This window comes from Elephas maximus, chromosome 11, assembly GCF_024166365.1.
Source record: "Elephas maximus indicus isolate mEleMax1 chromosome 11, mEleMax1 primary haplotype, whole genome shotgun sequence".
Classification (NCBI taxonomy): Eukaryota; Metazoa; Chordata; class Mammalia; order Proboscidea; family Elephantidae; genus Elephas; species Elephas maximus.
The window spans coordinates 31274329-31562686 of NC_064829.1; the positions used below are offsets into that span (position 1 = coordinate 31274329).

At 41.3% G+C, this 288358-nt stretch overlaps 1 long non-coding RNA gene across 1 annotated transcript; it reads right to left on the reverse strand.

The window, feature by feature from the left end:
- Positions 1-96704: 96704 nt before the first annotated feature.
- LOC126085420 (uncharacterized) lies at positions 96705-216818 on the reverse strand. The gene is made up of 4 exons (XR_007519272.1): positions 216531-216818; positions 183247-183355; positions 138473-138572; positions 96705-96805 (listed from the first exon to the last, which is right to left on the reverse strand). It is a non-coding gene; the product is annotated as an uncharacterized LOC126085420 (long non-coding RNA).
- Positions 216819-288358: the final 71540 nt, after the last annotated feature.

Below are 288358 nucleotides of genomic sequence, written 5' to 3' on the forward strand. Positions count from 1 at the left end.
GGACTAATGTGTGCCTGACCCAAACCATGATATTTTCAATCACCTCATATGCATATGAAAGCTGGGCAGTGTATAAGGAAGACTGAAAAAGAATTGGTGCCTTTGGTGAAGAATATTGAATATACCATGGATTGCCAGAAGAACGAACAAGTCTGTCTTAGAAGAAATACAGCCAGAATGCTCCTTAGAAGTAAGGATAGTGAGAGTTCGTCTTATGTACCTTGCACATGTTATCGGGAGGGCCAGCACCTGGAGAAAGACATCACGCTTGGTAAGGTAGAGGGTTAGAGGAAAAGAGAAAGACCCTTAGTGAGATGGACAGACACTGTAGCAGCAACAATGGGCTCAAACGTAACAATTGTGAGGATGACACAGGACTGGGCAGTATTTCATTCTGTTGTACATAGGGTTGCTCTGAGTCAGAACCTTCCTGATAGCATCTAACAACAACATTTCTGTCTGTGCCTCTCAGAAACTGGCTTAGCTCTGCAGGCAACTTTGGTGCTCTCTCCCCTCCACCCACTTCCGGGAGTAATCACATAGAGTAGCTTATACCAGATGCCCTTAAGGATTTACTCTATAAAACCAGTTGCCATCAAGTTGATTCTGACTTATGGTGACCCCATGTGTGTCAGAGTAGAAATGTGCTCCATAGGCTTTCCAATAGATGACTTTTCAGAAGCAGATTGCCAAGTCTTTCTTCCAACATCCCTCTGGGTGGACTCGAACTGCCAACCTTTTGGTTAGCAGACAAGCTCGCCAACTGTTTGCAACAGCCAGGGACCCCACCAGGCACAGTAGGTGCTTATAAAATTTTACTGAATGAATGAATGAGTGGTCCAGGTACAACTTATTGCCTAGCGCTAATCATTCTTCATTCCTGACATTGCTCTTTCCCTGCCCTTCCTTGTACTGCAATGGTTTTTAATTTTTAAAGTTTTTTATTGAGATATAATTCACATACCATAAAATATATCCATTCCAGTGTGCAATACAGTGGTTTTTATTATATTCACACAGCTGCACTATCATCACTACCATCTAATTCCAGAACATTTTCATCATTCTAAACAGAACCCCGCACCTATTAGCAGTCACCTCCGTTCCCTACTACCTTCCACCCCTTGACAACCACTCATCTACTTTATGGCTCTATAGATTTTCCTAATTTGGACTTTTTATATAAATGGAATGCACAATATTTGTTCTTTTGTGTCTGGCTTCTTTTTTTTCTTTAGCATAATCTTTTCAAGGCTCATCCATGTTGTAGCATGCATCAGTACTTCAGTCGTTTTTCTAGATGAAGAATATATCATTGCGTGGATATACCACGTCTTGCTTAGTTGTTCATCAGCTGATGGGCATCTGATTTGTTTTTACTTTATGGGGAGCCCTGGTGGTACAGAAGGTTAAGAGCTTTGGCTGCAAAGCTAAAGGATGGCAGTTTGAATCCACCACCCTCTCCTTGAACACCCTATGTGGCAGGTCTCTATGGGTTGGAATCGACTCAATGGCAGCGGGTTTTTTCAGTTACTTTATGGCTATTGTGAACAGTGCTGCTATGAACATTCATGTACAAATTTTTGTGTGCGCATGTGTTTTCAATTCTCTTGGGTGTATGCCTAGGGGCAGAATTGCTGGGTTACTGTTTAATTTCTTTGCCTAGGCATCTTTCTAGTTCTTTGGCTATCTCTTCTTTCGGTTTTAATTTGGTTAGGGCATTTTATTTTCATTTCCTGGTAGAGATAAGAATCTCAGTCATCAGCTGATTGTGCCTGGCTGTGTGAGAGATTAAAAAAAACAATAAACCAAACCCAGTGCTGTCGAGTCGATTCCAACTCATAGTGACCCTATAGGACAGAATAGAACTGCCCCATAGAGTTTCTAAGGAGTGCCTGGCAGATTCAAACTGCCAACCCTTTGGTTAGCAGCCGTAGCATTTAACCACTATGCCACCAGGGTTTCCTGTGAGAGAGGAGCTGACTGCAAATTGGGCAGCAGCATGAACTAACTGAATTATGGGAGTTCCTCTCCACAGGCAGCCATTGTTAGGAACATCATAACCTGTTGCCGTTGAGTGTATTCCGACTCATGGCAACCCTATGTGTTTCAGAGCAGAACTGTGGTCCACAGGGTTTTTAAGGCTGTAAATTCTTGGAAGCAGATTGCCAGGCCTTTCTTCCAAAGCGCCTCAGGGGGGTTGAACTGCCAACCTTTTGGTTAGTAGTCAAGCACTTAACCATTCGCGCCCCTGAGGGACTCCAGAAACAACATAGACTGGGCTAGTCATTTCATTCCCTACCATTTACCTCATTTGTCCCCAGCAAGTCTCCAAAGAACTTTCATAAAGATCCCATTCAGAGCCCCAAAGTCCCTGGGTAGCACATCATAGTAAAAGCCTAAGGATTGGCATGACTTCACAGGATAAGGTTGGGGATGCTGGCTTGCATGTTACAGAGAGATGATCTGGAATCTGAAACTCTTGGCTCATGAGAGCAATAATGGAGGAAACCAGGAGTGGACTTGACTTGGTGTGCTGACCATCAGAACACTTCTTGGCTGTCAGCAAGTCCAAACGTTATGCTGGGGAATGATAATGCCTGCTGCCCAGTTAAAACGTTCCAATCAATGAAAGGAAACTTATCTATGAAATGGAAAACCTTTCACTGTGTCTGACAGAGTCAGCAGTGCAAAGTCATAAAGAAAAGAACAAAAATTAGCTTGCCAATTCCCTGAAAGGTCCCTTTTTAAGCATTGAGATTCCTAGAGCTGGAGGCGGGGAGCTCAGATATCACCAAATAGGTTATTGATGTTTCAAAGATTACAGAATCATAAAAGTTAAACATGAGGAGTAGCTATTGAGTCCCCTAATTCCTCAACTGCCAATACCACCTCTTCCTCCTTCCTCTCCTTGTGTTCAGGTAGGTAGTCAGGGCTGGTTTAAAACAATGCCTGGGGCTGGGCTTCCTCTCTTGCTGCAGGTGTCTCTGGTGAGACTTGACAGGAGGTTGGCCAGAGTGGTTTCCTAAATCAGGGGCACGAGAAGCAGAAGGGAGGAGGTTCTGATGTGAAGGTCAACAGTAAGGCAGTACTTGCTGTGGGGTAGGGCAGCTGGAATTCAGAGCTTCAAAGGCATTGTTAGAGACAGGCAGTGAAGAGGAAGTCTTCAATTTACTGAGAGCTGATTCTGCCCTTAGTCCCCGGGTCACCCAAATGGTGAAGCAAGCACTGGGCTAGTAACCGAAAGGCTGACTATTCACATGCACTTAGAGGCACCTTGGAAGAAAGGCTTGTCAATTCACTTCTGAAATATCAGCCATCGAAAACCCTTTGGAGCACAGTTTTACTCTGACACACATGGGGCCACCATGAGTGGGAGTCAACTCAACAGCAGCTGGTTTGGTTTTGATTTTTGGTCCTACCCTCGGTCCTAGTCAGAGCAGGTAACCTCAGACACGCTATGAGTTGAGATGTGCCTGGAGGCACGTACCCTGTTCCTGACTGCTGGAAGCTGACCATTAGCAAGTATTTCTTTTGCAATTAAGATATGATTCCCTATTAAAATGCAAATACAAAGAATACATTAAACGTGATTATCATTCACCTGGATGTAGATTTAAGCATCAGATTCTTGCTAAATGATAGCCACTGACTACAGGCTTTGAAGAACTGGGGTGGGAGTGAGATGGCAAGGTCTGAGGAAGCACATTCTCTGAGCAGCGGAAGGTACTTGTCGGGAGGAGTAAAAGCTGTAGAGGGACTGTCTCCATTCACCTTTGGCACCATATGAACTCTGGCCAGATCTGTGGTTAGTTCTCAGTCCCCAAACATCACACTCACTGCTGGAAGTGGGCCCAAGATGCACCCGAGGCCAAGGACACCAAGGCTGACCCTCTGTGCCCCATTCTTTCCTGACCCACCTGGCACAGCAGTGCAGGGACATGAAAACAGCTCTGCACCTCATTTCATTTGGAACCCTGAGTGAATTTCCAACTTACTTCACAGCACTGATGACAGAATTGGGAACCTGCAGGTGGAGGGCCAGGATCTTTATCCAAAGAATAAAGCTTGAGACAATTTAGTCCATTATTGTCCCCCATCCATTCTCTGTTACTTCCAAAATAAAAGAGCCATGGTAGCACAGTGGTTAAGAGCTATGGTTGCTTACCAAAAAGTTGGCAGTTTGCATCCACCAGCCACTCCTTAAAAACCTTGTGCGGTAGTTCTACTCTGTCTTACAGGGTCTCTATGTGTTGGGTTTCGCTTGACGGCAGTGGGTTTGTTTTTTCTGGTTTTGGCCATCTCCTGGTCGCTATGAGTCGGAATCGACTCAATGGCACTGGGTTTGGTTTAGTTTGGTTTTTTTCTCCCTCCTCAATACTCTTTCTCATATAGCTATCCACTTCCTCACCCAACTCATCCTCCAAAACTTTTTCCCTTTGCCCTCTGAAACCTCCTTTCAATGAATAATAATAGACAGAGTCGCTATGAGTTGGAGCTGACTTGACCGTGCCTAACAACAACAACATTATATGTTAGGTGGAGTTCTTTGGTGGTGCAAATGGCTAATCACTTGGCTACTAATTGAAAGACTGGAGGTTCAAGAAAGCCCTGGTGATTTATTTCTGAAAGGTCACAGATACTGAAAACCCTATGGAGCACAGTTCTACTGTGATACACATGGGGTCGCCATGAGTCAGAATCGACTCCACAGAAACTGGAAAACTGGAATGTATTGGACACTTAATTTCATATATTCTGAAGTTCTTAGGTTTTGCATGCGTGGTAACTAAGGCTTAGAGAGGTAAAGTAACTTGTCCGAGGCCGTACAGGAGGGAGCGGTGAGATAAGCATCAAATCGGATCCACAGTTCTTGCCCTTAGTCTCTATTCAATGCTTACCAAAGGCCATATTACAGAATAACAGAAGAGGGCATGAATATGTGGTAGGTAAAAACAGCATGCCTTAGCCTGTTGTCCAGTTCTAACTTTCTTTCAACATCCTCACTGCTATCTGCTGAGGTCCAGGCCATTCTTGGGCTCCTAATTCATGACTCCCTCCCAATCTAATACTCACCATCCTCTTGGGCCTTTTATGTCTGAGCAGCAGATCCATCTGGCACTCTTGCTTCATTGTCCCCTTCTCTGGCATATTTGTCCTTCACCCCACATGTCTAACCTACCTGGGGCAGATCCATTTCTGCAAGGACAAACCCCAGTATCCAGGCCTCTGCACAGCCTCCTCTCTCCTCCCTTCTGGCTCTCTCCTTTATCCCTTAATGTCTGCTTTTCTCTAAGGCCTTAATTCCTTGGCCTTCCTTTCTCTGGAGCCCTGATGGCACCACGGTTAAGCACTTCACTGCTAATTGAAAGGTTGGCAGTTTGAACCCATTCAGCAGTGAGAGAAAGACCTGGTGATCTGCTTCTAGCCAAGAAAACCCTATGGGGCACTTCTACTCTGTCATATGGGTTGCTATGAGTTGGAATTGACTCAAAGGCTTTCCATAATATCCCTTCTTTGTATGTCTATTAGCCCCATCCTGCCTTTACTGGATATACATTAGAACCATCTCTTGAACCCCAAACTGCTAAACAAAGAACTTGTGGGGGAGGGCAGGCACTGGTTTGTTAAAATCTCTCCAGATGATTCTGGTGCATAGCCAAGGTTGAGAACCATTGCTCAAAAGAAGCCTGCACTCTTAGGGATTCCCTCAACCTCCCTCACCCCTACCTTTTACCTCTTTGCTCTCTTGTCCTTACACTTCCTTACCTTGCAAGTGCCCCAACTCTGGGTAAATTCAACAGTCTGCCCTTGCCATTGTTTTAGTTAGGAATCTCTGAGTTACAAGTAACAGAAACCTCTTTAGGCAAACCTAAGAAAACTTCAGAAGAAATTCCTTATAAGCATAGAGGCGTACCTTACAAGGCAGGGATGCAGCCAAGGTTCTGGGAGGCCTAGAACCAGGGACAGGAGCACTTTAAAAAGAAGCTTAGGGCATCCTCTTTGTATGCTCATCACCGTTTCTCTTTCTGCTTCTGTTTCAGTCTCCTCTTGTGCTGCAAAAAAAAAAAAAAAGTTTCTGCTTTCCTGCTCTCCTGGTAAGAAATGGCTACCACCAATAACAGCAGTCTAAGATGGGAGGTTTTAAATCCTGGGGTAGTGATTCTACTACCTTTGATTGGATCATATTCTTTCCCTGGGACCAATCAACTGTGTCCTTTAAAGGTGTGACCGTGTGGCGTAAACATGGCTGCTCCCTAAATAACTCGTAAACCTACAGGAATGGAAAGGGGAAGGGAAAGTCGTGGCTCTCAGAAAAGCTAGAGGGTAGGAGAGAGAATTATACACCCAAACAACAGCAAGATTGCTAACAACACCAAGATTGCTAAATACAATTGAGGAAATTTACCCAAATATGAGAAGAGTGCCAGTGTAGTTTTTTTTTTTTACTGAGTTAACTGGGTCATCAATAGAATTTACTACTCCTTTTATTCATTTATGGTCAGTAATTTCTCAGTCACCTTAGCTGACTTCTGAACCTTTCAGAGTCTTTCCATTAGTTTCTATTTTACAGAGAAAATACAAACCAACGGCCATAGTCTTCTTCAGTTCTCACTTTCTTTTAGATGAGAAACCAATCTATGTCAATGCCTTCCTTCTCCAATACTTTCTCCTGCCCCTTCCTGCTCTATCAACCCATCTCAGTGCAGTACATCTTCACCTGCTATTCCTACAGGTTCTTACCCCTCAACCTGGAACCATGTCCATGGCCGAGACTCTCTTCTGCATCTCCCAATGGCCCTAGCTCTCTCCTCACTTCACTGCCAGACTTCTGGCTTCAGATTTTAATTTTCTACTTAATTCTCAATACATTCAATCTGGCTTCTGTCTGCCCCAGCCCTCCCAGCGCCAATTCAGAGCAACCTCTCAGGCTAAGGTCACCAATGACCTCCTAATTGCCAAACCTAATGGGTAATTTCCAGCTTCCATCTTAATGCACCTCTTTGCTGTCTTAGACATGAGCTTCTAAACATGTCTTAAATCATTTCCTTTCTCTCTGTCCCTGGTGCCAAATCTCTCCTGAACTGTTGTCATAGTACCCTTAATACCTTCCCTGCCTTAGTGTTACCCAACTTTCCCTACTGCTGTTAGAGGTATTTTTCTAAAACAAAATCTCACCAAACCACTCTTCTGTTTAGAATCCTTCAGTTGCTCTCCATAACCCATCAAATGGGTTCAAAATTCTTGGTATGGCATACAAAGCCTTTGCACCGTGGATCCCACCTACCATTCCAGCCTCATCTTCTGCCCCTAACCCCTCTGCGTCCTGTGTCCATGCATCGAAGCTGCTTGTAGCTCCCTAAACAAGCCACACTACTGTGCATGCTTTCCACCACTTCGCCATGATACCTTTCTCTGTTTGTACATCTCAGCTCGAAGACACCCTTTTTGATGAAGCCTTCTCTGGCTGCTCCAGGCAGAGCTAATTGTTTTCCTCTTCTTGGCTCCCATACACCTTAAATGTTTCTCAATTGTAGAGCTTCGCATATTGCATATTTATGGTTTCTTTACATGTCAGCTTCTCTCATAAGATCACAGGCTCCTTAAGGGTAAAGAAGGGGGGTAATTCATTCCTAGACAATAAATATGTAATAAGTGAATGAATAAATGGAAAGAGGTGTCCGTGGAGACTGAGTTGGAAAGCCGATAAAGCGAAACAACACTAGTTGACATGGGAGGCTTTGCCACAAAAGGGTGTACACTCTACCTCTGGATTTGTTTGTTTCTGCTGAAATTCCCTGATTCTGATTCAGATGAAAAGTACCTCCTTCATCTTTGTATCTGCTTCCTTTGATAGCTTCTATCAAGGTATTGCTCAGCTTCTTTTAGCTTCTACCTTTGTGTTTTTCCTCTTAAAATCCAATTTTGAAAAGCAAGTTGAGGAATTCAGCCACTGAAAGATGTTCATTGATTCATTTTACCTTCCTTATTTATTAATGGGACCACTTTCTCCTTGATATTCCTTTTTTCTCTCTGATGTATTTGTAATAGCTTTGCTCTTTCCTTTTAACCCCTATGCATTAGATTACCCCAGCCTTTGGATTTTCTCCTCTGTCTTTTCCTTTCCATCCTTTCTGACTCCAGTTGAGATACTTTTATGTCTCCTCTCCTAAGTTCCTGTGTCCAGAAAAAGTTTCAAATGGTCTTAAACCTTCATGTTGTTCCCTGAAGAAGTCCAAGGGCTGACTTCCTAATCCTTGCATCTTGTTTTGTGTGTGTGTGTGTGTGTGTGTGTGTGTGTGTTTAAGGCTTTGGCTCTTGATTAGGGTTAATACACTGATCTTGGAGCCATGCTGCCTAGATTCAAGTCCCAACTCTACCACTTACTGACTGTGTGACCTTGTCCAAATTACTTCACCTCTTCATAACTTTCTCTTCTTTGCTGCAAAAATGGGCTTAATGATCGTGCCTACCTCTTGAAGTTGTTGTGAGGATTAACTTTATTGAAAACTGAAGTAGAAGAGTGCCCAGAACAGATTAGCCCTCCATGGGTGGTAATTCTTTCCATTGTTGCACCTTCACTTTCTATCCCACCCTCTTCTTGCTGGGTACAGTGTGTTCTCTGGTTGGCTAGCGGGAAGCATTCGAGAATCAACTCCTCTAGGCAAAACATTTTTCTAGGGTAGCACAAAGAGTTAAGCATTTAACTACTAGCCAAAAGGTTGGCAGCTCAAACCCACCCAGAGGCTCCTTGGAAGACAGGCCTGGCAATCTGCTTCTGAAAGGGCACAGCCTTGAAAACCCTGTGAAACAGTTCTACTCTGCACACTGAGTAACCATGAGGTGGGATCCACTCCACCGAAACTAACAACAACGATATGTATGATGGCTGGAAGGTGAACAAGAGTTCAAAGAAAGGCCAGGCTGTGTTTATAAACCTCGGCGATCGTAACAAAAGAGGAATAGAACTGAGCCTTTTACCAAGTGTTTACAGGGCTAAGCAGTGTGGTAGGTACTTTCTATATCTTATTATATAGTATTTTTTCCTGTTAGCAATTCTTTAGGTTGAAATCATGATGTCCATGTTTTACAGAGGAAGAAACTGAAATATAGTAAGGTTGAGCTTCTTGTCCAAGAGCACACAGCATTAAGTAGAAGAGCTAGAATTTGAACCCAGATAGTCCAGGCTGTACAGCCCATTTCCTTAACCACATGGCTGTGTTTTGTTCTCGGTTGCTGTTGCGTTGGCTCTGACCATGACAACCCCGCGTATAACAGAATGAAGCATTGCCAGTCTTACGCCATTTTCACAATCGCTAGTATATTTGAATCCATTGTTGTGGCTATCGTGTTAATCCAGCTCATTGAGGGTTTCCCTCATTTCTGCTGTCTATTTTACAAGCTCTTTTTTAGGGATTGGACACATGGTTAAACTGTATCCCAAATAAAAGAGTGTTGCTATTATTCTGTGATTTGATGTAAGATTATTTGTGAGGAAACTAGAGCCAGGTATATCAGTCTTCCAGTGTTCAGTGTATGTGAGGTGAGAGGGCCCAGACAAGTGGGTAGCTGAAACACCGGACATAAAGGAGTGAATATGGGAATGAGTACTGCAGTTCGTTGTTGTATGTTTTGCGGTGGGGCTGTTTGCAACAGAAAACACCCAACACAGGGCCCTGGCATCTTGCAGTTGCTCAGTAAATGTGTGTTGAGTGTGCACACGAATGTATAAAAAGTAATGAGAGGGGGCAGTGGCAGCCCGTGGAACAGAGCTCACCTTGGGGTGAGGGTGTGGGGCAGGAAGCCAGGCAGGAGGTCCCTGAAAGAGTCAACCCTCTGGTTCAGGGCATCTACTGGAGACCACAGCAGTGGGGACATCAGGAGGGGCTAGAGCTGGGTAACAGGAGAGAAGGTCAGGAGGACCTGTGGGAGCTGCCTGCTGTGACCGGTTGCTGGGAAAAGTTTGGTTCATTAGGAGGAGTCTAGTGCGAACACGGGTCCCTGGTGGTACAAATGGTTAAGTGCTCAACTACTAGCTGAAAGATTGGCTGTTTGAACCCCCCTGGCGATGCCTTGGAAGACAGGTCTGTTGATCTGCTTCGGAGAGGTCACAGCCTTGAAAACCCTATGGGACAGTTCCACTCTGCATACATGGGTCGCCATGAGTTGGAATCAGCTGAGTGGAGCTAACAACAACGGTAAGGCTACATCCTCTAATTCCTTCCTCCATGATTGTGGGCCTGGGGTGACCTCCTTGATCTTCATGTTTGTCTCTTCATGTCTAGAGTGAACACTGAGGGGCAGTTAGCTAACCTGGGCCAACTCATACCCAGGACCATGTCTGATTCTGCCCAAGTTTTAGAGGGGCTCGTCTGAGGTGGCCAGATAGCCAGGTAGGGTCCTTGCTGTTAAAACTGAAGGCGACTGTGGGAGCTCCTCCATAATTCAAACTCCTCGCTGTGACCTAAAGGCACTGCCTGACTCTGACTCAAGCACACTGCCCTCTGGCTTGCTCACTGCTCCCCTCCAGATGGGCTTTTTTTCTGTTTTGCCACAAGACTTTGCACTTGCTGTTCTGTCTGACTAAAATTCTTTTTTTTTTTTTAAATGATTTTTATTGTGCTTTAAGTGAAAGTTTACAAAACAACTCACTCTCACATATAAACTTATATACACCTTACTACATACTCCCAATTACTCTCTCCCCAATGAGGCAGCCTGCTCTCTCCTTCCAGTCTTTCTTTTCGTGACGATTTTGCCAGCTTCTACCCCCCTCTACCCTCCCATCTCCCCTCCAGACAGGAGATGCCAACGTAGTCTCAAGTGCTCAACTGATGCAAGTAGCTCACTCCTCATCAGCATCTCTCTCCAACCCATTGTCCAGTTGAATCCACGTCTGATGAGTTAGCTTCAGGAATGGTTCCTGTCCTGGGCCAAGAGAAGGTTTGGGGACCATGACCACAAGGGTCCTCCTAATCTCAGTCAGACCATTAAGTCTGGTCTTTTTATGAGAATTTGGGGTCTGCATCCCACTGCTCTCCTGCTCCCTCAGGGGTTCTTTGTTGTGTTCTCTGTCAGGGCAGCCATCGGTTCTGGCTGGGCACCATCTAGTTCTTCTGGTCTCAGGATGATTCATGTAGCCCTTTCTGTCTCTTGGGCTCGTAATTACCTTGTGTCTTTGGTGTTCTTCATTCTCCTTTGATCCAGGTGGGTTGAGACTCATTGATGCATCTTAGATGGCTGCTTGCTAGCGTTTAAGACCCCAGACTCTACTCTCCAAAGTGGGATGCAGAATGTTTTCTTAATAGGTTTTATTTTGCAAATGGCTTAGATGTCCCCTGAAACCACGGTCTCCAAACCCCTGCCCCTGCTTTGCTGACCTTCAAAGCATTCAGTTTATTCAGGAAATTTCTTTGCTTTTGGTTTAGTCCAGTTGCGCTGACCTCCCCTGTATTGTGTGTTGTCCTTCCCTTCACCTAAAGTTGTTCTTATCTACTATCTAATTAGTAAATACTCCTCTCCCACCCTTCCTCCCTCCACCCTCTCGTAACCACAAAAGAATGTGTTCTTCTCAGTTTAAACTATTTCTGAAGATCTTGTAATAGTGGTCTTATACAATATTTATCCTTTTGCAACTGACTAATTTCACTCAGCATAATGCCTTCCAGGTTCCTCCATGTTATGAAATGTTCTACAGATTCATCACCGTTCTTTATTGATGGGTAGTATTCCATTGTGTAAATATACCATAATTTATTTATCCATTCATCCATTGATGGGCACCTTGGTTGCTTCCATGTTTTTGGTATTGTAAACGGTGCTGCAATAAACATGGGTGTGCATACATCTGTTTGTGTAAAGGCTCTTATTTCTCTAGGATATATTACGAGGAGTGGACTTGCTGGGTCATATGGTAGTTCTATTCCTAGCTTTTTAAGGAAGTGCCAAATCAATTTCCAAAGTGGTTGTACCATTTTACATCCCCACCAGCAGTGTATAAGTGTTCCAATCTCTCTGCAGCCTCTCCAACATTTATTGTTTTGTGTTTTTTGGATTAATGCCAGCCTTGTCGGAGTGAGATGGAACCTCATTGTAATTTTAATTTGCATTTCTGTAATGGCTAATGATCGAGAGCATTTCCTCATGTATCTGTTAGCTACCTGAATGTCTTCTTTAGTGAAGTGTTTGTTCATATCCTTTGCCCATTTTTTAATTGGGTTGTTTGTCTTTTTGTCGTTGAGTTTTAGCAGAATCATGTAGATTTTAGAGATCAGTCGCTGGTTGGAGATGTCGTAGCTGAAAATTTTTTCCCAGCCTGTAGGTGGTCTTTTTACTCTTTTGGTGAAGTCTTTAGATGAGCACAGGTGTTTGATTTTTAGGAGCTCCCAGTTATAGGGTTTCTTTTCAGCATTTTTAGCAATGTTTTGTATTCCCACTAAAATTCTTTTATTCTGGCTTCTAGAGAGGCTGGTCCCTTTGTGTAATTCAAGTCTTGGCTCCACCATCTCTTTCCCAGGAGGGCTGCCCTGACTGCCTCCTCTAATACAATGTCCTGCTCAGTACCATCAGATCACCCTGTGTTATTTTATTTATAGGCTTTTTCTTATTTATTTGTTTACTTGCTTACTCTATCTCCCCCATCAAAGGTTAAGCTCTACAGGAGAAGGGGTCTTGTCTGCTTTGTTCACTGCTACAGGCTCAGTTCTTCCATATGGTAAGTCTTCAATAAATATCTGTCATGGATTGAGTTGTGTCCCCCTCCACCTCGCCAAATATCTGTCAACTTGGCTAGGCCATGATTCCCAGTATTGTATGATTATCTACCATTTTTTCATCTGATGTAATTATCCTGTCTCTATGGTGTTAATGAGGCAGGATTAGAGGCAGTTAGGTTGATGAGGCAAGACACAATCTACAAGATTAGGTTGTATCTTGAGTCAATCTCTTTTGAGATATAAAAAGACAGACGTGGGTAGAGAGACGGGGAACCTCACGCCACCAAGAAAGCAGTACTGGGAGCAGACTGCATCCTTTGGACCCAGGGTTCCTGCTTGGAGAAACTCCTAGAACAGGGAAAGACTGATGACAAGGACCTTCCCCCAGAGCCCACAGAGAGAGAAAGACTTTCCCTGGAGCTGGCACTCTAATTCAGACTTCTAGCCTCTTAGACTGTGAGAGAATAAATTTCTGTTTGTTAAAGCCATTGTTTGTGGTATTTCCGTTACAGCAGCACTAGGTAACTAAGACAATATCTATTGAATAAATAAACAAATCTGAGAATCACTTTTAACGCACTAAACTCAGCTTTACTTGAACACACTCAGTCTCTGTTATTACAAATTTTCCAGGTTTCTGTTTCAAAATACTAGAATGTAGTTTTATAAATATGAAACAATGGAATCTAGTCAAATGTAATGTCAGGAATACAGTTGGATTTTCATATGATCACAGAAAGGAATGTAACCCATGTGATTTTAAAATAATACAATGTTACTTACTGTAAAGTGAAAAAGCAGGTTACCAAGTACAATATTTCTAATTTCTCTATTTAATAATGAGAAAAGTGACTTTGATGCTTGTTTGGGTTTAGCACTTAACATTTTCATGACTCATGGAGCCTATGGTAGCTCAACCACTTTTTATGCCTCTGGAGTTCTTTGGGAAGGAGGTAGCCCAATTTTAACATGTTTAACCTTAAGGTGGGAGTCTTTCAAAATGCATGAAACTCAAGACCCTGAGTTGGAGCCTCATTTTGGTAGCTGATCACTGTCTTAGATGATACCTCCTGGAGGTGAGAATTTTCTAAACTTTTGACAGATTTGCCTTTATTTCTGTGATAAGCCTCCTCACTATATCTCCCAGTTACTATATTCCCATTGGCAATGCACTTATTGCAAGAATAAGCTATTCCCAGCCTTCATTCAGTAATTAAAAAAAAAAAAAAAACGTTGCTGTCAAGTTGATTCTGACTCATTTAGTGACCTTATATGACAGAGTAGAACTGCCCTGTAGGGTTTCCAAGGAGCAGTTGATGGATTCGAACTGCTGGCCTTTTGGTTAGCAGCTGAACTCTTAACTGTTCTGCCTCCAGGGCTCCATTCAGTCATAGTGGCCATTTGCTCCCTGACACCATTCATTGTTTCCAGGTGTGACTGGCTCCCTACTTTTCTAGCTTTTGAACAGTAAATAATGCCTTTGCAATAAGAAATAATGCATTGCAGTGATACTTTTCAAGAGACTTGAACTCCGATAAGTTATTCTTACTCTTCATTCGATCTTAGGACCTAGTCATTGCTTCCATGTGCGTAGCAGGTGCACCGCGGTGAGCAGTTCTGCAGTATTCCAGGGCAGCTGTTTCTGCTTCTTAGCTGTTAGTATTGCTTTTGTTATAATGAAGAATACATAGTAATGGTAATTTTCCTGAGATCCAAATTCCTTTAGTTTTATTTATTTGGCCTGTCAGTACTGCTTTTGCAGTAATAAAGAATGCATTTTGTGGTAATTTTCCTGAGATTAAAAATCCCTCGGCATTTTTTATTTGGGCTGTAAGTACTGCTTTTGTAAGGAGGAATGCATTGTACCATATTTTGAAAAGTTTCATGAAAATAATAAAAAGGATAAGAAGAAGGTGACTAGAATAAAATGTATGTGCAGTTATTGCCAGGTGCCTTTATGTTTTACCTCATGTTTTGCAAATTTTCAAGGAAAAAAAAAAAAGATTTTTTCATTGACTCATATCAGCAGTATTTACAGCTTCCATAGTCTGCTGGGACATATGTGATCCCAGGTAATGAGTATCAAAATCCATAAATCGTAACAAAAATCCTGCATTGGTCCTTTAATCAGCATGGCTTCTATTAGTGAAAACACATGGTATCAACAAAAAATAATTCGAAGAAGAAAATAATTAAATCTTGATTTTTAAAAAGTTGAAAACTGAATGTCAGTGAGGGAAATTAAATCCTGCCTATTCATTTGGAAAGGTTCCAATGGGGAATTTCCTATTCATGCTGTTCATTGGTTAGAACATATTTTGGTTCTGTCCTGAAGCACCTGTACTTTCGTTTTTACTATCTTAAAGAAAACATAATCCACCCAGACGGTGTTTCTCAAATGTTTAATCAAGGAGCTATCATCAAGAAAGTCCATTCATCCTCATGGTTTTAAGCTTCACTTTGCTTCAGAGCAATTCCCTGATTTATCTCTCTTGCTCAAGCTCTTCATCATTTTTCTAGTCCTATGTTTATTCTGACTTCCAGGACATCTTTATTTCAATGTCCTGCCTTCGCTTGAAATTTAACATGTCAAAATAGCCCACTATCTAAAAATCAGAACCAACACTCCTTGTCAAATTCCCTCCAAATGTTTCACTTACATCTCTGTCGTTGTTGTTAGCTGCTGTCCAGTGGGCCCCGTGTCATGATGATCTTATGTATGACAGAATGCAACGTTGCCTGGTCCTGTGCCATAGTGCAGAGTGTCGGTATGTTTGAGTCTATTGTTGTGGCGATTGTGTCAATCCATGTCATTGAGGGTTTCTCTTGTTTTCGCTCACCCTCTGCTTTACCAAACTTGATGTCCTCTTCTAGAGACTGGTCTTTCTTGATGTGTCTAAAGAAATGTGATCTGGGGGTAACTTTTCACTCTCTTTCCTATAATAGCATCTTATGAACTGTGCTAAGGGTCTCCACTATTTCAAGGGACTGGCAGAGCCCGAAGGCTTTCCTTGGGTCTTGGGCAGAGAGAAAGTCTCTCTAGGGGTGTATCAGTGTCCCCACTATCTCTCTAGCTTTCTCTCAGTTCCTCTCAGCATCCACCCCCTTCACCACAGGCCACAGCCTTAGCTGAGAATACTTTCTGGTCCTAAACCATGGTGTCTTCAGAACCACCCGCCTTAGTGAAAGAGTCCTGTGTTTGCTCCCAAAGTAGCAGGCCTGACATTATCTGTGGAGGTATTGACCTAAGATTCTCTGCAGACTCCTTCCTGCCTCAAGGGTGTCTCAGTGATCCCTGGGCCTGTGGCTCCAAACTCACTAAATGAATGATTTCTTTTGTAAAGATCAGCACAAAGCTGGTTCCTAAGAGGTGGAGGTTAAAGATGTCCCAAATATCCAACTTTTCCAAACTGCTGTATCACTCTATCATCTGTAACGTCAACTACTCCCTCTCCCCTCAGTACTCTCCCTCCTGTCTTTCGGTTCAGAATTCACGGCAACATCTCACAAAACTCATCAACCATACTCTCAGTTAAGTGGTTTATTAGGGAAGTAATGGTACATTTCAGGATGAGGATCAGAAACAACTCAGGATACAGTTCTTCAGTCAGGACAGCTTCTTTTCAACCACTGCCACCAGGCTCTGCTAGGGCCTTGCTGCCACTGGGCCCTGCTGCGGGCCTTCCTGAGCAAGTGTTACAACTCTTGCTCTGTGGGGTGGCAAGCCCCACTACAGCCGTCTTGTGCTGGTTTTCTGGCTCCTGCCCTTCCGTGCCACCATCTCTTGCTGTCTTCTGTTACAGCTCCTCTCTCTCTCTCTCCCTCTCCATGTCTCCTTTTAAGCCTAGCGGGTTGGCAAAACTGACCAATCCCCTTATTAGGGATGCATAGACCTTATTTGCATGGTCCCACCCCTACAAGGGTGACATGCACCTTATTTACATTATGAGCAAACTATCCAATCCCCTTGGTAGGCTACAAAAACCTCGTTTGCATAATCCCACCCAGTCATTTGATGGGAGTTACAAAGACTATGGCTAGAAAGGCCCTATGAAGTAATTCACTGCAGTGCGCTCCCCAAGGCCTCGCTTTTCAGGGAACGGCCAAAGCCATATCCACATTTTAAGTTTATAACTTCTGAAATAATTTATTTTTAAAACAACTTCTATAAGTACAACTAGACTTGGAAAAAATACTTAAAAATAAGCCAGTTATTATTAACAATGTCAAGGACAGAGTTAGGTAGCTTCCTTTGTTCAAAATATATGTATTAAAAACTTGGTATGTGTAGATACTGAGCTGAGAGGTCCAAAATGGATGAGGTTCTTATTCTTGTGGATCCCTACAGTTTTGAAGAAGACAAACATTGATAAAATAATCACATAAGGATATGTACTTACAAATTTTGATAAGTGCTATGAAAGGAAAGAACAGGGTGCTATGAGAGAGAATACTCAAGTGAGTTAGTTTAAAATGCAAGGTCAAGAAGTTACTGAGAAAGTGATTTTAAGCTGAAACTTGAAAATAGAATGGGTCTAGAAAAGTAAAAAGTAGGGTTGTGAGGATTATGAACTAGGAGGAGGGAGCTGTGCATGCAAAGGGTTTGAAGAGAAATGACCTTATAGTAATGGCAGAACTTAATGAAGGCCAGGGTAGCTTAAGCAGAATGAATCAGTCAGCGGTACATGTGAGGTGAGGTGGGAGAGATGGTCAAGGCGACTTTGTAGGCCATGCCCAGTAGTTATATCTTATCAGAAGAACAAAAGGAAGCTATTGATGTTTTTTAAATAGGGAGTAACTTGATTACATTTACAATTTGAAAAAGATCTTTCAGGGAAATGAATTAGAAGGATAGAGTGTGGATCAAGGACAGAGCCAGAAGGTTATTGCAGGTGTCTTAGGGGAGAGAGGAGGTGGTAGAGAGAGGGAAAATGGGTTGATTCAAGAGATATTTTGTGATAAGTATGACAGGCTTCAGTGTTAGATTAAATGTATGGAGTGAGGGAGGTGGCGGTATCAGCATGAATCCTGGATTTCTGGCTTAAGATATTGGTTGTATGGCGATGTCCTGTACTGATACTGGTAAGATTTGGGGAGAAACAGATTGAAGGATGGAGATCAAAAGCTGAATTTGATACAGGTTAGCTTTAAGATGTCTTAGACATCTCCAAGGGAAGATGTCATGTTGAAAATTGGTAATATAAGTTTGAGGAGGAGATACAAATTTGAGGACAGTGGCTTAAAGATGGCACTTAAAGCCATGGGAATGGATAAGATAGCCAAGGAAGAGAGTAGGAAAAAAAAAAAAAAAAGACTTTTTTCTACTTGGAAATTTGGTTTTCCCTTATCTACATGACACTGAATAACTGATCGATTTTGTCAATAAATCAAGTAAATAAACAAATTCTTGTTGGCTTGAGTTGTCTATTTAATTGAATTGTCCATTCATCTGAATACCCTAGGAACTTCTGAAATGAACATGGCTGCATAACTCCTTCCAGGAAATCACCTCCTAAAACAAGACTGAGAAGGAAAATTAATCTACTCACAGCATTTTTTGGTGAAGGGAGGAGACAGTGCAACCTCTCGTTTCCAAAGTATGTGAAAGAGCCATTAGTGGAGCCAAGAGGAGCAGAGCCAGGTTAAAGACATTGCAAAGAAGAAACATGGAGAATGGAGAGAAGGCCCAGTGGTCAGGTCTCAGAAAGTGCAGGAAAAAATTTCTTGATGGCCAGGGAATCCTGCACAGAAACACAAAGCTCTGTTTCTTCCCTCTGGAACTGGATTGGTTCAGAAAAGCGGAGGAGGCAGAGCCACACAAAGAATTACACAGACATTTCATATTGGCAGGAAACCTCCATCTCTCTGGCAGTAGAGAAGAAAAGCCTTTGAGCTATAAAAACCTGTCCAATTGGAAGAATACCCTGACTTTTCTCTCACCTACAGGAAACTCATAAATACAGTTGGTCAAGGGAAATCTAATTCATTTAATAATGGGCAATAAAAATAAATTAGTACAATGTTGATACAGAAATACTGTTAGAAAACAGGAGAAATGAACAGAAAGAAGACCCATCCAAACACTGTTACTATGTTGTTGTTAGGTGCCATTGAGTCAGTTCTGACTCATAGCAACCCCATGCACAACTGTCCATTCCTGTGCCATCTCACAGTCATTGTGTTTAAGCCCATTGTTGCAGCCACTGTGTCAATCCACCTCGTTGAGGGTCTTCCTCTTTTTCATTGACCCTCTCTCTTACCAAGCATGATGTCCTTCTCTAGGGAATGGTCCCTCCTGATAACATGTCCAAAGTAAAGAAGATGAAGTCTCACTATCCTTGCTTCTAAGGAGTATTCTGCCTGTACTTCTTCCAAGACAGATTTGTTTGTTCTTCTGGCAGTCCATGGCATATTTAGTATTCTTTGCCAACGCCATGATTCAAATGCATCAATTCTTCTTTGCTCTTCCTTATTTATTGTCCAGCTTTCACATGCATATGAGGCAATGGAAAACACCATGGCTTGGGTCAGTTGCACCTTAGTCCTCAAGGCGACATCTTTGCTTTTTAATATTTTAAAGAGACCTTTTGCAGCAGATTAACCCAATGCAATGTGTCATTTGACTTCTTGACTCTTGCTCCCGTGGGTGTTGTTTGTGGATCCAAGTTAATTTAAATCCTTGACAACTTCAATCTTTTCCCTATTTATCATAATGTTGCTTATTGGTCCAGCTGTGGGGATTTTTGCTTTCTTTATGTTGAGGTGTAATCCCTACTGAAGGTTGTGGTCTTTGATCTTCATCAGTAAATGTTCCAAATCCTGTTCACTTTCAGCAAGGAAGGTGGTATTATCTGCATATCTCAGGTTGTTAATGAGTTTTCTTCCAATCCTGATGCCACATTCTTCTTCATAGTCCAGCTTTTCAGGTTATTTGCTCAGCATGCAGATTGAATACGTATGGTGAAATTATACAACCCTGATGTATATATTTTCTGATTTTAAACCACACAGTATCCCTGTGTTCTCTTGGAACAACTGTCTCTTTGTCTATTACAGGTTCTGAATGAGCAGAGTTAAGTGTTCTGAAATCCCCATTCTTCACTATATTATCCATATTTTGTTACGATCCACACAGCTGAATGACTTTGCATAGTCAATAAAACACAGGTAAACATCTTTCTGGTATTCTCTGCTTTTAGCCAAGATCCACCTGACATCTGCAATGATATTCCTCATTCCATGCCCTCATCTGAATCCAGCTTGAATTTTTGACAGTTCCCTGTTGATGTACTGCTGCAGCCACTTTTGAATTATCTTCAGCATAATTTTACTTGTATGTGATATTAATGATATTGAGTAGAAAGAGGACCCACCCAAACACTGTGGAGTATATAAAAATTGTGACTATTTTTTTTTGCCATGTATTTTTTTGAAAATAATGTAATTGCGTTCATGTAAACAGACTGCAAAGCAAAAATGTGAGAAATCAGAGAAACTATGGCAACACAACAGGAAGAGATGAAGCACGAGCTGGAAGGAAAAAGTAGAAGAAAAAAATCATCATTGAAATGAAGTCAAAACTGGGAGTAAAATAAAGAATTAATATCACAGAAAACGTAGTAAGAGGCATAGAAGATAGGAGAAGAGAGATCTGAATATATGGAAATAAAATGAGAGCTTAAAAGGATTAAAGAGAAAAAAAGATATACAATACTGGCAAGGGCAATCCAAAATTTATAAAAGTGGAGTTTCCAAAGACAAAAATCAAAACATAAACCTTTGAAAATACTGTAAAAACTGAAAACACAACATAAAATAATACGACAAAAGTGAGACTGTTGTATCACTCAACATAAGTGAGTTTCAAACTCACTTATTTAAAAAAAAGCATTGTCAGTTTAACTCTAAAAAGAAAACCTAACTCTGTACAAGAGACAATCCTAAAACAAAGTGACTCCAAAAGGTTGAAAATAAAGGAATAGGAGAAAGTACACAGGGAAAATGAAAACAGTAAGAAAGCCTGAAGTTAAGATCTTAACATCAGCCAAGATAGAATTCAGACCAAACAAGCATTAATTGAGTCCAAGAAAAGATTTTATAATACTAAAGTATACAATTAATTATGAACATAAAATAGCCATGAGTACAAAAGTTTTAAGTTTGGACGAAGTCCAATTTATTTAATTTTTTGTTGCTCACGCTTTTTGTATCATATCTAAGAACCTATTGTTAAAAACTCGGTCCTGAAGAATTACATCTAAGGTTTCTTCCAAGAGTTTTATGGTATTAGTTCTTACATTAGGTCCTTGATCCATTTTAAATTTGTTTTCATATATGATGTGAGATATGGGTCCAGGTTCCCTCTTTCGCTTGTGGAAATCCTGTTGTCCCAACACCATTTATTAAAGAAACTATTCTTTCCCTATTGAACGGACTTAGTACCCTTGTCAAAAATCAATTTATTTCTAGACTATCAATTCTATTTAATTGGTCTATTTGCCTGTCATTATACCTGTACCAGATACATTTTGACATTTTTGATAGTCTCTCTTTCACTGTTTTTTGGTGACATGAGCCTAGGATTAAAGGAAGAGTTAACTAAACAATTCTCTCTTACTCTCCTCCCCAAATGACTATAACATGGGCAAGTAAAGGGATGGATTGGTCAGGAAACAGATGACACTCTCAAAATGGGACATTCTGAGGAAGGTTTATGTATAAAAAGGCTATTTTCAAAGATGTGGGTCAGGGCAGTGACTTTAGAATCTCCTGGAAAGCTTTTAAATAATATCAATGCCCTGTTCTTTCCTTTCATAGCACTCACAGCAATTTGTGATTGTTCTATTAATGTCTGTCTTCCTCAAGACTGTAAGTTTTGTAAGAATAGGAGCTTTATCCATTTGGACCCCCAGTGTCTAGCTTTGTGCCTGCTCAGTTACCCCAGAAAATTTAATTGGTATGGGGTGGAGCCTCAACATTAGTACTTAAAAAAACTTCCTATGGTTTCGAATGAGCAGCAGGACTGGGGGCCCTGGGTGTGGGGGAGCCTTAAGGAACAGTGCAGTAACCTGGAGCTAATAGCAGCCTGAGTGTTGATAAGCCCCGAGGGGTAAGCAAAGGGAGTTGTAGCTGCAACCTGAAAGGAAAGAATTGTATAGACCAGGCCACCTTGAGAGAGCAGTGACCTGAGGTCAGGGGCAAAACCAATTTTGAGACAACCTTGCCATGAGAAAGCTTCACCTTATCCTCCTCCCTCTTTCAATCTTCAGCTCACCATTTGCTGAAGTCAATCGGAAGCCAGCAGAGATAAAAATATTGATGTAGTCCGCATGGTCAGCCTCCAGGGAGCAGGGTGGAAGAACCTGGAGAGCGGACCTAGAGAGATAAAAGGACAATGTCTGAGCAAAGAAGGAAGGCACTAACAGACATCCTAGTTAGCATATTACAACAGTTTAGGGAGACAGCTGAATGCCAATGAGAAGATAGTGAGTTGCAAGTTTTTGAGCTGATAATTACCCTTATCTGAAGAGCTCCATTAGCCCTATATGTCAATGAACAAAAAATAGGACATGAATAAATGAATGAATGAATGAATGGAGATTCATTCATTAGGTAGTGCCAGAGAAGAAGGGCTAGGCTATGAAAAAAAGGTAAATTGAAAAAGCAAAATGATTGGACACGGCTTTGCGGTGCTGGTGGTTCATTACTTGAGCTTCCTCCTGGAGAAGTTGAAAACCAGGTCTTGGAGTCACCTGCTGCCCCCTCAGGCCTTCGCATTATGCTTCCGACAGCATCTAATTATCCCCAATGGCACACTATGCCCAAATTATAGGGAAAGCTCTTTCTGTCTTATGAATGTTTGTATGCATGAGACACACTCAGGATCAACCCTGTTCTGATAAGATGGTTTATGGAACCTTCCTCTGGGAATCATAATATTGTGATATCGGTTTGAATGCTACCACTTTGCTTAGTTTCTTGGGGCTGGTGAATGATGGGATTCACATTATGGAATGAACTACATTCCATTCTTTCACCCATTGAAGGGCTGTGTAAATGAATGCGTACACACATATGCATTTACGCCCATCACCCATATATGACCTGCAGTTTTAGCTATAGTGCAGGTCCAGTGTTAACTACCACAGTCTCCTTACAAAAGTAGTAAGGAATGGCTAAGGCAGTGGTTCTCGACTTGTAGTGAGTCAGGAGCGCTTGTTAACGCGCAGGTTGCCCAAACCCTCTCCCGGAGGTTCTGATTTAGCAGGCCTGGGATGGGGCCCGAAATTCTACATTTCTAATAAATTCTGATGCATAAGCTGCTGGGCTGAGGACCACACTCTGAGAACCACAGGACTAAAGTATAGAAACATCTCTCTTCTAGTACTGGTTCTTGGTCACTCATTCTTCCTCTCCTGTAAGCTCTGCTAATTTGTACTTCACCGTGGTCCAATTTCTGAGCATCCTCAGTTCCCTTGACTGCAGCAGCTCTGCATCCAGATTTTTTTCAGTAGAATCTTTTTACTTTTACTTTGTCTAGTATTATTCCTATTAGCTACTATACAGTAGTATCCGTTCTTTACCAGAAAGTAAGAAAGTACATCATTTCCACAAACATCACAGAACTTTGCAAATTGCAGGCAATTATCACACAGAGGATTGGATTTTCTCTCTGGTGGCTCAGTGGTTAAGAGCTCGGCTACTAACAGAGAAGGTCGGCTGTTGAAATCCACTGGCTGCTCCTTGGAAACCCTATGGGGAAGTTCTACTCTGTCCTATAGGGTTGCTATGAGTTGGAATCGACTCAAGGGCAACGGGGTTAGTTTGGTTGGGTTTATATAGCACAGCTAGCAACAACAACATAGTAGTTCTTGGGAGCAGTAACTTCAGATAGGCCAAGAAGCAAGTTCTGACTCTAGAGGCTCTTTAATCATCTGCAAAATAGGGATAATAATTCCTTTGTAGGCTCATTTTGAGGCTACAATGAGATAAGGTATCCAAGAGGAAGGAGGCCTGGCTCAATGAATATTAGCTAATAATGGACCACGCTGGGTTTTGTCAAAAAGAGAACAATTTTCGGGGTGAATGTTACCTGAAAAACTTCTCCATTCCCTCTCAGAAATAATTTACTTTTGATCAATGGTTCCCAAACTATGTTTGGAAAGGCAGCATGCTTAGTGATTAAGGGCTCACTGTCTAAGGCTGGCTTTTGCCACTGGACTTTGCTGTTGACTAGCTATACAACTTCACGGGTATAACTTAACCTCTTGCCCAGCATCTGTGAAGTGGGGATGGGAATAGAACCTTCCATACAAAGTTAGATGAGGATTAATTAAGATAATGCACATACAGAGGGTATTTCATCAGCATAGAATAAATTTTAATTATTATTATTAGGTTTTGGACAACAATGGAATCTGATGAACAAGACCTAGATTTTGTTCATCAGGTGAAAAGTTCCTAGCTGAAGTTAGTTGCTCATACAAAAATGTATGCACACATTGTTATGTGACCCTAGTTGCTGTCCTGTAATGTGATAGAATGCTCCCCCTCTCACCCTGAATTTCCTGTATCCATTCAACCAGCTCCTGTCCCTTTCTGCCTTCTCATCTCACGTCCGGACAAGAGCTACCCATTCAGTCTCATGTATCTACTTGAACTAAAAAAGTAAACTCTTCACAATAGACCTAGATTTTGTGCTTCGAAAACAGTTAAGTACAAATCATAAATAACTCATGACAACAATGTTTCAGATTTTGTTTTATCTTTAATCCTTTTTTAAATCTTCAAGATGGCCACAGTTTGTCTTCAGATGGCTTCAGAGAGGATTGTGCTTATTCTAGTTGTTTTTTCCCCTCAAATTCCTGTATTTGAGGAGTGTTTTGGGGGGGAGTTGTGTGGGGAGTTTTAACTTTATCGAGAGAGGAATTATACCAAGTATTTTACAAACACGATCTCATGTATGTCACAAAATTACCCTGTGAGGTTTATATTTCAGGCTGATGTTTAAGGTTTATACCTGTAGATACCCGTTGCTGTCAAGTCAATTCCGACTCATAGCGACCCTGTAGCACAGAGTAGAACTGCCCCATAGGTTTTCCAAGGAGTGGCTGGTGGATTCGAGCCACTGCCTTTTGGTTAGCAGCTGTAGCTCTTTACCACTGCGCCACCAGGGCTCCTTAAGGTCTATAAAGTTGTACATATGTCATCCATCTACTAACGAATCGTTCCAAGCTAATATGACAAATTAAAAGTATGAATATTTCATTGTGTTCTACAATTTGCCCACCTTTCATTTGGCCACTCCATCAACTGAATGAACACATTGAAAATTATTGTTTGATTACTTCTAATGTCGTACTGTTAGATAGCTCATCATAGCAAGAGGGTCTGGAGTTTTGCCGTTTACTTAAGAATGTGTTACATGCACACATACACACACACTACAGACTTATGAACACACAGGGGTATACACATTTCTAACCATATTAATATTAAATGACCAGAAAGAATACATGAATGGGTGCACTGTTTTCCCTACCTGTCGGTCTTGCTTTTAGCACGGTTAAATTGAACCTGCTACCGGCTTAGCGTGATGCTCAACAAATCCTTGTTGAACAAAATGAATTTATATTGAATTCCCCGACATCTGTGCATAATAGCTTAGTAGTTAAACCTACTTAGATTTCTCCTCCTTCTCTAGGGGTCTCCTAACCAAATAGTGTCACCGACCTATGTTTCCATGGTCTGGTCATTTCTTCTTCCAGCTCTTTGGTAAATACTTTCCATACTATTGACCTTCTTGCCAAGGCCTGGTAGGCCCTACCTTATAACTTAGCAAGGGGTTCGGCGTTCTTTGTTTATGAACTGTCTGAGCCTACCTAGAGCTCAGGACTTGAAAAATATTTTTCCCACTTTGAGTGGTAGGTGAAAGCAGCCCAGTTTATGGCAAAGAGGCCTAGAGGAGTCATGTTCACTGCTGTCTGAGCCTTTGAAGCTGAATTTACCCAGCGCAAAGGGGCCGCTGCTGCTTCTGCTTTCCGGGGGCTGGAGAAAGCCGCTGTTGAGCTGGGAGGCAAAGGAGCCTCCCCCCTCCCCGGTGCCAGACGGAACAGGAGTGTTCAAACCACCCTCATGAGGAATACGAATATATTTGCCACCAGTAAGCCATTTGTAATTAACGCGTGCTTTGTGGTTTTAATCTTTTTTTAATCTGTAAAGCCGTAAAAGTTTACAGCACAATTTTAGAATACAGAGAAAAAAGCAAAATTGCATAGTGCAGTTTTTAAAGGTAACCTATTTCACAAGATCAAAACTGTAAGGAAGGAGAGTGTCTTCAGACGCCCCTCCTGCTCTGGCCCCATTATCGTTTTTTCTCAGTGGTCTTGTTTCCTTGCTTACCCAGAAGTCACTGGAAACTGGAGGGCCATCTCTCTCGCCTTCTGTCTGTCACACAGGCACACACAGAGAGCCCAAAAAGAAAATAAACAATATAGTACATGGTATATAAAGCAAAAGGAGGAAAAGAATATCTTAGGCAAACACCAGACTATTTTATGATTTTTTAAATGTCATTTTTGCTCCCATATGGACTTTTTTATGGAGGATAAATTATAGATTCCACAGCACTGGGGAGACCAAGGTTTCCTTTCTTTGACACTGCTGGTGAAGTTAAGGATTGAAGTCATGGTCATTAGTTAGGAGTTTCTTAGCACAGAAGACCAGACTGCTGAGAAAACTCTGTGAGGTGACCCCTCAGGGAAAGACAATACGCTGGGGAAAGAACCAGAATGGGCAAGAAAGAAGCACAAAGCAACATCCCAATCTTGTTGCTACAAACAGATGTTGCCGCGGGCACTTGCTCGCAAGAATGAAATGCGATACAATCCCTCATTTGTCCGACCACGCGTCTCTCTCCAAGAACTGGTTTCGAGGCAAATTATTTCTGGGCTGAACAGACTGGTAAAAGGAATTGAAAGCTATCGTCCTCGGTGACCTAAGATCTCAGAAATGATGGTGTGAGAAGCAAAAGGGGTTGAGCTGAGGTCAGGGGCAGACCTGGAGCAAGAAACCAGGTCACAGGAAGGAGGGGCAGTCAGACCTCTACGAGGAGTTTTTGAGAAGCTAGCTAGAAGGAGGCTGAGGGTATGAGCTGAGATTCCTGGAGGGAGGTCATGGCAGACTACAGGGGAAAGAGAGAAAGCTAAGTTAGTACCACCCCTGCCCTCATCCATGATTTTGTGATTGTTCTCTCAGCATCTACACAGAGAAATGCAGGCATTAAGAAATGTAGATTGAATTAGGCAAATTCAATTTACCTAGACAAAAAAGAACTTCATTCAGGCCAAAGGGTTAGGATCTGGTGGGGGAAACCCTTTGTTTTGTTTGGAAAACTTGGCTTTTGAAATTGCGTTGTGTAAACAACTTGCCTTGTTTTCAACTTGCTTGTTTAGGCAAGTGAGTCTACCGTAGTTCTTTAGTGTGTTTTGCCAAAAACCATGTTTTTTCTATTATAAGTTAAAGGGAAGTAATAGCACAAACCTATAATTACTTAAAATCTTACTTTATTCCTCTGCATCTTCCTTAATCCAATGTTTCTATAAAGATAAGCCATTTTTTGAGGCAAGCCACAGTAATAAGAATAAACCAACCCATTGCCATCAAGTCGATTTTGACTCATAGCAACCCTATATAACTAACATTTATTGAAAACCCAGCACTGCATTTAAATTAATAATACTAGCTGATGGGTATATAGGGGCCCTGGTGGCGCAGTGGTTAAGGGCTTGCCTGCTAACCAAAAGGTCAGCAGCTCAAATCCACCAGCTGCTCCTTAGAAACACTGTGGGGCAGTTCTACTCTGTCCTCTAGGGCCACTATGAGTTGGAATTGACTTGATGGCAATGGGTTTGATTTTTTTGGTGATGGTTATGTAGTGCTTATGAGTGCCAGGCATATTTTAAGAGCTTTACATATATTAAATTATTGGATCCTGTAACAATAATTATTACCCCTGGGATCCCTGGGTGGCGCAAATAGTTAATGAGCTCAGCTGCTAACCAAAAGGTAGGAGGTTTGAGACTATTCAGAGGCACCTGGGAAGAAAGTCCTGGCTATCTACTTCTGAAAAACCAGCCATTTAAAACCCGTATGGAGCACAATTCTACTCTGGTACACATGGGGTCATCATGAGTGAGAACGGACTTGATGGCAACTGTTGGTAGTGGTAGTTTTACAAGTGAAGAAGCCATGGCAAGGAGAAGTTAAATGGCTTGCCCCAAGGTTAGGTAGCTGGAGAGTGGCAGAACGAGTATATGAACCTGACTATATCCTGGTGGCGCAGTGGTTAAGAGCTGCTGCTGCTAACCAAAAGGTCAGCAGTTCGAATTCACCAGGCACTGCTTGGAAACCCTATGGCACTCATAAGTTCTACTCTGTCCTACGGGGCCACTGTGAGTCAGAATCAATTCGATGGCAATGGGTTTGTTTTTGGTATAGGATCACTAAGGAGCCCTGGTAGCACAGTGGTTAAAGCAATCAACTGCTAACCAAAAGGTCAGCAGTTCAAAACTACCAGCGGCTCTGTGGGAGAAAGATGTGGCAGTCTGCTTTTGTGGAGATTTATAGCCTTGGAAACCCTGTGGAGTTGCTATGAGTCAGAATCAACTCCATGGCAATGGCTTTGTTTTTTGGTTTATCTGGTTCCAGAGGCAGCGGTGGTTTCATGGTAGAATTCCCACCTTCCTTTGGGACACCTGGGTCCCAGTCCTGACCAATGCACCTCACGTACAACCAGCCACCACCCCTCTGTCAGTGGATGCTCGTGTGTTGCTATGATGCTGAACAGGTGCTTCCAGGCTAAGACGGACTAGGAAGAGAGGCCTGAAGATCTACTTCTGAAAATCAACCAGTGAAAATCTATGGCTCACAAAGGTCCTATCTGCCACCAATCATGGGAATGGCACAGAAGTGGGCAGCGTTTTATTCCATTGTGCATAGTGTCAGCATGGGTTGCGGCCGACTTGATGACAGCTGACATCACCACCACCTGTTCTCGTAACCATAACGCTAGTTTCATTTCATGCTGATAAAGCGTGTTAAAGTAGGTAGGTACTATTGTCATCATCCCCATTTCACAGATAAAGAGATTGAGATTCCGAGGTTAAACAGTTTAAGTGAGATCACTTAGTAGGTAGGAGAGCGAGGATTCAAATCCAAGCCTATTGAAATCCCACCTTAACTAGAAGGAGAGCTGTAATTGGACTGAGTTAGACCTGTACTTTTCAAACTTTAATCATGCACTTGAATCACCTGGAGAGCTTGTTAAATGCAGGTTCTGATTTCATAGGTGTGAGGTGGGTCTGAGAGCCTGCATTTCCAGCCAATTCCCAGGAGATGCTGACACTGCTGGTACACCGACCACCCTTTGCCCAGGAAGCTCTAAGAGTTGGGAACTATGACATGGAGGATGTTTCATTGTTGCTCCCTAACCCCCACTAGTGTATGTGGGAGAAGTGGCCTGCAGGCGGAAAATTGTAGCTTGGGATTCGACAATTTAAACTCACTTATTTTCTTTCCGGAAGCAACACAGATGCGTTAAGATTCAGGGACTTTCTTTCGCACATGTAACCCATCATATATTTTTTTAATTTATTGAAACCCATGTACTTATCAAATTCATCCTAAATGCCATCACTTTCTCCATCAAATATCTCTTTAAATTTCTTTTACATATGCTCCCTCTTGATTTGCCTTTATGTCATTTTGTTCTGATCTACCTAATAAACTCAAATTGATGGTCAACCAAAAATGTATAAGACTTATCAAGTTTTAATGCTTTATTCATATTGCTTCTTAATCACCTACTTTTAGAACTAAGTATGAAATCCCATTTTGTCCATTTCTGTTCAATCAGAAGACCCTCCGTTTAATTCATTATCTTGAATTTCCTGCAGTATTCTACCCTTGCAACTTTGCTCTGTCTTTCTTTTCTCTTTAAACACTATAACTAGATTCTGAACCTCAAATCTATATGTCAACTGAGGCCTACCCAACCCCCTAGAAGGCAATAGTACGACATCCAGGAATTTATGATTTATGCCAAGACCCCGCGTCAGCCTCACTTCCACTGCCAACTGAGCTCAAAATTGAAATGCTAGCTCTGTCTGTAGAGTCAGACTCTGTTCTTCTGTTCTATTAACTAATTCATTACAAAGCTTAGCTTGAGCGTTTGCTTGCCCAACAGCACCTCATACTGAAGAATTTAAATTTCACATACCATCTCTTTTTTCCTCCCCCTCATTGGTCAAGCTTATCCAGGGCAACACTGATCTCCCTCTGGATACTAATTTTCTCTCCATTTCATGGCAGCCTCAAACAAAACTCGCAGGCACACTGCGATCCATCATTAACTAAAAACATGCAAAGTGTGCAGTCGTTCCAATGGAAAATGCAATGGAAAAGCCAAATGAGGTAAGTTGCATTGCCGGACCCGCCCTGGGACAGTTTAAACAGTGTTACATATGAATGCGTTGCCAGGCCTCAAGATGATGGAAAAGATTTCATCACAGCCCAAAACAGCTATTGAAGGAGGAGACCACCTCTGCCACACACAGATGTAACCCTGCCAACAATTACGGATGGACCGCTAATTAGAAATACTGGAAAACACTGTTCAGTGGGAAGAAAAGATAGAGCAGTTCAACCGTGACTAGGCACCCCCTCAAATTAGTATCTAATTAATACATCCATGGTACTAGTTTGTAGTCACACATTTTATTTTATAATCTTACCTAGTATATGTGCAATTGTTTGTACTTGAAATTACAATGCTTACCGTAGTTGCCACAGTGAAACAGTTGCAGTTTCAGTCAATTCCAACTCGTAGCTACCCTATAGGACAGCGTATAGCTGCCCCATAGGGTTTCCAAGAAGTGGCTGATGGATTTGAATTGCCAACCTTTTGGTTAGCAGCAGAGCTTTTAACCACTGTGCCACCAGAGCTCCTGCCATGGTGTACGACAGACTATATTCAGTCACCTAGAAAGCTAGTCTCACTGCAATTTATTAATATTTCTCCAGCCCTGACATGATTGAGTTATAGTTATTCTAGTGAGTTTCTTGAGGACATTGGTGATTAAGTGGTACAATTCTTACATTCATTGCAAGAGACCCAGGTTCAGTTCCCAGCCAATGTTATTTCATGTGCTACTGCCACCTCTCTGTTGGTGGTAGTTTGTATGTTGCTGTGAAGCTGAACAGGTTTCATCAAAGACAGATTAGGAAAAAAGCCTGGTGATCTACTTCCAAAAATCAGCCAGTGGAAAACCCTGTGGATCACAATATCTGATCCACAACTGATGATGGAGATGGTGCAGGACTGGGCAGTGTTTGTGCATGTTTATGCATGCTGTTGCCATGAGTCAGGGGCCGACTTAATGGCAGCTAACAAAACCATGAGTTTCTTTTGGCTGTGCCTGCAGAGACGGGCCAGCAGTACCTTAAGACGATCTCAGCAAAAGCGATAGGTTTTGAGTCCATCCAAGGTGCTAAGACAGGTGTTCCTGGAAAAATGTGAGTTGCCTTATGTCTGTCCACTGATTCCTGTCTCCTACAGCTGTAATGGTGTCCGTCCCTGACCTGGCTTTTCTGCTGGACTTTGTTTTTTTTTTTTTTCCCAATTTGATTGAAATTTTTTTTTTAACTTTTTTTGAGCTTCAAGTGAACGTTTACAAATCAAGTCAGACTGTCACATATAAGTTTATATACACCTTACTCCACACTCCCACTTGCTCTCCCCCTAATGAGTTAGCCCTTCCAGTCTCTCCTTTTGTGACCATGTTGCCGGCTTCCAACTCTCTCTATCCTCCCATCCCTCCTCCACACAGGAGATGCCACCACAGTCTCAAGTGACCACCTGATATAATTAGCTCACTCTTCATCAGCATCTCTCTCCCCGCCGCTGACCAGTCCCTTTCATGTCTGATGAGTTGTCTTCAGGAATGGTTCCTGTCCTGGGCCAACAGAAGGTTTGGGGACCATGACTGCCGGGATTCCTCTACTCTCAGTCAGACCATTAAGTATGGTCTTTTTATGAGAATTTGGGGTCTGCATCCCACTGATCTCCTGCTCCCTCAGGGGTTCTCTGTTGTGTTCCGTGTCAGGGCAGTCATTGGTTGTGGCCGGGCACCAACTAGTTCTTCTGGTCTCAGGATGATGTAAGTCTCTCGTTCATGTGGCCCTTTCTGTCTCTTGGGCTCTTAGTTATTGTGTGACCTTGGTGTTCTTCATTCCCCTTTGATCCAGGTGGGTTGAGACCAATTGATGCATCTTAGATGGCCGCTTGTTAGCATTTAAGACCCCGGACGCCACATTTCAAAGTGGGATGCGGAATGTTTTCATAATAGAATTATTTTGCCAATTGACTTAGAACGGACTTTGGTTTTTATGCTGCACTTGGAACAGTTCTGCCCTGTATTGGGAACTCCCAAAACTAATTGCTCAGCTAACTGCCCAAGCAGCTGACTTTTCTGACTTGTGTGCTCCTGGACTTTGACTCTGCTCAGGTTCATTGGCTACACTGGATGCAACAGCTGGTTTTAAAACGGAAAGCATCCCCTCCCTCGCAACTTGCTGTAAGCACTTCATCCATAGCAGTTTCCATAGAAAAGCTCACAACTGGATTGACTTCCACAGTATCAGTTCACCTAGCTTGCCAAAAAAAAAAAAAAAAAAACCCAAACCTGTTGCCATCAAGTCAATTACTACTCAAAGCGACCCTATAGGACAGAGTAGAACTGCCCAGTAGGGTTTCCAAGGCTGGAAATCTTTATGGAAGCCGACTGCCACCTATTTCTTCTGCAGCTGGTGGATTCGAATCACTGACCTTTTGGTTAGCAGCCAAGTGCTTTAATCACCGCACCACAGGAAATGTTTAATAAATGGTCTTACCGTTTTACAACCAAGCTTGATTGGGTGCATATTGCCTGCAGGAGTAGCCTGAGTGACCTATAGCCTGGCTTTTTGACCCTCTGAGTGACTGATTCACACCATTGGTGAACACTTGTACATAGCTAGATCTTTAGAGGGATTCCCAATGACAGGACCTATAGACATGTTAAATGCCTTCAGGGGATCAGAGAAAAGTGTCCAAGGCTAATGTGTTCTGGTCCCTGATCTCCTTTCATGTGTCTCTTCTCTATTGTGCTGCAAGCACTGCGTCTACAGGAACTTGTTGTGACCTGCACACATGATATAGATCCCACACCATGTGACTGACAATGCTATTCAGAAAGTGGTCCAAAAGAACTCTAGCCAGGGTCTCTTGAGCTCTGGAAAGTCATGAGGTCCTGGAGGCAATTATCACATTCAGTGTGTTCCTCCCTTCTGTAGATAGCAATACAAATGAAATTTATGAAACATCATGGCTGTTGCTTCTGAATTGAGAAAGCCCCTAAGCAGGAGTCTCAAAGGGATGGTCAGCTCTACCCTGAAGAGCCCTGTGGCCACTATTGCCAGAACCTGTTAAGTTCTTCACACCCCTGAGTTCAGCAATGACAGAGACAGTGCTGTGTCCCTGTCATCACATCTTGACTGATTCTTTTCTCTATACAGGGTCTTCCAGGAGCTGGGGCAGCTTGCTGAAGGACTTTTCTTCACCTGGGTGGTTGGCAATGGCTAAACCCACACATGGGCATCCAGGCGCCATCCCCGCGGGGGAGACATACACGCAAATACGTTAATGTATACATTTAATTGGGTTATAATCTATTGACCATAGATACTAAGGCACTGAGAAAGCAATTAACAAAACAGCTTTGACTAAATATAGTTAGCACTAAATATAGTTGGTTAATTGGTATTTAATATGCTTATTAAATGTCAATTAAGTATCTTTAGCAATGAATTGGTACCTAATTAACTTACTATAGCTATCCTGTTACTTGACATTTGAACAGCTAAATATTCTCTACAAGTTTAATGTTTTAATAAGAAACAAATTCTCCATCTATTGCTCATGAATTTTTCAGTTAGTTTAATGGGATTTAAATGCATCTCCCAACTTGGAGACATGTTTTTCTTCTAATCAACTGGTATTTTACATTTCAGATCTCTTTTAAACTTGGAGAGCCAATTTTACGAGAACAAACAAGTGGTTGAAGTCTGGAATTCTGTGTTCTAATATTGTTTCTACCACTTTTGACCTGTGTTTTCTTTGACAAGTTATTTTACTACTCAGGAGCCTCAGTGTCCTCACCTGCTATATAGTGTTAAGAATCAAAGTTGCAATTGTTGTGAAACTCGAATTATATAAAACATTGGAAAGCATTTAAGCAAGAAACTTCTCAGGAAGGCTTAGTGTGTAATCATTTTATTGACTGAACTTTCATCTTTATGTACAAACCCTTAAGACAATTTATGGATGGAATGGAAATCCAGTGGTATCATTTTCTGAATTGTCCCTAAAGTATAACATAACCTGGTTTCATTAAATCTCTAGTTGGAAGAGGCACCCTAGTTACTGAGATACCTGGGCTGCTCTTTAAAAATACATATGCTTATTTGTACCCACCCAGGATCTCATTTACTTTATTGGTTTGAGCAAGTAGCAGACTGTTGGCCTTTTATCCAGAAATTGTTGGTTTGTGACTGTGGCTCTATCCCAATATATGTTGTGTTTTTAGTTTTTATTTAATTAGTTAGTTTATAGTGTTCATTGTTCTCACCGTTATTCCCTGTATTTACCTTCTCTAGAAGGCTGGTTACTGATTTATAATCTTAGCAGCTTTCTCATGTCTGTTGGAAGCAGGCAGCAATGAAAGCATCGTGTCTCCATTTATGTTCACTTGTTTTACATCTTCAGCACTTCGTAAACAAAGGTTCTGTTATTAAACACTTGCAATCATTTTAGTGCCAATTACCCTACCTTGGTTTGCTACATCAGAGCCTTCACGCTCATCAAACATTTGCTTTACTTCAGCTATAAATATGATAGATGAAGTAGAAAAGAGAGGCTTGGTGTCTACCTCAGAATTTGTTGTTGGGTCTGATATAAATGATTTCATGGCTTGCACTTGCTCCATTTTTCCAAGTTTTTATGGTTTCAAACTATGGCCATTATTACTGACTAATTTATAGAGGCTGCAGTCAGCCTTATCGTAGGCTGCTTAACCCAGTTTTGTATCCAGGGGCAATATACATTGCTGAAGTTAATTGTTCCCTAACCACTTTTTCCATATGGCAGAGTGAGTCTCTCTGTAATAGCTTTGAAATGATTTATCCAACATTTTGTCATTATCCCTTGGATATTGCTTGGGAAATCTCGTGGCTCTTCGTTGGGCCATAGCATACTACCAAATCAGTATGTCGAAACAACTACCACAAGCCTACCAGTTGCTTTAATTTCATTGCCTGCATTGAGATTAGTTTGTAATATTTTCTCCACAAGCGAACTAAATGTTATTATCCTTATTACCATTGTTGGTACTACTGTTATACAGGTGCAAAAATATTCCTGTTCCTGCTATTTCTGAATCTTCCCCTATGGACCTACAATTAGTGATTAGAGCTACATTAGTCATTCATTGACATATATGGAGTTCCCAGTTCACACAGAAAACTATCACAGGCTTTCAGTGAAGTTAGAAGACAGAGGGTTTTTTGCTACCTTAAAAGGCTTAGACAGTGTTATGGGTTGAATTGTGTCCCCCCAAAATATGTGTTGTAAATTCTAATCTCTATGCCTGTGGTTATAATTTGAGAAGAGGCTGTCTTTGTTATGTTAATGAGGCCAGATCAGTGTAGGGTGTATCTTGAGTCAATCTCTTTTGAGATATAAAAGAGATTAAACCAGCAAGCTAAGTAGCAGGGATAGGGAAAGAAGATCACCCAGGAGCAGAAGCTCAGAAGAGAAAGGACATTTCTTCAGAGCCAACAGAGAGAGAAAGGCTTCCCCTAGAGCCACCACTCTCAATTTGGAATTCTAGCCTCCTAAACTGTGAGGACACAAGAAAGATGTTTGGCTGTGTTTTAGTAACTATGCAAAGGCATTTGACTATGTGGATCATAACAAATTGTGGATAACTCTGCAAAGAATGGGAATTGCAGAGCACTAAATTGTGTTTATGTGGAACCTGTACATAGACCAAGAGGCAGTCACCCAAACAGAACAAGATAGTGCATGGTTTAAAATCAGGAAAGCTGTGTGTCAGGGTTGTAACCTTTCACCACACTTATTCCATCTGCATTCTGAGCAAATAATCTGAAAAGATGGACTATATGAAGAAGAACACGGCATCAGGATTGGAAGAAGACTCATTAACAACCTGGGATATGCAGAGGACAAACCTTGCTTGCTTGCAAACAGGACTTGAAGCACTTACTGATGAAGATCAAAGACTACAGCTTTCAGTGGGGATTACACCTCAACATAAAGAAAATAAAAATCCTTGCAACTGGACCAATAAGGAATATCACGATAAACAGAGAAAAGATTGAAGCTCTCAAGAATTTCATTTTACTTGGATCCAAAATCAACACCCACGGAAGCAACAGTCAATAAATCATTTGGCAAATCTGCTGGAAAAGACCTCTACAAAGTGTTCAGAAGCAAAGATTTTACCTTTAGGACTAACATTCGTTTGACCCAAGCCGTGATATTTTCAATCACCTCATATGCATGCAGAAGCTGGTCAATGAATAAAGAAGACAGAAGAATTGATGCCTTCGAATTACGGTGTTGGTGAAGAATACTGAGTATTCCACGTACTGCCAGAAGAATAACCAAGTTTGTCTCGGAAGAAGTACAGCCAGAATGACCCTTAGAAGAAAGGATAGTGAGACTTTGTGTCACATACTTTGGGCATGTCATCGGGGGGACATCATGCTTGGTAAGGTAGAGGGTCAGCGAAAAAGAGGAAGGCTCTCAACGAAATGGCTTGACACAGTGTCTGCAACAGTAGGTTCAAGCATAGCAAATGGTTGTGAGGATGGTGCAGGACCTGGCAGTGTTTTGTTCTGTCGTGCATGGGTTGTGCTATAAGTCAAGCTGACTTGATGGCATCTAACAAAAACAACAACAACAAAACTCTGAGAAAATTAATTTCTGTTTGTTAAAGCACTAGGTGACTGAGACAGACAGTATGATATGGTATCTAAAGCCCAGACTTAGGTCAAAGAGATACAGGCTCTCAACCCCACTCCACTAATGGGGAACCTGAGAAAGTTGTTCTTAGCATCGATTTCTGCATCTGTAAATAGGAGAGAAAAAACGGTAGTCACCATGTAGGGCTGGTGAGGATTATAGAAGATGGCGTGTTTAAAATACCTAATATGGTGCCTTGAAAATAATAAGGTCTCAAACAAAGTCAGCTATTATTGGAATTAGATATTTTTCTAAGACAAGTAGAATAACAAGAAGACACTTTTTAAAGTATCCTATGAAAACCATATGGATCACAATGGTCTGAACTGCAACTAATCATGGGGATGGTGCAGGATTGGGAAATATTTCATTCCCTTGTTACGGGGATGTCATGAGTCGGGGGCAACTTGATGGCACTAACAATAACAGCTATATGGCTTTATGAATGTTCAAGGAAAAAGATGATAAATGGCAGCTAGGCCAAGTGCTGAAACTATGAACACATTGGCCAGCAAGCACCTGGCCGCTTGATAGGTGCTTTCTTAGTCAACTGCAGAAAAGCAAGAAACAAAAGAAAAATAAAACAGGAGCTTATTTCTCTATGCCTGAATAATGAACTGTCTTGGCTGCCTTATTTGAAACAGACTCAAGGAGGTTTAATACCTGTAGAAGACACCATGTTTTGAAAATGTCGATGTATGTATTCTAACTTGAATGTTATCAGGCCACTAGAACAAAAACAAAGACATTCCAATTTCCACATCAAGTTGATAACTGGATTATTTAGGTGTCAAAAGTACCAAATGTGCATTAAACCTCTTTCTGCCTTGGTATAATGAGATCCTGGATGGGAGATATGTACACAATAGCCCTGCACAAGTCAAACAAATAAACATGATCCCCACTAGGGCAACAGAGCAGGACAAGCACTTAGGAGTCAGACACGTGCATTCAAGGAGAGCTGAGCTCACCAAAGCCGACTGCCAAGGCAGAGCCTTTAAAGCACACTTAACTGCCATGTGTCAGTTCATTCACTGGGGTTTTTACATTAAAAAGAGAACTACTGTATGAAATAGACCATCAAGTGAAATTCAAATCACTTCATCACTTTTTACTCCAAGTTTATGGCAGAAAAACACACGCGCGCGTGTGCCTCATCCTGGGAGTAACCTTAAAAGCCATTCAACGACTGAGTACTAAGCATTCACTGTGGCCAGGTAGGCACTATGCTGGGCTCCGGGGAGCCAAAGATGAAGAAGGCAGGGAGCTTGTGATCTGGCAATGGAGACAGAGGCTTGTGTGTACTCCTTCCTGCAGCGTGATTCCTGCTATACCAAACAAAGGGCTCTGGGAGCGCAGAGGCTCTGGGAGCGCAGAGGAAGTGACAGGTAATTCTGCCTGGCAGGTGGCGGGGGGTGCAGGGAAAAAGAGGGGCATGTTGGTGAAGGAAGTATGTAATTCAATTTTTTTTAAAGCCCAATGTTATTTATATTTCATAAACTATAGAATCTCAAAACCTATGCCTGTGAAATTTAAATCCTTGGTTTATTCTGCTAAGTGTGCAAGCTTATTTCTCTTATTACACCAAAGTAGCTGTTGTTGTTAGCCGCCATCGAGTTGGCCCTGACTCGTGGTGACCCTGTGCACATGGGGACAAAATGCTGCCTGGTCCTGTGCTACCCCATGATCGGTTGCTGGTTGGACCATTGTAGCCCATACGTTTTCATTGGCTGGTTTTCAGAAGTAGATTTCCAGGCTTTTCTTCCTTGTGCATCTTAGACTGAAAGCTTTGCTGAGGTGTATTCATAGCAACTCACAAGCCTCCAGTGCCGGATGAGCAGTAGCTATGGGTGAGGCTCGTTGGCCAGGAATTGAGAACGGAGGTGAGAATTCTACCACCTGTAAGTTACAGTAACGACTGAAATAGAATAGAAATGAATTGAAAAGTCATTTCGGTGAAACTCTCTACTTCTCGCTTCAAACTGATCAGTGAAATCAAAGAAAGTGGTTATTTTATTGTTAAGTGAAAGAGATTGACAATTAAGAAAATTACCTGGTCTCACATTTTTGTTATAATATTAACTTATTTCTCACAACTGCCAGAAAAGTTCATTAGTATTGATACATATTGACAAGCTCTGGCCCTAAAACTTCACCCCTCAAAAATAATAACAACTATTGTTATTGTTTAAAGAGTAGATTCACACAGATTATCCAATTCAATCCTCCCAACTCCCTAAGCTTTATCAAGTCCCTGAACTACTGCGATTGCACATGTACTGATGATTTGTCCCAATTGTTTCCTGTCACATCCATCTGCCACGCCACCTTCAAGGTAAGCTTTCCAAAAGATGGATCCATTCATGTCACAAATCATGGTCGATTCCCAACGTCTAACAGAGTAGTCTAGACAGCTTATCCTGACATTCATGACCTTCAGTGGTTTGACACCAACCCAGCTTTCCCGTCTCAAGTTCAACCAGTCTTGTAGAGGCACCTGATCACACCTACTCTTCTCTGAGCCTACCTTGCCCTTCCATGCATCCATACTTTTGGACAAGCCTCTTTACCCTAAAGCCCCCTTCTCCCATTTTCTGCCATGTAAACTTGTACTTTAAGATCCAGCTCAATTGTTATCTTCGTGAAGGAGTTATTCCTGACCCTTAAACCTAAACAAGAATTTGATGCAACAGTAACCTGAGTATATATTGCTATGGAAGCAGGTATCCCATTGTGTTGTAATTATTCATTTATGAGCACCTGTCTCTCTCCTTAATTAGAATCACTATAAGCATCTCAAGAAGAGGTACAATGTCGTTCGCCTTTATATACCCAACACCTATCAGAAGACTTCTTCCATAAATATATATTTGTGGAGCCAACTCTCATTATCCTCAGTTCACAGAGGAGGGATTGGTGCCCAGAGAAATTAGCAGACTTGCTTGAGGTCACAGGAGGCATGAGTCATAGGGCTAACCACAGAACCCTCAGCCACGCTTTACATTGTCAACTGCTCACCAAATGTCAACAGTTTTGGGGCTTTCTGTTGTTGAAGTTGTTAGTTGCTGCTGAGTCAGCTCCAGCTCATGACAACCCCATGTACAACAGAACAAAGCATTGCCTGGTCCTGTGCCACCTTCACCATCATTTGTATGCTCGAGTCCCTTGTCGTGACCACTGTGTACTTTGAGTGCCTTCCAATCTAAGGGGCTTGTCTTCTAGTGCTATAACAGCAAATATTCTGTTGTGCAAGGGTCTGTTGCGATCTACTGGCTGATTTTCAGAAGTCGATCCCCAGGCCTTTCTTCCTAGTCTGTCTTAGTGTGGAAGCTTTGCTGAAATCCTTTCACTGTGGGTGATCCTTCTGGTATTTGAAATATGGGTGGCATAGCTTCCAGTATCATGGCAACATATATGTCACCACAGTGTGACAAACTGACAGACAGGTGGCGGTCAGGTTTTCTAGGCATGCTCATTTGTTGACTGATTCATTTTTTCATTTAGCAAACAATCATGGCACCTGGTATGTGCCAGACACTGTGGTGAGTGCTAAGCTGAGCTACCTTCAAGATTGACCCTGCTGATGTGCAGGAAGTTGGTAGCCTGTTACACACAACCTTTTCAGTGACTCTAGCTTTTGTAGTGGGGGAGAGGAAGGAGAGGGCATAAGAGAAGCTACTGATGCAGTCTCCTTAATTAGCCAGAGCAGATTATTTATTCATCTTGTTTCCCCCCTGGCACTGTCAGCACCTCCAAGCACCTTGGGGTCTTTTTGTTTCAGAGAAGAAAAACTAAATGCCTTGTTCTAAGTGTGAGTGGACCCGCATAATAGAATGCCTTGAACTGGCTGCCTTGCTAGAACAAAGCCACAAATCATGCTTACCGTGTCAGTATTTACAGCTTGCCTCATAATTTGTGCCCTGGCTGCAAATGGTTAATTTTGTAAAATCAGTGATGTTAGGAAAACTGCAAAAATTTACAGAGCAAACTAGGAGTGCAGCTTGAATTAGAAACCCCTTCTTCCGCTTAGTCCTTTCCTTAACACGGTGAATCCTAGGATAAAGGATTTTAGGTAAAAGGCTGGAAAGTTTTCTCTTTACACAGTCAAAAGGGCCAAGATTTCTCATGCTTTTCTGAAGGAAATATGCCCTGTAAATGATGACAATATTGGCCACAGCCTTAACGCCCTCATAAAAGAGAAATTTCGAGACAGGCACCTTCCTCCAGCCATTGCTTCCAGTCCCTGGCGTGTCTCGACCACTTTCAAATCATCATTCTCTTTCTTCTCTACGGCAACAGCGAGCCCAGAAGGACTGAACATCTAAAACATCATCTCCCAGGGGCTGCTTCTAACTCAATGAGAAAGTTTAAAACTCCTGACAAAGTCTCCAGTCTTTTTTTCCCTTCATGTTCCCTTCAGCGTCTTCTCTTTCTATTTCACTCTGTGATGTGAAATCTTACAGACTCACAACTACAATGTTATATGAATACTGGAGGACTCAAAACCAAAGAGGCAATGAGCAAACACATAACAACATGGCTGAAACAATGGAGCACTAGACAGGGTTTGGAGGTGTGACCTCCCACTGTTGGGTGCAGTATGCAAAGATCAGGCCCAAGGAAATTTTACCACGGAGACCCAGGCATAAATAAATAAAACCCGGTATAGCATTCTAGAAATGTCCAGCAAGACTCCCTATATGCTGGCTTGACCCTTTCCTATTTGTTTCCATAGCCTTCTTTTCTTTGGACTTTTTTCATGTGTTCATTGTGTTATGACACTTGTGTCAAAACATTATGTTTCTCAATAAATGTCTCTACTTTATGAAACATTATATTTCTAAGCAGACTTCTCCACCTAGTTGTTTAAATAAGCCCTTAACTACCCTTTCTTTTTATGGACTTCCTGTATTAGTGGGACAGGTTCCTATGTGGTGCAAGTGGTTTGCACTAGACTACTAACCTAAAGAATGACAATCCCAACTCACCAAATGATGCCACAAGCAAAGGCCTGGTGATTTGCTTCTGTAAGATTACAGCCACGAAAATGCTAAGTCGTTGTTGTTAGGTGCCGTTAAGTAGATTTTGACTCATAATGATCCCACGTGACAGAGTAGAACCACTCTATAGAGTTTTCTAGGCTGTAATCTTTATGGGAGCAGATCTCCAGGTCTTTCTCTCACAGAGCAGTTGGGTGAGTTTGATCTGCTAACTTTTTGGTTGGCAGCTGAGCGCTCCACCAAAATCCCTATGGAGTAGTTCTGCTTTATAACACATGGGGTCACCATGAGTGCCAATCAACTCAATGGCAACAGGTGTATTAGTGGGGTTACACTTTCATCATTCTTGGGGAGGAGGTGGTCACCCAAAATTAGGTGATAGTTTATTAGGCCTTCAAGTATCAGGATAAGGAAAGAGGGCTTTAAAACATGAGCCAAGATCGGCAAATAGAAAAATGCTCTTTTAAAAGCATAATAAGGCTACGGGCATTCTAGGGGTATGGGGAAGAGATAAAGATGGAATTTGTAAGCCTGATGAGGGTTATTGGCAAGAAGCTAACCTTCACAGGGTGAGGTGCATGTGTTTACTTATGGATTTTAATATTTTGAAAAGTAATCCCAGACAACTGATAAGAAACAAATATTCTATAAAGCAGACCACAACCCAACACAGAGAATCATTCCAATATCGTTTCTGCCCCTTATATTCCTGGATATGAAGATTTCTGGAAATTGCCACCCATGCCAGAAGCCAAGGGGATTTACAGGCCCAATGAGGAGGCTTTAAGACTTGCCCAATAGGAGGTGGGTCAGAGTCAGGTTGCTTCAGAAGAGGAGGGTGTGCTGAAAGGGCTCAGGGGCTTGGGCATGAGAGAAGAGCCAGCAAGAGGGACAAAGAAGCTAGCTTGGGGGCTCTCTAGTCAGTCCAGAGAATGTCTAAATAGGGAATTCCAGAAAGTTTGGGCTCAGAGCTCCTTTACTGTGCAAGGGGATATGTTGAATAGACCAGAGCCATGCCATCCCCAAATTCTTCCCTTCTGCTTCCCCAGCTGTCTGCCTCATCTCTCTGACGTTTGTGTTGGATCACGGGAAACCTTGAATCATAAGCTTCTTGTGTTTTCTTGAAATTCTAATCCTAGCTTTGCTGCAAACCATATGTTTGATCTTGGACAGGTCATTTTTTACTTCTCGGGGTTCCAGTTTCCTCAGATGTAAAACTGAGATGACAACACCTACTTTGTAGGTTTATGGTGAGAACTAAATAGAATAATGAAAGGAAAGAACCTAACAGCTTTTGTGGTATGTAGTGGGCATTCAATATGTGCTGGTTATTGAGGGCAGTGACAATTTTCTTTCCAATCCTCCATGACATAGCCTGCAGGACAGACCATGGTATGCAGTAGGTGCTCAAAAATGCTGAATAAAGCAGGTCATAAAAAAAAAAAAAATTTTTTTTTTAAAGCTATGCCTCTGAGGAGCCAATGAGCTCCATGTATGGGGGCTTTTGGTTTCTTGACACCAATTACTGCCAGAGTACACCCTCCCTCTGGCCACTGTTTACTTGAACTTGGGTTTCATTCCTCTGGACCATCTTATATGCTGCTTCTTCTGCCTGGAATGTGTTTCCTTTCTTCTCCCAGTGAATTCTACATCCTTTAAAACTCAGCTCGACGTCCCTTCCTCTGGGAAGCTTTTTCTGACTCCTGCAGCCCATTGAAGAAGTGTTCCTTTTCTGTGTTGCCACAGCACAAGTGATGCCCTGCTGTCACAGTCAAGGTAATTGTCTTTCTAGCCCACTAGCCCAGGGACACCCCTTGTGCACTACTGAATTTATATCCCTGGGGCCTGAGCCCATCTAAAGCATCAAGGACACTCAATCAAGGGCTTTTGATGGCCCAGGGAAGGGTTGAATGAATGAGCAAGACAATGAGTTTGCGTCACAATTTGAATCGTGTTTCAGTAGATCAGGCAGTGAACGTGACCCACTGACCCTGGAAGGTCTGATGTCTGCAGCCACAGAAAGGTAGAGAAGGTTCTGGAAAAGCATCCTTCCTCTTCTCACAAACAAGCATCATGCCACAGTTATTTAGAAGAAAAGAAATATTCAATATCTTACAAATAGAAGAAACTACGAGAAACGATGCTCTCGATTCCACCCAATGCTACCTCCCTTGGCATTATTTGTGGGAATAATGGATGTGGCCCTGTCAGAGCCAGATGGATGGGTCTCTAAGGGATGCGCCAGCCTGGCTAGGGGTCTGCAAATCCCTTACTACTGAGAACTACCCAGGGCCCACCTTGCTTTCAGGGATCACTCCAAATAGAATGTGGCAGTTATGATAATCAATTAATAATCAATTAGGTTAGTAATCTTCCCTTGAAGAAAACCTGCTTAAACAATGATGAATCACGGAGACTCACTCAGGGCTGAAAGATGAGAGAGGGGGAAAAAAAGTAGCTTTGCAGTTTGAACACAGAAAAAAAAAAAAAAAAAAAACTTAGAGACCAAATCCCCAAGCTTGGCTGTCTCTGGAAAATGAATTCCACAGGCACTGACTCCAAGATGTTTTATCGAATGTGCTTTGGAGTTGTAGGTGATGCATTGTTCCTCAGAGTCATTAAAAGGAACCCAGATAGCTGTAACGCAGCTCAGCTTCCAAGGAGAGCAGACCGTCCACACTCGTACTTCCACACAATATATGGTTATTGTTAGATGTCCACGTCCACACGCTGTGTGCACGGGGGTCTCTTTGTCCTTTATTCAGATGTGAGGCAAGAATGCTTTCAGCACAGCGAGGTGACAGTCAGGCCGGCCCCCTCAGAGCAACCCCATAGCCCCAGCCTCAGACAGAAAGGACAAGTTCCTTTGTTCGTAAAGCAATGCCCATCTTTTGTCACTCAGGCCCCCAAAGCCGAGGTATATGCAGACCAATTTAAAATAATTTAGGTAATTTCTGAAAGACACAAGCGCTACTAATTTTTTAGTGAGCAGTGGTGTTAGGAGAGCTGGATAATCTATTGTTGTGGACACCATACACTGAAGGCATTTATGACCGTGCTTAGAAAAAAAATTTCCATGTGGGTTTGTTTTTCCATTGAGAACAGGATGGTCATTATCCAGAGTCCAGATGACGGCTCCCTTTGTGACACGGCTTTGGGGGTCCAACAAAAACCCTGCCCTTTCTACAAAAGACACTGGCCGAGTAATGCTCCAGGGAAAGCTGAGCTGAGACTTCTCAGCCTCCAGAGAGGCAGCTTCGGGCATTTTGTGTTTAGGATGCTGAATCTCAGAGCTGGATCTCACTTTGTTTTTTGGCCGAGAGGGCAGCGAATATGGATAATTGAACATCTGCCCGAACAGAAGCCAACAGGGTGGCAAAGTTTATTGATCCCACTGAAGCCCCAACCCCCAGGGAGTGCCTGATTACATCTTAATGTTTTTCTAATGTGCCGCAGCATCGCAGCAGTAGACATTTCTTTACAGAGAAACCGTGCAAGACGCTGTACATCCTGGGCGGGGAGGGCGGTTCATGGCCACCAGGGCCTCGGCTTCTTCTGGAACATCTGAAAAGGAGGTTGATATTTTAAGGCTCAGAGATACTTCTGAGTAGAACCCTTTCACTCTGCACACTTACTGCTTACCCTCTTACCCAGACTAGTGTATCTATCTACTGTGGCCTGTGTGTGTGATTGTGTGTGACAATGATGTGAGTGGTCTTTTCCATTCCTGCAAGGAGCAGTTGCAGAATAGATAATGTCACCTTCTCTTCCAAAGAATTCTGTTTTCTCATTTGTGACATCACCAATTAAAACAGTTGAACTTCATGCATCTTTGCATAAAAGCACGTTTTTAGGAATTATTGGAAGCATGAGGTTATAATTATTAATGTGTTTCCCCCACTCCATTTCTGGTGACACTTAAACCCACAACTCTATGGGAGGGACCAGCAGATGTCACTGTAGTTCTGTTCATTCATCTTTTCTCTTGACTGGATTCTAGGTCTATCCTTTAGGGCTCCGCCGATTACATTTCTTATTTAATCAAAGCATAATGCATCATAACATTTGTAATTCATGTTGTTGTTATTCTTTCATTGTATTCGAAATTGGATACATATCTTTGCAAACAGAGATGCAAGCTAGAAAGTGGCCCGGACACCCCCAGTGAGGTGTGGAAATCAAAGGCCCTGCTGGAGAGGCATGATAAGAGGCAGGGACAAAAGAGCAGTGAAGGACATCTGCCTGATGACTCCACGTCCTGATGGACAACTTCAGGATTAAAGACAGACACGTCCCCTCCATTCTCATGGAAGGCTTCCCAGAAACTTAGGTGGGGGACAGTGCTGGGCGTGAGGGAAGATCCCCTAGTCAGAGGATGGCTGTGGCCAGCTGATTAGAGGCGATGGAGGGCAGGACAAGGGGCAGTGGGGAGCCTTTCAGGATGAAGTCCCTGGGGTCCAGCATCCCTTGCATTAAAAAAATCACTGCCATCTTTGGTGAAAAGGAAGATCCAGGTGTTAACCTCAGGGTCTTGGTTAAGTGCAGAATGGGATATAGTTTCTGGAAGGGTCAGTGTTGGAGGCAGTGAGGCCAGCTGCTAAATGAAGACAGCAGGACTCTCTGCCCGCCTTTGCCCTCCACATGGACAGAAAGAAAGTCAGTGTGGAATGGAAAAACTAAGAAGTTCTTTTTTTATTTTTTTTAAATCACATCTATTTTTTTGGTACTTACGGTACATCAAAGTTTTGGTAGACCAAACTTTGTGGTACTTATTTGTGGTAACTTTGTATGTAACTTAGTGGAGCCCTGGTGGTATAGTGGTTTAGAGTTTGGCTGCTAACCAAAAGGCTGGCAGTTTGAATAGGTCAGCCGCTCCTTGGAAATTCTATGGGGCAATTCTACTTTCTCCTATAGGGTCACTATGAGTCGGAATCAATTCGACCGCATGGGTTTGGTTTGGTTTTTGGTTTTATATGTAACTTAGGCAAAGAACATGGATGAATCATTATATGTTACTCAACCCCAGGCACTGGTCTTACACAAAGATCACCAAGGAAAAAGTAAATGGAATCCGAGAGCATATGAACAGAGCTATGCTAAGGGGATGAAGTGTCTTTAATAGAAGTTATTATGCCGCTTCAAATGCCCGAATCATCCAGCACTCCCCTAGCAAAAAAGGACTTTTACGAACTGATACCATTTCTAGATGGACCTATTTGATGGAAGGCTGTGTCTAGGGTGAAGTCTTTCTGCTTGGACCGCCGACCAGTCGGTGCCTCCCTCCCTACCCCCACAGACACACCTGCTAAGTGAGGAGATGAATTAGCCACTAAAACAGCCTGTACTAGCTCTCCCTATAATTTGCTATTTTGAGTTAAATTTTACCCAAAAATTCAAGCCAAAGGCATCTTTTGAAAATAAGACTCTCAGCTAAGCATTTTTTTTTCTTTTTTTCTCCTTCTCTTTCTTTGTAGTACCCAGCCTTCAAGATGGCCCCAGTGATGCAGTATTCATGCCTTTGTGTAATCATCAGCCACTTTGTATCAGGGTTGGTCTCCACAACCAACAGAATATGGTAGAAATGACTATGCCAGGATAGATCATAACAACATTGTGACTGCTGCCTTCTCTGTTCTTGGCTCACTCACTCTGGGAGAAGCCAGCTGCCACATAAGGAGGACACCCAAGTGGCCTGTGGAGGGTCCACGTGGAGAGGAACTGAGACCTCCCTCCAAGAGCCATCACGAACTGGCTAGCCTTATAAGTGAACCGTCTTGGAAGCAGCTCTCCAGCACTAGTGGAACCTTCAGATAGATGACTTCAGCTCCAGCCAACATCTTGACTGCAACTTCATGAGAGACCCTGAGCAAAAACCATCTAGCTCAGCTACATTCAAGTTCCTGACCCACTGAAATGGGGAGAATGTAAAATAGTTTTTGTTGTTTTAGAGGGCTAGTGTGAGATAAGCAGGTGCCTAGAATACAAAATGTAACAGAGATACTCTAAGGTTCAAGCAAGTTCAAGGTCATTACCTCTCCCTGTTCTTGAGCCTGTCGTTTTAAGCTAAGCCTTAATACATTCTCCTTCTCCTCCACCTTTTCTCTTCCTCTTTCTCCTTCTCCTCCTTCTCCTTTTCTTTTCTTTTTTTTATGTTTTATTTTTCACTCCTTTGCTATATTACATTCAGCTAGGTTGGTTCTGATCTCCTAGAGTTGAGTCAGTTATTTCTCTCAGGCTTCCTGTTACCAGAAGCTATGCTGTAACTAACCTCAGAGATACCTGCATTTGATTTAGAGCCCAATATTGTAGCCTTTTATGCCAGGCAATTAATTTAGAAAACAAGGGAGCCACAATCATCATGCATGTGTTGCTTTTTGTCTATTGATACATGTTAATGGTGTCTTTATCAGGAGCTACTCTATCAAGAAGATATTAAAGCCTCTCTCTTACCACAAGTTGTGATAGTTGAGAACATATTTCATGATGTGAAACAATGGGTTTGTGGTCTAGGACACAGTATAGAGTCATGGGGGGATAGAGTAATAGCTAAAGTTAATATAGGTCAATAGGAGCCAGAGTTTTTCTACAAAGAGAGGTTAGCCAAAGACAAAGGCTTTAGTGAAAGCATCAAGGACAAACATCTAATTCAATACCGTATAGCAGCTAATTTTGAAGTTTTCTCAAACTTCTTTAGTTGAAAAGACATTGATAGATGCTACTGTGAGACTTTCACAATTTCTGATCACCTCCAGAATATGTCAATATACCCAACAACGACAACAGTTACAACATACCTCTTCAACCCAAATTCTTCTGATTCTAAAAGATGCATAAGAATATAGATGTGAATGAAAGAGAGGCCATTTATCTGATGCCTTTGCGTTATGGTGAATTTGAATTTCTCTCTATGCTGTTGTTAAAGACCATACTTACACAAAACCAAACACAGTTCAGGAGTCCTTCTAGATCTACCTACACTACCAAGGTGTTATGACATATAGTCAATAATTAGTACAAACAATACAGAATAGAAAAAATATTTTTCAACTAAGTTCTACTCAGATGTGCTAAAAGTTGAGGAAAATAAATTAAGGTAGCCAACATATTCTTCCTCAACTTGAAAGACTTAGTACCTCCCGTATATCATCAACTCTTACGACAAAGCAAAATCCTAGCAAACACTGAACAGAACCAATCTTCAATTATAATAATAAGTAGTAAGAATAAGGAGGAGGAGGAGGTACAGGAGAAGCAAGAGAAATGGGTGGAGGAAGAGGAGGAGGGGAAGAAGAAGAAGGGGAAAAGAAAACGAAGAAACAACTTCAGCTTACGCCTATTGACAGTCAACCATCTAGGCATTTCTGTAAGTGCTTTACCTGTGCTAACTTATTTAATCCTTACAGCAGCCCTAGAGAGAGATCCTACTGTTATCCACATAATACAAGACAAGTCACTGTGACACACAGAAATTAAGTAACCTGTCGGAGGTCACGTGGTCAGTAAGTAGCAGATTCAAGAAGGGCTGTGATTATTTAGGCTACCAGTGAGACACTCTTAGGCTCCTTAGTTGTTTTGTTATTGTCCCTCAGTACTCTTGTTGAGGTCCTTGAACATGATCATTTCTGGAAGTGATGCCTTTAAAAGTGAACACAACTTAATGGCTCGCAGCAACCGTAACCACAAAGGCCTGAGCGAGAAGAAGGGCCCTCACTCAGGCAGAAGAAACGGAGCCCACCACAAATATACATTGACAATGGCTTCAAGCAACATGGACTGGCTTAGAGAATTTGGTAATTAGCAGCAACAATAGACGGATTTGTCATCAGAGGTACACGTGACTGAGGAAGGCACATAGTCAGTGCTTGTCGTAACATCCACAGCCACAGCTGTGGAGTCTTTGCCTGTGACCCAAGAACATAGGGAAGGAGTAACACTTTTAACCTTTCCATGTGTTTGAATAACAACTTCAGCATTAGCACTTCTGCAACTAGCGTGTAAACGCTTTGAAGAGAGAGGCCATCTAGTCTTAGGCACCAAACACAGTGTCCAGCACCCAATAGCCATCCAAATAGATTGAACTGATATTTGAGTAGAAAGAATTTTTATATACTCACAATTAATGAACCACAAATAATATAAGAAATAATATAGGCCTCTGGCCCCTGGGTTTTGGTGTCAAACAGGCCTGGTTTCAACTCCAAGCTTTGCCACTTCCTGGCTGTGTGAAAGGAGAAATTACTTAACCATAATAATCCTCGTATCCTTACTTATAAAACTAGTTGGCTGTCATGGTGTCCTCATGAGTGTCAGAGTAGAAATGTGTCCCTTAAAGTTTTAAATCACTGATTTTTTGGAAGTAGACCACCAGCGCATTCTTCTGAGGTGCCTCTAGGTGGGCTTGAACTGCCAATATTTCAGTTAGCAGCCAAGCATGTTAACCATTGGCACCACCTGGGGACTCCATCCTTACTTATAAAACAGAGGAATTTATATATAGTACATGTTTCATGGCAAGGTTTTGAAGATAAAGATGTGATTCTATAGTAGCAGTTGAGAGCGTGGACTTTGGAGCAGACTGCAAGAGCTTGAATTCTCTCTCTGCCTCTAAATTAGATATATAACCTTCAGGTAGGTATTTAAACCTTATTGCACCTCAGTTTCTTCGTCTATAAAATAGTGATGATAATACCACCTACATCCTGGGGTTTATGCGATGTTAAGTAGTTAATACATAGAAAATGCTTAGAATAATGTCAGATGTGTAACAAGTCCTATATTTGTGCCCACTTTTATAGTTGAGAGAAATGACTTTAAAGCACATAGCATGCAATAAATGCTCAATAAATGGCTGTTATTCTGTATTTTGTGGCAACAGTCAATATTGGCTAGAAGGAGGAAGACTGATGTGAAATGGGAATGAATTTCACATTTCCACTTTGTTGTAACTTTAATAATGCTATTTCCTAAGTGACCCTGTAAATTAAACTGTCCACACATCAAGTGGCTGCTTCTTGGGATTTCTGAGTTTCTCTTAACAGCCACTAGTGCTTCTACTAATGTCGCATGTTAACTTGTTAGTGGCGATCATCATGGCAGCGTTGAGCCTTAGCCACAGCATCAATATCCCCTCTGTTTTAGGATGTATATATTTATATACTATATAGCTGTTGTTAGTTGCCATCAACAACTAACTTTAGAAACAGTTGGTGGCCTCTTCTTAAAGGCATACATTCTTATTTTATTGTGCCCATTTTTCTTAAATGCAAGTTTTTACTACAGCATCACTGCTTGCAGAGGTATTGCAGAAACAAAATCTTGAGGGACCTTTAGACCCCTACTTCTTTCTTTTATACACAGGAGTAGTTTATCAGGCATCTTCTAGTGTTTGTTCTCAACTGACTAATGGGACCAGTCCTTGTTCCTGTTCTCAAATTCGGACTCTTTCCTCTCAGCTCTCTCTCTCTCTCTCTCTCATCTCTCTAGCTCTCATTGTCACTCTGTCAGAAGGGCTCGCTCCTGGTTGCTTGTCAGGTGCAGGGTTTTGGCAACCCAGAGCCAGGCTCAGTGGAAGCACATGTTTCCAACCATGGCATAGCCATTGACAGGAAAGGCTGGCATGTCTCACTTCTCGGCAGCCAACCAGGTGATTGCTTCCCCAAAGGTGGGAACAGGTGCTTCTCCTTTGTCTCCACTGAGCCTTTTTTTTTTTCCTCCAGTCAGCCTATTTGGTGGGTTGCCCTTTGGTAAAATCCACATAGATGGCACCTGGCATTCATTTTATTTCACTAAGCAACAGCTACTAGAGCTGGTCCTTTGCATAATGGACTAGATGGCCAACCATGCATCTCCAGTGGCCTAAAAAACAAATCTTTTCCTTAAGGTATTGAGTGCTACACACTGCGTTTAATAACCCCATTTATTGAAAATCGATCATTAGAGTTTTTTTTTTTTTTTAAAGAATTCTGCTCTGTTAAAAATGCAATTCCTTTTGAGAGAGGAATATTTTAGAAGTCATTGCCAGTCACAGAAAACTTAATGTGAATTAACTTATCAGGGCTAAGAGTATGGGCTCTGGAGCTGGACTGCCAGGATTTGGCTCTTCCTAACTGCATATCTACGCATGCAGACAGTCTGATAGTAAGGAAGACAGAAGAACTGATGCATTGGAGCTACAGTGGTGATGAAGAATATTGACTGTAACATGGACTGCCAAAAAAACGAACAAATCAGTCTAAGAAGAAATACAATCAGAATGTTCATTAGAAGCAAGGATGGTGAGACTTTGACTTACTTACTTTGGATATGTCATCAGGAAAGACCAAACGCTAGAAAAGGACATCATGTTCAGTAAAGCAGGGGGCCAATGGAAACAAGGGAAAACCCTCAATGAGATGGATTGATACAATAGCCACAGCAATGGACTCAAGCATACCAAGGATCCTGAAGATGGTGCAGGACCAGGCAATGTTTCCTTCTGTTATACCTAAGGTCTTCACATGTCAGAGCCAACTGAACCTCAGCTAACTACACCAACATATGTATCCATCAAGGAAAAGTCTAAGGGACACATGCTTCAAGAAGAGCAATGATCTAGTGTTCAGGTGTCCCATTCTGCAGATATTCAGAATGCAAATTTTCCTCCAAAACCAAAAGGCAGCACTCTTTTTGCCCTGATTCCTGTTTTAGACTGGCTTCTCAGAAGAGGGACCACAGTGGAAGAAGGGTCACACACAGACTTTGCTCAACGTGGGCTTACTTTCCAGGATACAATTACAGGAAGGGGTTAGGATTCATAAAAATAAGAATTCTGTAAATTTCTAAGACTTTTATAATGTTCACATGTGGTAAATATTTTGATGCCCCTGTCTGTTTCCACTGAGTGATTCTCAGATGAGCTTATCAAATGAAAGGGGCCTTGGGATCATTTTCAGGGCTTGCATGGAAGAGGGAGCCTAGGAAGACTGTGTCCCACTTTGCCACAAGGCTTGTGTGATATACTGCCCAAGGGACACAGTGTGCTGGCAGCTGCAGAGCAAAGCAGAAGGCTTGTAGAAAAAGATGGAAAGCTTGAGCTCCAAAGTAAGAAAGGTAAGTGTAAGCCAGGTCCCCAGGGTATCTTGGCACCCCTACTTTCTCTTGCTCTTCCTTTAGCTCCATGTTTGTGCCCACTGTGCCATGAAGACCAAGTATTCTTAGCTGCCTAAGAGACAGACCTTATTCCTGTCCTTGAGGAGATTTACTTGAGGTATATAGCTATAGGCATAGACATAGACATAAACCAAAGCAAACTCATTGCCATCAAGTCGATTCCAACTCCTAGCAGCCCTATAGGGCAGATTTGAACTGCCGCACAGGATTTCCAAGGAGCTGCTGGTGGATTTGAACTGCTGACCTTTTGGTTAGCAGCCTGAGCTCTTAACCATTGTGCCATGACATAGACATAGTCTCCTCAGGCTGCCGTAACAAAATACCACAACTTGGGTGGCTTTAAAGAATAGAAATTTACTGTCTCACAGTTCTGGAGGCTAGAAGTCCAAATCAGGGTGCCAGCCATGTTGATTCCTTCTGAACACTCTAAAAAGAGTAACTGTTCCATGCCTCCTTCTAAGCTTTTGATGGCTCCTGGCAATCCTTGGAGATCATTGGCTTGTAGGTGTATCTTCACGCAGTGTCCTTCTCCTGTGTCTATTCCATGCTTTTACAAGACACCACTCAGAAGGGGTTAGGACCCACCCTACTCCTGTATGCCCTCATGTAAATCTAATTGATAACATCTTCAAAGAAAGACCTCATTTGGAAACACCGGCACATTCAGGGGTTAAAGGGTTAGGACATCAACATATCTTTTTGGAGGACACAATTCAATATATATGTGTATATATGTATATATATATACACACATATTCATATTAATTTTTATATATACTTTTATATATTTGTATTTATTCATTAAAAATACATGTCATTGACAGCAGTCATTTTCTTTCCCCGGATATTGCATTTCTAAAGATTCCTAGGTGATAAGAAGCAATGTTAAACTCATGGAAATAACTGGTTAGAGGCATTTCAGGCATCGGTTAAAGGCCTGTTGAGGAATATTTGATCTGCAGAAGAATTACAAATGAAGAGAGAGACAAATGATTCAGTTTGGATAAATCTATTCTCTAGAAAGACAAAATGCAGGCCGATATAAAACTGTTGTGGTTGAGTTTTTATCCCCATTGCCGATCCCTGCTAGAGTGGCCTTCCCAGGACCCTTCACACAGCACCACAGAGGCCTCTGTCTATGTTATCTGCAAGGCCAGCCTGGTGTGCAGCCGGCTGTCCCTGAAAAGCTAAACATCCTTGTCAGAGAGTAAATTCCATTCAGGCAGAAACTAACCCATCCTTGAGCATAAATTCTGAATGTTTAGTACAGAACTCCGCACCTCATGGTCGCTTAATACAGATTTGTTGACAGACTACTTGGAAAAGTTGTGCCTGTGAAAATAAACATGCAGAGAATTTATCTGTGTGACCTCAGCCAATTCCTTACCCTTTTTGGATTACTCTTTCCTCATCTGTAAAAAGTACAGTGGTTAACATTTATTGAGTGCTAATCCTGTTGATGGCACTGGGTTTAATCCTGTACAATGCAATGGGCTAATCATTTTACAGTCATGACCTCAGTGAATCCTTAAAACATATCTACGGAGTATGATCTATGCTTAGTTTACAGATGAGAAGACTCAGGCATAAAGAAGACTGTGGTCACTGAGTGGTTAAGTGGCAGGGTGAGGACCTAAAGTCAACAGCCAGACTCCAGAGCCCATGGTTCGCCACTTGCTAGAATAAGGATAACAAAGGTGCCTGTAATTAATTTATCTGTGTATGCAATCAACATATCTCTGTTGACTGCTCTTGTTCCAGGTCCCCTAAATTGTGGCAGAAATTTAGGTGGAGAAGGACAGTGAAGGCTCTCGAGTTAGGGATGCTTTCAGCTGCAAGTAACAGATCAACTAAAAGTGCCTGGCAGGGAGTGGACTTTCTGGGAATGGTGGTCCTGCTGCTATGTCTTTGGGCATTAACCAGTCTGAGAGTCTTTGATAGAAAGGGTTGTACTTTCTCAGAGCACAGAGAACAGTAAAAAGCAAGGAGATGTGTGAGGCTCTCAGCCTTAGAACGGGTTCCAATTCCCCACTGCCTCCATGCAGATCATCCAGATGAGGACTTTGCCCACCCCCTGTACGTGGAAAACACAGACATCCATTTGAGTGGTGAAATTGAAATTGAAACTGGTTCTTCCTATAATAACTTTTCATTCTTAGAATGCCTGCAGCCCATTCCTGTGAAACCAGGCCAGGAGTAACTAACTAGAAGAGCAATGACTTAGATTAAAAAAAAAAAAAAAATTACTAGTGGTGGAACCCCTGACAATTCTCTTTGTTATTTAAAGTTAAATTTTTTTTAATCAGGTGAGCACTAGAAATGGAGAGTGTGGTGATTAAATGTTTGCTGGCTCTTATGAGGGTCTACGTTTTTCACTATTGCCTCCCTTATGTTCTGTTAGGAGCTACCCTGAAAGAAGGTTTAAATGTCCCTTCTGTCCACCCTTTCTCCTCCATTTTTATTGTCAGTGATAATTTTCTCCTGGAGGCCCCCGTCAGCTTATGGGCATTACAGTAGTCCCCCAACTTGTCTCTCTGCCTCTGGTCTCTCGCCCTCTAATCTGTTCTGCTCCTTACCACACAATTAATCTCTATGAAACACTGCTTTCATTATGCCATTGCCTTGCTCATAAAACTTTAAGTTGCTCCTTCCTTCCCACTGAATAAACTCCAGATGGCCCAGCACCAGGCATTCTTAGTCTTCCATCCTCAGGCCTCGGTGAGTCGTCCCTCCTTCCCGCTTATTCCCCAGTGAGAACTCCTTCCTCCCCTAAAGTAGTTCCTCTGACCCCAAATATGATGCACAGTTCTACCTCTGCTCCTTTGCTCTTCACTTGGAATTCTCTACCCTCTCTTTAGCTCTCTTTTCAACCTGTTTGAAGGCTTTCTTTAACCATGTTGACTCCTCTGACTAGTCTTGCCTTCCTTAGCCATCTCTCCTCCCTACTACCAGATATTCTATAATGCTTATTGTCCAGAGACATTTTCACTATTAGTGAGGATTGGACAAATGCTGTTGTTGTTGTTGTTAGTTGCCATTGAATAGGCTGCAAGTCATAGTAACCTTACTCATAACAGAATGAAATGTGGCTGGGTCCTGTGCCATCTTCACGATAGTTGCTATGTTTGAGTCCATTGTTTTGACCACTGTGTCAATCCATCTCACTGAAGCCCTCCTTTGCCTTCATCAGCTCTCCACTTTACCAATCATGATGTCCTTTTTTAGCAAATGGCCTTTCGTGGTGACATGTCCAAAGTAAGTGGGCTGAAGTCTCTCCATCCTCGCTTTCAGGGAATGGATGCTGTTATTGTTGTTAGATGCTATCTAGTTGGTTCCAATTCAAAGTGACCCCATGTAAAACAGAACAAAACTTTATCAGGTCCTAAGTCATCCTCACAATCACTGCCATGTGTGAGCCCCTTGTTGCAGCCGCTATGTCAGTCCATCTCATTGAGTGTCTTTCTGTTTTCCACTTACCCTCTGTATTACCAAACATGATGTCGTTCTCCATGGATTGGTCCTTCCTGATAACATGTCCAAAGTAAGTGAGACGAAATATTGCTATCTTCATTTCTGAGGAGCATTCTGGCTATACTCCTTCCAGGATGGATTTGTTCTTTCTTCTAGTAGTCCATGGTGTATTCAATATTCTTCACCAACACCATAATTCAAAGGCATCAATTCTTCAATCTCCCTTATTCATTGTCCAGCTTTGCATGCATATGAGGGCATTGAAAATACCATGGCTTGGGTCAGGTGCAATTTAGTCCTCAGACCGATACCTTTGCTTTTTAAGATTTTAAAGAGGTCTTTTGCAGCAGATTTGCCCAATGCAATATGTTTGATTTCTTGACTGATGCTTCTATGGGCATTGATTGTGGATCCAAGTAAAATGAAATTCTTGACAGCTTCAATATTTTCTCTGTTTATCATGATGTTGCTTGTTGGTTCATTTGTGGGGATTTTGGTTTTCTTTATGTTAATCCATACTGAAGGCTGTAGTCTTTGATCTTCATCAATAAGTGCTTCAAGTCCTCTTCACTTTCAGTAAGCAAGGTTGTGTCATCTGCATACCACAGGTTTTTAATAAGTCTTCCTCCAATCCTGATGCTTCATTGTTGTTCATATAGTCCAGCTTTTCATAGCCAAGAAGCAAATGCCAGATGAGCTTATTATATTGAAACCTATGAGAAACAGAACTTGAAGGGACTGCCTTGTTTTTCCTGGTCTCGCAAGTTTTCCACCTTTGACAGGGTGCGGTCTTACCACTTTCCTATCTCTATTAGTGGAAAATGTCTGAGTTTTCCTTCTCTGACAAGTTTCTGCCTTACACAGATTCCAGCTTTTGCAGTTTTACTGTACTTAAACCTCCTGGGCAAAAATATTTTCCCTGTTTTTTGTCTCCAGCATAATTGATACTGTGTTATGAGCAACTCCAGGGATGGGCTTGAGGCAGAAGAATTATAACGGGCATTGTCAGTTGCCCATCCAATGTCTCCCCTCTTTGTTACCAATGGGGCTCTGATTTTTTTTTGCAGTGAAGCAGTATGCCCAGCCCAGTGATTTAATCTTAAGTCTAAGCTTATCAGTACTAATACTACTGTTTCCCAGCTTTCCTCTAGCCAATAGGGGCCATGAGGCAGTATACTGGTAGGTATGCCAGATGTCTCTGAGAAGGACTTTGTTCCCTGTTTGAGGAGAAAGCTCATTGATGCGGAACCTTTCACTTCTTTTTGCCTCGAATGTGATTATGATGTTTGTGGCCCAGACTGACCATTTTGCAACCATGAGACAACAAGCCTGAGAGTGAAAAGTCAACACATTGAAGAAGGTAAACAGAAGGGTAGGAAGAACCTGGCTGCTTGGCATCTTTGTTGAATTGCTGCATCAACAAGCAACTACTTATCAGCCTCTTGAGGTCTTTATTGAGTGTCTTTAATACTTAAGCCACTGTTAATTGAATATTCTTTTACTTGCATGTGAAAGCATTCCTAACTCATACAGCCATCCTCATACTTCCAGAGCCTTGAACAATCCATGAACATTGTATATCTAAATCAAGTTCTTTGAACCAGTACAGTAGCAGATGCTGTGATACTTCATGTAAAAGAAATCTTCAGGAAAGTAACATTATATGTGTATGCATCCAGGTATACTCTACTGACAAAATAAATACTTACAATGACAAACTTAATAGTGTTAATTTGTAATTATAACAACCAGCTAAATAATAGGATAATTGAGCAAGAACATACATTATCTCCACTAATTGGAGGAAAATGTACATTGACTCATTTCTTTAAACAACCAACATTTTACCTGTAAACAAAGTCCCACCAATATTTACACTTATTATTTGTTAGTGGAAATGTCAATTCCTTTGGCCTAATGTTTTTTTGAAAGGACTTTTGCCAACATAACATTCCTGGCCTTTCTTCCCATGCTTTTCCATGGAAAGAATGAGTTAGGTGATAGGTGCGTGTGGGGGAAGGTATTGGGCATGCTATACCCAGCCCCTTCATGGATTCCCAACATTTTGCATGACCTCTGGATGTAAACATCTACTCTAATCCTTGCAGAAAACTTAACTGATCTGCATTTGCCCCTTCATAGTTGAGGCCAGAAGTTTCAATGGACAAGTTCAAATCCAAGGAGATGTATATTAACAAATGCAATGTAGCCATTAGTCAGTGTGGTTCTCCAATTCAGCCTTATTAGTAATTAAGTTGATGTTTTGATCTCCATCAGTCTACCTCCTTTGTCTACTTTTCAACTGACTCCAAACATACAAAGAAAAAGAAGTTTATTTTTAATCAGTGGCTTCATATGCTGACTAAAAACCACAAGTGTAGAATTCTCCTGGTATGTTTCTTATTTAAGTGTCAGAGGAGCCAATAGTCTCATTTTGGAATAACAGTAATAATATTTTGTCTGATTAGTCATTTATTTATTCATTTATTCAATGAATATTTATTTAGTAGCATTATATATGCTATAATCATATGCTAATATACAGTGGTCAGCAAAAATAGGACTCATAACTCCAAAAAAATAAAGTAAAATTAGACTATTTTGTGTGCCACTAAAGAGAGAGACATAAGGCCATGTTCCATGAAAACAGATAATGAAGGGATTTGATTTAATTAGGGAAATCAGCAAAGGCTTCTCAAGAAAGTAACAATCAAGCTGAGATCTGAAGAATCAATTGCTTTTATCTAGTTGAAGGGGGAGAAAAGGGTGTTCTTGGCATGTGAAAGGTCCTGTGATGGGAGGAAGCATGGCTAATTCAAAGGACTTAAAGGTGCCCAGAGTGGATGGAGGGGAGGAAAAGAAAATGATATTGGTGGAGATGAAGTTGGAGAAGTACTAAAGCCAAAATCAAACCCATTTCTGTTGAGTTGATTCCAACTCATAGTGACCCTATAGGACAGAATAGAACTGCCCAATAGGGTTTCCAAGGAGCGCCTGGTGGATTCAAATTGCCCACCTTTTGGTTAGCAGCCATAGCTCTTAACCAGTGTGCCACCAGGTTTCCTTGGGGAAGTAAGCAGGATCCAAATCATGTAAATATTTGAAGGCCCTTTCAAGGAATTTGGTCTTTATCATAAGAATGATGGGAAAGCAGTCGACTTGGTGAGAGTTCAGACAGATGGTGGTAGCTTAAACTAGGGTATCAGTAATAAAGATAGAGAGAAGGAGACCCATTAGAGAAATTTTTAACAGATACACTTGCCATAATTTAGTCATGAATGAGATGGTAGTGAGGAAGTCAAGGATGAGGTCTAGGGTTCTAACTTATGTAACTAGATGGATGCAGAGCTATTTACTGAGGGGAGAAACCCTTGAGAAGACCATGGAAGATTATGAGTTTGGTTTTTGATCTGTTGAGCCTAAGGTTACATTTTGGACAGAGAAAAGGAGATAAAGAAGGTGGTTGAACCTAGAGGTCTGACAGGTGTAGGAGCAGTCTGGGGTGGAGATAGATAAGTTGTAAGTTATATGTACATGATAACTGATGCTGTAAGCATTGATGAGCTTATCTGGAGAAAAGAGTATAGAAGACAGAGCCTAACACCAAGATATGCAGAAATCTAAAGTTTAATGATCAGATAAAGGGGTATGAGCCTGAAAAAGAGAGCAACAATGAGAAGTTATAGAGATAGGAGAAAACCAGGATATTATCACAGAAATCAGAGAAAGGGCTTAAAAATGGGAAATGTGCTCAACTTTGTGCAACAGTGCCAAGACAGGGAAGAAGGGGGTTGGAAATCATTCATTCATTTAGTCACAGAGACTTTGACATGGGCCCTTTCACTGTAGAGATGGGGCAGAAGCCCAGCTGGAATGAGTTGAGTAATGAGTGAAAGGTCATGAAAAGGAAAAAAGCTTAACAAAGTTTAAGAAACAAGTTTGAGAAAAAAGGAAACAAATTTAAGACAAATTCTTCTAGAGTGTTTCTGTGAAGGGAAGGAAATCAGAGGTAGAGCTGAAGTTGGAAGGTAATATTTAGTATGATTTAAGATGGTTTAAAAATTCACTAAGAATTCGGAGGCGGAGCCAAGATGGCGGACTAGGCAGACGCTACCTCGTATCCCTCTTACAACAAAGACACGGAAAAACAAGTGAATCAATCACATACATGACAATCTACGAACCCTGAACAACAAACACAGATTTAGAGACGGAGAGCGAACTAATATGGGGAAGCAGCAACTGTTTTCAGAGCCTGAAGCCAGCGTACCAGTCAGGTACGGCACGAGCACAGAGAGCTGCTCCACCCCCCTGAACTAACCCGGGAGGGGGACCAGCCGGTTCCGCGGGCGCTGTGGGACGCAGCCGGTAGAAGTCCCCGGGAGGCAGTGACTGGTCTTGGAACGGGGAGAGCAGCGTCCCAGCCGGGGAACAGTCCCACTGGGATTTGGACTGAACGCAGGTATGGCATAAACACGGAGAGCTGCTCCACCCCCCGAACTAACCCCGGGAGGGGGCCCAGCCGGTTCAGGAGGGCGTCGTGGGACGCAGCCGGTAGGAGAAGTCCCTGGGAGGCAGCGACTGGTATTGGAGCGGGGAGAGCAGCGTCCCAGCCGGGACACTCGGTCATGGCACAAGCACGGAGAGCTGCTCCACCCACCTGAACCAACCCCGGGAGGGGACCCAACTGGTTCTCGGGGGCGGCACGGCAACGCGGCTGGAGGGACGAGAAGTCCCCGGGAGGCAGCGACTGATTTTGGAGTCGAGAGTGCACCGTCCCAGCAGGGGAGCCTTGAGGCTGGGCGTGGGGCTGGAAGTGGAGGATCTGACCGTGACTCCAGCGGGCCAGACCCCCCCGGGGGCAATCTCCACACAGCCAGCACACATAGGCGACGCGCCCCGCGGGAATCTCAGATATAATAGTCATTCCAAGCAAGACAAGCCACTCTGGCTATATTCTGAGGTGCTACTCTCTTATCTCTCTGTTCCCTCCCCCACCCTCCCCAGGCGGCTTCATTAACATCCGAATAGGCTGAGCCAGAGGGAGAACTCTGATAGGGATCTGACTGTATTTTCTTTTAGCGGATTTTCTGGAAAAACTAGTTTCCCAGTGATGGCTCGGAGACAACAATCCATATCAAACCACTTAAAGAAGCAGACCATGACAGCTTCTCCAACCCCCCAAACAAAAGAATCAAAATCTTTCTCAAATGAAGATACAATCCTGGAATTATCAGATACAAAATATAAAAAACTAATTTACAGAATGCTTCAAGACATCACAAATGAAATAAGGCAAACTGCAGAAAAAGCCAAGGAACACACTGATAAAACTGTTGAAGAACTCAAAAAGATTATTCAAGAACATAGTGGAAAAATGAATAAGTTGCAAGAATCCATAGAGAGACAGCATGTAGAAACCCAAAAGATTAACAATAAAATTACAGAATTAGACAACGCACTAGGAAGTCAAAGGAGCAGACTCAAGCAATTAGAATGCAGAATGGGACATCTGGAGGACCAGGGAATCAACGCCAACATAGCTGAAAAAAAATCAGATAAAAGAATTTTAAAAAATGAAGAAACCCTAAGAATCATGTGGGACTCTATCAAGAAGGATAACCTGCAGGTGATTGGAGTCCCAGAACAGGGAGGGGGGACAGAAAACACAGAGAAAATAGTTGAAGAACTCCTGACACAAAACTTCCCTGACATCATGAAAGACGAAAGGATATCTATCCAAGATGCTCATCGAACCCCATTTAAGATTGATCCAAAAAGAAAAACACCAAGACGTATTATCATCAAACTCACCAAAACCAAAGATAAACAGAAAATTTTAAAAGCAGCCAGGGAGAAAAGAAAGGTTTACTTCGAGGGAGAATCAATAAGAATAAGTTCAGACTACTCAGCAGAAACCAAGCAGGCAAGAAGGGAATGGGACGACATATACAGAACACTGAAGGAGAAAAACTGCCAGCCAAGGATCATATATCCAGCAAAACTCTCTCTGAAATATGAAGGTGAAATTAAGATATTTTCAGACAAACACAAGTTTAGAGAATTTGCAAAAACCAAACCAAAGCTACAAGAAATACTAAAGGATATTGTTTGGTCAGAAAACCAATAATATCAGATATCAGCACAACACAAGGTCACAAAACAGAACGTCCTGATATCAACTCAAATAGGGAAATCACAAAAACAAAGAAATTAAGATTAATTAAAAAAAAATACACATAACAGGGAATCATGGAAGTCAATAGGTAAAAGATCACAATAATCAAAAAAAAAAAAAAGAGAGGGACTAAATACAGGAGGCATTGAACTGCCATATGGAGAGTGATACAAGGCGATATAGAACAATACAAGTTAGGTTTTTACTTAGAAAAAGAGGGGTAAATAATAAGGTAACCACAAAAAGGTATAACAACTCTATAACTCAAGATAAAAGCCAAGAAAAACGTAACGACTCAACTAACATAAAGTCAAACACTATGAAAATGAGGATCTCAAAATTTACTAAGAAAAACGCCTCAGCACAAAAAAGTATGTGGAAAAATGAAATTGTCAACAACACACATAAAAAGGCATCAAAATGACAGCACTAAAAACTTATTTATCTATAATTACGCTGAATGTAAATGGACTAAATGCACCAATAAAGAGACAGAGAATCTCGGACTGGATAAAGAAACACGATCCGTCTATATGTTGCCTACAAGAGACACACCTTAGACTTAGAGACACAAACAAACTAAAACTCAGAGGATGGAAAAAATATATCAAGCAAACAATAAGCAAAAAAGAAGAGGTGTAGCAATATTAATTTCTGACAAAATAGACTTTAGACTTAAATCCACCACAAAGGATAAAGAAGGACACTATATAATGATAAAAGGGACAATTGATCAGGAAGACATAACCATATTAAATATTTATGCACCCAATGACAGGGCTGCAAGATACATAAATCAAATTTTAACAGAATTGAAAAGTGAGATACATACCTCCACGATTATAGTAGGAGACTTCAACACACCACTTTCGGAGAAGGACAGGACATCCAGTAAGAAGCTCGATAGAGACACGGAAGATCTAATTACAACAATCAACCAACTTGACCTCGTTGACTTATACAGAACTCTCCACCCAACTGCTGCAAAATATACTTTTTTTTCTAGCGCACATGGAACATTCTCTAGAATAGGCCACATATTAGGTCATAAAACAAACCTTTGCAGAGTCCAAAACATCGAAATATTACAAAGCATCTTCTCAGACCACAAGGCAATAAAACTAGAGATCAATAACAGAAAAACTAGGGAAAAGAAATCAAATACTTGGAAAATGAACAATACCCTCCTGAAAAAAGACTGGGTTCTAGAAGACATCAAGGAGGGAATAAGGAAATTCATAGAAAGCAACGAGAATGAAAATACTTCCTATCAAAACCTCTGGGACACAGCAAAAGCCATGCTCAGAGGCCAATTTATATCGATAAATGCACACATACAAAAAGAAGAAAGAGCCAAAATCAGAGAACTGTCCCTACAACTTGAACAAATAGAAACTGAGCAACAAAAGAATCCATCAGGCACCAGAAGAAAACAAATAATAAAAATTAGAGCTGAACTAAATGAATTAGAGAACAGAAAAACAATTGAAAGAATTAACAAAGCCAAAAGCTGGTGCTTTGAAAAAATTAACAAAATTGATAAACCATTGGCTAGACTGACTAGAGAAATACAGGAAAGGAAACAAATAACCCAAATAAGAAACGAGAAGGACCACATCACAACAGAACCAAATGAAATTAAAAGAATCATTTCAGATTATTATGAAAAATTGTACTCTAACAAATTTGCAAACCTAGAAGAAATGGATGAATTCCTGGAAATACACTACCTACCTAAACTAACACATTCAGAAGTAGAACAACTAAATAGACCCATAACAAAAAAAAGAGATTGAAACGGTAATCAAAAAACTCCCAACAAAAAAAAGCCCTGGCCCGGATGGCTTCACTGCAGAGTTCTACCAAACTTTCAGAGAAGAGTTAACACCACTACTACTGAAGGTATTCCAAAGCATAGAAAATGACGGAATACTACCCAACTCATTTTATGAAGCCACCATCTCCCTGATACCAAAACCAGGTAAAGACATTACAAAAAAAGAAAATTATAGACCTATATCCCTCATGAACATTGATGCAAAAATCCTCAACAAAATTCTAGCCAATAGAATCCAACAACACATCAAAAAAATAATTCACCATGATCAAGTGGGATTTATACCAGTTATGCAAGGCTGGTTTAATATCAGAAAAATCATTAATGTAATCCATCACATAAATAAAACAAAAGACAAAAACCACATGATCTTATCAATTGATGCAGAAAAGGCATTTGACAAAGTCCAACACCCATTTATGATAAAAACTCTTACCAAAATAGGAATTGAAGGAAAATCCCTCAACATAATAAAGGGCATCTATGCAAAGCCAACAGCCAATATCACTCTAAATGGAGAGAACCTGAAAGCATTTCCCTTGAGAACGGGAACCAGACAAGGATGCGCTTTATCACCGCTCTTATTCAACATCGTGCTTGAAGTCCTAGCCAGGGCAATTAGGCTAGACAAAGAAATAAAAGGTATCTGGATTGGCAAGGAGGAAGTAAGGTTATCACTATTTGCAGATGACATGATTATATACACAGAAAACCCTAAGGAATCCTCCAGAAAACTACTGAAACTAATAGAAGAGTTTGGCAGAGTCTCGGGTTATAAAATAAACATACAAAAATCACTTGGATTCCTCTACATCAACAAAAAGAACACTGAAGAGGAAATAACCAAATCAATACCATTCACAGTAGCCCCCAAGAAGATAAAATACTTAGGAATAAATCTTACCAAGGATGTAAAAGACCTATACAAAGAAAACTACAAAGCTCTACTACAAGAAATTCAAAAGGACATACTTAAGTGGAAAAACATACCTTGCTCATGGATAGGAAGACTTAACATAGTAAAAATGTCTATTCTACCAAAAGCCATCTATACATATAACGCACTTCCGATCCAAATTCCAATGTCATATTTTAAGGGGATAGAGAAACAAATCACCAACTTCATATGGAAGGGAAAGAAGCCTCGGATAAGCAAAGCATTACTGAAAAAGAAGAAGAAAGTGGGAGGCCTCACTCTACCTGATTTCAGAACCTATTATACAGCCACAGTAGTCAAAACAGCCTGGTACTGGTACAACAACAGGCACGTAGACCAATGGAACAGAATTGAGAACCCAGACATAGATCCATCCACGTATGAGCAGCTGATATTTGACAAAGGACCAGTGTCAATTAATTGGGGAAAAGATAGTCTTTTTAACAAATGGTGCTGGCATAACTGGATATCCATTTGCAAAAAAAATGAAACAGGACCCATACCTCACACCATGCACAAAAACTAACTCCAAGTGGATCAAAGACCTAAACATAAAGACTAAAACGATAAAGATCATGGAAGAAAAAATTGGGACAACCCTAGGAGCCCTAATACAAGGCATAAACAGAATACAAAACATTACCAAAAATGATGAAGAGAAACCCGATAACTGGGAGCTCCTAAAAATCAAACACCTACGCTCATCTAAAGACTTCACCAAAAGAGTAAAAAGACCACCTGCAGACTGGGAAAGAATTTTCAGCTATGACATCTCCGACCAGCGCCTGATCTCTAAAATCTACATGATTCTGTCAAAACTCAACCACAAAAAGACAAACAACCCAATCAAAAAGTGGGCAAAGGATATGAACACACATTTCACTAAAGAAGATATTCAGGCAGCCAACAGATACATGAGAAAATGCTCTCGATCATTAGCCATTAGAGAAATGCAAATTAAGACTACGATGAGATTCCATCTCACACCAGCAAGGCTGGCATTAATCCAAAAAACACAAAATAATAAATGTTGGGGAGGCTGCGGAGAGATTGGAACTCTTATACACTGCTGGTGGGAATGTAAAATGGTACAACCACTTTGGAAATCTATCTGGCGTTATCTTAAACAGTTAGAAACAGAACTACCATACAACCCAGAAATCCCACTCCTGGGAATATACCCTAGAGATACAAGAGCCTTCATACAAACAGATATATGCACACCCATGTTTATTGCAGCTCTGTATACAATAGCAAAAAGTTGGAAGCAACCAAGGTGTCCATCAACGGATGAATGGGTAAATAAATTGTGGTATATTCACACAATGGAATACTACGCATCGATAAAGAACAGTCACGAATCTGTGAAACATTTCATAACATGGAGGAACCTGGAAGGCATTATGCTGAGCAAAATTAGTCAGAGGCAAAAGGACAAATATTGTATAAGACCACTATTATAAGATCTTGAGAAATAGTAAACTTGAGAAGAACACATACTTTTGTGGTTACGAGGGGAGGAGGGAGAGAGGGTGGGAGAGGGTTTTTTATTGATTAATCAGTAGATAAGAACTGCTTTAGGTGAACGGAAAGACAACACTCAATACTTGGAAGGTCAGCTCAATTGGACTGGACCAAAAGCAAAGAAGTTTCCGGGATAAAATGAATGCATCAAAGGTCAGCGGAGCAAGGGCGGGGGTCTGGGGACCATGGTTTGCAGGGACTTCTAAGTCAATTTGCAAAATAATTCTATTATGAAAACATTCTGCATCCCACTTTGAAATGTGGCATCTGGGGTCTTAAATGCTAACAAGCGGCCATCTAAGATGCATCAATTGGTCTCAACCCACCTGGAGCAAAGGAAAATGAAGAACACCAAGGCCACACGACAACTAAGAGCCCAAGAGACAGAAAGGGCCACATGAACCAGAGACCTACATCATCCTGAGACCAGAAGAACTAGTTGGTGCCCGGCCACAATAGATGACTGCCCTGACAGGGAGCACAGCAGAGGACCCCTGAGGGAGCAGGAGATCAGTGGGATACAGACCCCAAATTCTCATAAAAAGACCAAACTTAATGGTCTGACTGCGACTAGAGGAATCCCGGCGGCCATGGTCCCCAAACCTTCTGTTGGCACAGGACAGGAACCATCCCCGAAGAAACTCATCAGACATGAAAGGTACTGGTCAGCGGGTGGGAGAGAGACGCTGATGAAGAGTGAGCTAATTGTATCAGGTGGACACTTGAGATTGTGTTGGCAACTCTTGTCTGGAGGGGGGATGGGAGGATAGAGAGAGAGGGAAGCCGGCAAAATTGTCACAAAAGGAGAGACTGAAAGGGCTGACTCAAGAGGGGGAGAGCAAGTGGGAGTAGGGAGTGAGATGTATGTAAACTTATATGTGACAGACTGATTGGATTTGTAAACGTTCACTTGAAGCTTAATAAAAGTTAATTAAAAAAAAAATTCACTAAGAAGAGTTTGCTTGAGTCTGAGTATATGAAAGAAAATGAATAATTGATAGTATGAGGTTCCTAAAAAGGTGGGAAGGGGTGGGAGGCAAAGTGCAAGCCAAAAATTGGCTTCAGATAAAGGGACGAACATCTCCTCTGTCATGAAATGAGAGACGGAATCAAGGATGGGGGTAGATGTAGATTTGTAGATCAGAAGGCCAAAGTGTTCTTGTTGGAACACTTGATTTTCTCTATGAAGTGGGTGTAGTTCTATGCTGAAATTGAAGGGGGAAGTGGTATGTGGGGGTGATGGAGAGTGGGGAAAATTTGTATAGTCATGGGAAGTAAAAGATTGAGTTGCCCAGAGACACATGTATGGATTGCAGAACAGTGTGGATGGCCTATTTGAGGTGGGTGATAATAATTCCTTAAAAAAATAAACATCCAAACCAAAAACCTAATGCCAGTGAGTCGGTTCTGACTCATAGCAACCCTTAGCACAGAGAAGAACTGCCTCATAGGATTTCCAAGGCTGTAAATTTTTATGGAAGCAGACTGCTACATCTTCTTCCCATGGAGTGGCTGGTAGATTTGAACCACCAACCTTTTGGTTAGCAGCTGAGTGTTTTAAATGCTGTGCTACCAGGACACCTTAAAAATATGCATAAAATCCAACCCAAACCAAACCCACTGCTGTCGAGTTGATTTCCATTCACAGAAACCCTATAGAACAGAGTAGAACTGCCCCATAGAGTTTCCAAAGAGCACCTGGTGGATCTGAACTGCCGACTTTTTGGTTAGCAGCCATAGCTCTTAACCACTATGCCACCAGAGATTCCAGAATAAGCATAGTTATGTTTAAAGCTTACGTCTAAAAACTCTCTTGCCTATTGGTTTGTTTACACTTTTTATCTTGGTTTATGGTCAAGCCTTGTCTCCTTGTATGCCCAGTTATTTTTTATTTAGTGCCAAGTTATTTTTGGTTGAGTGCTTGATAGAGAAAATTTGAGGCATTGAATGTTTTCTTCCTCCAGAGATTTACTGTTGTTGCTGGCAGGCAGGCAAGTAGGGGCACTAGCAATCCCAGGCCTACAGTTCATTCAGGAATTGAGATGATAAGAAACTCCAGTCCCCTGTGAGAGCTCATCTCTTCCTGTTCACTTTGAATTTTAGGGGTTCCAACTAAAATCCTAGGGTTTTTACCAGGGCCACTCCTTCTTAGCAGGTCTCAAACTTTAAATTTTGACTCCCTAGCCACTTGAGTCTATTAAAATCCAGGTGCAGCTTCTTAGGTTCTCAGCTACACTTTCAGAATCACAAGTGCCTGTAGGGTCATGGTTCCCAAACCTTAGGGTGCATCAGAATCACCTATGGGGCTTTTTAAAACACTGATTGCTGGGCCTCACCCCAGAGTTTCTGATTTAGTAGATACGGTATCGGGCCAGAGAATTCATATTTTTAACAAATTTCCAGATGCTGTTGCTCGTTTGGGGATCACACTTGGAGAACCACTGTTCTAGTGGAGAAGCTCCCCTCCTCTCTAGGATCTTGGTACCATGATTTCTCACTGCCCTTGAGTTGGCCTCTGACTCATGGTGACTCCATGTTCAACCGAACCAAGGAAAAGCTGCCTGGTTCTGTACCGCACTCTTGACCGTTGTGATCCATAGGATTTTTAACGGCTGATTTTCAGAAGTAGATCTTCAGGCCTTCCTTCCAAGTCTATCTTAGTCTGGAAGCTCCACTGAAACCTGTTCAGCATCACAGCAACACGTAAGCCTCTGTCGACAGACAGAGGTGCGCTGACTGGCGGCGGAACCTGGGTCTCCCACACAGAAGTAAGAATTTACCGCTGAACCACCACTGTTCTCACATTTGTAACTTTATATTGTCCTCAAAAGTGAATTTTTTTTTTTTTCACGTGTTATCTTGCTCCTCTAGAGCGGTCATGGTGAGTGTTGGTTTGAACCACTTACAGTGGCATTGCCAAGAGAAAAACTTCCAAACTAATGACAGAGAAGATTTACCAAGAAATTACTAGGTGCCAGACCATGGCTGTTGATTTGCACAGCCACAGGGGGTATCATTCACATTGTGTGTTATACGAAAGGTCTCACAATGTGAGTGGTCCGGCCTGGGGTTGTGCAATGCAGCAGCCCTGGGGAACTGTGCACCGGGCAGTGACCATTATATGTATTGCCTCATTTACCCTTACAACACCCCTATCATTATCCTCATTTACAGACGAGGACACTGAAACTTAGAATAAATAACTTTCCTGAGGTCACGGAGTTCGTCAATGACAAAGTTAGAGGTAAACCCAGGATTACTGCTAAGACTGTATTTCTTGATATGCAGAAATCAAGTCTTACCTTCTCTAGCTGTAAAATGGGCACAATCATATTTAGCCTCAACCTCATAGCTGAGTAGATAGAGTGAATTAATGCAGCAGTGGGTTTAAAGTGTTGAAAGTTTTGGGGATAAGAGTATTAACTTTCATTTTCATCATTGCGTTCAGCAAAGTGGTTTTGTTACGAAGGCATAAACACCTCCAGTTGTTAAGCCAGCAAATGAAGACAACCAACGAAGCAGAGATAAAGCCAAAGCAGGTGTTTCAAATAGCGCTGCGGAATAATGGTAAGAGACACCCACCTTTAAAATGGCACCATGCTTTAAGAAGCAACAGATTCATCCACCGAGTCGTGTAAGACTAAGTTCCCCCTCCCCTAGCTTTCCCTTAAAAACATTAAGTGTCTAATTTGTTTCTCCTTTTAGGTTCCTCTTCTCCCTCCACGACTAACTACAAGGTGTTAATTTTAAAAGGAAGCACACTGAGAGCCCCTGGACCCTTCAGGCATAGCATAAAACCCCATACCTAGAGGTCAGAGGTACAAATCCAGGTGGGGTCAGTAGTGACCGAAAGCCCAATGACTGCCCACCTGTTGGCTGTTTCCTGGTCTGTGTGAAGTGAATCAATGGTCTCGGCTGACTCACCAGTCTGCATCCGAACGAGCACTGCCAGATACTGGTTGCCATTCTCAGCACAGAGGCCAAGACCTCAATGACAGCTGTCGCCCCTCCAGGAATGGCTCCCACAGAACACTGGCATGTGGCGGGGTGGGAGGGCAGGAGTGGATTGGGAAAGGAGAGAGCTGTTCTCTTATCCTTCCACCTTCTTGATGAAAGAAAAGATATAGCTTTTGGACCTAGGCAAGGGGGTTGACTTCCTGATTTGTCATTCCCTTTTGGAATTTCATTCAGCAGAGGAGAGGAGCCAATCACCAGTAGTAAGCAATGCTGGTAATATTGTACAGAGAAACTTGCCAAGGCTCTCTGGACTAAGGAGAACCAGACCGGACAACAGGCAGCAGTCTGAGAAGAGTAGGGCTGAACATATACAGATAACTGCATTTCTTCCCTGCAGACATTAAACAATCATGAGAACGTTGAAGGCTCAGAGAAGCAAGCAGTCAGATGTATTGTTTCTCTTTTGTTTGACTCCCTTCCAGCTGCTCTCTGCTCCCTGCAAGAAGGCAGAGGGTCTCTGTCCCATTGCTCTTGCTCTCTCCCACGAGGTCCATGTGACACTGCCTCCCCCTCGCCCACCCCAAAATCCCACCCCTGACTGAGGTTTGCCACTCATTACCATCTCAAGTCTGGGCCTTTCCAGACTAGTTCTGACTCAGGGAACAGAAAAAAGGTTTTTTCTCAGAAGACGGCTGTTGAGTTTTAAGCTCCATTTTTTTGTTTTCAGTTACTACATTGTCGCTGTTATCAAAGCCCTTGCCTTAATCCAAGAGCCTTCCCTGGCTTTTGTCTGAGCGTCTGAATCTTTATTACACTGTCAAGAGAATGGAATACAGTGGGATCCAAATTTCACTCGGTCAAGCTGAGAACATAGTACTGAAGAACATGGACTGTTCTTTCGAGAAATGTGGTAGTGGAAGAGGAAGACCGAGCAAAGGGATGGTGGAGGAAGGTTTGTTAGGATGTGGGAAGAAGTGTGCAGGTATTTTAACTTTGTGAGAAAGGAGATGGTGAAAACAGAGAGAATGAAAATGCACAGGAAATGAGGGGAAATAATGTATAGAGGAAATGCAAGAGAAGGAAAAAAGGAATGGAGTAAACTGTGCCGGCAAAGGAAGTAGCCTGGAAGAAGAAGAGGCCAAGAGGGAAGAAAGGGTACTGTTGTGTATAAATTTAAGACTTAGAGAGCCAAATAGTTGGATTGTTCACCAGTATTGTTGTCATTAGCTGCAGTCAAGTAGACCCTGTCTCAGGGCGACCCCGTGCACAGCAAAACGAAACACTGAGCTATACCTGTCATGGCTTAAGGATTGGACTGTTGTGATCCATAGGGTTTTCACTGATGATCTTTGGAAATAGATCACCAGGCCTTTCTTCCTAGTCTGTCTCAGTCTGGAAGTTCCACTGAAACCTGTTCAGCATCATAGCAACATGCAAGTCTCCACTGACAGATGAGTGGTGGCTGTACATGAGATGCATTGGTGAGGAATCGAACTTGGGTCTCCCACACGGAAGGTGAGAATTTTACCACTGAACCAGCACTCTCCCCCCATTCATCATTCATTATTATAAGGTCGAAGGCAAAGCTCTTCACAGAAAAGTGGCCGGGAGTCTGAGGAATGTGGCAATGATTTATGGGAAAGGGGAAAGGAGGTCCCTGGGGAACAGAAGTAAGGGATGAGGGCACAGATGGCTTCATACGGATTTGCATCCTGCATTTGTATATTAGTATTATCCTTAGAAATCACCCACCATCACTTGGCTTTCAGTCATGCAAAGAGTATCACTGCTTTATATTACATAAAGAGGTTTGACATGAGAATTGAAATGAAAATAGACTCTAGAAAATCCCACCCAATATATACATGGCATGGGAAAAAACAAGTGGGCTGTCAAAAAGTTCTCAAAGAACTTTACAAAAAACTTTCCTCTTCAGTGAGTTGAAACAGCATGAAAAATCATGTTTTGGAGCTCAAGCTCCATGCTCTCTGTTGGGGGTGATGCTTGAAGAAAAGGAGGAGTGTGTTCTGTGGTTAGTCATATTTTAATTGCTCACAATGTGAACCAAAAGTTCAAAACCAAATATTAAAAATATCTCCCCTCTGGTCAGAATTGGCTCTACGGCACTGGGTTTTTTTCGGAGGTGGGGAACATTCAATTAAAATCTATGGGGGGAAAATATTTCAAAATGACAGCCAGAGAGTAACAACAATAAAAATCACTGTAAACCAAGAGCTTACATTGGTGGATCACACTGAAATGAGTCATGGGGCGAGGGGGAGAGTGGTGAGAGTTATCTTGGCCACGCCCAGCTGAGGGTTCTGAACCTTAGGCCATGATTCCCAGTATTGTGTTTTTGTTCACCATTTTGTCACCTGATGTGATTTTCCTGTGTGTTGTAAATCCTACCTCGATGATGTTAATAAGACAGGATCAGAGGCAGTTATGTTAATGAGGCAGTACTCAATCTACAAGATTAGATTTTGTTTTAAGCCAATCTCTTTTGAGATACAGAAGAAAGAAGCAAGCAGAGAGACATGGGAATCTCATACCACCAAGAAAGTAGAGCCAGGCATGCACGTCCTTTGGACCTGGGGTTCCCATGCTGAGAGCCTCCTAAACCAGAGGAAGACTGATGACAAGGACCTTCCCCCAGAGCCAACAGAGAGAGAAAGCCATCCCCTGGAGCTAGCACCCTGAATTCGGACTTCTAGCCTCCTAGACTTTGAGAAAATAAATTCCTGCTTGTTAAAGCCAAGGACTTGTGGTATTTCTGTTATAGCAGCACTAGGTAACTAAGATACTCCACCTTCAAGGACGTGCTGCTGTGACCCAAAGTGAAATGTGAACAAAATTCACCTTAGGCATCAAAAGTCTTGCCTTTCTATGCTGGTTCTTACCTTTTAGGATTCTCTAGGTGGTGCAAATGATTACCATGCTCAGCTGCTAACCATAAAGTTGGAGGTGTGAGTCCACCCAGAAGTACCTTAGAAGAAAGCCCTGGTGTCTTACTTCAGAAAAATCAGCCATTGAAAATTCTATGGAGCACAGTTCTACTCTGACACACATATGGAGGCCATGCGTTGGAATTGACTTCATGGCAACTTTTTTTTTTTCCTTACCCTTTGCAGCTCCTGCTCCAACTCTTATAAATATCCAGTGTCTCCTTCTAGGACAGACTTCACTCACAAAGGGTTTGAAATGCATTCACACCAAGATGAAAATAACTGAGGACAGAAAAGATCAGTTACTTATCTCTGGAATATTAGCATTTTAATAGGGCAGCTCTTAGGTAAAAAGAATGCTATCGGACTTTGAAACAGCATCACAGGGATAAAAGCCATTTTGAGACCATCCCACCCTCCTGCCAGTGAGAGACCTTCCTGGGATAATTCATAGAATTGGAGTGCTGGAAGGGAACTTAGGTTGCTGTGAATCAGAATCAACTCGATGGCAAAAGGTTTTGATTAAGATGGTGTCAACTCACCAAAATAAAAGCTAAGGGTTACCATAGACTAAAGGAACTTGGAACTCTTTAAAGGACATTCAGCATTGTGGTTTGACAGTTTTTGCTTTTTTGGGCTCAGATGAGAAAATCTGCATCTGACACATGGGGTGTGCATGTATGTACAGGTAAGAGCATGTGCACATTTGTACCCTCAGGTTTGGCAAGATCCTTGTACAGCAAACATGACATTTGAAATCACCATTCAGAGCCAATATCTGTCACTTATTAACTTATTCAATTCTCATAACCACCCCAAGAGGTAGGCACTGCTATCGCAATCTTACAGGAAAGGGAGTTGCACGGCATAGACAGCTTAAGTGGCTTGCCCAAGCTTGCACAAGGTATGGCTGGTGGGTGGGATTTGAAACCTTGGGTTCAATATGGATGCAGTGTCTGGACTCCCAGCCACCTGTAAACTGACACTGACAACTTGAGATGGGCTTCACAGAAGCAGCTGTTTTTGAACTAGGTGTTGAAGGATGAGTTTTCCAGGTTGGAATGGAGTGGATGGGCTCTGGTTAGTCTTCTACACACATGAAAAGCATGGTAGATTTAGGGCAATGCAGTGTTTCAGCCCCCCATGTGTCTGTCAGTTTGTCCTACTGTGGGAGCTTGTGTGTTGCTATGATGCTGGAAGCTATGTCACCAGTATTCAGATACCAGCAGGGTCACCCACGGAGGACAGGTTTCAGCTGAGCTTCCGGACTAAGACAGACTAGAAAGAAGGACCTGGCAGTCTACTTCTGAAAAGCATTAGACAGTGAAAACCTTATGAATAGCAGCGGAACATTGTCTGATATAGTGCTGGAAGATGAGCCCCCCAGGTTGGAAGGCACTCAAAAGATGACTAGGGAAGAGCTGCCTCCTCAAAATAGAGTTGACCTTAATGACGTGGATGGAGTAAAGCTTTCGGGACCTTCATTTGCTGATGTGGCATGACACAAAATGAGAAGAAACAGCTGCAAACACCCATTAATAATCAGAACCTGGAATGTATGAAGTATGAATCTAGGAAAATTGGAAATCATCAAAAATGAAATGGAACGCATAAACATCGATATCCTAGGCATTAGTGAGCTGATATGGACTGGCATTGGCCATTTTGAATCAGACTATCATATAATCTACTATACTGGGAATAACAACTTGAAGAGGAATGGTGTTGCACTCATTGTCAAAAAGAACGTTTCAACATCTATCCTGAAGTACAACGCTGTCAGTGATAGGATAATATCCATACGCCTACAAGGAAGACCAGTTAATACGACTGTTATTCAAATTTACGCACCAACCACTAGGGCCAAAGATGAAGAAATAGAAGATTTTTGTCAGCTGCTGCAGTCTGAAATTGATCGAATGGGCATTCAAGATGCATTGATAATTACTGGCGATTGGAATGTGAAAGTTGGAAACAAAGAAGAAGGATCAGTAGTTGGAAAATATGGCCTTGGTGATAGAAACAATGCCAGAGATCGAATGATAGAATTTTGCAAGACCAAAGACTTCTTAATTGCAAATACCTTCTTTCACCAACATAAATGGCAACCATACACAGGGACCTCGCCAGATGGAACACACAGAAATCAAATTGACTACATATGTGGAAAGAGACGATGGAAAAGCTCAATATCATCAGTCAGAACAAGGCCAGGAGCCGACTGTGGAACAGACCATCAATTGCTCCTATGCAAGTTCAAGCTGAAACTGAAGAAAATCAGAGCACGTCCACGAGAGCCAAAATATGACCTTGAGTATATTCCACCTGAATTTAGAGACCATCTCAAGGATAGATTTGACGCATTGAACACTACTGACCGAAGACCAGACGAGTTGTAGAATGACATCAAGGACATCATCCATGAAGAAAGCAAGAGGTCACTGAAAAGACAGGAAAGAAAGAAAAGACCAAGGTGGATGTCAGAGGAGGCTCTGAAACTTGCTCTTGAGCATTGAGCAGCTAAAACAAAAGGAAGAATTCGTGAAGTAAAAGAACTGAACAGAAGATATCAAAGGGCCTCTCGAGAAGACAAAATAAAGTATTATAATGACATGTGCAAAGAGCTGGAGATGGAAAACCAAAAGGGAAGAACATGCTTGGCGTTTCTCAAGCTGAAAGAACTGAAGAAAAAATTCAAGCCTCGAGTTGCAAAGTGAAGGATTCCATGGGGAAAATATTAAATGATGCAGGAAGCATCACATGAAGATGGCAAGAATACACAGAGTCATTATACCAAAAAGAATTAGTCGATACTCAACCATTTCAAGAGGTGGCATATGATCAGGAACCAATGGTACTGAAGGAAGAAGTCCAAGCTGCTCTGAAGGCATTGGGGAAAAACAAGGCTCCAGGAATTGATGGAATATCAATTGAGATGTTTCAACAAACAGATGCAGCACTGGAGGTGCTAACTCGTCTATGCCAAGAAATATGGAGGACAGCTTCCTGGCCAACTGATTGGAAGAGATCCATATTTATGCCTATTCCCAAGAAAGGTGATCCAACTGAATGTGGAAATTATAGAACAATATCATTAATATCACACACAAGCAAAATTCTGCTGAAGATCATTCAAAAATGGCTGCAGCAGTATATCAATAGGGAACTGCCAGAAATTCAGGCCGATTTCAGAAGAGGACGTGGAACCAGGGATATCATTGCTGATGTCAGATGGATCCTGGCTGAAAGCAGAGAATACCAAAAGGATGTTTACCTATGTTTTATTGATTATGCAAAGGCATTTGACTGTGCAGATCATAACAAACTATGGATAACACTGCAAAGAATGGAAATTCCAGAACACTTAATTGTGCTCATGAGGAACCTTTACATAGATCAAGAGGCAGTTGTTCGGACGGAACAAGGGGATACTGATTGGCTTAAAGTCAGGAAAGGTGTGCGTCAGGGTTGTATCCTTTCACCATACCTATTTAACCTGTATGCTGAACAAATAATACGAGAAGCTGAACTATATGAAGAAGAACGGGGCATCAAGATTGGAGGAAGACTCATTAACAACCTGAGTTATGCAGATGACACAACCTTGCTTGCTGAAAGTGAAGAGGACTTGGAGCACTTACTAATGAAGATCAAAGACCACAGCCTTCAGTATGGATTACACTTCAACATAAAGAAAACAAAAACCCTCGAAACGGACCAATGAACAACACCATGATAAACAGAGAAAAGATTGAAGTTGTCAAGGATTTCATTTTACTTGGATCCACAATCAACAGCCATGGAAGCAGCAGTCAAGAAATTAAAAGATGCATTGCATTGGGCAAATCTGCTGCAAAACACCTCTTCAAAGTGTTGAAGAGCAAAGATGTCACCCTGAAGACTAAGGTGTACCTGACCCAAGCCATGGTATTTTCAATCACATCACATGCATGTGAAAGCTGGACAATGAATAAGGAAGACCAAAGAGGAGTTGACACCTTTGAATCGTGGTGTTGGCAAAGAATATTGAATATACTCATGGACTGCCAAAAGAATGAACAAATCTGTCTTGGAAGAAGTACAACCAGAATGCTGCTTAAGAAGCTAGGATGGCGAGACTGCGTCTTACATACTTTGGACATGTTGTCAGGACGGATGAGTCCCTGGAGAAGGACATCATGCTTGGCAGAGTACAGGGTCAGCGGAAAAGAGGAAGACCCTCAATGAGGTGGATTGACACAGTGGCTGCAATAACGAGCTCAAGCGTAACAACGATTGTAAGGATGGCGCAGGACCGGGCAGCGTTTCGTTCTGTTGTGCAGAGGGTCGCTATGAGTTGGAACTGACTCGACAGCACCTAACAACAACAACAACAGTATTTCAGCAAGGTAAGAGGTGTTATGGATTGAATTGTGTCCCCCCAAAATGTGTGTCAACTTGGCTAGGCCATAATTCCCAGTATTGTGTTTTTGTCTACCATTTTGTCATCTGATGTGATTTTTCCTATGTGTTGTAAACCCTACTTCTGTGATGTTAATAAGTCAGGATTAGAGGCAGTTATGTTAATGAGGCAGGACTCAACTTACTAGACTAGGTTATATCTTGAGTCAACCTTTTTTGAGATATAAAAGAGAGATGCGAGCAGAGAGACAGGAGGACCTCATACCACCAAAAAAGAACAAGGAGTGGAGCTTGTCCTTTAGACCAGGTCCCTTCACCGAGAAGCTCCTAGACCAGGAGAAGACTGGTGACAAGAACATTCCCCCAGAACTGACAGAGAGAGAAAGCTTTACCCTGGAGCTGACACCCTGAATTTGGACTTCTAGCTTCCTAAGCTGTGAGAGAATAAACTTCCATCCACTGTGGTATTTCTATTATAGCAGCACTAGATAACTAAAACAGGGGTATAGGATGGACATGCGGAGTGACTGTACAATTCAGTTGGCCCATGATAATCTGAGGTTCCATTCGTTGTCCCAGCATAATTACAAATGGTGCCTCCTTTTACTCTTAAAAGAGTCTGAGTTTGGCTGGTAATTATATGGTCCACTTACCTATGGGGATTGCCTGTTCATGTAGGGCCTTGAATCGCATGATACAGAGTTTGGGTTTCAGTCTGTAGGTAGGAAAACACCTTTGATGACCAGAGTTGCCTGGGTAAAAAGCAAGAGTAGCAGGAAAGAGACCTGTCTTTATGGTGTTAAAGGACTTACTTCATAAGACGGTTGTAAAAAATCAACGAAATGGGCTTAGAACAGTATAACATGTACTAAAATGTTCAGGAAATATTAAGTCCTTTATTCCTTCTTCTTGACGTTATTTTGAGGAATCATAATCCACTCCCTTTTCCTTCATTGTCCCTCCTCCCCATTCTTCTTTCTCCTGTCTAACCTCACTTCCTTCATCACTAAGCAGGGCCCAGCATGCTTGCAGAGAGGCGGGCGCAAGGTAAGGGTGATGAGCCCACCACAGGAAATAGGAACCAAGGAGCACCCAACATAGTCTGGAGGTGGGAGGCAACCTGTGGTGAGAAAAGTTCCCGAGAGCCTGGTTCTTCCTCTAAAAATTCAGCAAGCTCAACTGAAGGCAGTCACGTTGTATGCTGATTCAACCTCAGTACAGCAGTGGTAGGAAAAAAAAAAACAAAACTGAAAACACACTTTAATTCTCACAGCAGGGAATCTGGTCAGGGTCCTGTCACCAATATGAACAGCACAGAGCTCTCAGTCTAATATTAATACCTAATAGACTGAGTGTCACACATCAGCATCACACATCAAACACAGTATGTTTTTGAAGCAGATATCAAATACTGTTTCCATTCTTGATTATGTTCCCTTTGTTCCAGGGCAGTAGAAAATAAATGAGCGAAGCATCCCTGGTCACACTATTTTGGGAGCTGGGGATGGCAGGCCACACAGTGAGGAAGGGAAGGGAGGAGAAATGATCATTTAGCACCATCAATGCATCGGGGACATGGCATGCATTAAGTTAATCTTTCCAACAGCCTTATGAGCAGGGAGTATTATTCCCATTTTACAGATGGGGTAACTGCACCCAGAGATTAAACAGTCCATAGTTATACTGCCAATAAGTGCTGGAGCTGGGAGCCAACGACAAATGTTTCATAAGAACAGCCACATTTCTGCAAGAACGAACACTCAAATGGCCAAAAAAATCCAAAGATAATTTCTTAGCCATGGGTCAGCCTGACACTGGATCTGCTAAGGCTTGTTTTAAGTGAGTAGGAGAGACATAGTCACTGTGAACTAAATATGCTGAGAGAGAAGAAGAGAAGCCAGAGATGAGTGGCTAAGGTTGAAAACCTGGAGAGAGTCAGATAAAAAATAAATAAGCTGGCTGCATAGTACGATGGAGACTGGTAACGGCATGGGAAAAAATAAAACAGAGGAGGGGTGAGGAGTTTGGGGAAAAATTCAATGCATTTGAAATTGATTAATTACACAAATATTCAATACATTTTTCTGCTCTTCTAGACTATAAGCTCCAGGATGGTATAGACTGTGTCCATTCTGTTCACCACTATTTTTTTGGTGGAGCCCTGGTGGCATAATGGTTAAGAGCTTGACTGCTAACCAAAACTCAGCAGTTCAAATCCACCAGCTGCTCCTTACCTATGGGGCAGTTATGCTCTCTCCTATAAGGGTGCTACGAGTGGAAACCAACTCCATGGCACCTAACAACACCAAAACCAACACCACACCACCACCAACAACATTTTCTTGATGGAGTTAATGCCCTCAGCTGCTAACCAAAAGGTTGAAGGTACCCAAAGGTGTCTTGGAAGAAAGTCCTAGCAATCTTCTTCCAAAAAATCAGTATTGAAAACCCTATGGAGCTCAGGTTTACTCTGATGCACATGGGTTGCCTTGAGTTGTAAGTGACTCAATAAAAAAGCAGCTAGTTATTTTCTTAGAGTAGTAGCACTTGGCATGTGGTAGGCTTTCAATTAGTATTTGTTAAATGAACAAATGAATGAATGTGTATGGAAATTAGAGTGTGCATGCAATGGGTAAGGAGCCCTGGTAGTGTAACTGTTAAGCACTCAGCTTCTGACTAAAATGTTGCTGGTCCAAACCCACTAGCTGCTCCGTGGGAGATAAGACTTGGCTATCTGCTCCTGTAAAAATTTCAGCCTAGGAAATCCTATGGGGCAGTTCTATTCTGTCACATGGGGCCACTAAGAATTGGAACGGACTCGATGGTACACAGCAACAACATGTAATGGGTTAGGAAAATTCACATGAAGAATAATTTTTTGGACAATAAGTTCTAAGCCCCAGAATCATGGTGCACTCCTTACAATCTTAGTATGACTTTTTAGTCCTGAATTCTGAAAGATTAATGGAAAAGACTGCTAGGAAACATTGGGTAAAGTTAAAGTGAATGATAGAAGGACGCAGAAAGCAAGAGGCTGAAGGGTCCAGGCTGAGGCTCAGGAGCTGAAAAGTCCTCTCTTGTTTTTGCTGCTGAAGGATTCAGGTGGTACATTGGGGAGCCAGTGGATAGACCCGTGCCACAGCCAGTCCTATCCCTTTGGTCATTTTTATGAAGGTGTTGATGTTACACAGTGGCTCCTTCAATTTACACTACATGAATTGTATCAGTTTGACTGATCACATTACTCAGGTACACTTTATTGCAAATAAGAGATATAACCTTGGTAAGTAAGGAAAGTAATGTGAACTCAGGTCTTTCTGGATGACCGAATTATCCACGGTCAGGGAGCTGTGTCATCAGTCGGCTTCCGTGTTACAAGGTTGACACAATTAAATGGCTGGATTCAGACTATGGCCCAATTGTGTAGCAGTTAGATTGCTCAGGCATCAATTCATTATGTGTTAGTTTTTTTAAAAAATGATTATATTTGGTTAAGTTTGATAGATAAAATATCAATTACCCACTGCCTTCTTTCCTGCCTGCACAATGTGTCAATATTAACGTGTAACAGGACCAAGGATTCGGAGCTTCGACTCCAATGCTTTGTTGGGTTGCAAAGAACAGAGACATAAGCTGGAGATTTCTAGTGATGGAGTTTAGTGCAAGGATTCAGAGGAAAGCAGAGTAAGAGGAATCATCTCAGGAGTCTTCTAGGCCTCTTGGAGGTCTGGAACATCATGGAGGGCACCAGAGTGAAGCGGGTTTGAATTCTGGTTCTTCTACTTGCAGGCTGTGTGACCCTGGGCACGGAAATGGTAATCATCTCTACCCCATGGGATTGTTGTTAGGATGAAATGAAATGATACATGTAAGTACTTCTAGTGCCTGGCATTGTGGTTCATAATCTGGGAGCATGAGTCATCATTACTGCTGGTGTCTTACTCAAAGCATCGAGGATATGGCATTGGCCTAGTGCCCCATCAGCAGCTCTGCTTGTTCTACTGTCGTGCTTGTAGAAGTGAGCCCTGTCATCACTCTGTTATGAACTCAGGTTCTCTCTGAGTTTGGTTAGGAGCCTTCTCTTACCACTTCTTTTGTTCCCTAGTTGGTTCACTCCCCAGCTCTGTGTAATGATGATTTCAAACCTTCTCCTCTAACCATCTTCCTCTCATTCTGCTCTTAGCAAAACAACAAACAAACAAAAACAATCAATGAAACAGAATTACCTCTTCACTTCTCAAGGGAAAGCAGAAGGAATCAGAAAGGAACTCCCTCAACTTTTTTTACCAGCAAATCTACCTTCTCACCTTCTTGCCTGGAGTTTCGTCAAGGGAAGTATCCTTCCTTATCCGTGCTCTCTTACCTCTAAGAAAACTTACACTACCACTTACCCTCCTGTTTCTCCTGTGTTTTCAACCTCTTTTCTTTCCAGGATTATTCCCAGATGCAAGTTCAAATCTCTCCCACCTTTAAAAATTTCTTCGCCTGATCTCTCATTCATCTCTTTCTCCTCCTTTCCCAGAAAACTTCTCAAACACTATTCAGATTGGGTGTCTCCATTCCTTCCCCCACTCCCACCCCAGTCAGTGCTTGACTACTCTAATCTCACCTCCATCTCACCACTCGACCCAGACTGCCCTCATCAAAGTCACCAAGCCAAGCCCAAGCCGATTGCCATCGAGTCAGTTCTGACTCATGTCAATCCTGTGTGTTACACAGTAGAATTGCTCTGTAGAGTTTTCTTGGCATAATCTTTACAGAAGCAGATAGCCAGGCCTGTCTTTTGTGGCACCTCTGGGTGAGTTTGAACTGTCAACCTTTATATAAGTAAGACCAAGAAATCAAACCCATTGCCATCGAGTTGATTCCAACTCATAGTGAACCTATAGGACAGAGTAGAATACCGAAGGCTGTAAATCTTTATGGAAGCAGACTACCACATCTTTCTTCCACAAAGAGGCTGGTGGGTTTTAGCACTTAACCACTGCACCACAAGGACTCCTTTTTACATAAGTAGTTGAATGCAAACTGTTTGCACCACCCGGGGATCTAATATCTTGGTAGCATCTAGCCTATTTGATCACTCCTTCCTTCCAGAAATACATGCATTTCCTGACTCTGATCTCCTGATTTTCCTCCAACTTCTCAGCTACTTCTCAGTCTCCTTTGCCGGTTTATCTTCGTCTATAAGAATTAAAAAATCTCTTTATGGTCCCATCCCATCTGGAGCAAAGAATGATGAAAACCAAAGACACAAGAAAAATATTAGCCCAAAGGACTAAAGGACCACATGAACCAGAGCCTCCACCAACCTGAGCCCAGAAGAACTAGATGGTACCCGGCTATCTCCACTGACTGCTCTGACAGGGATCACAACAGACAGTCCCAGGCAGAGGAAGAGAAAAATGTAGAACAGAACTCAAATTCTTAAAAAAGACCAGACTTAATGGTCTCACAGAGACTGGAGGAGCCTCTGAGGCTATGGCCCCCAGACACTGTGCTAACTCAGAACTGAAACCACTCCTGAAGCCCACTTTCCAGACAAAGATTAGACAGGCGTATAAAAGAAACAATAACACGTGGGAGGAACATTCTTCTTAGTTCAATCAGGTATATAAATGGGCAACTCCTGTCCAAAAGCAAGATGCGAAGGCAGGAAGGGACAGGAACTGTATGAACAGACACAGGAAACCCAGGGTGGGTGCTGTCACATTGTGGGTATTACAACCAATGTCGCAAAACAATACGTGTATAAATTTTTAAGTGAAAAAATTAATTGAGCAGTAAACTGTCACCTAAAGCACAATAAATTTTTTTTTTTTTAATCTCTTTAATCTACTAACTTCTCTGCATCTCCCTGGCACTATCTTAGTTCAAAACCTCGGTTTCTTTCATTTTGACTCCTGCCCCTACCGTTCTTCCAATACATGCTCCTCATGGTAGAGTGATCACCTCTCTACCTAAATTCTTTTAAAGCTCTCCTGGTATGCTCAGAATAAAATAAAATAATAGTAATTATCCTCATCATGGCCTGGAAGGCTCTGTGTGTTCTCCATGGCCTACCCCTCTAGTCTCACCTTTCACCTCTCTCTACCTTACCTTCTGCTCCAGACCCACTGACTTTCTCTTGGGCCCTCAAATGATCACATTTCTCTCAGCATCTAGGTCTCTGGGAAGGTTGATCTCTTGTCTGAGGTTTCTTGCCCCACTCTTTGTCAAAATCCTATTACATCTTCAGGTATGAAACATCCTCAGGAAGTTTCCCAGAACCCCTCAAGGCTAGGTCAAGTCTTTCTGTTACAGGCTTTCATGGACCCTTGTGCTTTCCCTTTATCATAGTCATTGTAATTGATTATTTGTGTGGCTTATGGTTTAATATCTATCTTTGCTGCTAGTTTGTAAGTCAAAAAGGCAGGATGCAAGCCTCTCTATCTCACCACAGTGTTCCCAGCATCTAAAACAATGCTTGGATCACTATATTAGACCTCAAAAAAAAAAAAAGTGCAGAATAAATGAATGAGAGAATAAACTAACTTCAATCTTCAAAACCATTATTCCAAGGTAAATTTACAAGGCTATTGTATATAACATTAATGTACTTCTGAGGTTACAATGAGAGACTGCTGACTTCTCTAACCCCTTTCTCTTATCAGTGCCCCTTTCCAGCTGGATTTGGGACTTCTTTTTCCAGATGTCCACTGTCATCAGAATCTCTATAGTCCTGTTTTCAGTACATTCTCTCCAAAACTCTCTCCAGTTCTCATCTTTCCCATTTCAGTAATTTGTGCCGACATTTCCTTCACCTCTTCAAGGGTAAAAACAATTAGGAGTAGTGTGAGAAACTGACTTGATTTGTAAACTTTCACTTAAGGCACAATAAAAATTATTTAAAAAAAATTTTTTTAAAAAGTGTAAAAAAGAGCATTTAGATGAAACAGGAATGAATGCCAAAATGTTGATAATTATTTATTATATAGTGGAAAAAGTCAAAAATGGTATATGGATAAATAGATGCCATTGAATGGACTTTAACTCAAGGTGACCTTGTGTGCAATAGAACAGAACATTGCCCATCTTAGGATCACCAGCACGTCTGAGTCCATTACTGTGGCTATTTTGCCAGTCCATCTTACCGAGGGTCTCTTTCTCCCTTGCTGGCCCTCTACTTCACCAAACTTGATGTCCTTCTCTAACAATTGATTTCTCCTGATGATATGTCCAAAGGAAGTGAGTCAGAAAATGTTCTGTTGTGGTCCACAAGATTTTCATTAGAAAATTTAGGTTGCCAGGCTTTTCTTCTTAGTCTGTCTTAGTCTGGAAGCCCCACTGAAACCTGTTTACCATGTGCAACCCTGCTGGTATTTGAAATACTGGTGGCATAGCTTCCAGCATCATTACAATATGCAAGCCACCACAGTACAACAAACTGACAGACAGGTGGTAGGAAATTGTACATACTCGTTTCTTATATGTGTCAGTTCCTCTCTGATATCACAATGCTGTGACTCTACTTGAACTTCTCAATAGCTCTTCCCTCTGATTTCTTTTCTCTCTGCCTTTTTCTAGTCCATTGTGAAGGATGCTGCATAATGAATATTTTTATAACCACTTTCATCATATGGCTCCTCCATTCATGACTTGACATTGACTTTTTACAGCATACCAGCTAAAATCTAAACTCCTCATTCCAGAATTTAATGACATCCACACTTTGGCTTAAACTCTTCTTTCTAAACGTATTTCTCATGCTTTTTGTACAGGGACCATCCAGCAGCTGGGACGATTTCCTCACACTCCCCATTAGACAACTCTTCTGATCAAGTTCTTGCTTGTCTTCCTTCTTGAAACGCATCCCAGTCCAAGCCCCTCCATCTTCAAGGCACAGTGTAAGCCCCATCTGCTCTGTGAAGGCTCCTGTTAGTTGTCTCATCCCAGAAAGCTCTTCTCCCATCTTTCCAAAATCTTACTAATACCATATGTCTTTTAGGATTTAATTGTTCAACTATTTAAGTTTGATTTCCTCACTAAAAGCATAAGTCCCTTTCTTGGGGGTGGTCATTGCGTCATCCTTTTTTGATTTTCTGCAGTGCCTGTGCCCATTACAGGTTTGGATCTTTGATGACAAATTCTTAATGTCTTCATTCTCCGTGGAAAGACAGCACAACCCATTTGCCAAGCCAAACAGGTACTTTTGAATTATTTTCTGGTGGTGATGAAAATGTTCATAAAACATCTATAATCTTTAATCCAGTCTTCATTTTGACTCATGCCAGAGAATTAAAATATGAGTGATTCAGATACATTTTCATCCAGAAGATGTAGAATAGAACGTTTATCTGTATACAGAGCTGTCTCACTGAAAGCAATTTAGGGATCTCAGTGGATGGACTTGCTGTATGGAATGGCAGCCAACAGATGGGTAGTGTCCTTATCCTAGCCAGGGGGTAGGGAAAACTTGAGATTCAATCTGTTTCTTTAAAAGCTGAAAGGTAAACTCAGGATGATGTTCATAGAGCCTGTATTTCTATTGTTAGAAAAAAAAAATGTTTAGACGAGCTCAGCCCTCATTTAGTAGAAGTTAAACACACAGGTAAAAGCAGGAATACATTTGTTTATGCTTACAGCAGAGGTGAACACTCAAAGTCAAGGGGGCCTATCCTGTGGTTTTGTAAAGAGGCGCCTCCTGGGGACCATTAACCATCAATGTCGTCCTCAGAAAGTCACTGTCTTTGCTACTGTGAAGGGCAAATCATCTCCCACTTGGTCTGCCTTTCAAGATTCCATGATGGACTCTACTCCTGGAAATGTCTGAATCAAAACAAAATCCTAAGAAGTCTAATTCTAAAAACAAACTGAAAATATGAGGTAATTGCCATGGTTGTACCGCAAGTTTTTAAAGAAATTATTAAAATGACATATTTCATCAGAGTACTGGTTGTTTTGCTCACAGATGTATACTAAGCACCTAGAAAAGTGATTGGCATTGAGTGGCGCTCAACAAATATTTGTCGAATTGAATAGAAATATTTGTAAATTCTTGGTCCTATAGTCTGGCTAAAGGAGCCCGGGTGGCACAATTGTTAAGTACTCAGCTGCTAACTGAAATGATGGCTCCTTGGGAGAAAAACCTGGAGATCTGCTCCTGTAAAGATTTCAACCTAGAAAACCCTATGGGGCAGGCAGTTTTGCTCTGTCACATGGGGTCACTATGAGTCAGAATCGGCTGGACAGCACCTGGCAAAAACAATAGCTGGGTTGTACATGTGGGTGTGTGTACATGTACATCAGAATGGAAAGAAATAGAAAGAACATGTGTAAGCTTGCTCCTTGTGCTACAACACCCCAGGTAATATACCACAATATAATGATAAGAATGATGCTTTCTCACTTACAAAGTTCTTTCACCCTTCATTCACTTGTTCAGTTGATAGCTATGGGTATCTATTATGTCCACTCAAGGTCCCAGGTTTGTGCTTAGCTGCTAACTGAAAGGCTGGTGGTTCAAACCCACCCAGCGGTGCTGCAGAAGGAAAGCCTGACAATTTGCTTCTGAAAAGATTCCAGCCTATGGAGCTCAGTTCTATTCTGTAACACATGTAGTCGCCATGAGGTAGAATCTACTCGATGACAATGGTTTTTTGTTTTAATGCACCAGGCACTGTGGCAGATGCTAGGCATATGGACATGGTGCCTGTCTGTATGTGTTTACAGTCTGGAGGGGGGGATAGGCAAATAAATAGACTGTTAGAACACAGTTTGTTAAATACAGTGGTGATCAAAGAGGGCTTAGGAAAGATAGCTATCCCAGTTGTAGGGGATCAGGGATGGTCTCCCCAAAGAGGTATAAAGGAGTAGAGCCCTCATCCAAGGGTCTGGGCCAGAAGGAAAAGGAAAGAGAGGTATGTCTTCCCTCCCATCCAGAGAAGAGCTCATCTCACCTCTTTCCTCAAGCTTCTGCTGTCTTCCTCCCAGTGGTGATGAGATGGTGCCAGTCTGACATGGTGGAGGCAAGTAAACTCTGCTGATGCCCTTGCTGACTTGGGAGTTCCCAGTCCCAGGCAGGTGAGGCCACTGCTGAGTGTGGACCATCATGTACTTAGTCTTTTCCACCCCTCCAACTGTGGCCTCCCAGTGCCATGGACTGGAGGCCGTGGCCTTCGAGTCTCTGCTACATGCTGATGGGCAGGGCCACTGGGCCTGCCTAAGCCCTGGCCCCAGGCTGTTGGGTTGTCTGGCTCCCCGCAGTCCTTCAAAGGTATTACTTTCTCCCTACCCCAGCCTTCTAAGTTGATGTAAGCAGTGCAGTGTCACCAGGGAGACCCCAATCCTTTGCTCTATTTCTGGAAGAACAAGGAGAATACTGTGATGCGTTAAGCTCATTTCCCTGAACTTGAGGGGCCCAGAGTTCATGCCTGGGCTCCCCCTATCAGGGATCAATTAAGGCTTTCATGTCCCCTCTCCTCTCTGCTTCTGTCTGCAGAACAAACGCCATGAGCACGGTATGCGGTCCCCGATTTACCTTCTGTGGAATCAAGGAAATAATGACAAAGGCTGTTGAAAATTCGTAATGTGTCCATGGTTATACTAATTCTAAACTGTAGATTCAGGATTCAAATTCTGGTGTATCTTACTCGAAGGCTGTGTTCTTTCTAGAATACCATGTAACTACCACCCACCCCCACCACCCACCTGTCAGTTTGTTGTACTGTGGTGGCTTGTATGTTGCTATGATGCTGGAAGCTGTGCCACCGGTATTTTAAGTACCAGCAGGATCACCCATGGTGAATAGGTTTCAGTGTAGCTTCTGGACGAAGACAGCTGAGGAAGAAATCTACTTTTGAAAATCAGCCAGTAAAAACCTTGGATCACAACCAAATATTGTTCCATAAAGTGATGGAAGATAGGCCTCCTAGGTTGCAAGACACTACCATAGCAGCAACAGTGAACTCAAACTTACTGACAGTCATGAGGATGGTGTAGGACCAGGCAACATTTTGTTCTGTTGCACATGGGGTCGCCATGAGTCAGAGCTGACTCAACAGCAGTTAACAACTCACCTGCCCTGATGCCTTATTTCCCAGGCCATTTCCTAATGGGAAACCTCAAGCTTTTATACCACCCCCCTTTTTTTTTTTTTTTTTCTGTTGTGACAGAAAAAGAGTTCCTGTCTGCTTGTCCATCTTACACAGCCCCCTGACCCACTTTCTGAAATCCTGGCACAGTGAGGACAACTGCAGGGCACTGGGGCACACTTGGTCATGGTCAGGAACATGCAGCCTCTTCCCCCACCTCCTAAATCAGCAACAAGAGCAAATTACTCTTTGTAATGCCTCTAAGTCTTTGCGTATATTACTGAATGGCTGTGATGTACCAGCCACTGGGAATACAAAGATAATTAAGAAATAAATCCTGCCCTATAAGGAGCTATAGTCCAGTAAGAGAGCCAGACTAAAGGTCAAATAATTGCCATGCAATATAGAAAATGTGACACTAGGATTATGTGTAAGGGACAGTGACAAGAGAGAGGCAAGACTAGATCTGCCTGGGTAGTCAAGAGACAGAGAATTCGCTAAGGTGATGCTTGGGCCAGGCCATACAGTATGAGTAGGAGTTTGGGGGACAAACAAAGGGATGGACAAGAAATGGGAGGAGGAGGAAGTTGGAGTCTATGCAACGATCCTACCCTAGCTCGACCAATATTACTTGTGTGTTCAAGGGTGAGATATTTGGCCCTTTGGGTCTCAGCCTCCCCATAACACAGAAAATATACAGGAATAGCTATAGGCAGGTCTTCACTATGGTCATTTCTGGCTCTGAACATACGAAGCTACGTCAGAAAACCCTGGACTAGTTTCCTTGTTTCCTCTAATGAGCATGGAGCTCCTCGGCCCTAATGCTCGCTGCTGCGGGAAGGGCATTCACCCTTTCCAGCTTCCAGGAGTCCATTTAGTAAATTAGTGCTGGAGTCAGTGTGTGATTGAATCACAGCTTGCAGTCGTCATCAGCTTAGCACTCCTCCAAGACATGCTCGCACCAAGGCACCCAGCAGCCAGCTTAGGGGACACAGGCTAATTGTCTCCCCATCTCTGCCTCTGATTATAGGGATTCGGTTAATGATGAATGTGGGAAATGCAGCCTTTGAAAAGGAAAGAAATTTTAACATTTTTAAGTAACATTTTTATAGCTAATTGCAAAAGTAATACATATTCATTCATTGTAGAAACTGTTGAAAAGTAGCAGGGAAGAAAATAATCACTTGTCAGTTCTTCACTGAGAGAGAATTATGTCAGTGTTCTGTTCTTCATGCATATATTTTAGAAAAATATATGGAGAATCATACTGCGCTGTGGTTAAGAGCTCAGGTTGCTAACCAAAAGGTTGGCAGTTCAAATCCACCAGCCCCTCCTTGGAAACCCTATAGGGCAGTTCTACTCTGTCCTATAGGGTCACTAGGAGTCAGAATCGACTCCACAGTGATGGGTTTTGTCAAGTAAAAAAGACAGGTTACAAAAGTGTATTATGTTGTTGTATGCCATTGAGTCAATTTCAACTCCTAGTGACCCTGTATGACAGAGTAGAGCTGCCCCATAGGGTTTCCTTGGCTGTAAACTTTACAGGCACAGACTGCCAGGGCTTTCCTGTAGCGAAGTGGCTGGTGGGTTCAAACCATCGATCTTTCAGTTAGCAGCTACGCACTTAATTATTGCGCCACCAGGGCTCCTTAGAGTATGTATAAAAACCAAACCAAACCCATCACCGTCAAGTCAATGCCAACTCATAGGGACCCTACAGGACAGGGTAGAACTGCCCCATAGAGTTTCCAAGAAGTCGCTGGTGGATTTGAACTACTGGCCTCTTTTTTAGTTAGCAGCTGAGCTCTTAACCACTGCGCCACCAGGACGCCTTTCACTGGATAGTATGAAGAGCACATGGTAGCATTAATAGTCTTCCGCTGCATGATTTTGAATGGCTTTATAACATGCTACACATTATATGGCTAATTTATGATTTACTTAACCAGTCTTCTATCACTGGGCTTTGAAATTGTTTTAGAATTCTTTGCAGTCACAAACAACACTGTGACAAACGTCATGGAGCTGTATCTCTATGCACTTAAATGGTTATGCTAAGCCTGGGAAGGGTGTCTAGTAGGCAGACTGGGTTTAGAAATAAGCCTTCTGTGAGACCGCATGAGCAGCAGCTTTGTTTAGAAAGTTGTTTCCCTGGTTGCATGTGCTTAGGATGATTGGCTGACCCGAGACCCAGGGCACGCCCTGCTGAGCTGTGTCAGCCACGCCACCTGGCACCTCTCGTTCAATCTGGAACCCTGCCATGGGGCTGGTGCCTCCCACTTGGGAGGAAAGCCTTGCAGGGTGGGACACACCGTGCGGTGAGGAAGGAGAGGGCCCTCAGCAATTTTTTTATGACACCAGGCTGCTGTTCAGTGCTTTGGATAATTAAAAAAAAGACCCCACCCAGGCCACATCTTTAGTCTGAAGTGTACTGCGTGTGGATTTTGGAATTGGCTCCTGAGGGACAGGGTGGAAGCCCAGTCCTCCGGGAGAGCTAAACTAGGCTGGAGAAAGTGTTCCAAAAGTATTGTGTGGTGATGAATCCTCCACGGGCAGGACTGAGGAGATGACCTCATAGGTCCTTCCCATCTGCATATCCTGTGATGATCAGAACAGATTTTAGAGTGTGTCAAGGCTCAGAGTACAAACATTAAAAAAATAAACTGGCCCCAGTGGAGTCACAGACTAATATTAACTCCCTATATTTTCAACCACCTCTGCTGTATTTTCAACCACCCTGATATTTGGTGAGGGCGGCATCCTTCCCTGGCTTCCCTTGACTGGGGGAAGCTCTCTCTTCCCATGCTGAAGCCAGAGACACATTCTAAAGCCCCTTCCCCAGGCGCTTATAGATAGCTTCCTATGGTAGTCCTGCCAGAACGTGGAAGGAGAGAATGAATCCACACCCCATCATTGCTATCGTATATAAACTGGCCCCTGATATAACTGGGGAGCTGGGGACAGGGCCTCAGGCTTCCTGCTTCTCCTTCTCTGGATATGTGCCTTCAGCATTTTTTTTTTTTTTTTTTAACTTGGAATGAAAAGAATCCCCGAAGCAGGAATACACATGTGGTTGGGAGATGGTGCGACGCTCCCAATAGATCACAATTGGCCTGACCTAGCATTCGTCCAAATCTCATTCAACAAATATGCATCACCAAAATGTGATACATTCATGACACGTATTTTTCACTAAACTCTTTGAAGGCAAGAATTTTTATCTAAGTTGCTTACTGCTATATGCCCAGGCAGGTCCCTGAGTGACGCAAATGGCTTACACTTGACTACTAACCTAACTGTTATGACTTGAAGCCACCCAGAGGCACGTTGAAAGAAAGGGCTAGCTTTCTGCTTCTGTAAAGATTACAGCCAAGAAAACCCTATGGAGCAGTTCTACTCTGTAACGTATGGGGCTGCCAAATCTGTGGTAACAGGCTTGGTTTGGTTTTGGTTCTATCCCCAGGCATGTAATATGCCCTCAATAAATATTTGTTGAATGAATGAATGAAGTACCTACTATGGCATCTGCTAGATGCCAGAAAAGCAACACGGTCTGATGGAACGGGTTCTAGATTTGCCATTGCAAGGACCTGGGTTCCAATGTTCTGAGACTCTGCATCCTCTCCTGAAAAATGGGACCACCAAAGGCCACCTCCTAGGGAGGTTGTGATGATTACATCTGTTGGTAAGACGCCCAGCACAGTTCTGAGGACCTGGCAGGTGTTGAGTGAGTCCTTATCGTCCTTCTCCGTATGCACATTCTGGATGGTGCAACTCCCTGAGAGTTGAGCCAAACTGAGAAGTTGCTGGGGGGGGGGGGGGGCTGGCTATTTGTATGCTCCTCCGTGCCTCCCTTGAACCTGGTGCAGGAGACTGGCTGTGCCTACACTCAGTCATCAATCTCTTTTCAGGCCACACACCTGGAACTGTGAGCTGAGAAGCATCAGCTCCAGCGGCAGCTGGTTCATCTTACAGATACAGACCAGACCATGGAGAATTCAGAAAAGAGAGAGGAAGGAGGTCGTTGTTCCTCCCCACAAAGAGAGACTGAAGCCCTTACTTTTATTATGTACCTTGGCATATTGGCTTGGCAAATGATGTATTCCTTTTACAGCATTGCTGTGCATAAAACTGCGTGATTCCAACTTATGGGACACCAGAGCTCGATTATCTTTAAAAGTCAAACGTGGGTGACGTCCATCGTCTGTGTCAGGGAAAAAGGCAAAGCCATGCCATGCATCACGATGCTTTGTATGCTTATATTCCCCAAACTAATTGCTTATTTGCTTAAATAAAAGGCTCCACATTGAGTACCAGTCGTTAGCAAATGCCAGCTGATTACATTCCATTAGAATGTCAGAACTTCTCAAGCCATATATTTCATACCGGAAACCTAAGCTGAAATATTTTCATGTGGTAACACTTTGGATACAGGCAAAATAATTTAAACAAATAATTAGCCTTGAGAATAAAAGTGTACACAAAAGCACAATTAATGAATTTACTAATTGTTCTTCCCTGCTGTGGACATTGCTCAAAGTTGAATTTTAAGCTATTACATAAATATCAACCACTATACCAAGCCACAGAATAGGGTGACTCACCATTAGTCATTAATGTTGTCTTAAAAACCAACTTGAGCTCTCAGAGAGAAAATGCACCCACCTAGGTGGACATTATTTTGAAAATAAAGCAAGTCTTAGGTGATAAACTGGTCTTTGAGTCTTTGAGAAACACACACGCACACACACACAAGATTTGTGGATTTCAATGCTCTACGTAAGTATCAGACAGACAACATTTACCTTATTGGAAACTCTCCATTAGCTGAACAGGAGTGAATTTGGCCTGTCCTGAGCATGTGGTCAAATGTGTCCCCTCCTCTTTATCCCACCCCTTGCTGAGATGGAATCAAAATGTGAACTGATGATGTGTCTTTTCAATTAGATATTCTCTGGAGGTAGGTTTACTTTAAAGTGCACAGTTCCTCCTCTTTGTCTTCCTCCTTCTCATTTTCTTCTTTGCTCCCCCTTTCATTCCTACAAAAAGAGGACTTAAAATCCAGGGTGTGCTGATTTTCCTTGAAGGCTGAACGCTGTAGACGATAAAACAGAAACTCTTGTCATATTTTCCCAGCTGAAATCAAAAGTGGGAGAAAGCAACAGAACGATATCCAAGGGTTAGACCATTTTTTTAAACTGAACCCCCCAAATATATATATATATATATATATATATATATATATATATATAAATCTCTGTGTCCCTTAAGGTGGTTGTTTTTTAATGTGACTCTAGAAGATTATTATTTTAAAATTTTAATGAAGAAACATGATAGCAATCACTTGAAACAGGACACTTTTAAGTCTGCTCATGTAAAGATCATTTATATCTCTGGCTTTGGCATCTTACAGGTCTGCATATGTGCTGACATCCATTCATCAAATGGAACAAGCAGACACTCACCACACTGTGGGATGTTTCTTCCTCTCGTCCACAGTTTATAATGTAAGTGACTGATAGATCTGTACTGTTATGGTTTGGTCTCGATAGGGAAAATTGCAAAAAAAATGAGGCCCTAGGATTTTAGAAGGAGTCCCTGGGTGGAGCAAATGTTTAACGAGCTCAGCTGCTAACTGAAGTGTTAGAGGTTCAAGTCCACCCAGAGGCACCTCAGAAGAAAGGCCTGGGGATCTGCTTCTGAAAAACCAGCCATAGACAAACTCTGCAGAGCACAGTTCTACTCTGACACACATAAGGTCGTCATGAGTTGGACTCAACCAAGAAGTGTTTAGAGCCTGTCCAGGAAAAAAAAAAAAAAAAAAACCAAACCCAAGCCCATTGCCATGGAGTCGATTCTGACTCAGAGCAACCCTATAGGACATAGTAGAACTGCCCCGCAGGGTTTCCAAGGAGCAGCTGGTGGATTCAAACTGCCAACCTTTTGGTTAGCAGCTGAGCTCTTAATCACTACACCACTAGGGCTCCATCTTACAGCCTGTAGTGATGGGAAATTCTAGGGGGAGAAAAAGGGGATGAATGGTCTAAAAAAGGGGACTCAACTACTAAAAACAATTTGAAAAAGACACCCTTAAGGCATTTCCTTGGGTGTGAGGGGTGGTTCTAGCATGGAGGGGTGGGAGACAGGAAAGGGTGTGGCTGTCAGTGTCTCTTCTCCTTCCAGATGGAGTAAACCCCCACAGCGTGTAAAGCCACTGTCTCCCCAAGGCACGGTAACCTGGCCCCACAATGCAGCTTAGGGCAGGGAAGGGGGCCGGGTAATGCTGTGATTGTACAGCTCCATGAAGGGTCCCCTCTGCCCGCCAACATAAGGTTTATAATATAAAAACCTGTTCACACACTCCCTTAATTGAGACCCCAGGAGGGCAGGAGAGTGGGGGTAAAAGAGTCAAAGAGGGGCTCTCTTGACACTCAGGCCAGCCTTTACTGGTGACAGCATCAGTGGGGTCGCCATCTCTTCAGTTTGCTTGTGCAGAAAATAGATTTCTGATGGTTTTGGTAATTTCAGAAGAACAGAATACAAGTGTTTATTCCTAAGTGTGTGCTGCAGGGGTCAGGGAGTGAAGGGGGCCAGTGAGGGTGGGGGAGGAGTCAGAGGCTGGCGGGGGTAGGGAAGGGATCTGACTTTGAGGGGACAAAGGACACCGAGAGAAGATGGAAGAGCCCAGGAAGCCAAGGTATTTTTCCATCTTTACATTCTGCTTAGGGCCATCCAAGTCCACAAGTGCAAGCCCCAGTTCCCCTGAGATCCACTGGAGAGCAAATTTCTACAGGCAGAAAACCCTAGCAGAGAAGGCTAGTCTCTGCTCACACAGCTGGGAGGGTTCCCACTGCAGAGGTGCCCGGTGGGAGAAAGATGTCCTGGAGGCTCAGACCACAGCCTCAAAGGGGCTGGGTTTGCTGCCATCTGATTGCTCCTTTATACTGTGTTCTGTACTTGACGTGGGATCACAGAGCAATGGCTGGGTGCCAGGCACTGGTGTCTTTTCCTGCATTTGGATCCTGCCTCAGTCATCCGCCACCTGTGTGACCCTGGGCCAGTTATTTGACCTTGTAATATCTCCATTTCCTCCCATGTAGAGATAGTGATAGATAGCGATAAAAAAAAAAAAAAAATAGGGCCTGCTTTATCAAGCTGATATGAAGATGAAATGAGGTAACAAAAGGAAAGCACACAGACCAGAGTCTGGTACGAAGTTGGTGGCATCGATTTAGCTACAACCCCAATCGCTGTTTTCCTCCAGAGAGTTCAAATTTCTCCCCTGTATGCAAGTGACGAATGAGTCTGAACTGCTTTTAATTTTGTGGGTTTTTTTTCTTTGTTTTGTTTTGTTTTTCTCCTGGAATGGTTTCCAGAATTATTTACCTTCTGGAGAGGGAATTAGAAGGCAGCTAAACTTCTCTGGTTCTGTCGCCGACCCATCACCGCGCAGGAGCTACACAGGTTCATCGCATAGCTAATTAAGAGACAACATTAACGGGATCTGAGTTGGTGCCCTGATAGAGTCGAGCCCTGGCAGATAAATGCCGTGGCGGAGCCAGGCCATTTATTTGAGGAGTATCAGGGCTCCTGTCAGGGCACCAACTCCAGTTCCATTAAAGTGACTGATATTACACCCCGATCTAAAACTGTGAGAGAATCCAATGGGTCTTTTTTTTTTCTTTTCTTTCCAGCGTTAGCAGTGCCCTTGAATGAATGCAGCAGTAACTAGGTGATACGAGCCCCTGCAATGAAGCAACACAATTCATAATGAATTAACAAATGAATTAACGAACATTGAAGAAATTCATTCACAGCAAACACTGCTGCAATTAATCTGCTGCCACTGGCAGGCGCTGTTGAGAGGGCACCGAGCACAGCCAATCCCTCCCCGAATCGGTGAGTTCTTTTCAGGGCTTTGCCTCTGAGCAAATCAATGAAGGACCTGAAGTACCGTTTCTATATTTCTCCCTCTCTCCTTCCAGTTAACTTGATGAAAGGGTTTTGGAGATCCCCTCCCCTTCTCGCTTTAATAAATTCTCTCCAGGCTTCTTTAATTGTTGCTTTTTTTTACCTTTCTCGGGAATAATGATCAATCACTGCATTCAGCAAGCTGATGGCTGACAAATTCTGCTTGACATAATGCACCCATGATTTAAAGGAAGAGCCGTGGTGCTGACTACCTGGCTGCTTCAAGAGGAACAAGGGGGAAATACTGTACCCTCCACGAGGGTGAGGGCTTGGGCATTCTTCAAGTAGCCAAGTGTGTTTCACTGAGTGCCACCGACAGCCTGTCAGATATCCTGGCACCGGCCTCAGAACACTGCCACGTCCTGTCATGGATTTTGTGACATCTTCACCAACCACCTAATCACGACGTCCTGCACACAAGCTAGTGCTGCCTCTTGCCTCTGCTCCCTAACTGCCCCATGTGGGCAAAACTCCCTTCAGAGTCAATAAGACTCAACAAAGGCCTTCAAACCTGGGTGAGGGAATCAGCTACACAAGAAATAAACCTTCACCTAGGGTTCTTGTGCTGAGAATGTTAAACAGCAATTCCACAATGAGAAGTAAACATGGTGGCTGGCTGAGAACCACAAACCAGTGAAACACAGACGGCGTTCATGGTCCAGGCATCACTGGGCCTCAGTCAGAACTGTGTTCACATGCCAACTCGGCCACTTTTATAAACCTTAAACTCTCTGACCCTCTGAGATAAGACACGTAAAACCCAGCACCTAGAACATACAAACACTCAACAAAGGGTTATTGTTGTCAGCTGTTGTTGAGCCCATTTAGACTCATGACGACCCCATGTGTGCAGAGTAGAGCTGTGCTACGCAGGGTCTTCAAAGCCTTGACCTATCAGAAGCAGATCTCCAGGACGATCTACCAAAAGCATCTGTGGGTGGTTTTGAAACACCAACCTTTTGGCTAGTAGTCAAGAGCTTAACCATCTGTACCACCCAGGGTCTCCTCAATGAAGGGTAGTTCCTGTTATTATTGTTGTTATTACTGTCATATGGCCATATGTAGTTGTTACATAGTCCAGACCCAACTGAAAGCAAAGCCAAATCCTGCAAGGGTGTCAAGTCAGAGGAGGAAAGGAACTATCCCATCACAATTAATGATACAAAAAGCAGAATTCACTCTAGGCGGCTTGATTTTTGAAATCCTGTATTACAGCTTCAAGTAGCAGTGAATTTAAATTGAAGACCAGTCCTGTCATTTTTTTGGCTATATAAATTAAAAATAAGTTGAAAATTAAAGGTTCACACACTTTTGTACTCTTCAAAATTCCCATTCCTTGAGTCTCAAAAGCAGATATATTCCTTTCAGCAATTTGCCAAATAAATCTGAAAACACCCAAGACACTGAAACTCATGGGAAAAATTCTTTTTTTTCCAGAAATTTTACAATAAGATTAGTTGTCATAATTATGTCATTTTATATGAAGGTCTATCATTAAGCCTTTTATAAACACAGGCTTACTCTATTTATTTTAATTGCCTCATTAAACTAGTAACTCTTAATTATGCAAATATCTGACAACAACAACAGAAGTCCGCGAAGACTACATGCAAAAAGTGCCCACACTAGGAAAAGAAGCACACAAAGAAACTCACAACTAAGAATTAAATCTGTAAAATCTACACGTGAAGCAAACCAGGGTTTTATGGAGATGGTGACCTACTGCGTCTGTGTACTAAAGAGTAAATTCTATTCTGTTCAGTCCTTGATAAATACACACAATTTCCATGTCGAGCTAACTCTAATTACCAGCCATGTCAATATGAGGTACGTGCCCAAGAGTGCAGACGAGCTTGTGGACATGAGCATTTTCTTGATTTTTTTTTTTCTTGACAGGAATTGGGTACCAGGGACAGAACTTGTGTTTTCGAACCCTTCACTTTCCATCTGGAGTAACAGCAAGATGCTTTAAAAAATGGCTATGCAGGCAAACAGAAATATCTGACTTTGTTAGAATGTGCAAGACTTGTCGCCATTTTAGTAAAAGCTTGCCACCTGACCCAGCCCATCTCACTCTTAGGAATCAAGCTTCTATTTCCTGTTGTTCTCAGAAGCCTTCGTTTATACCCACCTCTGCCTTGGTCTCCTGCCTTACTCAGTTTCTGTATTTCACACCTTGGCTTCTACAATATGTTACGAATCATCTGTATCCTTTCACCTAATTCTTTGTGATTACTTTCAACCTGGCTTTTATTTATTTCATGAGGGCAGAAACAGTTTCATTTATTTTTCTCTCTTCCCTGAGCCAGGCTTACAGTCTCCAGCATACAGAAGGTGTTTCTAAAAGTGTTTATTGAATTGAATGATGGAATGTGGTCTTCTGATCATCTCTTCTCACTCCTATAGTATTTGTCTTCCCTGGAACCTGTTCTACAATTGCTCTTTACCCTTTCCTAACTCACTACCCAAAACTCAGTTGCCGTCAAGTTGACTGCGACTCATGGTGACCATATGTGCGTCAGAATAGAATTGCACTTTTTAGGGTTTCCAGTGGCTAATTTTTCAAAAGTAGACACAAGGGCTTTCTTCTGAGGTACCTTTGGGTGAACTCAAACATCCAACCTTTTGGTTAGCACCCGAGAGCACTAACATTTTCCACCACCCAGAGACTCCACTCAGTACACACTGCAATATGGCTGACTTCTTCAGCTCTCCTGAAGCCTCAAAAATGTGGGGTACCTGTTCTTTCCTTTCCCCACATTTTCTCATGAGGAAATTTTCTGTTTCCTTTGCTCAACAAATCACTTGGTGGCCTCTGGGCCAACTTCACTTTCACCTATAAAATGGCAAAATATTAAAACCCCAATCTATTGTAACCATGGTGGATTTTCACAATAATTCGCAGGAGATGCCATGGAGTCTACATTTCAGCTCAGTGATGGATATATTTTGGGCCTCAATCTTTTCTAGACGTTATTCTCCCAAAAGAAGGAACAGGTATCAGGGCCGGATTATACAATAAGCAAGGTAGGCACAGGCCCAATTGTGCCTTCCCACCACTCTGGAGTGCACAATTTCACCTGTCCCCCACCACATCAGAGATGTGGTGAAACCCATGTGAAATTGCTTACCACAGATTAGTAAGTAAATACCATCAAGGCTCTGTAATGCAAACTGGTGCATACCGCACTTGCTGGCTAATCCACACCTGAGAACAGTGTAGGCCCACCTCCAATTTCTTCAGCATAGGCAGATGCCATGGATTGAATTGTGTCTCCCCAAAATATCTGTCAGTTTAGCTGGGCCATGAGTCCTAGTATTGTTGTGAATGTCCTCCATTTTATGTGACTTCCCTATGTGTTGTAAATCCTATCCCTGTGATGAAACTAGATGGATTAGTGGCAGTTATATTGATGAGATATACAAGATTAGCGTCTTAAGCCAATCTCTTTGAGACATAAAAGAAAGAAGCAAGCAGAGAGACGGGGGACCTCGTAATTGCCAAGAAAGCAGCGCCAGGAGCAGAGCGTGTCCTTTGGACCTGAGGCTCCTGCGCTGAGATGCTCCCAGACTAAAGGAAGATTGATGACAAGGATCTTCCTCCAGAGCCGACAGAGAGAGAAAGGCTTCCCCTGGAGCTGATGCCCTGAATTTGGACTTCTAGCCTACTAGACAGTGATAGAGAATAAGTTTCTCTTTGTTAAAGCCATCCACATTTGGTATTTCTGTTATAGCAGCACTAGGTGACTAAAATAGCAGACATACCGGCCATCACAGAGTAGGAGGAAACCATTCTGCAATAATAACTGTCAGCAGGTATTTCGAAGTGGACATTGTAAAAAAGCAAATGCCCTTTAGCAGTAAGTTAGCATAAAAACCAAAACCAAACTCACTGCTGTTGAGTCGATTACTGACTCATAGTGACCCTATAGAACAGAGTAGAACTGCCCTATAGAGTTTCCAAGGAGAACCTGGTGGATTCGAACTGCTGACTTTTTGGTTAGCAGCTGTAGCTCTTAACCTGTACCCCACCAGGGTTTCCTAAGTTAGTATAACTTAGGAAAAAATAAATATTGTAATCACTTCCTGCAAATAGCAATAAGTGCCTATATTACCCAGAGTCCAGTCAGAAAAAGACAGTTTGCCTCAGCTTAATGGAAGGAATTTTATATGGGGCACTGGTCACAAAGATGTTGGAAAAGTTTAAGAAAATAAAAAGCAGTTGGTGGCAAGACAAACCAGAGATTTCTAACAGCAGGAAGTCCCTAGGGCTTGGGGGTCTAAGGGAGGCAGTGGTGTTTCCAGAGCCCAGGAGCTGGGGTTGTCTGATGGCAAACGGAATCACAGAGGAGAGACTGTACAAGGACTTGGGACCACAGAGGATTTAGTAGGGGTGCCACTTGAAGCAGAAAGAGGAGAGAGAATGCCCTGAATTCTCTTTCTGCCACTCTCTAAATTACCTGGCTCAGAACCCAGTAATTGCAATAACTCCAGTACAGACTTCCGTGGGGCTAAAACCTGTATGGCATACATTCTGAAGGCTTAGAAGCATCTCGACAATGCAAGAAGGACATAAATCTGGACCAAATCTCTTAAAATTTTGTGAGCAGCCATCTAAGATATTCCACTGATCCCAACCCATCTGGAGCAAGGGAGAATGAAGAAAACCAGAGACACAAGGGAAGGATTAGTCCAAAGGACTAATGGACCACAACTACCTCCACCAGACTGAGTCCAGCACAACTAGATGGTGCCTGGCTGTCAACATAGATTGTTCTGACAGGGATCACAATAAGGGGCCCAGACAGAGCTGGAGGAAAATGTAGAACAAAATTCTATCTCACAAAAAAAAGACCAGACCTACTGGTCTCACAGAGGCTGGAGAAACTCCGAGAGTATGGCCTCTAGATACATTTTTAACTCAGTATTGAAGTCACTCCTGAGGTTCACCCTTTAGCGAAAGATTAGACAGGCCATTAAAAAAAAGAGAGAGAGACTAAATGAGCACACCAGCTCAGGGGCAGGGACGAGAAGGCAGGAGGGACAGGAAAACTGGTAATGGGGAACCCAAGATGGAGAGGAGTGGAGTGTTGACATGTCATGGGGTTGGCAAACAGTGTTACAAAACAACTTGTGTCTTAATCCTTTAATGAGAAACTAATTTGCTCTGTAAACCTTCATCTAAAGTACAAAATTTTTTTTTAATTTTTTGACCAAATGAGAAAAAAGTTTGTAGTCTTACCCACATCCATCCATAAGAATTTTTTATTTAACCATTTCTTTTATGAGGAATAACTGGAACTTGATAACAGAACAACAGTACAGGTTCATTTATGGTTACTTGTATATAATTACACTTCGTGGTTTACCGCCTATATTTTGTGGCATACCCAGTGCCGTCGGGTCAATAACGTTTTTATTGTCTTTGTAAAGTCTAGCATTGAGGGATTCTTCCAGGTATTGTCACAGATAGATATTTTGGGTAGGATGGTCACTTCTTGACCATTACAGAAATAATATCGGTGCCCAACCCAGGCAAATAGGACGTGGCCTCTGTGACATTTAATTTTGATTTGGAAAAGATACATGTTACACAACCACAGACACATTTCTTAGTTACTCTTCTCTTTTAGCTTAGGTCATTTCTGACATTTCGTTCCATTACACTAGACCAATGGAACACTTATCTTCTCTTAAAAGATCTTACCCAAGCCTCCATCAAAATGTGAGATACTAGAATGTTCTTTTTCTCCCAAAGAGTACCTTAGAGCTTCTTCTAGTTCCCCTCTTTCTTTTTCTCTCTTTCCTCTTCTTCCTTGAACACGTCTCTCTTTGTAACTAAGTCCCTACCCCAAGTTCTAATCATCTTTTATCTAAATTTTTTATTGTTTTTCCTCCAAAAACTTCCTTTTCACTAACCAGTTGGAAGGTAGAACCATCACTTAACCAATTATACCAATCCTCCTGCTCAATTTAGAGTTTCAGTTTGGGCACCTGGCTGTTCCCACTCTTTCTGATGCTCCCTTTCCCCTCTCCACTCCTGTCCCTGGTCTGTTGTATGGCCTCCAAGAAGCATCTCCTGCTACTTGCCCTGCCCCAGTGCCTTCCTCTGACCTATAGCCATTTCCCTTCTCCCATGCTGTAGAGGACTTCCTGTCTTGAATCCAACCTCTACCTTACACAATTCTTGTAACCTATTTTGTTCACAGAGTCTTAAAACTTGTTTTTGCTCTTCTGTCTCTGAAAGAGCATGTCTACCCTTTTCATTACAACCTTGGGAGGGCTGACGGTGCGGATAACCAAGGGCTACCTGGGAACCGAAGCACACCATGAAGGGCTATTTGTATATGTTTAGTCTGTTTTCTAACCTTTTGTTAGAGAAATAGATCCCATTCTCTCGGGCGTCACAGAGGAAAAAGTCCTAAGTTTTTCAGAAATATTGACAAATGAACATGTTCATCATATTCAATATTTGGGGTGTGTAACCTTAATGGATTTGTTTAAATTCATGTTTTGTTTCCCAAACCTGAGCTTGTTCATGGCCTCCCTTTCCTGACCCAAAAGCAGGGACGGATTATCCAATAAACAAAGTACAATCCATAGTGCACAATTTCACATGTCTTTCAGGAAACCTATGTGAAATCGTGCACTACAGATTAGTAAGTAAATACAAGTTAAGCCCATGTGGACCTTGCTTACTGGTTAATCCACCCCTGCCCAAACACAAGCATCTTCCCCCAAGTACAAATCAGAGCAGAAAATCCAGGTTAAACCAAGCTCTCTGGCAACTGGAGCCTTATTCCAGACCCAAACTCCTCCACACCCCAATCCTGGTAGCTGCGGAAGGCAACTGCCTGTGTTTCAAGGACAGAGACCCTCCGTGGAGATGGAGACATCTCAGCCTCCCATCTTAATGAGTTTAACTCCAGAGATGGGCAGCCAGAGCGCGCCCGCTGAGCATAATTACCCTGATGGGGCACCTGGGGAGAGATTGTCACAAAGATAACTGGGTCTTAGGCTATTTAGCACTTTACAGATGAGAGTAAGGTGGTGACTTGGAAAAATGAGGTCTGGTTGAGATAGGAAGATTGCTATGGTTCATTTTCCACCCTCCTGTAGAAAGAAGCATGAACTGTTGTGTTGTTAATTGATGTGCATGGGCTCCAGGCACAAAATGGACTCAGGTGAGAAATCACAGGATCCCAAGGCTGGTCAGGACTGGAGGGGTCATCCTGGCCATGCCAGCCTCCAGGCAGGACTGCTTACACAACATCTCGGAAGGAGCGCCTCTACCCTTTTCATTACAACATAAGGAGGGCTGAATGCACAGATAACCAAGGGCTACCTGGGAATTGAGGTGCGCTACAAAGGGCTACCTGTATGTGTTTATTCTGGTTTTCCTTGCTTAAAAGCCTTACTCGGGGTCAGGTGCAGGTCCCTAACTCAGGCAGCTTAGAGCAGCGCACTGAAATGTCACAAATTCACCTGGCAGCATGAATATACTGACAAACACACAGGAAAATATATTGAATCATCTTGTGCAAATTCTCACCTCACCCAGGAGCTGAATGAGGACAGTGAGCTGCTAACTACTATCAAACCCTTCCTGTGAGCAGGGCTGGGTGGGATGGGGCTTCTGTGTTTCACAAAGCATGGCCCATGGAGAACCTCAGACAGGCAAGGGGGTAGGGTTTGTTCGTACTCTTGAAGCCACTTAGAAGCTGAAAATCAGGCGTCTGCAGAAAACTCTGTGGTAAATGTGTAGGTTGGGAGAAAATAAGGGCTTGGGAACTGCAACCTCCATGCTGGTTTTAATGTCTTCTCCACCCATATTAATGTAGTAACACCGAGAGGTTGTGTTAGGATCTGATGTTAGTAACAGTCCTGGGTGGCACAAATGGTTTGCTCTTGACTAGTAACCTAAAGGTTGGCAGTTCAAACCCATCCAGTGGTATCGCAGAAAAAAGACCTGGCCATCTATTTCCATAAAGACTACAGCCAAGAAAATCCTAAGAAGTAGTTTAACTGTAACACAGGGGGTTGTCATGAGTCAGAATCAACTCAATGGCAACGGGTTTGGTCTGCAGTGAGCCAATGGGTGTGGGTCCCAGGAACTGCCAGAGAGGACCAACCAACTCATGGTGCAGGTGAGACAAGACCATACCTACCAAGAAGCCTGGGCAAGTTCCCATGATACCAGGATACAAGGGACAGCAATAGGGTAAGTAGGCCCTTCTCCCTGAAAACAACCAAGTGTAACTTTCACTCCAGACAGTCCACACAGGGAGCCACTGGTTTTTACTTGTCTCTGAAACCTCTAGGGTAGATTGAGGAATTCATCCTTTTGGCCAGAGCTCGACAACTATAGCCTATGGACCACACCCAGGCTGGGCCTGTTTTTGTATAGCCCACAAACTAAGAGTAGTTTTGACATTTTTAAAGGGTTTAAAAAAACAAAAAAGAATATGCAACAGAGACCATATCTGGCCCGGAAACCTAAATTATTTAATATCTGGCCCCTTACAGAGAAATTTGCTGACCCCTGCTCTAGGTCACTGGTTCTCAAATTTCCATGTTCATAAAAATGGCTTCGTACACTTATTAAAATGCAGACTACCCCTCTCTGACAGCTGACTTAGAAGATTTTGGACCAGGCCCATGTATCTGCGTTCTAACACCCACTGAAGGTGATTCTAAGGCAGGTGAGCATAGGATGGTCTTACAATATTCCCTTCAGTAAACCAATAAGTATATATTTCACAATTTTTGCTGAATGTGGTGAGAGACACAATTTATGAAAGATAACTCACCGACTCCATTAAAGAATTTACAATCTAGTTGGAGAAGGTGAGGAAAATTTCTCAAAGGAAGCTATTAGAGTTAATTCAGGAGTAGGTGGCATGGGTCCAGTTCCATAGGAACCGGGAGTTTGGTTGCAGAGCCACCAGGTATGCTTACGGTGGCCCTGACTGTGGCAGTGTGGAAAGGAGTGTTTGAGGACGAATTGGCTAGGTGTGGGATTTGAGAGGATGTCACAGGCATTTGCAAAAGCACAGAACGAGCTATGAAGGTGGGGCAGAGAGAATGGGCTGAGCACAGAGGACAGTCTTGATATCAGGATCTATGGCCTCCTCTTCACAGCAGGAATTAGTCAGAAGAGGAGCTTGTCCTTGATGCCTTTTCTACTTCAAGCCTCATTAGATCCTAAACCTAAGGCAACCAGGATTCTACACCTTTCTAAAAAACTTTTCAGGTTATATCTTCCTTGTAGTCTCTGCCATTTGACACATAAGCAAAGCCACCCTTGCTTACACAACACTTCCCTTTCTGTGTTCTTTCTCCTCATACCTCTCTGCTTGCTTCTTCTCTGTCCCCCATGGCCCACCTTTTCTGTCCATTTATCACCTACTTGCATCCACACGTATTCTCTAAGCTCCTTCCTCAATGATTTATATTTTTTATTATGTTCTAGTAATTTGTGCCTGTTTCTTTGCAAATTATATTCCTGTAGACTAAATTGTTCTTTCCATATCTCCTTCTTGATTGTAGAGAAAATTCTGACTCTTCCTTCAAGATCCAGCTCAAGCATCCTCTTTTCTGTGAAGCTAAACTTTCTCTAATCCCTTTCCTCCCAAAGAGAGCTAAGCAAGTTTTCATTTTGCCCCATCCTGGTATCCTGAACAAAGCAAAATGACAGGGCTTAGATTGTGTCACAATTATTTGTTTTCATTTCCACCTGTCACTTCTATGAGACTGATGTCATTGAGGTTAAAGACCATGTTTATTCACCTCTATTTCCTTGGGGCCTAGAAGAATATATGGAATAGTGGTTAGTATTTCTTCAGTGAATTATTAAACGATTGATGAGCAGCGCGTTTTCCATTCGTGGAGGCCCCTAGACAACAGATGAGTATGGTCTTGCAAATGCTATCAGTGGGTTTTGTGTAGGTTCATAAATAGGAGGTGACATGATGATTCCATTTTAGGTAACATAAAAAAAGTAGAGGTAAGTAGAGGTCTAATGTCAACCTGTTGAAGAGGTAGGAAGACAGAGATTCTCCCCAGAGGAATACAATGTCCTACTTCTTCTATAATAACCCGTTGCCATCCCAGCATCTTTAAATTCGATAAACTGCCCCATAAGGTTTCCAAGGAGTGGCCAGTGAATTTGAACTGCCAACCTTTTGGTTAGCACCCGAGCTCTTAATCACTGTGCCACCAGGGTTCCTCCTATAGGGACCCCAAAAGATGCAAGATAGTAGTCCAGAGCCCAAAGAACTAATAATCTAGTGAAGTTCACAAACCATTAAAATGTACACCAGAATTATATGAGATATTCAGACAATAGGCCTGGGGGTGAGATATATGAACAAATGCTTAGAGACATGAAAGGAGAGGTGTGTTAGAGAATGCAAGACCTGCACAGTTAAGGTACAGGATCTGGTTAGGAAAGGAGTAGACAAGTATCCCAGAAAGGTGTGTTGGGCTCTGCTGTCCTGGGAGCATAGCCCAGATTCCTAGGGCCCCCTTTCATTCTACAGGTTGCCATTTAGATGGTGTTATGGATTGAATCGTGTCCCCCCAAAGATATATTGAAACTCTAATCCCTGTACCTGTGAACATGACCCTCTTTGGAAATAGGACTTTTCTTGTGTTATGTTAACAAGGTCAATCTGTAATAGGGCGGGACCTAACCCTAATCCTTCCTGAGTAGTGTCTTATAAAACGGGAAAAAAGACACAGAGATAGACACACACAGAGAAAGAAGAGACCACGTGAGGATTCATCTACAATCCAAGGAATGCCCAAGATTGCCCGGGGCTGTGGACAAGGAAGGGCCCTCACCTAGAGCTGATGCCTAGATTTGGATTTCTAGCCTCCAGAACTGTGAGGCAATAAATTCCTGTCCTTCAAAGCCATAGACTTGTGGTATTTTTGTTATGGCAGCATTGGGTAACTAAGACAGACATTGTGGCTTCTCTTATTTGCTAGATCCAGCCAGCTTTCTCTGGGAAGCCCTCCAGTGGCTTCTCAAATTGGTGATGAAAAATTCACACGATGTGTTGACTAAACACCAATCCCCCACCCCCTGCACCCTAATACTTAGCTAGTCATTCCCCTAACCCACTCCATAATCAGTGCCTATGGCACTGGGCTGCCAAGGGAGAGGATCTCCTTGAGGGCAGTGGATTCCATCCTTCTATGCAGGGAGTTAACAATCTGGTATGTCTGTTATTCTAGGGAGGGAGGAAAGGGAGGGCACAAAGTGAATCTCTGACCTTGTCAGACATCCTAACAAGGATGCACCATGGCCTTCTCTTCCCCAGCCTGGTGACAGGGTTTGCAGCTAGCACCAAGGGAAGTCCCATCTCCTGTCTTTCCAAAGGTTTGATCTGCTTTAAGCTCACGGCCTTCCTTAGAGGCGGATGGAGGTGGCACCAGACATTGTCTTCCCCAGCATTACATGCGAGGCAGTGTGTTTCGGGGAAGGGCTGGCCCTCACCATCCCCTTACTCCTTCCTAGTGAGGACAAAAGCAGAAACACAGAGAAGAAGCCCAAGAGCGATTTCCCCTGCACGGAGTGGAGTGTCTCCCTTGCCTCTGCACGCTACTGCCAGCCTGCTCTGAACCGAGTAATTGGCATGTGCAGATTGATCAGCAGCGGTGTGTGGCTTACAGACAGCTGGGCAGACCTGGTGCTTAGGTATTTCCACCGGTGTTCTGAGCTAGCTATCCAGCAGCTGCCATCTCTTTTTGTTTGTTTGTTTAAGTAACCACAGATGTGAAAGACAGAATAAGAAAGAGACAGAGAGAGAACATTTCCCCTTTCTCTCTTACAGTTCTGCCTTGACGTTCAGAATCTTCTTTCCTGCCCACTCTAAGCACTCAGGGCCATATTAGATTCTATTTTTGTACCCATTCTTCAGTGGGGATGAGGTTTGCTTTGGCATCTGAGCTACCACCTGCCGTATGCTCTTTAGTTCCTTTTTGCTGTAAAGCTCGCTTTGGGTCTTGGGTCTCCTCACAGCTCGTTCTGTGGAAGAGAAAGGAGCATTTTGGTCTTAAGGAAACTCCCAGTAGGTCGCCAGCTTCCTCCAGATGGAACTCTGCCCTACTGTAGCCTCTGTGAAGCTCTGCTACTACCTCAGCTTGAGTATTTCTCTCCATCTAACAGGCAACAGCCCTGAGAACAATTGTCTTGGAGGAGGGAGGAAGAGTACGTGCTGAATACAGCCATGCAGGGAAAAGAACCATTTTTAAAGCTCTCCTGAATGTTCGGTTGTGTGAATTCAGGATCTTGAGTGTTGTGGGGCTTCAAGCAGGTGAAAACATGAGATGAAAGGAAATGAAGTGGCTGCTGACAGGCTGGAGAACACGACTTAATCAGCAGCTAAAATCAATGAGTCGAAGGCGGCCTGCCCCTAGCAAAAATCAATCAGGGAAAGGACTGCTGACCTAGATTCCCTCCTATATTTGTAGCTGCCCCCAAGACCACCCAGAACTCTTCCTACCCTACTTGTGCCCTGCCCGAAATGCTAATGTAGGGTGTAACTCAGTTGCTTCCTAAAAATTGCCTGGAAATCTAGCTTCCTACCCTGAATTAATAGACATAGGCCAACCGTTGCAATGAACAACCCCAAATCTCATAGGATCAACACAATAAAAGTTTAGTTTTTCCTCACATAAAGACTATCACGGATGTCCCTTCTCTGGCAGCTTTTCTGGGGTGCTTTTCTCCAAACCATGACACAGGCATCCAGGCTTCTCCCATCTGCAGATGCCCCAAACTCTAACCCAGGGCCTCCCAGGTGACGTGGAAAGAGAAGAGAGCATTGGAAGACATACTGGGGACTAACCACCTTGGCCTGGAAGTGACACTTATGACTTCCATTCACATTCCATTGTCCTGCATTGACCCCTCCTAGCTGTCAGGAGTTGGGAATACAAGCCCTGGCTGGGTACCTTTGGAAGCTAGATACCTGGCTACCAAAATCCTCTACATGCCCTGAAAAACAAACAAATATCACTGGAAATGTTTCTGTATTCCTACCTGTTCTGGATCTCTTCACTATTGCCTCAGAAACCCAACCAACATTCCAATTGCCTTGGTCCAATTTAGCCTATTCCATCATATCATCCCTCTTATTGTCTAATTTTTATTGAACTTCATAGGACCTATTCTCCTTTCTCTTCATACTTTCTGATTGTTCTCTAGAACTTCTCCAGTTTCTCTGCATATATTATCTGTTCTGGTCCCTTAAAGGAAGTCATTTACTGTAGTTGTTATAGAACCATATCCTATTGTGGGCAGATTTAAGTTCTGATTTATCAAGGTTCCTGAGACTAGAGCTGTAGGTGATAGTAAAGTTATTATTTTGCATTTATCATGGTCTTCCACAACTTCTAGGGTACCAGAGAGCTTTTCTGATATTGTGCTATCTGCAACATCAAGCTACCAAATAGCAGGTCCCCCCACCAAGGCACAAAATCTATGACAGTGTTCAACCCTCCTCTCTTCTCATAATCTCCTCTCTGATCACCTCAGCCAGAGGGACCTCCGTCTCTCCTCTATGGAGCCTATTGTCTGAATACCTCATATAATTCTGCTATACATTTTAGTGGTTTGTGAATGCCACTAGATTATTAGTTCAGTGAGTTCTAGAATCCCGTCTTGCATATTTGGGGTCCCGTAGGAGAATCCCTGGTGGTGCAGCGAGCGATTAAGAGCTCAGCTGCTAACCAAAAGTTCAAGTCCACCAGTTGCTCCTTAGAAACCCTATAGAGCAGTTCTATTTTGTCCTATAGGGTCGCTATGAGCCAGAATCAACTCAGCGGCAACAGGTTTGGTTTGGGTTTTGGTATAGGAATCCCTGAGTGGTGTAAATGGTTGACGTGCTTGGCTGTTAACCAAAAGATTGGAGGTTCAAGTCCCAGAAACACCTCAAAAGAAATACCTGACGATCTGCTTCCAAATATATCAGCATTGAAAACTCTGTGGAGCACAGTTCTACTCTGACACACATGGGGTTGCCATGAGTTAGAATTAATGCCACAGCAGCTGGCTTTGTTTTTTGCTTTTTTAGTATATATATGTGTATACATACATACATACATACAGTGCTGATTCAACTATTATGGTTGAAATAAATTTTGGCTAAAATGAATGAGTTCTCAGAAAACGGCAACTTGAAGATTTGCCCCTGTAAACTATACATCTCAGAAAAAAAAGCTATTATCAACAAAGACCTTTACGTATATATACCACCCTCACCCCTTTCAAATTTTTCTCAAGAATTTGGGAGTCGTGTTGACGGATAAATCCCACTGTGCTTAGCTAGCCATTCCCTTGTCCACTCTGAAGTCATCTGGAACTTCCTTCACTTGCTATCATTTGTCCCATCCTCCAAAGTTAGAATCACTCATTGCTAAGTTTTAGTTTTCAGGCTCATGGAGAAGTATTCTCATTTGTGTCCTTTTCCATCTGACTCTTTAAACTAATCCTTCTTGACTTCAGATCTTTGCACAAACCTCCTGTGTCATCACTGGGGAGTTCTGGGCCCAGAGCAAAGGTAGGAGGCAAAAAGCCCCAAATCTGCAAGTTTTATTTCATTGGTACATGTATTTAATCCATCTGCAAACTGCTCATTGGCTAGCATTGCAGGCTTCTCTCTCTGGGAACACTAAGGTATGTGTATTCAACAGTGGAAAATAAACATAAGATTTTATTACAAAGTGCCACTGCCGCTCCTGGCATGAGTAATTTGTGCACCTGCATTTTTAAAATGTTTCAAAGTTTCTCCCCTTGGTGGATTCTGTGGTAGCAGACATTAGCTTCCCGGCTGTCACAGCCTGGTTCTTGTAGGTGCCTGTCACTTCTGCCCATGCTCTCCAGAAGTCATTCTTCCCAGAGCAGATAGCATGCAAACCTGTGGCTGACTGTCCATGCAAACTGAGAGTACAGCTTCCTGGCTTGTTCTACTAAATGCCTTTCTCCCAATAATTCCCAAAATTATGGAGTGTGTTAATTACAAGTGCCAAAGAGTAGGAGAAAGACCATCAAAGGAAGAATAAAGGTTGATATTTGTTCCAAAGACAAGGGAATATTTTTTGGAGACCAACGCAGAGATGACCCCCATCACCACACCCTTAGCCTGCTTTTTTGAAAGCACAGAAGCCAAGTCACTTGCCTCATCATTGAGCATCTTCTGCGAATAAGACAATCCAATGTGTATCAGATGGAAATGAGGCCCTCAGTCAATAAGAGAATCTGGCTCCAGGGAGCATCAGGCTTCAAAAATGGGATAGAGGCATTGGAAGAGGACGGCATTTTTGTTCAGAGCGGGGCACAACATTCTGGCTTTCTTTTATCTTTTCCTTCCCTTTCATTTGCAATTATTCTGATTTTTGCAGGTGTCTAAAGTCAGCTCTGTGTGCACAGTGCTAACTAACAGTTTCCCCTGTGATACCGTAATCTCCTAGAAATGTTCGCCAATTCCTTCCAATGTCCCCCAGAACAACCCAGAAGGCTGGCAATTCCAAGCCATCTTAGGCACGTTAATACTTTCTTAAAGTCATATCACAGCACACTGTGCACTTCTCCCTCGAACAGCAGGTCTCAGAGGAAGATGATTATGATGTGGTTATACACAGAGTTGATCGTTAGAGCCTCTGTCTCTGTAAGCAACATCAGCCAGATAACTTGATCTAAAGAGTATTTATTTATCTGTCCAATACTGCAAGTGGAGACAGAGGAAGAGCCACTGAAGGAATCACTGGGTGTGAAATCTTCATTGTTCAATGTGATCGAGAGCAATAGAATTCTTGTTTCATTTCAATAGTACCGAGTTTCCAAACACTGTGTACCATTTGCCTTGGGAGCTACCTGACCCAGGCACAGAATTTAACTTACATGGCATTTTGAATGATTTAAATGCAAGCTTGATCTGGTTTTGGTCCAAAGGGTTGTAGTGGTAGGGTATTGCTTTCACTGCTGAAGTTCCAGATCCTAATTCTTGTTTTGGATGAAGTTCCTCTTGCCCCATTGTCCATTTCTGAGCTTGACTGTCTATCAAACTAATTTTTATGATTCCTTCCTGGAAGAATAGCAAACACCTCACTTTGATTTCCTCTATAATTTTACACATTGATGCTCATGGTCAAGTCATAAGTTTAAACTCAGGGAAACATTTCTCAAGCAATCCCCTAAAACTTCCTAACTGGGCTCTCTGTTCCTTCCTGCCTTAAAAGAATATATGAACCTTTGCCAAAAAAAGGGAAGACTCTTTGAATTGTAACTAAAACCACATATCCTCACACACACATACATGAGTGTGTGCACAAATAGAGATAGAGAAAGGGAAATTAACTCCCAATATCGGTTTATTTAGAGAGAAATCAAAGGCTTATTTTGACACAGGTGTCTGAATTGTTTCACACTTAGGTTGCTCATGAAATATTATATTATGTTAACAATACTAGAAGCAGACTAGGTAACAGTTGAAGAAATGATCGCCACACTTAGCTGTGTTTTACATTGAGTAAAAACAAAACCAGTTGCCTGCCATCAAGTTGATTCTGACTGATGTTGACCCCATACATGTCTGAGTAGAATTCTGCACCATAGAGTTTCAATGGCTGATTTTTTTGAAGTAGACCTCGAAGTCTTTCTTCCAAAATGCCTCTGGATGGGCTTGAACCTCCAAATTTTCAGTTAGTAGCTAGGAGCATTAACCATTGTATCACCAAGGGGCTTCTTACATTGAGTAGTACTTGATAAATATACCTTTACTTGGATGCAGTGTTGCATAGGTCTGACCTAATTATCTCAATAATTGAGAATGAGGATACTGTGTTAGAATAAGTAACTGTTAAGATGAACAACCTGGGACAGCCCAAGATGGCATCTTAGTCACACACACCACTCAATCCCCCGACAGCGAAGAACTGAAAAACCAAGTGAAACAGATACAGATGAAAATCTGGGAACCCAGAACAGTAAACAAAAGGATGAAGAATTACATTGAACAACAAAAGGAAGGAGAAACTGAATGAAAACAGCTAACGAGGAGACTTATGGACTGTAGGCAATACCAGCCAGCCCAGGTCAGTGTGGCCATCTTGAGACAAACTGACCAGTGTTTCTGGGTGAGGAGCACAGGAAGGCAACTTCACAAAATTCCCAATAGGAGACAGAGATGCTGAGTAGACAAACCTGGAGCAAGCAGGTGAGCAGAACACAAACTGGATTAAGGAGAGAAAGTGCAGGAAAGCAGGTGAGAGGCTTATGGATCCAGGGGACCACACAACAGGGAGGGAGCCAGAAAATAGGGACAGAACTACTCACCAGCAACAGTCTCTGATCATTTGGGTGGGTGGCGCTGGCAGAGTTAAGGATCCTTGTAGTGGTGGCAAGAGATCCACCACCTGAACAGATGCTGGACAGCCCCATCCCCCCCCCACCTCACATTTGGTCATGGCTGGGTCTTGATCCCTGGCTACACTCTGCAGAGAGAGTCCTGGTGCACATGCCAGAGACTGGGGAAACATGCTGTCCCTTCCTCCCCACCCCCACCCTTCTGGTGACCAGTGGTGAGCTTCCTACCTCCAGCCTCTGCCTAGCAATCCAAGGCATGCACTCCTGCACCTTCAGACCCATGGCCAGAGGCTGGTGCTCACCCTGACCATCCCTGCATTGCCCAGCAATCCATGGCTTGCCTGTCTGCCACTCCACCTACACTGCAACTGGCAGTTAAAGTTTCCATGCCTTTCATCCAGTGACTGGTGACCCATGAACCCTTTCCCCAACTACCCAGCAACCTGTGATGCTCACATACAGCACCCAACCCAGAAACCAGCAGAATGCTTCCTGCACACAAGCCCCAGTGACCAGCCAGACAGATGCATCACTTCACCAGCAACATCAGTCACATCCTGGCAGGTACCATCTGTACCTCTGCCAGATGATGAGCAGGAGATCCTAGTGTCCTCATCCAGCATCCGTTTAGCTGCAGTGTCACACATCCGACACCCAAACAGTTCCAGCAGCCCATCTGCACTTGCGCTGAAATCCTTGATACCCCACGACCTGCTGAGATACCAGTTTGTACAGGCACAGTGGGCCTACCCTGTCCATTTGGGTAGGACTCTCTCACAGCAGACACAAAGAACCCCTGCCTTAACCTCCAGGTAATACACTAACTGCAAGCACCAACCCAGAAGGATCCCATGGCCCCACAAGAGCAGTGAAGGGACCCTGACTACCCAACACATGTCACCCAATATCAGGGAAAAACCTACTCTCAGTAAGAGAAAACATACAAGCCTGACCACAGAGGGCTCATGCATGGACCCACCATACCCACTAGTGAGATGAAATCATGTCCAGCCAACAAACACCATCAAAGTCACACACAGACCAGAACCACAAAACAACAACAATTAAAATAATTCAAAGGAAGAAAGCCATTCTAAAAATAAAGAGAAGAAACAAAGCTCCAGATACATAAAGAAAAGCAAAAAAATTAGCACAAAACAAACATACATACAATCAATAAATAAATAAATTAATTAATACCTTAATGCCTTTGAGACATCTGACAATAACAAATCATATGAAAGAACAAGATAAGATGGCTCAAACAAATGAGCAAAATACAGGGGCAGAAAATGTTCCTGAGGAAGAAATGGTAATAGACCTATCTGATAAGGAATTCAAAAGATTTATATACAGTATCATCAAAGAGATCAAGGAGAACACAGACAAAAACCTAGAAGAATTCATGAAAACAATACAAGAACAAAATGACAAAATAAACAGAAAATTAGAAACCATACAAAAACAAGAAGTCCAGAAGGTTAACAATGAAATATCAGATATAAATGAATCAATGGAAGGACATAGAAGTAGAATTGAATCAATAGAAGAAAGAATCAGCAAAACAGTGGACAATTCCCTTGATACAGATTTTTTTTAGGAACAATCTGAAAAAAGAATGGAGAGAAATGACAGTCCAAGAGTTATATGGGACACTATCAAAAGGAATAATTTACACATAATAGGAATTCCAAAAGAGGCAGAGAAAAAAAAAGTACAGAGAGAATTTTCGAAGATACATTGGCAGAAAACTTCCTAAAGATGAAAAGGTTTCCATTCAAGAAGCTCAACGAACCCCATACAGGATAGACTCCAAAATAAAGTCATCCGAGACATATCATAATCAAACTTTCCAAAACCAAAGAAAAAGAAAGAATTCTGAGAACAACTCATGAAAAACGAAATATCACCTAAAAGGAGCACCAAATAAAAACTAAGTGCAGATTTCTCAGCAGAAACCATGCAGTCAAGAAGGCAATGGAATAACATATAAAACTATGAAAGAAAAGAAGTGCTAGCCAAGATTCATATATCCAATAAAATCGTCTTTCAAATACAGTGGTGAAGCTAGGACACTCCCAGATAAACAGAAATTAAGAGAATTTGTAAAAACCAGACCAACCTTACCAGAAATATTAAAGGGAGTCCTTTGGACAGAGAACCAACAACATCAGACAACAACTTAAGATTAAGGCACATGACAGCATCACCCAGATTCAGATTCAGATAAAGAATTCTGAAAAGTAAAATAAAGCTGCAAAATTGAAAAGAGGGAACCAGAGAGGTCAATATGTAAATGATGGTAACTTCAAAACAAAAAAGTGGGAATAAATGGTGTAGTTATAGGACTTCCATATGGAGAAAAAGTCAAGGTGATATCAAGACATAACAGATTGTTTTAAACTTTGGAAGATAAAGGTAAATTTCAAAGTAACCATGAAAATTAATAAATCTACTCACCAAAATAAAGAAGAAAACCAAAAAAATTCAGCAAACACAAAATCAACAGCAATGAAGGAAACAAAAAGAAAATCCATAAATAAAAAGAACTCAGTAGAGAAAATTAAGTGGAATGGAGAAACTGTTAATATCACAAAAAATCATAACAAAATGGCAGCAGTAAATTCATATCTATCAATAATCACACTGAATGTATGTGTGGTTTAAATACACCAGTCAAGAGACAAACAGTGGCAAAATGGATTAAAAAAAAAAAAATGACCCATCAATATGTTGCCTATAAGAGACACACCTTAGACACAAAAACATAAATAAGTTAAAAAATCTAAGGATGGAAAGTATATCAAGCAGACAGTAACCAAAATAGATCAAGAGTGCCAATGATAATCTCTCATAAAATAGACTTTAAATCAAAACCCATGAGACAAGGAAAACCAAAAAAAAAAAAAAAAAAAACGCATTTCCTTTGAGTCTATTTCAACTCATAGCTACCCTACAGGACAGAGTAGAACTACCCCATGCAGTTTCCAAGGAGGCCTGGTGGATTTGAACTGCCAATCTTTTGGTTAGCAGACATAGCTCTTAACCACTATGCCAATAATGATTAAAAGATCAATCCGCCAATAGGACATAACCATAATAAATATTTACTCACCCTATAACAGAACTCCAAAATACAAAAAACAAACTCTAACAGAATTGAAAAGAGAAATACACAGTTCTACGATAATAGTAGGAGAGTTTAATATATCATTTTTGACGATGGACAGAACAACTGGAAAGAAACTCAACAAAGATACATAAGATCTAAATAACACAATAAGCCAACTTGACCTCATAGACGTATAGAGAACACACTACCCAACAGCAGCACAGCACATTCATCTTCAATGCACATGGATCACTCTCCAGAAGAAACCATATGTTAGGCTACAAAGCAAGCCTCAATAAATTAAAACATTGAAATAATACAAAGCAACTTCTCTGATCATAATTCCATAAAACTAGAAATCAATAACAGAAAGAACAAGGAAAAAATTAAATACATGGAAACCAAATAACAACTTACTTAAAAACTACCTGGTTAATAGAAGTAACTAAAAATAAAATTTAAAGATTCATAGAACCGGGAGGCAAGGCCAAGATGGTGGAATAGTCAGACACTTCATGTAGTATGTCTTACAACAAAGACCTGCAAAAACAAGTGAATCACATATGTGTGACAATCTAGGAACCCTAAGCATCAAAGACAAAGCTGAAGAACTGGACTGAGCAACAGGTGGGAGGAGAACAAGTCAAAAGCAGTAGAAACGAGGAATTACGGTCATCAGATCACCAGCATCCTGCTAGCCGAACCTGCAGAGAGCAGACATATGGAGACAAGCAGCAGCACCCCAAGTTGAAACCCACCCCAAACGGAGCAGCTAAGCAGGAGCTACTCTGAATGCACCTCCAGAATCAAACAAGAGTGACACCAGACCTGCAAAAGTTAAGCGCACACACCAAATCCACCACACATACCACAGCCCTCCCACCGTTAGTGCTCCATGGGCCAAGAAACACTTCCTCACCCTCATCCATCCCCCCTACCCTGACACCAGTCAGCCAGCATTCAACACCACCATGCCCCCTAAGCCGGAAACTCATGACCCCCTGTCTGAAGGCACCCACCCCTTTGCCCAACCACTGCCAAAGGGGGTTCACAGGGCTGCAGCAGCCTTCACCTCCTCCAATCACTAAAACCAGTGCTTTACTGGCTGAGTTTGCACAGCACATACACATTGGCATAAAGCAGGCAGAGTTCCCAGCTAAAACCCATTTTCACCAGCAGCAGCCAAGTTGGGCACTGCAGATCTGGAACGTTTGACAGCACTGTACCACCTAAGCCTGAAGCTCTTGACTTGGTCCAAGGCACCTACCCCATACAAGATAGACCCTCCCAAAAAATCACTAAGGCTTATTATAATTAAACTTACCAAAACCAAAGGAAAAAAAAAAGAATCCTGAGAGTGGCTAAGGATAAACGAAAAGTCACCTACAAAGGAGAACCAATAAGACTAAGTTCTGATTACATAGCAGAAACCATGCTGGTAAGAAGTCAATGGGATGACATATATAAAGCCTTGAAGAAAAAATATTGTCAGCCAAGAATTACATACCCAGCAATACAGTCTCCAAAATATGATGATGAAATTAGGTCATTTCCAGATAAACAGAAATCAAAGGACTATGTAAAAACTAGGCCAAAATTACAAGAAATATTAAAGGGAGTCACCCAGTTAGAGAACCAATAACATTAGATAACAATCCAAGATTAGGACACAAGACAGGTCAACCAGATACTAACCCAGATAGGGAATTCCCAAGAATAAAACAAAACTAAAAGAATGAAAATAGGGAACCAGAGACTTCAATATGTAAACAATGACAACGTCAAAACAAAAAAGGGAGAATAAACGGTGTAGTCAGAGAACTTCCATATGGAGAGGAAGTCAAGGCAATATCAAGAAATAAAAGATTAGTTTAAACTTAGAAAAATCAAGGTAACCACGAATGAAGTAGACAAATTTACCCATGGAAATAAAAAAAAAAAGAAAAGCACAAAGACTCAGCAAACACAAAATTGACAAAAATGGAAAAAAAAATAAACAAAAAGAACTCAGCACAGAAAATTAAGCAGAACAACAACAACAAAAAAAGTCAACCACACACACACACACACACACAAATACCACAAAATGACAGCAGTAAACTGAGACCTATCAGTAGTTACACTGAATGCAAATGGCCTAAATGCACCAGCAAAGAGACAGATAGTGGCAGAATGGATTAAAAAAGCATGATCCATCTATATGCTGTCTATGAGAGACACACCTTAGGCACAAAAACATAAACAAACTAAAACTCAAAGGATGGAAAAAAATAATAAATCAAGCAAACAATAACCAAAAAAAAGGCAGGAGTGGCAATATTAATCTCTGATAAAATACACTTTAAAGCAAAATCTACCATAAAGGATAAAGGACACTATATAATGATTAAAGGATCAATGTACCAGGATGACATAACCATGATAAACATACATACACCCAAGGACAGGGCTCCAAAACACATAAAACAAATTCTAACAGCATTGAAAAGAGAGATAGACAGTTCCACAATAATAGTAGGAGGCTTCAATACAGCACTTTTGGTGAAGGACAGAACATCTAGAAAGAAACTCAGTAAAGATACAGAAGACCTAAATGCCACAATCAGTCAACTTGACCTCATAAACATATACAGAACACTCCACCCAACAGAAGCAAAGTATACACTATTTTCCAATGCATATGGAACATTCTCCAGACTACACCACATTTTAGGCCACAAAGCAAGCCTCAGCAAAACCCAAAACATTGAAATAATATGAAGTATTTTCTCTGATCATAGTGCCATAAAATGTAGAAATCAATATCAAAAACTGCAAGAAAAAAAATCAACTACATGGAAACTGAACAACACCTTGGTTAAAAACTATTGGGTAATAGAAGACATCAATGATAGAATTAAAAAACTCATAGAATCAAATGAGAATGAAGACACATTTAATTAAACCTTTGGAACACAGCAAAAGGAATTCTTAGAGGTCAATTTATAGGAATAAACACACACATCAAAAAAGAAGAAAGGGCCAAAATTAAAATATTAACCCTACAACTCAAACAAATAGAAAGAGAGCAGCAAAAGAAGCCCTAAGGCAGCAGAGAAAGAAAATAATAAAGATTAGAGCACAAATAAATGAAATAGAGAATAGAAAAACAATAGAAAGAATCAACAAGGCCAAAAGTTGGTTCTTTGAAAAGATCAACAAAACTAACAAACCATTAGCCAAAGTGACAAAAGAAAAACAGCAGAGGAAGCAGATAACTTGAATAAGAAATGGGACAAGTGATATCATGACAGACCCAGCGGAAATAAAAAGGATCATAGCAAAATACTATGAAAAATTGTACTCCAACAAATTTGAAAACCAAGAGGAAATGGACGTATTTATAGAAACACATTACCTACCTAAACTAACACAAACTGAGGTAGAAAAACTAAACAGACTGATAACAAAAAAAAGAGATTGAAGAAGTAATAAGAAAACTCCCCCTGTACCCACCCCCTCAAAAAAAAGCCCTGGCCTGGGTGGCTTCACTGGAGAATTCTACCAAAATTTCATAAAAGAGCTCACACCAATACTACTCAAACTATTTAAGAGCATATAAAAGGAAGGAACTCTCCCAAATTCATTCTATGAAACCAGCATAACCCTGGTACCAAAGCCAGGCAACGACAACACACACAAAAAGAAAACTACAGACCAATATTCCTCATGAACATAGATGCAAAAATTCTCATCAAAATACTAGCCAATAGAATTCGACAGCATATCAAAAAAAATAATACAACATGACCAAGTGGGATTCATACCAGGAATGCAGGGGTGGTTCATCATTGGAAAAAGCGATCAGCATAATCCATCGCATAAATAAAACAAAAGAAAAGAATCATGTGACCATCTCAATCGACACAGAAAAGATATTTGACAAAGTCCAACACCCATTCCTGATAAAAACTCTCAGAAAAATAGAAATAGAAGGGAAATTCCTCAACATAATAAAAGGCACTTATACAAGACCAACAGCCAACATTATTCTAAATGGAGAGAGGCTGAAAGCATTCCCCTTGAGAATGGGAACCAGACAAGGATGCCCTTTATCACCGCTCTTATTCAACATCATGCTGGAAGTCCTAGCTATACCAATGAGGCAAGAAAAAGAAATAAAGAGCATCCAAATTGGGAAGGAAGAGGTAAAACTATTCCTATTCATAGACGATATGATCCTATACACAGAAAACCACGAAGAATCTACAAGAAAGCTACTGGAACTAATAGAAGATTTCAGCAAAGTAGCAGGATACAGGATTAACATAGAAAAATAAGTTGGACTCCTCTACACCAACAAAAGAAAACTTCGAAAAGGAAATCAGCAAATCAATACCATTTACAATAGCTCCCAATAAGATAAAATCCTTAGGAATAAATCTAACCAGGATAAAAAAAAAGATCCATACAGAGAAAACTACAAAACACTAGTGCAAGAAACAAAGAGACTTACATAAGTGGAAAAACATACCATGCTCATGGATAGGAAGACTCGACATTGTGAAAATGTCAGTACTGCCCAAAGCAATCTACAGATACAATGCAATCCTGATCCAATTCCAACAGTATCTTTCAACGAGATGGAGAAACAAATCACCAACACTATATGGAAAGGGAAGAGGCCCCAGGTAAGTGATGCATTATTGAAGCAGAACAAAATGGAAGGCCTCACACTACTTGATCTTAGACTGTATAATACAGCCACGATAGTCAAAATGGCCTGGTACTGGTACAACAACAGACACATAGACCAATGGAACAGAATTGGGGACCCAGACATAAATCCATCCATGAGCAGCTTATATTTGACAAAGGGTCAAAGTCCATTAAATGGGGGAAAAGACAGTCTTTTTAACAAAAGACGCTGGCATAACTGTATGTCTATCTGTAAAAAAATGAAACAAGATCCATGCTTCACACCATACACAAAAACTAACTCAAAATGGATCAAAGATCTATATAAAACCTAAAACAACAAAGATCATGGAAGAAAAAAATAAGGACAATGATAGAGGCCCTAATACATGGCATAAATAGCATACAAACCATAACTAACTATGCAAAAACACCAGAAGAGAGACTAGATAACAGGGAGCTCCTAAAAATTAAACACCTATGCTCATCAAAAGACTTCATCAAAAGAGTAAAAAGAGAACCTACAGGCTGGGAAAAAAAAAAATTTGGTTACAAAATATTTGACAAGGGTCTAATCTCTAAAATCCACAAAATACTTCAACACCTCAACAACAAAAAGACAATCCAATTTAAAAAATGGGCAAAGGATTTGAACAGACACTTGACCAAAGAAGACATTCAGGCAGCTAACAGATACATGAGGAAATGTTCACAATCATTAGCCATTAGAGAAATGCCAATCAAAACTGCAATGAGATACCATCTCACCCTGACAATACTGGCACTAATCAAAAAAACAGAACATATCAAATGTGGAAGAGGTTGTGAGGAGATTGGAAGATTTATGCACTGCTGGTGGGAATATATAACATTACAACCAGTTTGGAAAATGATATGGTGCTTCCTTAAAAAACTAGAAATAGAAATACCATAGGATCCAGCAATCCCACACCTAGGAATATACCCTAGGCAAATAAGAGCGGTCGCATGAATAGACACATGCACACCCATGTTCATTACAGCACTATTCACAATAGCAAAAAGATGGAAACAACCTAAATGCCCATCAACAGATGAATGGATAACAAATTATGGCATATACACACAATGGAATACCATGCAACAATAAAGAACAATGATGAATCTGGGAAACATCTCACAACATGAATGAATCTGGAGGACGTGAAGCTGGGTGAAATAAGTCATTCACAAAAGGAAAAAAACTGTATGAGCCTGCCATTATAAGAACTCAAGAAAGGGTGTACATACAGAAAAAAAAAAATTTTAATGATTACAAGGGTGGGGAGGGAGGAGGGGAAATCACTAGCTAGGTAGTGGACAAGTGTCAATTTTGGTGAAGGTAAAGACAACCCACAAATAGAGGAAGTCAGCATAACTTAACCAAAGCAAAGCCATAGAAGTTTCCTATACACATCCAAACGCTTTGAGAGACCAGATTGCTTGGGCTGGAGTCTAGGAACCATAGTCTCCAGGAACATCTAGGTCAATTGGCATAACATGATTCATAAAGAAAATGTTCTACATCCTGCTTTGGTGAGTAGCATCTGGGGTCTTAAAAGCTTACGAGCAGCCATCTAAGATACATCTATTGATCTCATCCCATCTGGAGCAAAGGAGATTGAAGAAAACCTAAGACACAAGGAAAATATTAGCCCAAAGGACTAAAGGACGACATGAGCCAGAGCCTTCACCAGCCTGAGCCCAGAACTAGATGGTGCCTGGCTACCACCACTGACCACTGTAACAGAAATCCCAACAGAGAGTCCCAACAGAGTGGGAATAAAGTGTAGAACAAAATTTAAATTCTGGAAAAAAGACAAGACTTACTGGCCTGACAGAGGTTGGAGGAACCCCCGAGACTATGATCCCTGAACATTCTGCTAACTCAGAACTGAAATCACTCCTGAAGCCCACTTTTCAGACAAAGATTAGACAAGCCTATAAAACAAACAATAACACACGTGAGGAATGCGCTTCTTAGTTCAATCAAATATAAGAGACCAAATGAAAAACTCCTGCCAAAAGCAAGACAAGAAGGCAGAAAAGCACAGGAACTGACAAAAGGACACAGGGAACCCAGAGTGGAAAGGGGGAGAGTGCTGTAACACTGTGGAGATTGCAACCAATGTCACAAAACAATATGTGTATAAACTTTTGAATGAAAAACTAACTTAAGCTGTAAACTTTCACCCAAAGAAAAATAAAATTAAAAAAAAATTCTATAATCAAATGAGAATGAAAACACAACATACGAAAAACTTTGGGACAACAAAAAGTGGTGCTCAGAGGATAATTTACAGCAATAAATGCACATGACAAAAAAGAAAAAGCCAAAATCAATAGCTTAACCCTCAACAAACAAAAAGAGCAAAAAAGAAGTCCACAGTCACCAGAAGAAAGGAAATAATAAAGACCAGAGCAGAAATAAATGAAATAGAAAACAGAAAAACAATAGAAAGAATCAAAGAGACCAGAAGTTGGTTCTTTGACAGGATCAATGAAATGGACAAACCACGGACCAAACTGACGAAAGAAAAATAGAGAAGATGCAAATAACCAAAATAAGAAATGAGATGGGTGACATTACAATACAGCCAAGTGAGATTTAAAAAAAAGGATCATAACAGAATATTATGAAAAATTGTACTCCAACAAACATGAAAGCCTAGAAGAAATGGACAGATTTCTAGAAACACACTACCTACCTAAACTAACATAAATAAAACCATACACATTGCTGTTGATTTGATTCGGACTAACAGCGACCCTATAGGAGATATAAAATTTAATCAGACCCACAGCAAAAGAAATAATTGAAGAAGTCATAAAACAAGCTCCCAATAAAAAAGGCCTGGCCCAGATGGCTTCATTGGAAAATTCTACCATACGTTCAGAGAAGTTCTGCTCTAACTTTTACAGAACATTGAAAAGGAAGAAATACTCCCTAATTCACTCTATGAAGCCAGCATAACCCTGATACCAAATTCAGACAAAGACATCAATAAAAAAAGAAAATTACTGACCAATATCCCACATGAATACAGACATAAAAATTCTCAACAAAATTCTAGCCAACAGAATTCAATAGCATATCAAAGAAATAATGCATCATGATTGTCATGGATTGAATTGTATCCCCGCAAAATATCTATCAATATGGCTAGGTCATGATTCCCAGTATTGTATGATTGTCTACCATTTTGTCATCTGATATGATTTCCCTATGTGTGGTAAATCCTATCACCATGATATAATGAGATGGATTAGTGGCAGTTATATTGATGAGATCTATAAGATTAAATAGTGTCTTAAGCCAATCTCTTTTGAGATATAAAAAAGAGAACAAGCAGAGATATGTGGGGACCTCATACCACCAAGAAAGCAGTGTTGAGAGCAAAGTGTATCCTTTGGACCCAGGGTTCCTGTGCAGAGAAGCTCCTAGGCCAGGGGAAGACTGATGACAAGGGACTTTCTCCAGAGCCAACAGAGAAAGCCTTCCCCTGGAGCTGATGCCCTGAATTTGGACTTCTAGCCTTCTAGACTGTGAGAGAATAAATTTCTGTTTGTTGAAGCCATCCACTTGTGGTATTGCTCTTACAGCAGCACTAGATGACTAAGACAATGATCAAGTGGAATTTATACCAGGGATGCAATGATGGTTCAACATTAGAAAATCAATCAACATAATTTACCACATAAATAAAAAAAAGGAAAAGAACCATATGATGATCATCTCAATTGATGCATAAAAGGCATTTGATAAAATCCAACAGCCTTTCCTGATAAAATCTCTCAGCAAAATAGAAATAGAAGGGATATCCTCCAACATAATTAACGGAACATATGCAAAACCAACAGCCAACCTTATTATCAATAGAGAAAGATTGAGAGTATTCCCGTTGGCACCAAGAACAAGATAAGGATGCCTTTTATTACCACTCTTACTCAATATTGTACTGGAAGTCCTAGCTAGAGCAAGAAGTCAAGAAATGGAAATAAGGAAATCCAAACTGGAAAGGAAAAAATAAATCTCTTTATTCACAGATGACATGGTCCTATACATAGAAAATTCCAAAGACTCCACAAGAAAGTTACTAGAATAGAGGGATTCAGCAAAGTGGCAGGGTATGAGATCAACACACAAAAATCATTTGGGCTCCTCTACACTAACAAAGAGGGATCTGAAAAGGAAATCAGTAAAACAATACCATTTACAATAGCCCCCAAAAGGATAAAATACCTAGAAATAAACCTAACCAAGACATAAAAGACTTATACAAGGAAAACTATAAAACACTACTGCAAGAAACTAAATCTACATATACGGAAAAACATTCCATGCTCATGGATTGGAAGACTTAACATCGGGAAAATGTCAATACTACCAAAACAGATCTGTAAATACAGTGCAATCCTGATCTAAGTCCCAACAATATTCTTTAATGAAATGAAAAAAACTAATTTCCAACTTTATATGAATGGAAGGAAGCCCCGAATAGCTAAAGCAATACTGAAGAAGAACAAAATAGGAGGCCTCACATTTCCAAGTCTCAAAACTTATCAGACAGTCACAATAATCAAAACAACCTGGTACTAGTTCAATGACAGACACACACACCAATGGAATAGAATTGAGAACTCAGAGGTAAATCCATTCATCTATGGGCAGCTGATTTTCAACAAATGGTCAAAGTGCATTCAGTGGGGAAGAAACAAACTAACAAATTGTGCTGGCAAAACTGGATATCCATATATAGAAAAATGAATCAGGATCCATACCACACACCATGCACAAAAACCAATCAAAGTGGATCAAAGACCTAACTGTTAAAACTAAAACTATAAAGTTCCTGGAAGATAACATAGGCTCAAAACTAGTGGACCTAATTTTCGGCATAAACAGCCTATCAAACAAAACTAAAAATGCATGAATGACAGAAGATAAATTAGATAACTGGGACTCCTAAAAAGTAAATACTTATGCTCATCAAGTGACTTCACCAGGGGAGTAAAAAGAAAGCCTAGGGACTGGGAAAATCTTTGGCAAAGACATATCTAATAATGGTCTAATCTCTAAAATATATAGACAACTTCAACAACTCGGAAATAAAAAAGACAAACAATCCAGTCAAAAATGGGCAAAGAACATGAACAGACACTTCACCAAAGACGACATTCAGGCAGCTAACAAACACATGAAGAGATGCTCGCAATCACTAACCATTAAAAAAAAAAAAAAAAAACCATTAGGGAGATGCAAATCAAAACTACCAGATACCATCTCGCCCCTGCAAAAATGGCAAAGATCAAAAAAACAGGCAGCAACAAATGCTAGCAAGATTGTGGAGGGATTGCTGCTCTTATACATTGCTGGTATAACCACTATGGAAAACTGTATGGCACTTCCTCAAAAAGCCAGAAATACAAATACCTTGTGATCCAGCAATCCCACTCCTAGGTATATATATCATAGAGAAATAAGAGCAGTGACACACCTATGTTCATTGCAGCATTAGTCACAACAGCAAAAAGATGAAACAACCTAAGTGCCCATCAGTGGATGAATGGATAAACAAATTGTGGTATATACATACAAGGGAATTCTATGCAACTACAAAGAATAATGAGGAGTCCACAAAACATTTTATAACGTGGATGAATCTGGAGGACATTATGCTAAGTGAAATAAGTCAGTCACAAAAAGACAAATACTGTATGGTTCCACTATTGTAAAAAGTCAGGAACAGACATACACAGATAAAGCAAAGTTCTTTGACGGTTATCAGGGTTGGGAAGGAGGAGGGGGAATGACTTTCTAGATAGCAGATACTTGTTACTTTTGGTGATGAGAGATGCAATCTCAAATATGGGTGAAGTCACCAAAACCTGACCCAGGTAAATAACGACACTAAGAAGTATGTGAGAAAAAGGGACAATTTTGGTAAATGCTATAACATATACAATTTTGCCAAAACAGTATAAACAACCAAAAAAATGTATGTGTGGTTATGTAGGTGGTTGCAGCTGCATATATGTGTATAGGAAAGCTTATGGGAATAAATGCATGTGCGTGTATAGGTGTATCTGTAGGCATACGTATATACATGTTGGTGTGTGCTGCCCGTATATTCACATACATAAAAAACCACATGGGTTCACAGTTATGGACCCTTCATAGACATATCCAAACAACCCACAGTGTTGGTTTTCTGGGTTAGAAGCCTTGGGACCATAGTATCAAGGGACAACTTGGTCAATTGGCACAACACAGTTCACAAAGATAATGCTCTACATTCTAATTTGGTAAGTAGCGTCTGGGTCTTAAAAGCTTTCCAGTGGCTGTCTAAGATACAACTATTTGTTCTACTCGTATGGAGTAAAAGAGAATGAAGGAAATCAAAGGCTCAAAGAAGAAAGTTGTCAACGAGACTAGTAGTCCACAGGAACCACAGCCCCTTATCACCTGAGACCAGAAGAATTAGATGGTGCCTGGCTACTACTACTTATCATTCTGACCAGGGAAACAATAGAAGGTCCTGGATAGAACAGGAGAAAAAATGTAAAACAAAACTCAAATTCCTAAAAGAGGCCAGACCTACTGGACTGATAGAGACTAGAGGAATCCCCCTGAGACTATTGCCCTAAGATACCCTTTGAACTTGGAGCTACTTCTGCAGGTCATTGTTCTGCCAAATGATAGATTGGCTTATAAAATAAACAATTTCACCCATGAGTAATATGCTCCCTTAAACTATTAACTATATGAAACCAAAGAGTCAACATTTACCCAAAAGCAAATGTGAGAAGGAGAAAAGGGGAAGGGAAGCTACATCAATGGAAACAGAACAAACAGAAATGGAAATAATGAGAATGCTGACACATTGTAAAAATTGTAACCAACAGCATAGAACAATTTGTATAAAAATTGTTAAAGGGGAACCTAATTTGCTATGTAAACTTTCACCTAAAACATGATAAAATATTATTAAAAAAAATTAAACTGTTAATACAAAAAGAACAACCCTACAATTTCAGGTGCAGTGGTTAAGACTTTGGCTGCTAACCAAAAGGTTAACAGTTTGAGTCCACCAGCCACTTCTTAGAAACCATATGGAGCAGTTCTACTCTGCCCTACAGAGTTGCTCGGAGTCAGAATTTACTCCAACAGCAACGGGTTATTGTTTGTTTGTTTACACAATAAAGGTGTATTGCTTCCTTCCATCACAATGTTAATGATTTCGGGGATAGTGAGAGACTCTGCTCCATGAAGTCATTCAGGGATCCAGGCTTCTTCTGTCTTTTGCCACCACCATCTTCACCGTGTGGTCTCCAAGGTAACCACAGGAAACAGAGAGAAAGGGGGTGTAGAGCATATTAACCAAGTCTCTCTGCCTTGGTCTCAAAGCCCCAGTTTGACACAAGAGGGCCAGGAGATATAATCTCTCTGATGTCCAGAGCAAGGGGCCAGTCTCTGCCATTGATACTGTTGCCTCTATTATCTGAATATTTCATGTAAAAATATTCAAGCCCAACCACAGGTAATCGTTCCAGTTCTCCTTCTCTTCATGTCTTGGTGCTGGTGGACTGAACATTTGGGGAAGACTCACCTTCCTGAAGTTTTTCTTCATGAGTACTACCAATGCCTTACACAGGAGCAATGGGCTCCCATGAGCTGCTATGAACAGAGGTGACCACAATTACATCATGAGCACACATCTGCCTGTTGTATTTTTCAATCAGCTTCAACCACTTTAGTCTAATTTAGTTATTCTTTACATATAGTAGCAAAATTTCTTTTCATTTGCCATCTGAAAAGAGGTAATATCAAACACTAGATTATAAACATTTTATCGTAGTTTTAAGGTGTTATTTTCTGCAGTATTATATTAGCATGCAATACCCAAATCTTTATCACTGCCTATCGTAAAAGTTCTTAAACTTGCTTTTGACATACCTGCTCCTAACTCAAGGCTTCTGACATATTGGGCTGACATTACCAAAAACGTTAACAATACTTTTTCATTCATTCTAAAATATTTCTTATACTTGTGACTTGTCCTATTTTTGGAGCTGTGATTGAAGACAAAAGAACAACAAAATTACCTTAAGAATTCTGTTACATGGGATTTGGACCACTTGGAAGAGAAGCCACACTGCTTACGGCTGCAGGTTCATACGTTTTTATGCATCTGTTCTCTTGGGTCTTAAATAAATTTGTTGCAGTCTTTGTCTCTACTCTATTATAAACACACTGTACAAACAAGGGGCCTCTTTCTCAGGAGAATAACCAAGCCCAGGATGTCATGTTCCATCTTTATGATGAAATGCAGATTTGTCATGAAAAGGCAAACTCTTCGTTTCTAAAAGCTGAATAGAAATGATGCCTTAAAAGATTGTAGTGATGAAATGTAGGCCCTCCTCTCCCCTCCAAAAAAGAAGAATTTAAGAATATGATCTGGACCTTAGCCCAGAGTATTTCATTGGGTTTCAAAATGTGTGCACTTTCTTTTACTTCATGGTCTTGCCTTACACCATTTTGTTGTCTGGAGCCTAGCAAACAAGTGCTGATAGCCTGTTGCACTCAGCGCTGCTGCTGGCTCTATTCACCTGATTTATTCCCGTGCCCAGTGGCTAGTTCTGCATGACCTGTGTGATTTCCAGATGCTCTGATAGAGGAAGAGTGTTCCAGAAATAATGCGTGACTTTACACCCTCAGGTCACTTTAGTCACCAGTCTGGCCAGGATCCCCCTCCACTTTCCAACCCTTTTCTTTATCTTTGAAACACTGTGTGTAAGAAGGGGGGACAGAGGTGCCCTCTTCCTCTTCTGTGTCTCTCTCAGGCTGATTTTCAGTCTCGGCTCTGCTTAGGAGTCTTCTGGGTCTGGAGGGGTTTTCAGGCTCTCGCTACCCCACCAGCTAGTCCTTGTAGACTTCAGTTTCTGGAAGCCTCCTTCATCAGATTAAACAAACCAGTTGCCATTGAGTCAATTCTGACTCCTGGTGGCCCCATGTGTAATTAGAGAAGAACTGTGCTCTGTAGGGTTTTCAAGGCTTTGACCTTTTGGAAGCAGGCTTGCTAGACCTTTCTTTTGAGGCACCTCTGGGTAGTTTTCAACTGTGAAACTTTTGCGTTAGTAGTTGAGCACTTAATTGTTTGTGCCACCCGGAGGGGCTTACATTCAATATAACCCAATGCCATCGAGTCGATTCTGACTCATAGTGACACTATAGGACAGAGCAGAACTGCCCAACATGGCTTCCAAGGCTGTAGTCTTTCCTGAAGCTGACTGCCGCGTCTTTCTCCCTTGGATCGGCTGATGGGTTTAAACTGCCAACCTTTCAGTTAGCAGCCAAGCTCTTAACCATTGTGCCACCAGGGCTCCTTCCATTCAATATAAAAAAATTTGTTACAATTGAGTTGATTCCTTCTCATAGCAACCTTTTAGGACATAGTAGAACTGCCCCCTCAGGTGCCAAAGCTGTAAATCTTTATGGAAGCAGACTGCCTCATTTTTCTCCTGCAAAGTGGCTGGTGGGTTTGAACCACCAACCTTTTGCTACCATCTGAGTGCTTAACCACTGAACCACCAGGGCTCCTTCCAGGGGCATAGTGAGGGTAATGAGCACCCAGGAGCAATCCCTACATTGTGTCCTACCCCCCAATTTCAAGATGAATAGACGTTGATGATGGCATGTCAGCAGAAACACCTTCACCCCTCTTGTCCAAATGCCTCAGTCAAGTGCCTTTCATAATTGTGGCACCCTGGAATGTCATTCTGCACTTTGTCTGTCACCTTCTTGGACATGTGCCTGAGGGCAAATGTCCCTCTATGCCCCCCATGCCCCTGGCTTCTTCCATTCAGTATAAACCAAACCAAACCCATTGCCATTGAGTCTATTCCGACTCAGAGAGGCCTTGTAGGACAGAGAAGAACTGCCCCATAGGTTTCCAAGGAGCAGCTGGTGGATTCAAACTGTCAACCTTTTGGTTAGCAGCTAAGCTCTTAACCACCTCGCCACCAGGGCTCCACATTCATATAAGCCAAAACTTACTGCCGTCGAGTCGATTCTGACTCATAGCAACCCTATTGGACAGGGTAGAACTGCCCCATAGGGTTTCCAAGCAGCAGCTGGTGGATTTGAACTGCTGACCTCTTGGTTAGCAGTCAAGCTCTTAACCACTAGGCCACCAGGGCTCCAAACATTCGATATAACCAAAAAACCAAACCCACTGCCGTCGAGTCGACACTATAGGACAGAGTAAATTTGTCCCATAGAGTTTCCAAGCAGTGCCTGGCAGATTTGAACTGCCGACCTTTTGGTTAGCAGCTGTAGCACTTAACCACTATGCCACCAGGGTTTCCACATTCAATGTAGCTGCCTTCAAGTAACCAAAAGCTCTTACGGGGCGGTAGCCTTGTGGGAAAGGGGGAATCCACAGGGTAAACTGCCAGACCTTCAGGAGAATGCAGTCAAGGCAGTGATCTGGGAGAGGCATCCACTTTCCTTCCTAGGGGTCCTGGGGAGCCAGGCAGCATACCTAACCCATCTGAGTTTCACCTTTTTGTGTTGTTGGGTTTTTGCTTTCGTTTTTCCCCCTTTCTTTTTTCTTTGCTACAAAGCCCAGTGTGACTTTGCAAAACTCCATTTCAAACTGTCCCACACATTCCTCACGCACAAGACTGAGGAGTATGGAAATCAGACCTGTGGTTTCATGCAGATAATGGAATGGGCTAGCAAAAATGGTTTCTACATGTTCACAGATCCTCGAGGCCAAGGAAGAAGAATGCAGACAGCCATCTGTTAGACCAACATGGTGGCCTCCAGGGTGCCCGGTGGTCCATACCAGGGCTCTGACAGAAAGCTCATGGGAGAAGGAGGCAGGGAACTTGCTCTCTGGTGAGCCAGAGCACTCACCCTCACTGTGGACTAGGATAAGGAAGGAACTGAATGACATTCATAACCCGAAGTGATTCCATTTCATCATTTTGTACACTTACATTCACAACGTGCTATAAGTTATATATAATTTACTAAAGCCTGCTTTTAAAAATAGATTTGAGGAGATTGGAGACCCCAGAAGCGTATGTTATTGTACTGGGCTTGAGTTTCTCTTTCCCTCCCACAGGGGACCTCTGAGGGTCTATTTGAGGGCATGAATATGGAAAATCCAGCTCCATCTCCCCCACCCCACTCCCTGAACAGCTCTGCAGTACTGGGCAAAGCTCTTGTGGTTTTGAAAGAACAGATGTAAGAGACAGAATAAGTAGAAAAGGAATTTGGGGAATGGGTCCTAGAATCATCACGTTTCCTATCACTCTCAGAAAAGACATCTCTTTTCCTGGGTACAGTACATCTGTGTGGCTCCAAACCACCAATTATTTTTCTAAGCAACATAATTATAGCCTTCTCCTGAAAAAGCCAAACACTCAAATGAAATACAGCTTCAGAATTTTTCACTTAATTGGTTCCACTGACTCAGACCTGCTTTGGCCCCCCAAAAACACATGAAATCCAAATTATTTTGTCTTATCTTGTTCACTTTTTCCAGAGGAAGAAAAAAAGAAAAGAAGGAAGGGGTCTACACATGAATTCTACATATTTTATTAGAACACGACCTAACCAGGAAAGGACATCTAGTTGAAGGAGGCAAGGAGAATACACTCCCAGCTTACATCTGTACTCTTTTGTCTGTCTGGGAATTGGAAGGCCACACATGTCACCGACTTTCCTCTTGAACCTTTCTGAACTTAATCTGTTAGGTTTGGTGTTGCTGAATGTATATGCATGTCAAAGACTGTGGGCATGGATTATTTACAAGATGTTCACTTCCATTTAGCACTGCTTAAAATGTGAACTTAAGACTTGGTACACACACAGCTGCAGTCTGTTCTGAGAAAGTTGGGAAGGTTTAGGGGAGTAAGCAAGTATCTTGCTGAGCAACAGTGGGTGAAACATTAGCTAAGGTAATGTGTAGAAGCAGTCCTAATTCTAGACAGATTTTTATTCCAGGTAAACAACACTGTCAATGAGATGACATAAGACACAGAAGGGCATGTTTTCCAAGGGCAGCCCTGGAAGCAAAGCAGACAGGCCCACAGATGTGAGGTCATTGCAGCCCACTGCTCCTCAAGTGCCCCCTTGGAAAATAGACCATGTCTCATTAAGACTTGCATCTGCCTCAGTGGAAACCCGTTTGAACTTGATGGAGACTCACAGACATAAGCTTCTCACTCCAAGCTCAGATATGGTAGCAAGAGCTACTGGGAAAATCCATTTAATTAACCCATTTGCTGAGGCTGATGAGGCCTTCCTTAACTTTAGTCAAAAAGATGAAAAGGAGGGACATTTAAACCCAGATTCCTAATCAGCTCCATGCCTCCCGGGAGCTGTGGACCTGGCAAAGAGAGGGCATTAGGCGGATGCTTTGAACCTGCTGACTTTTGCCTATAAGGCATTCCGATCAGATAGACGGGATAGAAACTTTAGCCAATGTTTCTATCTCTCCTAAAGTTATGCAAAGCCCAACTTTGTTGTTTAGTCTAAAAAAAGCAAGTGTCCACAATCATGGGTATCCTCACTGAAACGGCAGCAGGACATGCCAGTGCCAAAGAGAAGTGACTGAGGATGGTCTACACTGCCCATTACATGGCTGGCTGCTGCACGTTATCAGAGGGCCTCCTTTGCAGTCCACAGCATTTGCCAGGCACCTATAAAGACCCAAAGCTATGATTCTCTTGCCCAAAGTTTAGCATCCATGCAATGAACAGACAAGCTCAGTTTGTTTTAGAGTTACCAGGTGTCTCAGTCATAAAACTCCCCTTCATCTGGCATTGGCTGAGAGCCTCATCAGCTGACTCACCCGAGAAGATGAAGATTTGATGCCACAAAGGCCAGTGTCCTCCTCCTTTGCAATGGTGTCGTCTCCTTTGCAGTTCCTTAGCCTGGGTGTTTTCTGACCCTTGAGGGCGGGGGGCAGTTAGCTTCCTAAGCCTATGCTCATCAAGAGGGTGGTTCACTCTTCTCTGAATTACCTCTCAGGAGGTAACGAAGCAGAGAGATCTTTGCAGATATGCAGAAGAAAGACAGAAGAGGAGCAAGAGAAAACTTCCTCACTCAGAGAACAGTCTGCCAGGATAAGGAGGAGCTCCAGAGCTCCAGAGGATGTAATATCAGAAAACTACGGGGTCTCTTCTCCACACAGAAGGTGGTTGATCAACTCAGGACAGGCCTGGCCAAGAGAAGGAATTTGGGGCCATCGCATATCACAGATTACAATAGGCTCAAAGTGTAAGGCTGAGAGAAAAGGGACCCAAAGCAGCAGGAGATACCTTTTTCCCACACTTAGTGCTGTTGTTCCCATACCTACACAAGTTGACACATATTTTGGGGGGACAAAATTCAACTCATGACAGGGAGTGTTTTCCTAAGAAACTAGCCGTTCAGAGAGAAATTACTCTTTTCCTAAAATGTCACAGGTTTTCACCATTTCCTTCACCTTTTATCTAGATAAATGCCTCCAGATAACTTCCAGCATCAGTGACTGTTATGGGCTTAATTGTGTCCCACAACAATATGTATTGAAGTTCTAACCCTTGGACCTGTAAATATGACCCTGTTTGGGAATAGGGAAGATGTTCTTTTGTTATGTTAATATGGCCATACCAGTATAGGTAGATCCTAAACCTAATCACTTCTGAGGTATAAAAAGACCAGAATAGACACAGAGACACATACATGGGGAAGACAGATGCTAAATGCGAGTCATCTACAAGCTAAGGAGCACCCAAGGCTACTGATAAGGAAAGAATTGACGCAGCTGATTTGGACTTCTAGTTTCCAGGACTGTGAGAAAATAAATTTCTGTTCTTTAAATCTACCCACTTGTGGGACTTGTGTCACATCAGCACTGGGTAACTAAGGCAGTGACCTTGAGGTAAAAGAGCAGAAATGCAAAGTGGAGTGGTGCTAGTACTTTAAAGGAATACATTTGGCAAAGACCCCATCTCACCTTCAAGCTTTCGTGAGAAGAATGTGCCAAATACTAAATGAACGATTTTATTCCTGATCCATCAAATAAGGAAGGGAAAATAGCAGTTGAGAGCTGTAGGAAGGATTTCCTTAGGATAGAACAACGTCGGTGGGAAAACATAGCAACAAGACTTGGATCAGATTTACAACAGGAACAAAGCTCTTTCTTTATTGATTATTTTGAGTCTTTTTCAAAACAGTTTTCCTGGGACTTTAGAAAAACTCAATGAAAAGATATTAATTATTCATTTATGGGTGGAGATAGGACTTTCTTTTCTTGTTTAAAAAAATGTATAATCTGGTATATTATTTAGCATGTTTTTGTAAAATGTTTGGGGGGTGTCTTAGTTATCTAGTGCTGCTATAACAGAAATACCACAAGTGGATAGCTTTAACAAAGAAATTTATCCTCTCACAGTCTAGAAGGCTAGAAGTCTAAATTTAGGGTACTAGCTCCAGGGGAAGGCTTTCTCTCTCTGTTGGCTCTAGGGAAATGTCCTTGTCATCAATCTTCCTCAATTGAGGAGCTTCTCAGCACAGGGACCCCAGGTCCAAAGAACGTATTATTCTCTGCCTCTTGTTTCTTGGTGATAGGAGGTCCCCATGTCTCTTTGCTTCCTTCTCTCTTTTATATCTCAAAAGAGATTGGCTTAAGACAAGACCTAATCCTGTAGAATGAGTTCTACCTCATTAACGTAACTGCCTCTAACCCTGCCTCATTAACATCATAGAGATAAGATTTACAACACATAGGAAAGTCATACCAGATGACAAAATGGTGGGCAATCACACAATACTGGGAATCATGGCCTAGCCAAATTGACACGTATTTTGGGGGGACACAATTCAATCCATGACAGGGAGTGTTTTCCGAAAAAATAGCCTTTCAGAGAGAAATTACTCTTTTCCTAAAATGTCACAGGTTTTCACCATTTCCTAAATATTGCAAAATAACTTTCAGCCATCAAAGTGAAGCAAAAGTGGTTAAAGTGCACCAAAATGAAAATCATTCTATGTTCCTGACTGAATGGATAAAGTGGTGCTTGTTGTGGGGTCCCTCCCTCTTTGTACTGTTGCTTGAGGATCAAGAAACCTAAGAAAGTCATTCATGAAACAAGTACTCATTACTACTTTTGGGCATAAAAAGAGTAAAAGCTATGGATCTTGCTCTCAGAAAGTGCTTAGCTCAGTTAATTAAAAAAATCTAACATACACAAAAAGATATTAGAATTTCCCACACTTGGCAATGATAGGCAAGTCAATTAACTACTGAGTTAGTTATTCAAATTAGCACTGACTGACCACTATTGGAAGGCTGATATCATGGTGGGAAATCAAATACAAAAAAGTGCCGGCACCAAAAAGACAATTCTGGAAGAAGCCAGAGAGGTCATTTGCTTCCTTACCTAATGGGGCCAGTCCCAGGACTGAGGCTGGGGAGAATGACTGATTCAATACCTCAGAGCGTCCAGGTAAAAGAGCTGGGCTTAAATGCATACATTTCCTGATTCCAAGTCCAGATTTCTTGTTCAAATTCATAGTTAACAGTATTTTCCCTCTTCTTGGCCCAGCTTTTTCACTAAGTCAAAGGATTTCTCTAGACTTCAGATTCCTCATCTGTAAAATGAGGTAAACTTTGCCAGTATTCTCCACATTTCTCCACTAAAGTACCTCTCAGAGCAGAGTGGAGTGTATGGTTACCTTGGGGTAGGGGTGTGGAGGTGTGGTAAAGGGACCCCCTGCAGGTGAGAAATGCGTTTTAAGTATTTCTTAGTCATGTAGTGCTGGTCCTTACCTAGTAGTGCTGGTCCTTACCTAGTAGTGCTGGTCCCAGAACTGAGGAATTCGTCTCAGTATTGGAATTCATCTTTCTAAATAATTTGTGTGATGTCTGTATTTTACACAATACTGTATCTGTGTTCATTTTAATGTGAAAATAATATTTGAAATGTCTTACCATCAATTAAAGTTGATTTGTCAAGGTGTGTTCATCCTGGGGTACGAGGACTTGATGGTTTTCTGAGGCCACTTCCTCCCCACCGAGCCATGATCTCTGCCTGTGAGGATACAAACAGCTCTCATGATAATGTAAATAGCCCTCAAGAATGTCTAGTTGTTTGAATTTGGAAGGAGGTGATAGAAAGGGTGAGAGAAACCCTAAGGGAAAATTATCACCATAAGCAGAGTCCAGAAAGGACCAGGAGATTTAAAAGATTGAAACAGGAAGGCTGCTCTTCTGCAATAGCTACGAAGAATGTCTTGTCAATCTTACCTCTGTCTGAAGAAGACCTGATCTGTTGTCTAGCCAAATGTTTGATCCTTTGCCTCAAATCTTTTCCAAAAAGAGGTAGACTGTGGTTAAATACCTGGATTTAGGAGCAACTGGTTTAAATGTCTTTGGAACATGCAACATTAACCCTTATTCAGATGCAAATCAGTTGAGTACCTCAGAGTGTTTCTCTTCTCTGTGGGGTCATCACCAAACTGAAGGACCATTTTCTAGCTTTGTTTCACCCTGTCTGGTTTTCTGATTATGTCTCCCATCACCTTCTGGAAATGTGGGGTGACTTGGAGTAGAAAGGATACAGCTGGAGGTGCAAAGGGGGGCATTTCTCACCCAGCCCCTGGGCAGTTATCAGCATGGAGAAGGAGGTCAGCCAAATTCCTCGTCTGCTACAGCAGCAACAGTGTTCTCCCCAGTGGCTTTTCCAGATGGAAAAGCACTCTAAGCTTTGACCATTTCCCAGAGGATGGAGTGAATTTGATGAGGAAGGACTTTTGCTTTTCTAAGCTATTGAGCGACGTGAATCAAGCTGCTGGTGGCATCTACAAGAACCCTGTACAGTAGGTACATGATAACAATTTGTCAGATCCATGAGTCAATACTAAATCTCCACTAAGAAGAGAAGTTGGCAAGTGGCTGATGAAAAATAATACTACATTACAACCCCATACCTTAGCTCAGGTTTAGTTTTCAGTTCCATAGATATTAAGAGAATAACAAATTTAGATAAATCTACATAGCTATGAAATTATAGTCTAACAAATGTTTTCAACTGTGGCTGCATATTAGAATCACCTGGAAATTTTTTTTTAAAAATACCGATGCCTGGGCAACATTCTAGAGTAATTGAATCAGAAACTCTAGTGAAGGGTTCAGGCACTGGGTATTATTTTTAAACTCCCCAGGTGATTCTGATGTGCAATGAGCTTGTGAAAGACTCAGCTAACCAGGTAGGTGATGTCATTTTCCCAGGCTCCCGCCAGGCCTGTGGCAGGCCTGAGATGAGAATCCAGGTCTCCCCCTCAAATCTTGTGCTCTTTCCCACACACTACATCCATTCTCCTTTAGCCCTGTGGCTCGTGGGATAACTTGCACTTTTCCACTGGGAAAAGGGAGCAGAAGTTGACCCACTCACCCGCTGGAAATGAGTGCTCCAGCACCATGGGAATTTTCCTGGTCCTATTTGTGGAAATGGTCCAACCTTGGATGTTTTTCCAGGAAAGTACACTATGAGCAGGGTCCCTTTGGTTACTGCCTATAAGCATTATTTGTGAGGCCTGGGAAGATTCTAGCCCCAAAATATCCCCTCTGCCTTCAGTTGCTTATGCTGAAAGTCATCTCTTAGGAATATTGAGAGGGAGGGGTGTTAAGAGGTATTCTTTATTAGAATACATATGAAGCTGTGAGTGACCTCTCATCTACCTGCTGGTCTAAATGAACATTTGAAGGTTTTAAGTACCTCACAAAGTGCTTAGCCTTAATAGTTTCACAATACTTGTATGGTAACCTTTATTGTTAGCTGTCAACAAGCCAGCCCCAGACTCATGGTAACCCCACGCACAATGGAATCAGACCATTGTGATCTGTAGTGTTTTCACTGACTGATTTTTGAAAGCAGTTCACCAGGTCTTTCTTCCTAGTCTTAGTCTAGAAGCTCTGCTGAAGGCTCTTTAGCATCATCCCAAAAAAACCAAACCCTCTGCCGTCAAGTTGATTCTGACTCATAGCAACCCTATAGGACAGAGTATAACTGCCCCATAGAGTTTCCAAGGCTGTAATTTTTACACAGGTAGACTGCCATATCTTTCTCCTGCAGAGCAGCTGGTGAGTTCAAACCACCGGCCTCTCTGTTAGCAGTGAAGAGCTTTACTACTGTGCCACCAGGGGCCCTCTTTAGCATCACTGCAACATACAAGCCTCACTGACAGATGAATGGTGAGTGTGCTTGAGATACAGTGACTGGGAATCAAACCCAGGCCTCCCGCATGGATTCTACCACTGAGCTCCTACTGGCCTCTCATATGGTAACTAACTCTTATTATATTGTTACTATGTGTGAGAAAACCATAACGGTCCTTAAGTACATTCTGATTTAATTATCATCCCAAGCTTAGGAGGTAGCTATTATTATCCTTGTTTTGAAAATGAAGAAACCGAGGCTTACTTTCTAATTTTGATACCTGGAAGATCTCATGAGCTTAGACTAACCCCTCCATTTTACATATGAGAGAGATGAGCCCTAGAGAAGTGGTATGGCTTTTCCCAGGAAGGTATAGCGTATTCAATTACTTATCAATGATTCATGCCTTATAATAAATTAGTTCATCAGTTTCTTTCAAATTTGGAAAAGGAAAGGCCTTTGAGTCTCTCAGTGTGGTGTTCAAATCTTGGTTTGACTCTTTTCTGGCTGTGGAAAAGTTATTTGACCTGTGAGAGGCCTATTTGCAGAAAGAAAGGGGAAGGAAGAAGGAAAGGAAGGAAGATAGGTAGTGAAAGGGAGAGGAGGGAGGAATGTGGGGAAGAAGGAGAATAACGAACAAGAAAAAAAAAAAAAGGAAGGAATGAGAAACAAAGAAAGAGACATTCACAACACAGTGGAGAGACAGAGGAGATGAGGACAAAACGGCCTCCCTGGACCAAGTTGCTGAAGACTGCGTAGGTCTTCTTGGAGTTGCTTTTGTAAAGGGCGTTTTCTCTAGCCCAAGTTTCCAGCCAGAAGTCAAGGGCCTGCTACAAAAAGAATGAGAAGGCTTGAAATGGAGAAAACAGGAAGGAGGAAGGGAATAAGGGAGCATATCTACAGAAACAGGGCAGAGGACGGGATGAATTTGTTCCAGAGCAATTCAGTGACAAGAAAGAAAAGTGCCATGTTGGGTCAATGAAGATGCCAAAGCGTTTCCCTGTAGGACTGAGTTAAAGCACGCTGTAGGAGTCAAAGAGATGAAACAGAGCATTTTTTCACCAGAAGAATGGGCATCTTTGAAGTTTCCCTCCAAAAAAGATGTGTCATGGACTGTGGCTTTTGAGGAAAGGAGAAAGAAGAAAGCTGGTTGAAGTGAATCAAAGGAAGTGATAAATCTGTCTGTGACCCAATCCTGAAACAAAACACACAGAGATTAATTAATGCATTTAGCTACCTGACCAGAAGATCCTCATAGTCAAGCCCACCTTAGGGGCCCCTCTAACTTCAGGAGTTCTTTGAAGATGAAAAGCACCTTTAAGTGCTATCTCTGAGGATGACCATGAATACCATTAACTCCATGGGGCGTGAAATAAAAACACATACTAAATGTGTGATAATACTTATGAGAACTTCTGTGAAGGCAGTGTCACCTAAACATTTCTGCCCATTGCCATCGAGTTGACTGAGACTCATAGCAACTCGATAGGACAGGGTAGAACTGCCCCCACAGAGTTCCCAGAGCTGTAAATCTTTACAGAAGCAGACTGCCACATCTTTCTCCTTTGGAGCAGCTGGTGGGTTCGAACCACTGACCTTTCGGTTAGTAACCAAGTGCTTTATCCACTGCACTACTAGGGCTCCTAAACATTGACAGAAATAAAGAAAAACAAGAAAAGGATAAACAAAAGATGGAGTCTCTGGCTGGTTCAAATGATTACCATGCTCTGTTGCTGATCAAAAAGTCGGTAGTTGAAGTCCACCCAGAGGCAACTCAGAAGACAGGCCTGGTGTTCTACGTCTGGAAAAATAAGCCACTGAAAACCCCACGGAGTATAGTTCTACTCTGACACGCATGAGTCAGCCCTGCCTTGATGACAACTGTTGTTTTGGTTTTTAAGAAGAGCAGGAAGGGAGGTGGGGAGGCACAGTCAGGGCCAACAGTATTGTTATTTAATGCCAAACTCTGGACGGAGATGGGAACGGAAAGACTTTAGCCAGGAGAAGGTGGGAGAGAGAATGCTTGAGGCATTAGGCTATGAGAGAAGAAAACTAAAACCACTTTGAGGCTGAGGCCACGTGAGTGGGAAGGAATTGACAAGCTGAAGTAGAGTCATTGCCTTCTAAAGAAGGGATACTACGCACTTTTAAAGGCATCCAGTGCCAAGTTTTTACTCCTGGCCTGGGAAAACAATGATGCAAAACCCCAAACCCATTGCCATCAAGTCAATTCTGACTCATAGCGACCCTATAGGACAGAGTAGAACTGCTCCATAGCATTTCCAAGGAGCGCCTTTTGGTTACCAGCCATAGCTCTTAACCACTACGCCACCAGGGTTTCCAGAAAACAATGAAGCAGGATGCAAATGAGCAATTCTGAAAAAGTGGAAGGTTACTCCTGGTTTGGCATTCTCTCTGTGCCTTTCTCTCTTCTATCTCTGTGTTTCTGCTCCTGTCTGGGTTTGTCTCTCTGATTCTTATCAAAGTTAGGTGAAATGGCAATAGGCGGTACTCAAAACCAAAAAGAACAAAAGTAAAAAATAGCCTCACGAAAATGAACAAAGTCGAAATTTGTTCATGTGGAGCCATGCGTATTTTTCCCTTTTTCATTGAGGGTGATTTCTAAGGACTGTTCAAATACTTAGGAAATGATGGCCAAATAGGTGAATAAATGGCAGGAGTAGTGATTCTTGCATTGAAGTGAAATTCTGAATTTTTTTCTTTTCATTATTTGATTTAAGAACATCAGAGCATTCCTGAGGTGTACTCATAAATTTGGGGGAACTTTAAAGCCATCGACTCACCCTGCAGAGGAGGGTAAGAAGAGGGCATGTGGTATGGCTGAAATAACACACAAGTGGGGGTCCAAAGCTCCCACTTTTTCCCTTTGCTCTTTCTAGGATATTCAGCACTGGGCTGCCACCAGACTCTGGCTTTCAATTTCCCCCATTTATGGCAAGACTGCTGTTGTTGTTGTGTCTTTGAGCCCATTCCAAAATAAAATTAGTGACCCTATAAGACCGAGTAGAACTGCTCCATAGGGTTTTCTAGGCTGTAATCTTTTCAGGAGCAGAGCACCTGGTCCTTTCTCCTAGGGAGCTGCTGGTGAGTTAGAACTGCCAACCTTTCAGTTAGCAGTCAAGTACTTAACCATTGTGTCACCAGGGCTCCTTTCAAAGATGTGACTCTAAAAACGTATTTTTCTAAATTATCCCATCATATAGGCCTTGCTAACAAAACGGAGGTCAGGCATTTTAAATGTCACCTGATATCTGTTTCAAAAAATTGCTTTGCATTTCTTGGCTTATGAATCCAGTAGAAACAGAATTGGCTGAATTTAAGCCTTTTTTGTTGTGGTGGTGGCAGTAAAAATATATGTAACAATTTGCCAATTCAACAGTTTTTACATGCACAGTTCAGTGACATTGTTTATTTCATCATGTTGTACAACCATCGCCACTATCCTTTTCGAAATTGTTCCACCACCATTAACAGAAACTCAGTGTCCCCTAAGCAGTGACACCCTCTTTCCCCTCTCTTCTGCTCTTGTAACCACTAATAAGCTTTGGTCTTTATACGCTTGTCCGTTTTAGATATTTCATATAAGTGGGATCATACAATATTTGTCCTTTTGTGACTCACTTATTTTGCTTAGCATAATGTTTTCATTGTTGTAGCATGTATCAGGACTTAATTTCTCTTTACGGCTGTGCAATATTCCATTAGACTTATGTACCACATTTTGTTTATCCATTCATCTATTGATGGACATTTAGATTGTTTTCACCTTTTGACTATTGTGAATAATGCTGCAATTAACATTGGCATACAAGTATCTATCTGAGATCCTGCTTTTAAGTCTTTTGGATATATACCTAGGATTGGAATTGCTGGGTAATATGGTAGTTCTGGAAACCCTGGTGGCTTAGTGGTTAAGTGCTACGGCTGCTAACCAAAGTGTCAACAATTTGAGTCTGCCAGGTGCTCCTTGGAAACTCTATGCGGCAGTTCTACTCTGTCCTATAGGGTCCCTGTGATTTGGAATCGACTCCACGGCACTGGGTGGGCTTATGGTAGTTCTATCTGGGGCCTGGTGGTGCAGTGGTTAAGAGCTCAGCTGCTTACCAAAAGGTTGGCAGTTCAAATCCACCTGCTGCTCCTTGGAAACTCCATAGGGCAGCTCTACTCTGTCCTATAGGGTCATTCTACTGTGTCCTTTGGAGTCACTGTGAATTGGAATCGACTTGACAGCAATGGTTTTTTTTTTTTTTTTAATGATAGTTCTATGTTCAACTTTTTGAGAAACTGCCAAACTGTTTTCCACAGTACCAAGCCTTACTTTTGCTAAGTTCCTGTTCAAGCCATGGCTGAGATTTATTCTTCATTCTAGGAAGCTCTAATACAGCCTTTTTGAAGGGAAGCATGTTTCAATGACCCCTCCCCTTCCTGCCTTAGTGAAGCAAGAGGCCCTACCTCTTCCAGGGAAGGTGGCAGAGCCTGGTGGGGCTGCAACCTGGGTGCCAGTCTGGGCTCTCCTGCTCACCAGCTGTGTGAGTGGGTAAATTACTCCCCCTCTTTGTGCCTGAGTTCCCTCATACATGAAACAAGGACAGCAATTGTGCTTCATAGAGTTGTGAGGATTAAATGAAATAGTACATAAAAAACACTTAGCACTGCATCTGACACAGAGTCACGACAGTACATATAGAACTATTATTTTAACACTATTGTCGTTAATACAATTACCAGGAACTTATTATATAATCAGTAGTATCAAATTAAATTCTTTGCACTGCTCTGGTTGTTTATGACTTGCATGTTTTTTCCTCCCCGTTCTGTTTTTATTGCTGGCTGGTTTACCCATTTAAAATTGAACCAAATATTGTTTAATAATAACAGTTAATGTGGGAGAAGTATTTTTGCTTTATTTTTTAACACTTTAATTCATTCCACCTACTTTTCTGTTGGGGTCTCCAGGGTTAATTAGGAGCAACTTTGTACTTGGGTAGCTGCTTAATCACCAAGTTGAGCATTGGAAGAAAGCTACTCATAGGCTTTTCATCTTGGCATTAGAATTCCCAGGAAACCTGGAAAACAACTATTTTACTGGTCTAAGGCCACCTACAGTATTAGGTAGTTATTAAAGCTGACTGCGTATGAGAGCTTCAATACAGTGCCCTAGAACTCCTCTTCACTCGGGCTCCCCTCACAGCAAATGAACCAGGGACACCGCCATGTATTTTCGAAGAGTAAATCTTTGTGCTAATTAATTATATCAATATCAACATGTTGATATTGATATAATTAGCACGGTGGATGACACTGATATAATTAGTACCAATATTTACTCTTCAAAAATAAGTGGTAGTGCATAAGCATATAATAACCTTAATAATAATACTGAGCCGTTATAGCACCACTTTCTCCGAGGAGCTGATAAAATACATAAATAGCAAGTAACTGAAGCACACACTTCACTGAGAGATTTGATGCCACCATTGAGCAAGACTGAAAGGGTTTATGCAGTCAGAAGAAACCCCATAAAATAACCAATCTGGGGGCATTTTTCCCCAAACAAAAGTGAATCTCCAAGCTGCTACCAATAGGCTGAAATCTAAAAGATAAACCAAATGTAATAGTTGAATTGAAATTGAATAGGGCTCCTTCTCTTTCTTTATTCTGATTAATGTGCAGGTAATCTAAAACCACAACTATTGGGTTTTAAAGCAAAACAGAATTGGGTAAAAATAGGGATGTTGGGGAGTATTATGGGTTGAACTGTATCCCCTAAAAAGATATGTTGAGGTCCTGCCTCCCCCTTGCCCCCACCTCTGAACATGACCTTGTTTGAAAATAGGGTCTTTGAAGATGTCATCAGTTAACAGGCAGTCATGCTGCAGTAGGGTGGGTCATCATCCAATCTGAGTGACGTTCTTATGAAGAGCCACAGAGAGACGGGCAGAGGAAGGATGGCCGCACGCAAATCATCTACAAGCCAAAGAACAGCTGGAGCTACTGGGAGAAGCTGGGAGAGACAGGAAATGCTCTTCCTCTGGGGTCTTCACAGGGAGCAAGGGCCAGGCAACAGGTTGGTTTGGAATCCTGACCTCCAGAACTGTAAGACAATACATTTTTGTTCTTTTAAGCGGCCTACTTTGTGGTATTTTGTTACAGCAGCCCTAGGAAACTACAGCAGGGAGCAAGACAGAAAATACATTCTCGTCTCCCTGTCCCCAGTGTCTTTGAAGGAGAAAGACCCTGGGCTCCCTTGTCAAAGAAATCTGTCCCTGGGTCTTACATTATATGATTTAGATTTCACATCTGTTCACATGATTGGGATGGGAAGAGAGGACCAAAACCAAACCAAACCCAGTGCCGTCGAGTCGATTCCGACTCATAGCGACCCTATATGGGGAAAAAATGTATGTGGTATCATGAAATGAGAAGGTGGCTGTGGTGCCTAATGGTTGCTTTGGCACCGTACTGTCAGGACCCTGTAAGAACTCACTTTAGAGCTGTGTTTGTGATAGGAGATGTTAGTCCCAACCAATTTCTCAATTATTTCTGAACTCAGGCCAGTCTAGTTACACATTTTCTTCCCCTAACAACTATATTTAAAGCCACCACAGTTTGGAAGTTTTGTAGGATACGCACACACAGAAATACACACATACATACATGCACATCCTTGTATACAAATACAAACAACAAAATATAACAATGAGGTCGAATTAACTCGCTGATGAGCATGAAAGATAGGCGCCAAGAGGCTTTTAAATGTGTCACGTTTTACAAAACTCTAACCTACTGGCAAATATCTGAAAAGCAAGCATGATTTTATGGACTGACAGAAAGGAACATTTGTTATTTTAACCCCCTTTTCCTCTGAGCACTAACTCCTGTAATGGAGCCTCCCAGATGTTATGCTTTTTAGTGCCTCTTTGGATGTGAAGATTGCACAGCAGGAGGTAACATCTGGGGGGAAGATGAGGGATGGTGAGAGGGATTTAGAGTGTTGGCATGCGCCTACCTATGACTCTTGGGATATGCTTCAGAGATAAGATGGCCTTCTTTGTAGATTATCATTTATAATTTCTGGGTGCAATAGTAGATTATGTCAATATTTCTCCTTGAGGTTTTAAGTTTTGCATTTTTAATTTTCTAGAGAGAAAAGAGATTTTTTTCCTTCATTTGTTCAGTTTTAGAATTTCAGCCATAAATTATCCTTCCTCTTCATTGTAACCCATATATATATATATTGCCGTTCCATGATACTTAGAATGACACTGGCCCATCAATAAAGGACTTCATCGTTGCCATGATAAGAAGTGGAAAATCTCAGCATCTCGCGAACATCATTGCTCAGACATGATGTTTTGTTCAAGGGGGTTTGAGGTTCAGTCCTAATACTTATGATTTTCTCATTTCATTTTGACATCACAGTTGAGACTAAGCTCCATTGATTTTTCCCCCTACATTCTTGCTTCCCAAGTTTAATCTCCCACTGCAATTTGAACATAACAGCATTGGGGTGAGACGTTTCTCAGAGGCACACACTGGAATCATTTTGCCATTGTAGCCTCGGTTCATGACGTTTTGGCAAGCACGTATCCAAAGGCGCACGCTGAAATCATTTTGCCAGTATAATCTTGCCATTTAATAGTTTCCTAAAAAAAAAAAAAAAAAAATTTTTTTTTTTTTTTTTAACAGGGTATCCGAGAAACACTCTGGAAACATTTTACCCTCCTAATTTCATGTTGTAATGACATCAAAATGTCATAAAGCAATTACCATCCCAAGCACAAAATGATCTTTAGTAGTTACTTTCTCCATAGACTCATTAACTTCTTTCTAGCTTTAATATCTTGATTGTTTAAAAAAAAATTTTTTCAATACTAATTGAGAGACTTCATTTAAAACTGAATACCATTTATTTAGCTCAATCTCTCTCTCTTTCTTTTAACCAAATTGCATTAGGCTGACAGAACCCTAGATTTATAGGTATACATGTACCTTCTGACCTCTTCAGTCAAAATTCTAAGTGAAATTGATCTGGTACAAAGCAAAAATCAGCATAGCACATGGATTGCTTTGGGGACAAAGGGAACATGGATAGTGGCGGTGTCCTTGGCAGCAAGTACATCCCAAAGTATCTGCAGTGTCCTGCTGTGAAATGCTTCAGTGGAGAAGTTTCACATGTCAACACAGCCATCTGACTCCAACTGCCCACATTTCTAAAGACTGCAATCTGCCAGGTGTATTTCTCCAAATGGAAACACTAAATCAAGAGAGTGGACAATGACAAATTGGGTTCAGCTTAATTCTGTGGTCATAAAGATGCAGGCTGTGATTTGCAGCTGTACCCTTCCACAATAGCTAGAGGAACAGTTGCAGCTTATGTTTTTCTGTAGGCCATCTGAAATAAATGAGGGATGGCAACCAACCTCAACCACCTTTTTCTAGCATCAGCATAGGAGCCAATTTTCTTGTCCCACATATGAGTTCAACTAATTTGCACAGAACAATGCTAAAGATGTCTTGGCCTTTCTCCTCAAATCAAGAGATAAGATGACCTCTGGTTTTTCTCTGCCCATGACTAAATAACACAGCTATGTTCTCACCTTTTTTTTTTTTTTTTTTTTCTGTTTTATGCTCCCTCAAAGGTGACCCATGGAGCTACAAGCAACCAATTCTATCATTGCTGGTAGTGAAGAGGCAGGATGATTGGTTTAGATGTAAAAGCTAAAACTGGGAGGAGCTGTTTGTTTAATAATAAATAGCAAGAAAGATATATGAATAAAAATAAGCATCTTAATGATTTACCATTGCTATGAAACCAATAGGCTGGTGATCCCATCCGATATCTGCAAATTTGTATAATCCTCAGGGTAAAACTATTTAATGGGCTGTCTCTTTTATAGTTATAAAAGGCCTTTCATGTGATCAATTATACATAAGAGTACAATAAACGTAACTTTCTTCATACTAATCACATCTAACTTAAATTCTCTTGTTGGTCTTTGGAGTGTTCACGGCATTCCCAATAAAGTTTTCAGTTCCGACTCTTACCAAAAGTTAATCTGCCTAGAACTTCCAAATAAATTGTCAGTACAGGGGCCTTTTTCTTTTTTTCACACTAAATAAAATTGTTCAAACAATACAGTTTGTTAGCAAACTGCCACCTCCTCCTGCTCCGTCCCCTTCCACCACACAACCACCCTGCTGTTCCAGTCAGCCAGTGGGCAGTGGGGGCTGGCTTGATTGATTGTTTTTCTTCTGTTTGGTTTTGTTTGTATTTGGTTGAAAGGCAGCCTAACACTGTGTTAACACTGTCACCTGAGGCTAAAAAAACTTGGGTGAGAGTTGGGGATTTCCAGTCCCTCACTTCGGTGCCGGGTCCCTGGAGGCCCTGGGACCCCCCCGCCCCGATTCCTATAAAGTCAAAATTCCCATCTGTTTTATTATATGATTAGTTGGTTTGCTCCTCTATAGCACAGAAAAGTAAAATGAAACCTCTCATCATATGCCACTGAAGCTAGGCGTAAAGGTCGCGTAAACTCTAAAAGTCAGTGTGAAAAGCAAGACATAGCTAAATTGCCTTTGCCAATCAGCTGATGCCTGACCTTGATTAGTTGGCTTGATAAATATTTTTTAGCCACTATTTTACTAAGTACTAGAACCTATTCTAGATGCTATAGGTACAGTCATGAGTAAGAATTAACTCTGTGTTTGCTCCAAAGAGTAGAATGAACATTCAGGCACCTCCACCATTCCTACACACACTATAAACAATTCACTGCAAGGTGTGGAACATATTAGAACAGAAGGGAAAGGACTGAAAAGAAGAATAGGAAAAGGCATTGTATTTTTCTACAAGCTTCCAATGAAAGTCTTCTGAGAAAGGAGATTTTGCAATGTCTCAGTTGGGGGATTAACTAGTCCTTTAAGGATCACTTTTGGGGCTGCATATCCTGACAAAGTTCCATGTATGTGAAAATTTTGGAAAGTCCAAGCCTTACGACTACAAGAAAAGGTGGGAAAATTTGTGTGTGTGTGTGTGTGTGTGTGTGTGTGGCTTGCCCAAGAGTACCTAAGAAAACATATACCGAAGACACACTTGTTGCCACTGCTCCATGATTTTGGCCTTTCAAGTCTGATTTGGCAAAGAGGTCAGGCTGCCAGCAAAGTACAGCAAATTGGAAAAATGAACAAGAATATCATAATCTGCTTCAGCTAGTGCAAAGAAAAAGACATCTGGTAGACCACTTGGAAGCCAGCCAGTGACGAAAAATGCAGTGAAAATAAAGAACATGTCCTCGGGGGAGCACCTCTGAGCTTAGAAGTTATAAGTCCAGTGTGCTACTTGAAAACCAACTACTAGAGAAAAATCATTTTCAAATAAAGCAAGTCAGAGCGAGCAAGCCTTGAATTCTTCCAAGAAACCTATTCCTGCGTGTACTGTCCTGACTGACGACTTACTAGGAGCTGGAGGTACCACCAACAACGCTGGAAATAGGCTGTCATGCAGGAAGTGAGGCTGTAGCTCTGCTCTGTAAACGTTTCTGGGGAAACTCAAATAACTGCGCCCGAGTATAAAGGGGTGTCATGGTGTAACAGAGTATGCTGGACCAGGAGTCAGCAGACCTGGGTTCCAGGTCCAGTTCTGTCATTTTTCACCTGTGAAACTCAAGCAAAGTTCTTCATGCTTATAAGTTTCCATTTCCTCAGATGAAAAAGTGAGGATACTGAAACCTACTTCATAAAAGTAAGGGGAGGGGTACATGAAATATATTCTGGAAAGGCACTTAACACAGTGTCTGGCATACAGCATGGTTACAACTCATTAGTTAAATAGAATAAAACAGATGGAAGAGAAAAATCACTTTTACTAAGAATCAGATATTAATTTTTATATTAGTGTTGTGGCTGTGGTCAGCTACTGTCAAGTTGGCCCTCCACTCATGGTGACCCCATGTGTTATAGAGTAGAACTGCTCCATGGGGTTTTCTTTTTTTAATTTTTATTGTGCTTTAAGTGAAAGTTTACAAATCAAGTTGGACTCTCATACAAAAATTTATAAACACCTTGCTAAAATAAAATAATTATATTCCTAATTGCTCTCCCCCTAACGAGACAGCACACTCCTTCCCTCCACTCTCTCTTTTCGTGTCCGTTGGGCCAGCTTCTGACCCTGTCTACCCTCTCATCTCCCCTTCAGATGGGAGATGCCAACATAGTCTCATGTGTCTACTTGATCCAAGAAGTTCATTCTTCCCCAGTATCAATTATCTATTGCATAGTCCAGTACAATCCCTGTCTGAAGAGTTGGCTTTGGGAATGGTTCCTATCTTGGGCTAACAGAAGGTCTGGGGAGCATGAACTTGTGGGTCCTTCTAGTCTCAGTCAGACCATTAAGTATGGTCTTTTTATGAGAATTTGAGGTCTGCATCCCACTGCTCTCCTGCTCCCTCAGGGGCTCTCTGATGTATTCCCTGTCAGGGCAGTCCTCAGTTGTAGCCAGGCACCATCTAGTTCTTCTGGTCTCAGGCTGATGTAGTCTCTGCTTTGTGTGGCTCTTTCTGCCTCTTGGGCTCATAATTACCTTGTGTCTTTGTTGTTTTTCATTCTCCTTTGCTCCTGGTGGGTTGACATCCATTGATGAATGGCCACTTACTAACATTTAAGACCCTAGACACCACTCTCCAAAGTGGGATGCAGAATGTTTTCTTAATAGATTTTCTTATGCCAATTGACCTAGATGTACCCCAAAACCATGGTCCCCAAACCCCTGCCCATGCTATGCTGGCCTTCAAAGTGTTCAGTTTATTCAGGAAACTTCTTTGCTTTTGGATTAGTCCAGTTGTGCTGACCTCTCCTGTATTGTGTGTTGTCTTTCCCTTCACCTAAAATAGTTCCTATCTACCATCTAATTAGTGAAAACCCTCTCCCTTGCTCTCTCCCTCCCCCTTCTCTTAACCATCAAAGAATATTCTCTTCTGTTTGAACTATTTCTTCTTGGGGGGTACTGTAAATGGTATTGATTTGGTATTTTCCCCTTTGATGTTCTTTTTGTTGGTGTAGACAAATCCAACTGATTTTTGTATGTTTATCTTGTGTTCTGGTACTCTGCAGAACTATTAGTTTCAGTAGTTTTCTTGAGGATTCTTTAGGGTTTTCTGTGTATAAGACCATGTCATCTGCAAATAGAGATACTTTTACTTCTTCCTTACCAGTCTGGATGCCCTTTCTTTCTTCATCTCGCCTAATTGCTCTGGCTAGGACTTCCAGCACAATGTTGAATAAGAGTGGTGTTAAAGGGCGTCTTTGTCTGGTTCCTGATCTCAAGGGGAATACTTTCAGGCTCAATCCATTTAGAATGATGTTGACTGTTGGCTTTGTATAAATGCCCCCTATTATGTTGAGGAATTTTCCTTCTATTCCTATTTTGCTGAGAGCTTTTATCATGACTGAATGTAGAACTTTGTCAAATGCCTTTTCTGCATCAGTTGATAAACTCATGTACTTGTCTTTTGTTTTATTTATATGATGGATTAGATTAATTGTTTTTCTAATGTTGAGCCATCCCTGCATACCTGGTATGAATCCCACTTGGTCATGGTGAATCATTTTTTTGGATATATTGTTGAATTCTATTGGTTGGAATTTTGTTGAGGATTTTTGCATCTAAGTTCATGAGGGATATAGGCCTGCATTTCCTTTTTTTGTGGAGTCTTTACCTGGTTTTGGTATCAGGGATATGCTAGCTTCATAAAATGAGTTTGGAAATATTCCATGTTTTTCTATGCTCTGAAATATGCTTAGTAATAGTGGCGTTAACTCTTCTCTGAAAGTTCGGTAGAACTCTGCAGTGAAGCCATCCTAGCCAGGGCATTTTTTTTGTTGGGAGTTTTTTGATTACCTTTTCAATCTCTTCTTTTGTTATGGGTCTATTAGTTGTTCTACCTCTGTGTTACTTAAGGTAGGTAGTGTGTTTCTAGGAATTCATCCATTTCTTCTAGGTTTTCAAATTTGTTAGCGTGAAATTTTTCATAGTAATCTGATACGATTCTTTTAATTTCAGTTGGGTCTGTTGTAATATCACCCATCTCATTTCTTATCCACGTTATTGTCTTCCTTTCCTGTTTTTCTTTTGTCAGTTTGGACAATCATTTATTAGTTTTGTTAATTTTTTCAAAGACCCAGCTTTTGGTCTTGTTAACTCTTTCAATTGTTTTTTGTTTTCTATTTCACTTAGTTCAGCTCTAATTTTTATTATTTCCTTTCTTCTAGTGCCTGAAGGTTTCTTTTGTTGCTCTCTATTTGTTCAAGTTGTAGGGATAATTCTTTGATTTTGGCCCTTTCTCCTTTTTATATGTGTGCATTTATTGAAATAAATTGACCTCTGAGCACTGCTTTCGCTGTGTCCCAAAGGTTTTGATAGGAAGTGTTTTCATTCTCATTGGATCCTATGAATTTCTTTACTCCATCCTTAATGTCTTCTACAACCCAGTCTTTTTTGAGCAGGGTATTGTTCAGTTTCCAAGTGTTTGATTTCTTTTCCCTGCTTTTTCTGTTATTGATTTCTACTTTTATGGCCTTACGGTCAGAGGAGATGCTTTGTAATATTTTGATGTTTTCGATTCTGCTAAGGCTTGCTTTGTGACCTAATATGTGGTCTATTCTAGAGAATGTTCCATGTGCATTAGAAAAGAAAGTATACTTAGCTGTTGTTGGGTGAAGTGTTCTGTATATGTCTGTAAGGTCTAGTTGGTTGATTGTGACGTTTAGATCTTCAATGTCTTTATTGAGCTTCTTTCTGGATGTCCTGCCCTTCACCAAAAGTGATGTGTTGAAGTCTCCTATTATAATTGTGAAGCTGTCAATGCTACTTTTCAATGCTGTTACAGTTTTGTGTATCTTGCAGCTCTGTCACTGGGTGCATAAATATTTAATATGGTTATATCCTCCTGGTATATTGTCCCTTTAATCATTACATAGTGTCTTTCCTTATCGTTTGCAGTGGATTTAACTTTAAAATCTATTTAGTCCAAAATTAATATTGCCAGTCCTGCTCTTTTTTGATTGTTGTTTGCTTGATATATTTTTTTTCATCCTTTGAGTTTTAATTTTTTTGTGTCTCTAAGTCCAAGGTGTGTCTCTTGTAGGCAGCATATAGACAGATCGTATTTTTTTTATCCATTCTGCCACTCTCTGTCTCTTTATCAGTATATTTAATCCATTAACATTTGGTGTAATTACGCATAGGTACGAGTTTAATGCTGTCATTTTGATATCTTTTTTTCTGTGTTTTTGATAGTTTCTTTTTCCCACTTATTTTTTTTGTGGTGAGTAGTTTATCTTTTTATATTGTCTTTTCCTCTTAATTGTTGTTGTTGATTTTGTTTCTACTGAGTCTCTATTTTTTTCTCATATTTTATTTTGATGAGTAGGGTAGTCTCCTTTGTGGTTACTTTAATATTTACCCCTATATTTGTAAGTTTAAACCTAGCTTTTATTTCTTTATATCGCCTCATCTTCCTCTCCATGTGGAAGTTCTGTGACTACATTTATTAGTCCCTCTTTATTATTTTAATGTTGTCTTCTTTTACATAATGACATCGCTTTTTCCCTATTTTTAGTGTTTTTTAATCTTGATTTGTTTTTTTTTGATTTCCCTGTCTGGGTTGATATCTGATTGCTCTGTCCAGTGTTCTAGTCTTGGGTTGATACCTGATATTATTGATTTTCTAACCAAAGAGCTTCCTTTAGTATTTCTTGAAGTTTTGGGTTGGTTTTTATGAATTCCCTAAACTTCTGTTTATCTGGAAATGTCCTAATTTCACCTTCATATTTGAGAGAGAGTTTTGCTGGATATATGATTCTTGGCTGGCAATTTTTTTTCCTTCAATGCTTTATGTAAGTCATTCCATTGCCTTCTTGCCTGCATAGTTTCTGCCGAGCAGTCCAAGCATATTCTTATTGACTCTCCTTTGTAGGTGACTTTTCATTTATCCCTGGCTGCTCTTAAAATTCTCTGTTTATCTTTGGTTTTGGCAAGTTTGATTATAATATATCTTGGTGATTTTCTTTTAAAATCTACCTTATGTGGAGTTCGATGAGCATCTTGGATAGATATCTTCTCATCTTTCACAATATCAGGGATGTTTTCTGCCAACAAATCTTCAACAATTCTCTCTGTATTTTCTGTTATCCCTCCCTGCTGTGGTACTCCAGTCACTCGTAGGTTATTTCTTGATAGAATCCCACATGATTCTTAAGGTTTCTTCATTTTTTTTTTAATTCTTTCATCTGATTTTTCTTCAAATATATTGGTGCCAAGTGCTTTATCTTCAGGGTCACTAATTCTGCCTTCCACTTGCTCAATTCTGCTCCTCTGACTTTCACTGAGTTGTCTAATTCTGTAATTTTATTGCTAATCTTTTGAATTTCTGACTGCTGTCTCTCTATGGATTTTGCAGCTTATCAAATTTTTCCTTATGTTCTTGAATAACCTTTTTAATGTCTTCAACTGCTTTCTCTGTGTGTTACTTGACTTGTTCTGCATATTGCCTGATCTCCTTTCTGATGTCTTGAAGAGTTCTGTATATTAATCTTTTGAATTCTGCATCTGGTAATTCCAGGAAGGCACCTTCATCTAGAAGATCCTTTGACACTCTGTGTTGAGAGCTCATTGAAGTGATCATGGTCTGTTTCTTTATGTGGTTTGATATTGATTGTTGTCTCCGAGCCATCTATAAGTTATTATATTAGTTTATTTTATGTTTGCTTACTGTAGCCTAGTTTCTTGCTTTGTTTTGTTTTGATTTGCCCAAATGGGTTGCTTAAATGAGCTAGCTTGATTATTTTTGCCTTTGGAGCTCTGACGTCCTGTCACCAGATGGCTAGAGTTTATGAGTTCATTCACTTTTCTTATGTGGATTCAGCTCAGTTGTCCAGGTAGCTGGTCATCAAGTATGTGATACAGTCTCTGTCCTACAGTCTTAGAGGGACAGGGGTGTTTGGTGTAGGTACTGGTATCTGAGTGCAGCAGGGGTCATGCTCTAAACAAGGCTGGGTCCTGAGAACCATCCCCCAAGTGTCTCTGAGGAAAGTGCATCCTTGTTCCCTAGAGCTTACAGGTGGGTGGTTCTGAAGATGGACCATGGGCTGGTAGGTACCAGTTATCCTTGGACCCCTGTTTCGGGTGGCTGGGTGACCTGAATGGTGCCACAAGTCCTTAGCCCTCTGATGTGGGTAGGTGAGGACCCTGTTTAATAGGCAAAGTGGTGTCAAACATCAAACACCCAACTTTCCACTGCACAGCTTAGACAGTTGCAGTCTGCCAGCAAGGGCCTAGTCTCCTGAAATGTCCAAGCAGGGAGAAAAGGTATTCAAAGTCCACGGACTGTTTATGCCTGGACAGGAGCTGCTTCTGTCCTGAGCTCCCCCACTTAGTGGAGCTGGCAAAATATCTTTTCCCCCGATGTGAATTTATTCCTTCTCCAAGACCAGAAGCATGGCTCAGGGCACTCAAATGGGCCTCTCTTAGGGCCAGGGAAATCAACAGCCATTGAAGCTAGCTTGGGGATGGGGGGGTGGAGTAAAATATATGCAAGTACTTAGCATTTGCCGAGAGCACCACCCTTCTCTGGTTCTGGAGGTGTGAGTAGGCTGTGTAGCTGGTTGCTGCTTCCTGAGGAAACTGCAGCCAAACACTACTACCGGCCCACCACAGCTGCTCCCAGAAATGGTGCCTGAGGTATCCCACTGATCAGGTCCGGCAACTACTCTCTGCTTCTGAACCGCCTCTCTCCCCCTGCTGCTCAGTCTATTTTCTAACTTTGTCTTTGATGTTCAGGGCTCCTAGCTTGTCATCTATATAATCATTTCACTTGATTTTTCAGGCTTTTGTTGTAAGAGGGATCGCCAGAGGCATCTGGCTATTCCACCATCTTGGCCCCGCCTCTCCATGGGGTTTTCTTTGTTGTAGTCTTTATGAAAGCTAATTGCCAGGCCCCTCTTCCATGGACATATTAAGAGAAATGGAATCTGACATAAAGAACATCTTTGAAATAAATACACTGACCCATACAATAATTCTGTATTTTCATGAAAGAAGAATCATGGAATAGATGAAAAACATTTTGTACAGTTCCAAAACAGGCTCAAGGGTTGAACATAGAAACAACTGGCTACCAGGGATCAAATCTCTACTCAGGGAAAGAAGTAAAGGGTGAGTGGTTGCAAGTGAATGAGAGTTCTGTAAACTGAAGTTCCACAGAAATTCTCAATAGACATGCAGTATACTTATTAATCTCTTGGTATATTAATAGTAGAGTGTTTTGTAGATTGATATTCTTGATATCAAATTTCTAACAAGGACATTTCTATAATTATTCACAGAAATGCTGGATAACCATGTGAGACCAAATACCTGGGTGAATTCAAGAGGATTAGCATGGATTATAAGAAATCCTGGTGACGTAGTAGTAAATGCTCCACTGCTAACTGAAAGTTCAGTGGTTTGAACCCACCAGCTACTCTGTGGAAGAAAGATGTGGCAGCCTGCTTCCATAAAGATTTACAGCCTTGGAAACCCTATGGGGTAGTACTACTCTGTCCTACAGGGTCGCTATAAGTTGGAACTGACTCGATGGCAATGTGTTTGAGTTTTTCAGTTAGCATGGATTATGTTCTAAGAAGGGTAATTCTTAAATAACAATTAAGACCAATACCTTTGTGAGAATTGTTTACCAAGCCTTTCTTAATCATTGATACCAGACAAAATCCATCTCTGCTGAGCCTTTTGTATAAATTTACTAAAGCATTTATAATTAATGTGGCATGTGTGTGTAATTAATGTGTGCATGTGTGTGTGAGTGTGTGTGTGTATGTGTTTCTCTTCTGCTAGGCTGGGAGTGTCTCAGCAGTGGTGGTTTTCTCTCATTCGCCTTTAGATCCTCAGCTTCTATCACAGAAACTGGCACATGGTATATGCTAAAAAAAAAAAAATCTGTTCAATGAATGAATGAAAGAATGTGGCTCAAACAATTCACTGGGAGCATTGCCTTGTGAGAGTGGGATATACAAGCAGTGGATACCTATTAGGAAGGGGAAGGTGAGGAGAAAGGATTTAAGAGAAATGAATAGAAATAAGACTAGCCGATACACTCAAGTCTTGTTATTCATGGTAGTTATGTTCTATAAAGTTGTCATGAACACTGAATTAGTGAATACTGAACCATTGCTCTAGGGGAAATATAGGTTTAGGTTTCTGTGAGCCTCTGGTCACAACATTTTCGTCAACTGATCTATATACATCCATGTTTTATGTGCATTTCTGTTTAAAGACACATTATTTAGTAGATATTGTTGATTCATTAACATTAAGCTCACAGCCAACAGCACTATAACTCATGCCTGAATGAAGCTTATCTAGCACAAATATTTTCTCCATAAGGCACATTGCAGCTTTCTAGTGCTTAGGAACACTAGACAGCACTTCAGCAGTACGCTTGGGGGCCATTTTCAACAGTGAAATCACCAAGAAAAAGCATAAAAATGCAAAAACTTGGCACTAACTAGGCTTTGAAAAAGACACTTGTTTACAGTATGAGAGCTGAAACAAGAAAGTACAGTCTCACTTTGTTTAGCCTCAGCTTGAATGCATGCGACTCAGATTTTTCACTGCTCTGCATGTATACATGAATGACTGTAAAAGTGCCATAGGTGTTGATTTGGGGCTTACATATTAATTTTAGTGAGTAGTCAAATTTGCAAATACAGAATCACCAATAATGAGGATCAACTGTACCTCAGAATTCAGTCCAAAAGGGGTCGGCCCTTACTCATCTTCCAAGTAATTGGTTCATTGGGCTGGTAACCCCAAGAAAGCTAAAATTCACCAAGAAACACCATCTCCCTATTTGGAAATTAATGGATGAACTCTGAAATGAAGAAAGGCAAATGATGACCCTCCCCCAAAACTAATGACTGCAGATAACAATTGGAAAATTCGCCCCACTGCTAACAGGGACAGCCCAACCACCTCAAAAAGTGGAGGAAGTCAACGGGGTCTGAAAACATTTTAGGTCTTGAGAAGTGTGAATGAGTTTTCTGAGAAACTAAGGATATGCAGATTCCGAAAGGGGTCAAGTCTATGCTGGAGAACTGAGACCTTACAAAGAAAATACCCTCAAAAATAGTGGGAGAGAAGAAACCAAACCAAAACAAGAATCAAAACCAGGAAAAAAAAAATGGAAGAAGCTAATTTTTGGCTTGCTTTTCTACAGTACTAAACGTATCTGTGGAGAAGAGGAAGGAGAAGGAGGACATTCAGAATCCTTACTTGACAAGGCCTGTATAAACTTTTCTTTTGTTACCTCTCTCCTTTGATATGTAATGGAGAAAAGCACAGATAATAAATGAGTCTGCATCATCAGATAAAGTCTTAGGGTTTTGGCTGATTTCCTACTAAGTCTATGGCATTCATCTTTAATTTAAAATAGCCACATGTGCAGATGTCTTGTCATTCACAAGAAGGGAAATCAAAAGAGGCAATCAAGACGTTGTCCATCCCATGGTCGTGGCCTTTAACAGTAAAGCCTCATAAAAACTCACTCCCATGATGATGATGGTCTCTTATCCTGGGAGCGGGTCAGAGTGTCAGGGGGAAGGAGGGGTGAAGCTTTTATTATACCACTTGGGAGCTTTGCAGTGAAAAAAAACTGACTAGCCCAACAAACAATGAAATCATCTCAAGCGACCATGGGAAATTTTTCATAAATAAATTTTCCTTTTCCATGGACATTGTCTTCATTGCATTTTTGCCTTATGACCACACGTCTGCAGAATGAGGTAACAGAAAGGAGTCACACAATCCTGGGATCTAAGCTTGGCTTTGCCATTCACCCTGGACAAGTTAGTCACCTTCTCCATCTTTTGTAAGAATGGAGATCATGTTGTCTCTCTCAAGGGTCACTGGGAGGATTAAATGAGTGACCCTATGTGAAAAAAGTGCCTGAAATATGGTGAAATGTTCATAATATGAGTTTCCTTGATGTTCTTGCTCCAGAGCAGAACTACTTACCCTGCCAGATCTATTTCTGTATTGGAAGGAGAGGGGCTCTGGGTGCCTAAAGAAAGGAGCGAGAAAAGGATTCTTGTAGAGGAGATGCTCCAAACAAATACACCCCTTATGGTTTTGTCAAGGACAGAGCCTACCATAAACGCAGTTACTTTATAGCCTGTAAACAAATGGCTGGAAACAATTTGGAACCAGGAAGGTAGATGAGTGTGGGAGGTGTGGAAAGAAAACCAATAGGGGGTAACAGTTAGGAACCTGGGCTCTGGAATCAGATGGCGGTTTGGATCCCAGTCCTACTACTTACAAGCTGTGTGTGACTTTTGGCAAGTGTTCTAATGTGACTGGTCCTGTCTCCTCATCCATAAAATGGAGGTAATACTAATACCTATCTCATAGGGTTGTTGTGTGAGATAAATAAAAGAATGTTTATAAATCATTTAGTACAATGGCTAGTCAATATAAATAAAAAAATATTTATATCGAATTTAGTACAATGGCTAGTCAATAGTTGAAGCTTAATAAATGTTATTAATGATTATGCTATTAGTTAATATCATTAACTTTCCTTAACTTCCTAATTTTCCCTAACTCAGGATGATTAGGGTGGGGGGAACCTGATCAATGCTCTATGAACCAAGAGCATGGAAGGACAAGAGACTGGGAGGAGAAGGAAGGTGTGTAGATACCACTAGGCATTGGTCTCTGTTGGCCATTAAGTGTAGAGGGACTTTGAGAGCAGCCAAAACTCCAGATGCTTCATTTCTACAAAGGTTCTGAATGCAGAGTATACGGACTACCATTTCTATTCCCACCTGGTGGGTATTATCATCCCAACTTGGAGAGTGGTGAAAATCAGGCCTGAAAAACCCTTGCCAGGGCCTGGGTGTACATGGCCAGCCCTTACCTGCTTTATCCAGGGACTACCCCAGATCTGTGCAATCAGCCAAGTCAACTGGCTGTCAGGGTAGCTCATTCTTGCTAGAACCCAAGTCCTGAAAAAACCATCAGATGCTTAGAAGGATGAGTTACAACCCAGTGCTTTTTCAGCTTCAAAGGCACTAATTCTGCAAAAGTGGCTTAATCTCAGGATGATCTTTTTACCAAACCTTGATTCTAGCAAGTTGAAGCCTTCCTGCGATGCATCTCAAGCAGGCTGGAAGTCAAGTGGTGTCTCTCTTACAAATTATCCAGAATGCAGAAGATGATGTATCTCTCATCCATGCTCGAGCACATGAGCCCTCTTAGCTGTGGTGATGGAAACCAGGTAACTGTCTGCTTTCAGTCACACATTGCTCTTGTTCAGAGAATGAAGTGCTAGACAGCTGTGAGCTCCCTCTTAAAGGAAGGAAGAAACAGCTTTGAAGGAACAAAGAGTTTGGCGAGGCTGTGGAGTCCTGGAATCACAGGAAGTTTTCTTGTAAAACTAAGAAACACGACAACATCCCTCAGTGAGGGGTCAGTATATGACTTGCTTCACTGCTGTGCTTTTGGGCCCAGTGAGTCACCATTTAACTTCAGCAGTTCTTCCTAGTAGACCTGTTGTGTATGTTGCTCATTTCCAAACAGTTTTTGTCGTTAACACAGGAAGTTCGCGATATTTGATTGAGAAGGGAAGCAATTTATGATGTGAACTGCTAGTTTCTTATTTCCCTCTATCTTTCTTCTTGCTAATGTACTATCTTGCAAATGTCCTATCTATGTACTCTCTTCAATGCTATCTGCTTCTTCAGTCAACGTTGTTGTTGTTGTTGTTGTTAGGTGCCATTGAGTCAATTACAACTGATAGCAGCCCCATGTAACAGAGTAAAACTGCCCTATGGGATTTTCTAGGCTGTAATTTTTATAGAAGCAGATCACTAGGTCTTTCTCCCACAGAGCCACTGGGTAGGTTGGAACTGCCAACTTTTCAGTCAGTAGCCCAGTACTTAACCATTTGGTCACCAGGGTTCCTTTAGTCAACATTAAACCGAAACCAAACCTGTTGCCGTCAAGTCGATTCCAAATAATAGCGACCTTATAGGACAGAGTACAACTGCCCCATAAGGTTTCCCAGGAGTGGCTGGTGGATTTGAAAACCCTTTGCTGACCTTATGGTTAGCAGCTGAACTCTTACAATAGGAAAGAGAACCATTTAAGTTCAATCTAATATTTTATGAAAGCAGGATTTCAGTCTAACTTGTTTACCACTGTGTATTCAGAATAACTGCTAAGTAAACCCTGGTGGCATAGTGGTTAAGAGCTATGGCTGCTAACCAAATGGCTGGCAGTTTGAATCCCCCAAGCACTCCTTGGAAACCCTATGGGGCAGTTCTACTCTGTCCCATAGGGTCACTATGAGCCAGAATCAAATAAACTGCAGTGGGTTTGGTTTTTGGTTTGGAGATTCACTACCTTAATGTATTAGCTATGAAAAGTCACTAGGGCAAAATCCTCTTATTTATAGACCAATGACTTGTCAGATATAGATGACCCTCTGTTAACAGTCAAGCTCTGCATTAGATAACTACTAGGTCAAGAAAGGTACAAGCTCACAAAATAGTAGATACTTACTATTTTACTGCACAAATACCGTGGTGCCTCTCATGTGTTTGTTATCAACACCCCTTACAAACACTCTTGGAAATTAGCTACTTTTTCACTAACAGGGCTCTCCTGCCCTCTGCTGATTATCACAAAATTCCTCCTTCCCTAAGTACCACAAGCCCCTCTTTCTTCACTTATGAATCAAAGAATTCCCCATTCTTGCTGACCAGAAGGCAACACTTTGAAGGAGTGTTGGGTTATACTCATATACGAAAGGAAGTCTGAAATTTGGTGTTAAGGTTATCTCGTGTCTTAGGTTGGATTCCCCAGAAGCAGACCCTGAGATGAAAACTTGCATAAAAGTAATGTGTTAGATAAGTGCTCCCAGAGAAGCTGGTTAGGGTTTGGAGGAAACTAAGCTAGTGTACGCGATCTCAGTCAATGTCCCGCACAAGATGACTTCACCTTGATCCCTTGGTGGAATTCCAGGGTGTAAGCTATGCTTCAGAATTGTCCTAAGGTAAGGCTCAGGGTTTTAGTACATCCATGCCTTTTAGTCATTAGTCATCCTGCCACTGGAAGGATGTCCACCCCAGGCACACAATTCCTTAAGAAGATGGGCAAAGTCAGCTCCAGTAGCCAACAGGTGGTCTGCAGGAGAGGTCCAGGTGTGCTCTTGGAGGTTTGAGCCCTCCGATGGGGGGAGAGGATGCTGCCGTCTTTACGGAAGCAGATCAACACATCTTTCTCCCTCAGAGCAGCTGGTGAGTTCGAACTGCTGACCTTTTGGTTGGCAGCCCACCTCTTAACCACTGCCCCACCAAAGTTCCTCCCATAAAGATTACAGCAAGAAAATTCTATAAAGCAGTTCTACTCTATAACACGTGATGTCGCCATGAGTTGGAATCAACTCATGGCAATGGATTTGTTTTTTGTGTGTTTTCAGGGCATGTGGAAGGGAAAGGATTTGGAGAGAGAGTAAATGAAGCACAAAGTGACAGGGTGCCAGAGATACAGCATTTTTTCCAAATATCTTCAGTCTGTAGGAGGGAAAGTTTCCTCACCTTTCCCTCAATTGGAGGGAACATGTACTCTCCAAAGAGAGTGCAGGTGAAATATCTCTACCCTCTCTCCAGATCTCTCCCAGGCCTGCAGATGCAGTTAGTGGCCTACACATTCTCCACTTTCTCCCCACTAGGAGAACCCGGTTTTGTTCAGTGAGCCAATATGCCCAGTAAAATATTCTCCCTTCCCTAGGCTCCCTTGCAGCCAGGGGTAGGTAACCATTTGATTGGGTTTTGGCCACTGAGTGGTAATCACTTGATAGGGCTTCTGGTAAAGCCAGTCAAAGGGAACAGACTCAACCGACATGTACTTTTTTTGGCTTTGCCTTTTCTACTTCCTCTTTTTATTGCCTGGACCATAGATGTGGTAACTAGGGGTAAAGCAGCCATCCTGTGACAGTGAAGATAAGAACAAACACAAACTAAGGAAGATGGAGCTGGAATGTGAATGGAACCAGGATTCCATACAGTCTCATGAAGCTGCAGCTCTAACCCTGGAGTGTCTACTTCTGGACATTTTCACAAGTGAGAACAATTCTTCTCTATTTGGTTAAACAATTTTTCTCAAGTTCCAGTTACATATGTAATCCTAACTGCCAGAGGCTAAGGATGAGAGAAGGAGCTTGGGTGCATGAGTTCAGTTCAGAGGGGAAAATATTAGGAAGCCTAATTGTGGTCACACATCTAAGCATTCTGTAGTCTCCAGAACAGCATTTTCAGTAACCAAGCTGTTATTTTGTTCTTTGTCTGCCTAACTTACATGATCACCTCTCAATCAGTCCAGAATTCAGAGATTGATGTTTGTTGCCATTGAGTCAGCTCTTTAATGTACAACAAAGGAAATGCTTCCTGGTCCTGTGCCATCTCCACAACCATCACTGGCATGTGAGTCCATTGTTGCTTCTATTGTGTCAGTCCACTGAGGTTTCCATTAAAAGGCACTTTGGGGATGAACCCCCGAAACCATTGCCCTGAGATAATCTTTAAACCTTAAACCAAAAATACCTCCTGAAGTCGTCTTAAAACCAAACAATAATTTAACTTAACTAGTACAAAAGGTCTGCCTTGAGCATTATGCTCTTTTAAGAACTATCTGTATGGGATCAAACTGACAACAGCAACTCAAAAGATTAGATAGGAACCTTAGGGGGCTGTGAGTTTGTGTTAATGGGGGAGGAACAACTCAGAAAAGGCGATGAGAATGGTTGGACAACTTGAATGTAATCGATGTCACTAAATGTTACATGTAAAAACTGTTGGATTGGTATATGTTTTACTGTGTATATTTTGAACAACAACAACAAGTAAATAAAATTTAGGAAAAATAAAAAGGCCCTTTGGCCACCTCGTATTTCAGGACTGTTCTGAGTATAAAAGCTGGCTAAATGGCTTTGGGAACCAGTTTCTCAGTCATCCAGATTCCACCGAAAGAGGAGTTGTTGTTGGGTGCCATCGAGTGGATTCCGGCTCAGAGCAACCTCATGGAACAGAGTAGACTTCCCTATAAGGTTCCCTTGGCTTTAATCTTTACAGAAACAGATCACCAGATCCTTCTCCTGTGGAGCCACTAGGTGGGATTGAACAGTCAACCTTTCGGTAAGCAACCAAGGGCTTAATGGTAGTTGTACCACCAGGACTCCTTGAAAGAGGAGTAGAGAGTGAATATGAAGCTTCTTACTGCTCCCTTCCACACACACACATACACACACACACACTCACAAATACTCAAAGCACATGGAAGGCTCTCACACAAATGTCCTCTCACTCAGTAACTCAAGGGATCTGTCTCCCAGAGAGATGCTTGCTTTATAAGACTGCACATGGAATCCAGCCCATTTACTGATGGGTGTCCTGATGATGCCCAACAAAGCATTTGCTTTTTCAGCTCTGGCCTCTCTACTATATGTAAACCCCACAAGGGCATGCCATGGTCTATCTTGTTCACCCTTGTGTGCCCAAAGCCTAGAATGGAGCCCAGATCAGAGTAAGCGCTCAGTAGATTTTTTTTTTTTATCTTTGTTAAATGAACAAATGAATGAAGTCATCTCAAAGTGAGCTACATTATTTAGCCAGTCTCTGTCTAAGTGGAAACTAATTGGACATGATTTTCTCTTTTTTTTTTAGTCAACTCAGCACTGTTCTTTAATGGTTCAATCTCTTATAAGTACCTTCTAATGGGTTTGGTTATTTTATTCATTCTTTTCTCTCAATCACAGGTAAATTTGCTTTCAATTGAACCTAAACAGTTGGCTAAGACCCATCCTTGGCTAAAATCCATCTAACCATAACAGACAGGTTATATTTGGGCAATTTTCCACAGAAGTAAAAATATTTCCCACACATATTTAATTCTTCATTTATAGATGGACTGTTCTGCTTGAATATTGTCCACCATATTTTTATGCAAATAATGCGTGCCTTCTATGTTTGTTTGCCAACTGTGCCCTCCCCTGTGAGGTATTTTCATAAGTACCGCCATGCCATTTTTTTTTAAATATTGCTGTAAAAAAATTAGATATCCATCCTATCGTGTAATCTATATGTTTTGACTTTCTTCTTTCTCTACCTTTCCAGATTTTGCACCTTCTTCTAATAAAAATGTCCTAAGGATGAAGGAAAGGAGATGCCTCTCAAACGAGTTGACTTTGCTAGGAAGAAGCAGCTCAGTTATCCTCTACTCCCGCCACACTTACCTTTCTCAGCTCTGCTTTCTCTGGCCTCCATGTTTTTGCCCATGCTGCTCTCTCTGATCGAAATGCTGTGCTCCCACTTGTCTATATGTGATAACCCTGTCCTGCATGACCAAGTCCAAGGGCTGTTTTCTTCATAAAAAAGTCTGCAGACCAATCAGGCAATTAAGTGATTAGGTGCCCTCCCATCTCTCTGCTCTGAGGCACCAGGTGTGGATGTCTATTCCCACTCATCACATTTTGATGAACGTTCGCCATGGTGGTTAGGCCCAGAGAGTCTGTCTGGGATGGATTACCCAATAAGCAAGGTATGCAGGGCTCATTTGTGCTTACTTACTAATCTGCAGCATACAATTTCACCTGTTTTTCACATCATGGGGTGAAAAACAGCTGAAATTGTTCACTGTTGCTGTTGTTAGGTGCCATCGAGTTGCATCTGACTCATAGCAACCCTATACGCAATAGAATGAAACACTGCCCAGTCCTGTGCCATCCTCACTATCATTGATATGCTTGAGACCATTGCTGCAGCCACTGTGTCAATCCTTCTCCTTGAGGGTCTTCCTCTTTTTTGCTGACCCTCCACTTTACCAGGCATGATGTCCTTCTCCAGGGACTGATAACATGTCCTAAGTATGTGAGACAAAGTCTCATCTTCCTCACTGTCTAAGGAGCATTCTGGTTGTACTTCTTCCAAAACAGATCTGTTTGTTCTTTTGGCAGTCCATGGTATATTCAATATCCTTCACCAACACCACAACTCAAAGGCATCAATTCTTCTCCAGTCTTCCTTATTCATTGTCGAACTTTCATGTGCCCATGAGGCAATTAAAAATATCATGGCCTGGGTCAGGTGCACCTGAGTCTTCAAGGTGACATTTTTGCTCTTTAACTTTAAAGAGGTCTTTTGCAGCAGATTTGCCCAATGCAATGCCTCATTTGATTTCTTGACTGCCTCTTTCGTGGATCCAAATAAAATGAAATCCTTGACGGCTTCAATCTTTTCTCCATTTATCGTGATGTTGCTTATTGGTCTAGATGTGAGGATTTTTGTTTTCTTTATGCTGAGGTGTAATCCATACTGAAGGCTTTAGTCTTTGATCTTCATCAGTAAGTGCTTCAAGTCATCTTCACTTTCAACAAGCAATGTTATGTCAACTGCGTAATGCAAGTCATTAGTGAGTCTTCCTTCAATGCCCCATTCTTCTTTATATTGTCCAGCTTCTCGAATTATTTGCTCAGCATACAGATTGAATAAATATAGTGAAAGGATATAACCCTGACGCACACCTTTCCTGACTTTAAACTACACAGTATCCCTTTGTTCTGCTCGAACAACTGCCTCTTGGTCTATGTACATGTTCTTCATGAGAACAATTAAGTGTTCAGGAATTCCCATTCTTTGCAATGTTACCCATAATTTGTTATGATCCACACAGTGGAATGCCTTTGCATAGTCAATAAAACTTCACCTGTTTTTCACTTCTTGTGGTGGAAAACAGGTGAAATTGTGCACTACAGATTAGTAAGTAAGCACAAGTAAGCCTGTGAGTACTTTGCTTACTGGTTAATCCACCCCTGACTCTGACCCAGACTTCCTGGATTCAAATTCTAGCTCTATAATTTCTGGTTGTATTATTCTAGCATAAGTTACTTTATTTCTTCTGCTTAAGTTTCACTTGTTAAAAAAAAAAAAAAGGATAGTAATATCTTCATAGCATTTTTTGGAGTCCCTTGGTGGTACAAATAGTTAGAACATTCAGTGGCTAACTGAAAGGCTGGAGATTTCAATCTACCCAGTGGTGCATCAGAAGGAAGGCCTGGTGACTTAATTCCATAAATCAGCAATTGGAAACCCTGTGGAGCACAGTTCTACTCTGACAGACACGGAGTGTCACTAGTTGGAATTGACTCGATGACTACTTGTTCATTAAAGTTGTTCTAATGGTTTAGTTAGTTAATACACAAAACAAAACAAAAACGAAAACCTTGAACGATATCCAGCATGTAACCAGTAATCAATAAATGTTAGCTTTAAAAAAATTATTGCTTGTTTACACGTATGCCTCACCAACTATGTGATGATATCCCACAGAACTTGATCTATGAATCTGACATCTTTTTACTTCCAAGTCCTAGAGCGTATCTAGAACACAGTTGGTATTCTATAAATGCTGTATCAATGAATAAAAGATATCCAGTGAATATGGTGATAAAAGAGAGGTTTGGGCATTGTCGGGGAGTGAGTTGGATATCTTAGACAAACTTGTATAAAGGGCTGTATTCTATGTAAATTCATTGGTGGCCATGAGAAAGGCCCATATTTATGAAGGTGGACCAGATAACAGCAGTTAGACCTGTAACATCCAGGTACTGTGCTTCTGGGCCCAGCCAGACCCACCCGCTCCTCTACAGGTAAGTGCTGAACCCCAAAATCACTCCAGGATAATAAGAAGTATGACTTTGTAATGTGCCCCACTGGAGTTAACATGGGACTCATTGTACCTACCAAGGCATTGATGCGTGTGCATAATTCAGTCTGGTGCTCGGAGGAGTTGGGATGGGGTGCCTGCCTCTAGCTATACTATTGCTGGCCTTACAAGTAAATGGTGGAGTTGATTGCTAGTAAACTATGACTTCATAAGTTATTCCTGTCTTCCCTATGGCAGCCTTCATTCTTCCTTCTTCATCGCCAACAGAACCGAAATTTAGTTTTCAGGTCAGTAAAGTGTTTGACCACAGACACTGGATCATGTTTGGCTTAGGCCAAACAGGGCAATTCCTTTTTCCTTGTCAAATAATCATTTCTTTCAGTTTCCCCTATGACTAGAGATGCTTTTATGATTAGTTCTGTCTAATAGAATATAAGTAATTCTTCTGGGGCGTTTGTAAGAAAGCATTTGCTCTCTTTTTAAAGGGATAGGTGTAAGAGAAGAGCACTTTGGCACTACTACTTCCTCTTTTCTAAATACAAATGTGATATCTGGAGCTATGGCAGCCATTTTGCAACCATGGGGCTATTAACTTGAGGTTGAAAAACCAACATAAAAAGGATGAGAAAATGCAATGATGAAAAGAGCCTGGATCTTTGATGGTGTTGTTGGGTTGCTGAACCAAGAGGTAGATCGAAGGTTGCCTACCTTTAGAATTCTTGTTATAGTTTAAGCCAGGTGTCAGTAAACATTTTCTTAAAAGGCCAGATAGTAAACATTTTAGGCTTTTTTGGTGTACATAATTGCCATTACCACAATTAACTGTAGTGCAAAAGCAGCCATAGATAATACTAAGCAAACGGGCATGGTTAATAAAACTTTATTAACAAAAAAAGTAGCTGCCCCATGAACCTTAGTTTTCTAAAATCTGAACATCTGTTGGAAGAGTATTTTATTATTTGCAGTGAAATGAATTCTGGTTAATATACTGCTTTTCTCTAGAGTCTCCTCATTAGCTTTATCAAAGTTTAAAATTGTACAGTTAGCACTCTATTCTTAGTTTTAATTCAAGTATAAGTTCAATGCCCCTACCCTGTGGCAATATTAATAGTGCTGAAGTCTGCTTCTGTAGATTTACAGCCTTGGAAACCCTATGGGGCGGCTAAGAGTCAGAATCAACTCAACGGCAGAAGGTTTGCTTTTCGGGTTTGTTAAACAAATGATATTGCAGACTAGATCAGTTGTAAGCAAATACTCACTCCCTCTCCCCATCTTCATAGAAGATGACCTTGGCGTTGTGACTTGATTTGGCCAATAGAATGTAGGTGGAAGCAACAATGTGTTTGTTCTTCCCTTAAGAGGCATCACCTTTCTCTTACCTCTCTTATATGTATAGTCCCTCTCCATGAGTAGAAATATGCCACTGGCCCCAGAACAAGGAGAAGCACCCAGAGCAGACCTGAAATCTACCTAAACCAAGTTTAGATTAGCAAAATCCAACCAATCTTCCAATCCTGATGGGGCCCAGAGCTTAGAGATATGCCTTGCCCAGCTGAGTAGTAGACAAAATCTAGCACCATAGTCTGAAGCAGAGCCACCCAAGACTGCAGATATGTAAGCAAGAAATACATGCTTATTTTTGCTAGTTATTTTTTATGTAGCACTGCTGGACTGACTGATACAGGGGTAATTAAAGAAAAGTAAGAAAAGCTGAAAACAGGCTAATTTTACCTTCTTCCCAAGCTGGCCCATAGCTGGAAAAAGGGAGAACCTGCAGCCTGATTGTATTTCCATTTTGTGACACATACGGGACTTACCAGAAACTTGTGGAATTCCTCACGTGTATTTTCCCACAGAGGGAGGGAGAAGAGTTGGGAGAATCCCTTCTCAGTGGTAAGTGACATTTAAGATGTTTCAGCCAAGTACTATCTGTGCAATTTGGAAGTGGCTCTTTTTGGTTGGAATCAGGAAGACGGATCAATTGCTTCCTGTGTTGTGAATGAAACCCTAATTCTTCTCCAGAGGCCACGTGGGGCAGTGAGGGGTATAAATCTGAAGGACTGGAATCAGTGTGATTTGCTTGGAATCCTGCCTCTATCAGGTGTGACTGTGGGCAAGTTATTTAGCTTTATCAACACTCAATTTTCTCATCAGCAAATTCGGAATAGCAATTATGTACTTTGCACATTTTTTTTAAGTTTAATACGTATCTTTTTATTAAAAATTATTGCGGTAAAATATATATAACATAACATTTGCCATTTCAATCCTTTTTACTTGTACGATTCAGTGACATTCATCATGTTGTGCAACCATTAGCACTGCCCATTTCCAATTTTTTAAAATCACCCTTAACAGACACTCAATGCCCCTTAAGCAAGAACACATCTTCCCCCTCCCACCTGTCCCTGGTAACCACTACTGAACTTTGGTGTCTATGCATTTGCCTATTCTAGATATTTCATGTAAGAGGGATCATACAATTTTTGGCCCTTTGTGTCTGACTTATTTCACTCGACATGATGTTTTCATGGTTCATCCATGTCATGGCATGTATCAGAACTTTATTTCTCTTTTTAGCTGAAAAATTTTCCATCATGTATATACAACCTGTAAAAACCAAATCCATTGCTGTTGAGTCAATTCTGACTCATAGCAACCCCATAGGACAGAAGAGAACTGCCCAATAGGGTTTCCAAGGAGCAGCTGGTGGATTCAAACTGACTACTTTTTGGTTAACAGCAGAGCTCTTAATCACTGTGCCTCCAGGGATCCTTGTGTATATATACAACATTTCATTTATCCACTATTTTGAGGAGTCAATGAGACAACACACGCAGATTACTTAGCACATGGCAGATGGTCAACAATAAAAAATAGCAAATGGTATTACTTTTCACCAAATTTCTCATTTTGCCCTTTCTTACATCAGAAGATAGCATACTATATTTTTTATGCAAATAACTCGTGTTTGTTTGCCAACTGCTCCCTCTCTCTTGAGGTATTTTCATAAGTGCACTATGCTAATTCTTTTTTTTACAGCAACATGTGAAAAAAAATTGGCATTGTGATGCTTACAAAAATACCTTGCTGGGGGAGGGAGTGGTTGGCCTACAAATGTAGAAGGCACACGTTATTTTCATAAAAATATGGTAATTGATCTAATGACACAGGAACATACACATGTTATAGTACAATTATTCCTATTTAAAATCTAAAGGCACCTGTGGCAGGAAGCACTCAGTGTTCTTAACAGTGCACTGACAGTGCTCTATTTCAGATAGGTTTTACAGGAAAATGAGGGTGATGTTCCAGTCACACTGAGTAGCATGGAGGGGAGGGAAGGGCCTCGGGTGACTGGTAGTAGAGCACTAAGTGAGAACTAAACTTCACAGGAACCCTAGGGGCTCTGTGGTTAAACACTCAGCTACTAACCAAAAGGTCAGCAGTTTGAACCAACCAGCAGCTCTGCAGGAGAAAAGACCTGGAGATCTGCTCCCATAAAGATTACAGCCAAGAAAACACTACAGAGCAGCTCTACTCTGTTCTATAGGGTCACTACCAGTCAGAATCAAATTAACGGCACACAACAACAGCTACAAGCTTCCCAAGCATACAGAGAATTTGGGCAAGCAAAGCGCAGTATTATTAAGATTAACAGTTTTCAGATGGAGTCAGCCTTTTCCACTAACTCAAGCCCGACTGGTAATGATGTTCATGAGATGCCATTTCCTGCCAAACAGTAAGATGTGGAATTTGTTAAATTAAGCCATGTGATGGGTCTGAAATGTATTAAATTAATCCATAATGAATGTCATTCCATCTCTTTTAACATGCTTCCCCAATTAAGCTATTAGGCCTCAGATATCTAAAGAAATTGAGCTGTCCCACTTGTTGCCAATTGGTTAATTCCTTGATGATGGATAAAAGCTATTAACTGCTTTTGTTTTTAAATCTGTGCTTTCTTGAGTCATAACAATCTTTTAATCAGCTGTTACAAAGAAAATGCTTAATTCCCCATAAGCAAATGCTCAAGACAGTCAGATAATTAGTAGGAGAATGAGAAGAGGCCCTGTTGACCCTGTCCAAGAGCCTCCTTAGGGCCCAGGGTGGCCACCTCTACAGTCAACATGCCACATACAGGACGTGGTGGCCATTTTCATTTTATTGGTTCAGTGTTGGGCACACAGCAGATGTTTGGTATTTATCAGGCTGACATGAAGGGAACTCTTGGAGGACTCTTAAGTTTTCTGAAAAATGTCTCCCTCAAGACAAACATTTCCATATTTCGAGAGACATTTCCCATTCCCAGAGGGACTTCAATGGAAATTTTCAATTAGAGCAATATGCCTCTACTGCATCCACATCTGTGGGGAGTGGGGACCATCCCTGCATTGGGAACCAGTCATCACATGTTTTCAGTGATGAAGCAACCTTAGGCTGCAGCCTTCTGGCCACCAAGGTCGGCATGGTGCACAGCAGACATGAAGAGAATTCCCTGAACAGTGTGATATTGGCCCCAAAATATCATGGTGGAACCTTGTACAGTACAGTCTATCAACAGGTACTCAGAGAAAGTTCTCTGGCTGCAGTCAGTCAGAGAGATGTGGTAGAATAAGAAGACAGATGAGATGCAGCAGAAGGGAAGTCAGAGAGACTGAAAACATGAGGACTCCACATGCCATTGCTGGTTTTAAAGATGGAGTCAGAGAGTATGAGAAGGAACGTGAGCAGCCTCAGAGGACAAAGACCAGCTCCTGGCTGACAGCCAGCCGGGAAACAGGGACCCCATTCTACAACCACAAGGAACTGAGTTCAGGCAACAACCTGAGTTAGGAAGTGTGTTCTTCCCCAGATCTTCCAGTAAAGAACACAACCCTGCCAACATCTTTGTTTTAGCCTGATGAGACCATGTCAGACTTCTGATCTACAAAACTGTGAGATAATAATTGTGTGTTATTTTAAGCCATTAAGTTTGTGGTGATTTGTTATTGCAGCAACAGAAAGCTAACAGAGGGTCTAAAATCTGACTTCCTTTGGCCAAAGGGATTTTAAAAGACATGATTCAAGTAGAGGTTTGATGTGCCTGGGCTTCTTCCATCACCATAAGAAATGTCACTGGGCTTCTCCCATCAGTATAAGAATTACAGGACTTGGCTAGTCTAAAGATCTAAGGAGGATGAGAGACACGTGGCGCTGACCTGGATCCAACCTACAGCTTAGACTCCAGCCAAGCTGAGCCCAGCCTGGGTCAACCAACCCACAGGCAATCCACAAATGCATAAATGTTAACATATGGTTGTTTTTAAAGCCACTGCATTTTGAGATGGCCTGTCATGGAACATTATTGTGGATAAAGGGTGAGTACAGAAATTGGTATTGGAAATGGGTTGCTCCCATAACAAAAACCTCAAATATGTGGCAGTGGTTTGGGAACCAGACAGTGATCGGTGTATAAACTGTTATTGGAGGCTGGAAAAAAATGGTAAAAATGGCTGAAAAGCTGAGAACCTGTGTTACATAGTGGCAAACATTGGTAAATGTTGCCTGCAGTAACTTGGAAAGAAGAATATGTTTCTAATGAATTTTCATACTTGAAGATAGAGATCTAAGGCAAATGTTGAAAGCCTGAAATGTTATTACTAGCTACTTTTGATAAACTACAACAAAGACAAGAGCTCAGAATAGAACTGGCTATTTTGTAAGCAGTATTTTGAAATCCAAAAATCCCAGAGTTGGAAATAAAACTGATCCTTACTAAATCAAATGCCAATATGACAGAGAGCTGGTGGGAAAAAATCCAATCCATGGTGCTGCCAGAAAGATAAGCCCTCAAGATAAAGACCAAATCAAAGATATGGCATTAACATCCTTTGTTTGACCTATGAAAGAAATAGAAATAAAGATAGGGCCTAGAATATTTTTCAAATGAAAAAAAAACTTGTAGAAAGATTAAGGGTATAGTTACACAGAAGTACTCATAACTGAGTCTATTTAGACAGAGACCTGTCTTGGAATAAATGTGAATGTGTTTTTTACACATGGAGTTGACTGGAATGAAATACACAGAAAACCCACACAATTTTTACAGTGTTATATTGGCAAAGGAGCCCTGGTGGTCCAGTGGTTAAGAGCTTGGCTGCAAACCAAAAGGCTGGCTGTTCAAATCTACCTACTGCTCCTTAGAAACCCTATGGAACAGTTGTACTCTGTACTATAGGGTGGCTATGAGTCAGAATCAACTGAACGGCAGTGGGGTTTTATATTGGCAAAAGCACTACTGGGCATATAAAAATATTGAGGCAATTAGAGCTGTAAACAGTCCTTTGGGTCCACAAGTTCTACAGAGAGAAAATAGTCTGTGGAAGCTGTTCAGCATTTTCAAGTGTATATTCTCTATGGTCTTCATCAGAAGTGGCCAAGAGAGGTATTAAAAAAGGAATGAAATTCCAGAGGGTGGAACCAAGAGTGGTGGACAACAATGGATGCAGAATCTACCCATAGGGAGCAGAATTCGGGTCAAATCAAGGAACACTTGTTACCCCCAGAGAAGGCACACTTGACACCATTTGCCCAGTAGAATTTCAGACTTACCACGAATCAGTAGCAGCTATGCACCTCCCATTCTTCCCTTTTCAAAGAGAAGTGGTCCTGTCCCCGTTCCAGCATTGTGTCTTAGAGTCTTAGATGTGGGGGGAGCATACAACTTGTCTTTTTAGTTCTTTGGTCTTTGAATCAAGGGGAGCTAAACCAAGATTTGACATAGATCATGGAATCTTGGGTTTGAGCCTGAAACTATGATTGGATAAGATTTTTGGAATTCTTGGGATGGTGTTCCTCCCACTACTAATAGTACCCTTAACTTTGAGTCTGAACTTGCAACTTATTAGGGTCAATAGAATGTTACCAGAAGTGATACAAACAGAGATGTGAAATGTTCTTGTGTGGTTAGTTTTATTTCCTTGGGCTTTTGCCATTGCCATAATAAGCAAATGACTCAGCTAGCCCAGTGGTCCAAGGAAGATGAGAGACACATAGAGCAGACATGGACCTGTACTGAAGCTTGGAGCTAAGCCCAGCTAAGCTATGCCTAGTTCAGCCAACTTATAGCTGATTCACTGATACCAGGTTGTTGTTTTAACCCACTAGATCTTATGGTAGTTATTACAGCATTACTGTAGCAAGAGCTAGTGGTGTAGGAATTTCTTTTTACCTCTTTGTCCCAAAGATTTCATCATTATGAACACCAGTGGCAAGCCCTGTATTTCCTGGGGTTTCTTGTTTGTTTGTTTTTAAATGTGCTTCCTAATTAGGTTTGAAGCTGACAGACCTCTATTTTTGGAACCAGAAAACCTGGTTTTAAATATCAGCTCTGCCATGTACTGATTATATGTTCTTGAACCCATAAATGAATACTTTTTGGGTCTCAGTTACTTCATCTATAAAATAATGATACTTATCCTTACTCCAGAGGGTCTTTCTAAGGATGAAACAAAATAGAAGATTTGAGAAAAGAAGTGTGCTGCCTGACATAAAGCAGTCGGCCCTAAATAATTGAAACTGGCTACTTTTTTTTTTTTTACTAGATGGTGTCCAAGGTTTTTTCTAGCTCAATAACACCAGGATACTAAGAAATAGTTGATTTCCACTGCAATAGTCCCTGATGCTTGTTTGATGATGAAAAACACTTTTATTTCACTATTTGAGGTAATTCTCACATTTGGAGCATCCCTGGAAGGGTCAACACATTGATTTAAATGTATACTTTGTTGTGCTTGACTAACATCACAGTACATTTTAAGAGAGGTCCATCAGAAAGACACAAAGCGTTTTAGTTTATCAGTGGGTTCCTAGCACATATCAGGCCAGCACGTTGAAATGACAGAGAACATATCCAGTTAGTCCACAAACCAGGCAACATTTATGTAGTGGCTGTAAACCCGTTGCCATCGAGTTGGTTCTGACTCATAGCGATCCTATAGGACAGAGTACAACTGCTCTGTAGGGTTTCCAAGGAAGTGGATTGCCACATCTTTCTCCCACAGAGTGACTGGTGGGTTCAAACTGCTAACCCTTTGGTTAGCCGCCCAGTGCTTAACCACTGCACCCCTAGAGCTCCCATAGTGGCTGGCTGTAGTCCTAGAGAAAGAGACCCAAGAGTAATGTATATTAAAGAAAGGCACCATAACCGCTCTCCAGAAAACGCTACAGTCTAAAGCACCCATCCATATGAACTAATAAAAATTGACTCAACAACTTATTTAAATTTTTTAGAAATGCATTGTAAATTTCTAATACAGTAAAAACCCTTTTCTACCAAAACTAGAGCTTAAGATTTCTAACTTAAAAATTTTTTTCAATCTTTTAATCCAATCTAGTAAAGATTGAAAAACTTGTCTATAATACACAAATCTGCTTTCTTGTTTTAGGAAATAAAAGGTAGTAAGCCTATTCTTAGAACCCTGATGGCACAGTGGTTAAAGTGCTCAGCTGCTAACCAAAAGATCAGAGGTTCAAACCCACCAGCCACTCCACTGGAGAAAAATATGGCAGTCTGTTTCCATAAAGATTTACAGTCTGGGAAAACCTATGGGGCACTTCTACTATGTCCTATAAGGTTGCTATGACTCTGAATCGACTCGACAGCAATGGGTTTGGGTTTTAAGCCTATTACTTACTCTTATTTGAGAATTCCGGGTGCTGCTTGGCCCCAGGATCATCATTATCAGTAGGCGATCTCATAATACAGGACCAAGGGCTTAGAAGTTACCAGACTTGGGAATAAATGTCTCAAAATTATATTAAGTGCTCTGAAAGTTAACTTTTTGAATCAGACCCAGCACCTTATTTTGCTATGTATGACTCTTTTGCTCAGGGCATAATGTAAATAGAAACAACAACAAATAAATAAAAACATAGTTCAGGTTCTCTGAAGATGCAGTTAATTGCAGTTTTGCTGTATTTCTGCACAACGCTATTTTCCTTACCATAACTCTGTCGATTACTAGGAGTGGACTATTTCATGCACAATTTAGTGCAGAGACAGGCGGTATTTATCAGTTCCTTCATGGCAAAGAAGAATCATCTGCTTGAAGGCCATCCCTCATGCTGCTGTCAGCCGCATGGTCACGAGCTGAATAATAAAACAGCCCCCACAAATACTGGATATGTGATAACTTCATTAATTAAAGAATTAGGATTCTTTTACAAATGGGGTGGATACCCAACACTTCAGCAGAACATCCTAGGTAAGATAGAGTCCATGCCTTGGCTCGTCCATCATCGTTTAGAATTAGCTTTCATGCGCTTGACCTTCACCATCACTCTTTTTGTCAAGCTTGGGTGTCAACACAAAAGAAATTGGTTCATGGGTGAAAGTACTGAATGTGCATCTGATCACACTTCTTTCAGGCACTCACCTTCTCACAGTAAGGGATCAATTAAAACCAAATGGAGCAGATTTCTCTGGATATCTAGGTCGGCGATGTGGAATGCTATGGTTTGGGCAAAGAAGCATTTAACTGGAGAAGAGAAGCTCTCCTGGCTCGAGCACAAACAGGCCAGGCATGTATGTCATAAGCTGCGGGATGTAAACACATTCAGCCCTGGACACAAAAGGACAAGGACACAAGAGACCGTCTGTCATGTCATTACCTGAATATCTAGCTGTATTATTTATAACCCAACTTGCAGCAGATGTTGTCTTTTTTAACACAAATTCTCCTTCCAGGGCATTATGCATGAGGCCTAATTGTAAATGCCTATATTGTTTCTTTCCCCTGCTGATTTATTGTTCTATAGACATCTACATGGGAACGTGGTGTGGAACTGCGCTGTTTTCTCTATTAATTATTTTCACTCTTTGATTACTAATTTCAGAAGACAAACTTTTCACTGTTGACCTCCTCGGGAGTGGATTGTTTTACAACGAGACCGTATTAGGGAAATGAGTCCCCAGTGAAAGCAGAAGGGCATGAAAACCTTGTGTCTTATTTACATTATCCCAAACACAAGTTTCCCTGTAATTTTCCCCCTTAGATCTTTAGCTACTCGTGAAAGAAAAGTCATACATCCAGGAACAATGATCCTACTGGAGTTATTTTATAATACTGGAGTTAATGTATGGGAAACATTTGTTTAAAAAAAAAAAAAAAAGTACTATCTGTTAGGAGGTAATAAGGAACTTACACACACCTCTGTACCGGAGCTAAAACCATAGCCCACCATGCGTGGTACACAGTAGGTTCTCAGAAATTATGAACGCCCTTCAAATTTAGAATTTGACATGATTTCCAGAGTAATTTCTCAACATACGATGAGCCAAAATTTGGGAGAAAGGTTGGAATTCTTTTCCAATTTTCAATGCTTTTGTGTGCCAAGATATTTGGTTGGTCCTTTTACCTAAATGCTGATGTGTATGTGGGGAACCCCTGCCTCCTCTTGCCCTCAAGGAGAGAATCACAATCCTGGGCTAGAGCACCCAGGGAGATAGCCCTTTCCTCTCACTACTTCTCACCTCATTGCAAGCCAGGATGGAAATGCAGAAGCTGGTGGCCATTAGGGCCATTATCTTGAACCCTGGCTGGGAGGCAGGGATGGAGATTACAGGGTAAGCATTTGTTGCCTGCTTCATATGCTGCTGGTCTCTGCATGGGTCTTGTACCTTCTTTGGAGTCTTTGCTGACAAAGGTTGTGAACTCAGACTCAGAAAGATCTAGAGAGACCTCCTAACTCAAGTCTTGATCCTGTGCAGCAATCCTTTCTATCCCATCACACTTAAACGACCACCCAGCTTCTGCAGGGACACCCCAGGATGGGAAACATGCTTACTCAAGAAGTAGCAGCTCATCCTATTTTGTGAGATCTCTAATACTTTGGAAGTCTTTCATCGTACCAAGGTTCTGGCTGGGGGTGGGGATTAAGGGATAAGTTATCTAACTTCCTCTCATCTGTTATATCTGCTTTCTTGACCCACACAGAGGGAGCTTAATCAGTCTGCCATATATGACAACAGATATGGACTTATTTGACAAGACTGAGCGGGATTACGGTGCCATATTTCATTCCTGGGCACAGGGAAATAGTCACTTTTGACCCATCTTGCCTTGTCCCGCTCCACTTTGTCAAAGGTGGGCAGACGGTCCTCTCATTCTGGGAAAGATTCAGTAGGTAAGCCTGGTTGGGGAAGGCAGAGGAAGGATGAATGAGGGTGTAGGAAGTATGGAACTCATGTCTGAGAAAAAGCTCAGGTGGATGGATCACCTTGATGCTTGGTTTGGCTCAAACTGATATTCTCTATACCATCCAATACTGGATTGTTCCAACAGCCCTGTGCCTAGGCTGTCCTTTCATATACTAAAGATCTGACTTTGCAGACCTGCTTCATTTCACAGGGGCAGTCACGTGTTCAAAATGGAACAAAAAGACTTTGTGTATAGAAGGCCTGGTGGCATCACTCCCTTCATTGCCTAACTTCTCACTTGCCCTTCAGAATGGGGATATAGAGATGGAAAATACTTATTCTCAGGGCCTTAACACTGTCATTATGATTAGTTGATTGCTCCAAGGCCTGTTGTATGACCAAATGTACCAAACACCATATATATGCATGTTTATATTTGCTTATATATACATATGTTTCACATTCCATCCCAAACGAGCAAACCATTTTCCTGTATGAGGAGACACCTGTGACTCCCCTGCCATCTGGTTGGTGTGAGTGATAGTTCTTCAGTCATTCATACACTCATTCAATCATTCGTCCAACATCTATTCTCTGCTACATATGTGAAAACATGGCTAAAAGTGTATCTTCTGTTCCTGGCACCTAGTAGGCACTCAAAAAAAAAAAAAGTTTACCATGAAAATTTTAGATGGTGCAGTCTTATTGTAGCTAAGGAGTGGATACAGTCCGTAAAGAGCTCCAAAATTTTAAACTACTTGTCTGGGAGTAAAGTGATTGCTTATTCTCACCATACAATTTTTAAACAGTCTTTTTTTGAAATAATTATAGATTCATAGGAATTGCAGTGATAATACAGAAAAGTTCCAGGTACTCTTCACCGAGCTTCTCCCAGTGGTAACACCTTACATAATTATAGTACAATCTCAAAACCAGGACACTGACATTAATACAACCCTGGAAGCTTATTCAAATTTCAGTTGTTTTATATGCACTCATTTGTGTCGCTGGGTGGTGCAAATGGTTGACACACTTGACTGCTAACTGCAAAACTGGTGTTCAAGTCCACCTAGAGACATCTTGGAAGAAAGTTCTAGTGATCTACTTCAAAAAATCAGGTATTGAAGACCCTATGAAGCACAGTTCTACTCTGACACACATGGGGTCTCCATGAGTTGAAATCAGCTCGATGGCAACTGGTAACTAGTAATTTGTGTGACCACATAATTTCTTACTGTCTAGCATTCAGAACATGAAGGGCTTACTTAAATTTTTTAGATGAGTACCTTTCTCCCAAGGGTCCATTCATAGTAGCTTCCTAAATTGGGCTAGGTCTCTCAAGAGCTCAGTCAGCATATTCTCTCTCTCTCTTTTTTTTTCTTTCCTCTCAAGGATACAGGAAAATGGGGCTCTGATATGTGGCAGTGATGATGGAGCTAAGGACGTGGTACTTGTGGCTGTTGATTAGAACCTGCGGTTGGATCCAGTGTAGGGGAGGGTACCTACGAAGCAAACAGGCTCAACCCAGAGTCTGAGAAGCACCTGTAGAAAGGGTAGTACAGCAAGAAGGAGTCATGAGAGAGAGGAGTGAACCTGTGACAGGCTTATGCTTATTATTCCAGCAATACTAGAGGTGCAGGGTCACAGGGCCAGGGAGCAGAACAGAGGCTTAGTCGCCCTCACAGAAAGACAAACCATACCTCACCTTCCCAGCACTTCAGGTTTGAGCTTCCTGCTCACCAGGCTTTGGAAGATGGGGCGATCTCAGGAAGATCTCAGGCACTGGGGGAGACAGGCAGAAGATGTGGGGGTTGGGAGTCTCCCCAGCCAAAACCTACTTCAATTGATCAGCCAGCCTCTCTGAATAGCTGCCTTTGACATCTCCGTGGGTTGTGAAGGAGGTGTGGTCATCACAAATGAAACAGACCACAGGGGGTGGAAGAGACCTCTGCAGGGCCCCTAATCAATTACTAAAAACACAGAGAGGGTCCATGGAAAATGAGTGAAGGAGACAGATGCATGCTGGCACTCAGTGGTACCGCAGGACACCAAAGGAGTAGTTGGGGGATTTTTAACTTCACAGAGGACGGGGTGATTGTTTTCTTTCATCAGTCATTGCCCTTGGAAAACAAAACAGACACCAGAAGTGACGGACTGTCCATAGGAAAAAAAAAAAAATACATACAAAGGCTGAAAAGGATGAAATAAAAAGAATGGAACTCTGCTTTTCTGAAATCATTTAAATAGGCTTGAATGCCCAGAGGGCCTAGGCACTATATGATGTGTTACAGAGAGGTTGGTAGCTCCCAAAGAGGATATGAAATGGGAGACGAATATTATTAATCATCCCTATTTGCTGTAGCTAAGTTAGGAAACCGAGGTAAAGTGGGAATGAGTGATTCTACCCCCAAACTCACATGCCGAGGCAGCCACAGAGCTGGGATTGACAGACAAAAGCTTGGTGCCCCACAAAGCAGAGGAGACATGGAGGGCTGGTGAGTTTCATGCTGCTGAAGGCAACAGTGCCCAGGAACCTAATATGCCACAGGCCAGAGGCTGATGTCTTCTACCTGAAAGACTCTGTGTGTGTGGTCCAGGACTCCAGGCAGTTCACCCGCTTGGTCCAGGCTGGCTCCCCTTCACTTGCGAAGACCCAAAGGAATCGGACTGGTGTTGAAGCTGTGAGGGGCAGAAAGTCCTAGATGGTCAAACTGAGGTTACAAAGAACAGGCTAGAATATCAAATTCACTAAGACAGAAATTTTTGGCTATTTAGTTCACGTCTGTATCTCCAGGACCTGCAGCAAAACTAGGTGCTCGATCTATATTCCTGGAACGACGGAACGGATCGTGTTGATGACTTTCTCAGTGCCAGGCATGGTAACAGGCAACAGGAACGGAAAGAAGAGTAAGTCAGTAGTTCCCAAAGAAGACCTGTGAGAGATTAATAGGTGTTCAAAAGGGGCCCAGGGAATTTGGGCATTTATTTTGCCCAAATAAATGTGGGAAATGCTAAGTTTTGCTTTATTTTGGAAAGATTTAGCCTTTAAGAAGCAAATGCCATTTGTGAAGTTCCAAGAGGCAGATACGTTTGTATTGTTTTCTAAGTGTAACGGACTGTGTGGTAACCCCTTATCCAACACACACCTTTGGAATGTTTATTGGAACTAGTGTTTGTTCCTTGGAAAAAGCGTGATTTCTGCCCTCAAGTAGCTCACAGTCTCTTGGTGGCCACTTCCATTCAATTCTGCCAATCAGTAATTGCTCAATGGTATTGGACATGATTGGGATCACTGTAAATGATGGCTTCCAATAATTTTACCTCAAGGCATTTTACCCACTACGGGTCCTGCATAGTGACTACCTGGTACCTCATCAGCCTGTAGTATGCACTCATTGAATTCCTCCACTGGGCAACCTGGGTCACTTTGGGTAGAAGTCCTAGTCTCCCCAAAGCCAGTCAGTTCTCGATCTAAGCATAAGCTCACGACCTGATACCTATGACCAGGATAGGGTCACACGCCTCAAAGCTATTTGTCTTCTCAAGAATTCTGACCCAGTAACACGAAGTCTAAATTCTGCTACCACCCCCATCGTAGACACAGAGCTGAATAACAAAATGATGCTCTTTCAACATCATGGCCAGAATACGCCTTCACAAATCAGAGCCCAGAATTACCAATGAGGAGCAGTCACAGAGCCCCCCATTTCGGCCACACGTTCTCTCTGGCGGTGGACTCTACCCTTGCTGTAGCCGGAATAAATCACCAGTGCCCTTACTGAAAAGGGAGTTAATTGCATTTGGAAATACTCCAGGCACTGGGGTTTGTTTGGTCAAAGACATGGGCAAGGATAGGGTAACATATGCACCCACTTTCATGATATACATGTTAAGAATAGCGGTGCCTGTGTTACCTAATTTATAATGGATACCACACACACTCCTCCCTGCCTTCCTTTCCCAGCAAAGAATGTGAGAGGAAGCATGGCAGTATTTTTGTTTTAGGTATAACAGTCTGTCAGTATCAAATTCTCTCAGTCAGTGGGGAGCATATAGTGTTGATTTACTGAAAATCTGGGATTATGTCTGCTCTGTGGTGAGTGTAGATTTAAGAGAGGAGAGGTAAGGGGTCTCCAAAAGGTGAAGAAAAACACAAATGAAAGCTAGCAAGGAAAAAATAGCTTGACAGTTAAGATACAGTGCAGCCACCGACAAAATCTTCTGGAAAGAAAGGCCCAGGAATGAACACACACACGTACACACGGGCCTGCGCAGACACATGAAAAAAAAAAAGCAAGTCCTATAAACCACAAGGTCTGCAACCTTTTCAATTAACCCCTTTTTCTTTGAGGCATTGTGATGTGTCAGTGAAGACCCACACAGGCTTAAATACTGTCATGTTTCACGCTGGAGAGAAAACGTGACAACACATACAAAGTTTTGTTTCCGTTTTTAAGAACTGGCTTTAAAAAAAAAAAAGACTTGTGAGGAGTAAAGAGGGAATTCTTCCCTTCAAGAGCCCTTTGACACTTGACTACATTCCTGGTCCTTTTTGTCACCTATATTTCATTACCCTGATCATATCCCTCATCTCTTACTCTTTCTCCCCTTTGCCTCAAAATAACTATCACCCAGTGTTACTTTACCCAGAAATATTCCCTGGAAAGCACTCATAGTTCCTGCTTTTCCCCTTCTTTTTTTTTGTCATTTTTGGAATGGAATACAGTAAATACTACTGAAACGTGAGTTGGGGGAGGGGACCTGTGACAGTACCTAACAGATTTTTTAAAATAATTAATGTTTGTTATTGTTATTGAAAATATACATAGCAGAACATACACCAAGTCAACAATTTCTACATGTACAATTCAGTGACATTGATGATATTCTCCAGGTTGTACAACCATCCTCACCTTTCTTTTCCAAATTGTTCCTTCACATTAACATAAACTCACTGCCCCCTAAACTTCCTATCTAACCTTTCAAGTTGCTGTTGTCAATTTGTTCCTATATAGATAGTTCTTTAAAAGAGCACAATGCTCAAGGCAGACATTCTTTACTAATTAAGCTAAACTGTTGTTTGGTTAAAAGAAGGCTAAGAACATTTGAAAAGGGATTTTGATACCTTTCCCTTTTCTGGGATGGGGCTTTGGGCAAAAGCTGGTAAGACTAGAGTAATGCGGGTGATGGCGACTTACCTGCAAAGGGGAGTCCTGTTGGTGATCTCCACTCCTACCTCTCCCTGACCCCACCATCTCCGAGAGGTACCTTGTAGACTTTAGGACAGTGGGTAGGTGAGCAGGGGCTCTTCCTGGGTCCCAGCAGTGTCCCTGTGGGCCACAACTCTACAAGGATCTGATGAGAAGAGCAAGGGCTGAGCACACCAACAAGTAGGTTGTTGTTAACTGCTGTACAGTTATCTCTGACTCACGGTGACTCCATGTGCAACAGAATGAAATGTTGCCCTGTCTTGTGCCATCTTCACAATCGTTGGTGTGCTCCAGTCCAGTGTTGCGGCCACTGTGTATTTGGGATGCCTCCCAACCGAGGGGATTCATCTTCTTCTACTATACTGGGCAATATTCTGTTGTGATCATTAGGGTTTTCATTGGCTAATTTTCAGAAGTAGATCTTCCAGGCCTTTCTTCCTTGTCTGCCTTAGTCTGGATGCTCTGCTGAAACCTGTCCAACATGAGTGACCCTGCTAGTACTTGAGATACAATGGCATAGCTTCTAGCATCATAGCAACACACAAGCCACCACAGTACAACACACTGACAGACAAGTGGTCGAACAGGCATGTAAAAAAAAAAATTGCTATCAAGTTGATTCTGACTCATAGTGACCCCATGTGTTTCAGAGTAGAGCTGCACTCCATAGATCCCCAGGAAATAGATCGCCAGGCCTTTCTTCATAGGCACGTCTGGGTGGATTCAAACCCCCAGGCTTTCAGTTACTAGCTGAGTGTATTAACTGTTTGTGCCACCCAGGGAATCCTGGAACAGGCAAGTAGAAGGGGTTAAATGTCATATGTGTGAAGGTCCCTGGTAGCTAGAGAGGTGAGGAAGGTCTGGGATGGGCAAGAGGGCATGCTCAGTACCCCAGACTACAGAGGCCACCAACCAAGAGACATAGCACTGCTCAATGTCTCAGAAAAGTGAGATGAGGTAGAAGAAAAAGAGGAGGAAAGAGGGACAAATAACAGCACAGAAGGCTCTACTAACTTCAGTAATCCTGGAGAAGGATACAGAACTATCTAGTTATGAAAGAAATGCCACTTTGCCTTTTTATTTTTTAATCATGAACTGCTAATCTTCATACTTGGGATTCCTAAGCTCTTTTGCTAAAGTGGACTCTTAGTTCGTGATTCTCCAAGGCAGCAGACATGGCTCGGAGGCTTGGATAGGGTTCTGCTCCAAGAAGGAGGCTGGCCCCTGCTTGGAGCGTCCCACGTCCCGGTTTGTCCAGGAGGGATAACCCTGCTTTGTTCCTGTTGTCCCCAAGTGATTGTTGGTAACACCCCCTCTCACTCTTTAAAGCGTCCTGGTTTTGACAATAAATTATATGGTCAGCCAAAGTACAGGCCAATTGGGGGCTTCTTTTAATAGGACTAACAGCTATCCCTTCTGTTGAGAATAAAAACTGCCTGAAAAGAGAGCCAAAAGAAACTCAAGCAAGGCATAAGTCCTTCAAGAGCCCCTTCTCTACCTCGGAGACAAGAGCAGTTGGAGCTGGGAAGAAGCCTGTTTGCACATACTTGGGCCCAATTTTGACAGCACCTCTTTTGGAAGGCCGAGGGTAGGGGGGTGCAAGGATACAGCTATTCAGTGGCACCAGGGCCTGGTTGTGAGCACTGTCGTTCACAAAGCAGTGTGACAACAAGTGTAATAGCGACCCCCCATTAAGGGGACCCCAGCAACAGACCCACTGAGGGAGAGCGTGGGCTCTGGGCTCCAAGGCGCCCTTTAAAAACGTAGCCTTAAGGGTGTCTTTCACTTTTTATTATCACCACGCAGGAAGAATGCTGGAGACTAGAAAGAAAACAACTGCAACTCCTCTCAGATTCTTCCCGAACTGCACATTGCCAAGAAGCCTGCCTTTTTTACATTTCAAAAGAGGCTGCTTTCTCTTTAAAAAGTAAGAGCTACTAGGTCTGATGCCGCTGCCTTTATCAACCATGAAGTTCCCAGCAAGGTGCTGTTAGAGCCTGATTAAACTTCATACCAACCCGTGTCCCCGATGGTAACCCAGAGACGTCCACTGAGATGGGAGCGCCGACTCCGTTTAATTGCCCGGCTCTCTGTGATGGCCAGATTTCTTGTCTCTCAAGGTCTGGGATGGAAACCCATGTGATCAGATGAACTATCCAGGGGGCTTGACAGATCTGAAATGCGAATATGGAAATGGCATTGTGCTCTACTGCGACTTGTGAAACCCCAATGGAACCCTCTCAGAACAGTGTGGGATTCGTAGAAAGCACATTTTCTAATTGAACACTAATTATTATTTAAAAAAAGGAAACAGTTCGTGTGCATATGCATGTATGTATGTGTGTGTGTATATACACATCCAAAGACAAATATAGGACAGCAGTGGGTTTTTTGTTTTTGTTGTTGTTTTGGTACTGTCTTTAGATTCTTGCTATTCTTTGCAGTTATAGGATAATAATAACTTGTATTTACTCAGTGCCATCTCCAAGGAATTCCAACATTGAAAATATCAGGTTTATTCTCTTTCTTCTACAGTGAATGAAGAAATAGATATGTATTTGTTATTATATTCTTTTATTTCCTAGAGAGGGAAAACAAAGCTCTGGCCAAGCCAGTGACAGGCAAGAATTAGAAGCAGCAAGTCCCCTTGAATCTACATCACATTCTGTCTCCAAAGGAAGGAAGAAAATGGACAAGACGCACTAACAAACCCCAGAGTCCCTGGATTCCCCGGAAAACCTCTCTTCCTTCTGGAAAGTCATCAAAAGCAAACATGCTGCCTTAGTGCACAGCAGTGACTGAAATAACGCTATAGAGCAACCATTCTTGACCTTCCAGCCTCCAACTCCTTTTTAGAAATCGCCTCCCCTACCACTCCTTGGACTATTTGCTCCTAAAGATTTTAATCTGCCAAACAAATTTGGTAGCGAGGCTCTGCTAACAGCTTGAGATGCACTAGTCGTACCCCCACCTCCCTGGGATGGCTCTGACCTTTTCCCCATCCATACACATTATCCATTGTTAACACACCGACTTGCTGTCTTTCCAGCCAAATCAAAGAAATTTTCCTGATTCCTTCTGCAGCCTTATTCTGAGTAAATATGTGACTTCCATTAGGCTTTTTGAAATATGTAAAATATATAGACACCCATTACTACCTTCAAGGACCTCTAGCTGTTTGGAGACACCTTCCTGGGAATCACTCCTTCACCCAAAATGAGTTTGAAGATGAAAATTATTGCTAAAGGGAAAGGAACTGTAGGTGTAAGCAGATATTTATAAAAGCAAACGTTTCCCCACCTGGATTGGTCAGGGCCTAGCAACCAAGAAAGGGATGTTTTCCAAACGAGATTAAGTATTACAGCAAAAGGCGTAAAAACCAAGACAGGCGGCAGAAGAGGGAAGTGAGTTAGTTTATACGGGAGTAAGGTTCTATTGTGTTAAGCTGTTCCCCCTGAAATGACATTTCCATTCAGCTAAGCAATTTTCTCACCACCCCCCCCGCCCCCCACTTTATTAGGTTTTTGGCAATTGACCCAAGGAGACCCAAAGAAAGGCAGGTTATAATTATATAATTGACATGCATAGCGTGATGAAAATACAGGAAGCTGCACACAATTTTTCATTAATTAATATATTTTTTCCTCAGTACAATAAGGAAGGAAATTGTAAATTTGTAATCAGGCAGATCTCTAAGTTTTCCAAGAATAATGACTATTCTTTGCCCAACTAGAGTAAAAGGACAATATGTCACACTCTGTGCAAATCTCAACTGGGTTCCTATGTAGCCCAAGTAAGACTTCAGAAATTCTCATAAATCTCTTTTTGATATTTATTATTAATTCATTGGGGGAATGTTTTCTTTATTCTAAAATTTGAGGATCTGTTTGGAAAGTTTCCTGAGTCTAGAGTTTCCTGGAAAAAGGCTGACTGGGAACCAAATTGCTCCAGTGGTTTGGTGGTGTCTGAGCACAGGCCACCAGCCACAAACTTCTACTATGTCTCCAATGGGCATCTCCGCAGAGAAGCACTGGGGACCAGGAGGACACACTTCCCTCCAACACTATTAGGACTGTTGTTAGGTGCTAGCCAGTTGGTTCTGAGTCATAGCGACCCCATGTGACAGAGCAGAAATACCCCATAGAATTTTCTAGGCCTTTTTCCCATGGAACTGCTGAGTGGCTCAAACTGCCAACCCTCCAGTTAGTAGCTGTGCATTCAATCATTGCTCCATCAGGACTCCTTTACTATTAGACTAGTTCCTGGAAAGTGGACAGAAACACCCAAATACCCTTGTGATAAACCCAATCACTTTGTTAATAAACAAAAAGCAGGAACAGCAGTCCTACTTATTTCACACTAATTGATGAGTCCAAATGAGGACAGTTAGTAGGCCAAATTCTGACTTTATTTCATTTATAGAGTTCCCCCACCTCAAATGTAAAAGGCTCCTGAATTGCCTGCCTTATGATTTTGGTCTATTGATTGATTATCTACAACCAGACCCACATTTCCACTGAAGAGTACAAAAAACAGTTGCCAACAAGTTAATTCCAAGTCATGGAAACCCCATATGTGGTGAATAGAAACTGTGCTCCCTATGACTGCCAGGAATGACTTTCTTCTAAGGTACCTCTAGCTGGGTTCGATCCACCAACCTTGCAGTTAGTAGTCACAAGCTTAATTGCACCACCCAGAGATTCCACTTAAAACTAGCCGTTGCTCTACAAGGATATCAGATAAGTGGATCCGGCAGGGGGTGCCAGAGACGTAAGAACCCAAATCCATCTCCAGGAGTAGGATGAAGCTAAGTAAAGGGAATGTGACAGCTAGGTATTCAGGAAATATTCCTTACAGTCAAGCCTATTAGACGTTGGGAGACAGTCTCCCAAGGGAAGTGGTGGAAACCCCATGTTAGAGACGTTTAGAAGGAGGCCTGGCTGTATCGGTGGAAAGTTAACCATACGAAACAATCGTGCCCTGGCAGGGGAGAGAGGAGACAAGTTTAAGAGGTCTTTCCAGCTCTAATTTCTAAGAATCTGATTAGACTAGACAGAAGAAAAAAAAAAGAAAGAAAATTTGAAACACGAAAAAAAGAAACAAAAACCAGAAGAGAGAATATCGTTCAGAAACACAATTAGGAAACACTGGGAAATCCCTAATCAGCATTCGGTCACCAGTCCCATCTGCAGCTGCCACAGAGGGGTGGGTTTCTAATATAACCCAGGGAGGGGAGCCTAAAACCAGGTAGGCAGAGGGGAGGCCCTCTCAACCTGCTTTGAACAACATTGAGGACTGGAGAGCTGTTTGTTGGAACAGAGTGCTGAGAAAAAGGAAGATGGAGACTGGGCAGCCAGGGACGTTTCTTCCCTTGTGCAGTTTTCCTATTCCTTCTTGCTTTTAATCAACACAGTCCTGTCCAAACAGTGGCTTTCCTTGCAGATAAAGCCAGACGTAAGCTCCAAACTCACTTTTTTTTTTTTTTTGCAAAGAGTACCTGAGAGCCCTGGCGGCACCGTGGTTACAAGCTTGATGGATAACCAAAAGGTCAGCAGTTTGAATCCACCAGCTGCTCCCTGGAAACCCTGTGGGGCAGTTCTACTCTGTCCTGTAGGGTCACTCTGAGTTGGAATTGACTCAATGGCAATGGGATTTTTTTTTTTTTTTAGTACTCCAGCAGGATAAACAAGTTTCATGTATTTATAATTGAATGTGTATATGTGTGAGAGAGAGACAGACAGACATAGAGAGACAGAAAGACAGAAAGCAACAGAAGAAATAGAAAAATTGACATGGAGTGAGAAATAGACACAGAGAGAGAAATAGAAAGATAGGCAGACAGAAAGAGAGAAACAGAGAGAGAGATGACAGGAGACATTTCCATACTTTTATGGGTTTATTTTTAAACTGGTTTAAAGAACTGTGACCTGAATTGAGAGTGAACCAGGCTCCAAAAAGGCAGTTTTCCTGAACATGTACAGACAAAGGAAATAGTTTCCTTACCGAAAGAAATCACTTGAAAGCTTTTAGGCCAGACACGGCTCAGGCTCCGATTTCCTTTCTTGGAGCCCTTTGATGAACGACTCATATGGAGAGTCAAGCATCTTGCGCCTGGTTTGAATTTAAGCTGTTGCTGACTTTGGTGGAAAACTTTCATAAACTCAATTCTGGCTTTCTTCCTTTCCCCCACCAAAAAAAATCGAATGTTGACCAACTTTGGATCTGGCCTTGGATATTCATCTTGAATCATTCATTCTCAGTGTGATCATTATTATCAACTGGACAGGAAGCAATTTTTCCCCCAAAGAGACCGAATGCCTTCTGGTCCTCCCCTCTGGGGCTCTTAGCCCTGCCATTCCCCTTCTGGGGTAGGTTGAGGGAGAGGCAGACATGGAGGACAAGGATGCAGGAAGAGAAATGGAACAGGTATGATGGTTTTAGGAAACTGCTGGGGAGCTGATCCCTCTGTGGCAGTGTCCTTGTTATGGCGACAATACCACATGGATCCCATCCAGCACCGAGCAGAGGCCATATTCTCCACGGGCCAAATCCTTTCTTCAGGAATGAGCTGGCCAGGAGCGGAGTTTTAAAGCAAAACCTTTGCCCTCAAAACAAGACTGTTGGTCACTTGAGAATCGCATCCTGGGTGGATTTTCCTTCTCTTTGCCGGACTCTTTGGTGAGAGGTGAGAGTCTGGATCCCCAGAGCATTTTGTTCAGGAACCTACCCTGCTTTCAGGATTGTATAGCGAAAAACAAGAGAAAAAAAAAAAAATTTTTTTTTTTTTAGAACCAATCCAGTCTGCATTCATAGCCCAGCTCTGCCACTAAAGTGGGTAACTTTGAGCAAGTAACTTCCTGATCCTCAGTTTATCTGTACATTTGAGATATTAACCTGAATTTACAGGTATCTGTGAGGACTAAATGAGATTGTGTTTCTAAAATTTCCTACTTTTATTCCATTCTTCCTTGGAGACCCTATGCTCTTGTCTATAAGCCTGCAAATTCCTCTGGTTCTAAGTAACTAAAACAATGGTGTCCATTCCAAGAATGGTGGATCCAAGGATATCCCTGAGGCCTTGGGGCTTGAAGTGAACCACGCTGTGTGTGCCTACCCCCAATGTGTTTACAGAGATACAAGCAGATTTAAATGAATTCCAAAGGCAGTTTTGAGTGGAAGCTTACAAACGGAAAATGTCGAAGGAATGTGTGTGGAAGCAGGAGAAGGGTCCATCCTGTTTGGCCTCATGATGACAGGGTGGGAAGCTGTGACATCACTGTCATGTACCTCGCAGCATCAGCTGCCCACTCCCAGCTACACTGGTCCTAGTGGCTCCCAGAACTACGCTCAGCAAGTGCTGAACTCTAGCAGTATTACAAGGGCCCCTGGGCCAGTGTAAACAACCTGATTGGCCACAGCCTCCAGGGGCGACTGACAGGAACACTTTTCTCTTGCACAAATGAAAGTTCCTGAACTTTAGGCAGCTTATTGCCGTAAACTCCTTTAAAATTTTGGTTATAAACAAGTCAAGCAGATTATATTAGCTTTTATGATGGTATAAATTTGATAGCTACCTACACATCCACTTCAATTAAAAAATACATAATCCATTTAAAAAAAAAAAAAGCAGGGTATAACTGCTTAGCTGAGGCTTCTAGACCATTGGTGTGATATGGTGTGTTAGTTTGCTATGGCTGCTATTACTACAAACTTAGTGGCTTAAAACAACACAATTTTTTTCTCTTACAATTCTGGAGGCCAAAAGTCCAATACAGTTTCACTAGATTAAAGCCAAGATGTTAGCAAGGCTGATTCCTTCCAGAGGCTGCAGGAGAGAATCCATTCCTTGCCTCTTACAGCTTCTGGTGGCTGCCAGCATTCTTTGGTTTGTCATTGCATCACTCCAGTCTCTGCTTCCATGGTCACATTGCCTTCTCTTCTATAATCAGGTCTCCATCTGTCTCTCTTTTGAAAGGATAGTTGTAATGATATTTAGGACTGACCCAGATAATCCAGAATAATCTAACCATCTCAAAATGTTTAACTTAATCATATCTGCAAAGTCTCTTTTGCCACAAGGTAACATTCACAAGTTTCTAGGTACTGGGATGTGGATTCTTTGAGGGCCATTCGGCTTGCTATACATGAAAATCCCCCTTCATTAACAACAGCCAGCAGTTGTCTTGTTTAAAAAAAAAAAAGTGTTCCTGGCTCAACTGAATAGGAAAAACAATTCTTTGGCACCCTGATTTTTTACCCATTTTAATTCTATGATACAGCTGCAAGACCTGTGTATTACAGCAGCATCATTTCTTGAAACTGCCACTGCGTCTGCCATCTCAGAAAAGAAGTGGAGAAGTGGCTTCCAAAGATAATCATTTAAGGCCTTCCTCTCCTTTACGCAGAATTACTGTCTACAATTGTCCTAGTCATTTTCCATCAAATCTAAACCAATGATGTGCTTGAAGTCTGGCAGGAAAGTGTATGCTTTCCAGACACAGAAAAACCTAAATTTGTACCTCCCTTAATAGTGGATAGTGGGTTAAGGGACAGAGTGTGGCATTTAAGCTGGGAATAGTTGCCCAGCTGAAAAACAGGAGGTTGAAAGGGGACAGCCGTTTAAAAGTCACTCTGATATGACCCATTCCCCAAACAATTCATCTCGGGGTCATAGTCATTGTTGCCAGGTGGCATAACATTTATTATTATATTGTCTTGGGCTCCTTGGATTGGTAACAGACACATCTATGCCTCAGAGCATGAGCAGAGTTGATAATGTCCTCTTACCCTAGGCACGTTGAACTTCAACCACCAAGATACCGGTTGACATTAAGACTTTGCAACACCTATCATTGTCTGTCACCTCTGGAGATAAACTCTCTTGTGACAGGTTTCTCTGTCACCAGCCACTGATGCCATTTTTTTCCATTGCTTTCACAGAATAGCTTTGGAGTCCCTGATGCTGCCTGGCTTGCTGAGTTTGATCAGATGCCCAAAGCTGAATTCACAGCCCTTGAAACCTCATGGCATTCTGGGATAGGAAATAATCAGAGGACCTGGACAGAGTAAGACTGTCAGAGAAACTGCAAATCAGCAAAAGAATGAAAGCCCCTTGACCCTGAGCACATCTGCCACGTATTTAATTCCACCTTCTTGCCAAGCCCTGAAAACCCAGGCTGGGGAGACTTGGGAGCAAAGCAGGTTACCAAGTCTAGGAGAGTGCAGAGGTGAAATGCCTGGCCGGTTGCTGACTGGCTTCAGTGAGGTCTGCTCCAGGGGTGGGGCATTGGTGACTGGGAAGGGGCCACCATGAGCCAGGAGGAGTGGTAAGGTGCGGTTGTGTCTGGGTGACCAGCGGTGAGTTGTGCTTTACTGATTTTATGTACTTGTCGCTTTGCCAGGTGGCTGCAGACCAGAGGAAGCAAATGAGGTTTTACCTGTTCTCTGGGGTTCTGATCGCCAAGACTACACTCAGGGGATCCTGACAGGGAGCAAGTCAGTGAGTTCCTGGGTGGATTCTCATGTCCACATTCTAGGGTCAAATTGAAAACAGGCCAGGTACAGGAAGGTTGGGTTCTGGGGAATGCCAGAAGGACCTTCATTCTAGAGCCCTACCCCCTTCTCCCACCTCATTTCCCACTCCTCTCCCATCCTCGAAACCCTGGTGGTATAGTGATTGAGAGCTACAGCTGCTAACCAAAAGGTCGGCAGTTCAAATCCACCAGGCACTCTTTGGAAACTCTATGGAGCAGTTCTACTCTGTCCTACAGAGTCGCTATGAGTCATTACCGGCTCGACGTCAATGGGCTTACTTTTGGCCTCCCACCTCGCTTACACACGTTGAGCGAAGACATGGGATCTACCTTCAGTGTCTTTTCAATGCTCTTTACTTTTCCTATCCTTTTCATCTAGTTTAAATGTCGCTGTCTCTCGGAAGCTTTCCTGGGTTTCCTACTCTGAATTAGTTTACCCCTTCCCAGATCTCCCTTAACTTCCCTCAGATTGTCTATTATGTGAGGTGCTAGGATAATCCATTTTCTAATCTATCATTCCTACCAGACCCAAATGTATCTGAGGGTGGAAATTCTATCATTGTATCCCCAGCCTGGCACATGGTAGTTATTCTACAAATGCTTAGTGAAGAGACAGCATTCTTTTATTAGATGCCTGTTTATGGTATAGACCTGGGCCATGGAAGACCTCTACTGTGTCAGGAGATAATTACATTTATTTAGGAAAGTGCCTTTGAGTATAGCGCTAGTGTGTATGTGTGTGATGGATGCCCTAGAAGGGGAAATCTACGAACGTTCAGGATTTCATACATGAGGTTTTTTTGTTTTGTTTTTAAGAAAAGTGGCCCCAATTAACTTTTTTTATTTTTTTGAAGGTGAAACCAGGGATGCAGGATAAGCAGCAACACAATTGTATATGTACTGTGCACAAGAAAGTTTGGCTTTCTTGGAGATACCAGTAGGAAGTCTGCCTAAAACACGTGCTCCATACTGGATGCATCTACACCAACTCCATCAAATCTCTCCTTGGGAAAAGTAAAGTCAAACAAAGAGCAGGGACAGTAATGTACCTAAATATTCCTACATTTCCTATACCTTCATTGATTAGGCTGAGACATGAGATCTGTTCTGGTCAATGGACTACAATTGAAAGTGACATGTGTTACTTCTGGCCCAAAGCATAGAGAAATAGGCATGAATTCTCCAAGCACCCCCTTCCCTGCTGTGGTGATCACGGAGGACTCATGTTTCGATGGCAGAGCAAGAGGCTCAAAGCAACCTGGATCACTGAGTCCTATGTGGAAGATAGCTGCCTTGAGAGTTGCCCAAACCCAAAGCAGATTGTGCATGAGTGCAAAATGTTTGGTATCATAACCCATTGAGCTATGGGGTGTCAAATAGCCTATCATGACTAGAGCAAGCAAGTCACTCTTAGGCACTTCCTTGTATACTTATGAAGTAGACCATTACTCAGTGTCACAGCACAGAGATGGTTGTGACGCCATCAGCTGATTGGCCCTTCTATTGCACTGCCAGTAATCAGTATGTGTCTTTCTTTGAGGGTCCAAGGAAACTGGCAGGTTGATGGGCTCAGGGTGAAATCAGTGAGCGTGTTGTGGAAAATTCAGAGGAGAAGCACTAACATCTGGGACTTTAAACATCTGTGCACTTTCCCTCAGGGGCAGATTACCTAATAAGCAAGGTAAACATGGGCTTACTTGTGCTTACTTGCTAATCTGTAATGAACAATTTCACATAGGTTTCATCACATCTTTGATATGTATCTGTGATGGTAAAAAATAAAACTGTGACAATGTTCACTACAGGTTAGTAAATAATCCTAAGTAAGCCTGTGCTTACCTTACTTACTGGGTCATCCATCCCTGTCAGGGACTGTAAATTTGAAAAGAGGTTTTGATTCTGATGGGTGGTGTTGTGGGGTTGGGAGACAGGCAGATGGCAGCCACACCTAGAAGCAGAATCTGTGATGTGATGAAAAAATGTGAAATTGTTCACTACAAATGATCTGGTAAGCACTGTGCTTATCTTGCCTAATCTGCCCTGCCTTCCTTACACAACTTCCTGAATTATAGCCTCACAAATCAGTCATCAGTTGATCAAGTCAAAGATGATGGAGGGTAACAGCAGGATCATACATTTAACACTGAGGGATGTCTTGTAACAGGCTTTTAAAGGCCTCTAGTCATCCTTTGACCTCCTACATGTGTTCATTCTTTAATACTTATTAAACACTTAATAATTGAAATATTTATTTGCTGCATGGATGTTTTCTTGGCCAGCCTCCTGAATGCATCCATCCTATATGGACATTGATCAGCAGCCACGGGCCACTATTTCCTGAATCAAGTGACAGGTCTTAAAGCAGAGCAAGTGCTCAATAAGCATTCTTTGAATGAATGAACAAAATCATTGAGCTCCTCCTTTAGGAAATCCACATCCCATCTTGCAAACATGAAATCCACTAACCTGAGCTAAGGATAGGAATTACCATTTAAGTAAACAGCTACCTGGTTGTCAGTATCAGGCTCCCTTAGGAATATTCTGGAATCTCTTTTTCTCAGAAATTAGTAATTATTATATAGACCTAGAAGGGAAAACTAGCTTGATTTGCAAACAATCTGAAAATACACAGTCCTCTCTCTCGTGCTCTCTGCAAGCTCCTGAGGCATTTCCTATTAAAAATCTCAGCCCTGCTTCTTGTCACCTTTGCCCTCTTTGCTGCTCTGACTTTAAATTCAGGAGACAGTTTCCCTGGGGAACACAGATACTAGTGCCATGTGATCTGGCCTAAAGTGTAGTATGACAGAGCAAAACAAAAGGAGATACTAACCTTGCCTCCCTCCCACCCGTGTGCACACCTTCCCTCCCCGCTGGACGCCTGAGCCTTACGGTGAGCAACGCTTGGCAATCTCAGTAAGACCCAAGAGTTTATGTGATCCAATCATTATTGGCAGGACTGATTCTTAACTGAAAAGGGAGCACAGAGGTAGCAAAATCTCTGGAATTTGAAAGGATCTGGTAAAAAAAAAAAAATGCATTTTTAAATAGCTTTTATTGTTTTTATCTCTTCTTCCTACAGAATTAATACTTGTTCACTGTAGAAAATGTCAAAAGAAAGAAAAATCATTATCAATCTCATCAAATGGACACTGTTCTTAATGTTTTGAGACATTATGCAAGTATAGTTATTTATGTATATTTAAATGTATTTAATATTATCTGAACAATGGGAATCAGAATTTCTTTCCTGGAGACAACGGCATTTGTTTAAGAATAAGTCTTGATAGATTGCTCAAAGCTGGATAGCATGACACTGAAATCATGGCTGACAAAGGATGGCTAACCTGCTGATGCCCAGGGTTAGAGCTGGAATTGTGAAAAATGGCAGAAGGACATTTTGAGACATTTTAGGAAAACCTAACATTCAATTCGGATTTTTCTTTTATGTGGACCTGAAATGTCACCCTTCACAGTACTTCCCCAAATCTCCAGTGCCGTCAGTGAGGCTTTCTAGAAGATATCAAGGAAAGGAGTTCTGTCCCACTTACGTGGTGATGCACCGAGATAGCAACCAGGGACGGCACGGGAAGGACAACATTACTGACTCACTGACCTACTTCGGTAACTGCAGGAGCTCAGAGCCAGAATCATCGAAGAAAACAGAAAGCTGCCACCAGCTCCTATTCCCTGAATGCTGAACCTCAGGAAGCCAATCCATGGAGAGAATAGAAAAAAAAGGAAAGAATGTGGGATGGAATTGGAACAAATTTAATTTGAATTTCAGAGTGCCAGGTGTTTTGACCTTCATCAAGGTCATATGCATATAGTTTTATAAAAGTGGTGTCATTCTATTTCTGTTATTTCACACTACGAATTTTCACATAATACATATTTCAAAGCCATTCATGACAATATATGCCCATAAGCATTATTATTTTAGTGGTTGCCATGACACAGATGGGGTAGTTGGTTGTAATAGATGTTACTGTTGTTGTTGTTGTCATCAAGTCGATCTGATTCATGGAGACTCCATGTATGCAGAGTAGAACTGCTCCACAGGGTTTTCAGGGCTGTGACCTTTTGGGAGCAGATCACCAGAACTATCTTCCAAGGCGCCTCTGGGTGGGTTTGAACTGCCACTAGTAGCCGAGAGCTTAACAGTTTGCACCACCCAGGGACTCCATAGATGTCACTAGTATTCATCAATACCTGGTTCTCTCTCCTTCTGAGCATGTGGAAGACTCTGCTTGTCATCCCCTTGCAGTTGGGCAGAGCCATGTGACTAATTCTGAGAATAAGTGACAAGGGCATTTTGACTGAATCACAGAAAAGACCATGGAAGTGGTCTTACGTTGAGATGATCGTGTCAAAAAATGAAAGTGGTTTAGATTGCTAAATCATCACATGGAGGACAGCTGCCCTGCAATGCTATCCAGGCTTTGTGTGAGAAAGAGATACATTGTTGGTAAAACCACTAAAATTTTGGGGATTGTTACTGCAGCATTATTAAACCTACCCTCAGTAATACCTGGTCACTAAATCTATTTCCTCCTTTTCCTGGCTGCTCAGCTACATTACCTTTCCCAGCCTTCCTTGAGTTTTAGCCAACGGATTAGAAGTTATGTGTGTTACTTTGAGATGGATAAGAAGCAGATACCTTCTCTCCCACTTTTTCTCTTTGTGCTGATGGCTTTGAAGCCTAAGAGATGAAGGAACCACACGTTTAAAAGGACTATGGATCCTAGAAAGACTGCTTAGAGGAGTGCTGCCCACCACTCAGGAAGACTTGCTTTGGGCTTTATGTGAGTGAGAATACGATTCCATGTTGGTGAGCCATTACACATTTTTTGGCTTTGTTTCCAACAGCAGCTGGCATTACCTTAAGGTTTAAAGAAATTTGCAATTTGAAGTAGAGGGCTTGCATAACCCAGACCTAAAATAAATGTCATCTAGATTGTTAATGGAATTTCAGGTGGCAAGGAAGCTAGCAGTCTAGAAGGCTGAGTACCCATTACATGCTGGTAAGGCATTTTTTTTAGTAAGTTGTTGCCTGCAATAATTTGTAAGGTTGACCATGTCTGTACCAAGGCTGTTCACTCAGAGAAATTGTTGGAAAGCATCAGTATGAGTGTAATGGCTACTGTTGTCTGATTTTAGCCAGATTTTTTAAGAAAAAGGTACATTAAGGCAGGAATTGGCTAGTTTTCAAAGAGAGATGAAAGAAACTGGAGAGAGTTCAGAAAACAGTCATATGGGATTTAAAGTGAAAGAGAATTAAGCTCTCATGTGGACACTTGTTCCGTTTATTACAACAGCTCTCCTTACTTAATATGGCTGCATAGTATTTCATTGCAGGAATTTAGCACACCTGGTTTAAACAAATTCTTAATGAAAAATTGGGATGTCTCCAACTGTTTTGTCCACTGTTGCTTTAATTTGTTTTCTTTTATGAATTGGTGAGGTTGAACAATTTCATAAGTTCACTGCCATTTGTATTTTGTCATTTGTGAACTGCACTTTTCTGTTGAGATATTTGTCTTACTTATAGGTTGTGTGTTGATAGGGGCTTGATTTATATTAAGGATATATCCAGTTTTCCTGGGACAGTCCCCCTTTATGCCTGTTTTACAGGCTTGAGTATTAAGAGTACCCCTTTCACTCTCAAAAGTGTGTTGGACAATAAACTATATGGTCGTCCTAGGTATGACCCCTCAGTCTGACGTACATGTTGCTATTTTCCCCCAGATTGTCATTTAAGTTTGATTAAATTTTTATGTTGTAAAATTTGTCCCTTTTTTTGTTTAAGATTTCCAGTTTCCGTATGATGTGTTGAAATTTTTTCCCTATTCCAAGATTATGGAAATAACCATCTAAACGTCCTTGTATTAGTTTTGTGATTTCATTATTTGCATGACAGTACAACATTGCTTCCTCACTTCTTCCGGCCTTTACTTGAGCTTCACATTTTCAACTTAAATTACATCCTACCCCACCTGCTGTGGAAACAGTAACCCGATTCTTTATTTTTCTCCATCTAACCACATTAAATATATTAGCTGTAGGTGTTTATAGATGCACTCGATCAGATTGAGGAATTTCCCTCCTATTTCTAATTTGCTTTAATTTTTTTTTTAAGTCATGAATGAGCATTGAATTTATCAGATTTTTTTTCTCATTTATTGAGAAAATTCAATACTTATTCCCTTTTATTAATATGGTGATCAATTTTCAAATACTAAACCACTTTTGCATTCCTGGGGTAAATTCTACTTGTTGATGACTTTTTAATATATTGCTGGATTCAACCTGATAATATTTTGTGCAGGACTTCCATACATATGGTCACGAAAAAAATTTTTTCTTATAATTTTTAAATTTGTGTAATATCTGTGTCTACATTTTAGTATTACAGTAATGCTGGTATCATGAAGTGTGTCAGAAATTGTGTAGAATTGGTAGTATGTATTACCTAAATGTTTGATAGAACTCACCAGTGAGTGAAGCTATCTGAGCTTAGAGTTTTCTTCTGGGGAAGGTTTTTGATATAAGATTCAAATTCTAAGTAAAGGGCTATTCAAGTTTTATATTTCTTCTCATATCATTTTTTGGTGCAATTTCTGTCTTTCAAGAGATGTGTTCAATTCATCTAAATTGTCTAATTTGTTGGCATAAATCTGTTAAAAAAAAAAAAAAAATTGCTTTCGAGTCGTGACTCATACCACCCCTACAGGACAGAGTAGAACTGCACCATAGGGTTTCCAAGGCTGCGATCTTTACGGAAGCAGACTGCCACATCTTTCTCTCTTGGAGCGGCTGACAAGTTCAAACTGCCAACAAAGGTTAGCAGCCAAGAGCTTGACTACTGCGGCACCAGGGCTCCCTAAACTTGTTCATAACATTCCTTTATTATTATTTTAACGTCTGCAGGATGCTTTCCTCATTTCTGATATTGGTAATTTGTGTTTTCTCCTTTTTCTTTTCTTGATCAGTTTAGTGATGTTCATCAACTTTATTAGTATTTCAACAAACTAGCTTCTGGAGTCATGGATGTTTCTTTATTCCTTCTATTTCATTATCTTCTGCTCTTTATTATCTTCTTCCTTACACTCAGAGATTAATTTTTTCTTGTTTTTCTAGATTCTTAAGATGGAATCTTGATCAATGACTTAAAATTTTTCTTCTTTTTCAATATAACAATTTTTAGCTCTAAGTTTTAGACTGTTGTTGTTGTTAAGTGCCATTGAGTCAGTTCTGACTCATAATAACCCCATGTACAACTGAACAAAAGACTGCCCAGTCCTGTGCCATCCTCACAATCTCTGCTGTGTTCGAGCCCATGGTTGCAGCCACTGTGTCAATCTATCTCATTGAGGGTCTTCTTCATTTTTGCTAACCCTCTACCTTACCAAACATAATGTCCTTCTCCAGAGACTGGTCCCTCCTGATAACATGTCCAAAGAATGTGAGATGAAATCTTGCCATCCTAGCTTCCAAGGAGCACTCTGGCTGTACTTCTTCCAAGACAGACTTGTTCGTTCTTCTGGCAGTCCATGATATATTCAATATTCTTCACCAACATCATAATTCGAAGGCATCAATTATTCTTCAGTCTTCCTTATTCATTGTCCAGCTTTCATGTGCATATAAAGTGATTAAAAATATCATGGCTTGAGTCAGACACACCTTAGTCTTTGAAGTGACATCTTTGCTTTTCAACACTTTAAAGAGGTCTTTTGCAGCTGATTTGCCCAATACAATACATCATTTTATTTTTTTGGCTGCAGCTTCCATGGACATTGATTATGGATCCAAATAAAATGAAATCCTTGACAATGTCAACATTTTCTCCACTTATCATGATGTTGCTTATTGGTCCCAGTTGTGAGGATTTTCATTTTCTTTATGTTGAGGTGTAATCTATACTGAAGGCTGTAGTGTTTGATCTTCGTCAGTAAGTGCTTAAGCCCCCCTTGCTTTCAGCAAGCCAGGTTGTGTCACCTGCATGTCACAGGTTGTCAATGAGTCTTCCACTAATCCTGATGCTGCACTCTTCTTCATATAGTTCAGGTTCCCGGATTATTTGCTCAGCATAAGTATGGTGAAAGGATACAACCTTGATGCACACCTTTCCTGGTTTTAAACCCCTTGCTCTGTTCCAACATTAACTAACTATGATGTGTTTCATCACCATTCTATTCAGAATATTTTCCAACATCTCTTTTGATTTCCTCCTTGACTAGGAATTATTTAGAAATGTGTTATTTAATTTCCAAATATTCCGATAATCTCTAAATATCTTTTTGTTATTTATTCTAATTTAATTCCACGCTGCTTTGTGTGATTTAAATCTTTCTCACATTTATTAAAACCTATTTTATGTTCCAGAATATGATCTACCTTAGTGAATGTCCATCTAATTTGGAGGGAATACATATTGTACTGTTGTTGAGTGTTGTTGTTGTTGTTACATGTGGAGTAAATTTCAGTGACCCCACGTGACAGAGTAGAACTGACCCATAGTGTTTTCTAAACTGCAGTCTTCACAGGAGCAGATCACCAAGGCTTTCTCCCACAGAGCCACTGGGTAAGTTCAAACTGCCAACCTTTCAATTAGCAGTGGAGTGTTTAACCATTGTGCCCCCAGGGTTCCTTTTTTGTTCGGTGTAACTCATTGCCATCAAGTTGATTTTGACTCATAGTGACCGCACGTGACAGAGTAGAACTGCCCTCATAGGGTTTCCAAGGCTGTAATCTTTACAGAAGCTGACTGCCACATCCTTCTCCCGTGCTGCAGCTGGGTGAGTTTAAACCACCGACCTTTTGGTTGGTCAAGTTATTTAATAACATCGCTTACGTCTTTTTAAGACTTACTGATTTTCTGTCTATTTCTTCTATCAACAACTGAGTGAAAACACTGAAATCTTCAAATATCTGTAAATTAGTCTATTTCTCCATATTTACATCAGTTTTTGCTTCATGTATTTGGAGGCTATGCTTTAGGTGCATATACATTTAAGATTGTTATGTCTTCTTGATGAGTTGATTCTTTTATTATAATGAAATATCCCTCTTTATCTCTGATGACATTCTTTGTCATGACGTCTACTTTGTCTGACATTAATATAGCCACTCCAGCTTTCTTAGGATTAGTGTTTCATGATGTCATCTTTTATCCCTTTACTTTTATGTTATTCCTGGCTTTATATTTGAAGTTCATTTCTTAGACAGCATGTAGTTGAAATGACAATCATTGCCTTTTTTTGGAGTGTGTATTCCATTTGAATTTATTGTAAATATCAATAAGCTTCCTGTTTTTATTTGGCTAATCTGTTCTTTTTTTTTTTTTTTTTTTACTTACTTACCTTCTTTTGGATCAATTGATTATTTTTAAGATTCATTTTCTCTCCACCATCAACATACTAGCTATATATCTTTTTTTTTTTTTTTTTTTTTAGTGTGTGCTCTAGGCTTTATAACATGCATCTTTAACTTATCATAGTCTACCTTCAAATAATATTATACTTCAGATATATTTCCATTTCCCTCTCCCATTCTTTGTACTATTGTTTTCATATCACTTACCTCTCATCATTCTGTTCAGTATTTTGTTAAGGACTTTTGCACATGTGCTCATGAAAAAGTTTTTCACGTTATAAAAATGTATGCTATAAAACCTGCAATACATTGATGTTATTTTTTATCTACAAAGTCAATTATCTTTTGAAAAAACAAGAAAAATCTATAACAACAAAGAGAACATCGAAGAACAAGTCACCAAATCAGTACCATTTACAATAGCCCCAAGAAGATAAAATAGTTAGGAATAAATCTAACCAGAGACATAAAAGACCTATACAAAGAAAACTATAACACAGTACTGCAAGAAACCAAAAGAGACCTACATAAGTGGAAAAACATACCTTGTTCATGGATGGGAAGACTCAACATTGTAAAAATGTCCATTCTACCCAAAGCTATCTACAGATGCAATGCAATCCCAATCTAAATTTCAATGGCATTTTTTAATGAGATAGAGAAACAAATCACCAACTTCATATGGAAAGGGAAGAGGCCCCAGATAAGTAAAGCATTACTGAAAAAGAAGAACAGAGTGGGAGGCCTCACACTACCTGATTTTAGAACCTATTATACCCCCCACAGTAGTCAAAACAGCCTGGTACTGGTACAACAACAGATATATAGACCAAGGGAACATAATTGAGAACCCAAACATAATTTCACCTACCTATGAGCAGCTGGGAAACCCTGGTGGTATAGTGGTTAAGAGCTATGGCTGCTAACCGAAAGGTCGGCAGTTCAAATCCACCAGGGGCTCCTTGGAAACACTATGGGGCAGTTCTACTCTGTCCTATAGGGTCGCTATGAGTTGGAATTGATTTGACGGCAATGAGTTATGGGTTAATGAGCAGCTGGTATTTAACAAAGGCCCAAAATCCGTAAAATGGGGAAAAGACAGTCTCTTTAACAAATGGTGCTGGCATAACTGGATATCCATCTGCAAAAAAATGAAACAAGGCCCATACCTCACACCACGCACAAAAACTAACTCAAAATGTATCAAAGACCTAAATATATAATCTAAAATGGTGAAGATAGTGGAAGAAAAAATAGGGACATGGCATAAAGAAGTATAAAAAGAAGTATACAAAACATTAATAACAATGCACCAACACGAGAAGAGAAACTAGATAACTCGGAGCTCCTAAATATCAAACATTTATGCTCATCCAAAGACTTCACCAAAAGAGTAAAAAGGTTACCTACAGACTGGGAAAAAAAAATTGGGCTACAACAAATCCAATCAGTGTCTAATCTCTAAAATCTACAAGGTACTGCAAAACATCAACAATCAAAAGACAAATAACGTAATTAAAAAAATGAGCAAAGGATATGAACAGACACTTCACAAACAAGACATTCAGGCGGCTAACCGATACATGAGGAAGTGCTCAGGATCATTAGCCATTACAGAAAGGCAACTCAAAAGTACGATAAGATACCATCTCACCCCGATGAGACTAGCATTAACCCAAAAAACACAAAACAGTAAATGTTGGAGAGGTTGTGGAGAGACTGGAACACTTACACACTGCTGGTGGGAATGTACAAGGGTACAACCACTTTGGAAATTGATTTGGCACTTCCTTAGAAAGCTAGAAATAGAACTACCATATGATCCAGCAATCCCACCCCTTGAAATATATCCTAGAGAAATAAGAGCCTTCACACAAATAGATACATGCACACCCATGTTCATTGCAGCACTGTTTACAATAGTAAAAAGATGGAAACAACCAAGGTGCCCATCAATAGATGAATGGATAAACAAATTATGGTATAGTCACACAATGGAATACTAAGCAATGATGAAGAACAACGATGAACCTGTGAAACATCTCATAACAAGGAGGAATCTGGAAGGCATTATGCTGAGTGAAATTAGTCAGTAGCAAAAGCACAAATATTATATGAGACCACTATTATAAGAACTCAAGAAAGGTTTAAACACTGAAGAAAACATTCTTTGATGGTTACTAGGGTGGGGAGGGAGGGAGCAAGAGGAGTATTCACTAATTAGTAGACAAGAATTATTTTAGGTGAAGGGAAGGACAACATACAATATAGGGGAAATCAGCAGAAATGGACTAATCCAAAAGCCAGGAAGTTTCTTAAACACAACCAAACACTTCAAGGGACAGAGTAGCAGGGATGAGGGTATGGGGATCATGGTTTCAGGGGACATCTAGGTCAACTGGCATAACAGAGTGTATTAAGAAAACGTTCTGTATCCCACTTTGGTGAGTGACATCTGGGGTCTTAAAAGCTAGCAAGCGGCCATCTAAGATGCATCAATTGGTCTCAACCCACCTGGAGCAAAGGAGAATGAACAACACCAAAGACACGAGGAAAATATGATCCCAAGAAAAAGAAACGGCCACATAAACCAGAGACTCCATCAGCCTGAGATAGGAAGAACTAGATGGTGCCCAGCTACCACCAATGACTGCCCCAACAGGGAACACAACAGAGAATCCCTGATGGAGCAGGAAAAAAGTGGGATGCAGACCTCAAATTCTAGTAAAAAGGCCAGACTTAATGCTCTGACTAAGACTGCAGGGACCCCAGAAATCATTGTCCCTGGACTCTCTGTTAACCAAAAACTAAAACCATTCTCAAAGGCAACTCTTCTGACAAAGATAAGACTGGACTATAAGACATAATGCATGTGAAAGCTGGACAAAGAATAAGGAAGACCAAAGGAGAACTGACGCCTTTGAATTGTGGCGTTGGCAAAGAATATTGAATATACCATGGACTGCCAAAAGAACAAACAAATCTGTCTTAGAAGAGGTACAACCAGAATGCTCCTTAGAAGCTAGGATGGCGAGACTGCGTCTTACATGCTTTGGACATGTTGTCAGGAGGGATCAGTCCCTGGAGAAGGACATCATGCTTGTCAAAGTACAGGGTCAGTGGAAAAGAGGAAGACCCTCAACGAGGTGGATTGACACAGTGGCTGCAACAGTGAGCTCAAGCATAACAACGATTGTAAGGATGGCTCACGACTGGGCAGTGTTTCATTCTGTTGTGCATACGGTTGCTATGAGTCGGAATCGACTCAACAGCACCTAACAACAACAACAACAACGAGACAAAAAATGATACTGGTGAGGAGTGTGCTTCTTAGCTCAAGTAGGCACATGAGATTATGTGGGGAGCTCCTGTCTGGAGGTGAGATGAGAAGGCAGAGGGGGACAGGAGCTGGTTGAATGGACATGGGGAATAAAGGATGGAGAGGAGTGTGCTGTCACATTGTAAGAGAGCATCTAGGGCCACATAATAATGTGTGTATAAGTTTTTTTAATGAGAAACTGACTGAATTGTAAACTTTCACTTAAAGCATAATTATATATATATATATATATATATCCCACCTATGTGCATTTTCTTCAGTTCTTTATTCTCTTGTGTAGATGTAATTTTCTATCTGGCATCATTTTCCCTCAGCCTAAAGAACTGCCTTTAACATTTCTTGTAGTACAGATCTCCTATTAATTGTTTGCTCAATTATGTTTATCTGAAAATGCTTTTATTTCACCTTCATTTTCAAAGAACAGTTTTGCTAGATAAAGAATTCTAGGCTGATATATTTTTTCTTCAGCTCTTTAAAGACGTAATTTCACTGTCTTCTGTTTTGCATTGTTTTGACAAAAAATTCTATGGTATTTCTTATGTGTGTTCCTTGCCATGTCATATGTCCTTTTTTCTGGATATTTAATATTTTTTCTCTTTATCTCCGGGTTCTTGAAATTTTGTTTACGATGTCCCTTTATGTGCTTTAAAAAAATATTTATTACACATGGGGTTTCTTGAGTTTCTTGAGTCTTCGGGGATTTATAGTTCTTATTACAATTGGAAAAGTTTTCAGCCACATTTCTTAAAAAAAATGTTTTTTGTCCTTTTCTCTCTCCTCTCCTTCTGGGACTCCAGTTACATGTATGATAGACCACCTGATATTTCCCACAGACCACTTAGGCTTTGTTCAAACTTCTCAGTCTTTTTTCTCTTTGTATTTCACGTGCACAGTTTCTATTGCTATGTTTTTCAGTTCTCTGATCTGTTCTTATACAGTGTCTAATTGGCACAACGGTTAAGAGCTCAGCTCTTAACTAAAATGTAGGCAGTTGGAATCCACCAGCCACTCCTTGGAAACCCTGTGGGGCAGTTTGACTCTGTTCTATAGGTTCCTGTAAGTCGGAATTGACTCAAGGGCAATGGTTTGTTGTTGTTTTGGTTTAATCTACCATAACTTTCATCCACTAAAAATTTTCTTATAGAATTTTTTTAGTGTATCCTGTTTCTTCATTATGCACATATTTTCCTTTCTATCCTTGAACATACTTATAACTTTTCTCTTAAAATCTTTTTCTGATAATTCCATTAGCTCTGTCATTTCTAGGCCTGTTTCTATGATTTCTCTCCTCATTGTGGGTCACAGAAACTGCTTCATTTCATATCTAGTAATTTTTTATTGAATGCCACACATTATGAATACCATGTTGTTGACTATTGGAATTTCTTTGTCTTACTTTTTAGAGTATTTAAATTTGGGTGGGGGGCAGTTAAGTTACTTGACTTAATCCTTTTGAGATTTTTTAAGTTTTATTACTGCAAGGCTATAGTAGCTTTTATGACTTTTTCTCCCTGTGTTCACTATATATGTATATTTTTCTTTTTATTTAAAATTGTATTATGAAAAAATTTTAAGTACATACAAAATGTGAGAGAACAGCACAGTGAACAACTATATGCCCATTACTAGATTTGACAGTTATTAAAATGTTGCCATGCTTAATTAATCTATACATAATGTTCTGTATTTATTTAATTCTCACCATTTATTAGGAATGTGTATTTTTTGTCTTCAGTTTTTCTAATAGTTACTTTATGTCTTTGCTTAAACCTATCGAAAACCCATAGGCAGTTGCCATATCTTTTTATCTCTTCCCTGAAAAAATTGAGAAAATGTATGCATTAACGCACTTATGCATTTTTCTTCCTGCCAGTCACTTTTTTTTAACTTCTTGGGGTTTTACGTGGGGGTGTGGTTTTTTTTTTTTTTTTTTGCTTGCTTGCTGTAAACTTTTTGTCAACATCTATTAAATTCAAATTATTATTTTTATATTGTATTATTATTTTTACAGTATATGTGTAGCATACGATAATAATTACATACACGTAGTCCATCCTGAATTTAACATTTAATTTTTGTTTTGTAATCTCAATGGTCATAGTTATTTAAACTTAGATTCATGTTTAAAACAAGGTCTTACAGGGCCTGTGGGTTCCAAAGGAGGCTGTGGACTGATTTCATAGGTTTCTTCTGAATAACCTAAAATGTCATGTAAATTTTTATGTGTATGTATATAGCATTGCTAAATTTTTTTTAATTTTATTTTATTGAGTTGGAATCTAGTCAACAGCAGTGGTTTTTTTTTTTTTTTTTTTGGTGTGTATACATGCTTTTTTTTTTCTGAGAAGGCCCATGCCTTCCCCCAGAATCTCCTAGAGATTAAGAACAAATGGATTAATTGATTCATTCTCTGTTGTTAGGTGCCCTCAAGTCAGCTCTGACTCAGAGCAACCTTATATATAACACAATGAAATGTTTCCCCATCCTGTGTCATCCTCATAATAGTAGATATATTTGAGGCCATTGTTGCAGCCACTATGTCAATCCATCTCGTTGAAGGTCTTCCTCTTTTTTCACTGACCCTCTACTTTACCAAGCATGATGTCCTTCTCCAGGGCTTGGCTCCTCCTGATAACATTTCCAAAGTAAGCAAGACCAAGCCTCGCCATCCTCGCTTCTAAAGAGCATTCTGGCTGTACGTCCTCTAAGACAGATTTGTTGGTTCTTCTGGTAGTCCATGGTATATTCAATATTTTTAGCTAACACCATAATGCAAATGCATCAATTCTTCTTTTCTCTTCCTTTTTCGTTGTCCAGCTTTTGCATTCCTATGAGGCATTTGAAAAGACCATTTTGGCTCAGGTACACCTTAGTCATCAAAGTGACACTTTTACTTTTTATAATTTTATAGATGTTTTTGCAGCCTTTAAAACTATAAGTTTTCTGTTCTTTCTTTTTGGTTTATCTTTTCTGTTCTGGAATACTTCTGCGAGCAACTTTTTTCATGAACTCGTAATTGGTGATTTAAAAAAAAAAAAACCTTTGCCTTTGAGTCAATTCTGACTCATAGCAACCCTATAGGACGGAGTAGAACTGCCCTATAGAGTTTCCAAGCAGCAGCTGGTGGATTCGAACTGCCAGCCTTTTGGTTAGCAGCTGATCTCTTAACCACTGTACCAACAGGGCTCCTAATTGGTGATAATTGATAGGCTTCCCAAATTCTTACTTTTTTTTTTTTGTAGTGTCTTTTTCTCTTGCCTCTACAAGAATAACAACTTGGCAGTTCACGAAATACTCAACCATAAAATTCCCTAATACTGCTAATGTGGATTCTGGACTAGCTTCATTATTTCTATTGTTGGATACGTATTTCCTCTGGCTAGATGTTTGTAATAATAGATAGCTCTTACCAGGTAGTTCTTATGTGCCAGGCAACAGGCTAAGTACTCTTGCTAGGATTTTCTCATTTCATTCTGATGACAATCTTATAAGGTTGATGCTATCTGCATAAGACTGTAGCAATAAATTTGAACCTATGTAGTCTAACTATGGGTACCTGGATGGTGGAAGCCAAATGGTTTGCACTTGACTACTAATCAAAAGTTGGTGGTTCAAACTCACCCAGAGGCACCTCAGAAGAAAGGCCTGGTGATCTGCTTCTGTAAAAATTACCGCCAAGAAAACCCCATGGATCTCTGTTCTATTCTGTGGCACACGGGGTCGCCATGAGTTGGAATCAGTCGGATGGCACTGGATTTTTTTTTTATTTAGTCTGACTACAGTCTCTAGCAGTGCTCTGCTGACTTAACTATTTCCCGTTTTAGTCTTTAAATTTCTGTATTTTTGCTTGGTGAGACTTCAGGGTTTGACAAATTTTGACTCATTTTGTCTTTTATACTGAGCTTTTACAACCTGTATGTTCCCTTTTTTATGATTTTGTTTATCATTTCTGACCTGTTCAGGTACACAGACTACTTAGATGCTGAATCTTCGTTGCCTAATTTCCATAGCTATCATCTTCTCTCTCATCATTTTATTTCCTTTGTCCTTTTTTCTACATTCTGAGTGATTTTCTCAGGACAGTTTTCTAATGACTCAGTTTTTTTAGTATCATCTGTGCTTTGATTCTTCTACTATACATTGAAGTCCTGTAATAATACTGTTCTTCTCCTTTGTTTTTTTACTTCCCTGTGACATTTGCCTTTTCATTTTGTTATCTTCTTTTGTTTCTTATTTAGCACATTCGTTTATCCTTTCCATTTCTTAGGAGTGGGATGAAGTTCTATAGTTTTCATTATATCTTCTGGTGTAAAATTAACTTCAAATTATGCTTTTTTACCTCTATTATATCTCTCTTGTATGTTAGGTTCATTTCCCCTGTTTTCATTATATAATTTTTCTAGGTCTCAATTTTCTGTTCTTATACTGTATTTTCACCTTTAAATGAAGATACAACCTTTCTGATATGGATTTGTAGTGGTTAAGTGTTACAGCTGCTAACCAAAAGCTCAGCAGTTCAAATCCGCCAGGTGCTTCTTGGAAACTCTATGGGGCAGTTCTATTCTGTTCTATAGGGTCGCTATGAGTCGGGATCGACTCGACGGCAGTGGTTTAGGCTGAGCAGAATCTCCTAAACTCTCATTCCACGGGATTTCAGCTGGGGAGTTGAAGCGTCACTTTAAACATTCAGGTTTTTTTGGAAAAAGTAAAGAAGGAGATAGAAACATGGAACACTCTGTCTCACTGCATTTTGATAGACATACCTAGAAGTGCTTTTCAGGGCGGTCAGCTCTTAGAGAGAAGACTAAGCAAGAAGGACCCAAGGTTTCTCTTTGTTCCCCTTCTACAGTGGTGTAGCCATTTGAGTGGGAACTTCGGCTATTCTAATGACCTTTAGCACATGGGCATTTTGCTTTCACGGTCAGATGTTTGTTGCTGTTGACTAGGGTTGCAATGTTGTTTCCTAAGAGATTGTCTCACATTTTTCAGTTGTATTAACCTTGCCATCACACCATGCTCTCAAACATGAGAAGACAACATGGATTTTGTGAGCCCTGAGGCATTCCACCAGCTTGGTGCCTACCGCTGACCCACAGGTCAGGCATGGGCCCCTGGGGATGTGGCCCCATCCTCTCTGTGGCTCACTCACATCTCCATGCCCAGCCTTTCCAAGTTGGGAAACATTTTCAGGAACCGATAGAATCATCTCTGCTCAATCCTCTTAACTCTCAAAAGTATAGGAATTATACATTGACTTCTGGAATCTTCTTTTAATTTGATCTAAATTGTAGTCTATCTGGCAAGCATCCCTCAAATCTTGGCAAATGCCTACATTTTAGAGGCAAATGAATGTGATTGAGAGAGATTAATCACAAAGTTAAACGACAAAGAGAAGAGTGATATCCTAGAAGACAAGTAAAACAAGTATTTTAAGAGGTAAGTATGGTTATTAATACCAAATGCTGCAGAGACATTATTTAAATAGGGTTTAAACACTAGAGAGACCATTGATGGAAATGAAATGAAGGAGGAGTTTTCAGAGGAATGTCTGGGCAGGGAAGAGACTGCAGGAAGTTACCAAATAAATGAACTATGTGAAAAAATGTGGAAAGCAGTATGTGGCTGGGGAAGTGGTCGGCAATCTCTCTGGGCATCAATCCATTTTCCTATAAAATAAAAAACTGGACTAGATAATCTCCAAAGTGCCTCCTGCTATAAGGGACCACCAACTTAAAGTCTCGGACTCCCTGATCTAAACTGCCTTGGAACTTCCTCATCAAATCTGTAGAAGGACACCACCTTGGATGTGGTCTTGCTCAAACAAATTGAAAGTGACTCTAACCAAGCCTTTACATCTAACATCCGGTATACAGAAAACATGGGGAAAGAGGATCAAGTTAAAGATAGCACAAGGAAACACTAAGTCAATTCCTGAATGTGGGACATTTTACAGGACGAGTCAATGGCATCGAAAGAAGAAAACAAGAAGGGAGAGGTGGCCGACTCTTGCCCACTCCATCCATGCCTGGCCTACCTCTGAGTTCACCTGCAGATAGAGTGGACCATTCCTGTATAGGGCCCACCATAGTCACCTGGGTCTCTCTGCTCCTGTCTCAGGCCATTCTCTGGCACCACAGGAGTTTGCTCAGTCTATATGCAGGTGTGATCGTTAAGATTGTATGTCAACTTGGCTGGGCCACGATTCTCAGTGTTTTGGTAGTTGTATAATGTTGTGTGTGGTCACTTCCTTGTTGAAATTTGATATGTGACCACCCCCCTGATGGAATCTGCTGAGTGGTACTGGTGGGGGTGTGGCCTGTGGCAGCTCACCACCCCTTCAGCTTTCATCTCTCCGCCCCCCGTTGCCTACTTCCTTCCTGCTCGCCTTGCCAAGGCTTTTTGCTAGTTCTGGATCCTGTAGCTGCCTCTTGTTCATCTGGCTTCCCGTTCTTGAGATTTGAGCTAGCAGCTTACCTGTTGATCTTGGGATTCATTGATCCTCACAGCCTGTGAGCAAGAGCCCTACTCTCCAACTTGCCAATCTTGGGTTCAGAATTCACCAGCCCCTGCAGCTACATGACTCAGAAGAAACCTCTATCCTGATCCACGGACTTGGGACATTCCAGACTGTACAATTGCATGAGCTGTTTCCTTGATATAAATCTCTCGCTATATATATATATATATATTACTGGTTTTCTCCATCAGAGAACTCAGCTTAACACAGCAGGGCAGCCCAGAAACGACCAATGACCAGTGGAAGTTAGTGGATAAAGATCCCACTTGCCCAACCTTTGGTGGGAAAATTCTGAGATGTGTGTTACACAGTTCCTCTTAGTATCCCAAGTAGAATTAAACCCTAGTTGGCCAAAGAGATAACCTGCCCATTAACACATCTTTTCTTGGCCTTTCTCCCTTTCCTGTATTACTTTTCCTACTCCCTCGTTTTGCTTCCTAGTACTATCTCCCACATAAAATACCTGCCACCCAAGTCATTATCACAAGGTCTGCTTTTGGGGAAACCCAAGCAAAGAAAAGAGGATTGTTTAAGTTTAAAAGAGATTTAGGAGACAAAACACACAAATGCCTCATGTGGATTATTGATTAGGTCCTGGTTTGAACAAACTGACTGTTAAATGATATATTTGAGATATGTATTTGAATACAGACTTGACATTGGATGTTCTTAAGGAATTATTATTATTATTGTTAGTTGTGATAATAGTATTATAAAAAAATGTTTTTAGTTGGCAATGCATAAGGGTGAAAAGACATGATGTCAGGGGTTTTTTTCTAACTATTTAAAACTAAACAAACAAACAACAAAAAGGAAATGGAGTAAATAAGGCAAGTGTGGCAAAATGTTGGTAATTTCTGAGTCTGGGTGATAGGTACATGAGGGTTCATTATACTATCATACTCTCTATTTTGTGTGTTTTCAAAAATTTTCATACTTAAAGATTAAACATTATTTTAGAAGAAAGAAATTTAAATTCCCAGAAGATACTAATTTTGATAGGAGAAAAAATTCCTCAAGAGCTACTTACAGAAAAGACATTCATACAACTCTTTCACACAGAACGAAAAAACAAACAAAAGATCCTCTCTCTGGGCAAAATGACATCCACTAATTACTCAACTTCTGTATTCCCTGCCTGCAGCCTTGCCAAATGCCACATTTCTCTCTCTAAAGTATCAGAAACCAAACAAACTCTCCTGAAATCAGCATATTCCATTGCAAGAGGCCAGCCACTGAGCAGTCACATGAGCAGGACTGTGAGCACCAGAGCGAGTTTGGAAACATTCTGGCCAAGAATAGTTCCAAGGGCAGAGCTCAGGCACGCCACGCAGCTCATGTAAAGAAAATTCCATACATTTTCCATGGAACGATTCAAGATACTCACAGAAATAGACCAAGGCATTTCTGATTCAATTCTCGAGACAGGGAGGAACCTCCCAAAAAGAAATAGCTCTTGGTCTCCTGCAAGGTAAAATGTGTGCCTCAGATCCACAAATGAAAAAGTATCACAAACATATGGTTAATGACTCATCCCAAATGGAAAAACAGAGATTGTTATATTTTATGGAGATTTTATGTGTTAAAGGTACATCTGTTGCTATTTACGCTGACATGTACGTAGAGATTGGCAGACCAAGCTCTCTGTAGGGATGAGCGAAATCCAAACCAAACCACAGAACTTTCTAACTTTGAGGCTGGCTCCTGGGATGGAAAATGGTTTGCTGGTCCCTTGAAACACTGCCCAGCTGAGGAGGATGATTTTGAGAGGCCCACATCACAGCCTGCACAGTCGGATGAAACAACAAAAAGTCCTGCTTTGCACAGGGCCCCTAGAGAGAACAGAACAAAGACAGGAAGCAAGAGAGGTGTTGGCTACCTTGGGCAACAGTCTTCTGATTACTGGCCTCCTTCCTGGGTGCTGTTCCAGGCTAAATCGACCACGAATGTTCTGAAACAGACATGACACCAGAATCAGACAAAAGCCACTCCCCTTAGTCCTATCAGACCCCTGGTGGCGTAGTGGTTAAGAACTCTGGTGCTAACCAAAAGGCCAGTGGTTCAAATCCACCAGCCGCTCCTTGCAAACTGTATGAGTCAGTTCTACCCTGTCCTATTGGGTCCCTATGAGTCGGGATCAACTCAACAGCAACAGGTTTGGTTTTTAGTCCTGTTAATAACATCCTCTAAGAGAGTGTCTATGTGCTTTGGCTAACTTTTTTTTTCTAGTTGAGTAGCTCTGATGAAGTTTTTCCTGACTTATATACATTTCCAACCTGTAGTCTCCCAATCTCCTATTTCAAGTTAATTGCTCTTTATTTTTGTTCAGTTGCATGATTATTTAACCTGTGAATAGTATGTGTCATGCCTATTTAATCCATCCTGCCCGCCCTCCTCCCTCCCTAACTCCCTCTTCCTTTCTTGGCTTGCAGACTAACAGAGGAGCAACAACACGTAATTAAGCAACTATACTACAAGGCTGAAAGAGAGAAGGGCTGGAGTCAACCAGATAAAGAGCTATGGGATTCCAGAGGCAGATAAGAAGACTTTGGTTTGGTGGGATCAAAAAAGACCTTCTAGAAGAGGTGGTATATGAACTGTGGCTTGAGAGGTGGGTAGAATTTGCTCCAGCTCAAAATGATAAGGCTGAAAAATACCTTTGGATCAGAAGTTCAACTTGCTTACACAGACCTGCCCAAGGCCTCAACCCAGCCTCCTGGGAGTACTCCAATATCATCCCACAGGAGCTAGTTCTCCACACTGGTGGCCAGGGCACCTCCACAGCTGTACACCCTACCCTTGTTTGTCTGATCCTTTTCAACAGTCAACTCCATTTTTAATGCAGATAAACCTACCTTAAAATTAAAGTGCTCCTTAACCCTCCACTCATTCACACATTACTACCATTTAACATGGTCCCTGGGTGGTGCGAATGTAACATGCTTTGTTGCTATCTGAAAGGTTGGAGGTTCAAGTCCATCCAGAAGTGTACTGGAAGAAAGGCCTGGTAATCTACTTCTGAAAAGTCAACCAATGAAAACCCTATGGCACGTAGTCCTACTCTGACACACATGGAGTTACTATGGGTTGGCACGGAATCCATGGTGACTGGTTAACACTGGCTGAGAGCCAACTGTGGGCTGAGCACAAAATCTAATCTGCCCCATTTTAAACATCTCAAAAGAAACAAACTAAACATAAAAACCAGAAACTTCATAGGCTATAATGCACGTATGAGCGAGACCGCTTCATTTAACTCACTATTTGTTTCTAACCATCCTTCGTGCAGTGGACGCTGTTGAGTATTACATTACCTATGTACTAAATTAGACTCATTACTTTCAATATTGTCTAAAGTATTCTCATTTAACTCCACTTCTTCAAGATCTGCAGGATGAAAGTCCAAGAAATGTATTCCTGACAGTCATGGAAAATGTATTTAACATTCTTATAAATACTCTAACTCCCTTTTTGGCAGAGGGCAGAATGCCCCTATGTGTTTATTCAAGTGAGATCTGGCTTCATCTCAGTGAATCTCAGGGACTTAAGGGGGAAAGGCTTGGCAGTGTCAGAGGCGGGTCCTGTGTCCAGCCTCATCTCCTCCAGCCTCTCCTCTTGTTTAAACCCTACTTCAGAAAGAATATCACAGGTGTCATTCAGTCACAGAGTCATAAGAAAAGAAAAAAAACTCACGAGTTGTATATACTGAGAGTCATAAAAAAAGAAAAAAAATACATGAGTTGTAGATACTGGTTCCAACTTTAGGAAGATGCAGCAAGTGTTCCTCTGGGACATTAATGAAAAACTTGGGACCAAGCTGCACCAGATAATATTGGTGGAAATGTACAGGCATTTACTACAATGAAGGCCAAGGGCCCAAGCTGTTGTCTTTGAAGGACCTCAAAACTGCCTTATCTTAGTTGAAAAATTGCATGTGGTAGGTCTAGCTTCTTCGCAAGCACTTTCAGCCATCATAAATTCTATGTGCCCATATTACTGATGAAAAGGGGCATTACAGCAAATATTCCAACAATTTGGGTCCTGAAATTTTTGTCAGAAAGAACCTAACAGTATTGGAATGAGGAAAGAATCCAATTTTGGGAAGCCTAGAGGTTTCATTTCTAGCCCTATATACGTAGGTATGTATGTACATGTGCACATGTATACGTGTACATATAGAGAGAGAGACAAGGGACCCTGGCGGCACCATGGTTAAGAGCTCTGCTGCTAAGTGAAAGGTGGGCAGTTTGAACCTACCAGTTGCTCCATGGGTGAAAACCAAAAAAAAAAAAAAAACAAACAAACCGGCTGCCATCGAGTCAATGCCGACTCATAGCGACCCTATAGGACTGAGTAGAACTGCCCCTCGAAACCTCCAGGCATTCCTTGGAAAACTATGGGCGAAAAGACCTGGCAATTTGCCGCCATAAAGATTTAACCCTATGGGGGAGTTCTACTCTGCAGTATACAGGGTCACTCTGTGTTAGAATATACTTGACAGCACACGAGAACAAGGACATATATATACAGAGAGATAAAAATATATACATATATACAGAACAAGGACATATATATACAGAGAGATAGCATGTTGGAAAGGAGGCAAGGACTATTAACAGGGATTAAAGGTTTTGCAGTGATACCTGAGTTTGGCTTTGTCCCTGTGTAGTAGGGAGAAGAAGGAGCTCTGGTAGTGCAGTAGTTAAACACTCAGCTGCTAACAGAAAGGTCAGAAGTTCAAACCCACCAGCTGCTCTATGGAAGAAAGATGTGGTAGTCTGCTTCTGTAAAACTGAGAGTCTTGAAAACCCTATGGGGTGTTCTACTCTGTCCTACAGGGTCACTATGACTCAGAATCAACTCCACAGCAATGGGCAGTACGGAGCATAGTGCCTCCACACCCACCGATGTCCACATCCTAATCTCCAGAACCTGTGAATATGTTGCCCCACATGGCCAAAGGAACTTTGCAGATGTGATTAAACGATTCTGGATTATCCAGGTGGGCTCTATCTGATCACGAGGGAAAGAGGGAGGCAGAAGAGTCAGTCAGAGAAGAAGCTGGAGATGCTACGCTACTGGCTTTGAAGATGAAGGAAGGAGCCACTGGCAAGAATGTGAGCAGCCTCTGGAAGCTGAAAGGCAAGAACTGGGTCTACTCTAGAGCCTTCAGACTTACGGACTTCTGACCTCTTCCACCGTAAGATAATAAAGTTATGAGTTTTAAGCCACTAGATTCGCGGTAATTTGTTACAGTAGGAATAGAAAATGAAAACACTCTGCTTTAGCACTTCATAAGCAGTAGCTTGCCCTTAGGCAAATAGCTTAATGAATCCGGGTCTCCATTTGTTCGTCTATAAAGGTAGTTACAATAATTCAGACCTGACAGAGGTGCACTCTGAATGAGGCTATGCAACACGAAGCACCCGGCGCAGTGCCTGCTGGGATTATCCACATCTCTGCCTCTCAGGGTATGATGGAGGCACATTCTTAACATCTCTGTCATCCGTTTCCTCATCTGTCCAATGTGACTTTACTTCCCAGGGTGGTTTTGAGAATGTCAACGGCAACCAGGGTAGTGAAGGTGTGATTCTTTGTGCTCTTCCTTGAACAACAACACCCAATGGTGCTTCCCTTCATTATTCCCAAATGGACAAAGTCTTGCAGCCCTTCCTGTGCTCCCACTTGGCCAGCACTTAGCACCCAGCGCTGTAATCTCCTGCTTGTAAGTCTTTCTCCCTTACTAGCCCAGGAGCCCCTGGGGCAGAGGCCTGTCGGATTCAGCTTTGTATCTCTAGGAGCTCACTCGCAGTCGGTGTTTGCTAGAGTTATGGGGGCCACACGGAACTTCCTGTTCTTTGCCACACTCAATCCCAGACCCCTTTTTTTTGCTACTGCTATGTGGCTGAAAACTATTACACCGTAAACCAGTAGTTTTCAACCCTGGTACACATTAAGATCACCTGGGGAGATTTTAAAAAATTACTGGTGCCCAAGCGCCAACCAGGACCAATTAAACAGACTCTTAGAGGTGGGGCCTGGCTATCAGTAAAATTTTTTAAAGCTCCCCAGGCAATTTCAATATACAGGCAAGGTTGAGAAGCAATCTAACATCCAGCCAGCCACATCCGAATCACTAACTCTGAACTCAGTACGGCGTTAGGAGTAAGATGTCATTTATCTGTTCTTCTTACCAAATCTGAAACAGTCCTTGTTCTTCATGACAGATTCCAACTCTCTCTGACGCAAAGGCAAACTTTTAGAAACCATATGAACTGTACAAATGGGTGTTACATAATCAGGTGGAAAGAATCATGGTCTCCATTTCTCCTGCCTGCTTAAAATGGTGGTTAACAACTTAAGAACTGCTTTGCTGAGCAGAGTACTCTAAGCATACATTGGAATAAATTATTCCAGGTAGTGGTCAGAATGCTTTCCTTTCACTTAAGGAAATTTCTGTTTCAGAATATGAAAATGCTTAACCGTGTCTGCCATGAATTATGCTAATAGGAAGTCCTTTGTGATCCTCCTATAATCCCAACACCACTGCAAGTTTTAGGTCTAGATCACAGGGCACTGAAAAATTCTAGAAGCCACAAAAAATTGACACAGGACACGCAGAAGTTGTCCTAGGTCTGGCAAAGAGTTGTCTTTTACCACTCCCGGGCTGAATTGAAACACATCAAACCACACCAAAGCACCTTTTGGCCGTTCTATTAAGTCTGTAATGGTAACTGTGACACACTGACAAGCTAACAGGATGAAAGTTGGTTGACAATATCTGAGCTGAAACTTTTCTATGAGTTCCATGAAATGTGTGGACAACTACAAAGAAAAGTTGTGATGAGGGGGTTCAACAGGCTCATTGTAATTCCCATTTTGACTTCCAGACCTACCGAAATTTGACCAGGGTTCTAGGACAAAGCTCAGAGGCAAACTACAGTCTACAAAATAAACTTCACCATAGACCAACATGCTTAAAGTGGATTTTTTGTAGGTGGCTTTAAAAATCCACTAAAGCAATGTGTTTTGTATGTTACTGTAGGTAACTACAAAAGAAGTTTAAAATAAAACTGCAATGACCTGAAGAAAATGCTCAGCCTTTAATCCCAAGTCATTGAATAATAGCCCCAAGATTGTGAACTGTCTGATATATGGCTCTTTTCTAGCTGGCAGAGGGATATTTAAGATCCCCACTAAATTTATATGAATAAATGATACAAATGGCTTGAATGCCAATTAATACGTGTGAAAAAAACCAGTGCTATATCTTCTTTTCAGAAATGATTATAACTTGATATTCTTGAAATGATTTCATACAGTTCTTCAAATTATGCTAATAACATTTCCCATCCTTGCCTCTCCCTTTACTTATCTGTGTTGTTTGATACACACATACACAAATTCACAACCTCACATACAAGGGCAGTTATGATCACTTAAATTTATGTGTAAAGTCAGCTATAAATGGAGATAGATATAAAAGACTCACGTTCTCTCTAATCATAACAGTTCCTAGGTTTTTGTTTTTTTACCTGTTAAGGTAAATATTTAAGAAGAAACATCATTTTTCTATTTTACTTCTATAACAAAACTTTTTCCCAAAAGGTATACATGTTTGGTAATGAGAAGAAAAACATTTTGTATTTTGAGATTCTAAATCATGGCTTATGCAAATTGTGAAAAATTAGAGCAGTTTAAATGACAGAAAACATTTGAAGTGTTTTTGATAAGTTTTTTTTTTTTTTAACATGCTCGATTGTGCTTTTATTCTCTGATCAGTTGGTACCTTTCGTATCTTTTTTTTTTTTTTTTCATTTTTAAGATTTAGTTTGTATATAATAAAATGCACATGCAGTACATGAGTTTTGATAAAGGTACACAGCTGTGTAACATATACCTAACTAAGATACAGAGCATTTTCTTCACCCCACTAAGTTTCCTCAGGTTGGCGGATAAGAACAGCTTTGCTGATCAATCAGCGCACCCAAAGCACACTGTGAGCAGCACAGATCACCCAACTAGTTCAGAGCATGACTCCAAAATTTGGGTGGGTTCGAAACTACCCAACAGCTTCACAGAAGAAAGGCCTGGCGACCTGTTTCCATAGAGATTACAGCCAAGAAAACCCTATGGAATCGTTCTACTCTGACATATGGGATCTCGATGAGCTGTGGGCCAACTCGACAGCAGCTAACAACAACAATAACTTATTTTAACCCATCCTTTAATTTCACATAGATGCAATCAGATGGCCTGAGCTCTTTGAATCTGGCTTCTTTTGCTCAGCATAATGCTATAATGATTTGAGTGTCACCTGTGTCTGTCGTTTTGTTCCTTTTATATTGCTGAGTGCTATTCCATTCCATTAACCTGTTGATGAACATTTGGGTTATTTTCAGTTTGAGACCATTGTAAATAAGGCTGCTATGAAAATACTTGTACAAATCTCTTTGTGGACCTGTGTAAATATCTAAGGGTTATAATATCTAAAATTACATCCTTTATATGGAGAAATTAATCAACATATTTATGTCTCCTTTCTGCAAACACCAGTACACACCAGGACCAAAAGGAAACAGACAGGTTAGGATGTGGTGGGAGCTGGCAAATATAACATCCTAGCTCTTGCAGGACTCCTTGTACCCCTGCTAAGCACCCTTAGTGTAAAGAGAGTTAGATCTGTTTTCCTGCTGCCTAGTATTGTGCCTGAGATACAGGAAAAACTCGATGAATGCTTATTGAATAAAAGAAACACATGACAATTGACTGAATAAGTGGATAGATAAATGAATGAGGGGATGTCTCTCTTCTGTGTAAGTGAGCACAATTTCAAGGAGATCATTGCAACCTGATAAAATCGCGAATAAAGCTTTTCTTTCTGTCACCCAGGTAAATGTGATCCTACCCTCTAAAATTCAGAAGAGAATGAATAACTTCAAACATAACAAAACAATAAAAGTCCAAGAATAATATTGGGGTGAGTTGGGTGAATACCTTCTCCTGATGCTACTGTGAACCCCAAGGAAGACTAAGATATCTCAGCAAAGCTGACCTAGCAGCATTCCTGGGTGCTAAGTGTCTAACGGTGACAGGTGACTGGGCAACATTACCTCCCCTGGGGCAGTATCAAAAGAAGTGTTCTTGAAAATAGCCTGTTACACTCCAGCACTATCTATGCTAGGAGCAGCTGCTTCCTTCGCATTCTTGAAGTTTCCTTTCATGTAGAGCAAACTCCACTAGCAGAAGGCTCCTGGCCTCTTTCCGCCCTGTCCCTCCTTCTTCCCCTGGAAGGGGCGTAGGGTCAGTTATCTGGGAGTGGTTGGGATGCATCCGAGCGTGTTTGCCTGTGCTTTCCTCTCGTCCTGCTCTGGAGAGAGCTAGCAGGTTATAGCAAGCAGACATTTCCCCTGGTGGCCCAGTGGTTAAGCACTACAGCCGCTAATCAAGAGGTCGGCAGTTTGAATCCACCAGCCACTCGTTGGAAACCGTATGGGGCAGTTCTACTCTGTCCCATAGGTCACTATGAGTTGGAATTGCCACGACAGCAATGGTTTTTGTTTGGTTGGTTGGTTTTCTCTGTACCCTAAGTTTTATAGGGACAGACTCTCACGTTTGGAGGCCAACGGTGATCCAGCCAATGTGATGCGTTAGGTGAGTCTATCTAACTCTGGGACTCGATATTATGAAGTATTCTCACCTGCAGATATAAGCCACATTTTTAATATCAGGATAAAACCAGTCGCCATTAAGTCAATTTTAACTCATGGTGACTCCACGTGTATCAGAATAGAACTGTGCTCCATAGGGTTTTCAATGGTTAACTTTCGGAAATAGATTGCCAAGCCTTTCTTCTACGGCATCTTTGAGTGGACTCAAACCTCCAAACTTTTGGTTAGCAGCTGAGCATGTTAACTCTTTTTACCACCCAGGACTCCCGATATTAAAAAATTCAGGTGATATTTTGGTTTCCTGTCATACTTTTTATCTTATTTATCAAATTGTTTAGCACTCAGGTAAATTGTTTGGAAAACCTGGTGGTGTAGTGGTTAAGTGCTACAGCTGCTAACCAAAGGGTCAGTAGTTCAAATCCACCAGGTGCTCCTTGGAAACTCTATGGGGCAGTTCTACTCTGTCCTGTAGGGTAGCTATGAGTTGGAATCAACTCGATGGCAATGGTTTTTTTTTTTTTTTTTTTAGGTGTATTGTTTAAAACTCAGGTTAATTGTTTTTCTCTTCATATGCCATTTAATCTTGAACGCATTTCTTGCCCCCATCCCTACATGGCCTCAGAAACCTATCTAATAATGTTCTTGTGTGTGTGTTTTGTACAGGTGATTTTATATTTAATTCATAATGCCTTTGATTTACAGTTTATAGGTAGTACTTTATTCCCATTTTTAAAATTTTTATCTGTTTGCTAAAACTAGCTTTCAAATCACTGTTTTAAAAATTGTCATTGATTTTGTTGCTGAGAATATACACAGCAAAACACACACCAATTCAACAGTTTCTACATGTACAATTCAGAGACACTGATTACATTCTTGAGTTGTGCAACCATTCTCACCCTCCTTTTCTGAGTTTTTCCTCCTCCATTAACATAAACTCATTGCCCCCTAATGTTCCTACCTAATCTTTGGAGTTGCTGTTGTCAACCTGATCCCATATAGATAGTTCTTAAAAGAAACAAAAGCAGAATCGTCCCATTCGCCAATGGATTTGAATGAAAGTTTGGTAATAAAATCAGGTATATCTCCAAGAGGAGACATTGGAGAAGAACCAAGCTGGGTCTAAAAGGAGTCACACATGTGATGGCACACAGATTTATGCTCTATCAAGTTTGCTAGTATCTTACCATGTGAAGCTGAATGCCACTATCTGAACAATTAAACACAGTTTACTAGGAAAATTCTGGTTTCTCCCTTTGTTTTTATGCCTCCGCATTGATAGATTAAGTAATAGATATGTGTTTTTTTAAAACAAAAATTTTTGTTTTAAAAAAATCTTTTTTCTTATTTTTGAGTTACTCATTGAATTACTTCGAAGGCATTTGTAGCCTAGATATGTAAAGTAGTGGTTGCATTATATGGTAGAAAAACTGAAAATTAAATAGTTTCAAAGCTTTGATGGCCTGGAATAAATGTTGCCCCATTGTCATCCCACACATAGGACAGAGTGTCTGGACGTAATCTGTTTTATGGATAGACTGTCAGACACAGAGACGGTTGTCCAACGAGCCATTGGCAGAGAGAAGTGGACTATCCTTCAGCTTAGCATCTCATGGTGGGGAATGCGTCTTGCAAACACATTCATACAGGGACTCTTGGGTAGAGAAGCAACTCAAAGGCGAATTCACTCTCTCCCAAATAAAGCCTAAAGTTAGTCTGTCTTCTAGATTTAGAAGGTCAGCTGAGAAATGCCAAGCCCTAAGTTTACAAACCTTTTTTGTACTCATTTACAGAGCAAGACAGTAAAATGACTCATTCATTTAGGGGACCTTGATAGAGATAAGGAGCGCTGGTGGCATAGTGGTTAAGCGACCAACTGCTAACCGAAAGGTTGATGATTTAAACCCACCAGCTGCTCTGCGGGAGAAAGATGTGGCAGTCTGTACCCATAAAGATTACAGCCTTGGAAACCCTGTGGGGCAGTTCTACTCTGTCCTACAGGTTCCATATGAGTTGGAATTAACTCATTTTTTTTGATAGAGCTATTGTCTGGCAATTGTGGTGCTGCTAAGGAATGCTAAGAAAAGGGATGGGGGAAGGACTGTGCCCCTCTTTCCATGGGGGCATTCACACGTAGTAATTTCCATTTTGCCTACCTGTGCCATAGCCACATTTAATAACCTCTTCAGAATGTTCATTCTGGAAAGATGCCATTGTTCCAAGGCCGGGTCTCTGAAGTAGTTAGGGTGAAGGATTGGCTTAGGTCAGCAGTCATGTGCTTGTCACAGTCTTTCACATCCTTAGGCTATGAAGTCTCACTGATGTTGCATGCCCACCGGCTCCCTACTCAGATCCTGAGTAGATGTGTAGACAGACACTGGGAAGCTTTCCCAGACACAAAGAGGGGCATGCAGGTAAACCAAAGTCCCAGACCCTGCCGTGCTGTCAATCTTGGAATCAATCTTTCCACACCAAATTCCACATCCTGCCAAGACAAACACCCTTTTAATTCTCATGACCAGAAGGAGTAAATGTTTTAATTCCTTCTTTTTGAATGAACTTATTGCCAAATTCCCAGCCAAACATTCCCACCCCTTTCTCAAATACTCTAAATAACACAAATTCCAAGCAAAGAGTGGAAAAACAGCCTTGACATTAAACACATGCTAACAACTATTCCTGCTGTTTTTGATCTGGGATTGAAGTGAGGTGAAGGGGTAATGTTTTTTTTACCTCCCTTTTTTTTCTTCACACCCCATCACAAGCGCTACTGACCCAGCTCAGGCAAACATATTTGGTCACCTCTGATCCTTTCTAGTTTCCACCTAACAAGCTCTGCTTTCTGACTGTGATTCTCTACTTGTGCACAAATTTCTTCCTTCAGACTCTTAGAGAGTAGCCCGTGCTTGTTAACAAAACTGCAAAATGGAGCTCATAATGATTTTGCGGCTGCCTTATCCATGCCTCTAGCTGCAGGCAAGGCATTGAAAACCAATGAAATCAGCCAGCTCTCCTCAACTCAGAAATTAAGATGTCGGAATGTGCACAGAGACCTGCAGATGGGAAAACAACAATACGTGTTCTTTGTTGGAAAGAGAACACTGCCTTTATGCTTCTTCAATAAATAAAAGCTGTATGTCTGTCAGGCGGTGATTGCCTAGGATATTTTGAGTGCTCTCTAAATCAATCTACCAGCAAATTCTTTCACACAGAGCATGCAAAGAAATTTCAATGTGCCTCCTTCATTATCCCTGTCCACAGACTCTGTTTTTTTAAATGGTGGTGGTAAATATACATGTAACAAATCGTTTGCCATTTGAACATAATTCACATATGTGATTCAGTGATATTAGTTATATTTACCACGTTGCTCAACCTTTTCCATTATCCACTTCCAAATTTCCCAACACCTTTAACAGGAGCTCAGTATCTCCTAAGCAGGGAGTGCCCCTTTCCTTTCCCTGCTTCTCACCCCTACTAACCACTAATAAACTTTGGTCTCTATCTCTTGCCTATTCTAGATATTTGGAATAACACAATGTTCACAGATTCTTCAGCAATGACCAGGCCTTTCGTCTTCCTGGTGGTGTTTACAAGCTAAAAGCACCTCCACCCGAAAAAACCCCAACTTTCAAGTAAGGTGCAAAATGCCGTTTCTTGCTTGAGGCTCTCTTTCAACTGCCTTTCTCTTGGAGGAATAATAATGCCTCCCTTCAAGAAGGCTCTGGCAGAGAGGGTGATGAAGAGAAGTAAGTCCTTCTCCCTCACAGAGGAAACTGAAATTAGCCTGATTAGATTTTCTGAGCACTTAGATACCACAGTGATAGACGCCATCTAAATACATAGACAGATAGGAGGAAAGCACAGATGTTGTGTGAGACCACTGATTTAGTTCCAAGTCAGTACTCTTAATTAACTGCAAACTGTTTAAATATATAACATTCCCAACATGCAGCCAGTAACACCTATATGAAACTCTTCATGTGAGTACCTCAAAGTACAGTGCAAAATAGCAATCACATCCAAAAGAACAAAGCTGAAATAATTATTACTTATATGTAGTGTAGATACACTGCCTCTAATGCCGTGCCCCCCAATGATATTACTCCTTGGTAGATAACCGTCTCTTGTCCAAAACAGAAATGCAGCCATCAGTGAGGAGAAAAACGGCTGTAATGTAAAAGATACCAACTATGCTGTATAGAGGGGTTGGTTTTGTTTGTTTAATGAGCGCCTGACCTAAAAAAAAAAAAAATGCAGCTAATTCTAAGTAGGTTGGTGCTTGAATGTTGTGATGTTGGCTGTAGGCTGGACTCCTCCAAAGTGCAGGTTGGAGGTGAGGCTCACAGCTCACCTGAGGAAGAGATAATATGTGGAGCCTGAGCATAAAGCAAACCTTAAGAGAGAAGCAGAATGCCTCATCACAGGGACAGATTACTCAGTAAGTACAGGCTTGATGGTGCTTAGCTACTAATCTGTAGTGCACAATTTCACCACATCAGAAAATATCAAGGAGTAAGAACATATACTCCGTTAAAAATAAAAACAAAGAGATTTATTGAAGGTTCAGGACAGTTTAAACCGGGTACACAACTGGTCACACAAAGTGAAACCAAATGTCCCAACAAGGTGGAACATTTTTATGAGGTAAAATACAACATTCTGACTGGAAGTTGCAAGATTAGGTAAGCAGGAGGCGGGGGAGCGGCCTTAGAGTGATTGGTTGGAGACAAGAATGTGGACTATTTGGATTGGTTAGTTTAAATACATGACTCAGGGGGTTTATGTGTTGGTCACAAAGTAATTATCTAAAAACATTTCCTGAGGGCTTCTGAGGGGATTTCTGATATGACATTTGTGTCAAGACCCTCTCTTAGGAAAATCCTTTCCATATTTTTAGTTTATACACAGAGAAAAAAAAACTTCCTTTTGTATGTACTTAAGTCTGGTTAAGGTTTGACAATTGCAAGGGAAATCCTTTGTTATATACAATCATGCATCTCTTAATATCCACAATCTAATCTGTGAATTGGGATGTTAAGCAATTCGAACATTGTGTGAACACCATATTATGTACAGGCAGTCCCTGGATTACACACCCAGCCCTGCCAGCTATTCCACCCACCTGAGGAGCAGAAGCAACCCGGCCAGCAGCCCCAGCCACCACCTGCCCACCAAACAAAGCCTAAGAGCTGTATCCACTGAATACAAGAGGCCAGGCTTGCTAGGTGTGCAGCTCCAAGCGAGGGAGGGTCTGGGCCAGCAGCTGGATTGGGATTTTGCAAACATCCAGGAGCAGGGCAAGGGAAGCACAGCAGATGCAGAGAGGTGGCCATGGGGACCAGGCAGGGAGCACATGTGCGGGTGTTAAGAGGAGGCTGGAGGTGGCAGCCCTGGCTGCCACTGCTCTGTTGGTGCAGCCACTTCCTGAACATGTGCAGCCACTGACATCATCAGGACCCAGGAGTCCAAGAGCTCCGTGGGCCCAGCCAGCACCCATGGCAGGAGCAGAGGAGCTGTAGCAGGCCTTGCCTTGCACCAGAAGTGAACAGAAGCACTGGGGGGAATGGGGATGTGTCCTGGAACCTGCCACTTGTTCACTCTGGGGTTTCAAGGTCTATGAAACTATTAAGGGGAAATAAACAAAAGGACGGCTGTTTTCCTTTCAAAAAAAAAAAAAAACTTCATGGGACTACAGATATACATGCAGTCAGACATTGCTTGAACAGATGTTATGCAGCACATACCTGTACTTAAGTCTGACTAAGGTTTTGAATTTTGTAGGGGAAATAAGCAAAAGCTAAGATGGAGTCAGGGCTCAGACCTGGCCCAAACATTCTGACACAAGTCAGGTGCTTCAATTTTGGAACTCTCACACATTCCCTCCTTTTGATCAAGGATTTTATTAACAACCTTTGATACTATTATATGACTGCTTTCTTCTCAGGGGCTTGTGATAATGGCATGTGATTGCTTAGACAGCTGCTTACTTAGGTAAGCCTTTAAGACTCCTGACACTACTATTTAGTAGTCAGGCACCACCTGATCTCTTTGCCCTGCCATAGCCTAGCATTCAGCTTTTTTAATCTTAGATGGGGAGTCTGTGTGGAGTACAGCCACATTAAAGGTATAGCTTGACTGTCCAAAAGACTGGCTCAAGGTGTGAGCTTCAGTCCATTTGAAAAATGGATCTCATCTATACACATAACTCTGTTCATAGGTGTTAAATTGCTCTTTTGTGTCACAACACTGGTCACACACAAGATTTGATTATTCCAATAATTATTACCTCAACAATTAATATCATTAATCCAGTTAGCAATACAGATCTAATCCAGGATCCAACATATTTAGGTAACCAACTTAAAAAAAAGTCAAACTGAGAGGATTCAACTTCAGAGTCTTCTATATGTAACCAGGTAGCTTTTTGAAGAATTTTCTCAGTATGTTGTTCAATCTTGTGGGTATTGTTAATCTAGGTACAGTAAGAAGTGTTTGCTATAGCGCAAACACCATGTTGGGCTAAAACAAAACCTACAGCTATAATTACTGGCATTAGTTATAAAGATGTGGTGAAACTCATGTGAAATTGTGCACTACAGATTAGTAAGTAAACACAAGTAAGCCTAGGTGTACCTTGCTTACTGGCTAATCCACTCCTGCCTCATTCACTCATATTTGGAAACACTTTGCCTCTGAGAGTCTCCAAGGCCAATGGCATACTCACTGGTGGCATACTTTTTTTTTTTTCTAGAAATCAAACAAAGACTAGTGACTTGCATGTATTCTATTCTCTTATTGTCATCTGAGAGACCTCTATTGACAAACATTATCCCCTCTCTTGCCATTCCAGAAAATGATCACAAAGCCTAAAAAAAGATGAGGACTAGTTTATCAAGGGACAGATACTGAGTTTGGAGTTATGAGAGGTTAAATAAAAGCAGCAAACATTTGTGAATGCACAATTGAGGAACCAATTATATGATTGCAGTAGCAGTCTGAATTTTTATTTAATCATAATAAAACTTTTTAAGCACGTATTTTGTGTTAAATAATGGGTATACAGTAATAAACAAAGCATTTACCTGCCCTCATGGAATTTACAAAACCTTAAAGAATATTAAAAATACAAACGCAAGAATGTCTACTAATGTGGCGGAATGAAGTAATTATATGAACACAGATAGTAATTATAAAATCTGTTATATATATATATATATATATATAACAGATTTTATATATAATATATAAATATATATCTATATATAGACACTTTATAGGAATGGAAAAGCAGACAGAAACCAGAGGAGAATTTACTTCTAAAACCCAGCAACTGAAAGGTATAAGAATTAGGAGTTTGCTGTTATCTTGCCTAAGAGTGTTTCCCAATTCCCCCAGCTAGAGCAAAGGAAAACATCAGTCACCTTACAGGCTAAAGGTGACAGAACAGAGTATAAGGGGAAATCTGTAAGCAAGAGATCAAAGCCCAAAAATCTGAGCATAAATTCTGCCCAAATTACTGACTGACTGCTAAACTGCACATACATAGGAAGAATCTGATTGAGGTATCAAAAAAGCAGATGGAGGCTAGGGAGGGATCTAGCCTTTAAAGATAGAGATGCACCAGGTAAGTTCTTCAAATGTACCAAGGAAGTATCTAAAAACTCAGTAGCTGAAAGTCAAAAGAAATGAGCAGCAATACCAACAACTATTCACCACAGTGAAACAAAGTTTTCAGATTAAGTCCAAGTAAATTAACTGCCTTATAAAACAAAAACAACAAAACACTCCTAAGAATACAACAGAACCTAGAGTCATTAAATTGTATTTTCTACAAAGCTCACTTTTCAAAAAAAAATTACTGGACATAACAAAGGAACAGAAAAGTGTGACCCATATTCATGAAACAAAAGTCAATAGAAACTGATTCTATGTGAGCCCAGATTATAGATTTAGCAGACAAAGACTTCAAACCAGCTATTATAAATATGTTCAAACTATTCAAGGAAGATGGTCTTAATGAACGAGCAGTTAGGGAATCTCAACAGAGTAATGAAAAATATAAAAATAGAAATTCTATAGCTAAACAGCACAATATCTAAAAAAAAAAAAATTGCAATAGCTAAAAAAAAAAATTTGCTAGTAACTGAAATGAAAAATTCATTAGAGGAGTTCAAGAGCAGATTGAGATGTCAAAAACCTGTTGCCGTTGAGTCTATTCTGACTCATAGCAACCCTACAGGGCTGCCCCACAGGATTTCCAAGAAGCGGCTAGTGGATTCTAACTGCTGACCTTTTGGTTAGCAACTGTAGGTATTAACCACTGTGCCACCAGGGTTAAAAAGAGATTAATATAAATTATCCAATCTGAAGAACAAAAAGAGAAAAAAGTATTGGTAAATAATGAGCAGACATCAGAGACCTGTGGGAAGATATTAAGAGATACAAAATATGTGAAATTTGACTGCTAAGAGACTAAGAGAGGGAGCAAAAGTAGCAGAAAGAGTTTTTGAAGAAATAATGACCTAAAGCTTCTCAAATTTTGTGGAAAACATTAATGTACAGATCTTGGAAACTCAGCAAAAACATCATAGTCAAAGTGCTGAAAGCCAAAGGTAAAGAGAAAATCTTTAAAGCAGCCAGAGAAACATGGCATGTTATATATAGAGGAACAATGGTTTGATTAATGGCTGACTTACCATCAAAACAAAGAGAGCCATAAGAAATTAGAATGTCATATTTAAATTGCTGGAGAGGAAAACAAACAAACAAAAAACTGGAAGCCAAGAATTATGTATCCAAAGAATTTATCCTTCAAAAATGGAAGAGAAATTTAGGGCATTACCAGATACACAAAACTAAGATAATTCATTGACAACAGAATTGTGTTATTAGAAATACTAAGGAAAGTTTTTCAGGTTGAAGGAAAATGACACCAGATGGCTACTCAGATTCACAGGAATGATGAGTCCCAGAAACTGTAAATATGTGGATACATTAGAAAGACCAAATATGTACACACAAATACATATACATACTCTTTTTTTGTCTCTTAATTCTTTGAAAGATATATGGCAGCTTAAGCAAATTTATAAAACTGTTCAGTTGATAACATATTGATGTCATATAAATGACAACAATAATACTAAGGATGGAGGGCAGGGAAATGAAAATATACGGTTGTATGGGTTACTATGTTTTACATGAAGTAATTCATTAGGAACTCTAAGTAGATTGGGATAAGTTAAAGATACATGTTTCAACCTCTAGAACAACCAATAAATACAAAAAAGGAATAAACAGATTGAGCTAAAAAGCCAAGAAAGGAATTCAAATGAAATACTAAAAAATATTTGATTAACACACAAAAAAAGTGGGAAAGGAGTAAAGAAGAAGCAAACAGCAACAACAACAAAAGATGAGACAAAGAAAATAATAGCAAAACGGCAAATTTAAAACAACTATTTCAGTAACTGGAACAAGTTTAAAGGGATTAAACATTCTAATCAAATATTGAAATGACTAAATCTGATAAAGTACCCTTACAACTCAATAAAAAGAAGGCAGACAACACAATTAACAGAAGTACAAAAAATCTGAACAATTCACACTCTCTATCGCATAGATAAAAAGATAAATGATATAGTGTCTTAGTCATCTAGTTCTGCTGTAACAGAAATATCACAAGTGGATGGCTTTAACAAACAGAAGTTTATTCTCTCACATCCTAGTAGGCTAGAAGTCCAAATTCAGAGCATCAGCTCCAGGTGAAGACTTTCTCTCTCTGTTGGCTCTGGAGGAAGGTCCTTGTCATCAATCTACCCCTGGTCAAGGAACTTCTCAGGCACAGGGACCCCAGGTCCAAAGGACATGCACTGCTCCTGGTGCTGCTTTCTTGGTGGTATGAGGTCCCCCACTCTCTGCTCGCTTCCCTTTCCTTTTATCTCTTGTAAGATAAAAGGTGGTGCAGGCCACACCCCAGGAAAACTCCCTTTACATTGGATCAGGGATGTGACCTGAGCAAGGGTGTTACTTCCCACCCTAATCCTCTTTAACATAATCTAATCTTGCCTCATTAACCACAGGCAGAGATTAGAATTTATGACACATAGGAAAATTATATCAATCACAAAATGGAAGACAACCACACTATACTGGGAATCATGGCCCAGCCAAATTGATACACATATTTTGGGGGGACACAATTCATCCCATGACAGATAGATAGATGGATGTATGGATGGGTGAGTGGGTGGGTGGGTGGATGGGTGGATGGGTGGGTGGATGGGTGGATGGATGGATGGATGGATGGATGGATGGATGGATGGATGGATGGATGGATGGATGGATGGATGGATGGATGGATGGATGGATGGATGGATGGATGGATGGATGGATGGATGGATGGATGGATGGATGGATGGATGGATGGATGGATGGATGGATGGATGGATGGATGGATGGATGGATGGATGGATGGATGGATGGATGGATGGATGGATGGATGGATGGATGGATGGATGGATGGATGGATGGATGGACTGATAGATTGATTGATTGATATAGGTAGATATATATAGATATATACTAAGTGGCTAATAAGCTCATGGAAAAATGCTCAGAACAGCTCAGAATAACTAGCCATCACAATAAGATACACAATATTTAAAATAGCTAAAAGAAAAAAGACTGACAAAACCAAGTGGCGATGAGGATTTGGAGCAGCTGAAATTCTTATATGATGATGGTGACTATAGAAAATGTTACCATCACGTTGCCAATATGGCCGTTTCTTATAAAGTTAAAGAGGCATCTACCAGAAGACCCAGCAATATCACTTCTAGATATTTACCTAAGAGACCTGAAAACATATATATACACAAATATTCATAGCAGATTTATTTATCTTAGCTTCAGTGTGGATGTACCCTACATGCCTATCAACAGGTGAATGGATAAACAACTTGTACTATATTCATACAATGAATATACTCAGTACTAAAAAGAACAAACTATTAACACATGCAACTATTTGGATGAAATTGAAAAACATTACCTTAGTGAAAGAAGCCATTGTAGCTAATCCATAGTGATAGAAACATGTCATTAGTTACCTGGGGTTGGTAGTGGAGAAGAGATTGATCGCAAAGGGGTGTGAGGGAACTTTCAGGGATGATGTAAATGTTCCGTATCTTGATTGTTATGGTGGTTACATAGGGCTATACATTTGTCAAAACTCATCCAAGTGTATACTTTAAATGGGTGTAATTTCTTTTAAGTCAATTTTGTCTCAGAAAATTTGATGAAAAGAAATAAACACAAAAATAAGCACACATTTGCAAATTATGAAGATCTGAAAGAAGCTGTCCACCAGAAAACCACAGAAAAGTTTCAAAAGAAATTAACATCAAGAAAATTATACAACTAGAGAGCACCAAATCTCATCATTCCATGAATAGCCCACACATGTCAAGTCTCTGTACCTTCCCAGGCTGTATTAGTTGCCCAGGGTCACCATAAGAAAGGACCACAAACTGGGTGACTTAAAACAAGAGAACTGTACTCTTTCACGGTTCTGCAGGCTAGAATTCTGAAATCAAGGGATTGGCAGGGTCATGCTCTCTGTAGGCTCTAGGCGAGGAATCCTTCCTTGCCTCTTCTAGCTTCTGATAGCAGCCCAGCAGTTCCTTGGTTTATAGCAGCACCATGCCAATCTCTGCCTCAGTCTTCAGCTGGTGTCTTCTGCATTTCTGCCTCTTCTCCTCTTATAAGGGCACCAGTCATGTTGGCTGGGGCCCACCCTACTCCAGTATGACCTCACGTTAACATAACTAATTACATCTGCAAAGACACTATTTCCAAACAAGATCACATTCACGGGTACTGAAGGTTAGGACTTCAACATATCTCTTTGGAGGGCACAGTCAACTCTCAACACTGGCTGAATTAATCTCATCCCTGGCACTCCTGTAAGCACTTTTCACACACTAATTATAGCACTTTGTTACAGCAAATTGTTTTATTTGTAATGATTCTGGGGTAAAGACCATGTCATATTCATCATCTTATTACCAGTGCCTAGCACAGAACCCTGCAAAATGAGTTAATAAATACCTAAACTTATATAATTTTTAAAACACAATATATGTATATGAAGAAAGTTTTGGAAACAGAAACATGTAGTTAATAAATGATCCATAATAAATGATCCATAATCCCCTCTGGATCCCTGGCGGTGAAGTGGCTAAGAGTTCGGCTGCTAACAAAAAGCTCAGCAGTTCGAATCCACCAGCAGCTAGCTCCTTGGAAACCCTAGGGGGAAGTTCTGCTCCATCCTACAGGGTCACTATGAGTCCGAACTGACTTGACAGTAACGGGTGTAGTCTCTTCTTTGTCAACACTTCAGACTGTTTCCTTCCAACCTTTTTTTTCTTCTGTATACAGAGTTTTAGACGTTTTTGTAATATACTATTTATACAATAGCATTTGTTGTATAGTAATGGTTATAAAACAAAACAAAACAAAAAACCCATTGCCATCGAGTCCATTCTGACTCATAGTGAACCTATAGGACGGAGTAGAGCTGCCCTACAGGGTTTTCAAAGGAGCAGCTGGTGGTTTCGAATTGCTGACCTTTTGGTTAGGAGCCGAGCTCTTAACCACTGCGACACCAGGGCTCCAGCAACGGTTATAAAACCAGCAAAGGTTATACTTCCACCTTATTCATGCTAGGTCTTCAGCTAGTTACAATCTGTTGTTTTGATTTACTGAAACAAGCAATAAAATGTGGCCAGTTACTAGAAATTTGGGGTAGACTGCCACTGTCATAAAAACAGTGAGTCAGTATTTTAACACTATCATTGGACTGGCTGTCCCAGTCCCGCCTCATCCCTGGTCCACGCATTTACACATCTTATATGAACTATGAGGGGGTTTGTCCCAGTGTTCTTTTGTAAGACTCCAGTATAACTACTTTAGTCTTACTCATACAAAACCAAAACTAAACCTGTTGCTGTTGAGTCCATTTCTACTAATAGCAACCCTATAGGGCAGAGTAGAACTGCTCCATAGGGTTTCCAAGGAGTAGCTGGTAGATTCAAACTGCTGACATTTTGGTTAGCAGCCAAGCTCTTACACTGTGCCACCAGGGCTCTTTACTCACACAAGGGCATATGAAAACCCACACGGCGGGAGATGGAGTGTCTGCCCACTACCGGAGAATCTGGGTTGGGTCTGAGTATCTCCAATATACCTGACTGAAAACAATGCTGTCCCAAAAAATGTACCTAAATGTTAAGTAAGATGAGTTCTTGTCCCAATTCCTTGGTGTTTGAAGAAATAATTTAGGTCACACTAGAAGCATGAGGTTCAAAAACAATAAACTCCATATACTGAGAAAAATAAGATTCAAACAGGAAAGTGCTTTTCCAGATAGACCAATATAAATGTTTGTCAGACACAATAAAAGCTCTCAGTTAACAGTATCAAACATCCAAGACATGTCCAAAAGCAGTAACAACAGAAATAAAACTCTAGTCATGAGACAACACAGACCAGAGGGATCATTGTCTTGGAGCTAAAAACAGAATAAAACCCAGATTGATTGAAATTTCCTATATGAACCCAGAGATACATGGGCTTTCTGAAGTGGTACCACAGACAAATACTCATTAGCCACTGTGCAGGGCAATCCTCCGTAAGTTCTATCCTTGAAAATGAGATATTGTAGCTCCAAACTCTGAGTCTTCACTTCTAACAGACTAGAGATGTACCTGGGGAAAACAAAAGGCAGAAGGGTAGAGATAATCACAAAATTGCCTAACAACGCTTTGTAAAACTCAGTCTTCCAGACACCTGAGAGAGGTGTGCTAGCTGGGCAGAAATAACCACTAAAAAAACGCTTTATATGGCTTTGCTGGATGCAAAGATAAATCAGACAGGGAAGAGAAGACTAATTGGATGAAAAGGATCAGTAGAATGAGAGAGAAATGACTCTTCTGGAAACCAAGGTATCTGCCCAGTCACGCACCAGTGTCCTCTCAATATGGTGACTTAAGGACTAGCATCCTTGAAGATCCCACAAAGCTCACCACCTTACGGCAGCCTCCCCTGGTAGCCTTAGATGCTCTCCTCATGGCACCACACGGTGTTCTAGTTAAAGTTTTTATATTGTGTCTTCCCACCAGGTCAGAACACTTTGTGGCAGTGAATTGTTTGTAAGGATTCTAGAGAAAACACTGTCATATTCATTGCCTGATCACCAGTGCCTTGCACAGAGCCCAGTTAAATAAGTTCACAAATATTAATTTAAAGCACATCACATGAGCATAAAAGAAAATGTTTGAACTCCCTGAGAACTCTGTATTTTATTTCTTATTCTCCAGAGCTTAGTGCTATGCCTGGCACATAGCAAGAACTCCATACCTTCTAAATGAAATCAAACTTTGAATCATGTTAAGGCTCTGACTTTAAACTTAGCAAATTATATCAACTTGATTTAACAAAATGGGCTGTCACTGAAATGAAAAATCATACCACATACTATTTCTTGGGCAAGGTTTTTTGGTCAGGATTTTAGAAAATTAGAATATCTTCTAAGAATGAAGGCAGCTGGATTCAATTGGGGTGGAGTGCTCCCTGACTCAATTTCCACAGCATTCTACAGCAAGCTCAGAAGGGCATGCGTGTGGCCCAAAATTTTCCTGGTTAGAAAAAAATAAAGATGCCTCTTGAGTCACTCTGGAGGCAGCTACCACCAGGAGTTCAAGAGAAAGGGGTTATAACATGTACTACCAACAGAAGCTTTTCTTGCTTTTGATTTCTCCAACCTGCAAAAGGAAAATTAGATTTTTTTTTTTTTACTAGAGCAGACTCCCCCCACATGTCTGTCAGTTTGTCCTACTGTGGGGGCTTGCGTGTTGCTGTGACGCTGGCAGCTATGCCACTTGTATTCAGATACCAGCAGAGTCACCATGGAGGACATGCAAACATCCATTAATAATTCGAACCTGGAATGTATGAAGTATGAATCTAGGAAAACTGGAAATCATCAAAAATGAAATGAAGAAGTGGAGCCAAGATGGCGGAATAGAGAGACGCTTCCATCAAGCCCTCTTTACAACAAAGACCTAAAAAAGCAAGTGAAATGAGTATGTTTGTGACAAGCTGGGAGCCCTGAGCATCAAAGGCAAGCTTAGACAACCAGCTGAGGGGTAGGGGGAGGAAGAGGCTGTTCAGAAGTGGAGAGGAGTTACTGGACCTGAATTGCGGGGAGCATTCAGGCACCATTCCTGGGGTGGTGGCAGCAGCAGCGGCAGCAGCAGGCTGGTACTAGCGTTTGGCCTCAGTTTCCTCAGGGAGAAGCAACCAGCCACGCAGCCCACTCACACCTCTGGAACCTGAGGAGAACAGTGCTCTTGGCAAAAGCTAAGTGCTTGCCTATATTTTACCACACCCCCCACCCCCAAGCCAGTTTCAGTGGCTGAATCCCTGGGCCTGAGATAGACCCTGGTGAGCACCTAGAGCCATCCTCCCAGCCTTGGGGAAGGAAAAAATTTGCAACTGGGGGGAAAAGATAATTTGCTAGCTCCATCAACTGGGGGAACTCAGGACAGAAGCGGCTCCTGTCTAGGCAAAAACCATCCGTGGACCTTGAGCACCTTTCCATTCTGCATGGACACGTGTGGGCCTATTTCCGGAGAATAGGCCCTTGTTGGCAAACTCCAACCATTTCAGCTGTGCAGTGGAGAGATGGGTGTTTGATGTTTGACATTGTTTTGCCTATTAAACAATGTCCTCACCTACCCACAACAGGGACCTAAGGACTGGTAGCTCCACTCAGGTCACCCCACCACCTGCAACAGGGGTCCAAAGATAACTGGTACCTCCCAGTCCTTACAACAAAAACTTTGGGTGCCCAAGGTCCCTCTGCAGAACCCACCCACCAGTACGCTTTAAGGAACAGAGATGCATTTTCCTCAGAGACACTTGGGGGTTGGTTCTCAGCCCCCTGCCTTGTTCAGAGCGTGACCCCCTACTGCAATCAGATACCAGTATATACGCTAATCACCCCTGCCCCTCTAAGGCTGTAGGACAGAGCATGTACCACACACTTGATATTAGCTACCTGGAAACCTGAGCTGAATTCATACAAGAAAACTGAATGGACTCCTAGACTGATATACCTGATAACAGCTCTAGCCAGCTGGGGACAGGACGTCAGAGCTCCAAAGGTGAAAATAATCAAGCTAGCTCACTCAAGCAACCCACAGGGGTATACCAAAACAAAACAAAGCAAGCAACTATGACACAGTAAGCAAGCATAAACGAATACAATAATTTATACATGGCTCAGAGACAACAGTCAATATCAAGTCACATAAAGAAACAGGCCATGATCACCTCAACAGGCTCTCAAAACAAGGGACCCAGGGATCTTTTAGATTAAAGCGCGTTCCTGGAATTACCAGATGCGGAATACAAACATTTAATATATAGAACCCTTCAAGACATCAGGAAGGAAATGAGGCAATACGTAGAACAAGCCAAGGAACACACAGATAAAGCAACTGAAGAAATTAGAAAGATTATTCAGGAACATAATGAAAAGTTTAATAAGCTGGAAAAATCCATAGACAGCAATCAGAAATTCACAAGGTTAACAATAAAATTACAGAATTAGATAACTCAATAGAAAGTCAGAGGAGCAGGACTGAGCAAGTAGAAGCTGGAATTTCTGAACTTGAAGATAAATCACTTGGCACTAATATATTTAAAGAAAAATCAGATAAAAGAATTAAAAAAAAAAAAAGAAAGAAACCTTAAGAATCATGTGGGACTCTATCAAGAGAAATAACCTACAAGATAACCTACAAGTGATTGGAGTGCTAGAACAGGGAGGGATAACAGAAAATACAGAGAAAGTTGTTGAGGATTTCTTGGCAGAAAACTTCCCTGATATTGTGAAAGATGAGAAGATACCTATCCGAGATGCTCATCGAACTCCACATAAAGTAGATCTTAAAAGAAAATCACCAAGACATATTATAATCAAGCTTGCCAAAACCAAAAATACAGAGACAATTATAAGAGCAGTGAGGGATAAAAGAAAAGTCACCTGCAAAGGGGAGCAAATAAGAATAAACTCAGACTACTCGGCAGAAACCATGCAGGCAAGAAGGCAATGGGATGACATATTTAAAAAATTGAAGGAAAAAAATTGCCTGCCAAGAATCATATATCCATCAAAACTGTCTCTTAAATATGAAGGTGAAATTAAGACATTTCCAGATAAACACAAATTGAGGGAATTCATAAAAACCAAACCAAAACTACAAGAAATACTAAAGGGAGTTCTTTGGTTAGAAAATCAATAATATCAGGTATTAACCCAAGGCTAGAACACTGGGCAGAGCAACCAGAAGTCAACCCAGACAGGGAAATAAAAAAAACAAAGCAAGATTAAAAAAAAAAAAAAAAAAAAAAAAACCAACACAGGGTAATGGCGATGTAATTATATAAAAGAAGACAACATTAAAATAATAAAGAGGGACTAAGAAATGTAATCATACACCTTCCATATGGAGAGGAAGATATGGTGATACAAATTTAAGTTTAAATTTAGAAAAATTGGGGTAAATAATAGGGTAACCACAAAGGAGACAAACTATCCAACTCATCAAAATAAAACACGAGGGAAAAATACAGACTGAGCAGAAACAAAATCAACAACAACAAACATGAGGAAACGACAATATAAAAAGAAAATGTACTCAGCACATAAAATCAAGTGGGAAAAAGAAACTGTCAACACACACAAAAAGACATCAAAATGATAGCACTAAATTCATACCTATCCACAATTACCCTGAATGTCAATGGACTAAATGCACGAGTAAAGAGACAGAGAGCGGCAGAATGGATTAAAAAACAGGATCTGTCTATATGCTGCTTACAAGAGACACACCTTAGACTTAGAGACACAAACAAACTAAAACTCAAAGGATGGAAAAAAATGTATCAAGCAAACAACAATCTAAAAAGACCAGGAGTGGCAATATTAATTTCTGACAAAATAGACTTTAAAGTTAAATCCATCAGAAAGGATAAGGAAGGACACTATATAATGATTAAACGGATAATACACCAAGAAGATATAACCATATTAAATACTTATGCATCCAATGAGAGGGCTGCAAGATACATAAAAAAAACTCTATCAGCATTGAAAAGTGAGATAGACGGCTCCACAATAATAGCAGGAGACTTCAACACACCACTTTCAGTGAAGGACAGGACATCCAGAAAGAAGCTCAACAGAGACACAGAAGATCTAAATGCCACAATTAACCAACTTGACCTTGTAGACATATACAGAACACTCCACCCAACAGCTGCCACGTATACTTTCTTTTCTAGTGCACATCGAACATTCTCTAGAATAGACCAAATATTAGGTCATAAAGTGAGCCTTAGAAGAATCCAAAACATTGAAATATTACAAAGCATCTTCTCTGACCATAAGGCCATAAAAGTGGAAATCAATAACAGGAAAAGCAGGAAAAAGAAATCAAACACTTAGAAACTGAACAATAATACCGCTCAAAAAAGACTGGATTATAGAAGACATTAAGGATGGAATAAAGAAATTCATAGAATCCAATGAGAATGAAAACACTTTCTATTAGAACCTTTGGGACACAGCAAAAGTGGTGCTCAGAGGCAAATTTATATTAATAAATGCACACATACAAAAAGAAGAAAGAGCCAAAATCAAAGAATTATCCCTACAACTTGAACAAATAGAAAGAGAGCAACAAAAGAAACCCACAGGCACCAGAACAAAAAAAAAAAATAATAATTAGAGCTGAACTAAATGAAATAGAAAACAGACAAACAACTGAAAGAATTAACAAGACCAAAAGCTGTTTTTTTGAAAAACTCAACAAAATTGATAAACCACTGGCCAAGGTGACAAAAGAAAAACAGGAGAGGAAGCAAATAACCCGAATAAGAAATGAGATGGGTGATATTACAACAGACCCAACTGAAATTAAAAGAATCATATCAGATTACTATGAAAAACTATACTCAAACAAATTTGAAAACCTAGAAGAAATGGATGAATTCCTAGAAACACACTTGCTACCTAAACAAACACAAACAGAGGTAGAACTAAATAGACCCATAACAAAAGAAGAGATTGAAAAGGTAATCCAAAAACTCTCAACAAAAAAAAGCCCTGATCTGGGTGGCTTCACTGCAGAGTTCTACCAAACTTTCAGAGAAGGGTTAACACCACTACTACTAAAGGTATTTCAGAGCATAGAAAAGAACAGAATACTACCTAACTCATTCTATACATCCAGCATATCCCTGATACCAAAATCAGGTAAAGACACCACAAGAAAAGAAAATTATAGGCCTATATCCCTCATGAATGTAGATGTGAAAATCCTCAACAAAATTCCAGCCAATATAATTCAACAACATATCAAAAAAATAATTCACCATGAACAAGTGGGATTCATGCCAGGTATGCAGGGATGGTTCAACATTAGAAAAACAATTAATGTAATCCACCACATACATAAAACAAAAGACAAGACTCACATGATTTTATCAATTGATGCAGAAAAACATTTGACAAAGTTCAACACTCATTCATGATAAAAACTCTCAGCAAAATAGGAATAGAAGGAAAATTCCTCAACATAAAAAAGGGCATTTATACAAAGCCAACAGCCAACATCACCCTAAATGCAGAGAGCCTGAAAACATTTCCCTTGAAATCGGGAACCAGACAAGGATGCCGTTTATCATCACTCTTATTCAACATTGTGCTGGAAGTCCTAGCCAGAGCAGTTAGGCTAGATAAAGAAATAAAGTGCATCCAGATTGGCAAGGAAGAAGTAAAAGTATCTCTGTTTACAGATGACATGATCTTATACACAGAAAACCCTAAGGAATCTTCCAGAAAACTACTGAAACTAATAGAAGAGTTCTGCAGAGTATCGGGATACAAGATAAACATACAAAGAACAGTTGGATTCCTCTACACCAACAAGAAGAACATCGAAGAGGAAATCACCAAATCAACGCCATTTACAGCAGCCCCCAAGAAGATAAAATACTTAGGAATAAATCTTACGAGAGATGTAAAAGACTTATACAAAGAAAACTACAGTACACTTCTGCAAGAAACCAAATAGACTTACATAAGTGGAAGAACATACCTTGCTCGTGGCTAGGAAGACTTAACATTATAAAAATGTCTATTCTACCAAAAGCGATCTATACATTTAATGCAATTCGAATCCAAATCCCAAAGACATTCTTTAATGAGATGGAGAAACAAATCACCAATTTCATATGGAAGGGAAAGAGGCCCTGGATAAATAAGGCATTACTGAAACAGAAGAACAAAGTGGGAGGCCTTACTTTACCTGATTTTAGAACCTATTATACCACCACAGTAGTCAAAACAGCCTGGTACTGGTACAACAACCGATACATGGACCAATGGAACAGAATTGAGAATCCAGACATAAATCCATCTACATATGAGCAGTTGATATTTGACAAAGGCCCCAAAACAGTTAAATGGGGAAAAGACAGTCTTTTTAACAAATGGTGCTGGCGTAACTGGATATCCATTGCAAAAAAATGAAACAAGACCCATACCTCATTCCATGTACAAAAACTAACTCAAAATGGATCAAAGACCTAAATATAAAATCGAAAACGATAAAGATCATGGAAGAAAAAATAGGGACAATGTTAGGAGCCCTAATACACAGCATAAACAGTAAACAAAACATTATAAAGAATGTAGAAGAAAAACTAGATAACTGGGAGCTCCTAAAAATCAAACACCTATGCTCATCCAAAGACTTCACCAAAAGAGTAAAAAGATTACCTACAGACTGGGAAAAAGTTTTTAGCTAGGACATTTCTCATCAGCACCTGATCTCTAAAATCTACATAATACTGCAAAAACTCAAGTGCAAAAAGACAAATAATCAATTAAAAAATGGGCAAAAGATATGAATAAACACTTCACTAAAAAAGACTTTTAGGTAGCTAACAGCTATATGAGGAAATGTTCACGATCATTAGCCATTAGTGAAATGCAGATCAAAACTACAATGAGATTTCATCTCACTTCAACAAGGCTGGCATTAATCCAAAAAACACAAAATAATAAATGTTTGAGAGGCTGTGGAGAGATTGGAACACTTCTACATTGCTGGTGGGAATGTCAAATGGTACAACCACTTTGGAAATCAATATGGCACTTCCTTAAAAAGCTAGAAATAGAACTACCAGCAATCCCACTCCTTGGAATATATACTAGAGACATAAGAGCCTTTACACAAACAGATATATGCACACCCATGTTTATTGCAGAACTGTTCACAATGGCAAAAAGATGGAAGCAACCAAGGTGCCCATCAATGGATGAATGGATAAATAAATTAAGGTATATTCACACAATGGAATACTACGCATCGATAAAGAACAGTGAGGAATCTGTGAAACATTTCATAACATGGAGGAACCTGGAAGGCATTGTGCTGAGTGAAATTAGTCAGTTGCAAAAGGAAGAATATTGTATAAGACCACTATTATAAGAACTTGAGAAATAGTTTAAACTGAGAAGAAAACATTCTTTTGTGGTTACAAGAGGGGGGGGGAGAGAGGTATTCACTAATTAGATAGTAGACAAGAACTACTTTAGGCGAAGGGAAAGACAGCACACAATACAGGGGAGGTCAGCTCAATTGGACTGGACCAAAAGCAAAGAAGTTTCCGGGATAAAATGAATGCTTCAAAGCTCAGCGGAGCAAGCGCGGGGGTCTGGGGAACATGGTTTGCGGGGACTTCTAAGTCAATTGGCAAAATAATTCTATTATGAAATCATTCTGCATCCCACTTTGAAATGTGGCGTCTGGGGTCTTAAATGCTAACAAGCAGCCATCTAAGATGCAGCAATTGGTCTCAACCCACCTGGAGCAAAGGAAAATGAAGAACACCAAGCCCACATGACAACTAAGAGCCCAAGAGACAGAAAGGGCCACATGAACAAGAGACCTACATCATCCTGAGACCAGAAGAACTAGTTGGTGCCCGGCCACAATCGATGACTGCCCTGACAGGGAGCTCAGCAGAGGACCCCAGAGGGAGCAGGAGAGCAGTGGGATGCAGACCCCAAATTCTCATAAGAAGACCAAACTTAATGGTCTGACTGAGACTGGAGGAATCCCGGCGGCCATGCTCTCCAGACCTTCTGTTGACACAGGACAGGAACCATCCCTGAAGACAACTCATCAGACATGAAAGGGAATGGTCAGCGGGTGGGAGAGAGACGCTGATGAAGAGTGAGCTAATTATATCAGGTGTACACTTGAGATTGTGTTGGCAACTCTTGTCTGGAGGGGGGATGGGAGGATAGAGAGAGAGGGAAGCCGGCAAAATTGTCAAGAAAGGAGAGACTGAAAGGGCTGACTCAAGACGGGGAGAGTAAGTGGGAGTAGGGAGTGAGATGTATGTAAACTTATATGTGACAGACTGATTGGATTTGTAAACGTTCACTTGAAGCTTAATAAAAGTTATTATAAAAAAAAAAAAAAAAAAAAGCTAGAAATAGAACTACCAGCAATCCCACTCCTTGGAATATATACTAGAGACATAAGAGCCTTTACACAAACAGATATATGCACACCCATGTTTATTGCAGAACTGTTCACAATGGCAAAAAGATGGAAGCAACCAAGGTGCCCATCAATGGATGAATGGATAAATAAATTAAGGTATATTCACACAATGGAATACTACGCATCGATAAAGAACAGTGAGGAATCTGTGAAACATTTCATAACATGGAGGAACCTGGAAGGCATTGTGCTGAGTGAAATTAGTCAGTTGCAAAAGGAAGAATATTGTATAAGACCACTATTATAAGAACTTGAGAAATAGTTTAAACTGAGAAGAAAACATTCTTTTGTGGTTACAAGAGGGGGGGGGAGAGAGGTATTCACTAATTAGATAGTAGACAAGAACTACTTTAGGCGAAGGGAAAGACAGCACACAATACAGGGGAGGTCAGCACAATTGGACTAAACCAAAAGCAAAGAAGTTTCCAGAATACACTGAATGCTTCAAAGTCCAGCATAGCAGGGGCACGGGTGTGGGGACCGTGGTTTCAGGGACATATAAGTCAACTGGCATAATAAAATCTATTAAGAAAACATTCTGCATCCCACTTTGAAGAGTGGCATCTGGGGTCTTAAACACTAGCAAGCAGCCATCTAAGATGCATCAATTAGTCTCAACCCACCTGGATCAAAGGAGAATGAAGAACACCGAGGACACAAAGAGATTACGAGCCCAAGAGACAGAAAGGGCCACATGAACCAGCGACTGCATCATCCTGAAACCAGAAGAACTAGATGGCGCCTGGCTACAGCCGATGACTGCCCTGACAGGGAACACAACAGAAGACCCCTGAGGGAACAGGACAGCAGTGGGATGCAGACCCCAAATTTTCATAAGACCAAACTTAACGGTCTGACTGAGACTAGAATGACCCCGGTGGTCATGGCCCCCAGACCTTCTGTTGGCCCAGGACAGGAACCATTCCCGAAGCCAACTCTTCAGACATGGATTGGACTGGACAATGGGTTGGAGTGGGATGCTGGTGAGGAGTGAGCTTCTTGGATCAGGAGGACACTTGAGACTATTTTGGCATCTCCTACCTGGAGGGGAGATGAGAGGGTGGACGGAGTTAGAAGCTGGTGAAATGGACATGAAAAGAGAGAGTGGAGGGAGAGAGCGGGCTGTCTCATTAGGGGGAGAGTAATTGGGAGAGTGCAGCAAGGTGTATATGGGTTTTTGTGTGAGAGACTGACTTCATTTGTAACTTTCACTTAAAGCACAATAAAAATTATTTTTAAAAAATGAAATGGAATGCATAAACATCGATGCCCTAGGCATTAGTGAGCTGAAGTGGGCTGGAATTGACCATTTTGAATTGGACAATCATATAGTCTATGCTGGGAATGACATCTTGAAGAGGAATGGTGTTGCATTCATTATCAAAAAGAACGTTTCAAGATCTATCCTGAAGTACAACACTGTCGGTGATAGGATAATATCCATACACCTACAAGGAAGACCATTTAATATGACTATTACTAGAATTTAAGCACCAAACACTAGGGCCAAAGATGAAGAAATAGAAGATTTTTATCAGCTGCTGCAGTCTGAAATTGATCGAATGGGCAATCAGGATGCATTGATAATTACTGGTGACTGGAATGCAAAAGTTGGAAACAATGAAGAAAGATCAGTAGTTGGAAAATATGGCCTTGGTGGTAGAAACATTGCCAGAGATCGAATGATAGAATTTTGCAAGACCAACGACTTCATTGCAAATACCTCCTTTCACCAACATAAACGGCAACTATACACATGGACCTCGCCAGATGGAACACACAGAAATCAAATTGACTACATATGTGGAAAGAGACAATGGAAAAGCTCAATATCACCAGTCAGAACAAGGCCAGGGGCCGACTGTGGAACAGACCATCAATTGCTCCTATGCAAGTTCAAGCTGAAACTGAAGAAAATCAGAGCAAGTCCACAAAAGCCAAAATATGACCTTGAGTATATCCCACCTGAATTTAGAGACCATCTCGAGATTAGATTTGACACATTGAACGCTAGTGACCGAAGACCAGACGAGTTGTGGAATGACATCAAGGACATCATACATAAAGAAAGCAAGAGGTCATTGAAAAGACAGGAAAGAAAGAAAAGGCCAAGATGGATGTCAGAGGAGGCTCTGAAACTTGCTTTTGAGAGTCGAGCAGCTAAAGCAAAAGGAAGAATTGATGAAGTGAAAGAACTGAACAGGAGATTTCAAAGGGCGTCTTGAGAAGACAAAGTAAAATATTATAATGACATGTGCAAAGAGCTGGAGATGGAAAACCAAAAGGGAAGAACACGCTCGGTGTTTCTCAAGCTGAAAGAACTGAAGAAAAAAGTCAAGCTTCGAGCTGCAATAGTGAAGGATTCTATGGGGAAAATATTAAATGACACAGGGAGCATCAAAAGAAGATGGAAGGAATACACAGAGTCATTATACCAAAAAGAATTAGTCAATGTTTAACCATTTCAAGAGGTAGCATATGATCAGGAACTGATGGTACTGAAGGAAGAAGTCTAAGCTGCTCTGAAGGCATTGGTGAAAAACAAGGCTCCAGGAATTGATGGAATATCAACTGAGATGTTTCAACAAACAGATGCAGTGCTGGAGGTGCTCACTCATCTACGTCAAGAAATATGGAAGACAGCTTCCTGGCCAACTGACTGGAAGAGATCCATATTTGTGCCTATTCCCAAGAAAGGTGATTCAACTGAATGTGGAAATTATAAAACAATATCATTAATATCACACGCAAGCAAAATTTTGCTGAAGATCATTCAAAAACGGCTGCAGAAGTATATTGAGAGGGAACTGCCAGAAATTCAGGGCGGTTTCAGAAGAGGACATGGAACCAGGGATATCATTGCTGATGTCAGATGGATCCTGTCAAAGGATGTTTACTTGTGTTTTATTGACTATGCAAAGGCATTCGACTGTGTGGATCATAACAAATTAAGGTTAACATTGTGAAGAATAGGAATTTCAGAACACTTAATTGTGCTCTTGAGGAAACTTTACATAGATCAAGAGACAGCTATTCGGACAGAACAAGGGGATACTGATTGGTTTAAAGTCAGGAAAGGTGTGCGTCAGGGTTGTATTCTTTCACCATACCTGTTCAATGTGTATGCTGAGCAAATAATACGAGAAGCTGAACTATGAAGAAGAATGGGGCATCAGAATTGGAGGAAGACTCATTAACAACCTGTGTTATGCAGATGACACAACCTTGCTTAATGAAAGTGAAAAGAACTTGAAGCACTTACTAATGAAGATCAAAGACCACAGCCTTCAGTATGGATTACACCTCGACATAAAGAAAACAAAAATCCTCACAACTGAACCAATGAGCAACATCATGATAAATGGAGAAAAGAATGAAGTTGTCAAGGATTTCATTTTACTTGGATCCACAATCAAAAGCCATGCAAGCAGCAGTCAAGAAATCAAAAGACGCATTGCATTGGGTAAATTTGCTGCAAAGGACCTCTTTAAAGTGTTGAAGAGCAAAGGTGTCACCTTGAAGGCTAAGGTGCGCCCGACCCAAGCCATGGTATTTTCAATCGCATCATATGCATGTGAAAGCTGGACAATGAGTAAGGAAGACCAAAGAAGAATCGATGCTTTTGAATTGTGGTGTTGGCAAAGAATATTGAATATACCATGGACTGCCAAAAGAACTAACAAATCTGTCTTAGAAGAAGTACAACCAGAATACTCCTTAGAAGCAAGGATGGCAAGACTGCGTCTTACATACTTTGGACATGTTGTCAGGAGGGATCAGTCCCTGGAGAAGGACGTCATGCTTGGCAGAGTACAGGGTCAGCGGAAAAGAGGAAGACCCTCAATGAGGTGGATTGACAATGGCTGCAACAATAAGCTCAAGCATAACGATTTTAAGGATGGTGCGGGACCGGGCAGTGTTTCATTCTGTTGTGCATAGGGTCACTATGAGTTGGAACTGACTCAACAGTACCTAACAATAACAACAACAACAGAGCAGACTCCAAAGAAGAGAGGGAGACCTGGTAGAAGAATAGGAAAGAAAAGTTAGTCATACAGTTTTAGAACAACAGAAGACCAAGAAAGCAGGTGATTCATCCCGAATAAACCTTTGGAAGTGTAGAGTAGGAGGTGCTGAGAAGTACATTACTTGGGCCTGGAACATTCAGGGCTAGTGCTGTGTACCTGGGTACCAACTATATCACCAGTGTAGGTAGCTCCATCTCTATGCTGGCCCCATGTTCAGCTCCCATATGCAACTGAGAGCACTTGCTCTTGATGCCTCGGGTAAAAGGACATTTTTCCTTCCACATCGACAATCCTTTCAACAGGCCTTAAGTTTCTTGGCCCCTAGATGAATACTAAGGAATCCTGGTGGAAGAGTGGTTAAACACTTGCCTGCTAACCAAAAGGTTTTTCGTTCAAACCCACAGGTCACTCCTCAGGAGAAAGTTGTGGCATTCTGCTTCTGTAATGATTATAGCCTTGGAAACCCTGTGAGGCTGTGTCCTGTAGGGTCACTATGATTCAGAATCAACTCAACGGCAATGGATAGATGAACTTTTCTTAGCTTCCTAAAGTAAGACCTTTCATTTTCATCTTTACATTGTCTTTGTTGAGGAAACTATTGCAGATGCTGGGTCATAGCCTAGTTAGAAATCCCCATGTTGCATTATTAGCCTACTTTACAAACCTCCACCCTCTGTCTCCAAATATCATATATATCTTTTGATTTCCTTCTGCTTCGGGGTTAGACTTGCCTTTCTGGAGTACATCTTTTCCATTCCACTTAATTTTCCCTTTTTTAGTCTGAAGGACTTGATACTGATATTTAATCTTTCCTAAGTCCTTCTTTATTATTTGTCCCAGAGGAAGAATTGGCATGTAGCTGGCACATGCACAACTGCTTCTCCCTCATATGGCCATGGCAGACATTGCTATTTAATCATGGTCTGAATGCAGCTTCCTTCCCAATTCCAACCAGAGTAGACACACCACATGGAACTTCTCTCCCATTCCTTATGTAGGGACTCCATATTCCGATGTTTCTAAGGTAGGTTTGCTGCTTGGGCTTCACCAACCCTTGAGCAAAAAGCAGCTTTCTTATCAACTTGTTATTTGCTAGAGAGATTCAAAGAGAACCTGGGGAATACCAATGTTAGTTTTGTGCATAGCCAACAAATCTATGGGTCTGAGTTGCTTAAGGATGGGCCTCATCAGGGAAAGCGAAATCTAGGTGATTGCCAAAGCCCATTCCTTAGGAAGACACATTGCTAAGAAATCCAGAAGTGCTCAAAAGTTCATTCACATCTGTTCTGCCAGCTAAAATATCTCAACCAACCAGTCATATTAGGGCAAAGATAAGACTGGCTTTCTACATCATGGAGGTGCCTGCAAAATCATGTGATTTATGGAATTACAGAGCTAGGAAGAGCCTTAGAGTTTATTGAATCCAACCCTCTCAGATAGGTGAAGTGACCTGCTGTAGGTTATTAAACCAAGCAGTAGAAAAGCCCAGACTGAGCCAAGGCTATGCGATCTTGTGGTTAGGCCCACCCCAACGGATTCAACTGTCTGCTTCCAAAGGCCTAGAAAGGGCCTCCATCTTAAATTCTTCTCTGGCTTTCTGGCATCAGATACTCTTTTGATAAAGGTCACATTTGTATGGAAAAGGGTTGGAGATGGCAAAGAAAATATCACCCATTGTATATATTTTTGTTGTTGAATGGCCCTGAAAATTATTAATTGAAAAATGAAGTGAGATTTAGTTCATTTTTCTTGGATGGAAGAAGAAATAAAACTCTAAACGGTGCAGGGCGGGGCCAAGATGGCGGACTAGGTAGATGCTACCTCGGATCCCTCTTGCAACAAAGACTCGGAAAAACAAGTGAATCGATCACATACATAACAATCTACGAACCCTGAACAACAAACACAGATTTAGAGATGGAGAATGAACAAATACGGGGAAGCAGCGACTATTTTCGGAGCCTGGAGCCAGCGTCCCAGTCAGGTAACCTCGGCGCTGGGCTTCTGGGCCTAGGGGAGCTGAACACAAAAATCTTGTGATGGCGCAAACAAGGGGCGCAGCCCTACCCCCCTGAACTGAACCCGGGAGGGGGCCCAGCCGGTCCGCGCAGGCGGCATGGCGACGCAGTTGGTGGGAGAAGTCCCCGGGTGGCAGTGACTGGTTTTGGAGCCGGGAGTGCAGAGTCCCAGCCGGGGAACCTTGGCACCGGGCTTTTGACTGGGCGCTGTCATGGCGCAAGCACAGGGCGCAGCTCTACTCCCCTGAACTAACCCTGGGAGGAGGCCCAGCCGGTCCGCGGGGGCGGCGTGGTGACGTGGCTGGCGGGACGAGAAGTCCCCTGGAAGCAGCGACCGATTTTGGAGCTGGGAGTGCAGCGTCCCAGCAGGGGAACCTTGACGCTGGGCTTTGGACTGGCAGCGGAGGATCTGACCGCGGCTTCAGCGGGCCAGACCCCCGGGGGCAATCTCCACACAGCCAGCACACGTAGGCGACACGCCCCTCGGGAATCTCAGATAAAAAGTCATTCCAAGCAAGACAAGCAACTTTGGCTATATTCCGAGGTGCTTACTCTCCTATCTCTCTGAACCCTCCCCCACCCTTCCCAGGCTGCTTCATTAACATCGGAATTTCTTGAGCCAGAGGGAGAATGGCTCCGGCTCCGCGGCGGCTTTGCTTCCCCCCCTCCTTTTTTTTTTTTTTGGTCTTTTCCTAACCCATTCTTCTGGCCTGAGAAAAGGAACCACAAAAAACCCAGGGACCAAAAATCCATCCCTAATTGGACTAAAAACACAGAACCAGCTACAGCCAAGCATATATGATCCAAATCTCAGACTTTCATCCTTACAGGGAACAAGGTGCCAGTTATAATCCAAAGGCAGTTCTGATAGGGATCTGACTGCATTTTTTTTAGTGGATTTTCTGGAAAAACAAGTTTCCCAGGTCTGTTAGCTCTGCTTATTCAACAGAGTCCTAACTGAACCACAACAGGGAACTGAGGGCTGAAGCTCACCCAGACCACCTAGCCTCTTGCCTTAGGGGTCTAAGGAGGGTGACACCTACCAATCAGTAGAGGTACTTACATTGGAGGCCTAAGGTACAGCTGCAGTGCCCTCCCACCAAGGTGCTACAGGAGTAGAGACACACCTACCTCACTGACACTTGGGGGAAGCCGGTCAGCATCCTGCCCCCCCCAGAGTGTGAACCCCAGCTGCTAATAGAATCTGGTGCACACAACTATCACCACTACTTCTTGAGGTGGATAGGTGTTAGGGTGCACCACACACTTGATGACCCAAAATCAGATTCTACTTAAGAATAGTGAATAGACTCAGGCATATATATCTGGGAACAGCCCAAACCAGCTGGTAATAGGTCATAAGTAAGTCAAGGGCTACAACAAACAAGACAGCACAATCTAGTAGCCCATCCACGTATATTGAAAGAAAACAAAACAAGATAAGACTCAGTGAGCAAATATAGAATAAACCACTACAATATCTAAGTGATGGCTCAGAGACAGCAGTTGATATCAAACCACATAAAGAAGCAGATCATGACAGCTTCTCCAACCCCCCAAACAAAAGATTCAAAATCTTTCCCAAATGAAGATACTATCCTGGAATTATCAGATACAGAATATAAAAAACTAATTTACAGAATGCTTCAAGACATCAGAAACGAAATAAGGCAAACTGCAGAAAAAGCCAAGGAACACACTGATAAAACAGTTGAAGAACTCAAAAAGAATACTCAAGAACATAGTGGAAAAATTAATAAGTTGCAAGAATCCATAGAGAGACAGCATGTAGAAATCCAAAAGATTAACAATAAAATTACAGAATTAGACAACGCAATAGGAAGTCAGAGGAGCAGACTCGAGCAATTAGAATGCAGACTGGGAAATCTGGAGGACCAGGGAATTAACACCAACATAGCTGAAAAAAAATCAGATAAAACAATTAAAAAAAATTAAGAAACCCTAAGAATCACGTGGGACTCTATCAAGAAAGAAAACTTGCGTGTGATTGGAGTCCCAGAACAGGGAGGGAGGACAGAAAACACAGAGAAAATAGTTGAAGATCTGCTGACAGAAAACTTCCCTGACATCATGAAAGACGAAAGGATATCTATCCAAGATGCTCATCGAACCCCATTTAAGATTGATCCAAAAAGAAAAACACCAAGACATATTATAATCAAACTTGCCAAAACCAAAGATAAAGAGAAAATTTTAAAAGCAGCCAGGGAGAAAAGAAAGGTCTCCTTCAAGGGAGAATCAATAAGAATAAGTTCAGACTACTCCGCAGAAACCATGCAGGCAAGAAGGCAATGGGATGACGAATACAGAGCACTGAAGGAGAAAAACTGCCAGCCAAGGATCATATATCCAGCAAAACTCTCTCTGAAATATGAAGGTGAAATTAAGATATTTACAGATAAACACAAGTTTAGAGAATTTGCAAAAACCAAACCAAAGCTACAAAAAATGCTAAAGGATATTGTTTGGTCAGAAAACCAATAATATCAGATACCAGCACAACACAAGGTCACAAAACAGAACATCCTGATATCAACTCAAATAGGGAAATCACAAAAACAAATTAAGATTAATTAAAAAAAAAAAAGCTCATAACAGGGAATCATTGAAGTCAATATGTAAAAGATCACAATAATCAAAAAGAGGGACTAAATACAGGTGGCATAGAACTGCCATATGGAGAGTGATACAAGGTGATATAGAACAATACAAGTTAGGTTTTTACTTAGAAAAATAGGGGCAAATAATAAGGTAACCACAAAGAGATATAACAACTCCATAACTCAAGATAAAAGCCAAGAAAAATGTAACGACTCAACAAACATAAAGTCAAACACTATGAAAATGAGTATCTCACAATTTACTAAGAAAAACGTCTCAGCACAAAAAAGTATGTGGAAAAATGAAATTGTCAACAACACACATAAAAAGGCATCAAAATGACAACACTAAACACTTATTTATCTATAATTACGCTGAATGTAAATGGACTAAATGCACCAATAAAGAGACAGAGAGTCTCGGACTGGATAAAGAAACACGATCCGTCTATATGCTGCCTACAAGAGACACACCTTAGACTTAGAGACACAAACTAAAACTCAAAGGATGGAAAAAAATATATCAAGCAAACAATAAGCAAAAAAGAAGAGGTGTAGCAATATTAATTTCTGACAAAATAGACTTTAGACTTAAATCCACCACAAAGGATAAAGAAGGACACTACATAATGATAAAAGGGACAATTGATCAGGAAGACATAACCATATTAAATATTTATGCACCCAATGACAGGGCTGCAAGATACATAAATCAAATTTTAACGGAACTGAAAAGTGAGATAGACACCTCCACAATTATAGTAGGAGACTTCAACACACCACTTTCAGAGAAGGACAGGACATCCAGTAAGAAGCTCAATAGAGACACGGAAGACCTAATTACAACAATCAACCAACTTGACCTCATTGACTTATACAGAACTCTCCACCCAACTGCTGCAAAGTATACTTTTTTTTCTAGCGCACATGGACCATTCTCTAGAATAGACCACATATTAGGTCATAAAACAAACCTTTGCAAAATCCAAAACATCAAAATATTACAAAGCATCTTCGCAGACCACAAGGCAATAAAACTAGAAATCAATAACAGAAAAACTAGGGAAAAGAAATCAAATACTTGGAAACTGAACAATACCCTCCTGTAAAAAGACTGGGTTATAGAAGACATCAAGGAGGGAATAAGGAAATTCATAGACTGCAATGAGAATGAAAATACTTCCTATCAAAACCTCTGGGACACAGCAAAAGCCGTGCTCAGAGGCCAATTTATATCGATAAATGCACACACATACAAAAAGAAGAAAGAGCCAAAGTCAGAGAAATGTCCCTACAACTTGAACAAATAGAAAGTGAGCAACAAAAGAATCCATCAGGCACCAGAAAAAAACAAATAATAAAAATTAGAGCTGAACTAAATGAATTAGAGAACAGAAAAACAATTGAAAGAATTAACAAAGCCAAAAGCTGGTTCTTTGAAAAAATTAACAAAATTGATAAACCACTGGCTAGACTGACTAAAGAAATACAGGAAAGGAAACAAATAACCCGAATAAGAAACGAGACGGGCCACATCACAACAGACCCAACTGAAATTAAAAGAATCATATCAGATTATTACCAAAAATTGTACTCCAACAAATTTGCAAACCTAGAAGAAATGGATGAATTCCTGGAAAAACACTACCTACCTAAACTAACACATTCAGAAGTAGAACAATTAAATAGACCCATAACAAAAAAAGAGATTGAAACGGTAATCAAAAAACTCCCAACAAAAAAAAGCCCTGGCCCGGACAGCTTCACTGCAGAGTTCTACCAAACTTTCAGAGAAGAGTTAACACCACTACTACTAAAGGTATTTCAAAGCATAGAAAATGACGGAATACTACCCAACTCATTCTATGAAGCCACCATCTCCCTGATACCAAAACCAGGTAAAGACATTACAAAAAAAGAAAATTACAGACCTACATCCCTCATGAACATAGATGCAAAAATCCTCAACAAAATTCTAGCCAATAGAATTCAACAACATATCAAAAAAATAATTCACCATGATCAAGTCGGATTTATACCAGGTATGCAAAAAAAAAAAAAAAAAATTTTTTTTTTATGCAAGTCTGGTTTAATATCAGAAAAACCATTAATGTAATCCACCACATAAATAAAACAAAAGACAAAAACCACATGATCTTATCAATTGATGCAGAAAAGGCATTTGACAAAGTCCAACACCCTTTTATGATAAAAACTCTCACCAAGATAAGAATTGAAGGAAAATTCCTCAACATAATAAAGGGCATCTATGCAAAGCCAACAGCCAATATCACTCTAAATGGAGAGAACCTGAAAGCATTTCCCTTGAGAATGGGAACCAGACAAGGATGCCCTTTATCACCGCTCTTATTCAACATCATGCTAGAAGTCCTAGCCAGGGCAATTAGGCTAGACAAAGAAATAAAGGGCATCCGGATTGGCAAGGAGGAAGTAAAATTAACTCTATTTGCAGATGACATGATCTTATGCACAGAAAACCCTAAGGAATCCTCCAGAAAACTACTGAAACTAATAGAAGAGTTTGGCAGAGTCTCAGGTTATAAGATAAACATACAAAAATCACTTGGATTCCTCTACATCAACAAAAAGAACATCGAAGAGGAAATAACCAAATCAATACCATTCACAGTAGCCCCCAAGAAGATAAAATACTTAGGAATAAATCTTACCAAGAATGTAAAAGACCTATACAAAGAAAACTACAAAGCTCCACTACAAGAAATGAATGAGGACATACTTACGTGGAAAAACATACCTTGCTCATGGATAGGAAGACTTAACATAGTAAAAATGTCTATTCTACCAAAAGCCATCAATACATACAGTGCACTTCCGATCCAAATTCCAATGTCATTTTTTAAGGTGATAGAGAAACAAATCACCAACTTCATATGGAAGGGAAAGAAGCCTCGGATAAGCAAAGCATTACTGAAAAAGAAGAAGAAAGTGGGAGGCCTCACTCTACCTGATTTCAGAACCTATTATACAGCCACAGTAGTCAAAACAGCCTGGTATTGGTACAACAACAGGCACATAGACCTGTGGAACAGAATTGAGAACCCAGATATAAATCCATCCACGTATGAGCAGCTGATATTTGACAAAGGCCCAGTGTCAGTTAATTGGGGAAAAGATAGTCTTTTAAACAAATGGTGCCGGCATAACTGGATATCCATTTGCAAAAAAAATGAAACAGGACCAATACCTCACACCAAACACAAAAACTAACTCCAAGTGGATCAAAGACCTAAACATAAAGACTAAAATGATAAAGATCACGGAAGAAAAAATAGGGACAACCTTAGGAGCCCTAATACAAGGCATAAACAGAATACAAAACATTACCAAAAATGACAAAGAGAAACTAGATAACTGGGACCTCCTAAAAATCAAACACCTATGCTCATCTAAAGACTTCACCAAAAGAGTAAAAAGACCACATACAGACTGGGAAACAATTTTCAGCTATGACATCTCCGACCAGCACCTGATCTCTAAAATCTATATCATTCTGTCAAAACTCTACCACAAAAAGACAAACAACCCAATCAAGAAGTGGGCAAAGGATATGAACACACGCTTCACTAAAGAAGATATTCAGGCAGCTAACAGATGCATGAGAAAATGTTCTTGATCATTAGCCATTAGAGAAATGCAAATTAAAACCACGATGAGATTCCATCTCACTCCAACAAGGCTGGCATTAATCCAAAAACACAAAATAATAAATGTTGGAGAGGCTGCGGAGAGATTGGAACTCTTATACACTGCTGGTGGGAATGTAAAATGGTACAACCACTTTGGAAATCTATCTGGCGATATCTTAAACAGTTAGAAATAGAACTACCATACAACCCAGAAATCCCACTCCTCGGAATATACCCTAGAGAAACAGGAGCCTTCACACAAACAGATATATGCACACCCATGTTTATTGCAGCTCTGTTTACAATAGCAAAAAGCTGGAAGCAACCAAGATGTCCATCAACGGATGAATGGGTAAATAAATTGTGGTATATTCACACAATGGAATACTACGCATCGATAAAGAACAGTGACGAATCTGTGACACATTTCATAACATGGAGGAACCTGGAAGGCATTATGCTGAGGGAAATCAGTCAGAGGCAAAAGGACAAATATTGTATAAGACCACTATTATAAGATCTTGAGAAATAGTATAAACTGAGAAGAACACATACTTTTGTGGTTACGAGGGGGGGAGGGAGGGAGAGGGTTTTTTACTGATTAATTAGTAGATAAGAACTGCTTTAGGTGAAGGGAAGGACAACACTCAATACATGGAAGGTCAGCTCAATCGGACTGGACCAAAAGCAAAGAAGTTTCCGGGATAAAATGAGTGCTTCAAAGGTCAGTGGAGCAAGGGCGGGGGTTTGGGAACCATGGTTTAAGGGGACTTCTAAGTCAATTGGCAAAATAATTCTATTATGAAAACATTCTGCATCCCACTTTGAAATGTGGCATCTGGGGTCTTAAATGCTAACAAGCGGCCATCTAAGATGCATCAATTGGTCTCAACCCACCTGGAGCAAAGGAGAACGAAGAACACCAAGGTCACACGACAACTAAGAGCCCAAGAGACAGAAAGGGCCACATGAACCAGAGACCTACATCATCCTGAGACCAGAAGAACTAGTTGGTGCCCGGCCACAATCGATGACTGCCCTGACAGGGAGCACAACAGAGAACTCCTGAGGGAGCAGGAGATCAGTGGGATACAGACCCCAAATTCTCATAAAAAGACCATACTTAATGGTCTGACTGAGACTAGAGGAATCCCGGCAGTCATGGTCCCCAAACCTTCTGTTGGCACAGGACAGGAACCATCCCCGAAGACAACTCATCAGACATGAAAGGGACTGGACAGTGGGTAGGAGAGAGATGCTGATGAAGAGTGAGCTAATTATATCAGGTGGACACTTAAGACTGTGTTGGCATCTCCTGTCTGGAGGGGGGATGGGAGGATAGAGAGAGTTGGAAGCTGGCAAAATTGTCACGAAAGGAGAGACTGGAAGGGCTGACTCATTGGGGGGAGAGCAAGTGGGAGTACGGAGTAAGATGTATATAAACTTATATGTGACAGACTGACTTGATTTGTAAACGTTCACTTGAAGCTCAATAAAAGTTAATTTAAAAAAAAAAAAAACTCTAAACGGCCACTTTTTTTTGAAACCTGTCTGCCAGCATCAGATACTTAAGATCACAGAATAGCAGGAAGGGCTGGGCTCCTCTCACCAACATTTAGGCCCCTAGGGAAAGATTGAGTGCCCCATTTGATAATGCACAGGAAGAGAACACTAAACTAGTCCCAAGCGAACCCAATTCCTTTCTCCACTGGCGTCAAAGAAGCTCTATACTTGATGGTGTAGGGGAGATGATTGAAGTGGGACATGTGGCTATACTATAAGCAAAGTTTATCTCATTGTTTATATTTAAATAAAACTTTCTCTAACCAGTGATCCCATTTCCTTGTTGAAACTACAACACAAATATTTTAGGATTTCTTGCTAGTCCTTCTCTCTTGGCAGAAATGAGTTTTTTGCTTTTTTTAATAGTATTTTATTGTGTTTTCGGTGGAGGTTTACACAGTAGTTTAAGTTCCCACTCAACAATTTCTACACAGATTGTTCAGTGACATTGGTTACATTCTTCATGATGTGTGAACATTCTCAATACTTCCATTCTGGTCATTCTGTTTCCATTAATCTAGTTTCTCTGTTCCTTTACATTCTGATCTTTGTTTAAAAGTCATTGTTGACTGTTTGGTCTCATATAGATGATTTTTTTAAAGGAGCACAGTACTCACAGGTAATATTCTTTATCTTGTGAGCCATCTGTTATTTGGTGACCTCAGGGGCTAGTTTCAGTTCAAGGTTTAAAAGAATGTCTCAGAGCAATAATCTTGGGGAGTCCTGCAGTCTCAACCAGGCCAGTAATTTTTTTTTTTTAGGAATTGAGGTTCTGTTCCACATTTTTCTCTTATTCTGTCAGGGACCATCTATTGTGGCCCTGATCAGACTGGTCAGTAGTGGTAGCTGGATACCATCTAGTTCTTCTGGTATCAGGCTAAATGAGGCCATGGTTTGTGTAGAATATTAGTCCTGTAGACTAGTTTCTTCTTTGAGCCTTTGGTTTCCTTCTTTTTTGCTCCAGATGAGTAGAGGCCAATAGTTGTACCTTAGATGGTCACTCACAAGGTTTTATGACTCCAGACACTGCTCACCAAACTAAGATGTAGAACATAAACTTTATGAACTATATTATGCCAATTGACTGAGATGTCCCATGAGACTGTTGTTCTAATATCAGAATGGAGCTCCTGAAGAAAATAATTTGGATATATTCAGGTCAAAAGTAACCTCATCTTTGGCTTTGTATGGGAGATCCAAGGCGAAATGTTTGGTTTGTTCCTTTTGAAATAATCAGACAACTCACTGAGTTTTCCAGTGAAGACTTAAGCACCAAAGGCCCATCTAACCATCTCTTGCCTGGACTACAGAATCTTCCTAAATGCCCTGAGGTACCAGTATTTCAGGAGGTAGTTATGTTGCCTCTCCATTTTCATTTTTCTCTCCATATTTCTGCCCTCATGCCCTATAATGGTCAATCTTAAGCACACACACAGACACATATGCATGAACTCAAGTATACATGTACGCATGCACACACGCACACTCGTGCACCTGCCACGATCTACAGGGTCTCCCAGCATCTCCATGTGACTATCCCCCAAGTCCCTCACAGGCTCTCAAAGTTCTGGCAAGCCACTTTTCACTACAAATTCCAGTTTCTCTGGGCTTTCAGACATCCTGTACATGTAATGATACACTGTTACTGCAATAACGATAATAATTTATACATACAGTAGCCTTTTATCCCTGAGTACTCTCACAATGATGTGCTTCAGAGAACACAGAACAAAGCACCTCATCTTTCCCTCCAGTGGCCCTGCCCTGGCCTGGAAGACATCACAGATCTCTCATACTTCATGACAACACCTCATAACCATTCCAGGCAGGAAGTAAGGAAATCTGTCCAGTCAAAACTGCAGAAAGGAATTAGGTAATATAACACATTTTCTTTTTCTTCTCCAGGAACTCAGGAATGTGCTGATTCTCAGAATGACCTAGCCCCACAGTCCCCCTCAGTTGCTACTTTTAGCCTGGGGATTACATACTTCCTGGAGCAGTAGATTTACTTCTTAACGTCCTTTTTTTCATCCAGTACTGTATTTATTTAGAGCATAAGATAAAAATATCTATATAGCCAGACTATCAGCCCCTCACATGAAGAATGTGACTGTTCTATATTTGTTTGTCTGTCATGCAAAGATATCCCTAAGAGATGTACACTTCCTCCATAAAAAAGCAGCACCTTCGGTAGCCCAAAAATTAAACAAAAGAAAGAGGAGGAGAAGAAGGAAGAGAAGGAGGGAGAGGGAAAGGAGGAGGAAAGGAATAAAAATCAACAGCAGTGGCCAGTTTTCTCAAGAAATGGCACCATGGAGCAGGAAAAGCCCAGGCTGCAGACAGATCTGGTTTCAAATCCTTGCCTTTACATAGGTTATTGTGAGGATTAAACAGTAATTCCACAGGGTTTGCCACAGAGTGGCACCTCTATTCCTGTAAATTCTGAAAACTGAGAGGCTTTGTGCTAATCTTGGAGAAGCTACTACATGGTAGGCACTTTACATTCATTGTCTCTTTTAGATGATTTAAACCTGCTATTGAATTTTAGGATACTGTGTTTAATTACCTATTCATTCACTTCCGCCACAACTATTGGCTGTGTGCTATTCAGTGTCAGATACTACGATAGGCACCAGTGATCCCCTAGTTAGATAAAACACCCTGCTCCAAGGAGCCTCAGGCTAGCAAGGAATTGGGCAAACAAGCATTTCTCATGGTGCCCTAATGGGTGTAAAGTAGGGAGTGCTGCGGACACCTTAGTTGTTGTTAGCTGCCATCCAGCCAGCCCCAGCTCATGGGGACCCCATGCACAACACAATGGAATGAAATGCTACTTGGTCCTGTGTCATCCCCATGATGAGCTACAGATTAGAACATTGTAATCCCCACATCAAAGGTGAAAATTCTACCACTGAACCACCAAATGCCCTTGGGCACATATACAGGGGATACTTAACCCAGTCTTGGGCATTTGGGAGGAGGAAGGTGTAACTTCTTTGACTTAAATCTGGACCCAAATAGTTTTTTTTTTTCATGTTCCGGTTTTTGATTATAAAAAACAAGAAACCTGAAAAAGCACAGTAGTGGTTCAGATTTTAGCTAAGAAATGGCTTGAGGAGAAAATAATCCAGTGACCACTCCCAAAAACCAATCCATCTTCCCAAAATAAGCTGTTTGATGAACTTCCAAGAAGCTCTAAATAGGTTCAATTCCTAATTAAACCCAACCATATTCACCTATGAAAGTCATTAACTTAGGGTGGGTCAGCTAGGAGACATTCACCTTTTAAGACAAGGGTAAACACCTATGTGATAGGTGCGCTTGTACAGCCCCAGAGGTAATTATGGTTGCCCCACGCCCTTCCCTACCAGATGCAGCTGCTCCTGCCCTGTCCTTTTTTCTGAACCATGTGCTCTCTCTCTCTCTTTATTTTTTCTCTTTACTTTTCCCTTTTTTCTTCTTTTCCCCTCCTCCCAGTCTAAGTGTAGAGGCACCAACCATGCTGTTGACATGCAGGGCTAAAAAGGTTGTTAACTTCTGTCCTAAAATATCATCACAGCCTTCCTCAGTAAAGATGAGACCAAGAAAATGTTAGTGGGATACCAAGGAATAAAACAATGATGGCAGTGTAAATTTGGAGGTGTTCCTTTAGTGAATAGAAAATGCAGATTGTCTAAGATCTGGTCCCACTAGCCTTAAGAGCCTTAACATTCAACAAACATTTCATTGAACATTTGTGCACTAAGTCTTTTCTGGTTCCTTGGATAAATTTAACATAGCCTATAATCTGGTGGGATAGACAGACATAAAAATAATTAAAATACAATGTGTCAGTAACTCAGTGATTGGTGGCTCAGTGATTAAGAGGTACGTCTGCTCACCAAAAGGTCAGCAGTTCAAATACACCAGGCACTTTTCGGAAGCTCTGTGGGGCAGTTCTACTCTGTCCTAGAGGGTCACTATGAGTCGGAATTGACTCGACGGCAACAGGTTTGGTTTCTTTGGGTTTTGGTACTGGTAACTAACTACAATCTAGTTAAGTCTCTGTGGGAATAAGGGGAGTGGGTAGGGTGGTGATCTGGAATTTTTTTTTCAAAGCCACTCCCCTGATTTTTTGTGTGGCCATGGATAAGTCACTTAAAGTCGTGTTCCTGTCAAATGTGGGTAATTATACGTAATCATAGCTGGGTTATGAAAATTACCATGGTAATGAACATGAAAATAATTTGAAATGTGAGAAAAATGCTATCTAAAGCCAAGGTATTATTATTGGTGGAGCCCTGATGGTATAGTGGTTAAGAGCTTAGCTGCTAACCAAAAGGTCGGCAGTTTAAATCCACCACTTGCTCCTTGGAAACTCTGTGGGGCAGTTCTCTGTCCTACGGGGTCACTATGAATTGGAATCGACTCCACGGCAACAGCTTTGGGTTTTTTTTTTATTATTTCTGCTATGCTTTCAATTTGCAAAAACCAATTATCCATAAAATTCTAGTATATACACCAACTACCATCAGCAGACAGCTTCTCTCCTCCTTTTATGCCTACCAACATCTACTGCTCTTCTCTCCACTAAGAGCCCATCGGCACATGCTCATTGAGGGCCTCAGGTGTGCCCAGCGCTTTGCCAGACCCTGGGAATAGAGTGTTGTATGAGATAGAAGTGGTGGTGTACAAATGTCTCATTCCCAACTATGAACATTGACTGCCCTGTTTCTGTATGTTGTGTTTTTCTTTGAAAACTTATTTTGGGGCTGAAGAGCTGAGGAGAGGAGATCAGGAAGGACCTGCAGGTCTGGGATTCACCTTTCTCAGGATAAGAACTGAGGGGGATTGGGCTGATCTGAGGGTTTGGGAAATGTATTCATGATTGCAGGTGATGTCTTATCTTTGGGGGCAGGGAACAGAGCCATTCTCACCCTGTAGGTGGAGATAAAATTTCCCCCCAAAGAAATGGACATGCCAACTGGGACTCATTCTGGGAAGAGATGCATCTTGGGACAGGAAATGAAGACTCAGGAGATAGGGCTCAGACTGGGATGAGGAGAAAAATATCCTCCTTGTTCTTTAGACTGCAGGTCAGTTTTGGGCAGGCAGGGCAAGAAATGCAAAGTGAGCTCCTGAAGGAGCATGGGCCTGTGGGCTACAATGCAGAGAGGTCTGTTCATGGACCTGGAAAATAGGCCAGGCCTGTGCAATTGTTCTATGTCACTCTCTGCATAGGCTCCTGGCTCCCAAGTCCATGGTAACATCTCATTATTATTTATAGCCTGTTGGGAATTATGGGAAAGGGTTGTTATGGGAAATTAAGGGAAGGGCGTGTCCCACATTTGTGATAAATTGGCCATGAGGAGACAGCAATGGTCACCTGTGGAGGATGACTGTGTTCCCCTAAGTGGCAATTCCAGGAGATCTGTTGTTAACAGGCCTAAGAAGGGGGGAACCCTCTAGACAGAAACATGAGGAAGCCATTCAGTGCACACCTGAGCCTTCATCAGAATTAGATGGGGGCACTTTGATGGGGGGAAATCACACAGAAGCTCATGCCATCATAATCTAACTTACACAAATTAATAATATATATCTAACAGGTTTGGGGAGCCCTGGTTGCACAGTGGTTAAGAGCTGTGACTGCTGCTTAAAAGGTCTACAGTTCAAATCCACCACCCGCTCTTTGGAAGCCTTATGGGACAGTTCTACTCTGTCCCATATGGTTACTCCGAGTTGGAATCGACTCGGTGGCAACGGGCTAAAAATTCTGATAAAAATTGTCAGTAAACTAAGCCAATGTATCTATTTTTCTGCCTGCCCGCCTGCCCTCCTGCCCACCTATCCGCCTATCCATCTATCTGTCTATAAAGAATGGCTTCCTTTTGCCCCTCATCAAAGGAAGTTTCAAGGAGGAACTGGACCTAAATATAGGCTTTGAGGAAATAGAAGGATGGACAGGTATGAAGGCGGAGCAGGAAGGATTAAGGTGAGGGAAGTGGCAGGGGTAAGGGCAGAGCCCTGGGTGATGCTGTGCCGTGATCTGAGGGAATGGGGAGGTGTCCAGAGACTCAAGTAACTGAACTGGGGAGAGATGGGGTTGAATATGCAACGCGGGGGTCAGCCTTTTCAAATGAGGTGACTGATCGTGCGCCCAGCTACCTAGGGACAGCGAAGGGTAAGGATGACTCCGTGTCCAGGGAATTTGATCTGCATAGAAAGCCTATCAGGAAAACTCAATCTCTTCAGAAACTCTACTTATTCCTCATTAACAGGGGTTTGGGTTTGAATTATGTAGATAATTGCCTCAACTCTCCACTTCATTTTGCCTGTAGATACTTACCCTCAGAGGGGTGTTTTGAGGATAAATGAGATACAGGCAAAGTGCTTTGAACTCCTTAGATGAAAAGTAGCATATCAATACAGGCCTTATATAATTAAGATGCTTCAAATTGCCAATACATGTATATTTATAGCACCCATTATAAGCACTGGATAGCTTTTCTTTCCTTTTTTTATTTTTTATAAGAAGAAGGCAGGAAAATCTAAATTTTTTTTAACCACGCTGCTTTTGTGCGCTTAACATTAACCTTTCCTTCCAAATGTCATTAGCTGCTAATTAAGATGTTGATTTGCAGATTGTATATCTTGCAATAGAAGTGATTTGTGAATGCTTACTAGATGTTTATCAACCTACACCACTCATATTGGTTTAGCAAGAGCCTGGTGCATTTTAATTGACTGAGAAGTTTCCCAATTCTCCACTTATTTCTGCATGTGCATAATGAGGAAAAAAAAAAAAAAGGTAAGAGAAGGAAAATGTGAAATACTATAAATAGTTTCTAAAGAAAAATGCCCTAGGAAAGAGTTATGGCTCGAAGTAGGTACTAAAAGAGTGAACAGGTTGAATTTATTTTCTCTTCTTAACGGGGTATTTTAAGAAGTAAACTTTGCACGTGGGCTGTGTGAGCAGATGTCTACGTGTACCTGTACGGCTGTGTACACATGCCAGCTGGTTATAGAAAGCCAGCAAAATGAAAACCATGAGTTGACTTCTTAATTTTCTGGAATGCACTAGCTTTTGTATTCCAAGGTTGGCTGGCTCCTTTGCCATGCTCACGCCTTTAAGGTCTCACAAAGAGCCTCCAAGCTTCTAAAATGGCCCTTAAATCAAAGAAATAAAAGGGCTATTCAGCTACTGTGAAGGATTCTGCAACATTGGGGATATTTCCACAAGACTTTTTAATATAATTTATGAATATTTGCTAGCAACATAATTGTCTTTTCTGCTGACTTTTTCAAAGCAATACTGTGATTTGTTGGGTCTCTAGAGAGTCCAACTACAAAACTGATAATTATATTAAATATACATAGACAATAAAGAGTGTGTTTACATAACTATGCCCATAAATATCTGATTGAACAGTCATTGTTCTCAAACCCCTTTTAAGCAGCTCTCTAAGGATTCCAGTTCTAATGACATGATGGTTTAAAAGATGTTGCTCAGTCTTGTTCCATATTTAATTAACTTTCCTTTTTTAAACTTGTGATGGCAGAGACAATAACAAATAGCTATGAAAAGAGGGAGTGCTTTCAAACATGAGTGAGACCTTGTCAGGCTTTGTGCTGCACAGACAGGAGAGGGTCGGCCTGTGAGCGTAGCTGGCCTGGGACCTTGGCCCTCCTCTGGGACTCTATTGTGAGGCCATTCAGAGCACTCTAATCCCACACACCGCCCTCACACAGTCACCTCTGGGCGTCCACGCTCTGTGCACATGAACTTGCATGTAAGCAGCTGCATCTCTAACGATTTCTTCCTCTGGAAAAAAAAGATGAAAGCAAATCGGAAAACCAACAATACTTGAGAGGCAGAGGCAGAGCTGTGTAGTGGGAAGAACAGGGGCTTGTGAGGTCTAGACTCTTACATTCTAGCCTTGGCTTTGCTGTTGCTATTTCACGTTGGGTAGGTGTATATCAGTTTCCTATTGCTGCTGTGACAAATGACCACAAGCTTGGTAGCTTAAAACAACAGAAGCTTATTATCTTACAGTTCAAGAGGTCAGAAGTCTGAAATGGGTTTCACGGGTTTAAGATCAAGTATTGGCAGGGGTGGTTCCTTCTGGAGACTCTAGGGAAGAACCAGTTTCCTTGCCTTTTTCAACTTCTAGAGGTTACTCATATTCCTTGACTCTTGCTCCCTTTCTCCATCTTTAAAGTCAGCAATAGCCGGTTGAGCCTTTCTCAGAATGTATCACTCTGTGACTCTCCTGCTGCCATCTTATAAGGATGTTTGTTTTTGGAGTCTCTAGGTGGCGCAGGTAATGTGCTCAGCTGCTAACTGGAAGGTTGGAGGATTGAGTCCACCCAGAGGCTCCAGGAAGAAAGCCCTAGTAGTCTACTTCTGAAAAATCAACCGTTATCAAAAACCCTATGAGCACAGTTCTACTCTGATACACGTGTGTTTGCCATGAGTTGGATTGACTTGACAACAACTGGTACTGGTGATTATATTGGGTTTACCCTTCAGGATCCTTAACGTAATCACATCTGCAAAGTCCGTTTTGCCATGTGAGATAACTTATTCACAGGTTTGGGTGATTAGGATATGGACATTTGGGGAGGAGAAAGCATTATTCTGTCTACTACAGCAAGTAAACTAACATTGTCTGTTAATGAGGGAGGTGATAGGAACTAGATTCATTCATCCAACAAATTAAGGTTCAGACTGCACAATCATAAACAAGATAGACTTAATCCTCATCCTCAGCAGAGCTTTCAGTATTGAGGGAAAGACAAGCATTAATGAGAAAAAATAAACACATGATGTTTTAAGAGCTAGGAATACCATTAGAGAGTATAGAGAAAGTGTTTTACAAAGTGATCTGGCCCAGCTATGGACAAAGGGGGCAGTAGTAGTCAAGGAAGACTTCCCTGAGGAGGTGGTGTGGAAACAGACACATATAAATGATTAGGAGTCATCCAAAAAAAGTGTGTGGGAGGGTGGGACTGGTGGAGGGGACTAGTGAGGACTTCCCAGTCAGAGGGAAGAGTCAATGTCCATACAAAGGTCCTGTGGCTCCAGGTGGAGGAACTTGGCATATTGGAAGAAATAAGGAGCTGGCAAGTACAAGTGAGAGTGGTTTGTGGTGTGCTGAGAAGAGACATTAGCATTTAGCAAGTGTTTACCACATGTCAGATGCTGTTCCAAGAAGTTTTTATGCAGCTAAATCTAATAAGATAAAAATAATAATAATAATAAGATAGGTACTATCAATATCTTCATTTTGTAGGTGCAGAAACCGAGGGTCAGAGAAGCTAATGGGCCTTCCCAAGGTCACCCTTGTGGTAGAATCAGGATTTGAACCCAGGCAATTCAGATGTGCTCTCCATCAGCAGGCAATGCTTCACCTCGGTCAGGCGTGTAGTCATGCAGGTGTGTAGGACGTAGACATTTGACCCATATTCTCAGAGCAATTGGGAGGCACAGAGGAACTGTAAGCATTTTAGAAAGATTACTCTGGGTAATTGATTGGTGGCATCAGCCAGGAAGGAAGAAACAGCTCCCAGGCGGCTTGGTCTGTAATGGGAATAGTATGGATGAAGAGAAACAGAGATTCTGTAAATACTGAGAGGGGAAAATTACAAAGTCTTGCTGATCGATATGGGGTGAAAGGAAGACAGGGATGTCAAAAATGATGTACCTGTTTTTGACCAGATGATCTAGAAGGACTCATTTGGTCTTTCCTTCTAAAATAAGGGACTCACATGAAGCTGTGGACCAGAAATATACGTGCTAAAATCCTAAAACCATGAAAGTCCTTCACACATTAATAAGGAAATAAAATATAAACTAAGAGATTTGAATGGATTTCAACTTCTCAATAAAGCTCAGCAGAAATTTCTCCATCTCGGAGCAAAAGATGAATTCTGCTTACCATCCCTGATGTGACTCTGTGTTTGTGGTGAACTCTTTCTAATTGTCATCAGTTATGATTCATTTACTTTTAGGTCTCTTGCTTGTCATAATATTATCATTTGTAAGTCTTTCCCTTTGCAGGCTGTGAGAATCTGTTGTGACATCTCAATAAAGCCGGATTCAATCAAGGTGTGAATGAATTGTTAATCTTGTCATAAATAGAAGGTACCATATGTCAGTATGTAAGGGATGTTTCCCTCTTTATTGAAAACAATGTTAGTGAAACAAAACAAAAGAATTTCATGAATAGCTGGTTCAGCTCACCAAGCTTCCAATTATATTATAGCCAGCAATTTCTCCGCAGCTAACTCAGATTCCTGGGACTAGTAGTCACACATATTTATTTAGACTTATCATTTGAAAGAGAAGATGAGTGTCAAGTTTGGATATTAGGACCCCAGGATAGCCATTCCTCTTGGTTTTTACCATGGAGGTAGTCTTACCGTTCCAGGCATGTCTTCAAGAGGCACATCCTAGGGGACATTTGATCAAAACATCTTTTTCCTTCTTTTTTGCAGTTTCTACATGCTATGCAGATTTTCAAACTATGGATAAGTTGGCTAAGTTCCAGCCCAAGCCAGTTCATGGAAAATATACCTGAACCTTTCTCTCCACGTACATTCAGCAGTAAAGGCTTCAGCCCATTCTATCCTGATTACGCATCCTAAATGTGATACTAAGACTCTGGGGGCAGTGTGGTTTCTGAGGAGAGTAGCCTGCCTTGTGCTCAGAGGTTCAGAAAACACCAGAACCAATAAAGTTTAAATTAGCATCCCATAATCTATAGCTGTCTCCCCTCTGCTCTTCCGGAGCTCTCCCGAACATCTCTCCCTTCCCCAACTTCTAACCCAATCAAAATGCGCTTCTACCTTGTTCCATTTCTTCAGGGCCTCACTAAGTGACTAGCTTGTTAGTTCAAAACAGAGCTAATGTCTAATAATACTTCTTCCCCAACGCCAAGGACATTTCCACTGAGAATCAGTGCAGACTCATTGAAACAGGTTGGATTTTGGAATCTGTCACATTTGGGTTCAAATCCTGGCTTTTTTATTTTCTGAGTGCCCTGAGCAAGTTTAACTTTTGCAAGATTATATCCTCACCTCTAAAATAGGGGTTGATACGTCCTGGGGCTTCTATGAGGATTGAAGAAAACAATGTGTATTAAGCAGCGAGGACGGAAACTGTCCTATTCATTGATGGTTGAGTAGAAACCAGATGCAGCTCCCTGGACTCCCACCTCAGCCATCAGTCACTGGTGATGAGCTGGAGACCATGGTTCTCATTCCTTTCCTCTCTCCAGCTCTCCCTACTTCCCTTCCTTTCTTCTTTCCTTTTCTCCCCTCCTCCCCAATGATTCATGGAACGCCTGCTGGTTTCAAAACACTCTGTTCCCTGATTTTCTTAACCACCAACATGAGGCGCTCAGTGCATTGGTGGCACATAATATGAGGAAAAGCACCATGGGAAGCACCATGCCTGGTAGAGAGCCATCGAAAACAATGACCTTCCTGCCCTGCCCCTCCAAAATTCGTTGTAAACTTGTTTCACAATAGTCATTAGAGACACAGAGGAAGTGTTGATAAGCTCTATGATTCATTCAAGAACCAAGGTTAATTTTTATTTATTCCCAGGTCATCACAAACAGGCAGATGGCGGTGGCATTTCCTTCTTGCCGGGAGCTCAGATATTATCTGGATAGATTTCAGCAGGCTTTGTATCCATTCGCTTTCAGTGTGGGCAGCGTTCCTGGACAGAGCCCCAGCCACCAACACTGCAGGCTGATTTTACTAAGCTACGATGACTTGTGGCAAGTAATCGAGGTCACTTGGCCCTGATTGGAGGAAAGTCAGCATCGCCAGGGAGAAAGTGTCTTTTCCTTCAGAGAATTTATTTTGTGTGACCCATTTAGGAGGTAGCTTACTTTGCTGCAGTTATCAATTTATTGAGAAGTCACTTTCAATATTTTACTAGTATCCAGTGACTTTGGGGTGGTTTGAAACAGTGGACTTGTGGAGCCTACTTACACAGCTTTATGGGAATGATCGTAAAGGTTCATACCCATGGTTAATCCAGTTGGCATTCTGCTATAGGCATTAGTAGAATTCATAGTCCCTACTTTCAGAGCTTGAATTCTAGGTGAAGAGCACAGTCATATATTCACGAAACAAACTGAAACTGTCAGACAGGGTATTATTAGTGCATTTGTGGCCTGTTAGTGAATGGCAACCAAGAGCCTATCCTGCACCTTTAGATCCTTAGCAAACAGAGCAGCACAAGGAGGTAGATGAGGAACAAAATAGTGTCAACTTTCTTTCCTATCATCTTTATTTCTGGCTGGGTGGCACCCAATAACCTCTTAAAGCAAAGTCTTGGTTGTCCTGAAATCAAAGCACAGCTTCCACCTTGCATCCCCAAGTATAGACCTTGGGCGTTCCTGTAGGAAGCTGGGTCTGCACATGAGACGCATAACTAGCATGCTGCAGGGAGCAGGGAGCCTTCTTCAGGCTCAGGAACAGACAGACTAGAGAGTACTAAAGCCCCTGTGGCATTTTAATGCAGCAGCTCCCTCCATGGTTAACTTGGCTCAACGGTTGTCAGCTTCTCCCCATCTCAAGGACAACAAAAAAATGTCACTGCTTTTCTACAGAGAGGAATAAGTAATAAGGGGAAGAGAAGGGTCAAAGGTTATCATGCCAAAATTGCTCACACCTGGGGTTGGAGCTGAAGGCACCATGCTATAAGAATGGGAAGCTAGGGAATAAGTATTTCACCCCTACTTGTAATTTCAGAACACAAAGACAGAGATCAGAAGGCAGCAAGAAGGACCAGTCTTGCTGATAATAAAGCAAGGAAAAAACAAAGCAAGAAATGAGAAGAAGTGGTGCTTTTAAATAGGATAATAAGAAAAAGCCTCACTGAAAAGGTAATGATTAAATAAATTAAGCAATTAATTAAATGAATTACATTAGTTAATTTATTTAAAGAAAATGAGGGAGTAAGCCAATAAGCCTACAATTGTGGGGGAGAAAACAGGGTCAAGACAGAGTTGGGTTTTTGTTTGCTTGACTTTTGAAATAGAAGAAATAAGCACATGTTTAAATGATGGAAATGTTCCAGTAAAGAGAGAAAATTGATGAGGCCCTTGAGCAATGTCCTCAAGAAGAGCCTCAACCTGGTGCATAGTGGAGGGTAGGCCTTTGCTAGGAGCGTGGGCAATTCATCCTCCACTTGAAGAGATGCTGAAGTCAAGTCAAGATGCTGAAAGACAGATGTGGAGCTGGTCACCTATGGATTACTTCTAATTCCTTGAGTTGTCCTTGGAGACAGGGGATGGGGGAGAAGTGCTGCAGGCTCCGAGGAAGAGAAGGAAATAGAAAATGGTTTTCCCAGAAAGCAGGTGAGTTAAGTTACTTCCCTCTTTCAGTCTCAGTTTTCTCATTTGTAAGATGGGGATAATAGCAGACCCTGTCCCACAGTGTCATAGGGATAATTATATCATATAACGTGTTTATCACATTTCCTGACACCCTTCGACAGCTCAATAGATGTCAGCTTTTATTATTATATGATTAAAAAGATTAAATTGGCTCAAGTGCCAAGTTAAGGCTTTCTATTCAAAACCCATTCTGGCTCATAGACTCTTTACCCTTGTCAATCCCAAAGGGGTGACCACATCTGGGTGAACCCAGAGGATAGTTTATCCTCCCACAAAAAGGGCAATTCTTCATTCCTACTGTCCAAATTACAACCTCAAGAGCTTTGGATATTCCATTTAACCTGTATCAATTTCTTCTTTAACAAGGCAAATTTTGGCCACTCATATTCTGTATCCTTATGAAATCCATCAAGAAATCTCTTTCTAGTTCTTATTGGCATCTCCTTGGCCATCATGTTCATGGGCAGGAACCAACTCTGGCTTAAGCTGGCCAAGACCCTCAATGAGATATATTGACACAGTGGCTGCAACAATAGGCTTCAGCATAACAACGATTGTTGAGGATGGCACAAGACTGGGCAGTGTTTCCTTCTGTTGTACATAGGGTTGCTATGAGTTGGAATGGATTCTATGGCACCTAACAAGTGTGTTTGAGTCCTTTAGAGACAGGAAAATAGGATTTTGAATACCCATATCCTGAGGTTGGGGATGAGGAAGAGGCTAGCCTTAAATGTTCCCAAAACAGTTGGTGATAGTTCCTATCAGGTGAGCACCACCAATCTATTTCCTGCCTCACAGGTAGGTTGTAAGGTTTAAATATGATCACATGCATAAAACACCTAGTGCAATGTTGGCACCCAGTGTATGTTAATAGTTGAGACAATTTATTACCAATCTAAAATTTCTAGGATACACCATATCACCTCCCTATCTCATTCCCAACACCACACAAAAAACCTGTTTGGTCACCAGACATCTAATGATTAGTTGACGTTAATGAGAATAATAATTGGAACCTATATATAACATAGATCTGTTATGAAGAGTAAATTATTTATATATGCAAAAGACTTAGAAAAAAGCCTGGCAAACAGTAATTACTATATATTAAGTGTTGTTGGATGCTATCAAGTTGATTCTGACTCACAGTACCCCATATGACAGACTAAAACTGTCCCATAGGGTTTTCTTGGCTATATTCTTCATGGGAACAGATGGCCAGGTTTTACTCCTCAGAGCCGCTGGTGGGTTTGAACTTCTGCCTTTCAGGTAGCAGCCAGGCATTTAACCATTGCACCACCAAGTGTTATATAAGTGTTAGGTTCTGTTAGTAGTCATCGTTGTCATCTTCTTTGTATTTTACATCTGATGCACCTCTCTCTTGCTCATCGCCCTGCAGAGAAGAGGGCTAGATTTCTGAAGATGGTTTGGGAAAGGAGAAGTTGTCTTGCATTGGAAGGGTTGGATCCTGGCATCCACAAGATAGGAGCCCATTTCTGTTTTTCCCATATCACTGTCACATCTAGTCTAAGACATCTTTCTGACAACATATCCCACCCACAGCCCTGTTGCATTAGGTCTATATTCACATCCAGGGGTGGATTAACCAGTAAGCAAGGTTTGCACAGGCTTACAGAAAGCAAGGTACAGACTGGCTTAATTTACTAATCCGTAGTGCACATTTTTGATGTGGTGAAAAACAGGTGAAATTGTGCACAACAGCTTAGTAAGTAAGCACATGTAAACACATGCATGCCTTGCTTATCGGGTAATCTGTCTCTGTTCACATCCGTATCTTTTCCTACAACCATTTACCATTTCAGCCTTCTGATGCCATCTTTTTTGAGAAGGGAGATGAAGAAGCAATCTGAGAGACAGAGAATTTTAGCTTGAGATATTGAGTATTTACCTTAAGGGACCCTTTAAATGATTGCATTGGGTTTACTTTGCTAGACTGGACTATATCTAATCGTTGTTGTTTATTTCCCTCTCTACTCAGAGGATGGGTGCTCACAAAGATCATCAAATCAAATAATAGGAAAATGATGAGGCTCCATATTCCCTGCACACCAAAGTGTCAGTGAGTGACTTCGTGGCCTGGCTACACACTGTGTAAGTACGCAGGCTTTAGCATTTAACATCCATGTATCTGAATTTGGCTCATGCCCCCCCTCCCCCCCGCCCCAGTAATGACATTTTACTAGCTCCATGAATTAGCCTTATATTTTGGTAATGCCTCAGGGTTTCCAAGAATGGAGTTTGTGCACAACAGAACAAAAAGTTAAATTAAGGTCCAGAGATTTGTGCGGCTAATCTGTAGCTATATAATCCAACATCAGTCAGTGACAATATTTTCAGCTATTGTCACCCTTTCAGAAAGAAGGAGTCCCTGCTTTACTTTCCCTGCCTCTGGGAAGTAACTTTTCCAGAACCTGATCAGACACAGTTGCAGGCAGATCAGCTTTAGCTTGGGTGGGGGTGGGTATTTATTCCCTTTTCCTGTGGTCTGGTGACCTGGGACAAGGGACCCCAGGTTTGCTCACTGAACGTATGAGTTTCCTTTGCTATAACCTGACTGCTCCCTCTTTCTTCCAGAATTCAGCCACCTGTACCCTATTATGCCCTGATTCTGATACCCAGTATGGTGTCTAGGACTCTGATTCTCAGAGTGTTTTTACTCAAAGAGGAGCTTCCCAAAGGTGCTGGCCTGTTGATCTCCTTGTGACGAGACTTTGTCCTCATATGAGGACCCCTGTGACCTCCCCAAGGACCAACATGCGTCCCTGGCCTGAACTGAGATATGGAATTGTCAGGTCCTTGGATGTGTCCACCTTGGATATGTGGATCCACCCTGCCCTGGGTTGGGTTGCACTGTCATTCATGAACAGAGTTTGCCCAGCACTTAGTAAGTATTAGGAACCATGCTGGGTGCTGGCAATACAACTTGGAATAAGACGGACACAAGCCCTGTTCTCCACGGGGCTTCTGGTCCAGCTCAGAGAGCAAGGGGCAGGTCATGAACCCCTCCTGCCTGACCCACACACTACCTTGATGGCTCTGAAAATAGGACATGAACAATGTTCTCCAAACAGAAAAGCTCTTTTGATAATTTCAACAAAATGAGAGGTTTATCTTTAAGAGAACCCAGGCAGTTTCTTCTGTCTGGGCTTGACACCTCAGCAAACTGCTCCTCAGTTTCCCACTCCCACCTCCCCTGAGAAGCCTTCTCTGAACTCATTTGTACCTATGGACACCTGGTGGCCAGGACTCCCACAGCACCTTTTCAATACCTTGAAGGAGCACTGTAACCGCACGTAGGGGTCTCTGTTTCTTGATCATTTGGTGAATTCATTGTGTGAAAGGTAATATCTTACACAGTTTTGCAATTCTAGTGTCTTGTGTGGCACCTGATAGAAAAAATCGATCTTAAATAAAATGAACGATTGTTCCCTAAATTCAGTTTCTCCTAGGCTGAAGGAACTTTCAGGAACATTCCGCTAATGAATAGAAACTAAAATTTATTGAGTACCACCTAGCAGCAGACGGCATGCTGAGTGTTTTATACACATGTTCAATTTAATCTTCATAACAGCCTTAAGCAAGAGGGTCCATTTTGACCATAGAAAAAGAAACTAAAGTCCAGAAACCTTGTTTTGTGTCCAAAATTCCACAGCCGGATTGGAACCCAAGACTGCCTGAGGGAGAAGTTTTTGTGCTGTTCCCACCCAACCACATTGCCTCCCAGAGGTTGTTACTTCGAGAGCTCATCCCCCTCTTAGCTTCCTTCAGGCTCACATGACCCTGGACCTTTCTCTCATATGAAAAGGGCCCCCAAGGATTTTCTACATTGGTTATACCCACAGGGGGAAATCCATTTAGGTATATTAGGGAAAGAATGATCAAATGAATTATAAAGTAGGGGACCATCGCATCTACACTCCTATGGATAACTAAAGCATATGGTTGCTTAAACTGAGGTATTCCCTTTGGCTTATTACACTCATTACTTCCTGTCAGTTAGAGTTCACCTGCTTCAATTTTGCTAGAATGTGTGAATTGCATATTTCATATACTACTTAGCAGGATCCTGCCCTGAGTCAATTTTTTTCACAGAATGACAGTTGTAGAGAAGTCAAGAGGTCTTATTTGAACTTATAAGTGATTATCTTTTTCAATGGAATGCCAAATAGGATGCTAATTAACAAATGTTTATAGTTATTTTCTATGTAGGAACATCTATTTCAGCACATAGTTGTAAGTTTGGTCTTTAGCTGGTGCGTAAATACATATCACATGAACATACATACATTTTCTCCTTCATCCCCCCCCCCTTTTTTTCCTCGTATAATTCTTGATTTTCAATCATGACTCCATTTAGCTATGAGACCTTGGGCCAGTTACCTTATCTTTCTGAGCCTTACTTTCCTCATTTGAAAGATAGAGATATCAAGTGAATTTATAGAGACACATATATAGTTTGCCCAAAAGTTTATTATTTTAACACCTAGCACCAGGATTTCTCATAGGGAAGGAACTTTGTATGAAAAACTTTATAAGCCATTAGGGTAAAGATGCTAGTACCCACTGGAAGCTGAGCTGCTACAATGTCAGCCCCTCCTCTGGTGCTCAATTCATGTTCTCAGTAAGCCTACTCTTCTCAGGAGTGCTTTTGCAGGAGTGCTGTTTGGTGTGGGGTCCAGATGTCAGCTGTTCTTATTCCCCGCTCCTGCCTGTGCTTCTTTATTTTCACTGTGTACTGGCTTGAGACAGTGCTCTGCATTTGTTCAAGTTCTCCATGAAGAATTCACTCATACAGAAGCATCAGTGAGAGAAGGAACTTAACTGAAGGGTTTGTGGAGAAGAGAGCAGAGAAGGTTTATTGCTCATTCCTCAACAACAACCAAACCAAAAAAAGCCACATAATAAAACTTGAAAATATACATTAGACACTCTGTTCTCCACAGCCCTTGCTTGGTGGACACACAACTGCGATTGTTTCCCACCTTGATTCTTTCTCCTCCAATGCAGTGCCCAGTCTTCCTGGCTCCTCCTAAGGAGAAATGCAAATTTCCTTTCCTTGACTTCTGTCCAAATATTTAATTATGATTTTTTATTATATGGAAGGACCCTTGGGCCCACACAGCCCAAGTAACTTATCAACATATTTCTTGCTTTAAAATGCAAGATTCTCTGTACATTAAAATTTTCCCACTGGGACAACTGGGTCTTCACATGCAAAGGAAGTTGGGCCCATACCTCCCATCATATGGGAAAATTTTCTCAAATAGTTCAATGACATAACTATAAAAATAAAAGCATAAAACTCTTAGAAGAAAATATAGAGGTAATGCTTTGGGACTTAGATTTTGACAATGGATTCCTAAATATGACACCAAAAGCAAAGCCACGAAACAAAACAATAGATAATTTAGGCTTCATCAAAATGAAAAATTTTTGTGCATCAAAGGAGTTATCAACAAAGCGAAGATACAATTTACAGAATGGTAGAAAATATTTGAGGACTACATATCTGATAAGGGCTTAATATTCAGAATATGTGAAGAACTCCTACAACTGAACAACAATAAAAAAAAATCCAATTAAAAAAATGGGCAAAGGATTTGAGTAGACAGTTCTCCAAAGAACATATACAAGTGGCCAATAAGCATATCAAAAGGTGCTCATCATCATTAATCATCAGGGAAATGAAAATCAAAACCACAATAAGATACCATCTCACACCCACTAGGATGGCTATTATCTGAAAAGCAAAAATAATAAGTGTTGGCAAAGGTGTGGAGAACTGGGAACCCTCTTCCATTGCCAGTGGGAGTGTAAAATTGTGCAGCTGATATGGAAAACAATTTGGCAATTCCTCAAAAAGTTAAACATATAATTACTATATGACCCCGAAATTCCACTCCTAGGCATATATCTGTAAAAATGGTGTGAGGGAGGTGTCTGACTTCCTCCAACCCCACAAAGGGGAAGGAAAACGAAGATCAACAGCGCAAGGCTGATTTCCACGAGGTGGAGGCCAGATAAACCTGCTCTCTCTGCCATCTTTACTAATTCTGGCACCAGCTGTTCCTCGTACAACACTTTCTACTTCTCTGCTGGGTTGGATAACTCATTGCAATGGCGACACATAGCTCACAGACCATACTCACGAGTATGGGGTTTATTAGGGAATTAACAGTTACAGTTCAAGCTCAGGAACACTCAGGATACAGTTCTTCCATCGGGACAGCCTCTTCCCAGACGTGCTCGCAGGCTGCCCCTCCTTGGCCCTAGTCCTCTCCCCAAAGACACTCAGCTTTCTCTCTCTGTGGGCTGGGAAGCCCACTGCACCATCTCTTGCTGCTGGGTCTCTCCAGCCACCGCTTCTCATGAACTTCAGGGTTACAGCTTGCTGTCTTTCAGTCTCCTGCCTCTAGGAGCTTCTCAGCACAAGGATCCCAGGCCCAAAGGACATGTTCTCTGCTCCTGGCTGTTCTCCCTTGATGGTGGTAGGATCCTCCTCTCTGCTCTGGAATTGGCTTCTTTTTAAGGCAAAACTGACCAATTTGCTTGGTGGGCCACAATTACCCAATCACACAGTCCCACTCAATCACCTGCGTTGGAATTACAAGACCAGGCCTAGAAAGGCCACACACAAAAGTAATTAATCACATCGCAGGCCACCCCTCTGGCTTTTCTAGCCATGGTTCTTTCATATGTGGAGGATAACTCCCCCCTCCCAATCATTTCAGCAGTCCAAAACAGTCATTAACAATTAGGGCTTCAATAGGGCCAAGAGTCCAAAGGGTGAGTTTACTCAGGTACCAGCCATTCAGGTCTGCTGCAGGTTTCCATCTAATCTGGTCAGGCTCTCCAAAAGTCATCTCATCTTCACCTTTCTGACCTCTGACAAAATCCAGCTGAGAGAAGATTATTCTCCTGCTCTGAACCTCACGAGGCATCAGCATAGTAAAACTTTTAAGGGACTTTAGGTTTGGCCACTGTACCTCAGTCCAGTAGTGCCTCTCCCTTAGTCCACTCTTTCATACTTACAGCCTCTACAATTACAGTTTTCACAATCACAGTTAACCCTGTTAACAATCAACACTCACAACTGAATCATATAATAGTATCGACATCTTCCCCATTCTCTCTTCCCCAGACCCATCAGGAAAAGAGGAATCTATTCAGTGGGGATCCTCCCTTGTCCCTTTATTTTGAGTGTAAGCACACCTATGAAAGAGTATAAGCCAGCCACTTCATGCCTCTATCTCCCCCCATTTTAGCCAATCCTTAAATTGCCCATTCCTATCAAACCAGTATACTAAGGAGACAAGCATGTTCCTTCATCTTGAAGAATCTTCTATTCTGGCTGGAACTTGAAGCATCTGCATCTATAAGCAAAGAACTACCATATGAGCCATCAGCTCCACTCATAGGTATATACCCAAAAGACTTGAATATAGGGGTTCAAACAGATGCCTGTACACCAGTATTCATTGCAGCATTATTCACAATAGCCAAAAAGTAGAAACAACTTAAGTGTCCATCAATAGATGACTGCATAAACAAAATGTGGTATATACATACAATGGACTATTAATCATAAAGGGAAATAAAGTTCTGATGCATACTACAACAAGAATGAACCTTGAAAACATTATGCTAGATGAAATGTCAGACATAAAAGGACAAATATTGCATAACCCAACCGGCATGAAATATCTAGAATAGGCAAATGCACAGAGACCAAAACCCATTAATGGTTACCAGGGGCTGGGGGGAAGGAGACAATGGGGAGTTCTTGCTTAAGGGGTACTGAGTTTCTGTTTGGGGTGATGAAAAACTTTTGGAAATGGCTAGTGGTGATGGTTGAACAACATGGTGAACATAATTATGTAATGTCATTGAATTGTTCACTTAAAAATGGTTAAAGTGACAAATTTTTTGTATTATACAATTTACCACACTAAAATTAATAAAAAAATAATGAAGAAAACTAAAGACACAGAGGAAAGATTAGTCCAAAGGACTAATGGACCACATTTACCACGGCCCCCACCAGACTGAGTCTAGTACAACTAGATGGTGCCTGGTTACCACCACTGACTGCTCTGACAGGGATCACAATAGAGGGTCCCCAGATAGAGCTGGAGAAAAATGTAGAACAAAATTCTAACTCAGAAAGAAAGACCAGACTTGCTGGCCTGACAGAGATTGGAGAAACTCTGAGAGTATGGCCCCTGGACACCCTTTCAGCTCAGTAATGAGGTCACTCCTGAGGTTCACCCTTCAGCCAAAGATTGAACAGGCCCATGGAACAAAACAAGACTAACAGGGCATACCAGCCCTGGAGTGGGGACTGGAAGGCAGGAAGGAACAGGAAAGCTTGTAATAGGGAACCCAAGATTGAGAAGGGAGAGTGCTGACATGTTGTGGGGTTGTTAACCAATGTTGTACAACAATGTGTGTACTAACTGTTCGATGAGAATCTAATTTCTTCTGTAGACCTTCACCTAAACTTCAATTAAAAAAAGAAAAAATAAATAAAAATAAAAAATAATTTCTCAACTGATTCTCTACAGACATGGAAAGGCAAGGCTGATCTTCATGGTTTTGATATTTTGCGGAGCAGAGACAGCCTATGTTAGAGTGGGACCCTGAACCAGAGCTGGTAGTGTTAGTGGGAGGACATAAAGACCCACTGCCTACCACCTTATTCCCACCCCTGGATTTCTTGATTGCAGAATATGGCAGGGGGCGAAGATGTGGATCTCCACTGGGCACGGAGTAGTCAGTGTTTTTTCTCCATTTCAAGAGACCGAGAAGTCTAATTTGACGAGAGCACAGTATAGCATACAGTTCATATCTCAAACCCAAACCCAGTGCCGTCAAGTCAATTCTGACTCATAGTGGCCCTACAGGACAGAGTAGAACTGCCCCTTAGAGTTTCGAAGGAATGCCTGGTAGATTTCAACTGCCGACCTTTTGGTTAGCAGCCGTAGCACTTAACCACCACACCACCAGGGTTTCCATATAGTCCATAAAAATAGTCTATAGCAGGTGCCAAATAAAAGTTAGTACTTATATTTCCCCCTTAATCATGACTAATGTTGCCTTCACTCTCCACAACCCTGACCAAAAACCAGCAAAGACCATAAGAAATCCTGAGCCACAGTGTGGTCAAACTTCTTCTCCAGGTGCATTCTGGCCTTGCCATACCTGGGCTAGGACTAACATATACAGAAAGTCTGGGTACATTTTTTCTTCACAAAGTAACACTCACCCTCTTGTTTCTTTGAGCTAAATGGCATGATGGTTCTCAATGGAATCCTCACAATTCTCTCTGGGAAGTTTGAACGCCTCTGTAATTTAGTTAAACAGCTTTTAGGTTTTATGGAGAAACCTGTTACTCAAGGAAGGAAAATGGATTCCCACACTTGATATTGGCGACCTGTCAATGTCCATCAGGGGCTCCGTGTGGGCACACGACTTGTTCTTTTCCCCAGGCTGCAGTGAAGGGGCCATCAATACATGAGCTCTCAAACCATTTGCTGCTGCTCTGTTTACTGTTCCTTTATTTACATAACTAGAGATTCAACATCCTAACATGTTTTGCAAGCTGTCATGACATGAGAAGCTACTAATCTGCTGTATTTTGCTAGCTAACATATTTTTGACATATTTTAGATTTTGATTATAAGATTGCATCTTTGCCTGCTACCATCTGTCTCGACTCAATGGAACTCTGGCATTTACAAAAACAGTGGGGTGTAGTATTTCTTATATGCTTGAACTCTACCAGAAACATGCTATTTTCAGTCTTAACCAATATGTCATGCTTTCACACACAAAGTCTGAAATGTTTGAAATCTTGCAAGATCTGCCAGGAGTAAGGAACGTATCTTCCCATCCAATTTGGCTGAGATGAGAAACATATTAACGAGGAGAAGGGAATGGTGTCCAGCTTCTAAACAGGGGTGGCCTTTTATGTGGTTTCTATCCTCTTGACTATGCTTACCCCTTTTTCAGCATGATTAGTATCTCCAGTGGAAATACATCTTTTTCTGGACTTTGTTACCTCCCCCTGGCCAACATTCTTGAAGTGTATTTTTCAGTGAGAAATAGTTATCCACCAACACTTGGCACTAAGATAGTTTCCTACATGGTATCCTTTTCCCATTCCTATCTTTACTTTAGGGGAAATTACCCCAGGTTTGACCCAAAGGATTATCTTGGTTTGTGTCTCTGCTGACAGCATTAGGACTATGCAACACAGAGAAACTTGACATTGTATTCAAACAACGTGTTGGGGGAAAGGCCAAAAACAAAAAACAAAAAAACCACAGGCCTAACATGCATTTATTCAACACAGAGCTTAAATGAATTTATTATGTAACTGTATTACACCCCATAGGCCAAGAAGCTGTCAACTATTGACATTTTCTTTTCTCTCCATGTTCTGAGTTGAGTGTAAATATATTTGGCATGGGAATATAGTGTATGCTTGGTTCAGTATATGCCCATTTCATCAGAAGGAAAGCTCTTATTATCTGTAATCATAGTCAACATCTTTGTTGCTTTAAGAAAGGAATGGGCTGCACCTTGCATTTACATATAGAACTGGTACCTTTTCAGATTCACTTTTGAATGCTGTTTTAACTTCATTTTGAAGATGTGTAGCATTAACTGTTACTAGTGCATGACTTCATTACTGATAGAGAAATAAGTGTGGTGCAGAATACATCTGGTTGGTTTTCTACCTTGCTGCATACCGCCGGTTGTTCAGTAGCAGCTGATTGCAGGATTTTAGTACAAAAGACATCAATTGGAATCTTTGTTGTTCGAGACACTAAAGAGGAAGGCATTTTGGACATCCAACTCCAATGCTTTGTGGCTACAAATCGAGCCCATGAAACCTGGGTCCCAGATGCTTTTCTTCCTTACTTTTTTATTTGTTATTGATGATGGCAATGGTTGAACAAGGAAAAAAGGCCCGGTCATTGTAACTGTGAGCTCCAGGAGCAGTGCCCTTGTCTTACCTCTTTATCCTTTTACCTGGTACACAGGAGGCAAATAACACATGTATGTTGAGCTAAGCTGAACTGAGGGCTATAATCAAGATATTAATTCATTAACATGTGCTTTATTGAATTTATAGGATCTGAAATCACTGAAGGTGGGTGAAAAAAATAGTGAGAGAGTAGATTCTCTGTCCTTAAAAGTATGTGATTCAGCTATGAACACAAATCTGGTATTCAAAGAAATCATTAATTGCTAACCCAGGTTATAAGTGCAATGGGAATTTAGAGAAAGGGGATAATGGGGCAGGTCAGAGTGGGTTTCATAGAGGTACTTCTCTGGGACCAGAAGAAAGCAGGGTTGGAATAGTGAAGAGAAAGAAGGAAGAGAGTGCTAAGAGTGGGAATAGAGTGAACAGTAAAGAAAGGAAGGAACCAGACTGCAAGGGAGAATGAATAAACTTGAGTGATGAAACGGACTGAAGCTGGAGGAGGAATAAACTTAGTTGGTAGAGTTGGACCAGACTAAGACACTCTCAAAAGTCAAAGAAATACTCAGCTTTATGTGGAAGGACCATGACTCCAGGTTCTCACAAGCAGGAGACATGATTAAAGGTGTGTTCTTTACAAAGATTATAAAGGAGTGGTACACAGTTAATCAGAGGGGTGACACAATGGAGAAAAAGCAGTGATTCTAGAATGGACATAAAAACAGCCTGGATTAAATAAAGATAATTATCCTTCTATCAATAACTTTCCTATATAGGTCACCTAATATGTTTCAGGCATTTTCACCCACTGATAATAATATTGACAAAAATCCCACAATAATCTTTTTAAATAATTTATTTTATTGTTTTTGTTGTTGTTGAAAATATACACAGCAGAACGTACACCAATTCAACAATTTCTACATGTACAATTCAGTGACACTGATCACATTCTTCAAGTTGTGTCACCATTCTCACCCTCGTTTTTTCAATTGTCCCTCCCCTGTTGACATAAGCTCACTGCCCCCTAAGTTTCCTATCTAAATTTTTGAGTTACTGTTGTCAATTTGATCCTTTATAGTTAGTTCTTTAAAAGAGCACAATGCTCAGAGCAGATTTTTTTTACTAATTAAACTACTTTTAAAGAAGTCATCAGGGAATATTTTTGGTTTAAGGTTTAAAGATTATCTCAGGGCAGTAGATTTAGGGGTTCGTCCAGCCTCAGTGGCTCCAGAAAGTCTGGATTCCATGAGAATTTTAAACACTGTTCCACATTTTCCCCCTTTTATCAGAATTCCGCTATAGAATATTTAACCAAAATCTTTAGTAATGGTAGCCAGACACCATCCAGTTCTGATCACATGGAAAAGGAGGCAATTTTTCAAAAAGACAATTAGCCATACTTGCCATTTCCTCCTCCTATACCTGCCTGTCCTTCCTCTGTTGCTGCAGGCAAATAGAGACCAGTTGTACCTTAGATGGCTGATTCCGCCACTAAGAATATACCCAAGGGAACTGAAGGCAGCAACATGAACAGACATATGTACACCAATGTTCATTGTAGCACTATTCACAATTGTCAAAAGGGAGAAACAACCTAAATGCCCATCAGTGGATGAATGGATAAACAAAATGTGGTACATACATACAATGTATGTATTTCTCAGAAAGGGAAATGAAGTCTTGATACATGCTACAACATGGGTGGGGCTTGAAGACATTATATGAGTGAAATAAGTCCATCACAAAGGAACAAATATTATATGACCTCACGTACATAAAAAAAAAACAAGAACTGGCAAACGTATCAAGACCAAAGTTTCTTAGTGGTTACCAGAGGCAGGAGGGAAAATGGGAGTTATTGCTTATGGAACACTGAGTTTCTGTTTATGGGGATGAAAAATTCACATTAATGGTAATGGTTACACAGCCAGATTGATGTAATTGATGTCAGTAAGTTGTACACATGTAAAAAGCTGAACTGGCAAATGTGTTATATACATTTTTACAAAGAAGGAGAAGAAGAAAGAGAAGAAGGTGGTGAGCAGCTAGTGAGGCTGATTATGTACAATCAAATACCTCATAGGATCTGGTTTCTTGGCTTGGAGGTTTAAGGTCATGGTTTCATTGGACATCCCAGTTAATTGACCTAATATCATGTTTAGTGCTTCTGTTCTATCTCCTAGTTTGTTGCGCAGTGCCTGGGGTCTTAAAAGCTTGCAATTGGTCATCCAAGCTACAATAACTTTTAAGTATACTTATCCTTATATTAAAGACAGGAAAAGGAGTCTCAGAAAGGCAAAGTAAGTTGGTCTAGGATACATAGCTGTATGGAGGCAGAAAAGGATTTCAACTCTATTTAGACTATGTTCTTCTCACTACATTATTCTGGGATTCATTGGTAATTACTGAATAAGAAACTGATGTGAAATAAATGTTTTATAAAGATTAACATGGTAGCTATACACAAGAAGGATTAGAGAGGGGAGAAACTAGAAGCAAATAGATGAAAACAGTTTCCTTAGGGCCATGTCATTGAAAATGGAAAGAATAAGAAACAATACCAAGCAAGCATATGGAGCCTGGTGACTGATAACCTAAATTACTGAGAGGTAGAAGAGAATGAGGACTGAGAACAAAAGAAAAAGATTAGGGGGGTTAAAAGGCCACTCATGACCTTGGAGAACACATTTCCAGTAAAAGGATGTTGTTGGAAGCCAGACTGTAGGTGAGTAAGGAGTTGAGTCAGTGGTGAGGAAATGGAGGATGTGGAGACAGACCACAACTTTGAGAAATTTGAAAGAAAATAGAAAGAAATAAATAGGACAGTCTTGGGAGGCAGTTTCAGGGTCAAGGAAAAGATTTTTTTTTTTTTTCTTTGAAAAGAGAAACCTGTGTACATTTGAAGACAGAAGGGAAGTATCCAGATAGGAGGAAGATATTAAAGACACTAGAGAAAGAAGGACCTCCGAAGCAGTTAAAAAAGCTGGGAGGGAGTAGATTAGGATTGTATGA